This window comes from Leptinotarsa decemlineata, unplaced genomic scaffold (genome assembly GCF_025532065.1).
Source record: "Leptinotarsa decemlineata unplaced genomic scaffold, Ldec_3_MD MMD2_tig00026282_RagTag_RagTag, whole genome shotgun sequence".
Taxonomy (NCBI): domain Eukaryota; kingdom Metazoa; phylum Arthropoda; class Insecta; order Coleoptera; family Chrysomelidae; genus Leptinotarsa; species Leptinotarsa decemlineata.
In genome coordinates, this window is record NW_027412668.1 from 19,001,876 (window position 1) to 19,285,126 (window position 283,251).

At 35.3% G+C, this 283,251-nt stretch overlaps 4 protein-coding genes across 8 annotated transcripts; 3 read left to right on the plus strand and 1 right to left on the minus strand.

The window, feature by feature from the left end:
- The first annotated feature begins 4,213 nt into the window (after positions 1–4,213).
- On the plus strand, positions 4,214–182,102 carry LOC111512431 (uncharacterized). Of its 3 annotated transcripts, none has more exons than XM_074179970.1 (6): positions 4,214–4,715; positions 13,803–14,312; positions 33,721–33,834; positions 80,900–81,061; positions 168,913–169,059; positions 176,924–182,102. In XM_074179970.1, the coding sequence occupies exons 2-6, from the start codon at positions 13,916–13,918 to the stop codon at positions 177,433–177,435; spliced, it is 1,332 nt and encodes a 443-aa protein (XP_074036071.1). In that variant the 5' UTR covers positions 4,214–4,715; positions 13,803–13,915; the 3' UTR covers positions 177,436–182,102. The 3 variants fall into 3 exon arrangements, with proteins under 3 accessions (XP_074036071.1, XP_074036070.1, XP_074036072.1); XM_074179969.1 differs by having other exon boundaries at positions 4,214–4,711; XM_074179971.1 differs by lacking the exon at positions 80,900–81,061 and having other exon boundaries at positions 4,214–4,711.
- A 1,370-nt stretch (positions 182,103–183,472) lies between these two features.
- LOC111512433 (probable inactive peptidyl-prolyl cis-trans isomerase-like 6) lies at positions 183,473–207,878 on the plus strand. Of its 2 annotated transcripts, none has more exons than XM_074179972.1 (7): positions 183,473–183,687; positions 188,752–188,949; positions 189,010–189,072; positions 191,171–191,262; positions 196,520–196,774; positions 201,051–201,394; positions 207,667–207,878. In XM_074179972.1, exons 1-7 carry the CDS (start codon positions 183,505–183,507, stop codon positions 207,792–207,794), a joined length of 1,263 nt encoding a protein of 420 aa, XP_074036073.1. In that variant the 5' UTR covers positions 183,473–183,504; the 3' UTR covers positions 207,795–207,878. The 2 variants fall into 2 exon arrangements, with proteins under 2 accessions (XP_074036073.1, XP_074036074.1); XM_074179973.1 differs by having other exon boundaries at positions 183,474–183,687; positions 196,574–196,774.
- A 5,284-nt stretch (positions 207,879–213,162) lies between these two features.
- On the minus strand, positions 213,163–278,502 carry swi2 (Protein singed wings 2). Of its 2 annotated transcripts, none has more exons than XM_074179977.1 (8): positions 278,346–278,502; positions 244,813–245,086; positions 237,851–238,004; positions 230,123–230,262; positions 223,553–223,888; positions 221,611–221,730; positions 213,515–213,607; positions 213,163–213,458 (listed from the first exon to the last, which is right to left on the minus strand). In XM_074179977.1, exons 1-8 carry the CDS (start codon positions 278,351–278,353, stop codon positions 213,273–213,275), a joined length of 1,311 nt encoding a protein of 436 aa, XP_074036078.1. In that variant the 5' UTR covers positions 278,354–278,502; the 3' UTR covers positions 213,163–213,272. The 2 variants fall into 2 exon arrangements, with proteins under 2 accessions (XP_074036078.1, XP_074036077.1); XM_074179976.1 differs by lacking the exon at positions 278,346–278,502 and adding an exon at positions 268,621–268,798.
- Positions 264,038–266,476, plus strand: LOC141484713 (uncharacterized). Its single transcript, XM_074179978.1, has 3 exons — positions 264,038–264,178; positions 264,700–264,823; positions 266,094–266,476. The coding sequence occupies exons 1-3, from the start codon at positions 264,158–264,160 to the stop codon at positions 266,474–266,476; spliced, it is 528 nt and encodes a 175-aa protein (XP_074036079.1). The 5' UTR covers positions 264,038–264,157.
- Positions 278,503–283,251: the final 4,749 nt, after the last annotated feature.

A 283,251-nucleotide genomic window follows, 5' to 3' on the forward strand; every position in this document is an offset into this window, starting at 1 on the left:
CGCACGCCTAAGTTCGTTGATTCTGATTCTGTCAAACATTGGAACAGCAGCGGTACAGCAACATAGTACTAGTTTCATATAAAATTCGAATAATTGAACAAAACACGTTTCATAACATTAGTTTCAATTGATTGTCTGAAATTTGTTATATTTACAAACATTTTCAGTACATTGGGTTGTATCAAAAAATTTGTCCGTTTTTATGAGTCTCATTTGAACTGTCATAAATCAGTGAATACTGAAAATTCAATCGAAATGAGCGTCATTTGAATACGTGCAGTTTTGCTAACGGAACACAAAGCGATTCATTCCGTTAGCACAAAAGTATGTGCTTGGGATTCGATGGAGTCGCTGAAGCCCGTTTTTGCCTGGTCCCGATTGGAGAAGGTTCTACCGGTGAGAAAATTATCGAAGTGATTGAAAAGATGGTAATCGGTTGACGAGAGGTCTGGGGAGTGTGGTGGGTGAGGCAGAACGTCGATGCTCAATTCGTTTAATTTTCGGACGGTGATTTGTGAAGCGTGCGGACGGGCGTTGTCGTGGAGCAGGATTGGACGTCTTCTGTTGACCTGTACCGGCTAGTGCTGACGCAATTTTCGCTACATTTCGTCGATTTTCTCACGATATGTCTCTACTGTGATGGTTTGGTCCAGTTTCAGAAAGTTATAATGAATTACGCCAGCAGCTGACCAACATACAGTAACCATGGTCTTTTTGGTGGTTTTCGCTTTTGGGAAGTAGGTATCTGGGTGACTCATCGGTGTCCAACCACTGTCTTAAACTTTTCCTATTGTCGTAGAGCAGGGGTGCTCAAACGGTGGATCGAGTGCTTTTTGAATCGATCTCGAGAAAAAAATTCCGATATAGAACTATTCACAGATTTTGTTTTAGTAGATAGGTCACTAGAACAAAATGAAATGAATAAGCTACTAAAATTTATTCGATCCACAATTAGGCCAGAATCACCCGCATCACTTTCTTTCAGGATAATAACCCCTTGCTAGCGGCAAAAGGCGGCTTTATCAAAGGAACACGCGGTACTTGTCAAAGAAAAGCCGCGGCGATTCCCGTCGATTTTTCTAGAAACTTGAATATAATTATGACTTCTTCCATTTACATTTTAGAGCAGAACTACACTTACCTTCACTAAAAAAATGCATATTGTGCGGAAAACTAATATACCTTGAAACATGACAATTTCTGTCGATCGTTGAAATCATGGGGCACCCACTTTTTGACGTTTTTGAGCTTCCTGATACGTTTTAAACCATCGAAAATCGTATGGGAACTGACGCCCAGTTCTTCCACCATCCTATGCACATTTTGTGCGTAGTCTCTACCAATGTACTCGAATCCTCGTCCTAGATTACTATAAGTTGATCACTTTTGGGCTCACCTTCGAGGCTAAAATCTTCTGAACGAAATTTCGCAAACCAACGTCCAACAGTACTTTATTAGGAATAAGTATCATTGCCGAATGCCTTGTTAATTTTTCGGTCTGGCTACGCTATGCTTTAATTCGAATTCGTAAAGAAAAAGGGGCTAAAAATCGCTTAACATCACATATATAGTACTTAATAAGGGAGCAAAAAAATTAATTTTGAAAAAGTTAACAGTATCAATAAATACAGTACAAAATTCCTATTGATCAATTTATACCACGAATAAATATTTATTGAGATATATGAAGCTACAAAAATACATGACAATAAAACGTATAAAACTCTTGAATCAACCTAATAGTGTAATGCTAAATGATTACTGTTGAATGAAGTAATTACAAATCGTTGCAGAATGAATTTTGTTTGCAATAGTATATTGTGCTACTATTGCGGACAAAAGGATTTTTCATACGCGTTTGGCACGATTATGAACCACGAGTCGTAGGCGAGGGATTTTAAACGAGTATGAAATATCTAGTTTTCGAAAGAATTGTACACAATACTTTTCCGACGATCTACATGAAAGATATAGGTATGTCGGATTTTAATTTCGCATTACTGTATTATACCTACTTACAAATCATTTTTACAGGAAACCAATTCAATTGCCTGAAGAAGCATATAAGAAAGATATATCACCCAAAGAGAACAAATTTTATTGAACATTTAACAAAAATATTTGGGTAGATTTTGGTCTGATTTATGAAATATTAAAAAAATAATTATTGATGTAATATTTGAACAATTGTTCAATTCTAATGGAATACTATTATTTTCATTTATCAAACTTTGAATGGCTTGATTATGAGATTATGACATGACATGACATTGTACCACAGAATAGTGAACAATTGTTTACTATTCTGTGATTGTACCAAAGAAAACTGAACAAATTATATGTTTAGCTATCTATCTACTTAGTAAATCACATTGACACTAAAATGTTATGAATTCTGGAGAGTTTTGTCACAGCAGCTCACGTTATTGCCGGAAGTATTCAATTTCTTCCTTATGATTTCAGTTGTAGGAATCTCATTGCTTTTGTAACAGTCGTATATTTTTTCAATTATTTTATTAGATGCACATCTAAAGGTTTTGGTAATAACGTATCACATCGCGTCTTGCGTTCATTAGGTTTGTTTTGACTATTTTACATACAGTTGAAAAAGGAATTTCGGTCAAATATGATATTAGGTACTTGTGATAATTTGTTTCCCTCGAAATCAAACTTGAGATATAAATTCTTATATACATTGAAACATACTCTCTGTGTTTCAATATTCAAATGCATTCGAATCTTTTTCACTGGTATCTCTTTTTCACATTGGTCACCAGCGCTATTAGAATCACTACACTGGAAAAAGTCTGTGTTGTTATCAAACTCGTGCCGCTAACTTCAAATGTGCACAATATCGTTTACTTCAACTATACCTGAATTTTAACAAGTGTTTTTAACAAATAATTCAGCATTTTGTGATGCTTCCATTTTTTCAGTTTGTAGAATTCTTTATTGTATTCTTTCAGACATTGCCGGAACAATAGATAATTTACTCCTCAGTTTATTTGAGAATTTCGTGGGTTGAATATATATTTTCAGAATTCAACAAATGATGCGGTTTTTTATGTATCAATTGAGTGATCTGCCAAAGAACCACGGACAACGTGAATATCAAAGTAACTTTCAAAAATGTCTAACACATGCAGGGCCGTAGCGAAAAGAAATACCATATTGGCTGAATACTTATGCCCCTTAGGGTATGCGCAAACTAAAATAAATTTTGGTAATTATAAAAATAATAATGAGATTTTTTCTTCTTTGGACCAAGGTCCTTGGTCTTCCACCATATCCATCATATATAGAAATATTCAATACAAATGAAAGGAAACACTTAAATAATATTGTTTTCTACTATTTTTTTTCTATCTTCACGGCCCGAAATTTCCCAACTTTTCCATGTCGAAAAAACAGCGAAAAGTTGGGAATTTTGTAAAATTGTCACTTCAAAATTTGTGGACTGTTCAGGACTGTTCTCTTACTTGGGAGAAATTAAACTTTTTTCAAGTTTTCAAACAACTCAAAATTTCAAAGTATGGGATCTCCAAGTTATCCATGTTGGGAAATCCCAACCTTCTCCCGGTTCTTTCCCTCTTGTTATTACCTCTCCCTTTATTTTCTCTCATTTTTATTTTTCCAATTTTCATTCATTTTTGTACTATTATTTTTTTCTATCTTCACGGCCCACAATTTTACAACTTTTTCCAAGTCGAAAAAGCACGGGGGGAAGGCGCCTACCCATCCCCTCCATGGCGACGGCCCTAAACACGTGTGACTCATTTATAATGCGAAATAGCATTTGTGAAATCAACTCAATTACTGTATTCATTTGTCAAAAGTCATTAATTCAATAAACTAACTCATTTTGAAAACTAGTTCACAATATCTATACAACTACTATCTATCTACCTACAAGTTGCTGTCACTTTCTAACAGCTACTATATTTTTTATTGCAAGAAAAAATACAAGCTTTTTAACTTTAGGGTAACTACATTCAAAGCAACATGTGACAAATATGAAATAAGTAATCTACAAATAATCTTTGCTATCAGAAGTAACTGGAACATGTTTCCAGTATAAAAGCAGTATATATCAATTTGTGGTGGAGTAGATCCCGCCTTAAGTCCCGCCTTCTTCCGGAAAGTAAAGTTGCCTTTGAGTTGAAAATCCATTCCAACACTTCTAAAAACAATAGTCCACCTTATGTATTGGTTTTATATGAGTCTCTAAACCAGCCTCCTACGTCGCGCGTGCGTTCATATACCCTTCTTTGTTTGTCCTAAAGACCACTCGATTTGTACATCGCACTCTAACGTCAGTCGATTATCTGAAGTTTTACCACTCTACGCTCCTGAGAGCCGCGCTAGTCTTGAATTGACCGTCGCAAAACGCAGATTGATGTCGCGTGGTTGTTCGTGTGCGCAAAAAGGCCCAAGTAGCGCATGTCGTGCCCTTAAATTGCCGCGTGGTGCATTTGAATAAACCGCCAAGACGCTCTGTTGTTTTGCGTCAAAAATAAACTGGGATTCCTAATGAACAGTTTTTTACCGTAAACTACGTAAATACCAGTGATTCATCAATGAAATAACATGTGAAAGTCAGGTTGATGCACGATTTGTGTGAACCGGAAAGGTTTGAAATTTTTTAAGAAATTCATTGTGGAATCCACTACTTCTCAGAATTGGTGGGTGGCTTGGCATTGAGAAGCAAGATGTAGGTAAAGATTATGCAAAATCGTATGTTTTGATGACGATTTTCAAATATGCTAGTCATCATCAACTTCACATATTTATACGATGAAACTAGTTTCACCATTATTTTCTTTATTTCAAAAAACAATTGAAGATGAAACTAGTTTCCAACATATTTTAATCAATTTGTAATTGAACCTAGTCTGTACGTATTTGCATGTTAGCGAACTAATCCTAACCCTGGCCATCGCAACTTATTTTCTTTCAAATAAAAACCTGCTAAGTAGTTGAAAATTATTTGTTGCTGGTAGTTTAAAAATCTATGATTCTCATAAATCTATTATTGATTTTCAGTTTTGAATAGTTCCAACAGTTGCTATATATACCTACTTCCAATTATTCTCAAACCAAGTTTTTTGATACTTTTCTTTTCATCCTGAAAGTTATCTACACGTACATTAGGTAGGGATATTCTACAGAAATTGTGGGGAGTGATTCTCAAAGTTCCAATAACAGAAAACTTTGAATTGTTATACAATTCTTCCATCAATGGTTTTGGCAAAATAATGTTTTTCTAATTAAAATAAAATCTGCCAAGCAACATATAATATAAAAAATATAGGACATCTCCAAGTAGGACCTGGAGCAACAAATGAATCTGTTCCAATACAAAGCAAATGAAGGTAACCTCTGTAAAGTCAGAGCATCGTCTGGCTATATAATAATTAAACCATGTATTCAAACTCAAGCTTTTCAGTTCTTTCTAAAGTTGTGCTACTTCTGGTTCTATCTAGCGGTATGGGTGAAATCTGATGAACTTTCTTTACCGTGGAAGATTAATTATTTTTTTTCTACACCCGTACTCTAACAATACGTTAGAGTACGGGTGTACATAATCCGTTTCATAATGATATCCATTATGATACAGATTTTTCATAACGATACAGATTATCAACCAATAGAAACCCATAATTTTTCAATCAAGAATCCTGTTCCTTTGTTTGTCCTAGATTCTAACCTAAGTAACTAATTGCTTTATTTGTCAAAATCAGTTTTCATATTACCTACCTATATTATCAAAATGTCTTGAAAACAGCGATATAGAAGGAATACCATCGACTCCAATATTTTTAAAAGATCAGATTAATTACAGTTGTTATATTCAATATAAATATAATTAGAATCTTTATAGTTTTCATATATCCATGATAATACCATTAAGTTTGTGTTTTTTAAAAAAAATATGAGTTAATTACTGTAAATGTGTTCAATACAAATATAATATTTATAGTTTTTCATTATTTATCGGGTTTAGAAAAAATAGCGTATGCAACTCTCATGTAATGGTTATTAATACACTCGCATATACCATACAAAACTCGCCTTCGGCTCGTTTCGTATCCCGGTTAATGCTCGTGTCTTAATAACCATCATTACATGATCGTTGCATAATATACTATTATATAACCTTCTACATAAATACATTAATACAGGAAATTTCCCAAAAAATTAGTTTTCAGTTTTCGAACCTCTTAGCAATGGTAACTATCTAGGTTGATGTTTGTATGATACAGCTAAGAAAGTTTACAATTCAGTTGGTAATCTTGAAAAGGAAATAACTATTAATAAAACTGTTTTGGACGAAAACGTATATCCGGAACAGATTGTAGAAAGAGCTCTTGGTGAAATTGATATAAATATTGACTTGACTTGTTGAATAATGCGAATAAAGTAATACACCTCCAGAACAACCTGGTTCAGTGATAAAAGATTTGCCAATTCATCTTTCAATCATATCAATATCTCTTTTAATAGTTTCTATAGACGTTTTTCAATTAACATTTTTGCCCATTTCAAACATACATATAATTCGAAGAAAAAAACATATTTCAAAATTGTTTGGATTTTCGAACAATAAAAAAATTATAATGAGTAAAATAATAAAATATTTTCCAACGGGACCCCTCGTTCTTTGAAGCGTTTAGATGAGCGTAGTTCAATAAAATTTTTGAATTGATAGTTCCAACTAAAAACAAATATTTCATTTTTGGGAAAGAAAGTTTTATTATGAACACTGAATTATACACAAAACATTTTTTTACTCAGTTTGTGTTCCAAACATTCGTCATGAAATCAAATCAGATATCATTCACAGGGTTTCTACACAATATACTAACTGAAAATTCATTCATGAATTACGATTTTATTTTATTTTTTTTTGACTAACTTTAAACTTTTATTAATTCTTGATTTACTGATGTCATCGATGACATCGTAAATGACATTCATTCACCTATTTGATTAAATCCCAGCCAAAATTGTTCATAAAAATGTATTTGTTTCGAAAGAAATTTTCTTTCGTGTAATTCAATGATTAAATGAAAGTTGCTGTTTCAGGAAGGCTTTTTCTTCCAGATTTGTGTCTGAAAGTTACTGCTTTGCATGATCTACACATCTATGTATACAGTTACTTCTTTTAAAATTGGTTTCTTCCTTTCTTTGGAAGATTCCCACATTTTTTTTGTATCAAGATGGAGTAGTAGAAAGCCAAAAACTTTCCCAAAAATTAGTCACTCCCAGAAATAACACCCTTTTAAATTAAAAATATTTCATGTGATATGATAGATACTGTATTCATCAGTGATTAGTCCATGCCGTAACATGTGCGCGCAGCACTATTTGTGACGTTAATTCAAAAGTATAAATAATGAAAGTAGTGTCCTGAGAGATTTTCTTCTCGTCATTCCGAACCCAATATTCGTCCGATTATAAAGTAGTACGACTAGGACGTCAACCTGAACCACCAGTATAAAAATCTGACCCGAGTATTTCAAACCGAAGTAATTTTTTTCATTTTCAAAAAACAGTCATGCACTTACGTCACATTTGAATCGACAGTCTTTTGAATGGGAGGTCCGTTTTTCGATGAATATCTGACACGGTCGAGCAGGGCCGTAGTGAAAAGAAAAACCAGCGGGGGAGGGAATCCAAATTTTCCCAACCGCACCAGCAAAATTTCCCAACTTTCGAAGAAATGAAAGCCGAGGGATTAGTTACTCCTATAATATATTAATTTTTTTACATAGCTATCGAAGATTGGCTGAATGCTTATGCCTGTTAGGGTATGCACAAACAAAAATAAATTTTGGTGATTATAAAAATAATAATGGAAATTATTCTACTTTGGACCAAGGTCCTTGGTCTTTCACCATATCCACCATGTATAGAAATATTCAATACAAATGAAAGGAAACAACCCTTAAATAATATTGTGCTTATTGTTTTCTACTATTATTTTTTCTATCTTCACGGCCCGAAATTTCCCAACTTTTTCAAGTCGAAAAAACAGCGAAAAGTTGGGAATTTAAAAAAATTGGCACTTCAAAATTTGTGGACTGTTCAGGACTGTTTTCTTACTTGGAAAATTAAACATTTTTGAAGATTTCAAACAACTCAGAATTCTCTTCAAGTTATGCATGTTGAGAAATCCCAACCTTCTCCTGGTCCTTTTCCTTTTCTTATTACCTCTCCTTTTCTCTTCTCCGATTTCAATTTTTTAAATTTTTATCAATTTTTTTACTATTATTTTTTTCTATCTTCATGGCCCAAAATTTCTCAACTTTTCTCAACCTTTTCCCAAGTCGAAAAAGCAGGAGGGGAATGTTCCCCCACCCCCCCATGGTGACGGCCCTGCGCTCGAGTATTTATAACCTAATTTTTTTCACCATATAATCTGCAAAATCCAAAAGCTTCCCAGGACGCTCGTGTAAACCCCTATTTAGCATCGTGTGCTTCTCTATTGTATGATGAACTATCACAATAGAATAGTTCCAAATAAAGCGTGGAAAGTTATTTGGGTTATTATCTTTTATTCTATGGCAATGGCCACCAAACTCAAATTATGCCATGTAGTTGTAACTTTTTCATTAGAAGGCTCCTGTTGAAGAAATAGAGAATAGGCTAATACCTACACCGAATTTTTTGTAACAATATCGCATGCAACTGCCGATGATAAATGAATATTTTCAACAACTTTAATTCAGCCATGTGCGTGATAGATATGCAGACTTTTTGAAAAACTGATGCAGAATGTACTTGAATGTACGATGAAACCTGTGAGCATTGACGGGAAATAATACCTGTAGGTACACTCCTAAGGATATCTGGTCTTTGAAAATATGTTCATTTCGATATTGCTGCCACATTTACATGTGATAGATATCAACTCGAAATTTGAAATGGAACACCCCATTTAATATACCATGTTTAAATTCTGCTTCAGAATCGAAACAATTTTCGTGAAGCATGTCCTATACCTATCTCTCACCGTTCTTCAGAAATTGAAAATTTTTTCCTTTGAACGTTAAAGGTGTTCATACATTCCGAATCTTCACACTTGCTATGCTGAATTTGTCGTAGTCCAATATATACGAAGCTTCTTCAAAGTTTTTTTTTGACCAGTGTTTTTTTTCTGTGTATCATTTCAGCTTCCGACCACTTGAAGTTATTTTGTTTGGTCTAAACATGCTCCTTCATTCCCGAATCACGTTTCTCTTCGCTGGATGGTTTTCTTATGCTCGCCAATGCTAACGTTTGATTTCATCGATGTTGGACTTGCCGTTTTCTCATGATATATGTTGAACGCAATTCTTGAATCGTTGTCGGCATTTGGTGGATAGATGGTTCACCCGGATCTGTAGGTTCTAATTTTGTAGTACCCTCATTTTCTTGTGGTTAATGTTTTTTCCATTAGCGATTTTGAATAATCATTTTGTCGAATATCTTTCATAATGTGGGCCAATAGTTTTCCAGAAAGAATTCTTTTTTCTTTTTAAGAATAATAAAAGTATTCAAAATCAAGCATCAATAGATTGCTGATTAAAGTATTCTTTTGTAGTGTCATTGTTTAGATAGATAACTATAATCGTAGAAGTATTTTATGTAGAGATTAAATTCTCATCATTAATGGGTACATCAAGTGAACACATTCCTAGTTGTTGATGATGATCCATGTGATTGATGATGATCACATCCCATATATTGTGTCCTATATACTTGAATCATCGTCAAAATATTTTATTCATTTGAAAGACATATTGATGCCATTATGTATGGAATATAACATCGTTCAAATGTCCGCCACGGCTGTTCTTAGTGGAGCGCATACGAAACGTCGCAATTTCCATGACTCTGGCGCATAAATTTGGCTGAATTTGACCGATGCCATGAGATATGGACCACTGCAGTTTGTGATTCATTTGCATACACCTGCGACTTCAGAAAGCCCCACAAGAAAAAGTCTAGCAGGGTCGAACCGCACGAACTTTGTGGCCAATTCACATCACTTTCACGTAAGATGGCCTTCCCTTCAAATCGTTCGTACATACTATCCAATGTGACATGAGCTGTGTGGCACGTAGCGTCGATCCTGTTGAAACCTCTTGTCGTTGGTGTCGAAATCATCCAATTCAGGTCAAAAGAAGTTGGTAATCATCGACCTTTAGTGCTCGCCGATGACGCCGCCAGCCCAAAATCCACACCAAACAGTGACAGGATGCATTGGACGATCTAGGATCTTATGTGGATTGGAGCTTCCCGAATTCGACAATGTTGTTTGTTCACGTACCTATTCATCCAGAAATGGGCCTCATCGCCCAAAATCATTTTTGGACGAAAATTTGTGTCATTTGCCAACTGCTCCAGATCCCATTCAGCGAACACACGTCGTTGTCTATGGACGTTTACCTTCAGTTCCTGGGTCAGTTAAATTTTGTACGGGTACAGGCCCAACTCACTACGCAAAATTTGTCAAATTGTGGTCTGTGAGTTCTTGTGACTGCCTCGGATTCTCCAGCACTCTTTCACAGACAGCGGCGATGTTTTCGTCAGATCTCACGTTGGTCGATCGTTTACTGAACCAGTGGACCCACATTTATTCACCACATTGCAAATAGTCTTCTTGGTAGGACAATCATGGTGACCGTAAAATGGGCAAAGCGCGCGGTACATTGCCCTAACAGAACACCCATTTGATAAAACAATTTTATTAATTGCGCGTGTTGTTGAATGCTATATCCGTCCTTGGTGATTTAGCAAAACAGACTGAATAAATGACAACTGATTTGACAGATGCAGCTTCAAAAAGATGGTTGTTATCAATTGTCAAAGTTGGGAAGTCTCTGTTGAAGGACCATATATAATATGAATATTGTTATACTATACTATCAGCTCATAATTCGAAGCCTACAAATATGGAATTGGACATCAGGTACTTAAAGCAATATCCGAAAAGAATCTTTAAAGGAAATTATTAGGAAATAAAAATTAAGTGGATTCATTTTATGACATATAGTCGGATATTCTTCATTATTTATAATGAACTTTTTTTGGATTTTCTTTTAAAAACGTCTGTTATATAGTTGATTCACATCTCCCTTCGTTTATACAGGAGGTGCATGTAAAACTGATGATCCTTTGATTCCAGTAAACAATAAATTAGACAAAGGAGCATGAACTATTCATTATTTCGGATAAATAATTTGTATTATCCAGATATAATACATTGAATACTGGGATACGAAATACTGTCAATAGGATTTGTTATTTCATAGGTTGAATCAATCAGTTTTATAAAGATGTCTTTTTTGTAACAGGTTAGTGATGATCTTTTTTTGATCAGATGTTTTCTTCGCATGTTTTTTCGTATTGCTTCTTGACAGCGGCGCATAACTTCAAGATAATACTCCTTATTGACCATACGACTATGTGGCAAGAACTCCTACGCTACGGTAAAAGAAGAAAACAGTGAGCAGAACCTTGACATTCGATCGAACTTGGCGTGTTTTTTTTCTTTACTTCCTTAACATTTTCAACGGTTGTTCTCGACCTTCTGTGGAGAGCTTGTACCACTTTTTTTGTACCACTTTTTTTGAATCGGAGTACAATTTCTTGAGCTACTGTCAATATTAGAAGTGCTTTTGAGCTGTTGGTTCCATTTATCACACAAAATTGATTAGTTTTTTTCGATTTTAGAAAATCGCCGTACATGAAAAACACTTTTATGCCTCTCACCAATAAACTAAACATGCTGAACAGCTAAAACTGTGAACATATGTTTGAGACGGGTATACCAACATAAAAAAATACACCTTATTTTTTCAACAGTCCACATAAATTTTATGTATGCATATATTTCTTATTGTACAATATTTCTGCGAAATTTCAGTTTTATAAAGATTAACAGGTGGATTTTTACCACAGTAATTTATTAAATTTGAATTAAAGTAGGTTTCAGAACTCAACATTTTTGAAGAAAACATAATCCTGGCTGGTAGGTGGTTGTGGAATGAAACTTGTAGTATCAAACATTTCGTCTACTACTATACTGCGGCAGTATCAGACGAAACGTTTGCTACTACAAGTTCCATTCAAACACAGCCTACCAGCCGGGATTTTATTTTCTCTATTCTTGATTCCAACCATGAACTCCCATGTTATTGAGGAAAGTCCATGTTGATTAGGAAGTATTGGGTTTAGAGACTGATGAAAGAAATGGCGAATGCGCAAATTCCAGAATCAGTTCAACTCGGACTAAGTCTTTGGAAAAAACTGCAGCCACATGGGCACATTGCGTTTTTCTCCCATCTCATTTATGAAAACCATTCCAACAATCTTATTCCCTGCACTAATTTGTACAGGTCCCTTACTGGATATGTTATTTCATCTAAACACAAATTGTGTTATCCATAAATTGTTCACCTCCTGTATTCCCGTGCCTCTTATTTGCATACAATGTGACGAGCTGTCTCTATCACCATTTTATTCAGGTGTCCTCTCAATCGACAGTATACAGCGAGTAGACCTGTAATTGTTCTGAACCGGTCCCTTCATGAAGGTTTTTCTGTATGTTTTTCCCGAATATGATTTCCCAGTATTATGTACCTACTATCCAATCTGGTTCCGCAATCTGGTATCACACAGCTGGTTCTAGACTGATATATGTAGCTGAATGTTCTGGCACCCAGAACATAGTCAACCTTTTCCTGTCCGCCAGTTTTCTCAGTTCTTCACGGCCTTTCCCAAACCATATCGATGTCACCTTTGAATGTTTGTCAGTACAACCTGGCTGTCTACCTAAATATTGATTTGTTCATTTCGTTGATGCCCAAATTAATGTTCATTGCGCATTGCATTACCCTCAGCCTGGAAAGCTAATGTGTTCTTGACCGAGTGGGTAGGTTAGATTGGGTCAAAAGTGACCAAATAAACCCAGCTTCTTAACTAATCCGACTAGTTTATATAGTGAGTGATCTTTTAGGTCAGATGGTAAGAATGTACCTCTGTCAAACTCTGAAAACCTGATTTGGTCCGCAGCCGGGCAGGCACAAAATATATGCTATGCTGTTTCATCATTTTCCAAACAGAGGCGACACACATTGTCTTCCGAAAGTCCGAGTCTCTGCATATGATGATTCAGACAACAGTAACCTGTGAGGAGGCCCGTTAGATATCGCAGTATATCCCTACTATAGTCCAACTACAGTTTCAAGCTTCGAAGAGTGAATGAACACGTTGGAGTGAGCTCATCCTGGAAGATATTGCTAGAAGTCCTTGAATATTCTCGTTATCTGGGTGTTCAATGTTTGTTTGTCAAAACCAAGAACAATGCCAATGACAGGTTCTGGTCTGATGAAGCTGCTTGCAGCACCCTTCTTTGCAAGGAAGTCCGCAGCCTTATTGCCTTCCAGGCCAAGTGAGTAACTGAAATGCAGATTTTTCCCCGCATAGCAGATTCCAGGTCACACTACATGTTCGGTTTTTGACCCGTCGTTTGTGTCTAACATTCATTATGGTATCATGTGGCCCTTGAGCATGTTTGATGTTGGTTCCTCTAATTATTGCGAAATTTCTGTTCGTGTATTCAATGCAAATGTAGAGTGGTTTACATTGCTCCCGTTATCCCCAAACAGGAAAATCTATGTACCCTGTCTAATTTGTTGATAGCGGTCTTTTGTTTGGAATGCCTTGATATGATCATATTGAATTAGAAACTAACCACACTCAAAACGGTAAATGATTTCGTACGAAATTTTAGCTACAGTCTTTGGTTTCAGATACCTTCAGTCGGCACCTTAATATCCTGAAACCGTCTCGCTCCTCCGAAGGCTCAAGTGAGAATACAAATCAGTTTTTGGTGTAACACAAAATTCGAAACAGACATTAGGTGATGCATCTTCCAGTATCAGTCACCACTTGCAACGTTTCCGAAGAAGCGTGGCCAAAATCTACCATGTGTGAACCATCGTCTGGGTATCCGAACCCCGACTTCTACTGGTTCGAGCATAGAATCCACGAGATCCAGGCGGAACATGCAGGTGAACTTGTCAGAACAGGCAGTCCTTATATTTTGTGCTCTCCGTTGCCATCGCATTGGCGTTCGAATAAAACACTACCAGTGGCTTTCAAAGTGGTTGCCGTGGGGGATATCGGTGACGGAACGATCGTCACTATAAGAGCAGGAAACGATGAGAACTATTGTGCCGAGTTGAGAAATTGCACTGCTGTGATGAAAAACCAAGTGGCGAAGTTCAATGATTTGAGATTTGTCGGGAGGAGTGGAAGGGGTGAGTTGACAATATTTCTATTACAAAGTTTGGAGTATCGAAGATAATTGTTATTTTCAACTGAAACTAGTACCTATTGTCTGAAAATTTTGGGTTAAAAAATACAATGTATTTATTTAATATCCCTCTCTTTTATTTTTTGAACGCATCAACTCGGAAAATTGAAATTTGGGATAATGAAATTAATGCATGATTACTTCATTTTGAAGTGAAATTGACAAATGAATCTTTCAAGATGGCAACTGGGTGCCATCTGGAAAAAAATTAAAAAAGGGGGTCTTGTGATGCATCTTTTTGAAGCTCCTGACAAATGCTTCACAACCCTAAAATATGAAGTCAATATCTTCAACTACTACAAAATGGCGGAACTTTTAATAATTGCCTGAATACATTGACATTTAACTACATAATATGAGGTAATAAGCTTGAGGTCAGTTCAGAAGATGCTCGAAATGGTGGCCTTGAACAGCCTATCCGATATTTCACGACGAACACTTTCGAACACAATAATAATAATAATAATAATAGCTTTATTGTGCATAAATCACACACAAAAGGTAGGGGTTAGCCTATGGCTATCTTCCACCCCTCCTGCTAAGTAATACAAATAACATTTATGAGCAATAAGGTAATCACCTAATATAATTCAATTTTCTTCAGCGGCAAAATTAAAAGAAAGAATATGATAAATACATCTCCGTTTGCAGAAAAGTAAAGGAAAACACTACACTACAATACATTACTCCTTGCTGGTCAACAAAGTTGATTTCAAATGATGTTTCACTTCATATAAAGATGAATTCAGGAGAGGAATTATCCTGTTCAAAAATAACGGTGCCAGATAGGAAATGCATCCTTCGTATTTAGATGTAACATGGTTTGGAATGTTGAAATTATTGAACCTGGTATTGATGCTACGGACGTACTATGAGCTCTAATAAATACAGGGGTATTTTGTTTTTGATGAGTTTAAAGAGAAATATTGTGATCAGATATTTCATTATACACTTTATGTTTAATTCTCTCAATTCTATCAAAAAAGGAGTAATGTGCTCTCTATAAGGTACACAGCAAACAAAACGCATACAAGAATTTTGAATGCGTTGCAACTTTTGTCGATTATATTCCGGTGGAGAATTATAATACACTGGAGCGCAGTATTCTATATGTGGATAGATGAGGGATTTCATTTCGGTTGATAGTTGATATTAAAATTTTTGAAGTGAATTCAGTTTGAAGAACGCTATTTTAAATATATTTTGGACATGGTCATTGAAGTCACTGGCTGTTCTTCCGGGATGGACGGATGAACTGGAGGCTTTTTGTTATGTACACTACTGGTAGTTGTCAATTTGGATACAAGTTCCCTCAAATATTTTCTACAGATGGGACGATTCGGAAAACGTTCATTGAAAATCCTTTCGGTGTCGTGGAAGTTACGCGTCGCACCGTAAATAAAAATCGTTTCAATTTTTTTTTCAATGGCCGAGAATTGACCATTTAGAGAGATTAAAAAATAACGTAACAAACCTTATCGGATTGTTGTAATTGCCATATGGCAGATAAAAAGGAATATTTCTAAAAATATCGATATTAATATGTTTGTCTTCAGGAAATTATTGAATGTTCCGCCATTCTGTAGTAGGTGAAGATATTGACTCCACATTCTGGGGTTGTGAAGTATTCGTCAGGAGCTTCAAAATGATTTGTCACAAGACCCCCTTTCCGTTTAATTTCTTTTTCCAGATGGTGCCCAGTCGCCATCTTGAAAGTTTGATCTGTCAATTTCACTTAAAAATAAAGTATACATGTATTAATTTCATTATCCTAAATTTAAATTTTTTGAGTTGACACGTTCAAAAAATAAAAGGGGGGCATTAAAGAAATGCACTGTTCATTTAATATTCAGCTATATGAGATTGACAGAAAACTCCAAGATAAACGATAATCACTGTTTATCTTTCACTGCTATTACTGCAAAGCAACTAGATCAAACAAGAGTCAGCATCATTCGTGATCTTACACCTAACAGCGCTTTTTTCAGCTGGTTAAAGCCTCAATAATAGACAATAGACCATAGTGGTGCATCGCGTTCATCTTCGATAACGTTTTGTTTGAGTTTTCTATCGATTCTACACATGACTTCTTCGTAGGGCAGATGTCCTTGCTCACTTTGTCTCAGGTTTGTTCTTGAATGGCAGTTAATTTCCACAGTTCCTTCTTCCTAGCATCAATAATAATGATTTTGGATATTCACGATTTGTTTTTGGTCTCTGGTTTCATATATTTTCTTTCCATTGAGAGCTGTAGAGAAATACAGAAAACGAATCTTGTCAACAATCGATGTGAAAGCTTTGCCTTGCAACGGACCGTCTTTGGAAGTCTCGTTCAACCTTGTCGCTTTCATAAAAGCAGACTGTTTACTCACACCCCTGCTCGTTCTTCCATTACAGTTGTTTCTGTTGAAATCATAGATATGATAGAAGGTATCCATGCTCATCTAACTCTAACAATGCATTTGTTGTTGTGTCTAGCATTATCCAAACAGCGCTGCCCGATGTTGGATTAAGTATGCTTCGTTTATGGGTTCTGAATTCATCTACTCGTAACTCATTTGAGTGCTTGAAGCCAACTAATATCAACTGAACAATTCTTGAAAACTATGGCAGAATATCGTGAAAGAATGCAGTTAATACAGTTTGACGTTATATACATATCTGGTGGAGTTAACTGGAAAATTTGGAAAATCAGAATACTTCAGTATCATTGATCACTTCCTCTAACACAATTTTTTTGAATATCATTATGTAATTATCGTCAATTCACATCAATTGTGGCAAAGTTGAGACCCAAAGAAAACAAAAGAAAGAACATTTTTCGAATTGGAGATTTTCAAGTGAATATTTTTAAATAATAATGAACCCTTCTGGAATTTACATCATCTTCAGAAGGAAATTGATTCGAGCGAGACAATTTTGCTACTCTGAAGTTAAGCCTTGCTCAACTTCTGCATATTTCAACTTGATGAGTAGAATTTGAACTTCTGGTGTGAAATGAATCTATTCAAACACTTTTTTCACTCCAGTGCTGAATATGCTGATGGGTTTTTCGCTAACGAAGTAAGCATAATTAGAAAAAAACTAGAACTAGTTACCTTCTTATTTCGTTAGCGAGACGCGCGTCGAAAGGCAGTATTTTGTTCTGGAAAAGCGGAAGTATTTGTATTAGATATATATTTTCTGATTGAAAGTGAATTTTTGTGGAGGAAAATCAGTTTTTCATCGACCTTCTCTGGATATTCACACCTTCCACAATCTGAAAAATATGAAAATTGTAATGGTGAACTTCATACACGTGTAGAAAATGCAAACTTTTCAGTTCATCCCGATCAATTACTGCATGAACTCAAAGTACTTTCCACAAAGGAAAATGTTATATTCATCAATAACTTGTCGTATTCAATAATTTTGCTTATCAAAAAAAAAAACTGAGCAATCATACAATACTTATCTCAACACAGTTCTTTCTTTGCTGATTATTTTCATTTCTCAACTTCTTCGACAGATGTCAAAGGAATTTTGAAATGTGAATTATGTCCATGTTGTTGATTGATTCCTGAAACATTCGATGTAATAAAAAGTTTTTTCTGACATCAGACGGTTGTCATTTTGCCACTATTCATATTTTTTCTCAGTGTTGTTGGGTTTTGTATATGTGAGTCAGATCTCAGTGTCATATCGTTCATTATGAGTCAGATAAACAGTATATTGAAAAAATAACAGTGGAAAATATATTTCATAGATATATATACTACATATATGATGTTCAGCACATTTTTTAGTCATTTAATGATTGTTAGAGAATGTGAACTGGATCATCAACTTTTAACGTCTAACGATTAGAATAACTAATCGTCAATTCAAACTGACTATTATGAAATTGAAAAAAATAATGGAACCCTTCAACGACTTCGTAGTTGCGCTACTGAATTTGCAGACGAATGTCTTTAAATATACACCAATTTTACAAAATTTGAATGAAAATTGTATGATCTGTTTCGCCACACATGGCACGCGACAAGACCGATAATTTGAGTATCATTAGTTTTATTTTACAACATTTGAAGGAATTACAATAATGGGAGTCACATGTGGTATTCGCGAAAAGAATATAATAATTTTGAAAATGGTATGTATGCATATTACTGTGTTATTAAATTCGCTCAGTTATCACGCGAGATTGGACCACGAATAAGGAAGAACTGATTCATGAAATTGTTTTCTTCACCAGGAAAAAAATTGTAAGAAGAGGTGGTTACGAAAAATAGTAATAATGATGATTTTTTCCAAAAATATTAATACTATTTGTTTTATATGGATGATGTTAAACTTTATGTCTCTGGAGAGACATAGTCTCAGTCCTTGAGGGTGGTGGAAGAGTACACGCATGATATCGGTATGAAATTCAGGTTAGATAAATGTGCAATGATCCATCTCAAAAGAGGACGATGCGGGGACTACGGAGAGGATGTGCAGCTCGTAGATGGAAGCATCCTACACCATTTGGATGCCGCAGAGACATATACTTACCTCTGGGTGGAACACCGTCAATCACAAGAAGTAACAATATTGAAAAACTCTCTCTGCGGCAAGTATCAGCACAAACTTCGACAGATCTGGTCATCGGACCTGTCGGGGAAGAACAAAGTTGCTGCAACAAATATGCTTGCCGTTCCAATGTTACTCTACCCGTTTGGAGTAGTGAAGAGGAGCTGTATCAACTCGAGGTAAAAACCCGAAAAATGATGCATCTCTATAGGAAAATGCATCTCAAATCGTCCGTTCTACGGTTGTACTTCCCCCGACAACAGGGAGGCCCTGGACTTTTGAGTTTGGAGTGTCTACATGACAAAATGGTACTGGATGTGGTCTGTGAAGTCGGAACCTGTAAAGTAGAGTTCGGATCCCGTTCTCTGCATGGTCCGCGACTATGAGAGATCAGGAATTGGAGCATTTCTCGTGAGGGCAGCTGCCCGAGCAGCTGATGAACTCGGTTTAGTTCTTGATACTGGACGAGGTGATGACAACTCTGTCAACGAGTTGGAACCTGTTCAGTGAAAGGCTCATATAAAAGCCTCAGAGATCACCTCACTTCTGCGGCAACATAAGGATGAGCCGATGCATTGGGTATTCTTTAATAACATTGGAGACCTTGGCTTATTAAAGTGCCTGACTTTCGCTTTCCTCAGGTCGAGTAGGCTGAAGTCGGAAACTGTGGGGTTAATCATGGCTTGACAGGATGGTGTCTTTAACACCTTAGTCTACTGGAGTCGCGTGATGGGTATAGGGTTTCCTGACACAAGGTGCAGGGACTGCCGCGAGGCGCCCGAGATCCTAATGCACTTGCCATTAGCATGTTCAGCAAATGCGGTCTCAGCCTATATCCATCGACATAACGCGGCTCTAAGAGTGCTTTATTACCATCTACGGCACTCTTACGGTATTGACGAGATACCGGTGTTGCCCTACGCTCCGGGGGATATTGAATCCGTTGTGGGCAATGTGAAGTGCCGAATTTATTGGAACTATTTTGTTCCCCCTCCTCCCAGGCTCATACAAACTAATGAGCCTGATGTAGTTCTTCTCGACCACCACAGCAAGATGATATTTGTCGTGGAGTTTTCAGCTCCTGTCGAGACGAATATCGTCCGAAAAGAGGAGAAAATACGGATAAAATATCGAAATTCATTATTATTGGAGTCCTTGGTGAAATGATGGCTTCTCTACTCTCGAATCTAGAAATCATACTGGCTTGCTGCACTAAGGCAGAAATCTTAGCCAGACACATGCAGAAGGCTGTCATTCTTGGCTCACTGCTCTTGCTCAGGGCACATGATTCTCGTACCCAATGATTACTCACTCCACGGTGTGTGAAATGGTCTTTGGTTGATAATGCTGGCGCGCCCTCATGAATGTATCGGGGCTTCGAGAGATAGGGCCTGACCAGCGCATACTACGGTAAAAAATTATAATAATAATGGTCTTTATTGGGTGAAATAGGATGCCTATAACAACCAAAAGACGAAGTTCAAAAGTTTAGTGTAGAACACTACAGGTTTGTTCTACCACGAAACCTCCTCAGCCAGCTACGAGAACAAAAATATAACTAATCCAAAAAAATATAAGAAGAAATACATTTTTAACGTGATATCAGCATTCGAATAATAACAAAAAAAAAATATACATATGAATATATTATTGAGTAGTCAAGTTTCTTTACCTAGTAGTTCAGTTTTCAATTTTTGCCTAAAAATACCTATTTCAAAATGTTTTAAATGGGAAGGGAGAAAAGTTTATTGAAAACATTGCATATCTGATACGTCACAATCACACTCGTAATTACAACAGTCGATGTCATACGAACTCAAATAAAGTGAAATGAAAAAGTCAGAATTGAACTCATAACTACACAAATTGAACTACTAGGTACAATAACATCAGTGAATTTACTAACTACTGCAAAATATATACTGATGAATCAAAGACCGAGTATGGAGTGAGTGGGCTGTGCATTCCTTGTACATTGACACCTCCATAGCTGGTCGATGCACTCAACGACCAGTGTATACACAGTGTATACGCTATATACCAATCTTTACTATTCTGTGGATTTGCACGAAACGAAACTCATGGTACCGACATGTTGAGTTCCATAGGATCATTTCAAAATAAATCTACTTTCGACCCCCTTGTAAGGATTATTCTTGCCAGAATTCATATTATGAAGGAAAGCGGTAGAACTGTCAGCTTCATGTGGGTGGCTAGTCATTGTGTCATAACGAACAACGAGAATATGGATAGGGCAGCAAGAATAGTTGCTAACTCCAACGAACATGAAGATGTACCACTCCACCTAGAAGATCTGGAAGAAGTGAATCTGATTGGCAAAATTTTTGGAATGAAACTGACGCGAAACTGAAATGCTCAAAACCAAGTGTGAATAAGCGAATCTCTCCATTGAAATTGACCAGAAAAAAACAAGTTATTCTCTATGTATTACATGTCAAACAATACTTACAATATATACTTGTAGAATATCCAGAATATGAGGAAACCAGGAGACAACATAATATAACTGGGGCAATGAAAGAAGTTCTATGTGATGATAGACGAATGTTAAGTAACTTGATGGCATTTTGTATATATATAATATATATATATATATATATATATATATATATATATATATATATATATATATATATATATATATATATATATATATAATCGAGAAGGGTTAATGCATTCAAGTTGCTGGAAAATAATTCCCACATTGATTTCAATTGAAGTGCCACCGGTAGACAGCTGTTTCAGCCTATTGGGCATCGTCAGTACCGGGCAGGTACTGATTGAAGACAAAATGTGAATAATCAAGAAAAGTACTTTTGAACGAAAGAACTACTTTCATTTGAGCATCGAATTATACCAAAATAACTGTAATGTTTGTATTCTGTTTATATTCCAAACATTCATTTATCTGGAAAATTCTGAATTCTACATCTTTATGGTGTTATAACTTCTGGAAGAGAAAAAATCAAGAGTGAAATAATCCCCGATCTATATCTTATTCTTCTAATCACGATGTGGTTTTCAGAGAACTACAACTTTATCGGCTGCCTGCGGATGTGGTTCGAACTGAAACCAACAGAAATCCACAATTTCCACATTTTTTAGAACGTTCTAAGAAGCAGATAAAATTACGAAATCCAGTTCTACTTCATGAGGGTTTTTCACAGCGTGGTTTCCTTATCATTCATGTGATTATCAATTTATAACAACAAAACTTAATCGATTCAAATCATTCATATAATAAATTTGTTCCTATTGTCCATATACAAATATCAATAGTTATTGGGTAATGCAAAGCAACGTCTTTTAGATTCATCATTTATGTTAAGGTCATAATTTTAGGATCATTTTGGACTTTATTTTGTATTTATTTGCTCTTCTATCAGAATGAAATCGAAAGAATATATACTTTCCACCCTTGAAATCCTCTTTCCAGGAAATACTCATAGTATGAAGTATACGACTGAAAATCGAAAAAACGCGAATGCTCTTGCGATAAAACCTCCTACTGTTGGAAGATGTTACTCTTAGAGTTCTATAAGGAAAGGATAGTCAAATATTTCTGGAAAGTCGCATTCAAAAATGAAAGTTATTACTTTCACAGTATTATTCGAAGAAACATACTGTGCAGAGTATTAATAAGACATCACTAATATAAACTTTTACGGCCGAATATAACTTTCTCAAAGCAATTTTCTCAGTTTTTTGGCCGTGGTCTGCAGGTTTTTATGCATGACGTTTCGTCTACTACTGCGACATTATCAAAGGCGAAGAGGTAACCGTCGAAGTGCTCGAGTTGTTCTCAACGCAGAAAATATAATGCTCGAATTTGTCTCTGGTTTTACATTATCATAGGTTGGCATGGTTTGTTTTGTCTTAATTGGATCACCTGACTTTGTTTGTGTATAATTGAGGACAGGTAGCCAGATTTAATTGATGTTCATTACCTCTTCTCTTGTATTGAAATTATTCCTGTGTTTTTGAATTTCCATTGCCTCTCTATATACTCTTGGATAGTAATTTTGAGTTTTATCGAGTATCAAAGGCAATGGAAATTCAAAAACACAGAAGTAATTTCAATAGACAAGAAGAGGCAATGAACAATAATGAAATCTGGCTACCTGTCCTTAATCATACACAAACAAGGTCGGGTAATCCAATTAAGAGAAACCAAGACACGCCCACCAATAATAATATAAAACCTGAGTCGAATACCAACGTTGGAAACAACGGGTTGAACGTTACCTCATCGCCTTTGATACTACCGCAGTAGTAAACGAAACGTGAGGCATAAAACCTGCGAACCACAGCCAAGAAACGAGAGAATAGCTTTAACACAACCAACACAAAGTTAATTGTTTAATTTTTTCTTAGTGAGTTTTTTTTCTATAACAAAAATAACTTTCAATTAAACACGTGTAATATGTTTACTAACTCACTCATGAACTGTTTGAAATAATGGTAATTTTCCACTGAATACTAGTTCTGTATTCGAACTCCACAACATTTTTGAAAACTTCGCTAAAGATTGAAACTGTCATACTGTTGTAATTTTCCTTTCAAGACCACTAATAATAATAAGTCATGTTCTATCAACAACCAGATTTAGGATGAGGAATTACAAACAGTGACCTTGGATATCATTCATCTGCTTGTTTACCAATCTGTCCATCCAGAAATATCACTTTCAACCTCTGTCAGGAAAAAAGTAACAAGAGGTGGAGCACCATTCTTCTGTTGAAGTGGATTATTCCCACTTTTAATTTGAGTTTCTGAATATTCAAAAAATTTGTTCTTCGTTATACAAGGTCCGGGTAATTAAACACGAGACTGCACGCACACGAGACGTCACCACGTGTGACGAAAAACAGGAGCAAAGTATCAATCTCAAATTTTGTTTGAAGGTGATTGAGAATGTTGAAAAAAACTCCGACTGAGTGCTATAAATTGGGGACCATTCTCTATCTCGTGCGCGTGTTTTTGAGTGGTGTAAACGCTTCAGTGGGGGCTGAGAGAGCAAGGATGTCCAAATCAAAATTCATTTGGGTAAGACTATCAACCAGACTATTTGTCAGTCTCGGCAACACTGTGAGAACGAGTTCGTAAGAAAGGCCCGAGTTGTGGAAGAACAACTCGTGGATTTTGCACCAGGACAACGCACCTGCCCATAACACGCTATCTGTGAAGCGGTATTTGGCCGATAAACGCACTCCAGTGCTCGAACTCGCGCCGTACTCGCCAGATTTGGTACCGTGCGACTTTCTTTTTGTTTCCGAAGATAAAATCTGCTTTAAAACGGACCCGATTAGAGTCGATGGAAGCGGTAGAGCAAAAAACGGCAGAGCTCCTAAAGGCCCTCACCAAAAAAGACTTCCAGCACTGCTTAGATCAATGGAAAAAACGTATGGGAAGGTGTGTGGCGTAACCAGTCTCGTTAATCAACAGCCAGACCTCGTATGCACTCTTCACAGGAAAATATGCATTGTCTTTCAAAAAAATGTACATTCATCGGTAAAACAGATAATTGGCATTATATTAGAGACGGCGTTGATTAGGTTAGACATCATTTCACGAAAATATTCATCTATTAAGCTAGTGAAATATTGGTTGTAGGGATGAAATGTATATTTCACTAATAGGGAAATATTTTAGTAGGAATTTGTATTAAAAAAAATCATGTTCGTATTTGACTACCACGTCATTGTTAGGCAAAGGCAGATGAACTTTCAATACTGTTTCATATTTGTTATGATCTGAAATAACATAAGTGCAACTTTGTCTACTCTTCAGAATTGATAAAATTTCACTTTAACATATTCTACAGAAATATATGTGTTCATGAAAATTTACCAGGTTCTATGAAGATACTAGTTCAATATTCTTCAGAAAAGTTTAGTAATGTGTCGTACAGTTTGAGAGAAACAAAGTATACATTTTCGGGAAACTGCATGGACCGAATGTTCTCAATTGAATACAATCGCTGCAAACAGTTTGTATAATTTCAATTTCCACTGGATACCATTTCAAACTCGAGTGCACTCACAATTATTCAGGGAAAGAACATGGACCGGTAATTGCAAATATTACATGAAAAAAACCGACACCATTCTTGCATAAACTTTTTTAAGTTGATGACTACAGTTATGTTAATACTGTTACTTTTTTATTGCCTAGGCACCTGTTATTTTCGAATCTTATTTGTTTTAAAGAACGCCGCCAATTTGTGAGATTTTGTTCTATTTATTTCACTGCGAAGAAGCAATTTCAATTTACATAATATTGGAAAGAACTAGGACGTGCCATTATATCCTAATCCGGAGTAACGTCGATTTGAAGGAAGCGGTTAGACAATTTGTAAAAAAAATGCTAGTTGTGAAGAAGACTAGATACGAATGAGTGATCTCACATACTATGAGGGTCAGAAAAATTGGCGCATTAAAACTGTTATCAAGCTCAATAACCAGTACTGAGACGATTGCGAACAGCTATGATGCTCCTTATAAATAGCTCCTTAGGTTATTAACATTGCCTACACAGAACACTACGCTAATAAGCATAACAGTGAACGAAAAATGAACAATTCCTTAAATTTTTGTATATGTTTTTTTCTCGGTGTCATAATATTTGCATCGTGAGTTAGGCACACTACCACTTGCGCCAATATACAGCGCTGCACATATTTTATATTACTAATAATGTCAAAAATGTAATCCCCTTTTCAAATGATGAATAAAGGTTTCTATGGCTGATTTTGAAACTCATTTTTGCAGTATCTAGTTTTGAAATCTACATGTTAATCAAAGCTCAAATGTCTCTGAAAAGTTGTCTTCCCTCTGGATAACTCTCGTGATATAAATTGCGCTGCTTCTGCATTTTCCCGGGACTATCATATCACATTTTTCGTAATTCTCATATTTCATTGCGAATGTGTTTGAAAATTGTACAAAAACTACTAATTGAAGAGCGTCTTTACATCCTATATCAAAATTTGACAGATATAGTTTAAGTAAACGATACAGTGCAACCTACCTTCCAACAGCTCCCCTTCATTAATATAGTTAGGGAGCTAACTAATTTCGTTATTCAATAAATAATCATTTCTGATCATATAAGAATCACAATAACTATATAATATAATAAAATTAAAATAAATATTAAAATATATAACAGGGTGATAATTGAAAATTATCTACGGTTAAAAGTAGTGAAACAAATTTTGAACAAAAATTGGTCTAACATTGAAGAACACTGTGAATTAGACAAAATTACATTGACGAATATTTTTGATTTTATTTTTGATTCAACATATTTTATATTTGAAGACAAATTTTATAAACAAATATTTGGCACACCTATGGGTTCCACCATTTCACCAATTTTATCGAGTTTTGTTTTAGATGAGCTTATTGATGACTGTATTCAAAAATTATCTTTCCGTATTCCATTTATCAAACGTTTTGTAGATGATTTGATTCTGACCATACCTACAGATGGAAAAGAAGAAATTTTGAATGTATTTAATTCATATGATCTCAATATCCAATTCACTATTGAAGAGGAAATAAACAACTTAATTCCTTTCCTCGATATGGAGTTATTGAGATCAGAACACAATATTATCATCACTGAATGGTACAGAAAACCAACATCAAGTAATAGATTTATTAATTACCATTCCTATCATCCAAATAAAATGAAAATCAATTTAATAAAATCATTAAAAAACAGAATCATCAAAATTACCCATCCCGATTTACGAAACCAAAGTTTGTCTAATTTCAGTAAAATTCTGATCCAAAATTCTTATCCTAAATCTTTAGTAAACAGAATTTTATTTTGTGAAAGAACAAACTTTCAAAATAATAATGAAGAAGTTGAACATAACAACGTTATACCTTCATTCATATATAAATCACTCCCTTATATTCAAGAATTGACACCAAAATTAATTAATGTATTCCGAAATAATAACCTCAAAATATCTAAAACAAATGTCACTTCTATATCTAAATTATACAGTAAAGTAAAAGCTCCAATTTCAAATAAACAAAAATCCAATTTAGTATACAAAATTTCTTGTACGGATTGTTCTAAAACATATATAGGACAAACATCTAGACCTCTAAGTAGTCGCATCACTTCCCATAAGAGCGACTGTAGATGAAATGTTAATTCTTGTGCATTAACAGAACATGTTAATTTGGAGGATCATAAAATGAATTTTGAAAATCCAAATATTTTAGATAGAGAAACCAATACAACGAAAAGAATATTTTTGGAAATGATACATATTAATAACGAAGAACATTCAATGAATAAACGAACTGATATTGATAGTCTTAGCAAAATTTACTCGTACCTACTGAAATATGATAAAGAAAATAAAAAATCTAGTAATTCGAGTATCATTCAGAATTTTCCCACTTGACATTGTCAGCCAAAATTTTTATCAACTGTCATTTATTAATGTTTTTCTATCTGTTTTTGAACCATTTTATATTTTATTCTCACGTTAGTAAGTTCTCCATATTTATATATTTTTTACAAGATATATAATCTTATTATTGTAGTTGTCCTGACGAAGGTGTGAAATATACCGAAAGCTTGACATATAACAAAGAGTTTTCTTTGTAACAGCCTAGCTATTGACTGCAACCTCACGAATTAAATCGATTTATAGTTAATCCAGTCACTAATTATTCTGTTATATATATATATATATATATATATATATATATATATATATATATATATATATATATATATATATATATATATATATACAATCGATCGCTTCAAAAACACATAACTAACTTTCTTCTTCTGATAATTCCTCTTCCATATTTGCTGTTTTACTATCACTGTATCCATTTGCACCAATAATGAATTTATTTCCATCATTGATATGGAAGTGTCCAATCCCCATATAGTATTTTTCAACTGAAGTTACTTTTTTAAATCCTTTTTGCTAATCTTCTTCGGTAATATCAGATACTTCTTCTTTAACTTGCTCTATCACCTTCTTATCAAATTTTGAAAAATTATTTTTACGCCTGATGCTTTGATTCAATTTTCCTCAAATCAACTCGATGGGATTGAAAACACAAAAATAGGGGGATGTCTCAATATGGTGTTCCATACTTTTCAGCAATACTCTCAAGGGCATACACTTTTTCACATGTTTTTGTCTGTAAAATTTCAAATAGTTGGTTTTTGGTATAGTTATCTTCAAAATACAAATTGATATCCGTTGAAAAACTTTGTATATCATCTTTCATCGAAATTTTATTCAGTACTTTTATGAGATGTCGCGAACGATAGGAAGCGTTGTCAAGAACTATTACACTATTCGCATCCAAATTTGGGACCAATGTGTTTTCAAACCATTCCTCAAAAATATAATCTTCCATGTTCTTATGATAGTCAACATTGCAGTCCTCAAGTTTTTTTCCACATAATTTCAAAGAATTCGGAACCCATCCTTTACTTCCTCCGCAATGCACAATGATTAGTCGCGATCCTTTGTTTGCAGGCATGTTAGGCGTACACATTCTCGAACCATTAGTCCAACCTTTCGTAACTGTGTCGTGAGTGTCATACCAAGTTTCGTCCAAATAGAAAATTTGCCGTTGTTTTTGTCTATATTTAGTTATTTGTTATAAGTGATTGTTACGCAATTCCACTTTTCTTCTGCTTTCCATAACTGTTTGACGTTTGTTTATTATTTTGAATCTAAATCCTTGATTCTTTATCCAATTGTGAAGAGTTTTGTCACTGCAGCGCACATTATGTCCGGAAGTATTCAAATTCTTCCTTATGATTTCAGTTGTAGGTTGTAACGGTCGTATATTATTTTTTTCAATGATTTTATTAGATGAACATCTAAAGGTTTTGGTAATCCTGAATCACATCGCGTTTTGCATTCATAAGGTTTGTTTTTGACTATTTTACATACAGTTGAGAAAGGAATTTTGGTTAAACCTGATGTTGCTTGTAATAGTTTGTTTCCTTCGAAACCAAACGTGAGATGTAGATATTTATATACATTGAAACATACTCTCTGTGTTTCCATATTCAAATACATATGAAATCTTATTCACTTGTATCTCTTTTTCGCATTGTTCACCATCGCTATTGGAATAACTACACTGGAAAAAGTCTGCGTTGTTATCACACTCGTTATTACTATTAATACTTGTCCAAAGACGCCACATTTCAAACAGATAACAATTTTTTAGAGTAATTATAACTACACCAATACCGAATTTCAACCCTTATATCGCAATCAGTTCCTGAACTGAACACGACGGCGATAACCATCCCCGCATTCCCCTTTTTCTATTCGTCATCGTAACATGACTTCAAATTCAATTTTATGACTCTTCAGCCAATCATAAAACTCGGTTAACAAAAATTATCCAATACGAACAGCCAAGTCTACAGTCCACGAGGACTAGTTTGTTGCCGGTTCATTTCTATTTATTGTTTTTTTTGGCCGTTGAGAGTGCTGCCAACTTTGAAAGTTGTACAATATCGTTTACTTCGACTATACCAGTGAAGGTTTGCATTCTGTTTTATCGTCGCATCGTCTAAAGCCTACTTGATCGAAGTATGCGTTTCAAAGTCTACATGAAAAAGCCTAAAAGCTCTGTATTTCAAAGATGCAAAACATCAAGTGTGCTACCTTTTTGGGAGTTAATTTTGACCTCTATTGAAATATACTAGACTATACAGGGTGCCTCATTAAAAAAAAATAGTTTTCCATCAATCAATAATTGATATCTCATTTGAAAAAATAAATTTTCCACATCATTGGATTCTACTTAAAAAAGTGCTTGCGAAATATTTATATAGAAATAAGGAAATTTTTGATAGATAAAAAGTTACAGCAACTTTTCGAAAATGCACATTTTTGGAAAACATGCTACGTAACTCTTTAACGGTGATAGATATCGATATGCGGTTTTCAGCATGAAAGTCATAAAATTTGACCCCCAGACACAGCCACTAGTTTTCATCTATCTAGTTTGAAAACTGGAGTTACTTTTTAAAAGTGTCCAATTTGGCCCACTCTGTACAGAAACGCTGAGTGACAAAAGATAAATTACGTATATTGGGGCCGTACCGACGTGCATAAAGTCTTTTTCTCATGTCTTTGTTCATTGACCATATTTCAAATATGATGAAATGGTTTGACACATACTTCAAAATGTTTAGTCACGTGTGAAATTAATGTTCAAGTATTGAAAGGTTGTAAATGTCTAATAAAGCATTATGTTTTACAGCCATCAACAAATGTCTGCACTGAAACTGCAGGAATTAAAATTAATTTCGAAACCGCACACAAACACATCGTTAAAGTCAAAGAATAGTTCATCGATTACGTATTTCATTTATTCCATTTGAAATTTACGATATCTCGAATAGTTATTGGAGATACGAATAACGCAAAGAAGAACCGCTGGAAAAAATAAGGACTAATAATGTGAAGAATGAATAGTTTTTTCCTTAGCGAAAATTTCGCAAATTTGTGAGTAGCACGGGTTCATTAAACCATTCTCAGGAGTTTACTTGAGAATGGTTTTTTAATAAACCGAAACCGGTCGTAACAAATAAAAATCCTAGTAGAAATTAGACAAAAGTTAATTTTTCTATCCTATATTCAATACAGGATTAAATTCGCTTCAGTCTCAATTGTTGAGTATGACTTTTACTGCCACTACTGACGTTACTCCGATAATGAGTAGTATACGTAAAAATAAACGGCTTCACTCAAGGACTTACATAAATACAAAAATACTTATACTTTCTCACGAAATATTTTACTTATCTCACTGATTTACTTTCTTGTTCTATACTTGTGATGCACTGTTTGAAACTTTTAGGTCAGGTTAGGTTAGATCGAAAGTGAGTGGGTCAATGTGGCTCATACCTATTCACACTCGACCAAATAAACCCAGCTTCTTAACGAAGCCGATTAGTTTGTATGGAGAGTGGTTTTTCAAGTCAGATGGTAAGAATACGGCTCTGCCGAACTCTAAAAACCTGATTCGGTCCCCAGCGGGGCAGGCACAAAGTATATGATACGCTGCTCTATCATAAATGAGGTAGTCGGATAGTCAAGGTACAAGTTTTCCACCTTGATACCCGCGACAACCTTCCCATATGAGGGTTTTTGCACGTCAGCTACACTTGCCTTAGATTCAACCGTGCAGGGCTTTTTCGCCTCTGGTTTTGGTAGATCATCTTGAGCGCAAACGTTTGCTAACCTGCTCATGGGGAGTTTGTTCCCCCACTTGAGATAGATTCTGCGTACGCCGCTCAGGAATTTGGTGCAAGGCGGATTAAGGATTAAGCCATCGTTGGGATGACATTCAGTTAGGGAATGAACCACAAGTGATTTTGTCATTTCCTTATCCAGTGAGGCTACGTGGAAGCAGGCATCCGATGGCCGGTTTGATCAACCCCCACATCCCAAGCCAATGCACTCGCCAAAAACAGCATGCACAGTGGTTCAGGCAGTGAAAGATGAACAGGGATAGCCAACACGCCTTTGGAATCTTTGGTCTAGTAATGAATATTACTGGAGTTTTTTCCCAACACCAAAACGTTTATTTAACACCTCGAGAGGTGTTTCGATCACCAAGTGATCATCTTCAAGAGGAAGATCAATCTAACAATACTTACAAAGCTATCCTCATTTATACCATAGATACCTGTTCTAGGTACCATCGTTATTCACCAATACCTAATGGTACACTATATATCTTGTTAAAATAATATTTTATTCATTAGATTTACCTGACTATTACATGAGAACACATTGTAAAATTAATTCAAGACAAGTAGATAGGGCAATATTGTGAAATTGAATTTTATATAGCTTATAATATTTGAATTATTAGATTTACCTAACTATTACATAAGGACACACCGTAAAATTAATTTAAGAAGAAGAAATCAATTTCATATAGTTTATTATATTTCAATTATTAAATTTACCTGACTATTACATAAGGACACATTGAAAAATTAATTTAAGATAAGTGTATATAAGTAAGTATACAAGTAAGTATAAGTAATGTGAACTTAATTTAAGACACTTAAGATGCAGGTACCTATGGTATAAATAAGGATAGCTTTGTAAATATGGATAGTTTGATCTTCCTCTTGAAGATGATCACTTGGTGATCGAAACACGTGTCGAGGTGTTAAAATAACGGTTTGGTGTTGGGAAAAACTCCAGTAATATTTCTTGTTCTATGTTTTGTTTTTGTAGTGAGACTCGTATAGCTAGGAATTGTGTAGACCAAAATGCCACGTAGGAACAATAAAGATGGATGTTCTGCATTCAATTATATATTTCATTCCAGTGAATATTTCACCTTTCTCACGGTTTTTTCCACTTTTTATTCATTTATTCATTTCATACACTATTCTACAGGATGAACCCAATTACAGAATAGGGAGAAACAGTGGCATTTACAAATATCTACTTACATAATATAATTTGTAAAACTATTAAAAAAAATGAAAACAGAACTGTCAGTTAGTTAAGAAATGTCTTTTGATATCTATAACCTGGAGTTGAATATATCTACGACACGACTAAGAGAATTAGAGGTATCGCACATTTGTTTGCGGAGTGTTGAGATGAAAGATGACACTATTCCTAGATGATCGTCTAGGAACCCAAAAATTCAACATATGTAACAATTGAGAGCAGGTAATGATATTGTTTATGTCCTTGAATAAAACAAGAAATTGATAATATTTACGCCTTACCTCGAGACTACAAAATTTGTGAGTTTCAAGATTTTCATTATAGGGTATTCCTACAGTAGGATTCCTTGCCTTCAAGTTTGAAAGACATATATTTTAGGAAGCGCCTCTATAGGGCTTCTAGTTGATTTATATGTACCTGATAGTATGGAGTCCACACAACACATGCATATTGTAGCCTAGATCGAACAAAAGTGAAATAAAGTAATTTCAATGTTGAAGCTTATCTTTACCCATAAAATGTCTGAATTCCATAATTTTCAAACAGTTATAGTTCTTCTTCAAGATTTTCGGTTGGCAACATTGAGACTGGCTGTTAATTTCATTAGTTCGGACTTCCATTGTCTAATAAGATATAAATTGATTTGGGATACCTGAAAGACTCTGTAAAAAAATAAAAAAGAGATTAGCTGAAAAATGACAATTATATAAAGAAAAAAAAACTGAAATTACAATGAAATGAAATACAAGCAACAATCAAAAAATTGAACTATTAACACGAGCTGGAAATTAAAAATTATTAACAAGAAATAAAAATTAAAAGATTCCAAGCCAAGTTATTCCATCAAGCCAAGCTGAGTTACTTATAGATTCTTTCGGGGATTTCAAATCAATTTATATCATATTGGAAAATGGAAGTCAAAACTAATGACATGCACCACGAAACATTGTCAACCACCTTCAAACAAGCAAGCTAAGTTATATCAATACTCGGTTCGTTCATGAAAATCAAAAGGCAGAAGACAAAAAAATCAAAAAATTATTCATATAGTAGATATTGTTTTTTTATTGAAAACTTTATTCAAACATGCATACGAGTAGGTACATTTGAATATCGTTCAAATTTTCAATTTTGTTTTTGGAATGTTTTCAATAGGGAATGAAAAACCTATGAGTTGTGTTATTTTCCCACTGGAGGGTGTTGAAACGTCCACTATAAAATGCATCATTTCGTGCCTTAAATTCAACATAAAATAATTTGCTAATTTCAATTTCAGGAAAGTCGTTCTCAATTACCATCACAGTATCGACCATGCCACCACAAGTAGCAACCTACAATAAGGCTATTAAAGTTACTGTTGATGGCCCCAGGGAACCCCGATCCAAAACAAGTAAGTTCAAATCATTGTATATCTTCTGGAAAACTAAGGCAAAAGCAAATGACAATATATTTAAGTAACACTATTATGTGAGTATTTACATGCGTGTTCAATAGTTACTAAATTGCACCTACTTCCAGTATTAATCTAATCACCAACTTCAAAAATTTGAAAGCAAATTCGTGGAAGAATAATTTGCTTCCATTATCTTTTATTCTTTGGAAAAAGTTTTCTCATTGGACCAATATAAATTTTTCTACAAGAACATCTTGTGGCCCTATAGCTTATTTCAGCGGTTTTTATATAAAAAAAGGAAAGATAATAATCTACTATTATGATACGAGGTATTGATAATTGTTGTAATATTTTGTTTTAAATAGTTATAATAACCGTATCATAATAATCCCAGGTTTTTTTTTATTATGATTTTATAAATTTTAATTTTGTTATTGAATAATTCTAGACTGAATTGAAGGGGTTATATTTTTTAGGAGTGATTAATTTTTGGGAAAGAAAGTTTTTGGAGAGTTACTTCCTTCCTTTCTTTGGAAACTCCCTCATCCTTCTTTTTTTGTATCAAGATGGAGTAGTAGAAAGCCAAAAACTTTCTTTCCCAAAAATTCTAGACTCTTCCACAAAGTTTATACTTTATCTTTTCATCTTGTGGAGCATTACTTTACTCTCAGGGGGAGTTCTTTGATAACCAGCTCTCTTGTTTATAATGTTATAGAATTCAACAATCATCAAATTTGAAAAAAAAAAATAGAAAAACTACAATTTTCAAAGAATTTGAAAAAAAATTAATAATTATGAAAATTGAATGAATTAATAAATGAATGATTAAGTCATGAACAAGATGACATTCATCAATTCAGCAAATTTTCATCCTAAATTAACAAATTTCTATCAATATACTAAAGTTATGAATTTCACTAGTTCGGACTTCCATTGTCTATTATATAAAATGATTTGAAATCCCTGAAACAAGTAAAAAAAAAAAGAATAATTAAAAAAGAATAGTTGAAAATAACAATTATATTAAGCAACAATAAACCTGAAATGAAATGATAGTAAAATAACCTACAAGTAAAAATATAATAATTGAATAAATAAAAATTAAAGGAATGCAAAAAGAAAATAATAAAAATAAAAAAGTGTAGAGATTCCAAGTCACGTTAGTTCACGACGTTTCGATTGTTGGTATCTACAATCGTCTTCGGGTGATGACTGGACTGATTCCTCCGAGAGATGACTATTTTATAGGTCGTTGAAATACTTTCACTTTCTCTACTTTCCATTTTCCGCTTCACTGATTCCGTGAGAGATGACCGATTTGGCGGGAGTTGGTCATTTCTCGTTTGATGATGGGTTTCCATATGTTTCGTATATCTACGCTGGCCTGGCTGAATACGTTGTTGGACAACATGTATGCGGCTTCCTTAAATTTTCTCCTGAACCAATGTTCCTCTCTGTGCAAGATCTCAGCTTGGGACCACTCGATGTTGTGTTGATGGGTCCAAACATGGTCTGCTACTCCTGATTTGCTGGTTTCTCCTCGTTGTGTGTGCTTCTTGTGCTCGGCAATGCGAATATTCAATGGCCTCTTAGTTTCACCAATATAGGTGGTTAATTGAGCTGTCAAATATACTTATGTTTATACAGGATTATCAGACGATTGTCCCAATTGGATTCGAAAATTCCCAACTGATATTCAAATCTTCCACCCGATTTTGAATTCTTTATGATTTTAATTCGTTGGATTTAAAATCATGACCATACGATAGTGAAATAATATTTGACAGTATGTAAAGGTAACTATTGAATGTCGCTACTTTATGCAGATATGAAGGAATCATGTATGCAGAAAATGGCAAAATCATGTTCATCATCAATTTCAGTAAGAAATTATTGAGGTATTCACGTCCGTTGGTAAATTGAATCGATGGGTGAATGGAATTGAAAAATTCGACAAACTTATTCTCTAGGTTGTCCATAAAACTTTCAGCTAGCAAAAGGAACTTCTGCTGTGAGGATGAAACCTATGATTAAATTGAAAATGAATTTGAGATAGACAAATTAAAACCACCGACAAAACTTCAATCGTTCCTCAGGGTCACCAGGTTCTAGAGTTTGCACTGGAAACTTATATAAGGAAAAATCTCATGTTCCTTCAGAATTCCGGTGAAACAGCTATTTCTCTAGATAAATCTCTGATGGAATTATTTGGATTTAACTCAAAGTATAGGCTAAAACCGCCAATTTATGTATCTTCAGATATAACAAAACGTTTTTTAGTTCTCTTTTCTCAAAAACTTTTTCATTGTTCCTGAATCGACGATGAAGCACAGCAAAAAACGCCGATTAGGTAATTCACGATCGGGGAACGAATAGCTGTAGTGTTGGAGTGCTCTTACGCTATTTTTCTGGCAAACCAACATATCACATTTTTCTTGATGGGAAAACGGCATTTGGAAAATATAGTTTGTAATAGTTGATAGTTACAATAATTTATGACATTGTCATGATAAACATCAGAATATTTGACAGATAGTATTTCATTAAAGTTTCAATGCAACTTGATTGTCATTCGTATGAGAACCAATATTAGGTGTTTGGACAATCATGAGGTTCCATTCAAAAAAACATCCTTTTATGGAATATTTGGAAACCGCAACTGTTTTTTTTTTAATTTTCGGTATCGAGCAGGCCATTAAAAACGCTACTATTTTGTCCATTTAACCGAATTCGTAGCATCAATAATAACGGAGTTGGCGATGGTGCCGACTTAATTTGAAACGCCCTGTATATTCAAAATTATTGGTCATTAGTATAGAAGCTTTCTCTGGTGAATGTACAATTTTTGACAGTCGAAATACCTTTCGAGTATACAAACAAAGCAAACTCATGAGGTTTTCTATCGAAAGAGAATTACAATGAAAGTATAGGAAAAAATTACTCCAAATCGTGACAAATATGAAATGGCTTGCGTGTAGAAAATTATAGCAATTTAAAAAATATATTTTTGCTTTAGGGTGTAAAAACAAGGTATCCTTTAACCATCGAGTCCATAAGGATGGAATTCTGTGAAATGTGTATCCTTTTGTATTTCTCTATATAGGTTATTTATTCAAAGCATCGACCAGAATGAACATTTCTCGTTATTGAAACATATGTTCAATAATGTCGCGACATGTGCGCTGTTCTGCTGTTTATCCCTAAGTACGTATTTATTCGTTGAATGGCTAAGTGCAGTTATTTATTAAAATCAAAGGATTTCGTATACACTATTTATATTCACTTCGAATTGTCGGAATACTAGTATTCAATAGGAAATATCTTTGAAAAGGTTATGCCTGAAGTGAGTTTCCAGAATAACCGTATTGGAAAACAAAGAACAAGAACATTGACAAAAGCTGCTACCAAATGAATGAATTGGCAACAAAATCGATTATATTGAAGATGTAATAACTAATTTTGAATATGAATTATAGTTCAAAACCATGAGCATCTGCAAGCACTAGACGACGAAAACTCCGTCACAAAAGAAGGAAACTCCGAGAATCGAAATTCCTGAAAATAATTCATTACCCACAAGTCAAAAACTTCCCATTTCTAAACCCATATGAGATCGAATCTATCCCTGATTGATTATCCAAAATACAATATTGAAACTGTCAAAAAATGAAATGATTTTCAGTCGAAAAAATCGACTTCAGATCCATTTGACGAATGTTGTAAGCGTTTTCATTGTTATAATATTTCACTGAAACTGATAATTTGTCATACTATTCATTACCTAGTTATAAACATCATAGATGATGAAGACTAACATTCGCATATAAGACCTATTTCTATATCATTACCTCAGGTAATGGATGTGATCGAATGAGGTTCATCAAATCGATCCCTAGTATTGTGTGGGTTTGTAATAATATCTTAATATCTAATTCAGATGTAACTAATTGAACTTTATTTCTATTTATCTCAAATACTTAGTAGGTATTGAAAAATTGATAAACAAAGACAAAAAATTTATTTTTGTGATGAAAATTTTTCGAAAAATATTTCTATGTTACAATTATTCTGGTTATTATTGTTTTCATGACTAGAGCAAATAGTCGAGGCCCTGGACAAATCATCAAAATGCATAGTACATTTTCTAGACCTTGCTAAGGCCTTTGACACAGTGTCACACGAAATTCTACTAAACAAATTGAATCACTATGGTATTCGTGGTCTCCCACAAATTCTCCCTAGCCGAATCAATTCTGTATTACTGCATCACAATATGTGGTGGAGCTTTCAACAACACACTGAACATTATACAAAAAACACAAAACACACTATTGAAAGTCATCCTGAAAAAAAAACGTTTTTCCGCCGATAAGATATATCAGGAAGCAAATATATTCAATGTTAAACTATTATACACTCACCAATGTTTGAAGAGAATATACATAAATCAAGAGAAATTCAATCAGAAAAATACTAGGATAAACAGGTCTACCACAAATATGAATGTTAATATCCAATCCTTTAAAAAACCATTAACACAAAGAACATTCTTTTTTTTCGGTCCCAAATTTTTTAACGCCTTACCAATTGACCTAAAACAGATTTCAAAAATGAAGAAGTACAATATTGAAACCAAAAAAATATCTTATGAATTATTCTAAGAAATTTTATGATATACCTACTGAATACAAAATCAGCATAAAAAAAATTGCAAAATACCCTGTGTTGATCACATCCGGAAGTGAAATATTCAATATCAGAAATATAGTTTATTTTGCTTACTCACCATGTCAAACAATGTACATTTAACTCTAAATTTCTCTGATCGAGCACATGGCAGAACAGGCAATTTTGTCTAGGCTAATGAGGTCGATCTCGAAACTTATTCTAAAGAGCAACACATTAAAATTTGATACGCTGTACTCTAATTTTAAGAAAATAAAAGTTGAAGTTGAAATGTTTATAGGAACAAAGAGCTTCAGTTTTCCATTTTTTCTCAAGATCATGAACTGGGCATCAAGTCAATTAACGAAAACATAAATTTCACAAAAAAACCACAAACCAATCCTTTGATAGATTTTTCACACCCCATAATTACAATTTCGTAATTTTTACTCGAAGAAAAAACCCCTCGAAACAGCTACTTCGATATAAACATTAAATTACACCAAAGAAATATACTTCCGAAACAACTACTTTCATATGAACACTGAATTATACAAAAATACTTTTCTCTATTCAGTGTGTATTCCTAACATTCGCTATGAAATTGAATCGGATATCATTGACAGAATTGCTGCACAATAATGTAAATGAAAGAGGACACCCGATGTTTCGGAATAAAACACTTGCCTCATTGTCTCTTCAGCACCATCTGAAGATCTTGATCTGCCAATGTCCTGTCTCATTAAACAAAATGTAGTGTGTCTCCAGAGGCTCCAATAGATTCAATACAGTCATTCATTCGCTTATTTGATTAAATCTAAAATTGCATCACATTTTTTACAAACAAAAATTCAAACAAACTATCAACCAAGTATAGCCCCACATTGAAAATAACACCTACAAAACACTCACATATACAGAAAAATCTTCAGATGAAAAAAATACTACTAACAAAAGAGAACATTAACATATAAGACTAGTAACTCCTTTGGTCGACATATAGATAAGTCAAATAATGGACAAGGATAACAAATCAGGGGTCTACAAATCAACATACCACAATAATACTAGTTTTTTTATTGTTTTAAGCTCATTTAAAAAATATGTTTTTAGTTCGATGTTCTTTAAAAGCGTGTTTTTTAGTTTTTTTAAACAATTTTTTTTCATTTTTTAGTTTTGTATGCTATAGAAGAGTGTTTTTTAGTCTTTTTCAAACTATATTTCAGGGAGCCTGAAAATCAGCTACCAAGCCCAAGCAATAATGTCGATAATTCTATCAAATACAGATCCCAAGCTTGAGAGTTACAAACAAACAAACAAACATATATACAATACAGGTGAAGCTAATGAAAGCATATTAAAAATAACTCTTTATCCTAAATTGAACGAAGAGTTCAGAAATGAATTCCATTGGAGAAAAATACATAGGCGTAGGTATCAATTTTTTAATGAAAAATATCGAAGTCAATTTCCGTACCTACGTACGTCACTGTTGAGGTTGAAAATTATTTTTCATTTGATAAATACAAACTTTTATCAAGTGTAACTATCACTGCATACGAAATATCACTGAAATATCCCAAATGGTTGCGGCAATAATAAATGATTTAATTTTTTTTCGTAACGGAACATTTTTAGACCGTAGTTTATGTAGATGGCTATCATTACAATTCGAACCCTTGAATATTCATATATCATTGAGAAACACCCTGTATACATAATTTATGAGTTGTTTCTATGACCATTCAATTACGAACGTAATCGGTGCTATTTTGATATATTCAGACATCTTACAAAACCATGGTTTAACAAATATTTTGTCAATATAATGTTAACAGGAAATCTACCATATTCCGACAACTCTGGGAAAAAATTAACAATTTTTGTTCATTGCATTACATTTCTTGAAAACAATTATGATTTCCTGCCACATTAAAAACTCAAAATGATCTTTATACGCATCGTACCGTTTCAATATTACTGAATAGTACACCATTTATTTTATGCTTTCGAATAATTTTCATTCATCTATAAACGTTCTTCATCTCCAGCGACCTGTTCCCATCTCACTCAATACAAATATCTAGTAATCCAACAAAAAAAAAATAATTAAACCAAGCTGAGAAAAAGCCGACCGACAAAAAACTGAGAACGGCTCGAACCAATTGAATATATCACAGGTAATTTGTGAACACTTTCGTAAATTGGATTTCAGTGTCCGTGATCTGAGTCGGCTGTGATTATAACAGATCAGGAGCAGGATTCTATTACCGATTGAGCGCTTATTTACCGAGCAGAAGGCATAGCATTGAGCAAGCCCGTCATTACGTAGCGGTTTTTATGGGTAATTTACTAACCTACCTTGTTGCTACCGTATACTTTTGGATTCTTTGGAGATTTCATTTATTCATTTGTCGATGGTTTTCTCATTCATTCTACTGCTGCTGGGAATATTAGTAGGATAAATTATTTTCCGATGTACTGTACCCATTGGATATATTCTTAGGAAGGTGAGAAGTACGTTCGGTTTTCACGAAAAAATTAATTGATAACTCTGTCTGTCTGTTTAACCCATCAAGGACAGAGTTTATTTCTTTTCAAAAAATATATTTTTTTTGTGTTTATATTATTTTATTTTATAAGAAACTATGTGTTGCAAAAACGCAACGCCAGTCCTTAGGAGTATCAAAATATTGTTAACCGAACAAAATAGTTACAATCTGCTATGGAAGTCAATATTACAATTTTTGCACATTCCAATGTTACATTTTATACAATATGTTCGTGTAATAGATGTACACATGTCTCCAGCACACCGCCATCGTTTGTTATTTTTGATAGAGTATAAAATGTGACCTGTATTGTCATAACGAATATTGTCACTAACTCTTGAGGAGGAACGACTTGACACACTCTATGAGGGACGACCTCCTTGACATGGAAGAATTTGATACATGGTCAGGTAACTTTTCACAATTTTCCTTCTGAATTGCAATAAAGTTAATTTGTTACCTGCGCGTTTATGTGAAATCCATGCATTTTGTATTGTAGTATCCAGCAGCCAAGTGAATAGATTCCACCACCATTTTTTTCCTCTAATGGTGACCCGATGCCTTGAGGTATTTTCATTCATTAGATCTGTACCTCCCATTGGTGAGTTATATTTAGCAATAGCTAATGGTACTTGTATCTGGATATTTCTTTTCTCAGCTTGAGAAAATCTTTTAACATGGTTCAACGGATGTGCACCATATTCTGTTGATGCAAGTGTAACGGTATTATTATCATTCCATCTGATTAGTATTATTCCATAAGTCCTATACACTGTTGTTGCATATTCTCCTCTGGGTTGCTTTTGTAGTGCTTGCTTTTGTGGAAGGGGACATCCTCGCGGTATACGATTTTCTCGAATAGTGCCTGCTGCGCCATATCCAAGACTTTTCAAATAATACATTAAATGCAAACTTGTGAATAAATTATCGAAAAAAAAGTTATATCTCAGATCAACTTTATTGCAGATTCTTAGTTCGTCTATCATTTTCACCAATGGTGAGGCAATTTTACCAAATACTTTTTTGTAATCATCTGGAATATTATTGTCAGTACCTTGATAAGGAATGAAGTTTATTAGATATCCACTTTGAGTTGTCAAACTCCAAATCTTGTATCCAAATCTTATAGGCTTACATTTTATAAATTGTTTGCATGCGTGTCTATTATAATATTTCACCATGGTTTCGTCAAAATTCAGATCTTGTTCTGGAACGAAGTGATGCATAAATTTTTTTTTCAAAATGTTCATGAGTGGTCAAACATTACAATATTTATCGGACAAATCAAGATTATCATTATTCACACAATGCACATAACGACACATTGAAATGAATAGGTCACATCGCATAGCAGACTTTACCATTCCATTTCCCATATCATCTCTACTATCGCAGTAAAACTTTTTCTCTGGCAAAATATTGTAGCCCAATAATATGAGAATTCCGAGGAAACATCTTATATCATTGGAATCTATTGGAAAATTTTCTGCATTTTTTTGGCGGCTATATCTTCTAGTTTCTGTAACTAATAATGATATAATAGCATTGCCAATAAATAACTCAAACATCTCAGTAGGAGTAAGGCATTTGAAGTTTTCATAGTTCTTTTGAGGAAACTGCTTTTCATTGGAAACTACGTAACCATTTATCCAAGAAATATTGCTGTAATAAATTTTTTTTAGGGAGTCAACAGGCTGTTCTTTCTCGGGTTCTTCTAGATCTTCGGGAATAATTTCATTATCAGCTGTATTGTCTTGTTGATGAATATTTATTTCGGCTGCATCTCGCAACTGATTTGCAGACAAATTATCAACAAGACCACCTCCGTCTTCATCTGCAGAGTCTTCATCCGTCAGCTCGGCCGGTTCTGGGGTTTCAATATAGATTTCACCAACGTCTAAATCATCTGCGTAAGCCATTTGCAGAGCCTCTTCGAGTGCGAGTCCGTCACTAAAAAATAAATATAAATTTGAAGTCATGTTACGCTAACGAATAGAAATCAGGGAAATCGAGAAATGTTATCGTCTTCGTGTTCAGTTCGGGAACTGATCGCGATTTCAGTGTTGAAATTCGATATTGGTGCACTTATAAGTACTCAAAATTTTTATTGACTGTTCAAAATGTAGCGTCCTTGGACAAGTACTAATAGTAATAACGAATGTGATAACAACGCAGACTTTTTCCAGTGTAGTGATTCCATAGTGATGGTGAACAACGCGAAAAAGCAATACCAGTTAATAAGATTTGGATGCATTCGAATATTGAAACACAGAGAGAATGTTTCAATGTCTGTAGGAATCTACATCTCAAATTTGGTTTCGAGGGAAACAAATTGTTACAAGCAACATCAGATTTGACGGAAATTCCTTTCTCAACTGTACGTAAAATAGTCAAAAACAAACCTTATGAACGCAAGACGCCATGGGAAACAGGATTACCAAAAACATTGAAAAATTATTGAAAAAAACAATGTAAGACTGTTACAAAAGCAATGAGATTCCTACAACTGAAATCATAAGGAAGAAATTGAATGCTTCCGGCCATAACGTGAGCTGCTGTTGAAAAATTCTTCAGAATTGAATGAAGAAACTAGGATTTAGATTAAAAATTATAAACAAACGTCAAGCAGTTATGAAAAGCAGAAAAATAGTGGAATTGCTCAACAAATACTTTGAACAAATAACTAAATATATATATATATATATATATATATATATATATATATATATATATATATATATATATATATATATATATATATATATATATGTTAACTCGAAGATTCTCACGGATAAAGTATGATGAGCTGTTTTCTCGGGTTTCGCTCCGTGTTCTGTGTATTTTCTCCCCATAAGGATTATTTTCACAACGTTTCGGCAAAGTCTCATTTGCCATCTTCTGGTGATGTCTGGTTTTTTCTAGTTGAAAAAACCAGACTTATATATATATATATATATATATATATATATATATATATATATATAAGAACAACGGCAAATTTTCTATTTGGACGATACTTGGTTTAACACTCACGACACAGTTTCGAAAGAGTGGACTGATGGTTCGAGAATATGTACGTCTAACATGCCTGCAAACAAAGGATTGCGACTAATCATTGTGCATTGCGGAGGAAGTAAAAGATGGGTTCCGAATTCTTTGAAATTACGTGGAAAAAAACTTGAGGGCTGCAATGTTGACTATCATAAGAAAATGAAAGCTAATATTTTCGAGAAACAGTTTGAAAACACATTGATCCCAAATTTGGATGCGAATATTGTAATAGTTCTTGACATCACATCCTATCATTTGCGACAGCTCATCAAAGCACTGAATAAAAATTCGAGGAAAGATGAAATACAAAGTTGTTTATTGGATAACAATTTATATTTTGAAGATTACTATACTAAAAACCAACTACTTGAATGTGGAAAATATTTCTTGAAACGAGTTATTACTATCCGCCTAGTTTGAACCATATACGTTTTTTCGCGATTTCAGTGAATATTAGTTTTCTTCGTTTCAGCCTTTCTGCCTTATTTGTGGAAAAACTATTTCCATCAGATTAATTTCACCTCAGAAGTTCTAATTCTATTTTTCAAGTAGTTTTCCTGAATATTCTTCTTCTACTATATAGTCTCCTGATTGTTACTAATATATTTCGTTACCCCTGGTAATTGTTTTCAAATCATTCTATGGAAAATTATTGTCTGATTTTTTTGACTGTTCAGACGGAACACGCAAATGTGATGATGTGAGAAAACTCACTACGTCTCGGCTGGTTGATAAATCCCACTTCCTGTGTGATATTGATAACATGTTGAGTTATTATAATGATATATTTTTAATGAATCTACGTTATGAAATACATGTTTTAATCTCCTGATTGAATTCAGTTGGATAACAGTTATTTGAGTTTCTCTATATATATAGTAAATTAGTTCATTGTTAATTTCTGAAATGGCAAGCCAGCATTTCATTGAAATCAGCTTCAAAGTAACCCTTTTGGTAACTTCTATAGTTTATGCTAGCAGGAAGATAAAAAGAAGTTATTCAGTCCCAATTTCGATTTCATTATATACTATTGTTATCGACATTATAACAGTTATTATGAATATTTGATTTACTCTACAATTTCTATTATTGTGTATATTTGCACAATCTAGGCTGCTTCCATTGTAACCTATATTTTTATGTGAGGTTAATCCTGGAAACTCCTGCAAACCTGTATCTCAGGTATTTAATGAACTATTTATACATAACGTCTTCCAACAGATACTTCTGAACTTTGATAATTGATAATGGCCTTTTTGTCGAAGCTACATCTTTCAAAACAGTTGTCGTTATTCAGTCTGTTTTGCCAAGTCACCATGGACACGTGCAAATAATAAGATTGTTTTATCAAAATGTTGGATATATTGGAGTCCACTGGTTCAGTAAACGATCGACCAACACCCGTACATCAACAAAACGCAAGATATGCCGAAAACATCGTCGCTGTCTGTGAGAGTATGTGGGAAAATCCGAGGCAGTCGATTTCGCGTCGCTCACAAGAACTCGGCCTTTCGCAAACCACACCTTGGCAATTTTGCGTCGTGACTTGGGCCTGCACCCCGACAAATTTTAACTGAACCAGGAACTGAAAGGAACGACCATAGACGTGTGTTTGCTGAATGGGCTCTGGAACAGTTGGCAACTGACCCTAATTTTCATCGAAAAATCATCTTCAGCGATGAGGCCCATTTCTGGATAAATGGGTACGCGAACAAACATAATTGTCGAATTTGGGACGAATCCAATCCACATGAGATTCAAGAGCGTCCAATGCATCCCGAAAATGTCACTGTTTGGTGTGGATTTTGGGCTGACGGCATCATCAGTCGATATTTCTTTAAGAACGACGTTGACCAGGTCATCAGTATCAACAGCGAGTGCCATCAGTACCACACCGTCAGCGGCCATGGAGATACTTCTAGATCTACCCTCTCTCCACATTTTTCTGGAAAGAGAGGCTAAATGGACTGCATACAGACTTGTGCACATTGCTAATTGAACAAATCAATTCAATGCAGAGTGCAACAGACTGTTGGTTGACATTGGAAGTCACATCATTCTCGAAATGACCTCTGACTTTATGCCTCCAACTGTCAACTACGAACTGCCTTATAAAGCACTATTCCCGAGTAGAGGGGACTGGATCCTCCAGGAGAAGGAAATATTAAGAGCAAATAGTTGTTGGTTCACAGATGGATCAAAAACACCTTTCGGCTCTGGTGAAAGTGTTTTCAGTCGCAGACCCAGGACAGAGATATCAACCTGCCTAGGAACCTATGCGAATGTATTTCAAGCGAAATTAACGCTATTGATTTGTGTGCGGAGAGATTGGATAAATCCAACCTCACTCACAAGTCAATAAAAATATTCTCGGACAGTCAAGCGGCGTTGGAAGCTCTTGGCTCCTACCAAGCAACGTCTAAATTGGTAGCAAACTGCCAAAAACGACTCTCCTCGATAGAAATACTTAACAGATTGTCTCTGGTATGGATTCGTGGCCATACTGGCCTGGAAGGCAATGAAGCTGCTGACTCTCTTGCAAAGGAGGGTGCTGCAAGCGGCTTCATTGGATCAGAACCTGTAATTGGCATCGCTTTGGGCTTTGCCAAACAAACACTGAACACCTGGATGGCAAATAGATTTATGGACTTCTGGCAGAATCTGCCAGGATTGGCTCACTTCAAGGCGTTTATTCACCCTCCGAAGCTTGATTCCAAACAGTTGTTGGACTACAGTAGGGATGAACTACGATGTCTAACAGGCCTTCTTACAGGACACTGTCATTTGAATCATCAAATGCAGGGACTTGGACTGTCGGAAGACAATGTGTGTCGCCTCTGTCTGGAAAGTGATGAAACAGCAGAACATAAATATACTTTGTGCCTGCCCCGCTGGGGACCGAATCAGGTTCTTTGAGTTCGGCAGATCCGTACTCTCACCGTCTGACCTGAAATACCACTCACCATACAAACTAATCGGCTTCGTTAAGAATATGGGTTTATTTGGCCGAGTGTGAATAGGTGTGAGCCACAATAAACCCTTGTGGGTTGTGGTAAAGGGTCGAATAGAACCACTCACTTTTGACCTACCTACCTACCTACTATAGGTCGATGATTACCAACTTCTTTTGGCCTGAATTGAATGATCTGGACACCAACGCTCACGCCACATGCCGATTTGAGGTCATGGTCATTTCACGTGAAGTTGATGTGAACTGGCCACCAAGATCGTATGATTTAACCCCGTTAGATTTTTTCTTGAGGATTTTTTCAAATCGCAGGTGTATGCAAATAGGTCACAAACCACAGAGAGTGTAGGCATAACCCATGCCATCGGTAACATTCAGACTGATTTATGCGCTAGTCATGGAAAATTGGACGTTTCGGATGTGCTCCATCCAGAGACGCAGACATTCGAACAAAAATGTCGATGTTATCTTACATACACTTTGTTTTATTTAAATTTAAAGATATAGGAAGCGCTAATGAAAGACCCTGTAGGATTTCACCCGAGTGAGTGAAATGATTTTCTTTCATCCAAAACATTTTTCATATTTGTTCTTGCTATTCAGAAAGTTCTTTTTGATTAGGGGTCGATTCTTGAATATGGATCTTTGTTCGTATCATGAATAGAAAATAAGTCATTCGCATATCAAACCCGATTTCGTGGGAACTATGGGCTACAACACAGGTTCAATTCCAAACATTGTTCATTTATTTAAAAACCATACAAAGTGTTAGATAAGATAAGAGGGGCATTAGTTTAATATCTAATCCAAACGGTTTTCAGAAATATAACAGACGCGTCGGAGTAACAACCTAAAGTTGGCCAACTGATTCAATTTTCAGAACGATTTTTTGATGAAGCTATTCGTCGTAAATGAATTGTTCATTGGGAATATGCCGCAACCTATGAAATCGTGGATTTTTTCGAATATTTAACATTATGTTACAGGACGACACTTACCGTTTACAACGCATTCAGAACTCGTGTTTGAGAGCCTGTTATGGCGTCCTTGAATCGTATATCGAATGACTCTGGATGATAGAATCTTGAAAATGTTTCTTTTATTATCAACAAAGTATTGACAACTAGAAAACCTGAAATAGGCATTTCTTCAGAAGACTCAACAATTTCTGCAACAATTTCATAATAGTAGGCACTTAATTCTCAGAAAAATTATTGTATTATAACGAAAATATATATATATATATATATATATATATATATATATATATATATATATATATATATATACAGGGTGTCCCTGGACTTCCTCTTTTCCTCTCGGGAATGTATAGATGGGGTCAAAATATCACCAGTACTTCATATAACTTTTTTTCCTAAAAGTCTTCGTAACCAAGTTACGGGCCCTCGAAGTTACAAAATGAAAAATGTTTTTCTTTGATAACTTTTCAAGTGAATATTCAAAATCATCCAAATTTTGGTAATTGACTAAACAAATGAATTCCGTCGATGAGCTTCCATGCAGGAGTCAGTTGTTTTGCTACAAAGTCAGGAACGGACTACCCCCGATGGTCCACACCCCAAAACTTTGAAATGACAGATATTTTTCAATATTTTTCAACAAAATAAGGTTACTTGGACAATTTTATGAATAAAAGTACTCGTGTGGAAAGTCGATCGGAGCAACGAGTCTTGATAAAAATGTAGTTCTACTCGACGACATCAAACCCGCTCGTCCACCATTATTTGAAATGAATAATTATCAAAGCAGAAATAATAATGATAACGTTAATTCAACAACATTTATAACAGGAATAATACAAAGTATGCTAAAATGAAGTCGTAAAAAAAAGTACAGTACCTAATATGGAAGTTTAAGTCACAATTGTGATAGCAGATATTTTTTCAAAAGAAATATCAAGTTCTGTAGATTCGTGGTGTTTTTAAACTAACAAGCTACTCTACTATGAAATATCGAATTCATTTCATATTTTGTATGTACATAATACGTGTGGAATAATCACGTTTCGTGTTGATCAGTTATCTGAATCTCATGAAACTCAACATTCGAATGTTTCAAATTCTTCTTCACAGCTAAACTGTTGAGGAGTTTCACTGATAATTATAATTTTATGGGAGAAATTCTTCAACACGAATTTAAATTTAGCTGAAAAAACGCACATCGGAAAAAATATTTACTATACTAATAAAAAGCAAACGAATGAACTACAAAAACGGCTGCACATGATCAGGTGAAAAATATCCAGGGAATAATTATGTTCCATTTCTTTCACAGATGTTGACAAAAAACCTTTTAGAAAGTTTTGATAAAAAATGAGAAACTGGAATGCGATTTTGTTTTGTTGAGTGGTGCGTTGTCATATGACTATCATTGTATTGTCAATATTCTATAGAATATTTTGAATTTTTTTGATATGGCCGAACAGTTTACATTCAATGAATATGCAGATATGCATGTATTTTATGGACGAGCATTTTGTAATGCTGCAGAAGCTCGTCGTCTGTATTCCGAGCATTTTCCCAATCGAACGGTACCGTCAAGAGAAACATTCGAGCGTGTCGATCGCAGCTTGAGGGAGACAGGTATGTAATAATTGATAATTAATTTCAGCACGTTGTTTTATTTCGATATTATTGTAGTTACAGTTTTGCCAAAACGAGGTGGTGAGGGCGCTCCTAGGACTGTACGTACCGTTGTATTGGAGGAAAATATTTTGGAAGCCGTCGCTGATGATCCTTCAATGAGCATCAGGAATCTATCAGAACAGTTCCATACATCCAAGTCCACTATTCATAGAATAATTAGGGAACAACTGCTCCACCCATTTCACATCCAATTTTCTAGCACGACTGGAATATGCTAATTGGTTCATGGATAGGCAAAGAGAAGATATGACTTTTATTGATCGAGTTTTATTCACTGATGAAGCAGGTTTCAGTAGAGATGGAGTTATCAACTCTCATAATCTCCATATATGGGCCGAAGAAAATCCCCATGGGATATTGCAAACCAAACACCAACGGAAATTCAACGTGAATGTTTGGGCTGGTATCATAGGAAACCATCTTATAAGACCATTCGTTCTACAGGACCGATTGAATGGAGAACGTTATTTGGAGTTCATTCAGAACGATTTGAATGGACTTTTGGAACATGTTCCATTGCAAACCCGAAGAGATATGTGGTTTATGCATGATGGCGCTCCTCCTCATTTTAGTTTGATTGTGCGTGACCATCTGAACCATATTTTCCACAATAGATGGATTGGTAGAGGTGGGCCATATTCATGGCCATCGCGGTCTCCGGATTTAAATCCATTGGATTTCTTTCTGTGGGGGCATCTAAAAAGCCTTGTTTACGCTACACCTATTCACACAAGAGATGCATTGTTGAATAGAATAACATTACATTGTGAAGCCATACGAAACGACCCTGGAATGCTATTTCAAGTACAGAGAGGGTGTCTTCGCAGACTAAGAAAATGTATAGAGAGAGAAGGTGGTCATATCGAGCAGTTTCTGTAGCGGATTTTTCATTTCTGTTTGCTCTTGAGGCTCTTGAGTTTCGTTAGTTAAACGTGTTTGCATTATAAAAATTCGTTATGAACATTTTACATATCATTTCCATTTTCCTTAAAAACTAATATTTTCGAATAATGGTAGACATCTCAGGATAAATGTTGTTGAATTAACGTTATCATTATTATTTCTGTTTTGATAATTATTCATTTCAAATAATGGTGGACGAGCGGGTTTGATGTCGTCGAGTGAAACTTCATTTTTATCAAGACTCGTTGCTCCGATCGACTTTCCACACGAGTACTTTTATTCATAAAATTGTCCAAGTAACCTTAATTTGTTGAAAAATATTGAAAAATATCTATCATTTCAAAGTTTTGGGGTGTGGACCATCGGGGGTAGTCCGTTCCTGACTTTGTAGCAAAACAACTGACTCCTGCATGAAAGCTCATCGAAGGAATTCATTTGTTTAGTCAATTACCAAAATTTGGATGATTTTGAATATTCACTTGAAAAGTTATCAAAGAAAAACATTTTTCATTTTGTAACTTCGAGGGCCCGTAACTTGGTTACGAAAACTTTTAGAAAAAAAAGTTATATGAAGTACTGGTGATATTTTGACCCCATCTATACATTCCCGAGAGGAAAAGAGGAAGTCCAGAGACACCCTGTATATATATATATATATATATATATATATATATATATATATATATATATACAGTAGAATGGAATAACGGGGTCTCTCAGTCAAAAAATCAAAAACTCTACTTTACTTTGCCAAGCTTTCGCTTTTAGAGGGAATCTTCTTCAGGGCAGTAAAAATGAGTAAAAAAAAATTAATTGAACAAAGTAAAGCAGAGTTTTTGATTTTTGATTTTTTGACTGAGAGACCCCGTTATTCCATTCTACTGTACTTTTCTCCAGTCGCTAATATTCTCAACTTTATATATATATATATATATATATATATATATATATATATATAACAGAATAATTAGTGACTGGATTAACTATAAATCGATTTAATTCGTGAGGTTGCAGTCAATAGCTGGGCTGTTACAAAGAAAACTCTTTGTTATATGTCAAGCTTTCGGTATATTTCACACCTTCGTCAGGACAACTACAATAATAAGATTATATATCTTGTAAAAAATATATAAATATGGAGAACTTACTAACGTGAGAATAAAATATAAAATGGTTCAAAAACAGATAGAAAAACATTAATAAATGACAGTTGATAAAAATTTTGGCTGACAATGTCAAGTGGGAAAATTCTGAGTGATACTCGAATTACTAGATTACTTACTACTACTGAAATATGATAAAGAAAATAAAAAATCTAGTAATTCGAGTATCATTCAGAATTTTCCCACTTGACATTGTCAGCCAAAATTTTTATCAACTGTCATTTATTAATGTTTTTCTATCTGTTTTTGAACCATTTTATATTTTATTCGCACGTTAGTAAGTTCTCCATATTTATATATTTTTTACAAGATATATAATCTTATTATTGTAGTTGTCCTGACGAAGGTGTGAAATATACCGAAAGCTTGACATATAACAAAGAGTTTTCTTTGTAACAGCCCAGCTATTGACTGCAACCTCACGAATTAAATCGATTTATATATATATATATATATATATATATATATATATATATACTATCATCATTTTGTTTTTGTTAGTATTTGTTTGTGTGTGTGTTTGTGTATGTGTTTGTTTGTATTTGTTTTATTTTTCTTTTTGTTGCCAGTTCTCGTAGCTGGCTGTGGAGGTTAAGTGGTAGAACAAACCTGTAGTGTTCTACACTGCATTTTTGAACTTCGCTTTTTGGATGTACCCAATACAGACCATTATTATTATTATTTTTCACCGTAGTGTGCGCTGGTCAAGCCCTATCCCCCGAAGCCCCGATACATTCGGGAAGGCGCGCCAGCATTATCAACCAATGACTACTCCCCACACCGTGGGGTAAGTGATCATTGGGTCCCAGAATCATGTGCCCTGAGCAAGCGCAGTGAGCCAAGAATGACAGCCTTCTGCATCTGTGCGGCTAAGATTTCTGCCTTAGCGCGGCAAGCCGGTATGATTTTAAGATTGGAGAGTAGAGAGGACATCATTCCACCAAGGACTCCAATAATCAGAACTACCATCTTGACAGAGTGCGGAGTTCGAAGAGAAAATCTCGAAATTTTATACGTTTCTCCTTCTCTTTTCTGACGATATTCATCTCGCCCAGAGCTGAAAACTCCACGACAAATTTCGTTTTGCTCTGGTGGTCGAGAAGAACTACATCATGCTTATTAGTTTGCATGAGGCTGAGGGTGGGGAACGAATAGTTCCAATAAATTCGGCACTTCTCGTTCCCCACAACGAATTCAATATCCCCCGGAGCGTAGGGCAACACCGGTGTCTCGTCAATACCGTAAGAGTGCCGTAGATGGTAATGTAGCACCCTTAGGGCCGCGTTATATCGATGGATATAGGCCGAGACCGCATATGCTGAACATGCTGATAGCAAGTGCATTAAGGTCTCGGGCGCCTCGCGGCAAGCCCTGCACCTTATTATTATTATCATTATTTTCTCATCTGTTCAGTATAATTTCCATACGCCACTGCAAGAGACAGATTAAGGCAAAAACGTCAGTTATTTTTGAAAATTTACTACCTCCTATTTTGGAATTATAGTATAGTTATACCGAAAGAACCTTTTTCTATATTCAGCCAAAGCCTTTTTCATATTGTAGAAGCGTCAGTGATCAGTTTTGTTGGGTATATTATATTTGAAGTAGTATCAATCTACTGAATTTCTGACACACAGTCTACTGCTAAACATGAACATGACCTAGCAACTCTGACCGTGCTAGTATGGCACATACAAAATATAAGAAAGTTGCTATAACTCAGTTACTAACTTAACATTGATATGTGTTAAATGAAACGTTTTTTAAGTGAGTATTGGAAAGGTAACAAATTCTGAATACTATATCACCTTTTTTATAAATGTTGTAACTTCAGCGACAATTGAATAAATCAAACTAGTATATATTTTGTATCGAAATGTATCAGAATATAACTTTCTAATTATATAATTATGGTCTAACTAGTACAGATTCTTGGAAATTTCGACTCTTGAAGCCAAAATTTACAACTTCACCAAAGTTTGATTTTGATCTCCAAATCCTGAGTTCAAACTCGAAACTCCGACTTCGAATTCGAAGACCCCATCTATGGAATCGACCGAAAACTCAATCCTCAAGTATCAAAGATAAACGAGGCTTCTCAAGGCGGCCAGATTCGTTTGAAGGTGGTTGACAGACTTTAGTAGACCGTGCTTTCGGGCTCTGTAATACAAAGGAATCCAACCACCATCAATCGACTAGAAGAGGAATCATCAACACTCTATTAGACCGTGCTTTCGGGCTCTGTAATACGAAGAAAGGTCTCGAGAAGGAACTAGGCATCATCAAAAATGACCTTCAACGGAATGGTTACTCCAAAGTGATAGTGGAACAGACTTTGGCTAAAAGACAGCAAGAGCATCACAAGGAAGAGAAGCCGCAACAAACCAGTACTTGTACTTTCCTACATCGGAGGATTGTCGAAAAGAATATTATGTAGTAATTTCCATCAGAAATGAATGTATCAGGTCAAGCAATCATTCCATTTGAAATTTCGATGGCTTAGTCGGGTCAGTTTCAGTTCATTACAGACACCTCGATAGATACTGTATGTAACGACTTAGTTTTCACATTGGTAATTAGATATGAATTGCTTTCGTAACAGTTGAATTACACTTAATGTATAGTAGGCAAATAGTAGGCATATGAAGAATTTTTGTAATAATTGATCTAGTTTAGGTATTGGTTTCCATCGAGTAGATCAGGTTTCTGTCGTCTTATCGTATACTCGTATAATAGTATCATTGTGGCAATTATGAGTTTATCTTTTCATCAACCGCGTTGACAACGTCTGTATAATTTTGAATTGATATGTGACTTCTGCTCAAATCTCTCGATTTCACTGTAACTGACAAACTTTCGAATCGGTTATTTTACTGTAATCACAGAGCTAAAGCGAAAAGCAATGTATTATATTAATTTTTCATAGCTATATGCACGAAATTATACTAGACCGAGGTTAGCTATCAGTTTATAAATAGCTGTATATTTGAATCTACAGAAGAAAAATGAGAATTGAAACTTTCTATGTTTTTTACCACTTTTATTTGTTACTAACATTACTTCAGTTTCGTACTATGAGGACATTTTCAAACTTATACAATAAACTAAAAATGATTGATTACAGTCATATTTGGGCTTTGTCATATTCAGGTATTCTCTTACATTCTATTTGTTGTCAGCTTTGCGTGTATGCATGCTATATACAAACGGTTGGTGTTTTAACTGTGATTATTTTTTGAAAGTTTGGTTGATAGAATCATGAAACAATGTCCTTTCGGAACGCAGAATCCAAATTTTTATAAATTTTTTTGTACATAATAGAACTATTTTTTTTATATACTATGGTAGCATATTATGTAGGCGAGGTCCGAGGTGATCTGAACATTGTTTTCCAATTGCTTTTTCTGATCTAGGTATCTTGTTTTGTTTGTTCCTGGTACTATTATTGTGATCGACAGAGTCAAGTTGTATTGCTAACTCTACCCAGCTGGCCAATTTTTCTCGAGAAATAATCTACATGAATTCTAAATTTCGAATACGAATCTACGATCATCCCTAGGTATTTGAGTTACTCAGTTCTTTCTACAATGCAACATGTCAGGATTCAAAAATTAATTTCTGTTTTTTGCTAGTGTCATATAACTGATTAAATTGGTTATAATAATATTGTATCATCTACAAGGCAATGATACCTACAGATCAAAAAAACCAATTCATTTCTGAACAGAATAAGAAGTGAGCGACCTAGAAAACAGCCTTGTGGATCACCGTTAACAATTTAAATTTATCACTACAGTGTATGAAACGATTTTGATGCAGGTTTTTTAATAGATAGAATAAGAAAGGGTGATATGTATATATTATGCATGATATAGTAGAGAAACACTAATACTCTTAAAGGTTTCTAACGTGTTGATTGAATTTTTTGCGCTTATATTGCAAACGCTGGCTGAACCCTACGAAATAGTTCAAAAAATGTATCTACTATAGTATTGTACACCTTGAAAGGGTCTACAAAAAAAGTATGTAATTCATATGCCTATCTCTTAGAGATAACCCACAATAACCATTTTTATCCTCGAGAAATAATGGCTTATTGACGAAACGATTCCAAGCAATACAACATTAATCCTTCTCCAATTAAGTACTTTGAATACATTGTGCATTCAACATAGATCAATATGGCCCTTCAAGCATGTGATTGAAATGAATGTTTTTTTAAAATGCAGAGACACAGCGGTTGTGGCGGTACCGGCCGGGGGTCCATAGGCGCGTGCCTATAAATAGCGCGTCAAAGGCCCCGCTTCGCTATCAATTTATAATCAGCAGCGATCGCATGCGTTTATATGTATATTCAGTATCAGCATTGCACCCTTGTGGAGTCGGGGTGGATCGCTAGTTTGAATATAAAACCATTACAAATAATCACTTGTTTTCTGTGAAGCTGCATTTTTAACAAAATTTTCGACAAATAAATAGTTTCAAACTTTCTCTTCAGATCTGAAATTTGCTATATTGCGACGGTTTTTTTGGTGAAAATTCCGTAGTGGATTCAGTAGGATATCCATTGCGCCACCTGCAGACAAAGCTAGGAAATACCTTCACAAACACATACTCCGCGGTTGGAGTCAGAATGAAAATTATATTCTGAACAGGTGCATATGACATGCTCTATTTGTTCGGGATACTCAGACGGTTCACTTCGTCTGAATTGACCTGTCCGGTACTGATGATGGGACAACTACCCCGAAACCATTCTATTGGTTGGTCGTACAGACCAAATAAAATTAATTTCTGCTTTTCATAGTAGAAAGTTACTTGCGACGAACTTTCCAAATAGAGGAGGTTGCACAGATATCACTAGAAAAGTGAATTCTGTCATTTTGATTTTTCTTCTTTTCCTCGTTATTTCAAAAATCATGACAGACATTTTTTATTCGACAGTGAATTCTCCTCAATAAAACGTAATCAGATTTCGAGTCCAACGTTTCGTACTCTCTGGGCCACCCTCAGCCTAATTTTTTTCAATGCAGACCTGCATATTTCATGAAACTTTTTGAAATAACTTTTCACGCTGGATTCAATTATATATCAATGTTGATTTTTGGGTGATTTTGACTCTTATCCAAACTTCTTTGGTTCGGATCTATATTAAATTCACCTTCAATTCAATTAACAACATGCAATACATTTATTTTGCTGAGAAAAGCAACTCACTCATCTTAAACTGAATGGAACGTATCAGAATCAAAGCAGGAAACAAGTAATGATTATATACCTATTTCAATAATTAAACGAATCCATCATTTATTTGAAAGAAAAATTAAATGATTATTCAAAAGTAAATGAAAATTATTGAAGTGAGTGTTCGAAATGCCCCCCGTTTTGTAAAATGCACTTTGCGGTTCTGAACTCAAACTCTTATACATTTGCTTATTTCGTCTCCTTGTCTACATTCCAATGCATTCGCAATCTTCTCGCGAGGAATCACCATTGTCGGATTTGTCATTCGTTCCGTTGAAACAAATTACAGAATCGAATTTTTTTTCGAAATCATTACGATATAGTTTTTGCAAGGCTGGTATACAAATTTGAAATTATTGTATCCGCTTTTCTTGACTATTTCATTAACAACAGTTTTTGATGAGTTGCATTCACTGGCCACAATTCCAGATCTTTTTTCTTGGTTCAATAGAATTTGGGTCAGAACTTTGATATCGTTGATAAATTTGTTTTTTCGTACATACACACAACGCTAGGGTTATTGAATGTATTATTTTCAAGTGGTGACAAGAAATGTCATATTATTTTTCATCTGTTTCATAATTATGTCGAAAGAACAATGGTATGATAAATTATATCCTGAAATCATAGAAGAAATGTGGGATGATCTTCCTGTAAGGTATCAGAGTGAAAGTCCTGGTTCCAATAAGACGAATGTGGTCCATACAACTCAAAAACAGTTACAGATTATTCAAATCTAACTTTTTATGATTCACGGATTGGAACAAGAGGTCTAGTGGCATGGCCTGCCAGATCTCCGGATTTGATTCCGTTGGATTTTTATATGTGGCGGTATCTCGAAAATGAAATGTATGATTCTACGAATCCGAAAATAGAAATTCTCCGCGATTAGATTGAGAATGCATTGGAAGATATTCAAGGACACGAAATCAGCAAATATATAAGAAGTTTAAGTTCCAGGACCGCTAAGTGCATTTTACAATATGGTGGATATTTCGAACACTTACTTTATTGTTTTTATTCACTTTCAATAAGCAAAGGTTATTGTTAAATCATCTGAAAATGGAATTTTTAACAGGTGATGATCGACTGTATTGTCAAGCATGCGCCAAACTAACTGACTGTTATAAGGAAACAAGTATAGCTGAGGCACCAGTCAATCTAATAATAACACTGATGATTTTCAAACAAGACTCAACCTCTAACGGAAGCAAGAAACTCTTTGGAAGGTTCGAAATAGGTGAACATTTCAACCTAGCAAACCACTGTTATAATATTCATGCAGTCATTGTTCACTGTGGTTCTGGCGTTGAATTTGGTTATTATTACGCCTTGGTCAAAGAAGAAACGGACTGGTTTAAGTTTGACGATAGTCGTGTCACGAAGTGTTCTGGCGATGCATTGAATTTATTGGAGCCTCTGGAGACACCCTACATTTTGTTTTATGAGAGAGAGGACATTGTTAGATCAAGATCTTCAGATGATGTAGTGCTGCACATTTTATTTTTATCGTTCTTTCGAATAATTATTTAAATTTTCTTTCAAAATAATGCTTCTTAGAGACATATTGATCGAAAATTCTTATTCCAGAAAACTTCTCAGTAAAATAACTTTCAATACTGGCAATGATACAAATTCCAATGTAATCAACAGAAATGTATGTAATGATAGTTTACCTATCAATTTTTCTTATAAATCTATACCTAACCTTGGAAATGTATCTTCAAATATCATAAAACTTTTTCATAATGAACAAAATATCAAAATGTGCCAAAAAAATATTAAAACTATAAAGAATTTGAATACTAAATTGAAAGATAAAACAGATACCACCAAAAAGTCAAATGTGATTTATAACATTCCTTGTAACAACTGTAACTTGGATTATATTGGAACAACATCTAGAATTCTCAATGATAGAATAACTTCACATAAAAGTGATATAAAGCTTAATAAAAAATCATGCGCATTAGCACAACATCCTATAGAAACAGGGCATAAACCAAATTACTCTAATATCAAAGTTTTACATACAGAAAAAAATATTTCTAAACGCCTTTTTCTTGAAATGGTTGAAATTAATAAGTTTTCTGTTTGTATGAATAAGAAAACTGACATTGATAATCTCAGCAATATATACAGTAACTTACTGGAACTACATAAAAAACATGATAATAATGAAAATTGTATCAATCAATAACTCTTTCTTAAAATCAAAGATTATGAAATCATCATACACATTGAAAAATGACATTTATGTGAAGGTATGACATTTGTCAAACCCAAAATAATCTTATACATGTTCAACCTTCTCCGTCAGTAGTAGTACTGTCATCTTCTGGCACTCCTCAAACTGAACAGACAACAGGATGACCAGTTCAGTTTGAGGAGTGCCTAGAAGATGACAGTACTACCAACTGTCGAACGCGCTCACAGATAATTAATAGAAGATATAAAGCTTCAAATCCTTTTTGTAAAATTTAATATTGAAATACTGAAAATGAAGGAAAATTAGTTGCATCATTCAAAATATATATATATATATATATATATATATATATATATAAATATTTTGAAATTTATTGGTGGTTTCTATTCACATTGCAATGCTCCACGTGGTGCTTTGGTGTGGGTTAATTAGGGCAAATCATTAACAGATGTCGGGTCATCAGGGAACGCAAAATTCTACAAATAATTCAGTAGGAAATTGCAGGGCGGAAATGATTGCACGGCAGACCTGATGGCTTCCGGAGCCCTGTCACTCTATAGTCGCATGCAGCTACAATAATGGGGATAACTAGTTTCAGTCTAATCAAAATTTGTTTGTTGGAATAATATATCTAAAAAAGAAATGATTTTGACGTCTAATCACTTGGGTCCTTATTTTTCATTGAAAATAGCATTCATCGTTTCTTGGGACAAGAAACTGAATTGAATTGAATTTTTGAAACTCAAGCTGAACTTAACGTGAAACAAATTTAGGTTTTAAAACTTCTGATTTCTACATATGCGAATGAAATGTAAAATTCATCTCTCAACAAAGATGTGTATGTATCCCATGCTCAGAAGTTACCTTCAGATATTTCATATGAATATTGAATTCTACTAAAATCACTTTTTCCTATCCAGTTTGTACTGCAAACATTCATTATGGAGGCGCCAATGAAGATGATAGTGTCCCGTTAACCTTCCATGTATTATATTGTGAGTGTTTCTATGCATGATATTTGATTCGATTTCACAACACAGTGAAATGTGAAATATGTCAATGTTGATAGAATTTTGAATCATTCGATGTAGTACAATTTGTTCTCTTATAGTAGTCTGTTGCAATTTTGACACCATCCGTATCTTTCTTCAAGACGGGTAGACAAGTAGTATCCATTTCTGAGCAGCTGTTTGAAATGCACTACTCTCCAGATACAGTGCATTTCTTTAATGCCCCCCCCTTTTTATTTTTTGAACAGGTGAACTCAAAAAATTGAAATTTTGGATAATGAAATTAATGTATGAATACTTTATTTTGAAGTGAAATTGACAGATAAAACTTTCAAGATGGCGACTGGACGCTATCTGGGAAACACATTTAGTGGAAAGGCAAGTCTTGTGACACATAATTTTGAAGCTCCTGACGAATACTTCACAACCCTAGAATATGAAGTCAATATTTTCTCCTACTACAAAATGGCCAAACATTTAATGATTTCCTGGAGACGAACACATTAATATAGACATTTCTAGAAATATTCATTTTTATCTGCCATATGGCAGTTCCAACAATCCAATAGGGATTGTTGAGTTATGTTTTGTTTATAAAAACGACAAAAAATATCAGTAAGACAATGAACATCATTGTTCAGTTAGAATATTCTCATTTGATTTTTGGTTTTACTAGAAGAAAGGTACCACGTCAATAATCTCTAAAATGGTCAATTCTCGTCCATTGCAAAAAAGATTGAAGCGATTTTTATTTACGGTGCGACGCGTAACTTTCACGAGACCGAAAGGATTTTCAATGAATGTTTCCGAATCGTCTTATTTGTAAAATTATTTGAAGGAACTTGTATCCAAATACACAACTACCGGTAGTGTACATAACAAAAAGGCCTCAGGTCATCCGTTCATTCCGGAAGAACATCAAGTGCAAATAATTGGTGAGATGGTAGTAAATCCTGAACAGTCTACTTATTCCGTCGCGAATGTTTGTGAGGTATCTCTTTCTACTGTGTGGAGAGGAATAGGTATCATCCATACAAAATTAAAATGGTACACCAATAAACTAAAGATGACCCTGATCAAAAAACAGATTTCTGCGAAATCATGACGGAAACCATTGCATGGCATCCTACCTATCTCCACAATATTGGTTTTAGTGACAAATGTACATTTTTTTCAAAAGGTAATGTGATCACAGACGAAATTGCCGTTATTGGAGTGGCACCAACCCTCACGTTTTCCGGGAAACATATACCCAATATCCAGAAAAAAGTAACGTTCGAACAGGAATATTGGGAAACCATATTGTATGACCTCTATTTATTGATCAAAATTTAACAGGGGAACTGTATTTGAATAAACTGGAAACTAGTGTTGATCCTCTCATCACTGAAATCGTCGAAGCGAATCCTAATAAATTCGATATGGATATTGTATTTCAACGAAATGGAGCACCACCACATCACGCCAGATAAGTAAGAAACTATTTGGATACTACTTTTCCCGGTCGTTGGATTGGCCGTCGAGGTCCTACAGAATCGCGAGTCCGCTCGCCAGATTTGACATCTTTGGACTTTTTTTATGGAGCTATGGTGTACGAAACTGAACCTGCTTCAGTATTGGATAAACGGTAGAAAATAATAAATATTTGTAGAGATATTGACGTTACTGTGTTCGAAAATGCTCGGCGTGAAATATCGGATAATCTGTTCATACGTCAAGAAGTTCACGGCAATCATTTCGAGCATCTTCTGAACTCACCTCAAGCTTATTATTATTGTAGCTAAATGTCAATGTATTCAGGCAATTATTTAAAGTTCCGCCATTTTGTAGTAGTTGAAGATATTGACATTATATTCTGGAGTTGTGAAGCATTTGTCAGGAGTTTCAAAAAGATGTATCACAAGACCCCCCTTTCCATTCAATTTTTTTTCCCAGATGGCGCCCAGTCGTGATCTTGAAAGCTTCATCTGTCAGTTCTACTTCAAAACAAAGTATTTATGCATTAATTTCACTATCCCAAATTAAAATTTTTTGAGTTGACCCGTTCAAAAAATAAAAGGGGGGACATTAAAGAAAAGCTCTGTATATGAATATCTGCTGTTTCTTTGAGCTCGCGTCTCTTAGAGTGGTGTTCATTGTTAATCATGCTCCACTTGTTCCCTTCAACTCGATGTTCACCTTCTGAATTTCCAATGTGTTCTGACAATTTTGATCCTCGATGTTCATCCTTACGAACTCCAATAGTTTCACCAATAAAAGTAATAGAAAATAAAAAATGTGAAACGAAATGGCCCTACAAACAGAATCAACAATTCAACAACTACGAACTCAACAACCACCAACAACTTTCATAACCAAAGTTTTACCCTATATATTCCAGGACTATCTCAAAAGATAAGACGAACTGGAAATATACTCGAGTATGATGTTAGAACTTTTTACAAAATAACAAATCGTTGAAATCTATACTCACACAAACAGATCTAAACAACATAGAAGGACGAATAAAAAATTGAATTTATAACTTGTCTTGTTCCTGCGATGAAAGTTATATTGGTGAAACTTCAAAATCTTTACAATCATTCTTTCTCATTCCATTCAATATCCCACTCTGAAAAACGAAGGCCCAAAGAATCAGCGTATATTCTTATATCTGGAGAGAAGCGTATTTCAAACAGCTCCTTGAAAATGGATCGCACTTGAGTACACGTCTTGGATAAAGATATAGACATCTTCAGTGGTTTAGCGTTGATTGCAAGGACGAATGTTATATCTCGTCTAACGAAGGAGACTTCGAAGTATAACTTTCGACTACGCAGTAAACGCATATACCACTGATGATGTCTGCCGAGGCTGTCGAAACTTTTGTTTCTACAAATTCCATTCAACATTGACCAACCACCTCGGATTGTGTTCTCTCTAATCGTGACTCCAGTCGTGGAAGCTTATAGAGTCCACCAATTATAGTCCCTCCCGGCATCGCCCGGTGATATACCATCACAACGAACGGCTAAAGTAGCGTGAAGTTGCTTTCATGCTAACGTTTCATTGCTGTGCCTACTGTTTCCGGTTTCGAAGGTAAGGTTGAAATACTCCGGAGGTGAAATAGCTCTCCAATCGAATTTCCGAGTGGGAACTGATTCATCCTGCAGAAATTATTCGAAAACCACTATTTCTGACAGTCAGCTGGGTCCTTTCAACTTCAGTTCACAAGGAAATAGCTTGGTATCTGAAGTTGCTAAGAGGCCCACTAGCAACTCCAAAATCGATTACTGCAACATCAGAGGACTCAACTCAGATATAAACTTAGTGCACCAACGTCTGTGAACAAATAGTCCTCAATTTTCTTGCACTCACAGAAACCAAAGTCAGTGCTTCAACAAACCTTCGTCAATTTTTTATTTCCTGGCTGATTTCCATTCTCGATTTAGACGTTACTTTGGAATATCTCTTTATCAGAAGCGCTCTCTTCTGTAAACGGGAGGAAATGCTGGAACCCCAAAACTTTGAAGTGATGTGGTTGGAAATAATATCACAGAAAATCAATGAATTCATATTCTACGTTTATTGACCACCAAGCAATACCACAATACAGGGCACTATTCTCTTTACTTGCAAACATCATCGACTCTCTGCAGACCTATCATTCCAGTTCCGAAATTTCCATATTCGGTGACTTCAATGTCCTCAATTTCGAATAGCTTAAATTTTCAAATATCAACGACAAGTAAGGCCACGTAGCTGTGGCCTTTTCAATAAGCAGCGGACTTACTCAGATTTATAAATGAGCCAACCAGGATTCCTTACTGTGATGGAGAATATGCTAGTCTTCTGGATCTATACCTAACAACCAATACTGAAATTCACACAGTCATAAGTCACCGTAAGGTCTCTCTAGGGATCTTCTGACCACAAACTCATTTCAGTGTTGACTGAATTACCGATAAATGTTGGGGAACAATCTGAGCCACTCAAAGTTTTTGACATTACAGATCTGCTGTGTGGGAGGATCTTCAAGAGCATTTCCAAAATTTTCCTTGGCTACATGTTTGTTTCAGCTCTTATGATCCACTAACTTGTGATTTTTGAAGTCACGGAAGTTATTCTATCATCCATGGATATCTCTTTTGGATATCTCTCGAATACGAAATACGAATATGAAAAACCAAGAATCCAGTATATTGCATTGCTGACGACATCACATTTGTGTCGTCATTCCATTTGAATTCCAGGATATCGGCTGCAGATGCACATATTCATCAGTAGCAGGAGGTTGCATATCTTAATGAGGATGTAAAAGTGATTTCGAATTGAGGTGAAAGTAACCGGATTCAATTCAATGCCATGGAAACCCAGGCATCGGTTTTATACAAATATTGTCTTTCTATTCTATTCCGCTTTCTGCTTCGATAAGTTTGTTGGGGGTTAAAATGGACACCAATATGTCTTAGCACAATCAAAGGCTGCTTCCCAAAAGCTTGGAACATTGTTCCGAACCAGAAAACTGTACATTCCTCAGCAGCTTTTCATGTCTTATAAAGCTCAGATCAGACCCTCTCTGGAGAATTGTTCACATGTATGAAGCTCCGCCCCTAAGCATACCCTGAAGGTGCTGGATTCTATTCAGAAGAGTGATTCGCCTGATTGGAAACACGAACATCACTTGCAACCTTGGTAGTCTGAAACATCGAAGAAAGGTTCGAGAGTTGTCTTTATTCTATTTTGTAGATACTTTCACGGAAGGTGTTTAAGTGACTTGACACATTTGATTCCACCGTGACGGACTGTGGCTGCTCATCGTTTTGAGGTTCAACTCAGTACACGTCGAACTTCAGTGTTTGAGAACTCTTTCATTTGTAGAACTGCGTTTATGTGGAGAAAACTTGCTGAGAACGTTTTTACAAATGAATTTAATCTCCAGGGTTTCAAATTCAACGTGAATCGCTACTTTCGCACAGGTACGGCTCTTAGAGCGGCTTAAGGAATTTTCTGTGTTTTGTCCTTGAAAAAAAAAATTCTATCTATCTATATATTTCCATCTTAGGTTACGTTAGGTTAGGTCCAAAGTAAGTGGGTCTATTCGACCTTCCACCGCAACCCGCAAGGGTTTATTGTGGCTCACCCCTATTCACACTCGGCCAAATACACCCAGCTTCTTAACGAAGCCGATTAGTTTCTATGGTGAGTGGTCTTTCAGGTCAGATGGTGAGAGGACGGCTCTGCCGAACTCTAAAGACCTGATTCGGTCCCCAGCGGGGCAGGCACAAAGTATATGCTCTGTCAATGAGGTAGTCGGATAGTCAAGTTGCAAGATTCTCACTTTGATACTCACGACAACCTTTCCATATGTGGGTTTTTGCTCGTCAAGTACACCTGACGATGCCTTAGATTCAGCCGTGCAGGGATTTTTCGCTTCTGGTTTTGGTGAATCATAACTTGAGCGCAAACGTTCACTAACCTGCTCATGGGGGGTTTGTTCCCCCACCTGAGACAGAATTTGGTGCAAGGCGGTTTTATAAGGTACCCCGCTCTTGAGGGAGCGACATCCATCTCCTCTGTAGACTTGCTCCTTAACTAAATTTACAGGGAGGTCCGTTGGAGTCGTGAACTCGACATCCATCTCCTCTGTAGACTCACTTCCGAACTAAATCTACAGGGAGGTTAGTTGGAGTCGTAAGCTCGACATCCATCGCCTCTATAGATTCAGCGTCAGAAAGAATTTTTAAGTTTACTCTGTCCATAAAAGTGCCACGAGTAGCTAGGAAAAGAAGGTCAATCAGGGCAGAGCCCCGCATTACCGTGACAAGGCGCTGCTACGACGAGAGGGCGCCCGGTATCTCGAAGGTTCCGTAGAGACAGCTGATAGCCTCATTGTCATTCATCCTCTCGGCACGGATAAACACACCTTAGTATTAAGCCATCGTTGGGATGCCATTCAGTTAGGGAACAATAGAACCACAAGTGAAACTGTCATTCCCGTATCCAGCGGGGCTACGTGGAAGCAGGCATCCGATGGCGGGTTTGCTCAAACCTCACATTCCAAACCAATGCACTCACCGAGTGAGAGTACGAGTAAGATAGATATTTCTATCTCAATCGTTTCATTTTAGAACCTGACTATTCCTTTTCCTTATTTTGTCCTCTTTTGAAGTTTTCTCCTGTAAAATATAACATCATATCAAAAAATTGGTAGAAACAAAGTTATCGAAAAAATTAAATTACTTCTAATCGATGAAATGTTTCATCATAATTCATGTCCTGTGTTCAGATCGTTCATTCTTTGCCGTTTATTTCCGAATGAAATTTCCAATATTTGTCATTATAACGGAATACCGACCACAGAATGGATTTGACTTGCTGCGGTTTTTGTTGCTGATGAAAATCAAAAATATTTCCATCTGTTTTATTAATGTTATGAATATCTCAATTAAATTAAATCCAATATAATCTGTGTATCGTCATTTGATTTATGTTCACTACCGCAAGCGTTAATTAAAATTTTGCATCCTACATTTCTCGTGAATTACATGCAATATCACTATTTTGTATCATCTCTATAGGTCGATTACTAACAAATTGATGAGAACAATATTTAATTTTTTCATCTATTTTGAAGAGGAATCAAATACTTAAGAAAACTCATTTTTTAAGTCTCTTGATATAGTAACAATTTATCTTTATGATATCCTGAAGGTGTCAATGAAATTTTCGAAACGTCCCCAGATTAGAAAAAGTGACATTCTTCAGATATCTCATCCATTTCAAAGTAGAAAAAATTGTTCATAAACAATGGTGGATTAGATTAAACCAGAGCCAAAGTAAAAGGTTTTCGTAATCAATACCAAACAGCACTGTTTCAGCCCGCAGAAGTCTCATCAATGGTGGTTGGCTGAATCACGAATGCACTACTGAAATTAACTATTCCTGAAACGACAAGCCTGAGAAAGTTAAAGTAAAGGTGACTATTGTACTGAATATTTTTAATAACTCTCAAAACTATTTGAATGATTAACATCTGATCTGATTTGTCATTTGAAGTATGGCTACAATGTGTATATGTTGCCTGAATTATAAAGAAGCAGGTTAATCTCATAATTATGAATACACCAGCCTCTTAGTTGATGAAAATTGAAGAAAAGAACATAGTGTGGAAATCGTTAAAAAATCATCATGGATATATATTTCCAAGCTCCTCATATAAGGGGGTTGGATAGGCCTACACTCTACAAACTCTACCTCCTATGTGATGTAGTCGGCCCATACTCAATGAAAGTTCATAAAGTACCACTTGAAATTTTCACTGGACAGTTTACAAAATTACAACACATGTTTAATTGAAGAATAGCTTTTTCAGGAGTGTGCATACTAACTAAATTCTACTGCATTAGTTTTATATAACACAGGTATAAACTAATTAAAATCAGTTTACATCTAAATTACATTGAAAAAATCCAACTCTTGAATGAACAAGTTATACACGAATCACCAATTACTTCTATATTAAAAAAAAATCAACAGAGGGTTATGATTCAATTCTATCTGGTCATTCCAGAAGATTTAGTTTCAAACCTTTTACTTTCGAACGTAATACGTCATAGTCGTGATTGAACCAAAATATGGTTTGTACATGTGGAATTGGTCTCCACATTCGAGAAACTACTCCTCGTGATTTTTATTCTTTGGGAAAACGTTCTACCCGTTTGGCAAATATAAAGCTTCGAGCAAGAACCACAAGTCAACTTAGGGCATTTCTTCAATGTCCCCCTTTTTATTTTTCGAACAGGTCAACTCAAAAAATTGAAATTTAAAATAATGAAATCAATGCACGAATTTTGTGAAATTGACAGATAAAACTTTCGCCATCTGAGAAAAAAAATTACACAGAAAGGGGGGGTCTTGTGTCACATCGTTTTGAAGCTCCTGACGAATGCTTCACAACTCTAGAATATGAAGTCAATATCTTCACCTACTACAAAATGGCGGAACATTAATAATTTCCTGAAGACAAACACATTAATATCGATATTTCTAGAAATATTTTTTTTATCTGCTTGATGGCAATTCCAACAACCCGATAAGGTTTGTTAAGTTATTTTTTGTTTATACGACAAAAAATGTCAAACTGAACATCATTGTTCAGTTTGAATATTCTCATTTAGTTTTTGGTTTTACTAGTAGAACGGTACCACGTCAATAATCTCTAAAATGGTCAATTCTCGTTCATTGAAAGAAACAATTGAAGCGATTTTTGTTTACGGTGCAATGCATAACTTTCACGAGTCCGAAAGGGTTTTCAATGAACGTTTTCCGAATAGTCCTATCGTTAGAAAATATTTGAGAGAACGCGAATGTTTGTGAGGTGTCCCCTTCTACTGTGTGGAGACTTTTGAAGAGAAATAGGTATCATCCATACAAAATTAAAATGGTACACCAATTAACTGAAGATGACCATGATCAAAGAACATAATTCTGCGAAATCATGACGGAAACCATTGCAAGGCATCCTACCTATCTCCACAATAGTTTTTTTAGTGACGAATGTACTTTTTTTTCAACGGCAATGATCACAGACAAAATTGCCATTATTGGAGTGACTCCAACTCTCACGTTTTTCGGGAAACACTTATCCAATATCCAGAAAAAATTAACGTTTGGGCAGGAATATTGGGAAACCATCTTGTAGGACCTCTAGTTATTGATCAAAATTCAACAGGGGAACTGTATTTGAATATGCTGGAAACTACTGTTGACCCTCTCATCACTGAAATCGTCGAAGCGAATCCTAATGACTTCGATATGGATATTGTATTCCAACAAGATGGAGCACCACCACTTCACTCCAGACAAGTAAGAAACTATTTGGATAGGTTCTACTTTTCCCGGTAGTTGGATTGGTCACCGAGGTCCTACAGAATGGCCAGCTCGCTCGCCAAATTTGAAACCTTTGAACTTTTTTTATGGGGTTATTTGAAGCAAAACGAAGCTGAACATGCCTCAATATTGGATATACGGCAGAGAATAATAAATATTTGTAGAGATATTGACGTTACTGTGTTCCCAAATGTTCAGCGTGAAATATCGGATAGGCTGTTCATAAGTGAAAAAGTTCAAGGCAACCATTTCAAGCTTATTACCCCAAGCTCATTACCTCATATTATGCAGTTAAATGTTGATGTATTCAGGCAATTATTGAAAGTTCCGCCATTTTTGTGGTAGTTGAAGACATTGAAAGTATATTCTAGGGATGTGTCACAAGACCCCCATTTCCATTTAATTTTTTTCCCAGATGGCGCCCAGTCGCCATCTTGGAATTTTTCATCTATCAATTTCACTTCAAAATAAAGTATTCATGCATTAATTTCATTATTCCAAATATCAATTTTTTGTGTTGATCCGTTCAAAAAATAAAAATGGAGGTGGGCATTAAAGAAAAACACCTGATCTATCCGACACTGAAGTTTCGTTTTTTATTGTTTTAATGAATTTGCCTAAATTCTCATTTGTTTTGTGAGCCAAGTTCAAATCTTTCTTTTTCAAAAAACGAGCGATGTTATTATTATTCAATTATTGCTATTTCCAGGTTGAGTTAATTTTCATATTGTTTTTTTGAATGTTTTTAGTGTACTTTCCATGGGGAATAAAGACGTATCATTATCGTTAATATGTTAATCGTGGGTTCACCAAAGTACGTCGATATCCTATGACGCTTAAGCGACCTACACACATTGGTTCGTCAAACCATGTTCTTGCTCATTTCTGTCCCTGAACTCGTCGCTTTTCACTTTCCATATAATGGAAACTCTCTATATGCTTCTATGAAGTCCGTCAAAAACGAAGGATTCATATGAATCCTTAGTCCAATTTTAATTAAATTCCATATTTGATTAAGCCAAAATCTCTTCAGTATAAAATTATTATTTTCATTTCAGTCATACCTAGAGGAGCAAATATATAGGTACTAAATTTCCCTCGAATGTGATGTATCCCCAATCGTTAATTTATTTATATTTGCCAGGTAATTTGTTAACAGGGAACATGTAGGACAGGAATTATAAATCTATAAAACATCAATTGGTTCAATTAGTAGTCTCATATATTATTAACCTGGCTGACTAAAACAAGTGTTGGCTTCACAAAACTCATCATATAATGGTGAATGCTCCAGCCGAGGATGACAAGGCTTCTGGGATACAGTTACGGGCCCATATTATAATTAACTAGTTCTAATGTCAATTACGAAGTGACGAAACAGGGATTACTGGAAAGGCAGTTCTGGAAACTTGGATAAAGTTGAAATTTCCACTAGTTTTAGAGGTTCAAAAAACTATACGAATAAGAAATCTGATTTCTGAAAGTTTCTTGTCATATTATTTTTTCCTAAACAAGCATTTTTCTCAATAACCAGAAATGCTATAATGCAATGCGTTTCACCAACCAAATTGGCATCTCCAAGATATGAAGAAACCTCATTATGGATTTATTTCACGCCAGATGTTTCAGTTCTTATCATGTTATTTTTGTTGTCAGTGGAAATCGATATGTTTTCACTGACTTCTGAATGAATACCATTATCTTAAATTCTCAATATCCTCATTTAGACACGAAAACCTACCATTCCACGTGTTTTTTTCAAAGATATGATTAATATAATAACAACATGAAAACCTGAAATATAAATGAGAAAAAAATGTGAACATATTCAATCAGATGCCTAGGTTCATCTGATTAAAGTCAGCAAAAAATGTTCTGATATAATTTTTCCAGAATAAAATCTGTTTAAATTTGTTTTTCTGTTAATCAGCTGTCGCCCCCATACGAACGACAACTCTCAGAAGTTGAGAGTGCGAGCTAAGAACTAACGAGGTCTTACCTTTCAACGTGTGATTCCTAACACGTGTGATTCCTAATATAATACCAAAGAAATTCGTAAATATCCAGCCGAGACTAAAACAAATGAATAGTCAACAAAAATATCAAAGAAACTTCAGTCAGTTTTTGACAGCTGGCACATCTTTATCTGATAAATTGATACTTTCATTCGCAAGCACTACAGGAAAATCCTCAAGGCGCTCTAAGAGCGGTGCATGTGCGGAAGCTTAAGGAAAATTTACCTGTTTTATAAAAAATAATTTATTTCTTACAATTACTAATGCCAAGATCAAGTAATATGCTCTGTTCTTGTTCATCTACACAGGTAAATCTCGCTTTCATCATATAATTTGTGTAATGTAAGAAACAGGAGTTTAATCTAATGTGAAATTGATATCCTTCATTAGAGCAGGAAAGGTTAATGTAAGCGACATAACGAAGATTTCTGTTAGTTGGAATTTAGGAAAAAAAATTTTTGACTATACTTTCAACCTCATCACTTCCACCATGTCAACCGTATGGTATCCAAGTAATATAGCTATAGGAATCCGACGCCATTCTTTATGGAAAACTTCATGCAAATTCGAGCAGGTCCTTTCTGGCGTTTTTACGACCTCCGATCGGAACCTTGTGGAATACACAACAGTAGAGTAACAAAGCCCATTTCGGAGTCGCGCGTCGTTGGTAAGTGTTTCAGAGAAACATTTTAGTGAGTGGCAGAGAGACACGCGTGACGTAATTGATGCAGAGAAGGATGGAAAGAGTATTGGATACATTCAAAGATGAGAGCGTGGGCCTCCTTGGAACTTCGCCCGTCGCTCAGGCCTCCTTGGGGTTTCACCCTTGAGCCCCCTTTTCACACACCAGTCACGTGGTCCTAGAGGTCATCGGCAGCTGAATATGATTTTAATATTCTATATCGTAACTTTTTCATATATTATATTGTGTAGCGTTCTTATGAATAATATTTGTTCCAATACCATGATAAAAATTTAGAATACAAACTGAGTAGGAAAAGTGATTTTGGTATCATTCAATGTTCATATGAAACTAATTGTTTCCAGGCGGCTTTTCCTTCTAGTTTGTGTCTGAAAGTAACATCTGGGCATAATCAACACGTTATCGTAAGGAGTTCATTTTGAACTTGAATGATCTCTTCCTCCCATTCTCAGTGGCTTACTTCGAAGTTTGAAATAAGACACCTGCCTGAATACCTCTTTCTCCCTTTTTTGGACAATATTACAAGACAAAGCACTCATTTCATCCATCCTTAAAATTACGACTTTTTGTCACCGGAGAGACAAATCTACCAAGTCACCATGACAGTACATAGATATTCATACGCTAATTTGATTCAATCCCAGTTTCTGTAATCTTGTATAGAAGAGTTTTGTCACAGCAGCTCACGTTATGGCCGGAAATATTCAATTTCTTCCTTATAATTTCATATGTAGGTATCTCACTGCTTTTGTAACAGTCGTATATTGTTTTTTTCAATGATTTTATTAGATGAACATCTAAAGGTTTTGGTTAATTTTATGACTTCTCAGCCAATCATAAAACTCGGTTAGTAAAAATTATCCAATACGAACCGCCAGTTCTTCAGTCCACGTGGTCTAGTTGGCAGAGGCATCATTTCTTTGTATTGGTTTTTTTGGCCTTAGAGGGCGCCAACACCTTTAACTATTCACAATAGTTACTTCGACTATACCACTCGTAAAGATTTTACGACTCAGAGTACAATCACGGTATGCCACTGTCAACGTTTCAAGTATTTTTAAACACTCTATTCCATTGTTTACACAAAATTTGATGCAAGTTCTTTGCGAACACGTAAAACACTTCTACTTTTTATACCCCTTGCCAACAAACTCAACATGCTAAACTGCTGAAACTGTGAATATATTTCGAGACGAGTGTACTAACAAAAAAAAAATAATCAATAATCGAATGTACGTACCCCGCAAAATTTGAACATCTACCTTATTTTTTTAACAGTTCATAGCTTTGAAAATCAAATGAAAGTGAATAAGTAATTTATGATGAAAAAATTTAAAAAAATCGAAAAAATGAATATCTCACACACATACCAATATAGTCTGTCACTTTCAGGGGTGGTTTGATCAAAATAAATTTTTTGTTTCAAAGTTATAGTAATTCTAACACTTATTCACTTCACTACCATCCCATCGTCTGAATGAAAGAAAGATGATAATGAATTTTGAATCGGAAAGGCCCGTACAGTTTATCGAAATTCCATTTCGGCAGGATTACATGTGCAACCTAACTGAAATACAGTAGAATTCCAGTTTCACACATAGGCACGCATATAGAAACCAATCACTGACAAATGCGTCAGATTAGCAATTTACAGATCTGCTATTGCAGCAATTACTGGCTCATTATTCCGTAAGTAATTACCCCATTTACCACGATAGAACTACTACGGCCCGCTCGACCAAAGCTCATTATTATCGTTGATTCAAGAGTGCACCAAAACTAGATAGAATTCGGAAATGCTTCAGGCTTTACTCTAGTAAAATCAACCAGCAATATCGGCATTCATCAATGACTAAATTACAGGTAATAAGTACTAGAAGCTCAAATTGGGTAAATGAATATTCGTGGAATCTTGCTTGATTAGTTCAAAGTAGGTTATCTACCACTAAAACTGTACAAGAGGATTTTAAATATTTTTCTCTTGCTCTTATTAAATTCGAATAAGTTTCGATTGCTGTAACCTCTCACTGAAATATTGCTTATTCAGATTGATGCTTGCGACACTGTTAAAACTGTCTTCTATCATCTTATGAACTTTTCAGATGAAATGGTGAAAAATAATTGAATGTGAAAGTATGAATTAATAAGACTACAAATTCGGCGATATTCATCAAGATGGAAATGTTCAATTATAATCCTGAGTTTCATGATAATATACATAAAACTTCCGAAGGAAGGAAAAGAAATCAGTGAATATCAAGGAAACCTCCTTATGGAAATGGATCAAACAGTTTAATTGAAACTCATTCTAAATTAACTAATCGGAAACGATTCTATTTGTACTATTTGTACTATTTGTGGTCGATGACAGTTCTTTTCAGTCGATCTGTCAGACGGCTCAGACTTTGAAGAAAATGTTTTGGGTTGGTTCGACGAGATAGAGAGTGATTTTAGTGACAAAGACAACTAGTTACTTCCTTTTTTGAATAGAATACCTCGTATATCGATACATTTTTGAAATTGCTCTTTCATTATAATACTTTTTTGTTGATAATGTCCTATACCTATCTTTATCGGTTTTCGAGGTAAAAAATAATTTGTGCTGATTGAACTTAAGTACATCAGTACTCTCAATTCATAAACATATTCTATATTTTGATGATAGATGATAGACAAACTCGAAATATTCGAGTATTCGTAATATTCTTTTAGAAACATAATTTTTTTAAGAATTTGGTTTTAGATAGCAGTGGAATTGTGAAGCTTATAACAGTTTGGTTACTTTTATAAGTAATTTACAAATAGTTATCGATGGTTTTTCAAAATGTCTTCCAAAATGAACGCGAATATCGATTATTCAAACAAACTTCTCATAAAATTATTTACTACACATGAACCAGGTGATCATATCATTGTCAAAACTTGCAGAAAAAGATTTGAATGTATCCCATGCTTTTCAATTCAAAGAATTGAAAAATCACGAAATGCATCTGTGTGAATTTTGACAAAGTTCAAGCTGTCAAAGTGGAAGACTTCAAACGTAGAGTGCATTTTTGCGAATCCCTTTTAACACATATACAGGAAGATCGGAAATTTTGGTCGAAATCAAAATTTACGAGGAACGACATTTTTAATGAAAGGAATAAAATATTTTTTGGCTGATCATAATCCACCATGTGAGAAAAGAAATGCGTTTTCAAGAAAAAATGCATCTGAATGTTTTCTGTATTTTGAAGAACAATAAAATTAACTTTTATATTTATGAAGACTCATTAAATGCGGACAGATATCTCCAAATATTAAGGATGACTGTAACTGATTTCCTCGAAAATTCGCCTTGAAGAAATATAGGAAAGCGTGATGTCAACTGGACAGAGCGCCAGCTCATTCCATCCAGGAAACCTCACGAAATGTTTGATAATCGTTGGTTAAGGCGTTTAGGGCTGTGAAATTGGCCACCGAGATCACCTGATCTCACGCCACTTGACTTTTTCAAGGGGTGTTTCAAAAGAATGGGTGTACAATACTCCAGTGCCTACCAAACTGCGATGGCGAATAGTGCAGTGTATTGAAATTGTAAAGCACGAAATTGTAAAGCAACTACAAATCGCGTACAAAAGAACATTTTAAAATGTTTAGGATTTAATAGACAACATTTCCATCATTCATTGTAAAAATGTGATGTTTTTTTACAATGTTGTTATTTTTAATTATCCTAATTCTGTTATTTTCTCTACTTTCACATGTTAAAGCCCACAAAATTTTACTTTCTACCTAGAAATGCCTAACTTTTGGTACAGTTGTTGCATGCAAAGTTTGAGCCATAGTTGAAGAAATGATTTTGTAACCCTACAAACTTCCCCTCGTTCATTGGTGGTCATTTAGGATACATTCGGTTGAATTTTATGCAAGTTTTGACAATGATTTGATCAGTTCCTTCATGTATAAGAACTTCGTTTGAATATTCGATATATGTATTAATTTTGGAAGATGTTTTGAAACACCGTCGATAATTATTTGTAAATTACTTATAAAAGTGACTAAATTGTTATAAGCTTGATATTTCTACTGTTACTCAAAACCAAATTCTTAAAAAAATGATGTTTTCAGAAAAAGTGACTTCATTATGAAAACTTTATGTTTTAGGTATAGGGACATGATATATCACCTTGAAGCATTTTTGATCATCTTTCAATTTATCGAGTAACATACAGAAGATTTCATTTGAAAAAAATTAACTCCAATGCATAATGGACATAATAGTAATTTTAGCATTCCCTCTATGATATGTAGTCAATTTCTTGATATCAATTGAATATTTCTAGTTTGTCCAAACGTTCATCAGAATATTAACTATTCATGAATTGAGAGTACTGATGTACTTAAGTTCAATTAATTAGGGCTATGTTTTGTACCATATTCAGCACAAATTATTTATTTATTTATTTCATACATTATTCTACAGGATTAACCATCACAGGATGAAGAATTACAGAATAGGAAGAAACAGTGGCATTTACAAATATGTACTTACATAATATAATTTGTGAATCTATATAAAAAAAATTTAAAACAGAACTGTCAGTTAGCTAAGAAATGCCTTTTAATTTGTATAATCGGGCAGTTGAATATAACTAGGACACGACTAACAGAATTAGAAGTATCGCACATTTTCATTATATTTGTTCGCGGAGTGTTGAGATAAAAGATGATCTATTCCTAGATGACCGTCTAGGAACCCAAAAATTCAAAATATGTAACAATTGAGAGCAGATATTGATATTGTTTATGACCTTGGATAAAAAAAGAAATGAATAATATTTACGCCTCACCTCGAGACTACAAAAATTGTGAGTTTCAAGCAATTCATAATAGGGTATTCCTACAATAGGATAAGTGTTTTCAAGTTTAAAAGACATATATTTTAGGAAGCGCCTCTGTAGGGCTTCTAGTTGATTTATATGAACCTGATAGTAGGGACTCCACATAATATATGCATATTCCAGCCTAGATAAAAAAAAAGTGATATAAAGTAATTTCAATGTTGAAGCTTTTTCGAAGTCTTTTGCATTTCTAACTAAGAATCCATTCATGCGATCTGTCAGGGTAGTGTCAATATGTTTATTGAAAGAGAGGAATGATTCAAAAGTAACACCTAGATCAGTGAGTGTGTCAGGACGCTCCAGAACTTGATTGTTTATAACGTAGTTGTGAAATGTCAAATTCGTTTTCAGTGAGTAAGACATTACACCACATTTGGATATCTTGAGAGATAGATTATTCTTTCGACACCATGTACCAACTCGATTTAAATTCAGGGCGAGACGTTTACAATCACTAGAACACATATTATATTTTGATAGAGTTTCAAGTCATCTGCGTAAAAAAGGATATTGACATCAATCTCAGCTCCGATATCATTAATGAACAGTAAGGGTCCTAGGTTTGATCCTTGTGGTACACCAGATGTGGCTACACATTTGACAGACTCGAGGCCATTGAGTTGGACGAACTGCTTACGGTTGTAAAAATACGATTTGAAGAGAGTAATTGAGTCATTATGTTTTATATCGAAAACCGATAGAGATACATATAGGACATTCATAACAAAAAGTATTATAATAAAAGAGCAATTCCTAAAATGTGTTAGTGAGGAAAATAAAGTTGCTAGGACTCTTTGATGGAAGTGACAACACCGCAATGCTGAAAATATTCTAGACCGATAGAACAAAAACGAAAATGTAAGATGTGAAATTTTCAAAAAAAATTAGCGTTACGTTTTCCAGAAACGTCTAACCTTCCATCGACCTTGGGTCACGCTGTATACTAGAGTTGAAATCTCAAAACCTCAGAATAAAAATGGCTTGCAGTGATCGCCCCAAGTTTGCAAGCCAATACACATTACTCTAATTTTGAAATACAAATGAATTGAAAATCCTTATCTCCAAAATCAAAATTCAAATTGTCACTACAAATGCAATACATCATTAACTGCGGACAATTCATTTGGTGATCTGTTTGTGAAATGCATTGGTCATTTCAATGTATCAAAATTCCGTATAAATATATAACCGATATTTTCCACAAAGTGTTATTGCATTGAAAATATATTATTTATGTCCGAGTAATAATGAAAATTCATCATTTTATCAAAACTGAATTATACAATTATTTATTTATAGCTCAAAACCATAACATTCATGAAGGGTATGTACTGAACGTGATTTATAGAAAAACGATTGTTTAATGTTCTTGTAAATACCACATTTACAACATACCGTACGAAATTGTCGGATGTCTATATTGTATACCATGCAGTAGTGTTTCGATATCTATAGTATCGTAGTTTAAATCAAAATCAAAACACTTAAATCGAAGTTTTTCAATGCGTACATTTTTTTTGCAGAATTATTAATCTACTTATATGATTTTGCAATCACCACCAAGCAAATACTTTGTTTCTTCTGAATGTTCTGCTGAAATTTGAAACGAATACTATTGGTTTTGTATTTGAGTGGATATACCAGGAGTAACCAAAAGTTATTACTAAAATAGTAGTTCTGAAAGCTGGTTACATAAGGAACAGGATTTTCTAAAAACTGAAGAACCAATGGACAAAGTAATAACCGATGCATTTGTTAGAGTAAATTTTGGATTAACAAACAACAATTCTGGTGACTTGAAACATATCCCAAATTGTTTCAACGCTTCCTTGTTTCTGATAATTATTTTTCTATTGCTCTGCAACATTGATATTCTAAAGTAATTATATCTTTCGGTCTTGTAGTTGACTAACTGTATCATTTTGCGGTTATCTTCTTAATTTCTTAATTACTTCGAAATTTGAAACCTATTATGTCATGTTCATCTGGTAACTGGTACATTTTTCTACTGACTCGATGATTTTTTTATTGAAAAGTTTCATAGCTTTCGAAAGATTTTTCATAATGATGGTCTCTTCTGCTTTTTTTTTCAGAGCGTTAGCTTTTGTTGTGCCTCGAGGCAGATGATGAAAGAATCATCCACTTAGGTTAGGTCCAAAGTGGGTGGATCTATACGGAGTCTGCATATGATGATTCAAATGACAGTGACATGTAAGAAGACCTGTTAGACATCATAGTTCATTTCTACTGTATAGTCCAACAACTGTTTTGTATCAAGCTTCGAAGGGTTAATAAACGCTTTGGAGTCCTGGAAGACTCAGCCAGAAGTCCATAAATCTTCTTGCCATCCAGGTGTTTAATCTTTGTTTGGCAAAGCCTAAAGCGATGCCAATGATAAGTTCTGGTCCGATGAAGCTGCTTTCAGCACCCTTCTTTGCAAAGGAGTCAGCAGCCTAATTGCCTTTCAGACCAGTATGGCCAGGAATCGGGACCAGAGACAATCTGTTACGCCTTCCTATCGATGAGAGTGGTTTTTGGCAATTTGCTACCAACTTAGACGTTGCTCAGTAGGAGCCAAGAGCTTTCAACGCCGCTTGACTGTCTGATGATATATTTATTGACTTGTGTATGTGGTTGGATTCTTCCAATCTCTCCGCACACAGTTCAATAGCGTAAATTTCCCCTTGAAATACAGTCGCATAGGTTCCTAGGCAGGTTGATATCTCTGTCCTGGGTCTGCGACTGAAAACACCTACACTGTGAACCAACAACTATCTGCTCTTCATATTTCCTTCTCCTGGAGGATCCAGTCGTTTCTACTTGGGAACAGTACTATTGTGTTTAGGGTTAGGGTTAGGTTAAACTGTTTAATGCTGCTCGTTCATTACTGACTGGCAATATATTTGGTCTGCGATACATTCTGACCCAAGAGCCTTTTTTACCTGACGGAGTGCAGGAGCGTACTCTACAAGTACTTCATAAGGCAGTTCGTAACTGACAGTTGGAGGCATAAAATCAGAGGTCATTTTCAGAATGCTGTGACTCAGTCTGTCGTACTCTGCATTAAATTGATTTGTGCAATTGGCAACGTGCACAAGTCTATATGTAGTACATCTAGCCTCACGCTCCAGAAAAACGTGGAGAGGAGGTATATCTAGAAGAATATCCATGGCCGCTGACGGTGTGGTACTGATAGCCAGACAAGCCTGTCTGAAGTTCAATCCCAACACCAAACCATTTTTAAGACGAAGTCGAGGTGTAAAAAATACACGTTTAGTGTTGGGATTAAACCCCAGTATCATTCATCTTCATATCGGAATAAATAATTATTTTGCTGTGTCATGGTACACACTAATTGATACTGATCGACTACCAGCTTTTCAAGTACTTTGATAACTTTTCAACCGTCGACTTCATCGAATCCCATGCACATAATTTTGATGGTGGCGGAATTGATCGACTTGTGTTACGTTAGCAGTAGCGCACATTTCAATTAAATTGAATGAGTATTGACTGATATATATTACAGTTCAAAGTAGACTTATAAAAACGGTCAAAACTTTGAAAAAACCTAATAGTTAGACTTGTGTGAGATAAGTTTCAAATATTTTCGTTGGTTTTTTTCAGTTCCGGGCGATTTATCATAAGAGAGTTGTTTGAGACGGTACTATATAAAAAAGAAATCAAACGCAGAAACTATTTGAATTCAAAGACCAAATGAATCAGAGCGAATCAGAAACTTTGAACGTGAAATCTATGTGACTGAATGAGTTGAAAATTCATTCAGATATTTTGAGTTGCTCCATCTCAGAAGTTGAATACTTTCAATAGTGACATCTACACAGTAATGGATATTGATCGTTATGAAATTTTTATTGTGACCAAAATAAAATTTAAAGAAACACTAAAAAGACTGGACACCCAAACTATTCTTTATTCTTGCATCACCAATCACGATATCATAGTGAATTTCTGAGTGTATGAATTACCTGAGCCGTAGGTTTCATTCAACGAAATCTTATTTTTGAATCCACTCCTTCTGTTTCACTGTTCACTTCAATGTACTATTCACAATCGGAAGCTTCAACCTACGTATGTTTGAAACCAATAGATTGATATTATATTCAAAGTCTACTTGTATTTATTTTATTTGTTGTAGGTGGGCAACATCCTTCGTATAGGGCGATAGGTTTAGGACAGAGACCATTTCTGGAACCTTCACCTCTTTCACATTTGCGGGACCCGGTCTTCAAAAAGCAGGGTGTTCGGTCATCCCAAAGTACAGAAAGTTCACTGAATTCTTATAAGCAAGAATCACCAGGTCAGACAGAAATTTATTATTTTTTTATACTACCGCAAGATCTTATACACGCAAGATCGAAATACATTAGGTGCAGAATATAATTTCATAAACCACGAAAGATTTCAGAAACATTTCTTCAATTTGAGCTTTTTTTTATCCTCTACTTCAAATTGATTAGCTGTTAGCTCAAAAATAGCTGAAATTGTGTTTTTCGTTCGAATGAATCAAATAAATTGGTTAAGGAGTTCGCGGCCGAGATTTTCAGTGTTACTATCTTCATTCAGGTTTGAGGAACGTCGTAGTTTGGAATTGCATCCTAACGTTTCGCCAGCACGAGTGGCTGACTTCTTCAGAGGTTTATTCATCTTTATGATTCACCGATGACTGGTGATTTCTAGTTCGTAGGTTGTATTTATGCTGACTCAGGTACTCCGCCTCTCTTGTTGATGTGTTGCTATTGGCCGAATATATCTTGGCTCCAAGGTTTTATTCTTAATTTTTCCCACAAAGTCTGTCGAATACTAGACGTACAAGGTTGTTTTTCAACATAAGGCTGGAGGAGCGATGCTAGGTGTTTTGACAAGTAATACGAACCCGGTACACTCACTATGGGTCTCAACGGAACTTCTTTTTTGTGTGTTTTCGGAAGACCGCAGAGCCTTGGCGAAAACCACTCAGAATAGTCTTCTGAGTGGTTTCCGAGAATGACGATGATTTTATGAGACGGTTTGTATTCCCGCAACCTTGATTGTAGTAGGTCTCTTTTTAGCTCGCAGTAGCTTGACGGGTCGAGAAGTTCTTCAATTTTTCCGATGTATTCTTTTGTATTCAACAGCACCGTGCTAATTCCCTTATCAGCTGGTAGAATGGTGATCTCCCCATCTGAGTTCAAGTTTTTCAAAGCCACACATACGGACAGATATCTGCATTCAGTTTCGAACCACTATTGAAATCAAAATCAGGGTATCATCAACACCCTGATGGAACGTGCCCGTAGAATATGTGAACCGGAACACCTACAAGAAGAATTGGATCATCTTCAAGTGGCTTTAGGATCGAATGGAGACAGTGTAACCAAAAACAATAAGGCCATGAAACTAAAGACTTCCACAAGTCAAAATAGGTCAAAAAAACGGTTGAACGTACATTTCTACCATATATCCCTAGGGTTACAGACAGATCCGGAAAAACAGTGTTCGAGCCCACCAGGAAAATACATCAAAGCCTGAGATCTGCGAAAGACAAAAGAGGTCCCATATCAGCTGCGGTGGTATTTCGTAAACAAAGCACCTGCAGAAAAGTTTATATCGGTACCACCAGAAGATCCATGGGTACAAGGGAATGAACATCGGAGAAACTGTAGATTAGGTCAGTAGCGGAACACGCACTTAGTGAAGGAGATCACACGACACTGTTTGAAGATGTGAAACTACTTGATCTCGATCATGGATAGCACAGTCGGCTTGTACGGGAAGCCGTAGAAATCCATAAACATACGGAAAACTATAACAAAAAAGAGTAGGCGGTAACGCTCAACCGGATTTGGCATCCCGTGCTAAAAGATGCTTAAGTGGCAACAGCACAATGTAATGTTACGTAATCTACAGGTAATAACACTTCGGTCAATAGCAACCCATCAACAAGAGAGGCGGACTACCTGAGTTAACATAAATACCACCTACGAACTGGAAATCACCAATCATCGATGAATCATCAAGATAAATAAACCTCTGAAGAAGCCAGCCACTCGTGCTGGCGAAACGTTCGGATGAAGTTCCAAGCTAAGACGGCATTCTAACCCGAATAGAAATAGTAACACTATAAATCAAATAACTATGTTTTATCAGACTCTACTCAATAGGAAGAACAACAAATTGTCTCTGGTCTGGATTTCTGGCCCGGAAGGTAATGATGCTAATGATTTCCTTGCAAGAATAGCGCTATAAGGCCTTCATCAGACTAAAACCTGTCATTTGCAACGGTTTATGCTTTGTCAAACAAACACTGAATAATTGAACTCCATGAAGAGTTTCAGACTTCAAAAAAATCTACCCAGATAGGCCCATGGCCAGGTTACAGCAGTGTTTGTATTGTCCAACAGGACTTTTTTGAAAGTCACTGTGCTCAGAATCATCATGTATGTATCACTCTAAATGGTACTGGCTAATCAACTGCAATAAACTACCTGGTTTAATCCCATCGCGTGGTATGATGTAGTATCAACTGCAATAAATTACCTGGTTTGATCCCATTGCGTAGTGTAATATTGTGATTCTCTTTCTTTCATTTGATTCGGGTTTTACAACTTGAGGGTCTGATTGGTTTTATTATAATCGGTTAGCCAATACTATAACCCGTGAAACCTACTATACCTACAGAGACTTGGACTGTCGGGAGACAATGCTTTTTATCTCTGTTTGGTTAAAACAGAGCACATATTTTGTGCCTGCTGCAGGTATAAGGTTTTAAGAGTTTAGCAGTTTCACCCTTGCCATCTGACCTGATTACTCACCAAATTAGGTAATCGGTTTCGTTAAGAAGCTGATATTATTTGGCCGGTTTGAATAGGTGTGAGCCACAATAAACCCTCGCGGATTATACTGAAGATTCGAATTAGTACACTCACTTTGGACCTACCTAACTACCTACCTGATTACATGAGAGAAAGGATATTCTGGTTAACAGACATAGTTCGACTATTATTTTCAGTTCTTCCTCATGAAACCAATCGTCAAATAGTTGTCAACTCATCACCATTATTTCCCAATCGTTATTATTCAGTTCAATCGTTTTATTGTTTATAGTTGACAAATGATATCTTGATAATAGTCAGAGGATTTTTTCAATTTCCTCCTAACTACAAACTAACTGAATAAATTGAAGCATTCGTCTCCACATAGTATTATATCTCGAGACTCACTTCAATTTATTAATATTCGTTATTGGTTTGTCAAATTCTGTGAAATGATGTCTTTCGTGTTTGTGTTCAATCTGAGTCGATTTTTGAAGAAAACTTATGCATATTCAAATGATATCCTTGAATATCATTAAAGTTTACAACTGATATCATCAGCACAATGTAATTTTTAACGTCTTTCACAAGAAAGGGTTGAATTTCATGAGAATTTCGAGACAGGGAGAGTCGTGATTTTGTAAGACGATATCGAGGAAACCTTAAAATTGTTCCTTCCTTTTGTTTTTTTCTGCTCAAAGGCCTACCTTAATGCATATTAAAGGAAGTTGGCCAAATCTCTTTCGTCTTGTTTTTCATGTGGGGCCATTATTGAAACTTTGATCGAATGCAGATATAAAGTTTGATGTAAAAGGAAGTGCAGCATGTGCAGTTCAGAAGGGATTAGTATCGTTCGAGCGAAGCGAGTTTAGTAGGTTTGAAATTTATATGATTCAACGAATTCTTGAGTTTGGAAATAATAATAGTGAATCAGTTTTGAAAGAGATAATATCAATTCTCTTCTGAAAAAATTGATGATTTTATATTGATATTAGTCGTGAACTGGTTTGGAAAAAGATCAGTGAGTACATAATCCCACACCCGGCTGTGTTGACGGATCGAACAGAAATGAATGCCCGGGATTTATTGAAGTCGACGAAGGCCGTTTTTGCCTAGTACTGATTTAATAATAATAATAATAATAATAAATGTTTTCAAGTAATAAGGTTCAACAGTTAATGAACAGTATGGACAAAAATATGAATAAGTTGGAAACAAAAGGCGAAGTTCAATTTTTATAACAATAAATCGTTTAATTGCTCTTCCACTTAACCTCAAAAAGTCGCTGCGGTGTTGTAAGAGCATTATTATAAAATAATCCGTTCTACTGTAATTAAGGTATGGTATAATAAGGGAAATAATAAAAAGATCACTGAGTTTCAAATAAATATTTCTTAAATCTAATTTGAAATCGCTGAAGCCCACTCTTTTTGATTATTTCAGGAATATTATTATAATTGCGCCTGAAAAGTTCAGGAGGTGTTAATAAACCTTTATTTCTAACGTTGAGGTTGTGGACATCTGTCCGATGAGTAATTTTTCAATGCAGATATGTTGAGGTTTTTGTCAGTATGACTTTATGGAAGAGTATTGCAGAATGAAAAACTCTTCTATTACCCATATTCAATCAGCCAACAGTTTTAAATTTGTGTGGAATTCTTTGACGTCTCCTTTTGCCATAGATCAACCTCAAGCAAGAATTTAGAACTTTTTGAAGTTTTGATCTATATTGACTAGTTAAACATGGACCAAAAAGCACATCTGCACAATTGAAATTTGAAAGGAATGTTGCCTCACATAATATTGTTCTCAACTTCAATGAAAAGAAATGTCTTTGACCGTATATAATCCTCAACATGAAATATGCACGTTGTAAGAGTATATTCACGTGTCTTTCAAATCTGAGATTGGTATCCAGGAGAACTCCCAGACTTTTTACCTCTTGAACAGTTTAAAGATAAGTTTCATTTATACTAACATCAAAATCATTAAGTGACTACAGTACTGCGATTGTTTGCGAAGGTTCTACCGGTGAGGAAGTTATCGAAGTACTTGAAAAGATGGTAGTCGGTTGGCGAGAGGTCTGGGAAGTATGATGGGTGAGGCAGAACTTTGGCGCTCAATTTGTTTAGTTTTCGGACAGTGATTTGTGAAACGTGCGAACCGGCGTTGTCATGGAGCAATATCGGACCTCTTCTGTGGCTAACACATTTTTGATGCATTTCGTCGATTTTTCCACAACAGAACTCTGCTGTGATGGTTTCTTTTGAGATTTCGCCTTTAGGAAGTGCCTGGGTACTCATCGGTGTCCTGAACGTCTCCAGTTGTCGTAGAGGGTAACAACACGTGACGATCCGATACAAAATAAGATTGTTTTGGTTGCGCAAAAACGAAGACGAACAGACCTCGAAACGTGACCATTTCTATCGATCGTTCAAATCGTGGGGCACCCACTTCATGCAAAGAAGTAACTTTCAGACACAAACTGGAAGAAAAAGCCCTTTCGAATTTATCAATAGTTATACCACAATTTGTATTGATAGTTAATATAATAATAACGACGATACAAATACAAATACAATACAAATATATGCATGAATAATGAGATGATTTGTGCTAGTGCCTCTTCCTAAACCATAATGGCTTGTGCCGCAGTATTACCAACACTCTCATCCCATTAATAATAGTGTGAACATAGATATGCAATTTTTTGTTGTTGTTGATAGAGTTGTGGGGGGAAGAAATATAATCATACAGTGTTAGATAAAAAAAGTATTTTGAAGATGGCTATGTTGAAGAGCATATGCTTTTGAGTCTGCTTTGAATTTATGAAGATTTTTACATTCTTTCAGTTCGTTTGGGAGGCTGTTGTATATTTTAGGGCCAAAATAAAGGATATTTCTTTGAGTGTGAGTTTTGCTGAATCTAGGAACTTTCAGTTTGAGATCAGTGGTATATCTTGTGGCTCTAGATTGGTGAGCATATTGTTGAGGTTTTTGTTTAAATCTCCAGATCAAGGTTTGTAGGATATATAAATTGCGAATATTTAAAAGGTTTGTTAGTCGATACAATTCTGATGTGGAGAATCGTCTATCTTCCTTGTATATGATTTTGAGAATGGTGTTTTGAATAATCTTAGTTTTGTTTATAACGCTAGTAAATGCGCCCCCCATGCTGTGCTATAGTATCGCAATACTGATTCTATTATTGAATTGTAAACTACAAGTAGAACTTTTCTACTTAAAATATCTCTGAGAGTGTAGAATTTGTGAATAAGTTTTCTTACTCTGCTGACAAGGTCTTTAATGTGATCATTCCACCTCATGTGCTTGTCCAGTAATACTCCTAGATATTTGATTTTTGAGACTTTCGCTATTTTTGGACACTTACAGTTTTCATTCCTTTCTAAGCAGCATTCATTATGCAAGAATAAATAATCAAGTCTGGGTTGATCCGGTTCTGTAAGTGAAAAAGTAACGAATTTAGTTTTAATTTAATGTCAGTAAGTTCGTGTTTAGCCATTTTTGTATTTTAATGAATTCATATTCAGCAGTGCGATACAACTCTGACCACTCATCGTGTGTGAAGATAATGGCGGTGTCATCTGCCATTATTTTCCCTTGGAGATTTTTTATTTTGCAAATGTCGTTAATATAAATGAGAAAAAGTAATGGATCCAGTACTGTACCCTGAGGAACACCTGTGGTAACTATTGAGGGTTTGCTTAATACATTTTCTATTTTTACTCTTTGAGTCCTTCCATTTAGGTAACTGGTAAATAAATCTAGCACTGAACCTCGTATTCCGTTGTCTGATAACTTGTTAATCAGTATATGGTGCGAAACAGTGTCGAAAGCTATGGCTAAATCGAGGAAGACAACTAAACATTTTTTTGAAAGATCTAAATTCTTCATTACATCATTCGTGAGCTCTAGTACTGCATTTCTGTGCCTCGGTTTCTCCTAAAGCCAAATTGTTTTTCCATAATCACACAGTTTCTATCCAGATAATTCGTCAGTACGGAACGTTTGCCTGATTTGTAGATTGGGGTGATGATCGATTCTTTCCATTGTTTAGGTAGGGTACTTTTATTGAGTGCGAGGTTAATGAGATGAGTGAGAGGCACTTGTGAGTGTTTTTGATGACTTTCAAAGTGATGCCATCGGGTCCTGGTGAACAATTATTTTTTAGGTTGGAAATGACAAGGGTAACCTCGTTTTGGGTGGCTGGAGCTAAGTACATAGATCGCTGTTGAGTTAGTTTCTCTATTTCGTGGTAGTAAATAATTATTTTATATTTCTTTGGCCATTTTTTCGCCTATTGTTGTGAAATGGTTGTTAAAAATGTTTGCTTTGTCTTCATTATTTGTAATATCTGTTCCGTTGTTTTTTATAGTGACCTAATTTAGTATTTCATATTTAGGTGTTGTATTTGTTGCTTCGTTGATTATCTCCCATGTTTTTTTATAATTACTGTTATTTTCCCACAGTTTCTGTTTATAATAGTTGTTTTTCGTTTCTTTTATCAGTTTGTTCAGTTTGTTTCTGTATTTCTTGTAATTTTCTTTCAGTTCTGGGTAGGTGTTCTGTTTAGATTTTTTTCAATTTATCACGATATTTAATGGAATTTATGAGTCCCAATGTTATCTAGGGTTTCAGTTTTTTGTGGTAGCTTTATTTGTCCTACTTAGGATGTAATGTTTATATTTATTTAGGAAGGTATCATATGCGCCTTGTATGTCTACATTCTCCGTGATGTTGTCCCATCGTTCTGTTTCAAGAAGGTTATTCAATTTGGCGTAATCGATAATTTTATGTGTATTTTCAGAAAATATTGGTTTATTGTCTTGATTTTGGTTGAACTCGACTATTGCAGCTATAGAGTAGTGATCTGTTTGTGTAGTATTTATCACTATACGTTTAATTTTTGTTTTATTTTTTGATGTTTTGTCAATCCTAGTGAAGAGATGGTCTAAAATGGATTCCGAAACTTCGGTTATCCTTGTACTGTCATTAATATAGGACAAATAATTATGTTCTATTAAAGTGTTAATATCTCAAGTCCTTGAAATTTCAATTTTTCAACGAAAAATTTGTTATTTATCTGTAGAACGAGTGGATTTATCTATTGCTGATTGCTCTATTGGTATTGCTCAAAAATAAAAATCCTTGAGTTTTGAAAAAATGGTCAATCATCTGAGAAAATGTTATCACCTGAACAACGAGAAATTCAGCAAGAACATTTATATGATAGGACAATGTTTGAATATATGAACAGAGTACGTGAATGACCAAACTCGTACCTATTCGTCACAAATAGCCGGCCTTCTCGACGCGGCTAGATGCATTTTCATTGAATTTCAGACCTACGTTTTCATTTAAATGAAAAATGTCTTCATTATACGACTCCGTTTAAATTCAAGTTTGAATTGAAATATTTTTGCTATGTAAATCAGTAAAGTATAGTGATTCATTTTTCATTTCGTATCGGTGAATTTTATTTGTTTTTACACATCCATTTGAGTTAACACAGTAGTTAGTAGTTAGGTTCTAGTTATTCTCTTAATCGTGCTATCAAAGCAAACCTGTGAATTTCTGTGGAAGCATCTATGCAAGTTTTAATATTTGGTCATAATTTCATTTGAATTTTCGATCCCATTGGTTCAATTTGATTGGGATATTGTAAGAATGTTGCAGAACTACGCCTCGAGAGTTTCATCGCTGTTAGTTTTGTCGCTATAAATCTATGTTTTGGTGATCTAGACTTCAATTTTTTCATTTTATCGGTTTGAATAAAATAATCATCAGAAAATTTCCACTTTAATTTCTAAATATTGTTGAATTCCAACTTTGAACTACGAATTCAACGAAATTTCGGAATTCAATAAAATTCCGAGTTCAAATTTATTTTTAGGAAAATTGGCGGTTCTTCTACGCCTTCGTACTGGAAAGTGAAAATTCCCAATACGAAAGTTCTTCTAACGATCAACAACTTCGGCATGACCGCTCTCATCGCAAGTGATATTCTCCTTCTCAAGGCTGCTGATTCGAGAGGTCAGTTTTGAAATATCCTTAGATTTAGAAAAATTGCTGAAATCATATCGTTTGTTACGCGACATTTTGCACCAGTTATGAGTTATTATCACTATTCAAATTGCCATTAATAAAAATGAGCCTATGAGATGATCTTCAACAATTCCTGTCCAAGTAATAACCTTTTTAGGCTATTGTGTATGCTCTTATTCAGTGAGACTATATAGACCAATAAGTATCGGCAATTTTGAAAATTAGTATGATCGCTTAGCGTGAAGATGCACTTTTCAGAAAACGAAACATGTTCTGATCGGATCACATTGTTGAAGATAAATGAAAAAAAATACAACTATTTATAGTTTTTCCATCATTTCGGTGAATAAGAACGCTGAAATAGTTTCACTGAGTTTAGGAATCACAAGTTAAAAGGTAAGACCTCGTTAGTCCCCAGCTCTCACAAGTTTCGCTTCTAAGGGTTGTCGTTCGTAGGGGTGCTACAGCTGGTTAACGGAAAAACAGATTTTAAACAAAGTATGTGCGAATAAATTCGTATAATCAAATAATTTGTTAACTCTAATGGAATTAATTTCAATTTTATGGTGAAGTACAATGAAAGGCTTTTAATTGACAGTCAATTGAATTGAAACAGGATGAGTAACGAAGTGTATTCAATTACTTTCCTACAGAATTCGCATTTTTATACTATTTTATCTGTTAGCAAATATCTTTCTTTTCAAATCTCTAATAATAAGTCGATAACCAACTGGTATCTTACATAAGCCCTGAATACATCGAAACAAAAACTTTCCGACTTCCAATAGAGTTCGGAGTTCGAACTAGGTGCCGTTCTAATTAAGACACGGTGACACTTTAATAATACGTCAGCGCCACTAGGTGGATGTATACGAGCGGCGTCGGGGATAGGACTGTCAAAATATCCCCCGTTACGGGCCAATTACGGTAGTGTCACCAGCACTCCCTTCGAGACTGTGGTCAAACGCCACCCGTTGCAACTTAGCTAACTTAACATTGCAATTAATAAGCTCTCGCTGACAAAGATTACACAATGAAACTTATATTCTCGAACTTTATTAAGAGGATTTACTTCGTCTTTCATCGGAACTTTGATGATTTATATCACAAAACCTGCTTAGAGTGGAATTTGCAAAATGTTTCAAAGCGTCTTCTATTACGCGAAGGCTTGCTAGAATGGTTCTTGTAATCAGATGGTGTTTGTATTTATTAATACTCCAGAAGTGACTTGTTTTGAAAACCATACATTATTTTGTCAGAAAAAGAAAAATGATTTTCGTGTTTGAATTAGTATTTTGAAAAAAAAAAGAAAGTTTGCCTGTATGAATTTCAAATGATAGATATAGAATTAGAACCAAAGAAAACACTTTTTCTACCCCAGATACATTGTCACTCAGGCGCGTTTCGCTAACAAAGTTAGCTTCATCAGGAGATGAAGACTGCTGAAATTTTATTTGTCTTTATCGTCTGCTGAAGATGTTGACTTGTTCAGTGAAACGCTTGTAAGAGACAGTGTTTTGGTGTAGTGAGAGTGTGTTCCTCAGACGAACTATTCACCATGTCTCCTTACTGGTTTTTGCAAGGGTCTCATCTGCCTACTCCCACATCTGTAGTCTTGGCTGAAAGATCATCATCATCATCATCACGCTACCTGCGTGACATTCAGCTGGCTTCTGTTGATGACCGAATGCATTCTGGCTTTTTTTGCAACCAAGTATTGCTCATCCTTGCATTTGGCCACGGCTTACTGATGACACTTGATAACTGACTCTCGCTGACAAAACTTATATTTTTGAAATTCATCTGAAGAATTTACTTAGTCTGCCTACTCATCAGGAAGTCACACACTTTGCAAGAGTCCCAATTTGCCTACTACCAAGTAGGCAAATAAGGACAAATAAGGACATGAAAGTTTTCCATTGCCATATTTGCTAGATGAATCCAAGGCAGTTGAGAATGGAAATAGAAAAAATTTCAACTTTGCTCAATTATTTTTTATTAATTTTTCACTAGGAGATTTTCATCCCAGTCAGGTATCAAAAATACGATTGAATCAGTTGTACTTTGATTCAAAATTGAACTTTTCATGTTTTTAACCGATGTTTAGATAAAAACATCTAGGTTATTGAATATGTGGCCGGATGATTTTGCTACCGTATCATCCTCAAAAAGTGACAAGTAGTTTTTACATCATGATTGGAAAAGACAATCATGGTAGGTCCCAACAAACTGCCTCAGTGACCGCGGTTTCTCATAAAACCGATGAATCTGATTCATAAACTGTGTTACAGATGATATATGCTTTACCTGGATGTAATTCAAAACAAGAAATTTATGTAATTCTATAATTGCATCCTGAGTTGACAATATATTTTAAAACCTAGACTGGTTAGGACTAAGAAAATTATTCAAACATTTTTGGAACATCGTGCTCTGTAACTATAATTGGATCGGATTCTTTAAAGATAGAAAACTATTAGTGAAATTGGTTTAATAATATGACAGATATTTACAAATATATACTGATGAATCCAAAACTCCTGAAGGAACAGCTGCAGCATTCTCGACAAACCAGTACAACGCCACCTACAAATTCCCCTCAACATTCAGTGTTTCCAATGCAGAGCTCTACGCTGTATGGAAAGCCTTGTAATTTACAAAAAAATGAAAAATCACCAAACTCTCTTATCCTTACTGACTCTCTCATTTCCATAATGAGCCTTTCCCAAATCTATCCTCATAATGCAATCCTTCGAATGATAAAAATAGAACTCCAACAACTTCAAATGGGTAAACAAAATATTACATTTCTATGGATTCCATCACACACCGTCAATAAGGGAAATGAAAAAACTGACCTACTCGCAAAAAATGCAACAAAGAGTGAAGAACCCCCATGTACGAACATAATTATCCTATCCGATTTCAAAAAAATAGTGAGGAACATTCTGATGAATAGCTGGCAACAATGGAACACCAATGGGTCGAAGCTGAAGGAAAAAATATTGGAAATACATCCCAATGTCTGGGAAACATCATGGCATTCTCACAAGACTACGTATAGGACACACAAAGCTTACCCATGGACATATCATAGACAAAACAGAAGAATCACACTGTGATATTTGCCAAACAAAAATTACTGTAAAACACATTCTTCAAGAATGCCTATTACATTACCAGCAAAGAGAGGACAATAACATCCCAGAGAATATCACCCAGATCTTAGGAGAATGCAGCGCAGCCGAAAATGTGATAAACTTTTCAAAACAAATCAATCTCCTAAACAAAATTTAGGACCGTTACACAGTATCAATGTATTCACTGTCAATATGAATGTCTTTAATAATAGGTAGACATGGCATAATTTGTTCGATTGATGACCTATTCATTTCGTAGAGATTCATACTGAATATAAGATAAAAAAAATAACTTTTGTCTAGTTTCCACTAATATTTCCATCTGTTACAACCGATTGGTTTCATTGAACCATCCTCAAGTGAACTGAAGCATTATGACAAACAACTCCTTAAATATACAATGATACAGTCAATGTCCTTTGGGTACCTGCAATAGGTACCTAATATTAGAAAAATGTTACTTGAATTAATAATACATTTATCTGAGATACCGAAACTATGATTATTCGACTCCTATAACACATCAGTCGGTAGCCAGGCGATTCGACGTGGGTACTTTGTTCACTCACTGTGTTAGGAATCACATGTTGAAAGTTAAGACTTCGTTAGTCCTTAACTTGCACATGTTTCGACTTCTGAGAGTTGTCGTTCGTAGGGGTGCGACAGCTGGTTAACGGAAAAACAGATTTTAACAGATTTTCAAACAGAATCATCAAAATTACTGACTATTGATCCGCAAACACTACTAATGTATTGCTCCAAATACCAATGAATCCTAAACTAGTTGTCAAAATTCACAAATTTAATATGGAAGAGCTGGATAGTTCCAGTTGGTCATTGAGGGTTTTGAAATTACGGTTTTTATACATTTTTGTTATTTCAGGTACCTATTGGACAGTAATCATATCATTGTATATTTGAGGATTTGTTTGTTGAAAATGGTTTAATAAACCGAAACCGGTAGATATCCGACAAAAGTTATTTTCTTCATCCTATATCATACATGGGATCCTATTCAAATAAGAATTTTTGGGAGCCACCGTAAGAGAGATCTTGGATTTCAAAACTTGACTTGTTTCAAAGATTTTTCATGTTTATTTCAGTTGATATTCATTCATGTGAATTTTTATCTTTCGACTTTGAGATGATACTTAGAAGAACCAATATAATCTCTTTTCTTCAAAAGTTATTTCGAAATAGCGGTAATTCAATTAATTTTTTCGATTCAATAATTCAGAAAATTAACCTGATATCCATTACGGAAACTAATTATATTCCAAAGATTGAAGTCACAACGATTTCTCGACTAAATAAAATAAATTACATAGCATGAAAATCGAAAGTTCGAACCTGTGAAGCATTCAATTTTTTTAGTTTCCGTCCCTGCCTTATTATTTTAAATGGATCTAAGAGAGCGTTGGATTCAGGCTGACCAACTCTAATGTTATCCATCGTTTCAGCGTGACCAATTTCCTCTATTTCTCATTTATAGTAAATAAGTATTTCCTAGATAAACAGAAAACGTGTTGAATATTGGATTTTTGTGTATGAATAATTCGAGCGTAGTTCGGATAGGATGTTTATTTGCCTATCTCTTGAAATAAATATTGTGGTATATACTTGTATAGGCGTCCTCTCAAGACATTACTTTCAAAGAAAGGGTCTAACACAAATTATTTCTTTGATTTCATGGAATAATTTCTTCTAATTTTCATGAGAAAATATTTATAGACGTGTATGGTAACTTGGTTTGATTTCCGACAAACAGCGTGTCAAAAATTCTAATAAGATAATCGGATTTCTGTTAATCTTTGAACCGATTATAATAAAACTTGTTATAATAGTGGACTGTTCAATAGTGGAATGTTCAAATTTCGCGGGCTACGTATATTACATCCGATTAGCGTTTTTCTTTTATTTTTTTTACGTTGGTACACCTGTAGCGAACACATGTTCACAGTTTCAGCTGTTTATCATGTTTATTTTGTTGGTGAGAGGCGTAAATGTTAGAAGTGTTCTGCTTATTCGCCGATTTTCTGCTTTCGAAAACCTGAATCAAATAATTTGCAACATACTATGTATAAAAAATCAAAATAAGTGCTCAAAGCCACTTGAAATGTTGACAGTGGCATATGGTGATTGTACTGTGAGTGAAAAAACTATTAACAAGTGGTACACGCTTTCCACAGAAGGTAGAGAAGATGACGTTGCTCGCTCTGGACTCCCCAGTACATCAACAATCGATAAAAATGTTGAGAAAGTGAAGAAAATTGTTATGCAAAATCATCAAATCACTATTAGAAGAGTTTCTAAAGATGTCGGCATATCGGTTGGCTCATGCCATGCAATTTTTTGGGAATTTTGGACATGAAGCGTGTGGCAGCGAAGTTCAGTAGAGTGTGGCAGCGGAGTTTTGTTGAAAATTACTGAATTTTTATTGAATGACGTCAACTACGATCCAGATTTGCTCAAAAGGGTAATAACTAGTGTCGAATCATGGGTATTTGCTCAGTGCATAAGGAGTTCTTACCACATGGTCGTACGGTCAATAAAGGGTATTATCTTGAAGTTATTCGCCGCTTGCGAGAAGCAATACGAAGAAAACGTACGGTATAGTTAAAAATCAATTCATGGCTTTTGCATCATGATAATGCACCTGCATACTCGTCATTGCTTGTAATCATACCTCAGCCACCGTATTCACCAGATTTGTTCCCCTGAGACTCTTTTCTGTTTCTTAGATTGAAGAGACCCATGAAAGGATATCAATTGCGACAATTGAAAGATAAAGTGTCGATCATAATGGTATATTTAAAATCATTCAATATGACGGAGATATCATACTAAATATCATAACTGAAAATTCTTAAAACGCTTTAAGAGCGGCGCCTGTGCGAAAGCAGCGATTCATGATGGATTATAATCGCTGAAGATCAAATTCAATTGGAGACACGTTCTCAGGAAGTTTATTCCACATAAACGCAGTTCCCCAATTGAAATAGTTCTCATTCAGTGAAGTTCGGGGTGTACTGAGTTCAACCTCAAAACGATGAGCAGCCACAGTCAATCGCGTATTTCTGATATGTACCGCTCTTGGTGGAATCAAATGTGCCAAGTCACTAGAACACTTGAAAGTATCTATAGAAGAGAGATAAGTCTCCAACCTTTCTTCGATGTTCCAGACTGTCGCATGGCTCTTTACTGGATGGAATCCAGCGGCTTCAGGGTAGGCTTAGAGGCGGAGCTCCATACATGAAAACTATACTCCAAAGGAGGTCTGATCTGAGATTATCTGTCTGCTGTTTAGGTCGCTATTAGACACTCAGGTATAATTATATCGTTCATTGATTGAATAATCAGGAATTTAATGTACAAGAGCATGATGGAACTCGTAAAATTCACTGCGAATAAATCTGATGATGATTTTTTTCAAGGTGGCTTCGATACTGGATCAGAAGTCGATTGCATACAGTATTTAGATCAGATAGCCTGGCAAGCGTACTATGTTGTTGAAACTAAAATATATACAGCTTGTCAAATATAGGAAGAGCTTTCTGAATTCCGTTATGGCCCCGCCCACTAGAAGTGCGTTTATTAAGAATTCTCAAGTTTCTTCCTAAATTTGACAACCTGCAGTTCAGGTTAGCCTAAAATTCTGGTCTCTCCGATAGTCATTTTACTCAAAAATATAGAACAGGTTGCTGTAGATTCTTTTCGTATATGTCTACTGTCTTTTCAGATTCTTTACATGATCATTCTGTAGCAGATCTTTCATAATCATTTCGAGAGTAATATAGAATACATTTGGTTTGTGCAACAAAGGAATTTTGATCGTCGGGGTTCAAAGTTATGAATATTGTCCAGTTTTTAGATATCCAGACATCTGTGGAGTAATATTCACTTTCACTGATAATAATGCAGAATCATGTGGAAATTTCCATTAGGTCACGAAATTATCTGTTCATGAAAGTTCGATGAATATTTTGCTTGATTTATAACTGATTATGCGCATCGTGAATAATTCGTTAAATAAAATATAATTATTTGGTTGTGAGTTTTTCCCATGCCTGTAATAGCAGATAATTGCGAATAAATTAGACAGGTGGTTGTCTGTACTATGTTAACAGATAGAAGTTTGTTTCAAAAACCGTTTATTTCCCAGAAGAAAGAACATGGAAATAAATAATACTCATTGTAATAGGCTACAGACAATGTCTCTTGTGTTGAAGGTCTATTATTATACTTTCATCTTAAAACTCACATGTCATTGTTTTTCTTATTTGTGGTTTTGTTACATTAGAAATGCATTGTTTTCAGCATCTCACACTAGGATTTGGTGACTATAAGAGAAAAACCTGTTTGGTAATCAGCATTATTACTTTAGTTGCTTTGAAAGATTATCAATGTGGAATCGGAATCGAAACCAACGGATCTAAGTAATACCCTTTTACATCTTCTGCAATATTCGAATAGTTTCTTCATTGAAATGCATTATCGCAAATGCAAACAATAAGTCCTTTTCAGAATGTCAGGTAGATCAAGCAGCTACTGTATAAGTATCAAATTCCTTGTAAACTTGATAGGAGCATAATTTTCACCCGGCTGTTAATTTGATCTATTCGCCAGATATAAAAATTCCTGATGATGTCAACTCCGTAGGTAAATCTTGAAACTAAAATAATATGTATAGTTCTGGTGTATAAAATATATTGATACTGAGACAGTCGATAGCAAACAATAAAAAAATTATCAGTTACAAAAACACCAGAGGGCCAAGTTAGCTAATTCATCTTCAGGTAGTTTCATGATAATAATAATGGTAGTGTTTATTCACGCACATATATACATTATAATGAACAAAAACGGCATGAAGCCAAAAACTTGATGAGTGGCTTTTCGAAAAAATAAGTAACTACAATTGTTTTATTACAAGAAAATAAAATATATAGAATCAATGATTTGGTGAAAAATAAACTAACCAGAATATAACATGTGAAGATGTGGAATTACACATAGAACATTGGTATCTAGTATCTTCCAAGAGGGACCTCCGAACTTTGACAGTTGATAACGGCCATCTTGTTGAAGCTATTCGTGCAACTCACCGCGCGCTTCGCCCATTTAATGGTCGCCTACCGTCATCCTACCGAGAGAACTATTCGAAATGTGGTCAACAAAATGGAGTCCACTGGTTCAGTAAACGATTGACCAACACCCGACGAAACGCAAGATCTGTCGAAAACATCACCACTGTCTGTGAGAGTGTGCAGGAGAATCCAAGGCAGTCTATTTAGCATCGCTCACAAGAACTCGGCCTTTCGCAGACCACAATTTGGCGAATTTCGCGTCGTTACTTGGGCCTGCACAATGAAAATTAGGAGCAGTGGGCAACTGACCCTAATTTTCATTGGAAAATCATCTTCAGCAATGAGGTCGATTTCTGGATGAATGGGTACGAAAACAAAAATAACTGTCGAATCTGGAACGATATCAATCCATATCAGATGCAAGAGCGTCCAATGCATCCCAAAAAGCCACTGTTTGGTATGAAATTTGCGCTGGCTACGTCATCAATCTATATTTCTTTGGAAACGACGTTGGGCAGGCCATCATTGTCAACGGTGAGCACTATGGTTTTCACAGGACGGCGCTACGTGTCACACAGCTCATGTCACATTGGATATCCTGCATGAGCGATTTGAGGGCATGGTCATCTCACGTGGAGGTGATGTGAACTGTCCACCGAGATCGTACGATTTGACCCCGTTGGACTTTTTCTCCTGGCGGCAGGTATATGCGAATGAAAAACTAACCACAGCGGTCCTCAAAGTCAATATAACCCATGCCATCAGTCAAATTCAGCCGGATGCGCCAGATTAATGAAAAATTGGACGTTTCGTATGCCCTCCACCTAGAGAAGCCGTGGCGAATATTTGAACGTTGTTATATTCCACACAAAATGGCATCAATAGGCCTTTCAAACGAATAAAATATTTCGATGTTATCTCACATACACTTTGTTTTATTCAAATTTAAAGATTGGAAGCACTCAATAAAAGACTGTATACATGTGAATTGAAGGGGTTATATTTTTAGGAGTGATTAATTTTTTTGGGAAAGAAAGTTTTTTGGCTTTCTACTACTCCATCTGATACAAAAAAAGGGGATGAGAGAATCTTCCAAAGAAAGGAAGGAAGTAATCAATTTGAAATTCTATACATGAATGTGTAGATCATGCAAAGAAGTAACTTTCAGACACAAACTGAAAGAAAGTCCTCCTGAAACAGCTACTTTCATATAAACATTGAATTACACTGTATACATCTAGTGAGGAACCTACTATATGCCTCAAATTTTCCATGATAGTGTTTATGATGCACTGTTTGGAACCTTTGGTGTAGTAATTCAAGATAGTGTTTGTTTTTCATAAAGAAATTCATTTTATATATTCTTTGGGTTTCCTAGAATTTCATTACATACTTCTGGTTCCATATAATAGTAAGCCCTTTGCCTGGCATATTTTTGGTAAAATATATCCAGTACTATTCCAAGTCTTATAACTATGTGTTGGCATTTGACTTTTGTTTTTAGTTTCGTTATACTTTGTACTAATAGGAAACAAATACAGTTGTGTCATTTCAAGGAGTTTCGTTCATGAATACAGTGAGTTTGAAGCAATTTTTCTATTTTTTGAATCAATTCGTATTAAGAGCCTTTTGTACTACTTCTGACGGATTAAGAATCGTGCTGAGCTTGCAGAAGTTTCGACTTATGAAAGTTGTCGTTCGCTTGGCGACGACAGCTGGTTAACGAAACAAGATTTTTTTAACAGAAATAAGTTTTCAATGCTCCACCCCAGGACAAGATCCCATAGCGTAGGTGTTTTTTAACTAAAACGTGGGAAAATTTCACTAGTTCGGACTTCCATTGTCTACTATATAAAATGATTTGAAATCCCTGAAACAACTAAAAAAGAAGAATTGAAAATGAATAGCTGGAAATAACAATTATATTAACCAAAATAAACCTGAAATGAAATAATAGTGAAATAAAATACAAGTAAAAATAGAACAATTGAATAAATAAAAATAAAGAAATGAAAAAAGAAAATAAAAATAAAAAGTGGAGAGATTCCAAGTCACGTTAGTTCACGACGTTTCGATTGTTAGTATCTACAATCGTCTTCGGGTGATCACCATGATTACTCCCAGAATTTCAACTTCATTTCCAGGTAGTATAGGAAGAGATTGTATCATCTGTTATCGAATCGAAATTAAACCAGATGAACAACAGCAAAGGATGCATAATGTTTTATCTGAGTTATTATTGAGCCAACGATTATTCCATTAGGCAGATATCGGATTGAATTTTCATTATAGGGTTGTTACAGCTGTCAGCGTCATGAAAAATCGGTCGCTGGGAGCCAAATTTGGCGAATACGGTGGATGTGGGAGCAACTCTAAGTTCAGTTCAAGTAGTTTTGCCATTGTTTTGATTGACTTATGACACGGTGCGTTGTCTTGATGAAACCATTTTTTTTTCTTTGCCATATGCGGTCGTTTCTTTGCAATTTGGGCTTTCAAACGCTCCAATAACACTATACAGGGTGTCCCTGGACTTCCTCTTTTCCTCTCGGGAATGTATAGATGGGGTCAAAATATCACCAGTACTTCATATAACTTTTTTTCCTAAAAGTCTTCGTAACCAAGTTACGGGCCCTCGAAGTTACAAAATGAAAAATGTTTTTCTTTGATAACTTTTCAAGTGAATATTCAAAATCATCCAAATTTTGGTAATTGACTAAACAAATGAATTCCGTCGATGAGCTTTCATGCAGGAGTCAGTTGTTTTGCTACAAAGTCAGGAACGGACTACCCCCGATGGTCCACACCCCAAAACTTTGAAATGACAGATATTTTTCAATATTTTTCAACAAAATAAGGTTACTTGGACAATTTTATGAATAAAAGTACTCGTGTGGAAAGTCGATCGGAGCAACGAGTCTTGATAAAAATGTAGTTCTACTCGACGACATCAAACCCGCTCGTCCACCATTATTTGAAATGAATAATTATCAAAGCAGAAATAATAATGATAACGTTAATTCAACAACATTTATAACAGGAATAATACAAAGTATGCTAAAATGAAGTCGTAAACAAAAAGTACAGTACCTATATGGAAGTTTAGTCACAATTGTGATAGCAGATATTTTTTCAAAAGAAATATCAAGTTCTGTAGATTCGTGGTGTTTTTAAACTAACAAGCTACTCTACTATGAAATATCGAATTCATTCCATATTTTGTATGTACATAATACGTGTGGAATAATCACATTTCGTGTTGATCAGTTATCTGAATCTCATGAAACTCAACATTCGAATGTTTCAAATTCTTCTTCACAGCTGAACTGTTGAGGAGTTTCACTGATAATTATAATTTTATGGAAGAAATTCTTTAACACGAATCTAAATTTAGCTGAAAAAACGCACATCGGAAAAAATATTTACTATACTAATAAAAAGCAAACGAATGAACTACAAAAACGGCTGCACATGATCAGGTGAAAAATATCCAGGGAATAATTATGTTCCATTTCTTTCACAGATGTTGACAAAAAAACCTCTTAGAAAGTTTTGATAAAAAATGAGAAACTGGAATGCGATTTTGTTTTGTTGAGTGGTGCGTTGTCATATGACTATCATTGTATTGTCAATATTCTATAGGATATTTTGAATTTTTTTGATATGACCGAACAGTTTACATTCAATGAATATGCAGATATGCATGTATTTTATGGACGAGCATTTTGTAATGCTGCAGAAGCTCGTCGTCTGTATTCCGAGCATTTTCCCAATCGAACGGTACCGTCAAGAGAAACATTCGAGCGAGTCGATCGCAGCTTGAGGGAGACAGGTATGTAATAATTGATAATTAATTTGAGCACGTTGTTTCATTTCGATATTATTGTAGGTACAGTTTTGCCAAAACGAGGTGGTGAGGGCGCTCCTAGGACTGTACGTACCGTTGTATTGGAGGAAAATATTTTGGAAGCCGTCGCTGATGATCCTTCAATGAGCATCAGAAATCTATCAGAATAGTTCCATACATCCAAGTCCACTATTCATAGAATAATTAGGGAACAACTGCTCCACCCATTTCACATCCAGAAGGTACATGCCATGACACCTCAAGATTTTCCAGCACGACTGGAATATGCCAATTGGTTCATGGATAGGCAAAGAGAGGATATGACTTTTATTAATCGAGTTTTATTCACTGATGAAGCAGGTTTCAGTAGAGATGGAGTTATCAACTCTCATAATCTCCATATATGGGCCGAAGAAAATCCCCATGGGATATTGCAAACCAAACACCAACGGAAATTCAACGTGAATGTTTGGGCTGGTATCATAGGAAACCATCTTATAGGACCATTCGTTCTACAGGACCGATTGAATGGAGAACGTTATTTGGAGTTCATTCAGAACGATTTGAATGGACTTTTGGAACATGTTCCATTGCAAACCCGAAGAGATATGTGGTTTATGCATGATGGCGCTCCTCCTCATTTTAGTTTGATTGTGCGTGACCATCTGAACCATATTTTCCACAATAGATGGATTGGTAGAGGTGGGCCATATTCATGGCCATCGCGGTCTCCGGATTTAAATCCATTGGATTAAACGCTACACCTATTCACACAAGAGATGCATTGTTGAATAGAATAACATTACATTGTGAAGCCATACGAAACGACCCTGGAATGCTATTTCAAGTACAGAGAGGGTGTCTTCGCAGACTAAGAAAATGTTTAGAGAGAGAAGGTGGTCATATCGAGCAGTTTCTGTAGCGGATTTTTCATTTCTGTTTGCTCTTGAGGCTCTTGAGTTTCGTTAGTTAAACGTGTTTGCATTATAAAAATTCGTTATGAACATTTTACCTATCATTTCCATTTTCCTTAAAAACTAACATTTTCGAATAATGGTAGACATCTCAGGATAAATGTTGTTGAATTAACGTTATCATTATTATTTCTGCTTTGATAATTATTCATTTCAAATAATGGTAGACGAGCGGGTTTGATGTCGTCGAGTGAAACTACATTTTTATCAAGACTCGTTGCTCCGATCGACTTTCCACACGAGTACTTTTATTCATAAAATTGTCCAAGTAACCTTAATTTGTTGAAAAATATTGAAAAACATCTGTCATTTCAAAGTTTTGGGGTGTGGACCATCGGGGGTAGTCCGTTCCTGACTTTGTAGCAAAACAACTGACTCCTGCATGAAAGCTCATCGAAGGAATTCATTTGTTTAGTCAATTACCAAAATTTGGATGATTTTGAATATTCACTTGAAAAGTTATCAAAGAAAAACATTTTTCATTTTGTAACTTCGAGGGCCCGTTACTTGGTAACGAAGGATTTTAGGAAAAAAAGTTATATGAAGTACTGGTGATATTTTGACCCCATCTATACATTCCCGAGAGGAAAAGAGGAAGTCCAGGGACACCCTGTATAATATTCACTGTTGATATTATTTCCCCTCTCAAGATAGTCGAGGATTATCACATCACGCACATCTCAAAATACGGAGGCTATGACCTTTCCAGCTGATTGTTGTGGCTCTCCACTCAGATGACGATCGTTTTGATTCCGGAGTGAAGTGATGGATCCATATTTCATCCATTGTCACATATCGAGGCAAAAATTCCGGTTTGTTATGTTTCAACATAGCCTATTCTTGTTTTTGCTGGTACGGCACCCACTTTAAACATAGCTTTCTCATAGTCAAATGCTCAAGCAATATAAAACCAACATATTCTTTTGATATCTTTACAATGTCAGATAACTCATGCAACTTCACTTTTCTATCATTCGAAACGATTTAGTAGATTTTTTTCAATGTTTTCTGATGTAACCGCCTCATTTGGACGTCCATTTCGTTCTGTACCATCGCTGTGTCTACGACCACATTTGAAGTCAGCAAACCAACGTTTAATGGTTATAAAACTTATAATATATACTTATAACACTTTTCAAGCCATTGCTTCGCCTAAACGGTATTTTTTCTCATCAAGAAGAAGTGTAAAATTAAAACACGAAATTGTTTTTGATACATTGTTTTGAAAATAACAAAAGTAGCGTCATTCTTGACACAATAACTCACAAACTTATGAGTAGAATACCATAAAATTTCAACAGCTTTCTTTTGAAAGTTAGTACTAACGGAAAAAACGGTGAATGCAATAAGACTAGCGCCATCTATGTGTTAGGCCTCTGACTTTTCAGCCCAGGTAGTATTATTTTCAAGTAATTCATTGAATTTTTCATATATTGAAAGTTCACGGTTCTCCAGAAGAAGCTGTTGTATAATAAAACTCGTATTACAGTGTCGTAAACTGTCAAGTGAAAATCTACATCAAAGTGTTAGACATTAAAGTAGGTACGTAATAATGGATTTCAATCAATTATTGGCCAGTTTCATAACAGAGTTCACGATTATCTATTATCAAATTTATATGATATACTTGACATATCAGATACTAGGTTTGAAGAAAAAATGTACAATAAATCACTTATTCGGAGAGAATAAAAAAAATGCAATAATCTCGAGTGTTTCTGTACTGTTTGACTATTGAACTCGTTGTTTTATCGATCTACATGAATGTTAACGCGTTTTTAGTTTTTATGGGTCCAGGTACTAATTGAAGTGTTTTTACGTCATTTCACAAGTATTTCAATAAAATAGTTTCAAAATCATTGTTGTCAACAGAATCTCTCTTGAAGGTTCAACTGAGGTTAGTAAATATAGGTGAAATGCATCCATCCTGTTTTGGACTCACTAGATAAAACCGGTATGTAGGTTATTATTCCAGCATTTACTGCCGGATAATATCCGTCATACTACTAGTCAGAGACTTGGTGGTTCATCTAGAATTTTTATTTGCATTCCAATCCTCAGAATCCTTCAGCCTGATAAATATCTTCACGTTTCTTTAAGTCGATTTTGGTTATGTTTCAGGACTCTTTCTAACCTTGAAATTATGTTGATTCAACCCTGACTTGTGTGGTACCCAAACTATTATATAAAGGGATTCACGGGAAACCCGTGAGTGTCAACGTAACTGAATAATTTTATACAAATAGTTACAAGGTATCGTGGAAAAATAAATGCTTGCACAATTCCCATTCTGAGTACGTCTATCATTATTCCGAACCAATATTTAATTAATTCTGTTACGGAATTCACTGGGTAGAGTTAGCTTTCACAACATACCTATAATTATTAGATTTATAAACCTTTTGAAGTCATTATTATATATGTTGAATCATCTGAAAATGGAACTTATAACAGGTGATGATCGACTGTATTGCCAAACAAGCGCCAAATTAACTGACTGTTATAATAAAACAAGTATATCTGAGGCACCAGTCAATGTAATAATAACACTGATGATCTTCAAACATGAGTCAACTTCTGGACGTAAGCACCAAACTCTTATGAAGATTCGAAATTGATGAACACTTCAATCTAGCAGACCACTATTATAATATTCATGCAGTCATTGTTCACTGTGGTTCTGGCATTGAATCTGGTCATTATTACGTGTTGGCTAAAGACGAAACGGACTAGTTTAAGTTTGACGATATAGTCATGTCACTAAGTGTTCTGGCGATGTATTGAATTTATTGGAGCCTCTGGAGACACCCTATATTTTGTTTTATGAGAGAGAGGACATTGGCAGATCAACATCTTCAGATGATGTGGTGTTGCAGGTTTTTCCGGGTTTTCCTGTAGCTGAAAAAGCAAATGGGCCACTGGAATCAATGAAGTCGCCCCGGAGCACCAATTAATTTATGTTGTTCTTTTATAATTTCATGATATGTATTTTGGGACTGTTATTATTATAGAATTTTTTGTTTTTGTAATATTACCTAGGAAAATGGTGAAAATGAAGAAGAAATTTCCACTGAACTGTATCCAAAAATGAGTTATAAAGAAGGGAACTTAGTGATTTTGTGATACCTCAAAATAGGAGTAGACGCAATTATAATTGAAAAATAAATATAGAGTTGAGGAAGGAAAGATCAAAAACGATATAAGATTGTACATAAGAATATTCTCAAGTTATAAATAAAGAACACGAATGGATAAAATTGAAGAATGCGAGTGTTAGAAAATTAAAAAAATAGAAAAATAATGAGTAAAAAGCACAATTTATAAGTTGAGTTCATTGAAATGAAAAGATTAAATAAACTGCATAGGAAATGTGTTTTCTATTACCCACCATCTATTCATCTAAAATGACTAATGCAAACCAAATTAAAACACGTTGGATAAGTCAGAATATTCATGAATAAATGAATAATTACTTTGAATAAAGCTGACAAAATGACTGAAGAGATAAACTGTACATAGCATCGTTGAAAACACTACATTCAAGAATTTACTAAACTTGAAGAAGCACCTTGAGGAGAATAATTCGCATGTGTCCAAGAAGTTACAAAAGATATGACAAAAGTACCGGTAGAGTTAAACCACCTAAAAAGAATGGACTAACAAATGACTATAGTTTAAAAACTAAAAAACACGCTTTCAAAGAACATCGAACTAAAAAGCTAAAAATATTTTTTTAAATAACGTTTGATATACAAAAAATATGGTACAAAGCGCCCACGCTTTTTTTACAATAATACTAGTATTTTTCGTTCGTTATTGTTTTGAGCCTATTTAAAAAAATATATTTTCAACTTTTTAGTTCGATGTTCTTCAAAAGCTTCTTTTTCAATTTTTTAATCTATATTTATTTTTCATTTTTTAGTTTCGTATACTGTAAAAACGTATTTTTTAGTCTTTTTAAACTATATATATTTATTTTATATCAATTTTGGGATCAATCAGCCATATATTGTTTAGAAACATTACCATTGAGATTTTCCGATTCCGAAGAGGGAGCCTGAAAATCAGCTACCAAGCCCAAGGCAGCAGGCGCGCAAAGGAGAGTTACAAATAATGCAGAAGGCGCGCGTGTTAATAAAAAAATACTTTTTTTTCAAATGAAGACATCAAGTAATAATGTCGATTATTCTGTCAAATACAGATCCCGAGCTTGAGAGTTACAAACAAACAAATATACATACATTCAGGTGAAGCTAATACAAGTGTGTTAATATCAATAATGTTAATGAAAATAATAATGAGCAGTTTTTGAATGTAGAACGAAATAACTCCAATTGATGAATATTGCAATACAAAACTAATTAAATTCAATGAAAATAAATGCCAATGGTAGACATAATGTTACAAAAAAATGCATAAATGAAAATAATTATTGATTCAAATCGTGTAAAAATTTGTCTTTTCTGAAATTTCCGTCACACTTGATCGATTTTTCATACAAACTTCACAACCTGTAAATCTTGCATCTTTTGAAACGAAAAACCTACCTGAAATTTCGCGCACGATTCCGTCAATATTTGAACCAGGTAAATCTCGAGCGCTTCTGCTGACTTAATGACAGGGCGGTCAAATTGAAGGATACCATGATTGGGCTTCCGGTATAAATGATCGCTTTTGATGTGCCGTTTCGTTTTTTTTATAATCGTGAGATAATTTCGTATCGGAATATAGTGTAGTATTTAAACGTCGATGCATTGTGTATTACAATAGGGCACCGTATCGGTTTGACAAGCATTGTTTGGTGCAATTTAACCGCAGTCAATCAAAATGAAGTAACGAATATTTTGAGATGGGAATTTTGTCGATTACATCCATTATATGGTATTGCAATTAGTTACACTTGCGTATATTCGGACATTATCGAATTTTGATAATTAGTGCCTATATAGCAGAAATTTTCCCTTTTTTATATCGTTTTTGAATTATTGATTATAATCCACATTTAAATGACCTGAGACGGTTGAATCATTTTACTATCACCTTGATGAGGAAAAATGCTCAAAAAATAAGAGCAGTTATTCTGGTGTTTTGTAGAAATCATTGATCATGATCAATGTTCCTTCAAATGCAATATTTGTCGTTCTGAATGCCTTATGCTCAATCTCAACTTTTCCAAATTGACTTTTCTGAAAGATGTGGAGCAAGACATAGTGACCAAGATCCTGAAACTAGTCCCTGGTAGTAGAGTTATAAATAAATCTCACTGGGCTAGTCTTGGTAATCCTGATACACAGTGTGTAAAAGATATATGGAATAAATTCATTATTTCGGTTACTGTACATATTTTAAAAAAATCACGAAACCCGTCAAATGTAAATTATAATTTGACATTCTTCAATGTGAAAATGCCACCCTACCTTCAATCCCCTCCGAATGACAGATAAAATCCCTAATTTTTTAAATTTATAGGTTTGTGATATATCGTTTGAAAGGTATCTTCATTTTCTATTCAAAAATGTTATCGCTTTCAAGTTTATTGCAACAATTAAGATAAAACAAGCGTTTTTCGTTATTTTAACTCATTCAAATCTGAAGCTTTAGTTTTGTATACATTGCTCTTCACATATCTCCATAAAAATAAATCTGATGATGAAAGATCAGGTGATCGCGCTGACCATTCAATCGATCCTCTCCTCCCTATCCACCTATTGGAAAATGTTGTATCGAGGTATTGCCGGACATTAACTTGTTAATGTGGTGGTGCTTGACCCTGCTGAAACCATATCGTATTTACTGGAACTTTAGGGTTTCTCGAATCAGGATATAATTTTGCCAAATTTGGAATGACATCATTTTGAAGTAGTGCCAAATAATTATCGCCATTCTAGTTGCCTACAATGAAGAAGGGGCCAATGATATAGTTTCCTACCATTTTCGCCAAAACATTAACCTTTTGAGGTAATTGCGTGTGTTTTTCTCTCATCCAGTAAGGATTTTCCGTTGACCAGTAATGGCAATTTTGCCGATTAGCATGACCGTTAAGAGACAAACTACACTCGTCAGAAAACATAAATAACGTCTTCTAATTGGATGATATTGTTATCCAACATGCCCATCATTTGCTCACAAAAATAAGTTCTTCTGTCAAAATCGTCTTCATGAGTTCCTGAGTAGGTATCATTTTATAGGGATGCATTTTATTTTCTTTTAATCGTTGTATGGCTAACATTGAATGTAGTGGATGCCTGTCTACTCGATGTATGTGGGTTTCCTCAAACTCGAGCATCACATATAATTTGAGTTCTTCACTCATTGTATCGACAGTTGCTTCATTTATCTGCCCCACATGAGCAAGCTCGCGAAACTGCTTATCTATTTTGCTTATTCTTCTTTGAGTTATGGGTGGTAAATTAGGAAATTTCTCATGAAATAGGCGAGCTTCTTCCTGTTGTGTTCAGGTTTTATCTCCGTAGCCAATAATTTGTAAAACAGTTATTTTATGCATTTCCATTAATCTAACCATTTGTCAGATTTGAAGTTAACGAACTTCAAACTTAAATTATAATAGTGACAACTAATGTGACATACAAAACAAGTTGACAAAGCGTTTTAAAGTAACGTTGCCACGAAAATTATTTACAGTTTTTTAAAGGATACCATCTAAAAAGAACATTGCTATGGTTTTTGTTTGCTTTCTTATTATCAATACTTCAACATAAAATAAGTTTTGAGTGTATTTCATCAAATTTCGGTAACCACATGATTTTAATTTATTTTATCTTAATTGTTGCAATGAATTCGAAAGCGATGTCATTTTTTAATAGAGAATGAAAATACCTTTCAAACGATATATCGCAAGCCTATACTCCACATTTAAAAAGTTGGGGGTCGTACCTGTCATTCGACGGGAATTGAAGGTAGGGGTAGCATTTTTCTGTTGAAGTATGTCAAATTATAATTTGAATTTGACGTGTTTCGGGATTTTGTTAAAATATGTACCGTAACCGAAATAGTGAATTCATTTCATTTGGCTTTCACACACTGTACAGTGTTACTATGGATTTCACTAAACATATGCAACAAAATTACTTCAGGCACAAAACAGACTTAATCGTTGTCGGAAAGTTAATGGTGAACATTTTGAACAACTTTTCATTTGAATAAATATAGTTGATAGCGACGTCTGAACAACCAGTATTATAATTATTCTGGTATAAAGTACCGTATGTGATATCTTTCACAAGAACTTTTTTTGTTGTCAATATCTTATTCTATCCAAGATTATGGTACACTGTACACTGCTTATCATAAAATGCCACATTTTCAATTTTGAAGTATCTTCATATCTATCAACAAATCTATGCTACCTTTTGAGTTTTCAGTCTTTGGTTCATCGATAGTTTATTGAAAATCAATGGGAAAATTTTAACCGAACAGACAAGCAGCCAAACAAAATAGATAAACGAACAAAAATAATTTTCGGGATTCTATGTGAATACCAAAATGTTTATGAAATAATTGAAACATTTTGAACCGCAAGTTAGAAATTCAATATTCATCGTTGTAATTGTTCTGATGTTTTCTTCACTTCCTGCTTCTAATATTATTTTGTTTCATGGATACAACCTGTCTTGTGGAGGTCACAGGAGTAATTGAAGTTTTTTTCATTAATATAGATTTCCAATTGATTGAACTTTCACTTATAGAGAGTACCATAAACACTGGAACAACGATGTATTTCGATTTTGATCAATTTTCGGAAATATTACGAAAAAAGGATCGTTTTAGCTGCGCAAAAGCAAAGAAGAACATAAATTGAAACGTGATATATTCTGTTGATCGTTCAAACCGTAGGACAGCCACTTTTTGAATTTTTTGACCTTTTCAATACATTTCACACCATCAAAACCGTATTGGAGCTGACGCCCAGTTATTCCGCTATAACACGCACCGTTTGTGATGAGTCAGTCTCTACCAGAGTCACCGAATCCTCGTCCTGGATTACTGTTGGTCGACTCCTTCGGGGCTTATCTTCGAGGCAAAAAACTCCAGAAAAAAATTTTACAAATCAACGTCGAACGGTGCCTTCATTAACACTATCATTGCCAAATTTCTGGTTAATTTTTCTAGCAGCGCTTTGGTTCAATTTGGATTCGTAGATGGAAATTGATCAAGATATCATATAGTAATAAGCTGGAAAGAGGCAAAAATCGAGATTTGAAGAAATATGAACAGCATCAATGTATAGTACAAAATTCTGTATCGCTCTGTCTTCCTGATCTACAATATTCAGCATTTTTATATTGTTAACTATTTCGACCTAGTCATCTTATGTCCTGTGATTCATATACTGCATTATCCTATTTGTTTTTTATAAATATGTTTTTGATTTCGCCCTCTATATAGCGCCTTGAACATTTTCAGTCTTTCACTCTTGCATTTTGTCGCACCCGTTTTTTCAGAATATCACTAGAATATTATGTCACTGTTCGTCCAATTGAAATCGTGTTGCATAACTCTTTTGGTTTTTTCCATACCCTTACCAACATTTCATCAGCATTCTTTCAACAAAGATTTTCCCTTGCAATTTTTCTCTTCATTTTTTGATCTTTCTTACCATTATCTGTTACTTCAATTTATAAATATTCTTATCCATTCAAATGTTACTAGTCTCACTTGCCTTCTTTCTGTTTATCATTAGTTTCATTTTTTTCTAGTTTATGCTTGATTCAAATTTTCAGAAAGTGATAATAATAATAATAGTTTATTAGTAGCAGTTGATAAACTCGGTTTAGTTTTCGACACTGAACGAGGTGACCACAACTCTGTCAACGAGTTGAAACCCGTTCAGCAAAAGTCCATATAAAAGCCGCAGACATCTCCTCACTTCTGCGAAAACACAAGGATGAGCCAATGCATGGGGTCTTCTTCAATAACATTAAAGACCTTGGCTTATCAAAGCGCCTGACTTTCGCTTTCCTCAGGTCGAGTGGGCTGAAGTCGGAAACTGAGGGGTTCATCATGGCTTGCTCGGATGGTGTCTTCAACACCATAGTCTACCGCAGGCGCGTGATGGGTATAGAGGTTCCTGACACAAGATGCAGGGCCTGCCGCGAGGCGCCCGAGACCCTAATGCACTTGCTATCAGCATGTCCAGCCTATGCGGTCTCGGCCTGTATCCATCGACATAACGCGGCCTTAAGAGTGCTATATTATCATCTACGGCACTCTTACGGTATTGACGAGACACCGGTGTTGTCCTACGCTCCGGGGGATATTGAATCCGTTGTGGGGAACGAGAAGTGCCGAATTTATTGAAACTATTCGTTCCCCACCCTCAGGCTCATACAAGCTAATAAGTGATGTAGTCCTTCTCGACCACCAGAGCAAAACGATATTTGTCGTGGAGTTTTCAGCTCCTGGCGAGACAAATATCGTCAGAAAAGAGGAGGAAAAACGGATAAAATATCGAGATTTTCTCTTCGAACTCCGCAGACTCTATCCGGATCACTCTGTCAAGATGGTTGTTCTTATTATTGGAGTCCTTGGTGGAATGATGCCCTCTTCACTCTCGAATCATAAAATCATACCGGCTTGCCGCACTAAGGCAGAAATCTCAGATGCAGAAGGCTGTCATTCTTGGCTCACTGCGCTTGCTCAGGGCACATGATTCTCGGACACAATGATCACTTACCCCACGGTGTGGGGAGTGGTCATTGGTTGGCGCGCCCTCTCGAAAGTATCGGGGCTTCGGGTAAAAAAAATTATAATAATAATAATATGTCTTTATTCATCACAATAAGAAGTACAAATTAAATGAAATTCAAAGAAATGATGAATAGGCGGAGTTCAGCTATGAAAGCTGCATTTAAACCCAACCTCGATTGCTACGTATTTTCTTTTTTTTTATAATATTCGGATATGTGAGAAATTGCCAAATTCTTTTTTGGATATGTCGTGCATATGTCATTCACTATTGCATTTTGTCCGTACTTTTTTTCAAGATATCACTAGAATATAATGTCACTGTTCGTCTAATTACAATCCTGTTTCATAATTCCTTTTTTTTTTCATATACTTACTAACATTTCATCAGCATTCTCAGCATTCTTTCAACAACGACATCTTCATAATATGGAACCATGGGAATACTGAACTAGACGCCTTCCTGAAACCCATCAACAGCGTGAGACCTTCCATCACTTTCACAATGGAGAAGGAAATCCACAACGAATTGCCATTCTTGGACGTTTTGGTAAAGAGCACCGACACTAAGTGGGAACATCTGTATACCGAAAACCCACTCACACGGGACAATATCTGAACCACGAATCCAACCACCATCAATCGACTGAAAGAGGAATCATCAAGACTCTATTAGACCGTGCGTTCGGGCTCTGTAATATACAGGAAGGTTTCGAGAAGGAACTGGACATCATCAAAAATGATCTTCAACGGAATGGCTACTCCAAAGCGATGATGGAACAGACTTTGGTTGAAAGACAGTGCTTGCATTTCCCCATATCAAAGGATTATCGGAAAGGATAAGAAAAATTAGATCCAAGTACAACATCAGAACCTGCTTCAGATCCGTAAACACTATCTGTAGCAGCCTTACGAAAACCAAGCCACCAAACGCGGACTTCGATTTCAAGAATTGCATTTACCCGAAACCCTATGATTGCGGAAAATCCTATATCGGTGAAACAAAGAGGTCATTGAATGTTCGCATTGCCGAGCACAAGAAACATACACAGTGAGAGGAAACCAGGAATAGCGGAGCTGGTTTGGACTCATCAACATAACATCGAGTGGTCCCAAGCTGATATCATACTCAGAGAGGAACATTGGTTTAGGAGGAAATTCAAAGAAACCACATACATGTTGTCCAACAATGTATTCAACCAAGCTAGTGTAGAGATACGCAACATATGGAAACCCATATACAAGCCAAAAATGGTCAACTCCCGCCAAAACGGTCATCTCCCACTAAACCGGTGAAGCGGAAAAAGGAAAGCGGAGATAATTGAAAGTACTTGAATGACCCATTCGACCCATCGGAGGTATCAGTCCAGTCATCCAGAAATCTCTTAATTTTTCAGTTTCAATTTTTGTCCAATTGTTCTATTTTTACTTGTATTTCATTTCACTATTATTTCATTTCAGGTTTGTTTGCTTAATAAAATTATTATTTTCAGTTATAATTCTTCTTTTTCAGTTCTTTCAGGGATTTCAAGTCATTTTATATAGAACCAATGAAATTCATCATGAAACATTGTCAATCACCTTCAAACAAACGTTGGTAGGTGTTATTGAGATTTTTAAATTATTAGTTATATATAATTAATATATATTACGCAAAAATGGAGCGCTGTAGAGTCACACCTACCATATATTTCATTCCAGCCTGAATGGGTTTCAATGACAATTGCGCAAACTGAGAAATATTTCGTTTCCAATAACATAAGTGTTATTGGAAACATTATAACATAAGTTTTATTAACATAAAATTATGTATACCTGGAAAAGTGTAACCTCCTGTAGTCATCAGGAGCTTCATTTTCGTTGACAAATTTCCAAAGAGAATCTGTATATATTCGTGTGTGGCACGAATTTGTTCCAACAAGGCCACTCCAACGAATAATAACTGATATTTGGACAATTAGTCATCTGCCAGGCTATAAATCTCGTCTCTGATGTAGGTATATCCACTTAAAGCTTCCGACGGTCTTTTGGAGATAGGAAAGTGTCGAAACGTACAAATTACGAGGCCCACCCAAAATGTCCTATAATTTGACCAATCTAATGTCTTTTTATAGCATATTACGTTGAAATTCGGGTTACTCAACCTCGTTTAGTTTTTTGACGATTAGCAGATCGTAAATTTTACTGACGCGATGGAGACTCAAACACAATATTTCCGAGAAGAGGTGCTCAGAGTATATTTTTCAAATTCTAATTAGGACATTTTTTTTATTTTTTTGTCGTAAAATCTTCCTTTTTTTTGCCGATAGGATATAAATTCTCCATTATTGTTTGTTCAGTATACTTTATTTGCTTAATATACGCTGTCTGTTCAAAAAATGTGTTAAATTTTCATTTTTCTCCAAAAATATTTATATAAGCATCAATTTTAATTTTGTTCCCTTCAATATAGTCCCCCTCACGGTGTGCCAGCGTTTTTTCCTATCCCCAGAGCAGTTCTGATATGCATTTTTTAATATGTCCTTGAGCGCTCACAGCGATTCAGTTTTTATCCCCTCGATTATCGCAAAACGCCTTCTTTTCATGGGTCTCTTCAATCTTGAGAACGGAAAAAAGTTGAAAGGGGCTAAATCTGGAGAATACGGTGGCTGAGGCATGATTACGGTGTTGTTTTTGACCAAAAAATCACGAACAAGAAAAGACGAGCGAGTAGGTGCGTTATCATGAGGCAAAAGCCATGAATTTTTTTTCGACGTTACCGGACGTACACCTTATTGACCGTATGACCATGTGGCAAGAACTCCAGAAGTCTTGATGCACTACACCACGTTATTCGAAGAAAACAATGAGCAAAATCTTGACTTGATCGAACTTGGCGTGCTTTTTTGATCTTGGCTTTTTGGACTCTTCCATTGAGACGATTGGACTTTGATTCGTCACCAGTTATCCAAACAGACCTACTGGTCTAATTACATGAATAAATATACATAATGTATATATAATATTACAAATCATTTATATTAATTTACAAGAGATAAACATGAAAAATAAAAGTAAAAGAAAATTTGACACTATAATTTTTTACAATATTAGTTTTAATTTAACAAATAAGAACATTTATTTTAGTAGTAATCATAATAAGTTAGCATTAACATGATAAATCAATAATTTGTTTGATTATAATGTTTTTAAACATATTTTGGGTTATTGACCAATGCAGATCAATGTTTTATAATTTGCTTTGGGTTATAAGAGGAGCTCTAGTAGTTCGATGTAAAACAGGGATAATAAATGTAACAGAAGAGCGCATTCTCCTTGGAGGCACATTAAATCGCAGTAAAGAAAGTAACGTTGGTGAATTAGTTTTATTATTAATAATTTTAAACAAAAACAGCAAAGTGTTTTAAGCACTCTTTCGATCTTCCAAAGATATAATTTTGAATTCATGTTTAAGATGGGTAGTTGTAACTACATTATAATCGGGATATACATGATGCTTTTAATGATATAGGTATTTGTTTTCAATTTTTTCTAGCAAGAATAATGTATTCTAGTATTCTCCATGCCAAATTATTGCACCAAATTCTAGTTCATGACGCTTTCAAGCAAATCTGAATCGTCCTTGACGTCATCCAACAATTCCTGAGCGATGCTCATACGACTTTTTTTGCTAAAAATTCAGCAATTTTGCAACGGACTTCGCTGCCAGATGCTTCATGACCAAAAGTTTCGAAAAAATTGCATGACATGAGCCAACCGTTATGCCAACACCCTCAATAACTCGACGATTCAACATAAACAATTTCTTAACTTTCTCAACATTTTCATCGGGTGTTGATGTGCTGCGGAGTCGAGGGGGTCACATCTTCTTGACCTTTTGTGAATAGCATGTACCACATTTAAACATTTTTCTGACTCAGAGTAAAATTATTTAAAGTATTTTTGAGCACTTATTTCCATTTTTTACACAAAATTTCATGCATATTCTTCAATCCATTTTTTTCGATAGCAGAAATTAGCCGAAAACGCAAAAATCTTCCACCTTTCGAAATAAGCGACCAGGAATCTTCTCCAAAAATCTCGCCTACCGGTAGTGGCTCAAAAATCCCAGTGCCGAAAACCGAACTAGGTTTGTTAATGTTCGCAACAGCTGCAAATTCAGGATAAATGAAAGCAAATAACTCCACAATCAGAGAATTGGGTGGCTAGCTAAAGTTGTTGATCACAAGTTTATAAAATCCACAATTCCACCACTAACACAAGCGGGTGGTTCAATTGCAACAACAGCCATGGAAAAAGCAAATCTACTAGCTGAACAATTTGCGTCCCACTCCACAGTCTATTTTCTGGGAAAGGCACTATTTCCTCACTAGAATCCACAATGCCGGAAATTATTTTTCGACAGCGTCTAGTCAGGCGAATTTTGAAACAGCTCAATATCAACAAGGCGTTTGGTCCTGATGAAGTGCCCGTCATCGTACTTAGAAAGTGCTAAAATGAACTCGCACCAGTCTTTTGCAGAATTTTCAATCTGCAAGTGCAGAATTTTCAATCTGCAAAAGACTGGTGCGAGGGGGTTTTTCCTTTTTGATGGAAGATTGCTCGCGTTCAGCTTATTCCTAAAAAGGGCAAGAAAACTCTTCCAAATAACTATAGACCCCTCGCTCTGCTATCAGTGATATCAAAAATAATGGAGAAAGCCCTAAACCACCATATCCTCAAATATTTGGAAGGCTTCAATATCTTGAGCGATCATCAATATGACTTTCGGAAACAAAGATCAACAGGCGGACATTCTATCGTATGTCACCCATATTTGGAATAACGCAATCGAGCCTTTTCTGAGGCCGTGTATGGCATGAGGGTTTGCTGGCCAAACTTCGATGCTATGGCTTGTCGGATCATTTTTGTATACAGCTCCTCAAAGAACGTTCTCTGCAAGTGGCCGTCGATGGATATCTCTCGAATACTTTCACCATCAACGCTGGTGTTCCCCAGGGATCCAAATTGTCTCCAAGCCTCTTTTTATTGCATAACAACGACTTGTTGGGAAAAAAACCAAGATTCCAATATATTGCTTTGCTGACGACAGCACACTTGTCTGGTCATTACATTTGGATTCCAGGACATCGGTTGCGGATGCACATCGTCACCGGCAGCAGGAAGTTGAATATCTTAATGAGGATGCAGGAGTAATTTCGAATTGGGGGGAAAGTAACCAGGTTCAATTCATTGCCATAAAAAGATGAATGTCTCCGAACCGAATATAATAATGTTAGGTCAAACAATTCCGCTTTCTACTTCGATAAGTGTGTTGGGGGTTAAAACGGGCACCAATATGTCTTGGCACAATAATTTCGCTGGAATTTCAAAGGCAGCTTCTCAAAAGCTTGAAACACTGTTCCGAACCAGAAAACTGTACACACCTCAACAACTTTTGATGCTTTATAAAGCTCAGATCAGGTCTTCTTTGAAGTATTGTTCTCATGTATGGAGCTCCTTTAGATAATTTCACGGGAAGTGTTCAAGTGACTTGGCACATTTGATTCCATCAAGAGCGGTACATATTAGAAATACGCGACGAACTGTTCAAAAATCTGTTTAAAATATGTTTTTCCGTCAACCAGCTGTCGCACCCCTACGAACGACAACCCTCAGAAGTCAAAACTTGTGCGAGCTAAGGACTAACGAGGTCTCACCTTTTAACGTGTGATTCCTAACACGGGTTGGACGATAGCAAGTGAAAATCGATCGTTTAGACTAGGGCTTGAACCACCGACCAACACGGCAGTCAATTCGAGTGAGTGAACAAGACACTAACGTCGAACCTCCTGGTTACCGACCGACTAACCGACTGTGGCTGCTCATCGTTATGAGGTTCAACTTAGTACACCTCGAACTTCACTGGTCACGAAATCTTTTATTTGGAGACCCCAGAGTATGAGTAATAAACTTCCTGAGAATGTTTTTCCTAATGGATTCAATCCCCAGCAGCGATTCAAATCCAATGTGAATCACTAATTTCGCACAGGCACCGCTCTAAATGCGACTTGAGGATTTTCCTGTAGTGCTTGTGTTTTGTCCTCAAAAAAAAGTTCATTTTGGTGTTTGACTATTGTAATCTGTAGTTAAAGTTAGGGAAGTAATGTTTCTCTTATACTGAGTGTCATTCAAAAATCCACAGAAAAGGATAACATTATCATAGGTTGTATGTACAAGGATGTTCACAGAGTTTTAGATTTCTTTATGGTATATTGAAGATATGCCTTTTCTGATACGCATTTTCATATTTGAACATTGTGAAAAAAAGCGATGATGATATTACATTTTTCATAAAACTTTGTAGCGTGAAACTTCTGTGAGTAGATCTATGAAAATTTCTGAAAATTTTCTGAAAAGGGTGAATACCACTAGAGATGTTAAGACAACTTAGAAGCACCTTCAATGAGTTTGTTCTGATTCTACGAAATTCAGGTTCTAGGACATCAGGATCATGCGCAGTTGATATAGATCTTTCTAGTTTATTGAGGATAAGTTCGGATTGATGAATCCTCTGTTCCGGTTTCGACTGCGAAATGATCCTAAATTGTCTTCAACCGTCCCGAATCGCTCTCGAGGCTGAACTGTTGAAAACTGTTTCCGTTGCTCATGCGCATTCATGCGAACATTTGTTTGGGCTATTTTCTAGGATGTTTTTTTGTTTATTTGATTTAAATAATGGATGATTGAGGTTAAATAACATTTGAACTGACTACAAGGATACGCTACATAACAAAATAGGAATGATCAACAGTATTTTCTCGTCTCATCTCTTCATATATACGATAGGTGGCACAGTGGTCTCCTCAAAATGCGTTCTGGTTTAACCAAGTGTCCGAGACTATCTCGGACTGTTTTTTGTTTGTACGCATCATGTCTTGCGCAGTTTAGAGAACAAACCTAATATTCATTTGATTCCAAACACAATCGATTACTACCTGATGTTGAACAAGTCATTAATCGAAAGAAATACTAGGTTATCGTATCGTGAAAGTTATGACACGGTAAATGGAGATATTGCAGATTTTTGCTCATAAAGAAAAACTTGTGAACGATATGATAAAATATATAATAAGCGAACGAGTGTGAATTACCTAAGAAAAGGTTCATTACGAAGAAAATACACTGCTGTAATTCAGTTATAATGAGTTGGTTTTTGTTATCTTTCAGGTATAGTATTTATGAGGAAAAATTCTACTTAAAACCACTGCAATCGGACAACTACCTCGAAAGTTATGAAACACAATGTTGGTGCACCATTTTTCCAAATAATTGGATTTGGAACTCTGGTTGATCTAAATGAATAGTACAAATATTTTCAAGAAACATCTGAATCAGTTCCTATAAGGGCTGTTGTAATAATTTCATCTGCCAAGTTTGTGCAAGACGGTTGCTATGGGAAATTGATCAACAGTTTCAACGATGTTTTTGAGATGTTATCATTGCCATTACATGTTTTTCAAAAATTATTAATCGATGAGATAATTCGTTGAAACGAACATGTAAGCAAAAACAGAATATCCTATGTCTTTCTCTGGAATTCAATTACATGCGATACTTCGGTTCGTAGTGCTTTAGAACCGCTGATGTAGATGTTATATTTCGATTTATAATCCGAATTACACCAACAGCAATTTGGTTTTTTGTTTGAATGGAAGGTGCAACAAAAAGACCGTGATCCGTTAAAGAATTTATGAATGAATGCGAACGCAGTGTTTCTACAGTCAGTGGCGGAACTTCAAGGTACCAGGTACTACTTCATCAATGCTCGAAACCAATCGGACCAATCGGACTTAAAAAAGCATCAATGATTTGATGATTCGAAGTCTTCAATGTTATTGAAGAAAACCTTGTGATGTCACAGGACTAAAGTGATTCTTCCGGTTCCGATATGACTCTATTGCTAAACTGTTTTCAGCTCGACAACAAAGTTGTTCAGTGTCGAAAATCTGCTCTATCATTATTACAGACTATGCAGAGGAGAGAATCTGAATTACAAATGTTTTACTTCAAATTCAAAAGTTCACGGTCTTCTTGTCTTCTGTGAAAATATAACCGTGGAAAGCATAACACTCTGAAGGAGTAGACTAAGAGCAGTTCCACATATGACACACATAGACATATGACAAAGTTATACTTGCCTCCGAGAGAATTCTTTACTATTATTACTTCTTGGGAGTGGTGTTAGGCGTTATTCCGAAGTGAGTATACGTTTCTTTGGTATCCAGTTGGTGTAGTAATGTCAGTTATCTTGACGTCGCTTTTTCTAAGGTGGACATTTGTCCATCCCAATTTCCATATCGATGAAATACGTGTTATCTTCCAGCACTATTGATGGAGATCCTTTTCGCCATACAAAAATACAATAATTCTACTCTCAAGTTTTTCTGAGCGCACCTGTTAATCGCAATAGTGAAATGCAGGAAGGAAGCGGGCTGAATTAAACGTTCTATCTGTACTCTAATTTGACCAAATTTTATGGTGAAGTGACTTTTTCCGATTGGTATCCGTTGTTGAAGACATCTTATTGTTTTGACAGGTACCTGCGGTATCTGAGACAAGATGAGCACATGCTATGTAGTATTACATGCCTTACGATAATCGATCCAGATCATAGAGAGAATACGATAATATTGCACTGAACATGTGTAAAAATATATCTATCTTAGACCTTTTTCATTCATGTATCAGTTCGAATAATGAGTTAAGTACTGTCATTCCTTGAAAACTATTTTTAACTATTTGATAATTCAAAAAACCAGAATTGTTATCAATCTTGAATGGAAGAATGCTTCCAAAGTCAGGATTGAAGAGGTTGATATTACCGAGTCTTGATGAGATTGAACCCAGCTCTAGTTGTTTTTAAATAATCAATACATCACAATAGATTTATGAAAAAAATTATGCTCAACGCATTTCTGCAGAAATCAAAGACTGACACCGATTTTTTTTTCGACACTATGATATCTAAAAAACCTGATTCGGTCAAAAATCTACAAGAATTTTGCAGAGAGATCAGAATCCAGGAAACCAGTTCCTTCTGCCCGAGAGTAAACTGAGAAATTTTCAAAAGAAATGCGAGCATCAATTTATATCAAAATCCATACTAGTACCGCAGCTTTAAAAATCTCAAACATCACCTTCAATACACTTGAAGGTGATGTTTGGAAGAACGACAGGGAAGAAATCATCTTCTTGAGTAAATATCTATCCTGGTCTCAATTCTCGCTATTCATTTCCACTATGTTATTGCTCCTCATCATTTTCAACATGCTTTTATTTGCTTCACTTGTATGTTTGTTTGTAACCGACTCCTTTGAATTCGATTTTGACTTACTTTAAACAACAGATGTATTTTAAATTTTGTACACTTGTGAAGAATCGGTGACAATATCTGTATATGTAGAGTAGAGAGGGTGAGTGTAGGCTCACAGCACTTAGGCCACATCCACATCCTCCCGAGGAGTTGTCCTCTTGTTCTTTCCAGAATGGTGGACAGGTCTCTGGGAGACATCTCCTTGATATCGACAGGTGTAGGCCAAGACTCGCCGAACAAACCTCTTATTGACGATAACTGCGGACATTCACATAGGACATGCCTGACATTTTCATCTTCCTGTTCACACATCCTGCATAGAGGTGTGTCCACTAGCCCCATATTGTAGAGGTGTTCCTTAGTTGACAGTGGCCAGTCAAAAATCCTACTGTTAAACTTAGATTTTTCCTGGTCGTCGCCAGATATTCATTCAGCACCAGCTTCCCAATATCGCCTAGGGTGATCCTGGTAAGATTGCATCCTTTGATTTCATCCCATCTCTTTAGGGATTGAGCGTGGGTGTGACATTTGGCTAGTTCCGCAATTGTCGAAGTCATTAGGCCGTAGGTGCCACTGGGTCCTAAAACTCTCAGTCCAGCCTCTTCCTTGGCTAAAAAGTGGTCAATGCGATTACGTTTACTTCTGTCGTGTCCTTTAATCCACCTCAGGATAATGTTGTTATCTACCGACGCTTTGGCTAAATCTTGGTGGCACTCTAGTACTAGCCCTGAGGTAACACGTTGTCTGTTCAAAGCTAATAGAGCTTGTCTGCTATTAGTGCAGATTTCGGTGACAATATAATAATTTCCTGAGTTTATCTCATTATTCTGATCAGGATCGCCAGTATTGAATAATTTTCTCACACAGTCTCTATGTGACAGCAAGTGAGACAACCACACTGTCTGCGCATAAGTATATATTTTATAATATAACAAATGAGCTTGAAATAGCAAGCGAAATCAAAAAGTGGAAAATAAATAATGGCTTGACTTGATGAAACTAATGACTTTTTAATAATTTTGAAATCAAAAGTAATTGTGGAATTACTAGGATGCTGTGTACGAAACTGTTATTTCCAACTGAAGGACGAATTCTTTACACAAGATGAGGGACTGCCAATGGGATCGCCACTTTCACCAGTCATAGCCAACATATATATGGAGTGGTTTGAAACTCTGGCCATTGAAGAAGCCCATAAGAAACCTTGTGTGTGGTTGAGATACGTTGACGACACCTTCATAATATGGAACCATGGGAGTACTGAACTATACGCCTTCCTGAAACACATCAACAACGTAAGACCTTCCATCACTTTCACAATAGAGAAGGAAGCCCACAACGAATCGTGAAGAGGACCGACACTAAGGAAACATCTGTATAACGAAAACCCACTCACATGGGACAGTATCTGAACCACGAATCCAATCACCATCAATCGACCAAAAGATAAATCATCAAGACTCTATTAGACCGTGCTTTCGGGCTCTTTAATACGAAGGAAGGTCTTGTGAAGGAACTAGACATCATCAAAAATGATCTTCAACGGAATGGCTACTCCAAAGCGATGGTGTAACAGACTGTGGCTGAAATACAGCAGGAGCCTCGCAAGAAAGAGAAGCCGTCACAACCAGTACTTGCACTTCCCTACATCAGATAATCATCGGAAAGGATAAGAAGAATTGGATCCAAGTACAATATCAGAACCTGCTTCAGATCCAAAAACACTATTCGTAGCAGCCTCGCGAAAAAGAGGCCACCAAACGTGGACTGCGATTCCAAGGATTGCATTTACCGGATACCCTGTGAGTGCGTGAAATACTATATCTGTGAAATTGAGAGGCCATTGAATGTTCGCATTGCCGAGCACAAGAAACAAAAACAGCGAGGGTAAACCAGCAAATCAGGAATAGCAGAGCATGGTTGGACCCATCAACATAACATTGAGTGGTCCCAAGCTCAGATCTTACACAGGGTTTAGGAGGAAATTCAAAGAAGCCGCGTACATGTTGTCCAACAATGTATTCAGTCAAACTAGCATAGAGATACGCAACATATGGAAACCCATAATCAAGCGAAAAATGGTCAACACCCGCCAAACGGTCATCTCCCACTGAACCGGTGAAACGGAAAAGGGAAGCGGAGATAAGTGAAAGTACTCAAATGACCCATAAATAGTCATCTCTCGGATAAATTAGTCCAGTCATCACCCGAAGACGATTGTGGATACTCACAATCGAAACGTCGTGAAGTAACTTGGCTTGGAATCTCTTTTTATTTTATTTTAATTTTTTGTTCAATTGTTCTGTTTCTGCTTGTATTTTATTCCACTATTATTTCATTTCCAGTTATTTTGCTTAATGTAATTGTTGTTTTCAGCTATTCATTTTTAACTCTTTCTATTTTATTAGTTCTTTCAGGGATTTCAAATCATTTTATATAATATCAGACAATGGAAGTCCAAACTAATGAAATTCGTCATGAAACATTGTCAATCACTTTCAAACAGAATAAATTCATTCACAAAAAAAATTGTACTTGGTTAGGAGGTGTTTTGAGCCATAATAAAAATATAATTTGAAACATCCCATTCTGATTTCAGATTTATTGGAAGTCATTGATTACATAGGACTTATTATCGATGTTGAACACAATCTCAATTTGGTTTTGGATTATTTTTTAGTATCTGTTGCTTTTCATCGCGATATTCTAAACTAAAATATCTGAAGTACTTCTCCGCCACTGCAACAACTGAATCCAATATTCAACAGGTTGTTCAATTCACTTTTGATAGACTCGGGACTGATTATTTATGATCGAGCTTTTCTAGATGGGCATCGATCCTCCATCAGAAAGCATTACAGATGAACCCGTAATTATTTGTAATGTGCTAAGCTGGAACATTTCTTCATGGCTACCTGTATACAATCTGGTTTCGTTGTTTACTCTTCGTTACAGTTCATTCTATAAACTGGCAGTTTTCATGGGAAAATTATTATAATTCATGTGTTTTCATGTATTTATCTTTCGATAGCTTGTTTTTTGAGTCGGCCACAACAGGAAAGAGTGATATAGACCAGTGCGAGTAGTGATTTCAAATTTATCGTTTGATGAATATTCATCAATTTCTTTCTGGGAATATACAGAGAAATATTCAATATTAAAATTGTTTTGCATGACTCATGTAGTTCAAAGAAACGAGCCTCTAATTCCTCAGGTTGCAGCTGACATTATATGAGTTGTAATTATATGCTGTGAACTCATTTCAAAATATCGAACAATAAAATCTCGTTTCATTTTGAAGAATTATTCTTAGAAAATATTTTCTTACGTGATCCTGTCCTTCATACCATATGAAATGTAGAGGTTAAAGTTATTATTTGATCAACTCTTGGGTCATTTCTCTGAATATTGGTAACTTACTCTTCATTTTAGAATTGATTCATATTTTTGATGAGAGTTCTTTTTTGACTATTCATTCGTCTTTGTATATGTTTATATCAAAATCTTTGTTTGTTCTCTTACTTCCTCTGTAAGTTGTTCTAACTTTTAATACCAGATAGACAGATGTTCAATGATGGTAATGTCGTTTTGAATGTCTGATGAAGTGAATGTATCGAACAAATTCTGTGACACAATATAAACACCTCAGATGACCAAACGTTTAAAAAAAATCAACTTGAGTACATTCAATCGCTGCCATAGAGCAGCAACAACATAGAGCAGAACAGAATTGCTTGTTTGATATCAAAATAGCTTCGAATATTATTATACTTCATAAACAAGGTTTTATTTTGTATATCATGATTTATTGATGATCCTATTGCTAGACTAGTTTTTTGCCCCCTTAAAAAAACGAAGGTAATAAATTGGACAAAAGCACTAGCAAAGTGTAGCATAGAAATGATGGAAATCGATAAAGTTACTATGAATGACAAAATTGAGGAGAGTGCTTTTGATAGGATTGAGTCTAGTAGAGTTAATGGATTCATTCTACTGCAGATGTTTGTTTCAATTCCTCCTTTCAAGATGAGTAAAACTCAACATCCATATAATTGCAACTATCGATATTCTCAGAAACTCCCAACATGTGGTAAAGAATGATTTATTTTTATATTGATATAGAACTTATATTATACAGTGTGTATAAGCCAAATGGAATAAATTCTTTATTTAGGTAACTGTACATATTTAAAAAAAAACCCTAAACATGTCAAATGTGAATTATAATTTGACATTCTTCAACGTAAAAATACCACTCCTACCTTCAACCCCCTTCGAATGACAGGTACAACCCCCAATTTTTTAAATAGGAAGTATAGGCTTGTGATATATCATTCGAAAAGTCTCTTCATTCTCTATGCAAAATGTTATCGCTTTCAAATAAAAGGTCGGTCGGTAGCCAGGCGGTTCGACGTGGGTGCTTTGTTCACTCAGTTGGATTGACTGCCGTGTTGGTCGGTGGTTCAAGCCCTGGTCTGAACAGTGGACTTTCACTTGCTATCATCCAACCCGTGTTAGGATTAGCTCGCACAAGTTTCGACTTCTGAAGGTTGTCGTTAGTAGGGGTGCGACGAAAAATCAGATTTCAAATAGATTTAAATAGACTTTTAAAATAAATTAAAATAATGTGGTTATCGAAATTCGTTAAAATACACTCAAAAACTAAAATGTAATGCAAAACGTAATAAAATGTAGAATACGAAAAAGAATCATGGATATTAACGAAGTAGGCGTTCAAAATATTCACCGCGAATGTCTTGGCTACATCCTAATCTCAAATAAAACTGTTATCTAACATTATTTAACATATCAGGAGTGACCGACCTAATCGTAATTCGTTCTTTCAACCCATTCAAATCTGAAGGATTAGTTTTGTACACATATCCCCGTAAAAAAAATCTAGTAATGAAAGATCAAGTGATCACGCTGGCCATTCAATCGATCCCTGCCTCCTTATCCACCGATTGGGATCGAGGTTTTGCCGGACATAAACTTGGTGATGTGGTGGTGCTCCATCCTGCTGAAACCATATCATGTTCACTGGAACTTGAGGGTTTCCTGGATCAGGATATAAATTTGCTAAACTTGAAATGACATCATTTTGAAGTAGTGCCAAATAATTGGCACTACTTCAATGATATGGTTTCCTACAGTGCCTGCCCAAACATTAACTCTTTGAGGGTATTGCATGTGTTCTTCTCTCATCCAGTGAGGATTTTCTGTTGACCGGTAGCGGCAATTTTGCCGATTAGCCTGATCGTTAAGAGACAAAGTACACTCATCAGAAAACATAACGTCTCGTCTCGTCTTCTAATTGGAGGATATTGTTATCCAACATGTCCATCATTTGGTCACAAAAATAAGTTCTTCTATCAAAATCATCTTCCATGAGCTCCTGAGTAGGTGTCATTTTATAGGTATGCATATTATTTTCTTTTAATCGATGTATGGCTAACATTGAATGTAGTGGGTGCCTGTCTAGTCGATGTATGTGGGTTTTTCTCAAACTCAAGCATCACATCTAATTTGAGTTCAACGCTCATTGCATTGGCAGCTACTTTTTTTATCTGCCCCACATGACCAAGCTCGCGGAACTGCTTCTCTATTTTGTGCATTGTTCCTTGAGATATGGGCGGTAAATTAGGAAATTTCTCATGAAATAGTCCAGCTACTTCCTGTTGTGTTTGGGTTTTATCTTCGTAACCAATCATTTGTGATACTGTTACTTTATGCATTTCCGTTAATCTAACCATTTGTCAGACTTGGAGTTAACGAACTTTAAACTCAAATTCAAATACTGACAGCTAATGCGGTAACATACAAAACAAGTTGACAAGGCGTTTCAAACTAACATAGCCACAGAAATTATTTACAGTTTTTCAAAGGATACCATCTAAAAAGAACATTGCTATGGTTTTTGCTTATTTTTTTATTATCAGTACCTCGACATGAAATAAGTTTTGTGTATATTGCAATACGTTTTGAGTGTATTTTATCGAATTTCGGTAACCACATGATTTTAATTTATTTTATCTTAATTGTAGCAATAAACTTGGGAGCGATAACATTTTTGAATTTAGAATAAAGAGTTATTTCAAACAATATATCACAAGCCTATTCCAAAAATTGGGTATTGTATCTGTCATTCGATGGGGGTTGAAGGTAGGGGTAGCATTTTTCCGTTGATGTGTTTCGGGGTTTTGTTAAAATATGTACCGTAACCGAAATAAAAAATTTATTCCATTTTGCTTTCACACAGTGTTTAGAACATACTAGTGAGTACATTGAATTCAAACACATATATCTCAGTTACTCAGTAGTCATTTAGCCATGATTTAAGAATTTTTCTGTATTTCCAAGTTTACTGCTCCACTGTCATAACAAGTTCCCTTTATAAATGTCTTATATAATATTGATGATGCTCCTGAAGTGTTTTATTTTCTCTTATCATTATTTCCTTGACAGAATTGCTTTTTTAAAACCCCAGTTTTTCAATATTCAATACTACTTTTTGTTTCGAAAGTAAATTATTTCAAATCCTGTAATTTTTGCAGGTCTTGAGTCTGCGAAACGCAATTCACTACCATTTGAATTGATTGTAAAAATGTATATTCTATATCAAACCGTTTCAAACTATTTCGATACTTTTTCTTTTGCTCAAAAACAATAATAAAACAATCGTACCAGACTACTTTGGTTGTTCTAAATTTCTTTTACAAAGTGTTTCTTGTTTCTTGGATTTGATCATAAATTCCTCAACATTCTGTGAAATATTTTTAGCCTCATTTCCTATCAACTTATATTCATTTTGCAATTTCTTTCCGAGATTTTGATTTCTACTTAGTTATCTGATTTATGCAGGATGATTATTTTCTTGAATTGGGTATGTTGAGATCGTTACTATAAAATACTATGTGAATTTTATTCATTACACCATTACTTTTACTTACATTCCCATCTCTTCACATTTCTATACTATTGCGTTTATTTTAGGAGAATGTCATACAACCTGTTTTACAGCTTTTCAAAATCTGTTAACCATTCAATGGGAAAAACTATTGGTGTAACTCCCTCTCATCAATTTGATGTATCATTGTCCGAATAGATTTTTAATGTGAATTTTCTAGTTCAGTACCTACACCTACCTGAAGACGGTGAATTAATGAATGAAATTCTACCCAGGGTATATGTGCCACATTCAGGTGATTTAAAAACTAGTTGTGTGTGACGACTTTCAGAGGCGTGGACTGTTTAAATATGTGTGACGGAGAAAGATGATTGTTTTATGATGGACTTTGTTGAGGTTTATTAGGGAAGGAAGCTGACGGCACTGGAGTGATATTCGTTAGTTTTCACCTGTCCTTCAATACGCTTACAAAAATCTGTTATTTTATACAGTACATTTCGTTAATGTCCCCCCTCTTTTTTTTGAACGGGTCAACTCAAACAATTGAAATTTCAGATAATGAAATTAATGCATGAATACTTTATTTTGAAATTAAATTGACAGATGAACCTTTCAAGATGGCGATTGGGTGCCATCTGGGAAAAAATATTAAATGGAAAGGGGGGGGTCTTGTGACACATCTTTTTGAAGGTCCTGATAAGTGCTTCACAACCCTAGGATATAATATCAATATCTTCAACTACTACAAAATGGCGAAACTTTTAATAATTGCCTGAATACATTGACATTCAACTACATAATTTGAGATAATAAGCTTGAGGTCAGTTCAGAAGATGCTCGAAATGGTTGCCTTGAACTTCTCGACATATGAACAGCGTATCCGATATTTCACGCCAAGCATTTTCGAGCACAGTAACGTCAATATATTTACAAATATTTATTATTCTCTGCCGTATATCCAATATTTGAGCAGGTTCAGTTTCGTACACCTTTTTGCGTTGAATAACCCCATAAGAAAAAGTCCATAGGTGCCAAATCTTACGAGCGGGCTGAGTGCTATGTCCCATTATTAACTTCTGTATCTATATCAACACACTCAATAACTTCTGTAAGCTGAAGACACGTGTTTCCTAGCTCATTGGTTGCACAACACAAATGCACAGTCATCAACAAAAGTCCGCTAAATTATAGCTATATTGAAACACAAGATCCGGATGTCACACAGGCAGCTAAAGCTGCCTCGTGGTGACTTTAGTGAAATATTTAACCTGAAATAACCTAACGGAAACCACAAAGTGCTAGCTTCTGTTGATGACTCCGTGTATTTTTGTTGTTTTTGCAACCAGGTACGGTACTGATGACAGCTAATGAGCTAGATATGTGTGAGTGCTTCATAGATATTCTGACATTGACAATCAACGCAGGAAAACTAATGAGATGTTCTTACACCTAAAACTGTGCAAAACGGACAGATATTCATGACTGTTTGCAACAAAGACGTCGCGGTATAAATTGTTCTTAGAAAGTATAGTTCGAGATACATCGAGTTGAATGTTGATGAGGCAGGACATTGTAGTTTGCTGCATTCTTTTCATCCATACTGCTCTGAGGGAAATCAAGCGAGCTAAGTAAGAGTCGATGATAAATGTGAGTCGATTCAACATTCGAGACTCAACTTTTGATATGAAAGTCTACAACTATTCAGCTTGAACTTTGTTGTTTAACATCTTAGTTCGATTAATTGTAAAATACTGAGTAGCTCTGAACCGGAAATTATATTAATATTCATCGTTTTATCATATTTCGAAAAAGTGCAGTGGAATGTAAGCTGTTAAAAGATATTTTCCTACCCGATTTGCACGTATATCCAGCATCCATCTTATTTAACGAGTCACTCATGTGTAAAGCTGCAACCGAAACTCAATCCATAGCCTACTATCCGTTACTGTGTAATGTAAGATATATTTGCTGCTTCACTGACTCCCAATCAGTTGTTTAGTACAAACCACCATTTTTATCAATCTGAAGAAATTGAAGAATGAAAACAATTTCCAAGTAATGTTGCATTTGTTTTGACAGGAAATGCTTTCTGAACGGTGACTTTGAACAAGAAAGTTATATCGACTGGTTGTGATTTTCTGAACAATGCATTTTTGAACATCATTCACCACCACCTTTTTTCGTTTTTTTATATTTATTTTTATTCGAAATTGTTTACGTGAGCACTGCTGGATTATGAAAATCATAATGAGCAACAGGCCAAGTATACACAACAAATCTTCAACCAGACAAGTATAAGTAGATGGACAATGGCTTCAGGAGCTCAGGTCATATTTACTGCCTGTGACAGTTGTGACAGTGTGACACTATTCTGTTCGAGACAACGAATAGATGAGAAGATCACAGACCTCTGTCAAGCTCCCAGTTACAGTATACCAGTTTCAAATCGTCTTGTATTAACAACAGTATTCAACAAAAAGTCGAAAAAATCACTGACAAATCAATCAAAATATTGATTTATATTTTCACTTTTGTGATAAAAGTCTTCAATGAGAGTACAACGCAATATCACTTGAATACCGAATAAATTTGAAGAAATGTAGTTCAAAAAGATTTTTTTCAAAATAGTGCGGACGCAAATAGTCCCCCTTCCATCTCGAGTCTCGCTCAGAACAAGATATCAAGGTCGGACAAAATTTACGTAAAAAGGCTTCATTTTTACTACTTTTCGATAAGACAAACATTGACATTAGTGTTGCATCACTCATCCGCGGGAGGGATGTACCAAATCATTTTTTATGGAAAGAGAGGTATTCTGTATATCGTTGAAGAGGTAATTTGATTCTCAATCCAACACTATTCAACTTTTGGAAACCATTTCAGCTCTTCCTTATAATCCTTTGAAGAATCTGCAAACAAACGATAAATATAATATCAGATTGTTTCAAAAGTTTTGTCCGATTTTATGAGATTTTTTGAACTGTGATATATCAGTGAAAACTTATTCAATGTGATCGAAATAAGCGCCATTTGAATAACTACACTTTTGCCAACCTAACACAAGCCGACCAATTGCGTCAACAACAAAATTGTGTACTCGAGATTCGATGAAGTAAAAAAATTGGCGTTGGTGTCGCGACGCCCTAATGGATGCCGCCTATTTCTGGATCTCTTCGCAAATAAGAGGACCCTTTGACATCAAAATCATCTGCCTTCACAAAATATGGATATTCTCTCTCATTTTTCAGATATTTGCCCGCGGGACACCCTGTATAGCACGACACTGCAGAATAAATATTTATTGGGATGTAGAGCTACCAAAACACATGACATTAAAACGGACAAAACTTTTGAAACAACTTAATAGTTTCAAGAGAAAATGCATTCTCAACTCATTTCAGTTTATTCCAATAAATGTTCAGAATGTACACTTTTCCACAATAATAAGGCCTTCTTACAAATTTATTTTTCATATTATAAAATTTTCCTAAGGTATTTCCGGTGCAAAACCATTTTTTTTCACGAGTTCCAAAATGAACTGTGTTTGTATACAGTACATTTCTATGGTCACATATTCCATGAAAAATATCTAGAGGGGCCATATCAGGTGATCCTATGGGTCATTGTCGACATAAAAATTATACAAACCGGTCGATAGGCCAAAGTGATTCCTTACAAAGGCCCCTTAGATCACCTGATATGACGCTACTAGATATTTTTGAGGAGTAATCTTAAGTGTACGGTATACAGCCGTAGTTCATTAAAGTACTCTTAAATATAAAATAGGTACTTGCATCGTAATTACTTACTAATGTAAGAAATAAATTTTTGAACAGAATTTATTAATAATAATAATAATAATAATAATAATAATAAATCGGCTTTATTGATAATACAAAAAAAACAATACAAAGATATATTTGAAAATGAAAATAGTTTACAGGAGATTCTGGTACTCCTTGGCGAAGTCTAGCTCAAAGCTACTCTAACACAACCAACAAGCACCACTCCATAATGCACGCAAACATACACAAATAAAAGCAATTATATAATAGTGATGGTACCATGAAATGAGAACCGTAAATAAAATAATTTGTTATTATCTTCTAAAGATAGTTGAAAAATAATTTAATTTATTAATTGATCTGTTGTCTAAAAAGCAAAAGTTGACATTACTGACTATCATAGATATAATTTTTATACTTGTATTTGAATTTCCTGATATTGAATCTCTTCATTATTGCAGTGCTGAATGTACTGAATAAACTGAAGTGAGTTGTGAACGCATTTTCTCAAGAAATATTATAATTTCATGTTCCTGAGGTCGACATAAGACTCAAAACACGAATATAACAAACAGAGTGGTCCTACTTATTGATGAAATTAGTATGATAATCTCCTGACGATGTACGCTTGGTTGGTGAAATGTGCATATAGAGTGTTTTCATAGTTTGGTCTGATAGTGTCTCAAGAATTATTTGTAAAAATACGTAAAAAACTAACACAATATTATTGTTTATTTATTTGGAAATTGATAGAAAATATGATGAAGTGCTGGGATCTGAACTAATTCAATAGAGCACAAAATCTCTCTGAATAATCAACCTAGCGAGGAATTTTAGAAAGTGTTCGATTTCAAATAGGACTTTAATTGCCTTTTTGCTTGTTTTGTGCGTAAATTTGTTTCACGATTACCGAAATAAGAAAGTGTGACATATTACCGCATCATTCGTGATTTATCCATTGAACCTAATTAGAAACGTTATTGCAGTCCATGAAAATAATAATTAATTCAAGTGGGTGAATCATAAGCTGAAAAAATCTACATCAAAAGTACATGTGTTCAACAGACATATATGTAAATAGAATAAATATACTAGGCGAGTGACTCATCCAATTCGTGATTATTCTAGGAAATAATTCGCTCATAAGCTAAAGCAAACCAAAGAACTGGCAAGCGTTATTCGCACGCTTGTATTTTACACTGTTCTCAGAAGTTTTCGATGAAAAATCTTTTATGATACTTCAAGGATTGCTGACAATGTATTATTACTTTGTGTTTTTGACATTATCGAATTCAGATTTCTCAACTGAACTAATATAATTAATAAGTATTCACATACCGTCACATAAATTAGAAAAGATATTCAATTTTTGAATAATATTTCGATCAACAACCGAAATTTCACCTATTTGAAACATACATAAGAGATATCTCCAATATAAAATCGGCACCACATTGAAAACTTTTTTGACATAATGTTCTGCATTATCTATAACCCAGAATACGAAAGTGAATTTTTATGTTTCTATCATGTACGAGGGAAGACACAAAAAAGTTTTATCCAAGTGGTATATATATAGTACTTCTATCCAAAATACAAAAGATTTTTTTAAGTAAATACATTCATAGTTTTGTATTTGTAAACCAGATTTATAAAATTTCAACATGTCGGTAATATAATTTTCTAAAGTAAAAAAGTTATTCGATATTAAAATCTATTTACATTTTATATTGAAGTAAATAGTTTTCACTCATTCCAAATCAGTCCTTTTCAATGAAAATGAACTGATAAATATAGTTTACTGTAAATTTTTTTCTGGAAAAGGTTTTATAAAAAAAGCGACATGTTTCTCTATTCATAACGTCTTCGAGCATTCTTGCCTGTATTAGTATTATTTACAAAAAGATCGAAGGCAATAAAGCTTTTAAATTGCGTAAAACGACTATGGAAGTTACAAATGATACGGCAATGGACACATGTTCTTTATTTAAGCACAAGCACCACAGAAAAATCCTTAAGGTGCTCTCAGAGCGGTGCCTGTGCGAAAGTAGTGATTCACATTGGATTTGAATAGCTGGAGATTGAATCCATTTGAAAACACGGTTTCAGGAAGTTTATTTCACATAAACGCAGTTCTCCAGATGAAAGAGTTCTTAAACAGTGAAGTTAGAGGTGTACTGAATTGAACTTCAGAACGATGGGCAGCCACAATTCGTCGCGAATTTCTGATATGGACCTCTCTTGGTGGAATCAAATGTGCCAAGTCACTTGAACACTTCCCGTGAAAGTATCTATAGAAGACAGATAAATCTCCAACCTTTCTTCGATGTTCCAGACTATCAAGGTTGCACGTGATGTTCACGTGCGGATGGCTCTATTCTGGATGGAATCCAGCTATTCTCAGGGTATGTTTGGGGACAGAAATCCATACATCAGAACGATACTCCAAAGAAGGTCTGATCTGAGCTTTATAAAGCATCAAAAGTTGCTGAGGAGCGTACAGTTTTTTGGTTCGGAACAGTGTTCCAAGCTTTTGAGAAGCAGCATTTGCAATTCAAGCGACATGATTGTGCCAAGACATATTGTTGTCCATTTTAACCCCCAACAAACTTATCGAAGCAGAAAACGGAATTGTCTGACCTGACATTATTATATCCGGTTCGGAGACATTCATCTTCTTGGAGAAAACCGATGCCTGGGTTTTCGTGGTATTGAATTGAACCTGTTTACTTTCACCCTAATTCAAAATCACTTCTAGATCCTTATTAAGATATGCAATCTCCTGCTGCAGGTGAAGATATGCCTCCGTAGCCGATGTCCTGGAATCCAATTATATTGCTTTGCTGTCGTCAGCATGAAAAGAGATGAAAAGAGGGTTGAAGACAATATGGATCCCTGGGGAACACCAGCGTTGATGGTGAAAGTATTCGAGAGATATCAATCAACGGCCACTTGCAGGGAACGTTCTTTCAGAAAGCTGGAGAGCCATACACCAAAATGATCCGACAACCCATAACATCAAAGGTTGGCCAGCAAACCATCATACCACACACGGTCAAAGGCCTTAAAAATATCAGGCGCAACACCTCTTGATTATCCATGTTTCTTGATTTCGTTATTCCAAATATGGGTGGCATACGATAGAGAGCCGTTGATCTTTGTTTGCGTAAGCCATATTGATGATCGCTCAAGATATTGAAGCCTTTTTTGAGGATATGGTAGTTTACGACTTTCTCCATGATTTTTGGAAGAATTTTCATGCTCTTTTTGGGAATCTTCCAACTGGAAGGAAAAAATTTCTTTTTTGTAAGACAGGATGAAAAGTCTGCAAAATACTGGTGCGAGTTCATTTGCGAATTTTTTAAGGACGATGGCAGGCACTTCATCAGGGCCAGACAGACGACTTGTTGATATTGAGCTGTTTCAAAATTCTCCTGACTCGACGCTGTCGAAAAGTAGTTTCCGGCATTGTGGATTCTAGTGTGGGAATAGTTAAATTTTTAGAATAACATAGTATTTTGAGTCCGATGAGAAAAACACACAAGAAAGAACTTTTCTCTGGATGCCGTTATGTCGTTATGCAGTTTATTGAAAATAAATAGATGAGGAAAAATAATGAATGACGAACTCTAGTGGAACTTTCTAGTGTTGTTCTGAAATGAGGTGATTTCTTGAGACGTTACGTTTCCAGTTGAAACTTGGAGTCTTAAAAATGGTACCATAGGTCCCTCACGCCAAGATAATAGTAATAATAATAAGAGTATGAAAAATACTCCAAGTTGATAGTAAAGAGGAAAACATAATGAAATAGTTTTGAAGAGAACTCATATTTGACCGACAAAAGATACTCCCCTCAATTATAAATCTCGAGAATGACGCAGTGATACTGTGTTTTGTAAAAACTCTTTGAAGGATAGCTTCAAAAATATTCAACTACTAAAGGCAATAATGTGACATTTTTTTCTGAGTGAGATAATTTTTTCTGTTGGATTCAATTGCGTCACAGGTTCCAACTCTTCTTTTCGGTTTCACAAAACACAATTTTTTATTTCAAGAATGGTTTTATTGCCAGCATTATGTAGAAAGTATGATAAGTCAGTGAAAGTGATGAAATTGCATGTAATATAATATCCTTCATATTGTCATTTTCTGACCTTGCACTCATTGTCAATTGGCCCCTATTTAGAAATTGTCCGGTTCAACGACAACTATAACCATCAGTGTGCGTCGTGAAGAATACTAATGTACCTGGGCGTGAATACGTATTTTGATAATATCATACATGCTCGATACTGGGTATTATGATATCACGTACATCTTATTTGTATAACGTCAACCTGATCCATCTCACGGAGCTCATTCTCTGACGTATGTATGTTTCATCCAATACGTTTTCACGTAGTTCTTGAATTAGCACTACCATTTTTTCTAATCCTGAGTACGAAAAACCGTTTGGCTGATAGACTGTTCATTTTCCGTTATCAAACCTTTATTTCGATTTTCACAAAGAGTTGAGTACTGTTAGTTAATCGATCGTAACAGATTGGGAATATTGTTGAAAAAGCAAATGAGCGTTTCACTTTTACAGCACTATGATCTATAACTTCTTATGGGCATCACTGAAATATTGTATAACGTGTGGAGATTGTTAGGATATAATTGCTATGAAATATACCTAAAAAAGTTGTTACATCATTATAGAATATTTCATTCACCGGAACCTACTGTGTAGTTACGTTGGGAGAGATCAATGCTCGATATTCCATTTCGAAACATTTATTTTCTTATACATTATTTGAACAGAAATGAAACTGAATGTTTCCTACATATCAAAACTATTTCTATTTAATATGATATGTGTGTATGAATATTTTGTTCTGCAGAGCAGTTCTATGTTCGTTATATCAAAATGTATCCAGATTCCAGTATTCTAAGGAAGGAACAACAACCCAGAAGTTGCCAAATGATGGTGTCCTCAATCAATATACCTATATATTTATTTTAGCTATCATCAGTACGGTGTAGCCAAGTACAAAGTGGGGCAACACTTGGTTGCCGAAACAGAGAACAAACAGTGTCACCAACAGAAGCCTATCGCACATTTGTGGTTCCAGTTAGGAGACCTAGAATTTGTAGGATGCTCCTAACATTACCATGGAGGCAGCTGCAGCTACCTGTGTGACTTTCGAGTCTAGGATATAAATATAAAAAGGTGTTAACGAGTGTGTATGATTGAAATCAAAATGGAGAAGATTCGACGAACAGCACTCTAGAAAAGGGAGCGGCAAACCGCGGTCACGTGTTTCTGGCTATTGACCTCATCAGCTCGGTGTAGCCAAGTGCAGATTTGTACAACACTTGGTCGCCGAAAACAGGAAAAACACCATAAACGAACGCAGTTATCAACAGGAGTGTTGCCCATCTTTGCACTTGGCGCTGATGAGACCAATAGCCATAGACAGGTATAGGTAGTTTGCCCCTCCCTTTTCTAGAGTGTCGTTCCGTCGATTTTTTTTTAATGATTTTGATCATGTACACTCGACAACACCTTTTTTATATTTATTTCAATATCAACTATTGCTGATGTGAGAAAAGTGTTTTTTAGATTCATTTAGATTGATTTCTGAAAATTGTTCTCGATGATAATTTCAGTAGGCGAAATTGAATTGGTTGAATCATACTCAGAATGTTGAATCTCATCGATTCATTCTTGATATATCATCTCACTTTTTCATAATATTATTGCCAGTTGCCAATTCCACAAATTTTGGAAGGATACATCGTTTATTCCTCTTACTAAGTCTATACCACCTATAGACCTCTCTGACTCAAGATCAATTACAGTTTCCTCATGTCTCTCTGAAGTTGTGGAATTGGTACAGAAAGATCAGAATAGTTAGGTATGTGCAATCTGGATTCAAACCCCACTACGACTCTTTCATAAATTACTGATGAACTCTTTGAAGCTGCAGATGATGGCAAAGTGTCCATGAATACAAATCTGGACTCCGTTACACTTGATCATAGGATCTTATGTGATAAACTCATCCATTTGGGTTTTTCTTGACAAGTGAAAACTATTCCTCAAATCAAACTCAAAGTGTTATTGACGACGAAGTAATATCGGAAGCTTTGCCGGTGTCAAAGGGAGAGCCACAAGGATATATTCTTGGACCCCTGCTTCTCAGCTGGTACATCTGCAGTTATATTTTTCTTTTTCGTCTCAAATTCTACCCCTACACAGTTGTATGTTAACCTTCAAGCTATCTTCGACATTTATGCATCTCATAAGCTCAAGCCTAATTCTCAAAGATCTATAATGAATATTTTTGGATCTAGAAAGAATAGGGAGCTCACCAATACCTTATTCAAGTAGTAGTAGTAGTTTGAGAATGAAATAGTTTCCTCCGTGAACGAGATGAAAAATGTAGAACTGTGATGGTTCGACTCGGATATCCGCTTTGCGTAACATGTTAGCTGTATGAATCAAATTTCATATAAAATTCTTAGGAAATTGTTTTCTAATCGAAATTTACTCAACACTAAGTTGAAACTTAGATTATGTGAGTCGTTGATCATGTCAAAATATCTCACTGTGACAGTATTTATTGACCTATTTTGAGACAATCGTTTGCTTCTCGTCTTCAGCGTATTCAGAATAGCCGTCTACGCTTTTCGCATGGTATTCGGAAATACGACCATATATCCTTAGTCATGCAAGGATCAGTATGGTTAAAAGTTGAAAAACTCAGCACTTTGCACTTACTGACTAGCACCCATAAAATCTTGATGACTCGCTAGCCTGATTGTCTACTGAAAGAGCTCAAAACATTTTCTTCAATTGATACTTTCATCACCACATGAAACAGTTCAGTTTCAGTCTTCCCAAACTACATTTTCTATCTTCATTCGATGCTTTTCGTATAATGCACCCAAATGTTGTGATCAACTGCCCTGTGAATTTCGATCTTACATGAATATTAATGTAAAAAAAAGAAGACATATAAAGCATCTTCCAACAGGGACTTGACAATTGAAAACTTCCATCTTGTTAAAGCCACATCTGTCAAATTAGTTGTCTTTTATTCAGCATTCATCATACATCATTATATAGTATTCATCAACATGTGCAAATAATAAAATTATTTTATCAAAATAGGTGTTTTGTTCGGGCAATACACCTATTCGCAATGTGGTGGATACATTTGAGTCCACTGGTTCACTAAACGATCAACCAACACCCGTACGTCGACGAAATACAAGATCTGCCGAAAACATCGCCACTGTCTGTGAGAGTGTGCAAGAGAATCCGAGGCACTCGATTTCGCGTCGCTCACAGGAACTCGGCCTTTCGCAGACCACATCTTGGCGAATATTTGGTCGTGACTTAGGCTTTCACTCGTACAATATTCAACTGACCCAGGAACTGAAGGTAAACGACCATACACAACAACGTGTGTTCACTGAATGGGCTATGGACCAGTTGGCAACTGACCCTTATTTTCATCAAAAAATTATCTTCGGCGATAAGGCCCATTTCTGGATGAATGGGTTTGTGAACAAACAAAATTGTCGAATTTGAAATCGAAGAGCGTCCAATGCATCCCTAAAAAGTCAGTGTTTGGTAAAGAATATTAGTGGAGTTTTACCCGAACACCAAACCGTTATCTCAACACTTTGATACGTGTTTCGATCACCAAGTGATCATCTTACAAGATAAATCTTCGTCTTGAAGATGATCACTTTGTGATCGAAACACGTGTCGAAGTGTTGAAATAACGGTTTGGTGTAGAGATAAAAATCCGCTAATATTAATTACTATACTAAAGGTTCCAAACGGTTCACAAGTCACTGTGATGCACTATAGGTCGATGATTACTAATTTCTTCTGGTCTAAATTGGATGATCTGGACCCAAACGACTTGTGGTTTCTACACGGCGGTGATAGGTGCCACACACCCGATGCCACATTGGATATTCTGCACGCTTTTGAAGAACATCGAACTAAAAAGCTAACAATTATTTTTTTTAATAAACTTAGAACAATAACGAACGAAAAATACTAGTATTATTGTGAAAAAAGCGTAGGCACTTCATGCCATATTTTTTGTATATCAAGCGTCCGTTGCTTTTTTCACCATAATACTGGTATATTTTGTTCGTTATTGTTTTATGCTCATTATAGAAAAATTTTTTAAACTTTTTAATTCGATGTTCTTCAATAGCATGTTTTTTTGTTTTTTAAACTATTATTTATTTTTCATTTTTTTTTCAAATATGCATTTATTTTCAGTTTTTTTTGGTACCTTGGGAGCTGTCTGACTTGTCTATTTAGTCCAAGTCTCCAGAAAACACTGCAGCCTCTTGGACTTATTGCGTTTAATCTCCCATCTTCTCATGACACCCATTCATTCCATCAGTCTCGTTCCCTGTATTAGTTTGTACGTGTTCCGTGTTGGATGTTCGTCATATTCTTCTGGACGTAATTTCGTACATCCATATATTGCCTGCCTCCTGTGATTAAGTGCCTCACATTCGCATATGATGTGTATAACTGTTTCTATCCCTTCGTTGCATAATCTGCAGCCCAATTTTATTCAGGTGTCCTCTAAGCGGACAATGACCAGTTAGTAGCCCTGTAATTATTCTGAGCCGATCCCTTTTATATTGAAGTAGTTCTTCGGTTCTTTTCTCGGACGGTTCCCTAATGAAGGTTCTACTGTGTTTATTGCCAGATACTTTTATCCAGTACTTTGTGTGTATAGTCTTAGTGGATAGCTGTAGTTTGAATTTCTATCTGCTCGGTATATTCCTGCTCCCGTTCCATGTTTGATCTTCGATCCATCTGTATACCAGGTGTTTTTTCCCAAACATGTTTTCGTAATGAACAATGATCTTCCACTATTCACGGCACAGGATTTGGGCCGTGAAGTTTGTGTTAAAGGTGTACTTCGGTGTCATGTGGTCCGTGCACATATTCAATTTGGGCTCCTCCACTTGTTCCAAAATTTCTCTTCTGTCCGATCTTTCAAAGTTCGGTGAGTTTTCCAGTCTGAATTGGCCCATCCTGGCCTCCTCATTATCACAAGGTGTAAAGGAGGTAGATTCAGGAGTATCTCCAATGCAGCTGTTGGGGTAGTTCTCATTGCTCCCGTCATTCCCAAACATGCAAGTCTTTGCACATTGCCTGGTTTGTTGATGGCGGTCGCCTGCTTGATCTTTGGCCACCAGACCAGAGATGCGTATATTATCATGGGTTTAATCACCATCGTTTATAGCCAATATACCATGTCTGGTTTTAGCCACTATGTTTTTCCATAGGTGCGTCTGGCGAGCATCAGTGCTACCTCCGCTTTCCTGTTTATCCTGTCAAGTGTTGGTTCCAGGTCAGTTTGGTATCTAGGACTACTCCCAGATATTTAACCTCCCCGGAAACTTGTATTTCTTCACCTCGAAGTTTTAGAGGTCCGAGACCCTCCGTTCTAGTCCTCTTGATGAATGCTACTATGGTCGATTTGGATGGGCTTATGTTAAGCCCTTCTTCTTCGATTCATCTTGTTATAATGTTCAAGGCCTGCTGCATGCATCCCTTCGCTACATTATTGTATTTACCCTGGACTAAGATGACTGAGTCGTCTGCATAGCCCAGTGTTTATTTTCAGTTAGTTCCTCGTCCGTACTCGACCTTGGCTATAACAATTAGGAATTTTCACTCGGGGTACTCTTTTTTTACCCTAACATTCAGTGTCTCTAAATTTACGAAGCCTGTTATTATATTATTGTCTTTCTGTCATTCGATCTTTTTTTATTTCATAATCACAATTAATGTTTATTTCAAGTTGAGTTGAAAAACGGCATTTACCGATACTCCGCTTTTCCACCTATAGATGTCTATTTGTTGTATTTTTTCTGGTTTGTTATGGTGAATAAGGACGTACTATTATTATTATCAATATATTATATTTAATTCGTGAGTTCAGAAGTATATCGCCTGTTGCAATATAGAAAAGTAGAGATAATGATATTGTTTCGATATAACCATCAACCATCAAATGAATCACTAATTACATTGTGCAAATCATTAGTAATATTATATGTATCTATTCAATTACAAATAAATTATTATCTACTTCTAATCACTTTGGAGTAGTGACATTCGTAACCGCCATAATTATTGTATCAAATATATGACAAATACGTATTAATGGTTAGAAAAATATTGTGTGATCAATAAATTGATTGATGTAGCCGTTACTACGTGGTAGGAGATCATCATGAAAAAGGAGATATGAAATTTCTGGTTTTTACCACTTTTATTATGAGTTTTATTGTATTAGTTCGAAAATGTCCATATAGGACGAAACTGCACTAACGATAGTTACAAATAAAAGTGGTAAAAACATAGAAGTTTCATTTCTCATTTTTTATTGTGTGACTCATCTTTGTCTGAAGTTCGAGAATATTATCACTTCTATCGTCTTCTCTACTAGTTCCTAGCATGACAACAAAACGACATATAGCAGACTAGATGCAAAATATTCTAATAAATCAATTTTCGGATACTACAATAGATTGGAGGAGTCAAAGACAGTGATGAACATAATATATTGAATGAAAATTGAGATGAGAATGAGGAGAGTATTGGAATCTATCATGTTTGAAGTTAAGCTTGTCGCCTACTTGTCCGACACAGCACAGCACGGCGCTGTTCGTCGCCTGATGGCGACGGGTAGTAGCATCGCCCACTTGTCCAGATACAACCAACATACTGAAGTTGCTGTTTGTTCGATTTCAAGGGAATTTCAGTTGACATCGAGCGGTCACAGAAACATGTCTATCACTGGCAGTTCTGACGAAGAAGTCGTCATTATAGTGGCCGCATCATTGAATGTAGGAGAAAATAATCATAAAAAAGAATGTTGGGAGTCCATCCCATTAATCAAAAGAGGGAAAATCTGGGAGAGATTTGTCATCTTTGCAACGATCCTAGGACTAGGAGAAATTTTTCCAATATTTTGGCTCCAGGCAAATTTTCAGAACTTCTGGATATTTTAGAGCCTGCCCTAGCTAGGCAACACAATTTTTCCTCGTCCGTATTCATAGGTACCGTCTGACACTCTGCTGTCAACTGATGGAATAGCAAAACAGAGAGACAGAAACTTCCTAGGTACGTTTGGACAAGCTGATGCTGGCTGGCGTCGCGCTAACTCGACAAATCCATCACAGCATGTACCGTTATTTGCCGGACAAGATCGGAGAGCCGGAATCCTTTCCGGCGGCGGACGCTCTTGGCTGTGCCGTGTCGGGCTAGTGTGCGGTTGTCCTTTCATTTTCATTGTTACAATCCTATCCTATTTTGACGGGACGGGCCGTGCTGTGCTGTGCCGGACCAGTGCCAAGCTTTATAGGAAAGTGGAATAAAATAGGAAGTCCATGTGAAGTGGTCATTGGCTTGTACTCACTGAATACTTGATCTGCCGACAAAGCTGTGAACTGAAGTATAGTGAAGTGTGATTCGATTTCTCAAGTTTGTTTTCTCTATACACCTAATTTTCCCTTGGCCACTGTAAGTAAACACTTCTGAGCTCAATTCAGTTTTTTATTGCTAATTCAGTATTTAGTAACATTGACGAGAGCTCAACTCATTCAGCCTAAATAACAAGATGCAGCATATGATGAAGTGAAATTTTGTCGTTAAAGGCAGTGTGTGATTTTCAAAATATCAATCGATGTTTGCTCATTTGAACCTTTATGTATTATCTGTTCTGTAGTATATGTTGTAATAGGCCTGTGTAATTTCAACAATATTATATATTTATTTTAATGTACTTTTCATATTTATAAGCTTTCTGTTGAGTGTGTGCAGTTATAAATTATTTTATGAATGTATCGTGAATTCTTTTAGCGAATTCCGTTAGAATGTACGTTTCTAAGTTAGGGGAGAGTTGGGTATCGACGCTTACGAGGAATCTACAATATATATTTTCCCAATATGACATGAACTGACATCTAGCATGAAGTAGACGAATGTGTTATGTTTGCTCACGGTGGAAGTGAAACGTGCGTTACCAAGCTACACGGGAATTTATGATTTATGCCTAATCGCAAGTAAATGTTCACCATTGTTATCACGTAGTAGCAGAGAATATAAAAACCCAAATGAAATAACTTGCATTCACATAATCCAATGATGGGAATTGACGTCTATTGTGAGCAGGATTTCCCCAAAGTGAGCAACATTACCCAAACTGAACTGATTGATTGTATCCCTTCCAGAATGCTTCGAACAAAACTCGCACAACAGAAAAAGCCTCTTGCACTTTGAAGTTTCTGGAAAAGGCCATGTCAGCCGTTGAGAATAATGCGTTGGGAGTTGAAAGAGCTTGTTGCTATTACGATGTTCCATATAGTTTTTTAAGTGACAGATTACGATTCGGTGTTTGTGAAGGACTTCTGAAGAAGTTGAGAAGAAATTTTCAAATTGTCCTTTGAAATAACAACACTTGGTCTTCACCGGACTACCTTCCAGTTCGTAATTGAAAATAACATTCCTAACAATTTTCAACAAAGAGCTATAAATGGCCGGAAAAGCTTGACTTCACGGAATTAAAATAATACTGATAAAGCTATCAATGGGGAGCTACAAAGCACCCTGAATGTTTGCACAGAGAGGTCAGAAACAAGTGGGAGTTGCAACCAGTTAGGAACAAGAAAAAACTGTTACAGTGCGTAGTTGAATGAGTGCAGCGATTTGGTACCAGCGCTCGGAAAAATGGGATACCTGGTTCCGTAATGCAGTGTTTTAAAGTTGGGGTGGATCAATGAAGATCTGTTTCTGAGTTGGTTGAAGCATTTTGTCAAACACACGGCATCAATTATTGATTATCCAACTCGAGTTCACAAAGTTTTCTGTATTGCCAACATAATGGTGAGCACCGAAAAAAGCATATGATCGAGAATGTGATATTTTCATAAAGACTCGCAATTATGAAAGAATTAGTCAATTATACATAGCGGATTAAGCAGGGTTAAGTGGAAGAATGACAGAGTAGCACTCTCCGCTGCCGAGTTGAACTTCGCCCTCTATTTTCTTAAATATATTATGAAGGATTTTTTTTATGTATAAAAAGAGGAAATAATAAAGACGTTATTATTATTATTATTATTATTATTTGTTGCGTGGTTCTTATATGCGAGTAGCTGAAGCCAATCAATGGCTTTCAATCGACAGGCATAGTGCCACTGAATCCATCTGTTTTTGATAACGATAATTTTCTACCAGCAGATCTTCTCACTCCTTCCGCAAAAAAAATCCAATACAAAATGTAGATACCATATCTTCTGAAACTATAATGGATTCAGAAAGGTGGAAATTCCTCAACATAAAACGCCCTTCTCTGAATGAAAGATGTAGTCTACAAACTGAATTCAGCGACATAAAACAACCTCCTCTACTGATGATGATTTGCCTTTGATACGGTTAGCAAACAACAATAGTCATATCAAAAGCTCTACAACTTTGTTCTTGTAATTTGAGATTATATTGTCTTTGCCAACCAACACACCAGCAAAAAAATCAGCACGAAAAAATTGATAGAAGAAGCACGCTGAAATCTTGCCTTCGACCCCAATAAAGATATTATTGAAAGAGCACAATGAGAAGCGTCAAGACAAAAAAGCAAAAGAAGCTGTAAAAAACGAAAGCGTGGCAGTAGTAAAACAAAGGCAGAAATAATAAAGCCATATGCACCTGTTGAAAAAAATAATTGTGAAATAAAAAAACCATATCTATTACAGTTGACGATCTAGTTAATGACATATGTTCAGAATGTGGCGAGTTTGGAAAACACAGATAATTATGGCGTCAGTGCTGTATTTGCAACATATGGACGCATCCGATTGTACCGACTAACAATCTGGGTCTGTAGGTTACAAATGTGATGACTGCTGGTATTTGCAGTCGACTGACACTTTTCATTTTTTAGCGACATTACCCAATGGGAATGAAAACACTCTTTCTTCATCCGATGAATGTAAATTTGTGGGACTCACGCTAGGTAATTGTCTGAACTGGAAGAGTCATTGTAATAAACTGTTCTGTTTCGTATCTGATACGAAATCTTAAGCCGATATTAACCACTGAGCAGTAGGTAAATTATTACTATGCACATATAGAATTTAACCCAAAGATATTCGCCTTTGGGGAAGTTCTTCATTGCCTCCAAATGTATTTATTGTCCAAAAACAAATTATATGAATTTTAGCAGCCGTTAATCAAAGAACCTCCTGTAGAGATTCATGCAAATATTTAAGAACTCTAACTTTCTCGGATATTTTCATTTTTGAAATGTGTGTATGCATACACACCAATAGGTCGAAATATGATCGCATTTCATCTTACCATAATGTTAATACAAGAAAGTTCAATAATTTTCACATAAATCCCGTCGAATATAATATAACCGCTAACTCACCTTCTTACTTGGGGCTAAAACTTTATAACAAACTGTCCGAATAATTGAAAACTACTGATAGAATTCAGGTATTCAAAACCATCCTTAAAAGGTTTTTATTAGATCATAATTTCTATACCATAGATGAATTTCTCAATCTTCCTATTATTTTATTTCTCTATCACATCAATTTAATGCAGCTGGAGTTGATATGTTTTGTCCACCATTGTATGCCTCTGACAATTTTGTTTGTTTGGTTTAATTTTACTTTAGGTATTATTTTATGTATGTACAAAATACTATTTGACCTATCCTATAACTTTGTAAGTTCTACAGGATTAAGTGATTGAATACTTCTCTCCCCTGCATATTGTTATTGTTATTCATTGGAGTGCGATAGCTGGTTAACGGAAAAACATATATTTTTTTAGTTTATCTAATATATAAAAATGGATGTTTGTTGGTTGGTTGGTTGGTTGGTAAGTGATAAACTTCTACATCGCTCAACAATCATGATGAAACTTGACATGTATAAGTAATTTTTCATAGAGAAGGTTTCTAGGCTATCAATGTTTCTGCAACTCGCCACTAGATGGCGCTGTAGAACAATTTTTGGAAGCACTGTTATAACGCTGCGCACGCTTAAATTCGTTGATTCTGATTTTGTCAAAACATTGGAACAACAGCAATACAGCAACATAGTACTAGTCATTTATAAAATTAAAATATAATTATAACCTTTTTTTCTATTTGTGGCTGCTTAAACTATAGTACGAGGAAAAGTGGCTACTCTGCAAGAGTTGGAACAATCTAAATGATTTTACATAAAGTGTTCACACATTGTATGTTTTTTTCAATTGAATTTCATTTTATTGAGTTTACCAATCTGTACCCCATTCTCCCCAACATGAACTACTCCACAGTTTTCAACGAAGAATCAAACACCGTTATGTTAATAGTATCTGTTGGTTTTCTAGAATGTTGACCAACGTTCAATATGTGTGATTCTCAACGTTTCACCAGCACTAGTGCTCAACAACTTCAGGGGACGAAAATGATCAAAATTCGGAAAAACTTTGGGAATGATTGAATCAATTTGAGATTCCTAATCTTCTCTCCATCAGTGATTGTCAAAATTGACGGTAGTTCATTTCAAGAAACAAAAAGAGGAAAGAGTTAATTTCATGTCGTTGTTCCGAAATTTCCAAAATCTAGGAAGAAAGCTTTTTTTCTGTTCGGTGCGGATTTTCTAGCTAATTCCTTACATTTAGTTAATACTCCTAATTTGAACTTTTTAAAAATGGTGATTTACGTTGAAAAATCAGTGAGAAACTTTGTGGAATTGATTTATAACAAAATGATCAAAATGCGTCTACTGTAATATGTTTGTCCTTCATAAAGTTTGGGGAATACTACTGTATGGTAGGTCAGTATTCAGTATTCAGTGTTCCTTATAGAAAAAGAAGTATCTTGATAGGTGTTGAGATTTTCACACAAATAACAGTTTATCTCGTGTTCATCATCGAATAACTACTGTTAATGAGTGTCTCAACTCATAAAAATCTGTTATTTTGTTAAGTATTGTCTTTAATATAAGTATGATGCGTTTTTGCTACTTCTGAATTAAAGTATCTCGGCACTTTCAGCCTCGAATGAATGAGGTATAGTTTCTCATTTATATCTGTGGAAATACCTAAATATTGAACAGTACAAGTACTCATTATTATTTCGGTATGATTGCCGTATTACCAATTTTCCGCTCATCTGGAAAATCCACAGGTGTTACACGAATCGGAAAGTAGCAGGTATTGTCGAGTTTCATTTATGAATTGTAAAAATTCGCTTTCTACAAAATATCTTTCTCGCGTTCAATCAAACCACAAACTCATTCATTATTTCATTTGGATCGTAGAGTATTGTGGGTAAAAACCACGATGATGGTTTGTTATTTCGAAACCAAACAGTCTCATTGATCTTGACCATACTTACTTAACAGTTACCTAACGTTTCAAAATGAACACGAGCGTAACCAGACGAAGAGAAAATCTATTTTCTTTTCGATTTATGGTTACTTTTTTAATTTATTCAATCGCCAAATGTATCTTTTTTACTCCGGAATGTCTGTGGGAGGTTTTGTTAGAACTGTATTTTTTGTTAACTCATCCACGACCTATATAAACTTTCAAAGTAGCAACTGTTATAGAAAATCTTGAGAATAATAAAGAATGCAAACCTATACTTTATTGAATTTGAGTAAAACCATTCATCTGTGAAGATTTCAATTATTTTTTATACAAATGTATTTTTTCTAAAATTAACTTCAGTTATAATTCACTGAATGTAATCTGAGACAGAAATAGTTTGCATAACTTTCTCAAACTAGCAAAGTATTAATTTTTGAATGAATAATCCCCAAAATTATTGGACGAAGAGGGTTCGCATTATAGACTATAGTTTAACAGAATGTACTAAAGACAAAAAATAGAAAGAAAAAATCCTCGTTTCAAGATACATGTTAGTAGATTTAGATGTTCGTAGGTTCAGTTTAGGAAGCTTCAGGTCTTCATCAAGCCAATTCATATGCTTCATGTTGAAGCGATCAAGCATGTATCTGTATCTTAGAGTAGGGAGGGTGAGTGCAGCACTTAGGCCACATGTGACCCATTGTACACCCTCCTAGGTCATCGTCCATACAACATACGAAATTCAGACTAAAAGTTTGACAGTTAGAAATTTTAAAATCAATGACAAGGTTCTTGTCAAAAATCATAAGAAAGGTATATTGAAATGGATTAGAGCTCGGGTGATGAAGCAAATCAGTTCGGTCGTATACCTTGTGAAGTTAGAAAATGAATCCATCAGAAAGGTGCACCTGAACCAGTTACGTAAAAGTAATCTTCCTGATGCCAGCCATCCTCCGGCAAAGCAATGGTACCCTGAACCAGTTCAAGGCTCTCTAGAAGTCCCAGTAGATTCAGAAAGCGTTCATGAATCCCCTGATGCACCTCCTCATTCAGGATTAAATTCTCTACAACAGTCAATTGTACAAAGAGCTAGAGAAGGACTGAGATCTCCTTCGGTACGGAGACCTCCAGTTCGGTTCTCACCTTCAAGGTACCAATGATTTTACTTTTTAAATGGAGTTCAGTCATGCCTGAAAAATTTATTCAGCCTTAATAAATTTCTCACCATGAGTACATATGCTAAACAAAATTGTAATCATTCATTTCACGTAATATTATTTTTTTTTATAATATACCAATATCAGTATTACTGTCTGAAGTTGTTATTATATTATTGTAAAGTCTAATACTGCTATTGTAGTTACAATGAGTATATGTATTACTGTTTGATTATTCTGTACTATTGTAGTTCTAATTATTTCATATGCTGCATTATTTTAATGTTTAATTATTCCGTATTTTGTTTCCTTGCATTTACTAATATTTTCTCTTTTTTGTCAAACTTATGAATCAATATTCTCAAAAAGGAGGGAGAATTGTTATGTTGACAGCATTGGAAACGCGGTGAGCGCTTTTGTACCTTTGTTGCTGACAGATGTCAATGATTTATTCGTCCGTAGTTTTTCATGTTCTTGGTTTTACCGATGTTCATACATGTGATCATTGTGTGATTAATAAAACATAGTTCAATATGGTTTTAGGTTTATGTTAAAAACTTGTTGCAACTCGATACCGACATAACAATTTTGAGATGTTTCCGAGCAGGAAACATTATCACCATATTTATCTAAAGAATTCTGTATTAACTCTTCATTATATTTTGATGATAATAATTTAAAAAACTGCTAATTCTTCAGCACTAAAAATAATTCTCTTCTCTCAATCTTTATTCTCTTCTAAGGGCGGTCACCACGACTTCCTGAAAAGATAACACCCATTTAACTAGAGGGGAAAACAGGGGGGCGTTTTCATATTCGTCATTAAGTATGTATGAGTTAATAAAGAGAGAGCGGTATAATCTGCGGAACTTTTTTATATAAGTCTAGCAGAAGTTAGCATTCCAATATTTTTGTGAGAAAAATAGCATTTCACAAAACATACATTATACCTTCACTACGTAAAACAATTATGTCAACGATGATTGTATTTTAAAGTACGTATACCTGACGTGTAAGGACACGCTTAACAAAATTACAAAATTTTATTTTGGGTACTCTCTTGGCGTTTTGCATTCATAATTATAATTTTACACTTTTTACTATTAGTGAATCAAGTATAATTCATTTGGAATTTAATTAAACAATTAACTACGTAGATTCTGTATTTTTATATATCTGCAGAAAAGTTCGCTATGACATATGTAGAAGGAAATAAATCAAATGAAATCATTATATATTTACCAAATTTATATGAACAATCCTCATCTATTCTGCCATTTTCAAAAATATTCAGAGAAAATGGTGAATTACCAAGCGCTTTCCTGAAAAATCTTGCCTTTCTCAAGGCGTACTTCTCGGAAATATAAGTTCGCTAATTATGTATTCTGTGAACATAATAAAAATGTCATTGAATTGAATATCGCAGATTTTGTTGTGTCATGTCACATCGCACGTACCGTATTAATTTTATTACATTCAATATTATACATTCTGTTCGGGTATTGTTTTCAAAAATTGAATATATTTATTAATCAAAAATTCATTGATCCCCATATCATCAGACACTTTTGCGTGAGACATCTCCCAGAACACAGTAGATACACTGTGAAGTAAGTATACTTTGTTGAAGTCAATTTGAATAACGTTTTTTGAGAAAAATTTCAATTGAGTACCATGTTTAAATATGTTATGTTTAAAATATGTTTTTTTTCGTCAACCAGCTATCGGACCCCTACGAACAACAACCCTTTGAAGTAGAAACTTGTGCGAACTAAGGAATGACGAGGTCTTACCTTTTAACGTGTGATTCCTGACACGGGTTAGACGATAGCGAGTGAAAATCGAGCGTTCCGCCTGCGGCTCGAACCATCGATCCTCACATCGGCAGATTGACTGAGTGAACAAAGCACCCACGTCGAATCGCCCGACTAACGACCGACCTACACATACACCATTGGATTTGTCGGCTAATGATTTTTCCCCCCCAAAAAAATTGATTAGTGATGGTTTCTTGGAGACGAAACGCCAGATTAAAAATCCGTACAGTTCAAAAAATGACAACGAGAAAGGTTTTTTTCATTTTTGGAAAAGGAAGGTTTTGGCTTTCTACTTTTCCATATTGGTACAAAAAAATGTGGGAATCCTCCAATGAGAGAAAGGACGCATCGATTTCAAACTTTCACACACAAACTGGAAGAAAAAGTCCTCTCGAAACAGCTATTCCCATTGAAACATTGAATTACACGAATGAAAAATATTTTTATATGAACACTGAATTATACGAAAACTATTATGTTTGTATTCCAAGAATTCGTAATGGAATCAAATCATATAGCATTCACAGGATTCCTACACAATATAATTAATGAAAGAAGTGAATTTTCACATACATGGAATACTGTCATCCTCACATCTAGACATCCGATGTTTCGCCGTAAGACACTTGCCCTATCGGCTCTTCAGTAACAATTACGGATAATATTATAAGAAAAAACGCTTGATTCGTTAATTAAATCACGAACATTCATCACGGAGTGAGTTGAATGCACCCATGCCATCGATGACAGTATTTGATCGAATCCCAGCATTAGGAATCTTCCAGTTTGATATTCCTCTTGAAGATGATCACTTGGTGATCGAAACACGTGTCGAGGTGTTGAAAATAACGGGTTGGTGTTGGGATTAAACTCTAATAATATTCATAGGAATCTTGTTTATATTAAAAGTGATTTTCGTTTAATTCAGCTTCATATAAAAGTAGTTGTTTCGAAAGTATTTTTCTTTCGTGTAGTTCAATGTTTATATGAAAATCGCTGTTTCGAGAGGACTTTTGCTTCTAGTTTGTGTCTGAAAGTTACTTTTTTGCATGATCTATACATATTTGTATACAAATATTTTTTCAAAGTGATGGCTTCCTTCCTTCCTCTGGAAGATTCCCACATTGTTTCGTATCAAGATGGAAAAATAGAAAGCCAGAACATTTCTTTCCCAAAAATTATTCTCTCCTAAAAATATACCCTTTCCATTTTTCTTTATATAAAGTCAGAAAAAATTAAATCGAAATTAGCGAATTTTGGTTATTTTCAATATCTGCAAAACTGAATTTTCTAAATATTCACACGTCATTTGAGTAAATAGTCAACTCTTTCCTGATGTTTCTCTTTCAGTTTTCTATTTTTCCTGCTGGTCCTCCATATCTCATACATACAGTATAGTAAAATAGTGGCGGTAATAAAATTGTTGAAGTCAACATTGTTTGATATTGAAAAAATTAATAAGTTCATCGCTGTCCAGACATGTGTCCAGCAAGTATTTTTTTTTCATACGAACGTTTATTTTCCATTTTGAAGGAAATAGGTAGTGTGCCTCATAGCCAGTGTGGTCAGTAAAAAAAATCCAAAATACGGAGAGTTCATTGAAAAACTTTTAAGGATCAAGACTACCAATTGAATATGAAAATTATTATTCACACAATTCTAATAAATCAGTTTTTTCTGCGGATGCTATACAATGTGCCATTTCTCTCATCGCTTTCATACGTTCAAAACGAAAGATTTCTCGCGCAGTGAGAAATATCCGCCATTATAGTGAGAAATAATTTCTCACTGTTATCACGATAACCCAACTCAGTCATGAATTGTTACATGTCAGATTTATATGACACGTTCCCCATGTTGACAACGCTACGCCGACGATTCGCGTGCAATATCCAAGTAGCCCATTGTCGGCGTTTCCATAACAACAAAACCGAAACACTGCATAATTATTGCTGTCAACATACCCAACGAAAATAGTTCAATTTTTTGATTGTTATAGTATAAACAGTTCAGATTTATTAAATATTGAATATAATGGAATACGAAAATTTACAGTTGGAAAATACACCTCCAGAAATTGTTCAGAAAGCAATAGATGATTGCATTAATTTGCTACCAAGCACATCAAGAGAAAAATATGAAATCGCTTACAGAAACTTTATCGACTGGAAAATGAAAGTCAAGGTAAATTCTTTTTCCGAAAATACCTTGTTAGTTCATTTTGAAGAGTTATCAAGATTGAAATCATCTACATTATGGTCTCAGTACGCGATGCTGAGGAGTACCTTAATTATCAAAAACTGTGTTGATATATCAAAATACGAGAAACTACGTGCATTTTTAAAACGCAAATCTGAAAAATATGCTCCAAAACAGTCAAAAACATTAACTTCTGAAGAAATTCAACAATTTTCAAAAGATGCACTTAATGAAAAGTATTTGCTGATAAAGGTACGAATTGGAAATTTTTAAATTGTTATCGAAAAATGAATGTTTGGTTTTGAATTCAGGATGCTTTAGCTATTGGCCTTGCAGGGGCATGCCGTTGTGATGAATTTCGAAAATTAAGAATCGATGACATGAAAGATCTTAATTCGGCCCTTTTAATAAAAGTGCCCGATACTAAAACCAAGGTTCCTAGGAATTTCACAGTCACAGCCTGTGGGGATAAATAAATTTGGCCCATGGCGAAAGAAATAGCGAAATTTTTGCAATCACCGAACCCTGAATTATATACTGGCCAGTTTCCGAAGGTCATCTGCGACTATTTTAGTTAATGCAGGGGCAGATCTTTTAACTTTAAAACGCCATGGGGGTTGGAAATCCAGCAATGTTGTTGAATCTTATATCGACAACTCCATAGCCAACAAATTGAAAATTTCAAAAAGTATAGTAGAATCTATTCAGCCTCCAGCGCCAGTACGTTTCCCCATCAACTTCAACTTTGACCGCAGCTAATATTTCAATTACCGAAAACATGTTGAAACAAAACGACCTACCAGGAGTTACAAAATTGTTCAAATATAACTGTTAATTACTATTTTAAATAAAATATAAAAATGAGTTAATGACATACAAGTATTATTATGTGTGTATTTTGATTTTCAATACTTGAAAACAACGCAACCGTAGAAAAAAGTACAGTGTACAATGCGTGAGAAAATGACATATTTCTCACTCGCTTGATTTGCGCTCGCAAGAAATGTGTCATTATTCTCACTTGTTGTACAATATACTATTCTCCTCACGATTTGATCTCCACAAACTTTATTTGAAAAATATATCACGACATGATCAACGGAAAAACAGATTTTAAACAGATTTTAAACAGATGTGTCGCTAGCACAGTAGCTTCTTCAATATTCAAATCACTGTTGAATCTTCATCAAGTAACGGCCGAATCAATCATAAAATCAGTTTTCAGTTATTAGAAACACCCATGCCGCTCTCTTCATTCTGGAAACTATATATTTTGAGGGTTTGGCAGATGATTGAATATTTTTGGGCCATTGCACTACTGAACTTCCATTAGGTGTCAATGTGGGTATTGCTAGTCTAAATCCGAATAGGTTGAATTTTCTAAGAGATTTACAAATACACAGAGAATTACACAACAACCCCCTTTGCCTGAATACGCAAGTACAATTAAATAGATCATATATTCTTGGGAAAGAAAGTTTTTGGCTTTCTACTACTCCATCTGATACCAAAAAATGAATGAGATAATCTTCCAAAGAAAGGAAGGATTAATTAATTTGAAAATAAGTAACTCTATACATGGATGTGTAGATCATGCAAAGAAGTAACTTTCAGACACAAACTAAAAGAAAGTCCTCCTGAAACAGCTACTTTCATATAAACATTGAATTACACGAAAAAAAATAATTCTTTCGAAACAAATACTTCTATATGAACACTGAATTATACAGAAGATACTTTTCTCTATTCAGTTTGTATATCGAACATTTGTGGAGGAATAAGAATCAGATATCATTCACATGAGTTCTACTTTGAATGAATGGTAATAAATTGTACTCACATGGAACACTGTCACCCTAACTGGTATACACGTGTTTCGCCTTAAGACACTTGTCCTAAGGCTCTTCAGTACCAAATTGGATAACATTATAGAAAATACACACACTTTATTCATGAATTACGATTTTTGAATGTCACGGAATATGCTTGATCTGCTTATGTCATCGATGACATCGTAATGACATTCATTCACCTATTTGATTTAATCCCAGCCATGAGGAATCTTATTTGATTTGAAAGGGTTATATTTTATATATTGAAAGATTCTTTCATCCATTTTTTTGTATCAGATGGAGTAGTAGAAAGCCAAAAACTTTCTATCCCAAAAATTAATCACTCCTAAAAATATAACCCTTTCAAATCAAATAAGATTCCTCATGGCTGGGATTAAATCAAATAGGTGAATGAATGTCATTACGATGTCATCGATGACATAAGCAGATCAAGCTTATTCCGTGACATTCAAAATCGTAATTCATGAATGAAGTGTGTGTATTTTCTATAATGTTATCCAATTTGGTACTGAAGAGCCTTAGGGCAAGTGTCTTAAGGCGAAACACGGTGTATACCAGTTAGGGTGACAGTGTTCCATGTGAGTACCATTTATTACCATTCATTCAAAGTAGAACTCATGTGAATGATATCTGATTCTTATTCCTCAACAAATGTTCGATATACAAACTGAATAGAGAAAAGTATCTTCTGTATAATTCAGTGTTCATATAGAAGTATTTGTTTCGAAAGAATTTTTTTCTTTCGTGTAATTCAATGTTTATATGAATGTAGCTGTTTCAGGAGGACTTTCTTTCAGTTTGTGTCTGAAAGTTACTTCTTTGCATGATCTACACATCCATGTATAGAGTTACTTATTTTCAAATTAATTAATCCATCCTTTCTTTGGAAGATTCTCTCATCCATTTTTTTGTATCAGATGGAGTAGTAGAAAGCCAAAAACTTTCTTTCCCAAAAATTAATCACTCCTAAAAATATAACCCTTTCAAATCATCATATATTCCTTTACACAGACGATTAAATTAATCATTTCAAAAAATCAACATTTCTCCAAATCCCAATTGAATGTTTCTTTGCTCACTTTGGAAAATTCTACGTAGGTACTGTGGTCACTGAATATATCATTTGTCAAACCAAATATGTTCTGTAATAGTTGAAGACTTTGTGTCAATGTCAAATTTTCACTTCCTTTTCCTCCTCGTACTCGGCACGTTGGAGATGGTTTTTTTCAAAAATAATTTCAAAAATATTCAAACAAAAATATTCACATTTTGTGCAAATGTTTGCTTATTGTGATGTTCATGTTCACTCGGAGTGGTTTTTACTAAAGTTGTTGTACCTTAAGACAGCAGGATCTTCTTGTATATACTTGACGAGTAAGTGATTCTACAATATTGAAAGAATTTAAAGTTCAATCTAAAATTAAAATAAGTATCATTGAATATTACTTACTTGCAGGTATCGCACTGATGATGTCGTAACAGTCGAAAGCGCTTTGCAATTTACAAATATTTTTTTTTACATGAAATACGATTCATTTCCTGATTTACCTGAATCCCTTGTTCTCTTCGTAAATCTACTATACCCATGTTCAATGTTACTTTTCAATATCCTTTGATAACGACGGTTCTGTCTGTATACAGATGAACGTGAACAATCATAATTTTTATTTCAGAATACTGGTTTTCCCAATATCTATAAGTTTTATTGTCAATATATTCTATGATTATGCACGTTTTCCAGGTAATCGGTTTAAATTTAGTTTTCTCTCAGTATTGTTTTGAATTCTCATCAGTTTATTCAAGGTCAGCTAGTAGTACAGAATGACTAAGCATGTTTTAAATAGTAAAAAATGTCGGTTCGTTGATTTTTGATACTTATTGATAATGGAGAATAGTAACGATTTGAGTTTGTCAATGAAAAGAGTGGAGGTCATTCTTGCGAGAGAAGAGGACAAAGAACGTATCCTTGATGACGTGCATTTATTGTTTTATCTTTCATTTGTTAATTTTTTGTTGAACCTACATTTCACCTTGTATATGGTTTTCTCAAATACACGTTGAATGTGGAGGATTTAGAAAACAAAGATCCGAAATTATTTCAAGAAGACATGAAGAAGCATCAAACATTTATGGCAAACGAGGTACTCGTTGATTAAAGATGAATGGAATGGGTGGCAATGGAATCACTGAACCAATTTGAATTTTTTCAAAAAGAAATGCATCCTACAATGATTTGTGCGCAATCATCACTCGAAAAAACTATCCCCGTCCCCTTAAAATGAAAAACTGAAAACTGAACCACTTATAGGACACTGTCCGTAGTAGGTGAGTTGCGATTATTAAGGATAGAACTCGACAATTCTACTTAATTTTCAGTTCTATCATATGACGCTTCTCCACATAATGTAATATAATAAACTTTTCTGCATGTCTATTTTGCTATAATTTTGTAGATCTTCTAGAAGCCGTTATTTGGATTAGATAGGATTTCGAAATTTATTGAAAATTCGTTTTTCCTAGAACCAGCTGTCATCACCCTACGAACGAAAACCCTCAGAAGTCGAAACTTGTGCGAACTGGGAACTAACGAGGTCTTAACTTTCAACGTGCAATTTCTGGCACGGACTAGGCCGGAAATCACACGTTATCACAACATAGTATTTGTACGTATATTATTATACTGACTACAACTATATAAGAGACTGGTCTAAAAAGTTTACGACATCAACATGAAGATAGTAGCACATGTAAATAATAGCTAGTGAATTTCATCGTTCATCTGTTGACAGTTACTCACCAAAGTTTTAGCAGTAGTTATCTTACATTCGTTTTAGTGAGGTGATGTGAGTGTTTTTATGAAAATGGACAAAATCGAGTATCGAACTGTCATTAAATATATATATTTGGAAGGCAATACGCCTACGCAAATCAAAGATTAATTGGATTATGTGTATGGGGATTCTGTGTATATGAACCACAGTGAATTTTGGGCAGCTGAATTTGAACATGGCCGTTAGAGCGTGAGAGACGATTAACGTTCGGTATGTCCAAAAACGACAGCCGAATTGAAGTGAGAAAGATATTAGAGGTTATGAACTTAAGGTGGGACTCTCATATAAAATATACAATGAAAAAACTGCAAACAATGCTTCACAACTTCCGTTTCTTGAAAAATTACTTACTTCACAAAGAACTTAATCAATTATATAGTTCCCTGATAGAGAGCCATTTGAGATATGGTATAACAGCATGGGGATCAGCTCTGCGTGTACAACTCAATCCGTTAGTGGTATTACAAAGGAGATTCATGAAGTTGATCATGTCTAGAAATTTACGTTTCTCGTCAGATCTCCTGTATAAAAAGTGTGAATTTATGGATATGAGACAATTATATTATTATTGTACAAACGTGAAGTATCATTTCAACAAAAATAAAGCATCATCACGAAACCACGACTATAACACACGACATTGCGACCAACTAACCTATTCTACTGTTAAACAGTCAATTTCAAAGAGAGCATATTCTTTCATGGCAACTAAATTATATAACACCGTACCTCAAAAAATAAAAAATTCTTATTCCAAATCAAAATTCAAAAAACAAATAAGAAAACACATTCCCGAAAAAGATAGACAATTTAAAAAAAATATGTTAGAGTGAAATAAGTTAGTCTTAGTCAAATTTATCCCAAAGTTGTATCATACTGTATTGTAAGTAGCATAATCTTATCCATATTGCCTAAGATTTCATCTATTTGTACATTAATATTTTATTCTTATAGAACGTGTAATATTTGTCCAAGGTTTTATCTATTTTTCTTACTTTTGTTTGTCTAGTATTTAATCGGCCTATTTTACCTCAAGCCGAAATATAATTTGCTTAACTATAACACCAAATTCACAAAATTCAATAAAATGTTTTGTAGTTTCTACTCCATGAAGGCCATACTTACTTACATACAAATATATATGTACTTACATATTTTTTATAACTTCTTGCGAAACAAGAGCTCTGCTCTTATCGCCAAACCACTTTGTTCACATATTATGTTTTAATTGTACTCTAATCTGTATACGTTGTGAATAAAGTTATTATTATTATTAACATATCAAAAAACCCTATTTGTCACATATTAAATCAACATTTAGGCGGGAGAAAGCTTTCCGCGCGTTCGGCGCCGCGTTATATACGCTCGAAACAAAAATATTGCCCAAGTACCTAACCTTGGGTTTTGGTAACTGTCTGCTGAAAAACAACTACTTATCTGGCTAAAACCACACTGTAAATTGAATTTTATTCGACAGATACCTTACAGAGGTTACTCTCACATATTTTTCTCGTTCATTCAGCAGCAGGACCATGCTGAAATCATTCGAGTAGATCACCTACAGACCGGTTTCAAGGTATACCTATCATCACTGTAGGAAAGATCCTACCCAAACAAAGTGCCTGGGACTAGAATGATTTCAATGTGGCTCAACTGCATATATGTAACCTTCGTCTAAGAGAAATATTGTGAACTAGTAACATAAATATTAAAGGCGTGGTATTAGCCGAAGAAGTAGTTGTTTTACAGGAGTCATTTTCCAAAACCTACGGTAGGTAGTTGAGAGAGATGAATATTACGAAATATGTATTTCCTAGTACAATATGTTATTGATATTTCTGAAAAATATGTAAACACATGTACTTGACTGTGCAACAGAGTATTCTTTACATTGAGTGAAAGATCACCCTATGTATATAAATATATACAAGTTGTATGTTTTTGTAGATCGGGTCTGATTCGTCACTTTCATGTTCACCCATTGCAGTGGATATTTAGAATGTGCTAGTTTTGACTGAATTTTTTTGCTGATGAACAAATACACCATTCTTCAGTCATTTCTACGAAATCATCGACCAAGTTCGTCCTTGTTTGGGATTTAATAGATTTCCCTGTGATAATTTTGAAGATTAACGCTGCATTGAATGGAATCGCACCGCTCTTAGAACGACTTCAGTATTTTCCTATAGTGCTTGTGTTTCGTCCTTAAAAAAACCCTGATGGTTATTAAATTCTTCTGCATCTTTTCCGAAATTTCATTGATATTCAAATAAGTTAACTATTTAATTTAATATTTCATACACAACCGTTGATGTCTTTTATGAATTAGGTATTTTTTTAACAAACAAATTATGAAGTGATCATGAACTACCAACAAAATGTTTTGGTTTCCGTACGTGTCTAATTGAGTTGTCTTCAACTGAAAAATTTCTAATTGAAATTCGTACGTTCATACTACCAAAAACACTATGTTGTGTTCCATGACTTTATCCATGAATCAAGAAAAATATACGCTTGCACTGTGATACACTCTATTTCTTCAAATTTTCACGTAAAGTTTCAATTCTCATTTGACAAAAGTTCCGTCCATTACATGCTATATCATCGTGAGTCTACAGAAATTAGGACCGGCCAGGATTCACAACTATCGTAGAGAAACCATCGTCGAAGCGGATCTTTTGTTTCAAAAACATTACGCATCATTTCTTTATGTGTATAAATAAGTTGGATTTACCGTCTGTTTATTATTCTGAATGTTTGTGATATGACATTGTATGCTAATTCCACTTATTCAAGTGGTTCATTTTTGTTTCTTCGGAAAAATGCAATGGCACAAAGAGACTCCAAACTGAAGTGACAAATGATTCGCGTTTTATTTATTATTGTTGAGTAGGCATCTCATTGGCCTTATTTTCAGTCGAATTGAAATGAGTCAAAATAATTCCAGAAAAAAAAAGCTCCTGAGGCCAAAAATGTTTTCTCATCTCGGATTATTTTGAATGTTTTTCGTCTTTTTACTGATCTCTGTTTAACCCTAAATAATATTAACAAAAGGAGAGGCGTAAATATCAAAGGCCATCCTTGAAACCATTTTGATCAACAATAGATAACAAATGTGAGATATGAATCTCAGATAGTGTATGAAAGAAGAATACAAAACAAGAATATTAGATGAAAACCAAAAATCATACTATGATGAAACGAGATAATTTGTTACGAAACATTCATTGACAAAATTAACAAGAAAGATATGACTATAAAGACTAAATGAAAAATTCTGAACATAAACCCTTTCCAAGCTTTTCTATACAGGAATATCTGACTCATGCATGCAGATGCCATAGTTATCTTACAGACCGGCAAATTTGTGAACACACTGTGCGATAGAGCGCAGGATGGGCTCAAATTAATAGAAACATGGTGTAAGGAATACTCACTGTCGATCAATCCCAAGAAGACTGAGATGGTCCTTTTCACCAGGAAAAGTAGTTTATCGGGCTTAAAACCTCCCGAAATATTCAAAAGCAAACTAAACTTCTCTGAAGAGGTGAAATACCTTGGTACTGTCCTCGACAGGAAGCTAACATGGAACTCTCACCTACAAAGTTGAGCAAAAAGAGCATATGTGGCTTATGAGCAATGTCAGAGGACAGTGAGACGCGCATGGGGTCTTTGACCCCGTGTGGTCCTATGTTAACGTACGGAGCCATTGCATGGGGACCGAAAGTTCTACAAGCAACGGCCATCCAAAGATTATATCAACTACAGCGACTGGATTATTTAAACATCACAGAAGCCATGAGAACAACACCAACCGCGGCAATGGAAATAATTACGGACCTGCGTCAGGTCATGTTACGATTGCGTACGGCTGGTGTGAACCTCGAACTCGGAATGAGTCAATTGAGACTGAGCCTATGGCGAGAAGCGCTTACTACGCAACCTCTGCTGCAGGCATCCAGTGATGCAGTTGAATCCAGGTTTGTGTTTAATAAACCCTACAAAATACTAATAAAACAGAACACAGAGTCAGATGCTACAATGCACGGCTCAAAAACCAAAGAAGGCTCAGGATGTGGAGTGTATTCCAGATCACTGAGCCTAAGGATTAAGTGGGAAATAGGAAAAAATACCAGCGTGGTCCTTACAGAACTAGCTGGTATCTCGATCGCCCCAAAAAAAAACAGGAAAGGAATTTCTGGCAAAAACATAACAATCTGCACTGACAGAAGACAAGCCCTATTAGCCTTGAACAGACAACGTGTTACCTCAGGGCTAGTACTAGAGTGCCACTGAAATTCAGCCAGAGCCTCGGTAGATAACACGTTATCCTGAGGTGGGTTGAAGAGCACGACAAGAGTAAAGGTAATCGCATTGCCGACTCTTTAGCCAAGGAAGCGGCAGGACTAACAATTTTAGGACCCGGTGGCACCTACAGTCTGATGATTTCGACAATTGCGGAATTGCGGAACCCATGCTCAATCCCTAAAGAGATAGGATGGAATCAAAGGATCTGTCGATGACCAGGAAAAATCTACGCTTAACAGTAGGATTTCTGACTCCATAATATTGGGCTAATGGACACACCTCTTCGCAGGATGTGTGAACAGGAAGATGAGACTGTCAGGCATGTCCTATGGGAGTGCCCGGAGTTATCGTCAATAAGAGAGTGTGTGTTCGGCGAGTCTTGGCATACACCTGCCGATATAAAGCAGATGTCTCCAAGTGACCTGTCCACCTTCCTGGAAAGGACAGGATGGATGATGACCTAGAAGGACAACTCCTCGGGAGGATGTACAATGGGTCACATGTGGCCTAAGTGATGTGGGCTTATACTTACCCTCCCTACTCTACAGATGCAGATACAGATCTGGCTAATGCATTTCAGAAAACAATTATTTTTCTGGCCAATTCAACGATAGACATTGATTTACATTAATCAAACTTTACACGTTTACGCACATACAGAAAATCCTTCCAAATTGCGAAAACTTTATCTGAAACTGGACTCATTCAACTACAGTAGAGTCAACACCATCTTTTGAAAAAATATAAATGAGGAAGAAGCATTCCGTGTTACAAAACTGTAGCAGAAATGAAATAATTCTGACCACTGTGTCGATAGAGACGAAGCTTACACAATAATGTCAATTTGTAGTCCAATACAGTCATAGACGAATGTTTCGTTGAAACCTCAAATAAATCAGTCCAATGAGGTTCGATTTGTCCTGCAGTGATGAGAAATATTACTCCAAAATCTGTTTCTAGGTGACTACTCATCTGATTTCAGTCAAGCCCAGCTATTGGCAAAGGAAAAGTATCTACAACAGATTTCTATTTGAGAAAACTGGTACTTTTTCGTCGGATACAATTCAATATTCATCGCGGTATTAGCCGAAAATTAGTTGTATTTCAGCAGGCAAAGTTGCGCACTTCTTCATCGTTCATTGACAGAATCTCAAAACAAATATAAAACTACCATGAACTCTGGTCTAATCTCCCAAAATGAACCATTCATGGATAGAGAATGGAAATTTTTGAATGTGATCCAAGTTTCTGGAATTTTCAGAAGCTCAATTTGGCTTCTTATCGATTTATGTGTACGTTTTTAAATATTAACATAATTAAGTTTGTTGTTTACATGAAGTATGTGAGTTTGTCTTTCAAGGTTTCAACATTTATTACATTGGAAATTCGGAAAATGACAAAAAATTCAGAGAATTTATTTGATTTTCTCAAAGAATAATTTACAATTTTTTACTTTCTATATTATTTACTCAAATATATATTTTCTTCCGGTATTCAAATAATGGGCCATCTAAAATATGCGGCATAATGGGTTTTTATAATTTTTCTGTTATCGTCAATGATGATTTGAAAACGCCGTGAAACCACATGAGAAATGATAACTGTCACTTGAAATCTCTTATACCAATTTGAGCGGCGTACATAATTCAATGCTTGAAGAAAATAAATATATTTTCCACGAAGATTTTTAAAATTCACTTCAAGTATTTCGGAATCGATGACGTACAAGATTAAATGACCGTCAACCTCAAATGTAGAATAAGGGGTTTATCTTATTTACCACCCCAACTGATTTGTACCCATGACAGAATGGAATTATCCATTCTCATTCCGTCGTTGAAAAAATTATTGAAAAACTTGTAAAAATAAGTTCAACTGAACATTTGAACTTCGGTAATATGATTAACTCCAAACAATTTGGATTTCAGTCAAACAAAAATACTCAGAAAGTCATATTTTAATTTATATATGAAGTGTATAGTAACATTTATAGACGGGAGATCACAGCAGCAGTCTTTTGCGATTTCTCTAAAGCATTTGACTGTGTCAATCACGAGATACTGCTCAGAAAACTTTATCTCTATGGTATTGAGGGTATTACTCATAAATGGTTTGCATCTTATCTATCGGGTAGAAGTCAAAAGATCAAATATACAACAGTATCTGATATTTTTGACATATCTAACGGAGTACCACAAGGCTCAGTACTCAGACCTACCCTATTTCTACTCTATATCAACGACTTGACTACCATCACTATGGAGGGTAAATTTACTGTATTTGTCGACGACACTACAATATTATGGCACAAAACTAACACTAATGATCTATATAATGCCATCTGCTCTGATATTTCCACACTCTCATATTAGTGTAATGCAAATTTATTAGCTTTCAATGTCCCAAAAACCAAAGTTTTGTCCTTTAATTGCATTCTTGATAACATCTCTCTAGCTTCAAATTTGAATGTAATTGAGAACACGTCATGCAACAAATTTCTTGGGTTATTATTTGATAATAAGTTGAAGTTTGAGGACCACATACTATCACTTAACAAAAAACTTTCATCTGGATGTTATGCTGTGAAAATAACTTCTAACCAACTAGGACTAAGTGCAGCAGATTCGTCGCATTCGTTGCACAGGTGCCTGATGATTTTACTTCAACTCTCTGCGCGGCATTAGCTGGATTAGTTGTTGTTTTTCCGTTGGGTATCTGCCACACTTACCTACTAAGTCGTAGGTCTGCATGAGAGGAAAGGGGCAACCCTGAACATGTCATAATGTACCTCTCTGGAATATTTATTATTATTTATTATTAATCTTGCATTATATCTTGCATTATTTAGCTAAGATAATTTCAAATCATTTACTGTTTTTCAGAATGTGACATAGTCAGAAATTCCGAAGCAGTATTACATCAGTTAATGGGAATGTTCCCAAACTTTTATATAGATTTCTGAAAAAGTAAAAATTCCATAAAATTCAGTGCATACAGAATGATATTGTGTTGTTGGTCATTCGATGTTGAATATTCTGATAACACACGTGGTTATTTTTATAATTTTGTGGTCGACTTGGTTTACGTGGAATAAACTTTATCGATATCTTAGAACCAAGTAGGACGTTAAGTGTTATCATTTTGTTATTTCCGTTTACTATCATGTCCTATTCTATATTTGAGTAAACGATATTAAATGCCTTCAAAATATGTATCACAACAAATTTTAATTGAAGTTGCTTGTGTGTAAATCAACTGTTGTTTAGATACGGCATACGGAATAACGGAATTGCATTTCGAAATTTTTAACGAGAGTCATTCCGTAGAGAAAATATGGGTTTCAATTAACATGTTTAGATACATTTTCACTCACTTTTACAAATTCAAAAATTATTAAATTTCTCACAATTATATAAAGAGGAGAATTTTTGGTCAATCTATATAATTTTGCTTATCAAAAAGGGAGCTCAATTATACCTTCGTCTTCAGAATCAGAAACCAATTTCATCCAGAATTTCTCTTCAGTCTTTTCTGAGACTCCATAACCGTATTCTAAATTTTCTCGACAGTTTTGGAAGGTGAATATTACTGGAGTTTCACCCCAACACCAAACCGTTATTTTAACACCTTGACACATTTTTCCATCACCAAGTGATCATCTTTAGGAGGAATATTAGTCTTCCCTTGAAGACGATCACTTGGTGATCGAAACACGTGTCGAGGTGTTGAAATAAAATTTTGGTGTTGCAATAAAACTTCAGTAATATTCTTTGCTACACCAAAGGTTCTCAACAGTACATCACGAGTTTTGAAACGTAATATGAAATGCAAAATATATCAAAATTATGGTAAAGTGAAAAACGTTTATTTGGTGGTTGTTCGATTGGTGTTTCTGTTTGACGGCCCATCTAGGCAAATAACTTTCCTAATACCAAATTACCAATTCAAACTTCATGAGCAGCCTGTTTTTTATTGAAGGACAAAACACAAGCACTACAGAAAAATCCTTAAGACGCTCTAAGAGCGGTGACTGTGTAAAAGAGGTGATTCACGTGAGATTTGAATCGCTGGAGATTAAATTAATTTGGAAAACCGGTCTCAGGAGGTTTATTCCAGATAAACGCAGTTCTCAGAATGGGAGAATTTTCACACAGTGAAGTTCGAGGTGTACTGAGTTGAACCTTAAAACGACGAGCAGCCACAGTCTGTCGCGTATTGCTGATATATACCGCTCTTGGTGGAATCAAATGTGCCAGGTCACTTGAACACCTCCCTTGAAAGTATCTATAAAAGAGAGACAAATCTCCAACCGTTCTTCGATGTTCCTGATTATCAAGGTTGCAAATGATGTTCGTGTCTCCAATCAAGCGGATGGCTCCCTCATGGATGGAATCCAACAGCTTCAGGGCATGTCTGTGGGCGGAGCTTCATACAAGAGAACAATACTCCAAAACAGGTCTGATCTGAGTTTTATAAAGCATTAAAAATTGCTGAGGTGTGTACAGTTTTTCCAGCTTTTGAAAAGCAGCGTTTGTAATTTCAGCGACATGATTATGCGAAGCAGAAGCATTATTATATCCGGTTCGGAGAAGAAAACCGATACGTGGTTAGTTTCACCCCAATTCGAAATCACCTTTAGATCCTCATTAATATATTGTAACAAATTAATGAATTTACTGTCTCAAACAAATTTATTTCTAACAATATTTCACTATCACAACTAATTCATATTCAACACTTAGCAACTAACGCTTAATTTATCTTTACTATTTGAATTCCTTGTTCAACCGGTCGATCCGCTTTCTGAATTCAGACTGCCCTATCTGGACGGGAAGCAGGCCTTACATATCGGTAACGATCGTTCTAGATTTCTCTAGTGGTTTCTGTACTCGCCTAGTATTTTCCAGGCAAGTCAGACGTCATTCTTCCGCGGTGATGTCATGTGTTCATTCGCTGGCTGAGATATCGGTCAGGGACGGCTTCAGATTCGTTACAATATGCAACCTCCTGCTGCCGGTGAAGATGTACCTCCGTAGTCGATGTCCTGGAAATCCAAATGGAATTACGAGACAAGTGTGCTGTCACCAGCAAAGCAATATATTTGATTCTTGGTTTTTTTCAATTGAGTCTTTCATATATCATAAAAATATGGTTAGGGACAATGTGGATTCCTGGGGACCATAAGCCATAGCATCAAAACTTGGTCAGCAAATCCTCATGCCACACACTGACAAAGGCATCAGAAATATCAAGCGCAACAGCACTCTTTTTCGAAGGAAAATTCTATGTACAATGTCGTATAAATAACTAATTTTTACAAAATTCATTTTGAAAAACGAACAATATAATTAAATTTCTACACCCTGTACCTCCGAAATGAAACATTTCCAGACACGAGTTTATATAGACTTTTTTCCTTAAAAGTGTCACGGGAATACGTCACTCGAATATTTTAAAGTACTTATGTTACGTCCTGTATACCTGTTTTCATAGAAAACCCATAAATTAGGGATTGTCCGTTATTTATGGTAGTTTTCAAACCTGTTTCTCCGAAACGAAACATTTCCGGACCAAGTTTATTTGGACTTTTTGTCATTAATTTGTCACTTGAATATTATGTTACACCCTGTATACCTGTTTTCACAGGAAGCCCATAAATCAGGGATTTTCCGTCATTTCTGGTAGTTTCCTAAACTAGAATCAATTTTATAAGAGTAGATAGATAAGGAGAGTATAAAATGTTTGTAACTTGGTAGAAATTCATCATGTCTGCTTGAGGAATCTAATGTATGGGTTTTTGTAAAAGCTGTTATAGTTGAATTGAAATCTCTCCGTATTGTGGTGTATCAGTGGACACCCTACCCTACTTATGGTGTCATCAAATATTCACCTAATTATTATTTTGTTTTGCAGACCCCAATGGAACAACAGTACATTGTCCTTCAAGTTCCTGGCCCGAATACCCGAGTACGTACGCCCCTGCTCCATACAGTCCACAAACAACTTATTATGACCCGCATCAGGATTCAACGCATGGCACACCCATACACTTACCGACAGGTAAATGAGATTAATTACCGAAATATTCAATGACAATTCCGCGTGCAGTTATTCAAAGGAATACATACATAATGTTTGTATCGCAAAACAAATCCGAAACCGGTGAAATACAAGAGGGTTTGGGAATATGAGTAATAAACTATGGAATTTATTATTAGCGACTATATAATGAGGATGATATTGTCAATTGTATGAGTACTATTTTTGGGAAAGAGAGGTTTTGGCTTTCTACTTCTCCATCTTCATACAAAAAGTGTGGAAATCTTTCGAAGAAAGAAAGAAAGCGATCAATTTAAAAATGGACTGTTTACAATGATGTATAGATCAATCAAAGAACACTTTTCTCTTCTCAGTTTGTATTCCAAACATTCGTTATGGAATTAAATCAGATATCACTCACAGGATTCCTACACTTTATAATTAATGAAAAAAGCAAATTTCACTTACATGGAAGACTGTCATCCTCTATGGTAGACTTCCGATGTTTCGACGTAAGACACTTGCCTTATTGACTCTTCAGCATCAATCTTGATTACATTATAAGATGAAGCACTCAATTAATATCCATTTTAAAGACTTCTTGTTGTTTGAAAATGTCCTTATAAGACGAAACTGCAGTACCATTAGTTACAAATACAAGCGGTATAAAAACACAGGAAGTTTAATTTCTCTGAATTGAAGGGGTTAAATTTTTTTTTAAAGTAGCTGTTTCAGGAGGACTTTCTTTCAGTTTGTGTCTGAAAGTTACTTCTTTGCATGATCTACACATCCATGTATAGAGTTACTTATTTTGAAATTGATTACTTTCTTCCTTTCTTTGGAAGGAAGATTCCTTCGTCCTTTTTTTTGTATCAAGATGGAGTAGCTGGAAGCCAAAAACTTTCTTTCTCAAAAATTTAATTTTTCATTTTTTATGACTACTTCCATAAATTTTACATATCCTAAAAAATCACTTTAGATTTCAAGATATTTCAATTCTCAAATAACACATTTTATATGAAGAAAAAGCGATTTAGGACTCCAAACAACTTTCCAGGAATTTGAAAATACATTTAGGGAAGTGAAAGTTCAGATAATTTTCATCACCCTACAACAAAGTAAAAAACGAATGTTTATAGGTTTATCTGCACCACCATAATGATTTCCGATCACAAGTTAGGAGATTTTAAAGAAATGATTTGAAAAACTCCCAATGTTGGCATTGATAATAGCTTGATTGCTTTTTCAGGAATTTTGACAACTATTGGTGTGAACTCTGTCTTCATTAAATTCCCTTGTTGAATTATATAGTTTTCTTTCTCTATATGGACTCTTCACTATTTCTCTCTTATTTTTCTCAACTGAGTCACAACACAGCAATTGTGGGTTGGATCTATTTTAGTCAAACTGATCAACACGTGGTTATTGTTTTTGCTGTTTAGTTTCCCCAATTTTCGTTCATACCGTATTCAAGAAAGACTTTTTTGTGAGATTTTCACTAAACTGTTTTACAAAAACGCAACTCTTGTTTCGCTATAGAATATCTTCTTTAGGTGTGTCTATACAATACAGTAGGCGTGCCTAGACAATATAGACACGTATATGTTTGTATTTAAAAAAAGGAAAAATAATTGAATGTTTTTTTACAAATCATTTTCAAATTCTGAGGGCATGTTGGAACGAACATCGCATAAAAAGTGCGATTTAAAATGGCGCCGTGTTTATCGTAAAAAAGTTGAAAAAATTGAACTTTTTTGCGATTTTCGCAAAATTTTATACGTCAACATACAACAAATAGCATTATATTGCTATTATATTTTACTCTCGTCTTTTAAGCCAATACATCGAAATTGAATCCGAAATGGACGAATGTGTCAGGTTGTTCAAATTGTATCAACTTTACCGTATATATAAAGCTCCATTGAGAAAACCCCGGCGTTATGGTGTGCGAAAAATTTTCAAAAACAGAGGAAAATATGGAGAATATCACAACCTAACGGCTGAAATGAGAATTAGTGATCCAGAGAAATATTTCAACTATTTCAGGCTGACTCTCCCATTATTCAATAAATTATTGAATTTGGTTGGCCCTTCATTAAAGGAAACTCATTTTGCAAAAAAACCCTCGCTTCTGCATTTAAGTTGGCAGTAACGTTAAGATGAGTGGTTTGAAGACACGCTCCTATCAAACAAAACTTGAGAAAATTGTTAGTCCTATTTTCTGATATGATGGGGTCTGGTCTTAAAAGTCGTAATTCGTATGAGTCGTATGCATCGACATAACCATGTCGGTCGTCGTATGTCATTATTCAGGTTCATGTAATAAAATTCAAAATTCAACAATAAAATCCCTAGATATTTTCCGCTTCAATATGAACGGGGTATTTTGACAATTGGGCACCGCAAAAATATTATCGCAATGGTTCTAATATGAACTCGCCTTAAAGCATATTCTATGAGCTCCAGCACATATAGTGTTGCCAGCTTGGTCGGTCCGATCTTCTATAAAAGGCCATATCATCCATCTCCTCGAAATAGTTGGACCTCCTAAAAATTCTTCGTGAATATCCAAAATCCATGATGTGTAAGATGTCATTATCGTCTTCCAGCATGATTTCATCTTTTAGTTCCCTCATTCTGTAACAACTGATTTTAATTTCACAAGTCCGTTTACTAAAACATTTCAGCAAAACGACACTTGCATTATTTCCGCTTACATTTAAGCGAACTCAAAAACGTTTGTTGATACAGTGCATACAATACTGAAGCGTTGAGCGAGCTCACCTCTTAAGCTTCTCTCACTGATACACGGCGGGCATTAATGTCTAACAAAATATACTATTTGTAAACTTCTTTTACATTTATGGCGAAGGCGGAAGTAAAAATTCACTTTCAGTAAATCATACAATGTTTTTATTTTCAATACATAAAAAAGAAACAATTTGGATGAGTAACTTTTGTTCATGAATCTCACCTATTATATGAAAAATATGGAAAAAATAAATGTATGTGATGAAATCAGCAGATACTTGATGAAAAACTATCATAACATATTTGATACTTCATTTTCAGTCAGACGTATTCAATATTGAACACGCTTAAAAAAACTATTTTATAAGTTTAGTGGAACGCGTGTTATCATCTTGTAAACTGTTCACTAACTATATGATATTACGAAAAATCAGCTATTGTTGGGAAAGCTGAATATATAAATTTCATTTTTTCATTACTTTTCATTTTGTAAGCAGTTTACTTCAAACACATCATTAATTCAAATCTTTTCATTTTTGAGGTGGTGGAAAGTTAAAAACCCAGAAGATAATCAAGAAACTAAAAATAAAAATGTAGTTCAAAAAAACTAATGGTTGTCCTTGTAACGATGTTTTCTTCATATTCGTTATCTTTTGAATGCCAAAATATATTTAATTTTGAAAGAGAGTTAGTGCTACTTTCTATTTTGAATTTAATTTGTTTTGAACCCAAATTGCTATAATCGATCATATGAGATATTTTTATTTTATCACAATAAGATATTTCCGTTTTTATATCAATACACTCGCGAGCTTCAATTTCATGTTACGGTCCAGTTCTGTAGAAACACCTGAAAGAATAAATTAATGTACGGTGTGCGAACATCTATACCTTGATATGTATTGAGGGTTGCAGAAGAGTTCGTGATCAGCTTAGTATTGCTCATTAGGTTTCGTCTTGAAATTTGGCTAGGAAACCATTCTTTTCTGCGGAAGATAGATGGAGACTTCGATATTTTATGAAAATGTTTATATTTGTTTCGATAGCGTTCTTACTCAAGCGAAGAATTAAAGTTCAATTAGAAATTCTTACGATTATTTCGTTATTTTATTAAGTACCCAACATATTGTGAATTGGAGTTGTTTCCATCGGCATTGGATACCAGTATTTTCAGTTTCATGCGATGTGATATTAATGTTCTGTCTGTGAGACCAGAGGAATTTCTGTTATCAAGACGGCAGTTGAGTGCTGTCATCGTTTCATAAAGTTCACTATGTGCAAAAATGCAAAAAAATTGTTTGGGAGGAAAAACGTAAAAGTTGCTGACCCGTCAAAATTTGGATATTTTTTTCAACCTTGTTGTGGGGGCTCCTCTCCTGTGGAAGCCCTGGGACAGTAGTCCCGCCTGCCCTCCCCCAAACCCGACCCTGGTGATCCGTGTACATGGATGCGACCCTGTTGGTCAGATGTGAATGTGATTGGTCAGTGTGGCATGTGATAGTTTTTCAAACGGGCTTTGATTCCTTATCTAGGGACTGAAGAAAAAGGTCGATCGATAGGTAAGAAAGAGGTGGTGTGTTTGTTTTCGAAAAGTTTAATGATCTTTTTTCATCCTTCATTTGAATCAAATTTGGTGTATTTTAATCAAGCTAGTGCGATGTGCGAACATTTTGGAGATTCATCAGAATTTGAACTTCAAAGGAGGATTTGAAAACACTTCATCTTTTTTTATTTTTCCAGCATAGACAATAGATAAGGCCGTAAATCGCTTCAAAAGGAAAGTAACGCTCGTTTTCACGATATCGTTTCACCATATACCATCAATTTACACATCAGCAATTGATAGAGTCCAAAAGAAGTTTTAAAAATTTCTTACTCTTAGAATGACCGGAACTTATCCTCCAAGAAACTGTGATTACCCTGATCTGCTATGCAGATTTGACTTTGTAGCCTTAGAAAAAAGAAGAAATCAGGCATCTGTTTTATTTCTATATAAGCTATTGGATTCTCCTGTACTATTATCAGAAATTGATATCTTTGTTCCAAGAATAGCTTCTAGGCGCATCAATACTTTTTTATGCAAAAGGGCACAAACTAACTTGATGTTGAAATCACCAATCAATCTGATGTGTCGTAATGCAAACAAGCTGTCTACTAACATCGATATTTTTTGTTGCAGTATTTATGAAATCAAAAATAAGTCTCTTGCGTACCTATAAGTCATTTATGTTTTTTATATCAAATAGTATTAATCCTTCAAGTATGTTAGTTTTGCTCTGTAAATGGAAAACTGTTGAACAATAAACGCTATTATTATTATTATTATATTACTTTGAATGTGAAACTCTACACCGACAATCCGGTGGAAAATTTTCTTATCATCTGTTCATCTGTAGCTGACACACAGGGTGGACCTTCACAAGGTGTCCTGCTTAACTTACTCAAAAAGAGGAGGGAATACAGGGTGTTCACTTAATCAAGTCAGTAGGGAGAATATATCTAGGTTAACCACGTTTAAACTACTCGTTTGAACCATCCATCACCACAGCATCTACAAGGTGTAGGTGTGTCCATACTTTTCAGTAATACTATCAAGGGCATACACTCTTTCAAATGTTTTTGTCTGTGAAACTTCAAATAGTTGGTTTTTGGTATAGTTATCTTCAAAATACAAATTTATATCCATTAAAAAACTTTATATTTCATCTTTCCCCGAAATTTTATTCGGTACCTACTTTGATGAGCTCTCGCGAATGAACCATTTCTCGAAAATATTAGCTTTCATGTTATTATAGTCAATGTTACAGTCCTCAAGTTTTTTTCCATATAATTTCAAAGAATTTGGAACTCCTCCTTTACTTCTGCCGCAATGCACAATGATTAGTCGCGATCCTTTGTTTGCAGGCATGTTGGGCGTACACATTATCGAACCATCAGTCCACCCTTTCGTGTCGTGAGTGTCATACCAAGTTTCGTCCAAATAGAAAATTTGCCGTTGTTCTTGTCTATATTTAGTTATTTGTTCTAAGTATTTGTTACGCAAAACCACTATTCTTCTACTTTCCAGAACTGCTTGACGGTTGTTTATTATTTTAAATCTAAATCCTTGTTTCTTCATTCAATTCTGAAGAGGTTTGTCACAGCAGCTCACGTTATGGCCGGAAGAATTCAATTTCTTCCTTTATGATTTCAGTTATAGGAATCTATACAGTGGTATATTGTTTTTCCCAATGATTTTATTAGATGAACATCTGAAGGTTTTGGTAATCCCGTATCTCCTCGCGTCTTGCGTACATAAGGTTTATTTTTGACTATTTTACGTACAGTTGAGAACGGAATTTTGGTCAAATCTGTTGTTGCTTGTAATAGTTTGTTTTCCTCGAAACCAAAATTGAGATGTAGATTCTTATATACATTGAAACATACTCTCTATGTTTCAATATTCAAATGCATCCGAATCTTATTCACTGGTATATCTTTTTCGCATTGTTCGCCATCGCTATTTCAATCACTACACTGGAAAAAGTCTGCGTTGTTATCACACTCGTTATAACAATTAGTACTTGTTTAAGGACGCCACATTTCAAACAGATAACAAAAATTTTAAGCAATTATAACTGCACCAATATCGAATTTAAACACTCAAATCGCAATCGCGATAAGTTCCTGAAGTGAACATTGACAACACAACTAGTATAAACATCTTCGCATTCTATTCGTCACCGTAACATGACTTCAAATTTAATTTTATAACTCTTCAGCCAATCATAAAACTCGGTTATTAAAAATTATCCAGTACGAACCGCCAGCTCTTCAGTCCACATGGACTAGTTGGCAGCGGCTTCATTTCTCTGTATTGGTTTTTTTGGCCTTCGAGGGCGCCGACACCTTCAAGTATGCACAATACTGTTTACTTCGACTATACCAATAATCTAACAGAGATCAAACGGTGTATGAAGACTGCATCGAGAAGAGAAGCATATATACTAGAAAAAACATAATTCGAAATGAAATCTTGAACTACAAAACAGGTGTAACATTAATGATAAAAAGCATCTGCATTAATTCCACTACTTAGCTGCCGTGCACCTAATTTTCGAGCAACAGAAGCAGAATATATATCAGAAGGGGAAATAATTTCTCTCTGAGCAGATTCTGCAAATAATCTGAGACTACGGAGGATATGAATTTCAACTATTCGACCAAAACTGTCCTTCTTCGCCAGTTTTTGATCTCCACTGCAGCATGCAGTGGTGGGTCCAGTAAGTCACTCACTTGAGACGTACTCACTTACCTATTTTTGAAAAAATGGTTGATATTTCTATTTTTTGTTATCAGAAGATTCGAATTTTGAATTGAATATTATTATGGGCTATTAAAATATATTTCCTTTAAGGAAGGGGGCGAGTGGGGTTGTTTGGTTGAAATATATCCATGACATTGTTTTTGGCTGTTCAGGTTTCAATCACGGATTTATTTCCAGATTTGTAAATGTGAAAACTATTTATTTTAAAGATGTGTCTATTTTTTACTGTTTATGAAATCGTGGTCTGAAGACTTGAATTTCAATTCCTTATATGAATATATGAACAAATATGGTATTTCCAAAGTACTTGAAAGTGTTTCAGTTTGGGAATTTCCAATATTTCTTCATCAATATCCTTTATATAAGCTTCTAATCACAAAGCATGTATATTCATTACTGTATTTGCAGTGATACGTAAATATATCTAATCAATGCCAATGTATTTTCAAAACTGCCATGAAACGGTTTATGGCATCTAGTATGAAACAATAGATTATAAAATAAATTCATTTATCGTTTTGCATAGATTATGTTACACAAAAATATTTTGGGGGTTATATAAGTTTTCATTGGAATAAAATATTTTTTACAAACCTTAAGCTATAGTTCAGTTGATATCTTGGAGATATACGTTCTTATGGAATTGAATCTCAAAATGAACTCCAACATAACCTCCTCAGATGTTAACATACATATCATTAAGAAACTTTCCGTATAGGCATATCTTAGTGATATGGAGATGTTTCCTCGCTACAATATTACTAAATAACACCATTATCTTGAAGACTGTAGGTAATTTTCTTTTGATTAATATCATTTCCATTCTAGTGCTTCCAGATTCCAGTACGAGCGAATTCCACACAACTTCACTGATGTCACCTCCACCTCCCACAAGTATGTTGAACAGTACCAAACAAGAGTTGGACATGATCAGTCCGCGGTACCAGGACAACAGCGCCTACTATCCTAACAACTGGAGCACAAATCCAACCTACAACAATAACTACTACTATAACCCGCCGTACAACCAACAACAATACCATCCCCCGCCGGTGGTGGTTTGCCCCTCTTTGTATTCCACGGTGAACCAGAGCCAAATCCATTTCCACCTCCATGCTTCGACAGAGAAGAGTGATCAATTCAAAAGTGACCAGTTCTTGAAGACTGAGCAATACCTGAAGAGTGATCAGTACTTTACAGACAGTTTACCTCTAACTTCACCACAGAGGGTAGATGTCATTCAGAATCCAACAAGTGAAGTGGTGCATACGGATCCTTTGAGGATTGATGACTCTGAGAGAGTGGCACAATCACAAAATGATGTGTGGAGGCCATACTGATATCAGTTTTAGCTTTATTTATTCTTTATTTGTTTTACAACTGAAATGAGACGGGTTTGAGTTTCATTTGTTTTTGTTCCCAAATATTGAGTAAGTGACACAAGTTTCACAGTTTTGAGTAACTATTGAAACTATTGTAGAAGTTTCGTACGAATGTTCATGGTATACATTACACCTGATCACACGTTTTCATACTGTCAAACAGAAAAAATAGAGTAAATAATAAACTCTATTTCTTTTCAATATTGTTATATCACACAGCATCATAATTAACATCCAGATTTATAATCTCGAACCGTTCCACTCAAATGGAATTTTTCACGGTGAGTTTATTAATATTACGAAAAAAATCTATAAAACTTAACGAAATCATAATTATTCTGATACAGAACGTTGAATGGAACAAGTACTTGATGTAACTCCGTATCAAAACAAAATAATATTACAGCCTTTTCAGCACAGTGTTTGTGAAAATATTACAGTGAACTGTGAGTTTTAAAGTACAAAAAATCAGAAAATAGAAAGTGGTCCTTTTGATCTTTAGAGGTTTGTTTGTATATCAGCTATTCAAACGAAACCAAGACACAAAGTGGTGTTTGTGATCCAATGTCAGAGAAGCGCTGCTGTAAATCCAATCAGAGGTGCTGCACTGGTTCACAAATGAAACATTTGAAGTAAACTGTTCTTTGGAAATCACCCCAAGGTAATAAGTATGCATGGCGATTTCCGTTAGAGAGGCGCCCATCTTGGCAATTGATGGAAAACAGACTATTGAGAAACATTTCATATAAGCACGTAAATGGAAATATTACTGGATTTTTTTCCCAACATCAAACCATTATTTTAACACCTTGACACGTATTTCGATCACCAAGTGATCTTCTTCAAGAGGAAGATCAAACTCAGTTTGTGCTTCCTCTTGAAGATGATCACGGTTTGGTATTGGGAAAATACTCCAGTTAGTAACCGTTCGAGTATTCTTTGATGATACAATAGTTTTGCTGCTTTTTGGCCATGACTCCGATGACATCTCATTTTGATCGACTTCCCTTTATCAAAATTTAATATATCATATATATATATATATATATATATATATATATAAATATATATATATATATATATATATATATATATATATATATATATATATTTATATATAAATAGAACATTTGGAATCAGCTATTCTTCAGATTTTTTTCAAAAAAGATTAATTTACCACTTTATCAATGAATTTTCTACAATATGTGTGTATTTCAAAGATTTCAGCAGATTCATTCTCGAAGTTACATTATTCAATTTGATTTGATACGTGCTATAAATCGTACGCAAACTAAATTACCTCGTTAATCTTCAGCTCACACAAGTTTCAACTTTTAAGTGTTGTCGTTCGTAGGTGGCGACGGCTGGTTATGTGGAAAAACAGGTTTTTTTTACCTAGTACTTATTCTCTCATTCAACATTTTGTAAATGTTACTATGATGCTATTTGTTGAGAAAAATTGTGTCTATAGTTTTCGTTGATTTATAATGTTCTCAAATAACATTGTGATGTATTTTATGTTTTATTCTTACTCCATATCATTTTGCGATTTGATATGTCCTTTTGTCCGTGCAAATACTGAGTTCAACTCTATAGAATCACTTGATGAGTTACTGTGAGATGCGCTAAAACTTTTATTTCTTGTCATGATTAATATTTGGTCATTTGAATTTATCTTATTTTCAGGATTTTCAAAAATTTGTATCTTCATTAAAGACACATAATATTTTGAATCAATTTGTATGTGAATTCGATTTCAGCACTTATACAATACAAGTGAGTAAACTTTTTCGAAAATTTTTTGAAACACTTCAGATGACACAATTTTATTGACGTTCTGAAAATAAAATCACGAACATGTTCAAAGTGTTAAAAAACATAGAACGTCGAAAGCCAGAGCTCAACTTCTATCCGAAGAGCAGAGTTGTTCTCATACTCAACCCCAAATTTGGAAACTCTCAACTGAATCAGTGTTATTTTCATTCATTCATTGAAGTACCTACAAAATAACCCTCAATTACTTCGGTAGATCTCATGAAAACCTGATACGGTCATCTGTGCGGTAGACACTGAGTGTGTGGTCTGCTACCAGATCTTGTAGAGGATAATATATTCAAGGTTGACAGTCCATGGTACATTGATCGGCAGTCAGTCTACGATTTTTTTCGTCAGGTGGGTAAGCAACACAAAACGTGGTTCGAGGAGCACGTGACACATTTAATGGTTGCAGGATACCATCCACCAACTGGATGCTCTACTGGTCCTCTCAGATAACTTTCCACCTTGATGCCCGCATCAATTATCCTTATGAGGGCATCTGTACGGCAGTATACCAATAGGATTTTGTTGACCTGCTTAAGGAGAGTTTGTTTTCTGATGAAGATTCTACTTTTGCTTCTCAAAAAATTGGTGCCAGGCAGGTTCATGATATATCCTTCTCTTAAGAAGGCGATAAAGTTGGATCCTAGGTTTGTTGACAGAATCAAGAGTTGAGAAGCACTTACTCTTGATCTGCCCTTATCAGATTCATATGATTCATGAAATCTTCTTGTGGTTTTCAACAAGTGAAATTAGACCTAGCAGTTTTTTTATCTGAACATAAGATATAAGGTTACAGGTGTCATTGAAATTTGAGGTTGGTGAAGTAATATGTATTCAAGGTCAAGGAGTTATGTTGTTTATGGCTTCAATATACTGACTGAAAGGTTTTTAAGATTATTCCATAGGCCTGGCGTGATGAGTTTGCACAGAATCGTAGTGAAAAGATGATCTGAACCACCTGGTAATTCTATGAATCTCTACAGCATCCTAGTTTCCTTGGATGATTCCTTCACAAAAGAACAAGAAATTTTCTGATTTCATACCTAGTGCGTTATTCAACACGTTTTTCAATTTCACATTCAGATGAGAGCACCATTCGACATTCATTAGTACACCTTTACAAAAAATGTTTATGAAAAAATGAAATAGATATTAAGTGATTGTCATAAATTTTTTGGAGAATTCTGATTTCATATTCGTATTCAGTTTGGGTCATCACGTTGGAATACACTTATTTAAACTCTGACGTGAATTGATTTTGAGTCATTTTATAATTGTGTCATTTGAAGTTTCAAATCCTAGTTCGATCAAAATACAATTGTTATTGTTATTTCAAAATAAGGTAAATAAGTTAATAAGTTAAAAATACAAGAAATGGTATTGAAAATTTCTTACTATATTATCTTTAGAAATGTAACCAACATCTATTATCTCGTATAACTATTTTTTTAACCCGACTAGATAAACATCATATCTGTGTTTCTTTGTAGACTTATGCTTTCGGAATAACCATACTTATGACATGAAATAAAATGTGGTAATGAATTGTACCCGGTATAGTGCATTGTTCAAGTTTGTTTCGAAAAATGATGTAAATTTGTAGAGTTCCTAGATATTTCATATTGTTATTTCGAATAGTGTCTGACTGTTAATTTAATGTGATGTTCTTTTTATGTCTCGCAATCATTCTTAATCGAATATCCATTCCGTACCGTCAATCAAAAACGTACATATCAAAATCTATACTTATGTGATTATAAATACTATATATTTACTTAGATGAACTTGCATCCTTCAAAATAATTTATATTGTACCTAAATAGAATATTAATAAATATCTTACAATTTTTGAACACTACCATTATTTCTTTCAGTCTATTCGAACTAAAAATATTGGATGAATATTGAGACTAGTATCACAATATCAGTTAATTGCAGCTTGATCAATAATTTGAATCTTCATTTTCATATCATCTTCAGAAGTGGTTGCCAAACTTAATCATTTGATATGAGTTATATATCAGTTATATATACAAAGTGCCCAACTATGACGAACTTTTATTATCAAAAATCCAGTGTTTCTTTCTAGTGGAGAATAATTTCAATATCTCATGTACGATTGAGGTGAAGATTACCTGTATCATCGAAACGTTGTTGAACTTACTAGAAAGAGAAATAACAATTCCGAAATATGATAAAAACTGGTACTTGACTCATCTGTTCACTTCTTGCAAACTAATTCTTGCGAATTAGTTTGGTAAACTTTCAGTTTAGAAAATAATGAACAACTAAAAAATACCATTATATCTTTAACAACAAGTTTCTGTACTGATGAAAAACCACGTCTTCTTTTCAAATGTATCTAAATGCGTTTAGAGACACGAAACTTTCATAGTCAACAAAATCGGATATTGACAGCTTGTTCTCTGAAACGAGTTTCATTTACCAGTTTTGTCTGACCAACATATTTTCAGAATCCTCAGCTCATTTCATAAATCTCAGAATTCTCGTATTTTATCATTTTATTCTAAATATAACCCAACAGTTGTTGAAGTGAACATGTAGTATTGAAATCTTATTTTATGTGGATTTTCAAAAATTCGTCATTTGTCTTTTGGAAAACCCAAAGATTCATGAAGATACTAAATTTCATCGTAACAACATTTTGAAAGTGAAATAAAGTGAGAGCATCATAAATTACACATTATAAAATTCTCAACCTAAATGTATTCCAACGCAACCTCTTCAACGCACGAAACCATATGAAGTAAAAATTCGTAAATATATTTTTTTCTGATGAACTATATCATATTATAAAATTATTTGATTGAAAAATTCTTGACTGTCCGATAATATTTTTATTGACTTGTGTATGAGGTTCGATTCTTCCAATCTCTCTTGAAATACAGCCGCATAGGTTCCTAGGCAGGCTGATTTCTCTGTCCTGGATCTGCGACTGAAAACACCTGCACCAGGACCTGAAGGTGTTGTCGATCCATCTGTGAACCAACAACTATCTGTTCTTAATATTTCTCTCTCCCGGAGGATCCACTCTTCTCTACTCGGGAACAGTACTTTATAAGGCAGTTCGTAGTTAACAGTTGGAGGCATAAATTCAGAGGTTAATGCCAGAATGCTGCGACTTCCAGTGTCAACCAGCAGTCTGTTGTACTCTGCATTAAATTGATTTGTGCTATTGGCAATCTCCACAAGTCTATGTACAGTCCCTCTGGCCTCTCCAGCAAAATGTGGAGGGGGGGTAGGTCTAGAAGGATCTCCATGGCCGCTGACGGTGTGGTACTGATGGCATCACTGATGGACAGAGAAGCCTGTCTCTGTACACTAGAGATCTTCGCCTGAGCCGTTTTCTGTGAAGCCTTTGGCCACCAGGCAATTGCTCCATTAGTGATCATTGGTCTGAAAATCATCACATAGATCCAATGGATTTGTTTGGGACCTACATCCCAAGTTTCACCACGAATCCTTCAACATGTCCATAGAGAAAGTCTGGCTTTGTGTAAAACTTTTTCCAAGTGAGCGTTCCAGGTGAGTATTTCATCAAGGACAATGCCAAGATATTTCACCTTCGTTCCAAATGGAATGACCCCACCATTGAGGAAAAGTGGCGTTAAATCGTCAAATCTTCTCCTCCTGGTGAAGGGGTTTATCATAGTTTTGCTGGGGTTGACATTCATCTGCTCCCTCAGACGCCAACTGCGAACAACGTCCATCGTGCTTTGGAGGATATTACAAGCTACCCTTTCCGACATGGACCTTGCCAAGATGACAAGGTCATCTGCAGATCTACTTTTTTTTGTCGAGGACATCAACGAGACTATCATTAAGTAGCGACCACAGAAGGGGAGGTAGTACCCCACCTTGAGGGCAGCCTCCGGTGACCCTGAACCTAATGTGATGGATCTTCATCAAGTGTCGGTCAGTTCAATTATATTTTTTCCACCATAAACTACGACAAATACAAATGCCTTTCAAAGAAATGTTTAATGTTGCTTATCGATTGAAGTCATTATTATTCATACATGGGAGTTACTATCAGCAGTACCTTGTCATTAAATTAACATGCTAGAAATCTGCCTGAAGCAATATCGAATGAACTAGTTCTTTTTTGTCTATGACAGAAGTAGGTATTCAATCCATATACTCAATACGTCATGAGCGTGTCACTTTTGACTATCAATAACAAAAATGAGTGACACATCTTTGTGTGAACCAACAGAAAAATTCATCGTTTCAGGTATCGTCACTAGTATTGAATTTCAAAAAAGTAGATTTATCACCACGAAACTGCACAGATGTTTTCCTAAACAATATGAAGAACCCGACATAAGGCCCATGCTAGATGTGGAATGGGATGAATACCTCATGCGAGTAAGTAAGGCCAATTTGTGTGTACAGCTCCAAAAAATGAATTGCTTCTGGTATATTATAGTGCATTGTGGTGTGTATGAAAGCATAATGCAACTAACATTTCTTCAAGACATAACCATATACAAATAAGTTCAGAATATCACTGAATCGATGAGATGAAACGGAGCCTTCTCTGGTTCAGGAGGTATACATGCAAGAAATGTCCACCTTCAATGGTGGACAATGGTGAATACACCAACAACCACCGTAATTCAAAGCTTTTTTTAAAATTTTTCAAGGGTTCGATAAACTACACTAGATTACACTAGTTAAGCTGAAATTCCAATATCTCATAATCAAAAAATGATTCTTTGAAATATAAAATTATTGAAGTAATTGTTTGTTATTCTAAAGCATTAGAGACCAACAACATGGCTGAATTTGTTTCGTAATATTGTAATTTCCGAGTTACATGCATTCTCACAAAGCAGGGATAGGTTAGAAATAACTACTGGAATTCTCACTGAATACTGTCCCTATTGTTTCAGGTGTCAGAGGACACCTGAAACAATAGGGATGTATGATGGATTCTTGTTGCAAACCATGCAACAAAGAGGGAGACAACCCACCACATCTGATACGAAAGTTAGCAGGTGAGGAATATAAGTACAACCAAAACAGAATATGACAAACGTCTAATAAATAACATCTTATTGGAAAAACGGAATGAGTCCTTCTTCTGTGTTGAAGCAATTCATCAGTTTTTGGTTCAGGTGGTCCTTGAATTTTCCATTTCATGTTCCCAGATGTATCTTTCCAGAACTATGTTTTTTATTGACTCAGTTTCTGATTTGGTTCCGTACCATAATTTTTGGTATACTCGAAGCTGGTTCGAGACCAATACTGGATGCTAACGAACTCGTCCATTTGTTTCGGGGGTGAGAAATTTGAAATTCATAACGAACAAGAAGTTTCTCATAGCCGATATTTCTAATGGGAAAACAATTGGAAATTTATTTAGGTTTAACCGAATATGAACTAAAGTCAAGAATTTTTCAGTAGAACTCGTTTAGTAGACCATTTGATAAATAATTGAATTCTTTTTTCAATGATATAAAACAAGTCACTATTTTTTTGAAATTGCACCTTGGGAGTCTTGTTTCCAAATTCAATATGGCGGCACAATGATTTCGTCTATGGAAATATCTAACAATATAATATTGTGAGAAACAGAGAACGCTCAGTTCAAACCTTATCCAATATTACCAATTTTGAACTGAACGGCAGGTGTTGCGACATCTGATGAGACTGGATGGAGTTACAAAGTTTGACACAGTGACAGTGGTACTAGCAATAAAATATAAAATCCGGCCACTATTCCATTTTTCACTTTATTCACCTCGAAAATCTATAGGATGAATAAGAAGTGGTTCGTTTGAAGGTGATTGACAATGTTTCATAATGAATTTCACTAGTTAGGACTTCCATTGTCTAATATATAAAATGATTTGAAATCCCTGAGATAGGTACCTAAACAGAAGAATTGAAAAATGGATAGCTGAAAATGAAAATTACATTGAGCAAAAACCTGGAATGAAATAACTGTGAAATAAAATACAAGTAAAAATAGAACAATTGAACAAAAATTAAATAAAAATAAAGAAATGAAAAAAGAAAATACAAAATACAAAGTTAAGAGATTCCAAGCCACGTTAGTTCACGACGTTTCTATTGTTAGAATCTACAATCGTCTTCGGGTGATGACTGGACTGATTTCTCCGAGAGATGACTTCCATCACCTCTTCGATCTTCTGTTCTCTACGAACAGAGAATCGAAGAGGTTCTTCAGAAGGGACGATACACGAAGATCGTACGAGGCCTTACTAAATCAATTGAAAGGAAGTTGTACCAGATTTTGAAAAACCATCAAGTCTATTTTTCGGGCAAGGAAAGATCATCGCTAACACCGCACCACAGTAAGCGCCCTCACTTGTTTGGACTACCCAAAATCCACAAGAAGGACGTTCCGCTTAGGCCGATCATCAGCTCCAGAGATTCGGCTACTCAAAACTTGTCCAGATTTCTACTTCCCATAATACAACCATTACAAGGAAGAACATCGTCTTTTGTGAAGAATTCAAGGTACTTTGCGAACTACTAGGTTCAATTGAAGTCACACAGGAAGATCAACTAATTAGTTTAGTGGAAAGCCTTTACATCAACGTTCCGGTCGAAGAAGCACTTCAAATCATACAGAGAAAGCTATCCGAAGACGGGAACCTGAATGAGAGAACGAATCTACCTATAGAAGTAATTATGGAATTACTAGGATGCTGTGTACGAAACTGTTATTTCCAACTCAAGGACGAATTCTTTACACAAGATGAGGGACTGCCAATGGGATGGTTACTTTCACCAGTCATAGCCAACATATATATGGAGTGGTTTGAAACTCTGGCCATTGAAGAAGCCCACAAGAAACCTCGAGTCTGGTTGAGATATGCTGACGACACCTTCATTATATGGAACCATGGGAATACTGAACTAGACGCCTTCCTGAAACACATCAACAGCGTGAGACCTTCCATCACTTTCACAATGGAGAAGGAAATCCACAACGAATTGCCATTCTCAGACGTTTTGGTAAAGAGGACCGACATTAAGTGGGAAACATCTGTATACCGAAAACCCACTCACACGGGAAAGTATCTGAACCATGAATCCAATCACCATCAATCGACTAAAAGAGAAATCATCAAGACTCTATTAGACCGTGCCTTCGGGCTCTGTAATACGAAGAAAGGTCTCGAGAAGGAACTAGACATCATCAAAAATATTCTTCAACGGAATGGCTACTCCAAAGCGATGGTAGAAAATACTTTGGCTAAAAGACAGCAGGAGCCTCGCAAGGAAGAGAACCCGTCACAACCAGTGCTTGCACTTCCCTACATCAGAGGATTATCGGATCTGAAGCGGAGAACCCGCTTCAGATCCGGTAACATTATCCGTAGCAGCCTCACGAAAACCAGGTCACCAAACGAGGACTGGGTTTCCAAGAATTGCATTTACCGGATATCCTGTGAGTGCGGAAAATCCTATATTAGTGAAACTAAGAGGCCATTGAATGTTCGCATTGCCGAGCACAAGAAACACACACAGCGAGGGGAAACCAGCAAATCAGGAATAGCAGACCATGTTTGGACCCATCAGCACAACATCGAGTGGTCCCAAGCTGAGCATACACAGAGAGAAACCTTGGTTAAGGAGAAAATTCAAGGAAGCCACATACATGTTGTTCAACAACGTATTCAGTCAAGGTAGCGTAGAGATACGCAACGTATGGAAACCCATCCTCAAGCGAAAAATGGACAACTCACGCCAATCGGTCATCTCCCACTGAACCAGTGAAGCGGAAAATGGAAGGCGGGGATAAGTGAAAGTTCTCGAACGATCAGTCATCACCCGAAGACGATTGTAGATATCAACAATCGAAACGTCGTGAACTAACGTGGCTTGGAATCTCTTTCTTTATTTTTATTCAATTTTTGTTCAATTGTACTATTTTTACTTGTATTATAGTGTATTATTCCACTGTTATTTCATTTCAGGTTTTTGCTCAATATAATTTTCATTTTCAGCTATTCATTTTTCAATTCTTCTCTTTTAGGTATCTCAGGGATTTCAAATCATTTTATATATTAGACAATGGAAGTCCGAACTAGTGAAAAGAAGTGGTTCATTTTGAATTTTATCATTGAAGTTTACTCTTTTACCTCGTTTCTGTGGCAGTAAAAAATTTTCGAAATAAATCGAGTAAAAAATGGAATTTGAAAAAATTCATAAAATGTTTATGAATTAGTAAAAAATTTCATCCAAATCTGGAGCAAACACCGTCTTTTGCTTCTTTAGATTAGATTGTCGGGGAGCGCATGGCCTGATTCACTGCGACCTTTTCAGATCTATTGTTATGATCCTTGCTGTAAGAGTTCATTGTCTAGCTTGATGTCTTTGATGAGACTTCATAGCCTTGACACTGACCCCTTTATATTGCTGGCAGCCTCTGATTTCTCTTCCCCGCATCTTGCATGTCTCAGTCTTGCTAGCGCTTCGCATACATAGAGCACGTGCAGTGCGGTTTGTTCCTCTTCTTGACAGAACCTGCATTGAATTTCTTCTGGTAGACCCATTTTGCTCATATGTTTCCTGAGTCGGCTGTGCTCCGTTACTAGACCCACCAATACCCTAACAATCTTGCCTCATTCCTGGGAGCTCATTCCACCAAACTATCGATTCGGCTTACATCCATTAATTTATGCATGTCTTTATGCATGCTTTCGCTACCCCGCAGAATGGTTCTGGGCCGATCATATCCTTGGATGCGCTTTCACGGGCTGGAACATCGACCTCCCCATTGCCCTTGTGACTCTCATGTCCGGGTACCCAAGCTAAAGTGACCCTATTTTGGGTACTTAGCTCCTTGAGTGCGCTCAGACAGCTTCCCACCAGTCTCAAGAAGACTTGAAATGAGTTGAGCACCTTAATTGCCACCTGGCAATGGTTTTATTTGGTATGATGATTTTAAAATCTTTTTGAAAGTTGTACTACGGAACTGTGTTATCCACTGGCATTCCTAGTATTGGATCTGCCTTCAATTCATCGTACAGTTTCAAGTATTCTGCATCGTATGACTGGCTGATTGGGGTTTGCCCCTGCATCAGCCTGTGTGTCACCAGTCGGGCTACTCTTTGTATGTAGATCTGCTATGGTGGAACTCCTAGAAGGACCTCAAGTGTCGCAGTAGTGGTCGTTCTTATGGCTTCCAGCCTTTGTATGTCGCCTAATAGCCTAGCCGTACCCGATTGCTTTGTTCTTGTCCACCAAGTCACTACACCGTATGGTATCATGGGTCGTTTTTGGGTACAGCCCCGTTTTTTCCGCACATTCTTCTGCATTGGTTTTCATCAATGACTAGCTGTGACCTCACTTGGTATATTTAAAAAAATCAATGAGTTTTTCTCCTACAACCTCAATGGCGAAAAAACTCAAATATTATCGTATCTTTCACATTTATGTTTGGATTTCCAGAAACGTAGGAAGTATGGAAAAGGTTTATGGTCACTCAGAAAACCTGTAATGATATTTCGGAATGATGAATATCTGGGAGATGATGCTGATCTCTGGATACAAATCTCAAAAAAATTTCGATTTTCCTTGAAGATGGACTGGTACGAAATTGGAAAATGTCATTTTGTTTACTATTTGCAAGAAATCATGAGAAAATTCGTATGAACCACTCAAAAAATTTCTGCGAATGTAAATGAAAATAATAATTGAACATTTTAGCGGCAGCTGGCATACATCACTATTTCTATTAATCATAGGGTAATAGGAACTATGATGTTTGAGGTATGTATGAGTATATTCATCTTCTCAAAACATAATTATCGAATGAAACATCAATGCTCAATTTTAATATCCAAATATTTTGATCTGCGTGTCAACGGCAACGACTGGTTATTCGGTAATTAGTATCGTATTCTGAGCGAACCCTGTTAATAACTACCGGAGCCACCAAGGGACCATCGTAGCTATTCGTAGTCCGTCAGTCATCACAGTCCGGGATCATCACAACTTCAACTAAATAAATTCTGCTCGTGTTAGGGATCGAACTCACGACCTCTCGATCGCACTAGCACTTGCGCCAATTCACTGTTCGTTATACTGTTTTGTATGTCACACTGTGCTACTGTGTAAAATGTACTCAGTTTACTGAGATGGTTCACTCAAATCACAAAGGAAGACCGCATTTGAAATGTTCATTGAAACGAAATTCAGCGATATCAATTCGTTTGTGCAGCTACTATAAATCAACTTCACAATCAAGAAAATATAATAATAAATGAAATTGCCTGTCATCCACAGTCTTATGAAATAGAAATCTATGAAAATATTCCTTTTATATCTTGTGAACTTTTTTCCTAATTGTTTGATTTTTCAACGCTCAAAAACATTTTCGTCTATCTACATTGTTATTTCATTTTGAGTAACCTCATTTTATTCTCATTCATAATATCAAATCAAGTCCCTTTAAAAGTCACAATAATTTGTGTACGAATTCAAATTCGACTAGAGGGTTATCGAAACAGCCTGAAAAATGAACCCCCATGCCCCCTCCCGGGTTGAGTGCCCTGTGTTGAAATCTTCCCCACACGGTTACTGTGTGTGGAACATCCCATCTCGTCCATCCACCCTCGCTCCTCCGGAGCGGTCCTCAACTTACTGATGGGCAGCAAAATTGACATCTGACCTCTTTCAATCGAAAGTCAACCAGGCATTTCGTAATGATAGTGTTAATGAACGCACAGTTCGACGTTTGCCGGTCAGGAGATTTTAGCCTCGAAGATGAGCCCCAAAGTGGTCAACCTACAGTAATTCAGGACGAGGATTTGAGGACCCTGGTGGAGACTGACCCATCACAAACAGTGTGTGGGATGGTGGAAGAACTGGACGTCAACTCACATGCGATTTTTGATGGTTTGAAATGTATTATATTCTTTGCCTTTGTGCAATCAAAACAATCCTTTTTTTCAATGGGATTTTCACGTGTGACAACTACGACAACTACGACAACAGGAGATGTTCAGGACGAGGATTGGACTTCGATGAGCCACCCAGGCACTTTACAAGAGCGCAAATTTTAAAAAAATTGCCATGGTAACTGTATGGTGGTCAGCGGCTGGTATGATTCGCTATAACTTTCTGCAACCGGGCTATATCATCACAGCAGAGTACTATTGTGAAGAAATTGACAAAATGTACTGGGTTGATCAACAGAAGAGGTCCTATCCTGCTTCACGACAACGTCCGTTCTCAAGTTTCACAAATCACCATCCTGAAATGTTACGAATTGAGGGTCGAAGTTCTGCCTCACCCACCATACTGTCCAGACCTCTCGCCAACTGACTACCATATTTTCAAGCACATCTATAACTTTTTCATCGGTAGAACCTTCGCTAGGCGAAAACGGACTTCGTCGACTTCATCGAATGCCAAGCATACAATTTTCATGTGTTGGCAAGAGTGAACTGATTCAAGTGGCTCTTATTTCAAAGAAGACTCATTAAAGCGGACAAATCTTTCCAAACAATATTGTTGATGTGATCGGATGACAATGAGAGAATTATTGTACATCAAATTTAATATTACTCAACTGACCACGAAGCGAAAAAAAATCATGTTTTTGAAGTGGTGAGTTATTTTTGACTGTTGATGGCTGAATTGAAACGAAATGGTCAGAAATATTACATATAAAATATAATCAAGGTGGTATTATTCATGAACATTTCCTTAACATATTTGGATGTGTTTTCAAAGTTTAACTGGCAAAGTATAAACATATTTCCAATATAAAGAAGATGCAGCATCTCTTACCTTATAACAGCATACAGAAGCTTGAATTTGATTAGCCTTGTATAATATTTCACAAGCCTATTTTCGATTTCAGCTCTACAATGATTTGGTCCCATTTGCATGTGAGAATTTTTTGAATAAATGCAAATCCAGAGACGATGGTTATATTGGAAAACCTATTCAAAGGTAATTTGACTATTTTCTCAAAGCATTTAAGAATACCAGAGACCAGTTCGACCTTCACACGAAATTGGTGAATATTACGACAAAGTTGGGTCGAACAGCGAACAGTTGTGATCTCAATTTTATATATCAATATTTGTGTCCGTTTTATGATTATTCTCTTCCATTTATTCGTACATGACCTTAACAACAGTAATCGTCAACATTGTACAGTGTAATTTGCCGAAGATTCTTCGTTCACTCTGAAGTCTTCAGATTATGAGGAATTTTCGAGTCAGGCCAATCAAGCAGTTGCTAATATGCAAAAATATTGTTCTCAAAATGGTCTCATTGTGAACAGCTCAAAAACTAATACAATTGTCTTTTCACTACATGAGAATGATCGCAGTGTTCTGATCGAAATAAATGGCAAGTCAATTCAACAAACCTCATCTGTAAAATTTTCAGGTTTGAACATTGATGCTCAACTCTCTTGGAACAAGCACATTAATTATATTTTCTATTGAATGATTCTATTGTTCTATTGAATATACTGAAGAGCTATTAGTATTACTATGCTTATATTCAATCTTCATTCAGTTATTTTCTGATCAACTTTGGTAACTGTACAAGAATGAACGAATTACTAATAGCTCAAAAAAAAAGTGAGAACAATGTGTTCAAAAAAATATGATGACTCATGTAGGGAGCTGTTTACCGATTTGGATATTCTAACTATTATTTCACTATATATATATTCAACTGTGTTGTTTATGTTAAAACTCATCTCAACAAATTTAAATCAAGAGATAATCTTCGGCTCGCCACAGGATATATGTTAAGATCTAACTATAATTTTATTGTTCCCCACCATAAATTGACGAAAGCAGCAAACGGACCTCTAATTTATGCCCATCAAGTTATACAACAAACTACCTATCTCTCTTAAACAGCTATCAAACCTGCATTCCTTAGAAAAAATGTTAAAGATTAAAATCAGTTTTAATCTTCCTCTTTGAAGATGATCACTTGGTGATCGAAACACGTATCGAGGTGTTAAAAATAGCGATTTGGTGTTGGGAAAAAACTCCAGTAATGTTCATCCCTACACCAAAGGTTCCAAACAGTGCATCATAAGTTATGTTCGGGAATCCAAATCAGAAGATGACATAAGTGTACTGTTGTTAGCAAAGAAACATTCGGTATTTGTAGTTTTTTCCCATGAGTCGTTGGTGTATAATAGAAAAAGGGAAAGTTAACGACATAGATGATAAACTCATACAAATTTTTATAGAATTGGGAATTTTTCTATTTTCTTTTTTGAATATGTATTCATCTATGTATTATTTATTGCACAAACACTACAGGTCATAACCCAATTACAGATTAGGAAGTATTACAGTAGTACAGGTTATTTTTATTGCGATGAAAATAAACTGAATTTCGCCTTTTATTTTCCTATAATGAAAATTTTCATTGTATAAAAACTGTTAACTACCTAATATTGGAAATAATAAAGACGAATTATTATTATTACTATTATTATATCACAAGTAGGTTCACACACAAGGCCTGATATCTCAAAGATATCGGTTGAACAGTTGATACAGTATACTTTTGAAGCTTGCAAGACTTTGAAAATGCATGTCAGTCATTTTTAACATTGTTATATGCTCCACTCATTGCTTTTGAAGGAGCATTCTCATAGTATAAGAACATGGGCTTTCACGGCCAGAGTCATGATTGAAGAGAACAAATCTGGGCTAGTAGGCCAAGTCTGCAAAAAACTGCAGTTATACAGATGAATATGATCATCTGGTGATAGAAATACCTGTCAAGGTGTTAAAAATAAAGTAGTATTCATTACTACACCAAAGGTTCCAAACAGTGCATCATAAGTATATTCACGTATGTAATAAAATCAATAGATAACACTTTTTCTGTGAATTTTTAGCTTTCTACTACTCATCTTGATACAAAAAATGTGGGAATCTTTCAAAGAGAGGAAGGAAACAATCAGTTTTAAAAGGAGTAACTCTATGCATAGAAGTGTAGATCATGCAAAAAGTAACTTTCAGACGCAAACTGAAAGAAAAATCCCTCCTAAAACAACTCCTTTCATATAGACGTTGAATCACACGAAAAAAATTCTTTCGAAACAAATACTTTTATATGAACACTGATTTATATAAAAAATACTTTTCTCTACTCAGTTTGTATTCCAAACATTCGCTATGGAATTGAATCAGATAAAATTCACAGGATTTTTACACAATATACTAAATAGAATTATGTTGCACTGTTTGGAACCTTTGGTGTAGTAATGGATATTACTGGAGTTTTTTTCCCCAACACCAAATCGTTATTTTCAACACCTCGACACGTGTTTCGATCACCAAGTGATCATCTTCAAAGAGGAAGATTAAAACCAGAAACTGATGCGAGCTAACCCTATTTATGCTATAAAGGTAACCCACACAGGTAAACTATTACAATTATTTTACAATATATGTTTATATAAAACACTTAACAGCTATAAAAAAATTAATTTCACAATATTGCCTATCCAAATTCATTTTTGCAATGTGTCCTTATGTAGTAATCAGTAAACCCAACAACATTATTTTATTTTTTTTCAACAAGCTATATAGTATATGCTCTTTGATATAGGTCCGTCATCGTTATTCATAATATTATTGTGCTTACTTATTTCTACACTCTCATAGGCATCTAGTTGCCTGTTGTTGTTAACCTGTCTAACTAATCTTAATGAACTGAAGTCTATGGAATGGTTTTTTGCAAAATATGATGGGCGACTGCTGATTTTTCAGGTCTTCCATATTTTAAGTGTGCTATGTGTTCCTTATATCTTACTTTAATAGATCTTTTTGTCTGTCCATAATATTTTGCATCGCAGTCCTCACATTCAATTTCGTAAATTCCACCAATATACGAGTTCCCCTCGTATATTGGTGGAATTTTAGAAAGATTTTCAAGGAAATAGGTATGAAGGTGGTTTTTAAAACAAGTCATACACTACAGAGTCCAAAAGACTATATAGTATATAGCTAGTTAAAATAAAATTAAATAATGTTGTTGGGTTAACTGATTACTACATAAGGACACATTGCAAAAATAAATTTGGATAGGCAATATTGTGAAATTAATTTTTATATAGCTGAAAATTGTTTTATATTAACATATATTGTAAAATAATAGATAAGGCAAAATTGTAAAATTAATTAAGGTTGGTATACCTGTATGGTTGGTATGCCTGGATGGTTTACCTGTATAGGTTACCTTTATAGCATAAATAGGGTTAGCTCGCATCAGTTTCTAGTTTTATTCTTCCTCTTTGAAGATGATCACTTGGTGATCGAAACACGTGTCGAGGTGTTGAAAATAACGATTTGTTGTTGGGAAAAAACTCCAGTAATATTTATTTACTAAATGGAAGGCAAAAATTTTACTCACTTGGAACACTGTCATCTTCACTGGAAGACATCGATGTTTCGCCGTAAGGCACTTGCCTTGTGGCTCTTCAGTACCAATATAGATAACATTATAAGAAAAAACACACAATTCATTCATATACAGCTCAGAGTACGGCTATGCCAAACTCTGAAAACGTGAATCGGTCCTCATCGGGGTGGACACAAAGTATGTGCTCTGCTGTTTCATCATTTTCCAAACAGAAACGACTATCTTCCGACAGTCTGAGTCTCTGCATATGATGATTCAAATGACAATGACCTGTAAGAACGCCTGTTAGACATGGTAGTTTATCTCTACTGTAGTCCAACAACTGGTTGGTATCAAGCTTCGTAAGGTTAGTAAACGCTTTGGAGTGAGCCAATCCTGTAAGGTTCTGCCAGAATTCCATGAATTTTCTTGCCATCCAGATGCTCGCAAAAACTAAAGCGATGCCAATGACAGAGTCTGGTCCAATGAAGCTGCTTGCAGCACCCTCCTTTGCGAGGGATTCAGCAGTCTCATTGCCTTTCAGGCAAGTATGGCCAGGAATCTAGACCAGAGACAATCTGTGGAGTCTTCCTTCCTATCGGGAAAAGTCGTTTTTGGCAATTTGCGACGAATTTCTAGACGTTGCTTGGTAGGAGCCAAGAGCTTTCAACGCTTCTTGACTGTCCTAGAATATTTTTATTGACTTGTGTATAAGGATGGATTCTTCCAATCTTTCCGCACATAAGCATAATTTCCTAGGCAGGTTGATATCTCTGTCCTCTCTACTCGGGAACAGTACTTTAGAAAGCAGTTTCGCAGTTAACAGTTGGAGGCGTAAAGTCAGAGGTAATTTCCAGAATGGTGTGACTTCCTGTGTCAACCAACAGTCTATTGTACTCTGCATTAGATTGATTTGTGCAATTGGCAATGTGCACAAGTCTATGTGCAGTCCATCTGGCCTGTCTCTCCAGTGTAGTCCATTGAGTCTCTCTCTCAAATAAGGATCCCCATGGCCGCTGACAATGTGATTCTGATGGACAGATAAGCCTGTCTCTATAAGCCAGAGAGCTTCACCTGAACCGTTTTTTGTAAAGCCTTCGGCCACCAAACAATTTCTCCATAATTGGTCATTGGTGTGACAATCATTACATAAATCCAACCGATTTGTTTGGGACCTAAACCCTAAGTTCTACCCTAAATCCTCCGATATGTTCATAGGGGCAGTCTGGCTTTGTGTAAAACTGTTTCCAAGTGAGCGTTCCAGGTGAATTTTTTATCAAGGATAATGCTAAGATACTTCACCTCCATATCAAATCGAATTGCCTCACCATTGAGGGGAAAGTGGTGTTATATCGTTCAATTTTCTCCTGCTGGTGAAGAAGGAGAAAATTGCTGGGGTTGACAGACATCTGCTCCCTCGGGCACCAACTATGAACAATGTCCATCGTGCTTTGAAGGATATTTCAAGCTGCCGTTCCTGACTTGCACCTTACCAAGTTGATCTGTATAAAATTGCAGAACTATTTTTTTTCTGTCGAGGGCATCAAACAGACTATACTTCAGGAGCGGCCACAGAAGGTAGTCTCTAGTGGCTTTGAACCTAATGGCCTCAAGTTAAGGAGTCATAGTTGCGTGTAATATATAAATATTATTATTATCAATATAATTTTGTGTTATGTTAAGTTATAATAGGTTCATATCATGTTGTGTCATGCCATGCGAATCTGTAATATATCAATTAATAATCAGTTCAAAAGTGAATGCCTCAATGGCATTTCAACATCTATTCCCATGCTGAAACATTATTTCCTTGTTGAAGATGTCAAAATGGTAGGCAACATTTTCTAATTCATAGTTTGTTGTTCTCTGGAAGGATACTGAAGAATAGCTGGATCCAATGTGGTGGTTGGGATCTTCCAGAAAAACACATGCGTTGCGAAAACTACGTTGTACCACATGACAGAAGGGGCGTTTTATGTATGTGTAATAATGGAAGGCATACAGACAACAGCACTCAATTTTTCATCACTTTAGCTGCCACTCCTTGGATGGATTATAGATATGTAGCTTTTGGGTAATATGTGACTTTTTGAAAGAAATTTTTCTGGTAACATAAGTTCATGATGTCTTCTTTATGTATTATTAAAATGCTCATTTTGAAATATAACAATTCTACAATGAAAATAGATTTCGAAGATCTAGTAATACAGGAAATTCACTATTTGAACTTCGGTTTGAACTTTCTCTTGAAGATGATCACTTGGTGATCGAAACAAGTATCGAAGTGTTAAAATAACGGTTTGGTGCTGGGATAAAACTCCAATAATTTGTATTACTACACCAAAGATTCCAAACGGTGCATCACAAGTACTTGTTATTTGGTGATAATCGATAAAACTCGACAAACATCAATTATGTTATCAAAACTACTATCCAGGTGAATCTTTTGAAATGTTTTCTCCTTCTCCATAAGACATTAAGTCTAAAAATATTGAATTTAGCAATGATAAATTTCGATTATTATTCACAGCTCCTTTAACGAAATGATTATATAAATAATTGCGTATTTTATTAGATCTTCAATACATTCACCGTTCCCAATAAAATGTTGTCCCGGTTGAACCGCGTCTGTAATTTTCATCGTTTCGACGATACCTGGTCAGGTTTGCCTGACCGGGTACCTGGGTTATTTTCAGGTATCTTACGTGACATCAATGTTCTCCATGTTTGTGGTAGTCTCTGCGATTCATCTCGCTTGTTAAGGCAGTTGGGGCGTTTTTCAATTTCGATTGCTTTCCGAATTATCCTGGCCTGGAGATTTTTATCCATAGCAATGGTCTTGGTGTTTTCGAAGCTTATTGTGTGGCCTGTTTCCTGTTGGTGTTTGAAGAGAGATGATGCTGGATCTGATTTGCGAACAGCTAGTTCATGTTCATAGGCTCTGTTGGAAATTCTTCTATTGGTCTGGCCGATGTAAGTTCTGGGGCAGTTTGAACATCGTATTTCATGTATGTCCTGTGCTTCATTGGGTATCGTGTCCTTGGGTGTTCTTAACATAGTGGAGATTTGGTTGTTGACTGTGAATACTGTCTTTACGTTATGTTTCTTCAGAATTCGGCTCACTTTGTCAGTGACTCCATGGATGTAGGGGAGAAAAGCTTTTGGCTGGATGGTCTGTTCCTCGGGTAACTCGTGGGGTGGGGTACTACCAGAAAAGAAATAGTGCTAGAGCTGCTGCCCGTATGTTCCATGATATCATCCAGGAAGAAATGTACGACACAAATACGTTTCGGAATTACTAAACAAATTTATGGAAACTGGATCTATTGCCAATAAAAACCGTAACCGTTCGGAAGTTGTTAACGTTTAAACCATTTGTATTGCAGTTTCAGGGCACGTTGGACTAATGGAAAATTCGCAATCTCTTACTAAGTTATCTCGAGAATCAGGAATCATTCGTACAACTGTTTTTAGGATCCTTCATAAGTACAAATTCCATCCATATAAGATTAGACTAGTTCATGAATTGAACGAAGATGATTTCGATAGACATATCAAGTTTTGTGAAAGTCTCACTGAACGGATCAACTTGCATCAGAATCTCTTCTATAAAATTTGTTTTTCGAATGAATGTACGTATAGTTTGAATGGAGAAGTGAATCGGCAAAATTGTCGATATTGTAGTGATACGAATCCTCATTAAAAATAATCTAGATATTGCAGAATCATTTAACAATTATTTTATTGATAGCGTACAAGAAATTGTGGACACTATTGATCAATCTGATTCACTTCATGAGAACAATGTTATATCGATTAACAACTCATTCGAGAAATTCAAAGTGTTGGAGTTAGCAGATCTGTCTAAATTGATCAACGGACTGGAAATGAAATACAGCAGTGAAATACTCAACTGCAAACTTTTTAAAAAAACTTTTGGTGTAATAGGACATGCATTGAGCACTGGCAGATTCCCGAAGGAGCTCAAGACCAGTGTCCTTGTGCCAATTCAGAAAGTCCCTAACACAAATAAATCCTGGGAATTTAGACCAATCAACACTTTGCCTTGTATTGAAAAAATATTAGAACTCGCAGTTCATAATCAACTCATTGAATATCTAGGAAATAATGATATTTTACTAAAATATCAGTCAGGTTTCAGAAAACATCATTCATGTGGGTCTGCATTACAAGTCACAATATCAAAATGGAAAGAATGGATAAGGGACATTATATCATAGCCGTATTTTTAGATCTTAAAAGAGCTTTTGAGATAATTGATCGCCACATATTACTAAATAAACTGCAAAGTATTGGTATCAGGGAAACTGTTTTGTTATGGCTGACTGATTATTTATCACAACGCAAACAGGTAACCAAAATGAAGGATTCAGTGTCATCATCTCGCGATGTCATTTTTGGGGTACCTCAAGGGAGTGTTTTGGGACCTATATTATTTTTAATCTACCTGAATGATATAGATACCATCCATGGTTGTGATTTCATTAACCTTTTTGCAGACGACACTTTATCAATTTCAAGAGATAATATAGAAACAGTAGCTGATCAAATGAATACTGAACTAAGAAATGTTTTCAAGTACATGAATAGCAATAAATTAAAACTCAACACCTTCAAAACAAAATATATGATCTTATCAACTGGTTATAAGCTATCACTCATCAACAATCTCAACATTAGATTACAAATTGCAGGTGATGTAATAGAATTTGTAAGTGAATTCAAATACTTAGGTTTCATGGTGGATATATATATATATATATATATATATATATATATATAGAAAAATCATTTGAAAAATATATTTTTTCTCAAGAATTTCATCTCATCTTTCGATGTACTCGAAAATTACATAATATAATTGTATAATCCAACCCCATTTTGATTATTGTGCTAGTATGTTATACTCATTTGACCAAAATAAGGTATCGGCTTTACAAAAGTTACAGAATCGTGGAATGAGGATTATTTTACAAGTGAATAGATATTCCAGTATATCAAACATGTTAAGTACATTGCAGTGGCTGTCTGTTTCCCAGAGACTGTACGAGTTAGCAATGATAGTCATTTTCAAACTAACACATAACTTGCTCCCAACTTATTTTGAAGAATTCTGTATATATAAATCTCAAATCCATAACCACTTAACAAGAGCGAGTAGCCCCCAAAAATTCCACCTTCCTCGAACTAATTTCACTAGTACGATGAAGTCTTTATTTTATAAAGGTTTGAATGAGTATAACAAACTCCCACTTTCGTTGAAAGATGCAATAAATGTTTTCCAATTAAAAAAAAACTCATGAACTATATAAAATATCATACTTGATTTTCTTTTTTATGTTTGGTAATATATTTATTATGTATATCCTTATGTTGAAACCATTCTGAAATCATTGAAAAATGGTTTTTATTATTTTTTTCCTTCTATCATATAATTTCTGTTATTTATGTCATTTATTTATATATTTTTAAAATAATGTATGTATATTAGGATGTCCTAAAGAAATCAATAAATATTATTATTATTATTAATACCGTCAATTCATACCCAACGATCTCAAAAACTGAACGTTTGGGTAGGGATTTCAGGTGACCACATCATTGGACCTTTTTTTATCGATGATTTTTTCTTCTCATTGTCCTGTCATCAGACTTTTATTCAAGAATTAATAATTTTTTTTCTGATTTATTGCCTCCATATTTGTCCATATGTGTCCCCCTGTATGTTTTTTCATTTTTCCTGAAAATCATTGTACCAAAAGTTATTCAGAGTGGCTCGTTTTAATGAAATATATGTATTTCTTCACTATCCCAAGAAACATTAGATATTTATGATTAGGGATTAACTGAATTAACTAAAGATACAAATATAACAAAATAATGAAATATCAAACAAGAAAACACAAGTAATAGGTAATTGTTAATAGGTAATAAAAACTAAAATATGAAAAATGATAAACAATTGAACAGCCAATTCTGAAATTCCACATAATTATTATAAAAATATTAGGATGATTCTGTCTATATAAAATCCTGAATTTTTTATTTATTTCATCAAATACTTTTACATTCGATTTTTGAATTTGAGACCGGCATTCAAAAATTCACATTCGAAATATTTTCATTCCCTTTCCTGAAAGTTCGGAAATATTCCACTATAGAAAAACTTTCCTAATGATATTTGTCTTGAATTAATTTTGAGATAGTTTTGTAAACAACTAGATTTGAAAATTTTCAATATTTCTCATAAAGTTCATTTGGAACTGAATATTTTTCTTAATTCCAATCAATTGTCTTCAGATCACACCTTGATTTATTAAAATTTCTAGGCAACTTATTCAGGGTTCCAAAATACTGAAGCAAATTGAAGAGGTGCCAACCCAATGCGAATGTCCTCTCTACCCAATTTCAATAACAATGAGTGGGGAGGTGACTTTTGATAACAAACCAGATTTCATAACGACCAAAGAACTTCAAGAATTCCAAAGTAGAAAATCCATGACCATTTTAGATGATCTGATGGAACCAAAAGACAAACATATGTCTTTCGGTTCCGTATTCTCTCAAAGGAAATTCGGACAGGGAAAATACTGTTTGGAAACCGATATGAGAAGATATCTGCCGTTCGTTCATTTATTCGAATATTTCGCCCCTAGTGATAAACTCGGAAAAGGTATTCATCAACATGTTTACATAGATATATTTTATTATACAGTTTTCAATTAACGCACATGCCACTCGCCAAAAAAACAATGTCAATTTGCCCATTCCAAAATATTCCCTCATTAAAGACTTTCATTTATGATGGGTTGAAAATATTGAATCACCTTCCATCGCATCTAAAAGGTGCATGCCATAGGAACTTCAGGAAAGTTTTAAAAATTAAATTGAAAGAACGCTTTTTCAAAAAGATGAAAAAATACAACAAACTCAGAATTAATGTGAAACATTCGCATATTTTGTGTTATGAATCCTATATAAAAGAAATAGAGGGAGACTTACAGAGTGGTCCCAAAAAATTATGGGTATATACCAAGGAACGTCAAAAAAACTGTGCTTTTGCTAACAGATTCAATTATGATAATGATGAATTATTCAATGATGAAGATATGCAGACGGTTTTGCTATTTTCTTCAAATCAACTTTCATAAATAGCGGTGTGTCAGTAATCCCCACACTAGTTCCTGAGTATGATCTAGATATCATTGAATTTGGTGATATTGAGGAACAAGGGGTTGAAAATGCTATTAAGACACTAAAACCCAAAGCAGCCGTTGGAATCAATGGCATTCCAGTCTACTTTTTCAAGGCTTACTGTCACTTGTCAAAGCAACTACTGACATTGGTGTTCAATCTTTCTCTGAAAGAAAATCGTTTTCCAAGCTTTCTCAAAATTGGCCAGAGTTACCCCCGTACACAAAAGCGGCAATAAGAACAATGTAAGAAACTACAGATCCATACCAGCTTTGTCGAAGATATTTGAACGGGTAAAATATACAATCGAGTATACAATCACGTGGACTCAGTAATAATGAACCAACAGCATGGCTTTATTCGTAATAAATCTACCATTACCAATTTATGCGCATTTAGTAACTTTTCACGGATGGAACAAAAAATGGTTATCAAATAGACGTTATATACATTGACTTGGCCAAGGCATTCGATAAAGTTAACCACGAGGTTTTGATCCTGAAATTGAAAACATTCGGTTTCACAAACAACACACTTGATTTCTTTCAATACTATCTATCCAACAGAATAAGTTTGTACAGTTCAACACCGAATTCACCGCTACTTCGGGAGTTCCGCAAGGCTCGATTTTGGGACCTCCCCTCTTCGTGTTATTTGTTGATGACGGTTCTCGATATATCGGGCATTCTCTATGTCTCCTATATGTCGACGATCTCAAACTTTTTACAAGAATCTAAAGCGGAAAAGATTCTGATATGCTTCAAGTTGATCTCAATAATCTTTCTAATCACTTTTCAGTATCTGATCTATCTCTCAACGAAGCTTAATGCAAAATAATGAGTTTCATACGAAAAAAGTCACCCACTATCAAGGACCATTTCATTAATCACACCATTTTACAGAGAATCAATGAGATGAAAGATCTCGGGATCATTTTCACGGGTGTGTTCAGATTCTCTCAGCACATTGAATACTTAGTACCTTATAGGAAAATGAGCTTTGTCTTACGATGAATTGCCATGAATTCAATCACGATTCTTGTTTGTTACACTTTAATTTCATTGTTCGTTCTAAGCTGGAATAGGGTTGTGCCATTTGGAATCCAAAGACCTTTTTATATTGTGTTACTATAGAAAAAGTCCACAAACGATTATTAAGAACACTCTTTTTCAAAAAACTCAATGTCTGGCCTTTATTTATATCGTATTCCAGCCAATTACAAGAATTTAATATGCAACCACTGAAAGACCGCCGTGAGTCCTCGGAAATGATTTTTGTTTTTAACATTCTTAGAAAACTGAAAGTACCTGAAATCCTTTATACTATTCATTTTATTGTACCTGACGTGAAACTGAGAAAAAGAGATAATCTATTTTGTGTCTCAAAGAATTTGTTTCCTCCTCAAAAATGTCTTGAAACGGTCAACAAAATGGTGAGGGACTGTGAACTGTATATATTCAGTATTACAGAAAGACAATTTCTTCAAATTCTCAAATGTCATTTTTTTATTGTCATTTTATTATTTATTGTTTTATATTGTTATATTTTATATCGATTGTAACTGCATTTATGGTACTCAATGAATATTATATGTGAGGAACTTTAAAAACCTGTGCATCATACAAGTGGAAACCGTTCTGTTTGTTGTACAGTATAAATAAATTTCTCTTCTATAATTTATCAGAGTACTATCAAGATACTTTTCAATTCGTCTTCTGTCTGACTCTCAATACATTTTCTGGTATCAATATTGGAACTTTTTAAAATACATTCTTATTGACTATTTTCGTAAAGTATTGCATTGTGCTATGTAAATACTAACTGTTTTTGTCATCTTTTTCTATTTTTTTTTGTAGTATGTACAAATGTTCAGTAACTACTAGAAATTTTATTCAACACAATAGCAATGTATATTATTTTATAGTGCATAGTTTTACCTGACTAAGTAGCGATAGTTAATATGTGTAACTTTTTTTTTATTATTTTAACCAAGCTTTGTCAATAAGATACACATCTTCAGACAATGAAGCAAATTTTGTGCGTTCAAGAAGTGTGTTCATGAAGTAACCTAGAAATTCATTTTGAGCTGAATAAACAATATTTCTAACAAGTGACCTGCGAGTAATATCAATACTGGTTTTTGAATAGTTACATTACTGAACTGATTAAAAGAATGTACAGTTTGTCAAGAATAGTCAAAAGGGTGAAATTTTTGCGGCCTGTGCGTAACAAAGATCTAGAAGGCATTCGGAGAGGCAAAGATGCACATATTTGCGATTAAAGTTGTCTCTGCTTAGTGTAGATGTACAGTTTCCTGAATAAACTGTGAAACCAACGTACAAAGTCCCCAGTATTAGACCATCTCAATATTGAATTCTAAATAATTTTGGTCAAGACAGGAAATGGGGACTATAAAGATAACTTGTTCAATTATGGGATTAGTATTCTTAAAAAAATCTGTTTAAAATCTGTTTTTCTGTTAATCAGCTGTCGCCCCCGTACGAACGACAACTCTCAGAAGTTGAATAGCTTGTGCGAGCTAAGGACTAACGAGGTTGAGTTGAAAAATTATGAATAATGATTATGCCATTAATCGGAGAAATGTTTGGAATAAATAAATAAAACTTGCTTTGAATTATAAGGTTGCTTTTATTTTACTTTTAAATATGTACATTTTTTATACTTAAATTAAACGCAAAATACGGCGAAACATTTCTAAGAACGTATCACTTACAAATAAAACAATACAAAGCAAAAAATAAACGACAAAAAACGCAAAAATTTAAATAAAAAACTATTTTATCTTAATTTCACAAACTACACCTAAATGATTTGATCTCCACAAACTTTATTGAAGAAATATATCACATGTTTCGCTAAACATTAGCTTTTTCAAGTGATTGATCGCTAATGTTTAGCGAAACATGTTGTGATATATTTTTTCAATAAAGTTTGTGGAGATCAAATCGTTTAGGTGTAGTTTGAAAATTGCTATGGATCTTCATCAAGTAACGGCCGAATCAATCAGAAAATTTTATCTTAATCTTCGGAGGATGAATCTTCGCTAAGGTCTGAACTGATGTAATCTGGTTCAGTGTCACTATCTTCTTGCAAGTTGATTATCATGTCGTCTGACATGAAATCTAATATTCGTTCATTTTTCATGAAAAACTGTTCAAAAATTTCAGCATGCTCACATTGTTTTTTCCATTCAGTTTCAGAAAACGTACTAAAAATTTCCTCTCATAATCTTTCCATAGTCTTTAAGCTAAAATCTATATTTCTTTGTGCAACATATTGCTTCAAAGATGCCCATACTAACTCTATAGAATTTAAGTCAGGGTGGTATGGAGGAAGTCTTAGAACGGTATGCCCGTGAGCGCTCATAATTTCATCAATTTTATACATTTTATATCGCGGTTTATGAATTTTAATTAGACTATTCAAATCAATCTTCAACATATCTTCTGTAAAAGGTACACATTGCACATTGTGATAGGAAGTATTGTCTATCACTAAGACACTCTTTAGTGGTAAATTAGGAATAAGCATCTCCTGTAGCCATTTTATATAATTCGTGAAGTTCATCTTGTTATGATAATCACCTGACTTCGTATTTGATCTAAATTTCAAATTAGTATTTTTCACAAAACCATTTTCACTGCCGCATTCACTATTATTAGTGTTTGCCCTTTTGATACTGGATATATGTAAACCTTCACTAGTGTTACCATTCCATGTTTTTATGTGGGTATGCGAGGAAAGAATATAGGTTTCGTCCATGGAAACTATGGGTCGCTTTTCTTCTCGAAATTTGTTCTTAACTGAACGATATCTGGCTTTTCCATTAATAATTTTCGATTATTTTTCGTTTTCCTTCAACGAAATCCCATGCCATGCATAATTTTCCTCAAGCTTTCGTTATTTTGGGATTCAAGTTTATGATGTATGCGCCGAAGAGTTGGAACCTTTTTATCGACAGTATAATAGTTAATATTAAATCTTCGAAGCAATCCTTTATCAAAACCATTTAAGTTAGTTGTAGCTGCGGTTTTCTTTCTTTTTATATTTGGCGTTAAAAAAGCAGCGGCTTCTCCATTCTCAATCGATTTCATTTCCTTCGAATTTTTTTGTATACTACTTAAACTTACTCCAGTTGCCATAGCAGCTCTTTCTTGAACTTTTTTAAAGTCCTTTATAGGTTTATTTTCTGTCGCTTCTCGTTGCATAAAAAAATTACATTGGCTATAACATTGACTGACTGGGCTGTTGGCGTTTCCATTTCTGTCTTCTGCGCACAGTTAGGGTGGTATCAAATTAAGATTTTGAAACTTTTTCTTATTCTTGACAAACTGTATCACAGACTACTTCCAATTAGTACAAAGCGGACTATAGTTCCATAATTATTAGTGAAGGTGATATCATCTTTTCTTGCTAAAACGTCATCTATAGGATCGACAAAAGCCTCAGTTCCCGAATATCAAGGATAAACGAGATTTCTCAAGGCGATTCGTTGCAAAGCCAATCTTCTGCATCAACCGCTGAACGAAATTCGTCCTCTGTCTACCACTGCAGCTTTCACTGCAAGGCAACTTGATTGATTCATGAGCCAACACCAGAAAGCGCTGTTTCGACCCGCTAAGATCTCATCAATAATGCTAGACTGAACTATCCAGAAAAAACTTTCGACGTAAACGATATTGTGCACTCTTAAAGTTGGTGGTACTTTCAGAGGCCAAAAAAACCAATACATAGAAATTAACCGGCAGCGAATTAGTCCACGTGGACTGTAGACTTGGCGGTTCGTATTGAACCGAGTTTTATTGGTTGGCTGAAGAAATTAAATTTGAAGGTATGTTACGATGACGAATAGAAATCGGGGAATGTGGGGATATTTAACGCCGTAGTGTTCAGTTCAGAAGAACGAATAGAATTAGAATGAATAGCTGAAATATCATTTATATGTGTATTCATGACACGATATATCTTTGTTTTATTCGGAAGTTATTTATCATATCATGAGAAAAACCAGGAGGTAATAAATCCCCTTTAGATTTATTTTCAGTACCAAAATCCTTTTCCAACTCACTAATTTCTTTTGAGGCATCCTTCAAATTTGGTCCAAATTCAGATACGGGTTTTTCTTGATAATGCTCTGATATAAAACCATTATTTCTGATCTTTTAGATATTCAGTCTATTTTCCAATTGAAAATTTGTTGTTTCATCAATTCTGTTAGAAAAAATCACGAACATTCGAATTTGGAATTCAATCAAATAAATACCATCCATGACCATAATACAAGACAAGCAAAATAACTACTAGTTAAATCATATCACTCAAAATTTGGGGAGAAATCAATATTTCATTTAGGAGTTAAAGTATATAATAATCTTCCACAGAAACTAAAAATTAATCAAAAAACAAAATTCGAATCGGAATTGAAAAAGTGTCTGCTTTCTTCCTCTAATTAAAATTCTGATCCCTATATTAAATTTTTTTTTGTTTTTAATTACCATTATAATTTAAAAATTTATATATGTATGTGTGTATATATGTAAATATGTATGTATATATGTGTTTGTATTTATGTGATGTATATTTAACTGATATTTAATATTGAAATAATTTATTTAATCATTATTTTAAATTTTAACCCAGGTATAAACATTCTTGTTTTTCGGGATTAATAAAGATTATTATTATTATTGAATGAACAAAAATAACTACAAACATATTTGTGCATTTCAGGTGGTAATATCGAAGGTAATGAAACGAGTCAAAGCGAGTTGATGAAATCACCCCATGTTGAACCACAGGATTTCTATGTGCCTTGGACATATAAAGACAGTCCATCCTTTAGTGATATTACACTTTAGTATATTGTGAAGAATCATAACATCTTCTTCAACAAGGAAAACTAAAGAAAAAATTTAATAAATAAATAAACTGAACAAATAAAATCTGGAGTTTATTCAAATCCAAAAATTCCTCCATTCTGATTCCTCAGTAAGTAGTGCTTATAATTAGGTTAGTACATGTTGAACATACAAGATATGGCAAAAAAGTGAAATTAATGCCCAGCGAGACGATATAGACCACTTTTCACGAGTATATAACATCCGTTGTTATAACAACCAAAAAGTTGCAGAAACAGTTGATAGAAAATCATTTTCATATTTTGACGAGATGATACTCTGAAGGAATTCGATTATCAATTATCGGAAATCATAGACTTCATGTTGATGTTGGACACTACCTTGCACTGATGAGTGGCCAAACAGTCCGAAACCGGTCTGCAAGTGTGTTTCAATAATTGGAAATCGATTGCGGCAGTTGTATCGCCAACAGCATATGCAGGAATAACTTCAGTGAAGAATCCTGCACTGACACTTGTCGGATATAATCCAAAGCCCTTCGTGGTATTAGACAGAGGAGTAGTTGTTTTCTGGTAGGTCAGTCCATTAACCTACTGTGTAGGGAGTTGAGACTGGCCTGAACGAATTGTTCTTTTAGATAATTTGATTAAGAGCCAGTCTCCAAGTATGCCCTCTCAATTTGTAGAGGAAATATTCTCATTTGAAGGATATCTCAGTTAAGGATATTCATTTGATATTACCCACACAAATACATTGTGGATTAGATAACTTAACTGTAGCCATCAAGTGTTAATTTAGATTGGTCATCATAGTCCAAGTCTCGTCAACGTCGAAAAAGTTTTCAAAGCCACAAACTGCATGTTTACGACAACACAGAAACTGTTGACGATATTGAAGAGCTCATTGAAAACAAAATGAGCAAAGACAATGAGAGAGCAATGAGTATAATAGAGACAACTATTTGTTGTACAAGAGAAAAATATGAGATAGGTTTGTTGTGGAAAAATGATCATGACATCTTACTAGAAACCAAATATAGACCTGAACCGGATCTAATGAAATCTCTGGTTACTATCTTATGGATAAACGCAATAAGCCCAAGAGACTGCAGTGTTTTCTGGAGACTTGGACTAAATGGACAAGTCAGACAGCTCCAAAGGTACCAAAAAAATGTTATGGAAAATTTGCCAACGACGATATGGATTTCATGGTGAGATGTTACATCAGATTCAAATTCGTGAACAACTTCGAAAGTCCTAGAGATTCCTATGGCAAAAGTGATAAAGTGAGAAATATCCGGATGGATATGAGATGATGGTAATAACATTTGGTACAACTAGCTCCCGAGTAGTGCCCAGTTTGTTGAAAACTTCAATGAAAAAAATGGTTCCGATCCCAAAATTCAGAACACATTCATCCACAAATTTCATGTGGACGATGGCTTGGATTTCAAAGATACGGAACAGGAAGCAATTGGATATCGAATATGTTTATGATGGAAAACCAACCAAAATAAATGTTCTCTAGTGCATTGTGTCCGTGGTCGATCCACTGGGCTCAATATTAACAGTTACTATATGAGGTAAAATATTGATGCAGAAGATGTGGCGTTCTGAAATCTTCTGGGATGATTTTTTACCGGAAGAATTGATTAAGCTTCGGCAAAGATCTGAGGATAGTAGCGGACTACAAAATACCAACAAGTTACAGTTCTCTCATTCGTGCAGAAGATAGAATGGAACTCCACACCTATTGTGATAGCAGCTAGAAGGAATTCGCCGCAGTATGTTATCTTCGAGTATTGAAAGATGACACATTCGAGACTTCAATAATTAAGCGAAAACTAGAGTTGCACCTCTAAAGCAACTTTCAATTCCAACGTTGGAATTGCAAGCCACAGTTATGGAAAGCAGGTTAGGTTAGGTTGGGTCCAAAGTGAGTGGGTCTATTCAACCCTCCACCGCAATCCGCAAGGGTTTATTGTGGCTCACACCTATTCTCACTCGGCCAAACCCAGCTTGTTAACGAAGCCGATTAGTTTGTATGGTGAGTGGTATTTCAGATCAGATGGTAAGAGTACGGCTCTGCCGAACTCTAAAGACCTGATTCGGTCCCCAGCGGGGCTCTGTTAATGAGGTAGTCGAATAATCAAATTGCAACATTCCCATCTTGATACCCACGAAAACCTTCCCATATGAGGGTTTTTGCACGTCAGCTATACACCTGACGATGCCTTAGATTCAGCCGTGCAGAGCTTTTCCGCCTCTGGTTTTGGTGAAACCCCACTTGAGCGCAAATGTTTGCTAACCTGCCCATGTCTCACCTGAGACAGATTCTGTGTACGCCGCAGCTCTCGCTCCTGAAATAAATTTACAGGGAGGTCAGTTGGAGTCGTAAACTCGACATCCATCACCTTTGTAGACTCGCCCCTGAACTAAATTTACCGAGAGGTCCATTGGAATCGTAAACTCGACATCCATCTCCTCTGTAGACTCACTCCTGAACTAAATTTACAGGGAGGTCAGTTGGAGTCGTAAACTCGACATCCATCTACTCTGTAGACTCGCTCCTGGATTAAACTCACAGGAAGGTCAGTTGGAGTCGTAAACTCTACATCCATCTCCTTTGTTGACTCGCTCCTGGATTAAATTTTACAGAAAGATCAGTTGGAGTCGTAAACCCGACATCCATCTCCTCTAAAGACTCGCTACTGAATTAAATTTACAGGGAGGTCAGTTGGAGTCGTAAACTCGACATCCATCTACTCTGTAGACTCGCTCCTGGATTAAACTCACAGGAAGGTCAGTTGGAGTCGTAAACTCTACATCCATCTCCTCTAAATACTCGCTACTGAATTAAATTTACAGGGAGGTCAGTTGGAGTCGTAAACTCGACATCCATCTCCTCTGTAGACTCGCTCCTGGATTAAATTTACAGGGAGGTCAGTTGGAGTCTCGTAAACTCAACATTCATCTACTCTGTAGACTCGCTCCTGAACTAAATTTACAGGGAGGTCCGTTGGAAAGCAGACTGGCAGAGGCAATCAAAATTGAACTGGAAACACCCATCAACAGAATGTATTTTAGAATAGACTCAATGTGTGCTCTGGAATGGATAAGAGCAGATGAAAGATCTTTCAAACAATTTGTTGCTCTTCGCATAGATTCAAGATTGGCGATGGGTACCCAGTCGACAAAATATAGCAGTTCATGCATATTTATGTTATTTGGTCCCACTTTTTTTAAGTAACTTGTTTTCTGGACTGATAAGAATTCAAAAATAAAAAAAATGAAGATGAAAATAACATGAGAGAGAGAATAATAATAATAATTGAACACATGTATAATACTATAAGTAATAAAAATAAAAAGAAAAGAAGTCGATATAAAAAAAAGAACAAAAAAAAATAGATATTAGCACTTTAAATTCAGTATGCTAGGAATGTCATTCCTAAGTAAAAGATGTTTCATTTCATTTTTGTATATAATACAATTTGAATTCTTTATTTCGTTAGGTGATTTGTTGAAGAGCCAGGTTATGTAATAAGAAAACGATCCACGATAATGGGAAGTTTTGTGGTAAGGGGTAATGAGCAAGTTCCTGAATCTCAGATAAAGATTATGAACGTCTGTGCGAAAGCTGAGTTTGTTGTAGAGATAAGCAGGCTTCATGTGACTTATTATTTTGTGAAATAGAGTGTATGCGTGTAAGATACGTCGATTTTCCATATTCAACCAACCCAGTTTTGGTAAGTGATGTGTCACATGATCCCATCTCCGCGAACCAGTGATCAGTCTGACGCATGAGTTGTGTAATACTTGCAGTCTTCTTTTATCGGTTTGCAACAGATAAGGACCGTATACCACATCAGCATAGTTCGCATGGGATAAAACAAGTGCTTCGCAAATAATTTGTTTAGATTAGCGATTCAGTAGTTCACGGTTAAGATAGATTGTTTTGTGGTTACAATACCCTCGTTTCAAGATCAGTGAGACATGCGATGAAAATCTTTTATTGGCGACACGTGTAAGATAGTGATGCTTATATTATTCAAGCGCTTTTTCCTAGTTGCTGACCTCCAAAAAAGCATGACAAACCATTTGTTGACATTCACAGAAAGACAATAATTTTCCGAAAGTTCAGTCAGACTTTTCAAATCTATATTAATTTTTCGGCAAGTATCATCTACAGAAGATTCCTCGAAATGCATGTATATCTGCGTATCATCAACGTAACTATATGTTTGTGTAACGAAAGCAATGAGGGAATTGGGAGGTATATATTACAAACAAAAGTGGCCCTAGGATGGACACCTGCGGGACACCATTCCGAGTAGCAAGAAAATCTGATTTCATTTTGTTCAGTGTAACACACTGAGAGCAATCACTAAGATAGTTTTTCATGAGTTCAACTGCGTTGGGCGAAAATCTGAGATATTTTAACATCTGTAAATAGATGTTTAGTCATACGAACGTACAAAAATATTCTTCCAGGCATAAATAGATTAACTTCAATCTCATAGTTAATAGATGATGATAGTCAAAAATATATTGAAGAGATATCTGCAAACAGATCGAAATACTGTTTTAGTTGGTGTCCGGGTTTTGCCGTGGTCTTATTTGGTTATAATCTCCAAAAGTTTCGACTGCAACTGCGGCAGTCATCTTCAGTGGCATTGTCAAAATACTCTTCTTGACGTGTCAACTGATACTGAAGCTCTCACTTCTGCCGTGCCATTTATAGTGCTGATTTTTCGCGCACTTTCTATAATGGCGGGTTCACGCGTACTTCCGTGCGATTTGGTTGACTTGGCTTCGTTTTGGCGGTTTTCAATGCTGTGTGTCAGATCTTTGGTAGATACGTTCTTTCTTATTTTCTGTTGCATTTCTCTTAGTGTTTGTGTATTTCTCTGGATACGTTCTGTCTACCAAAGATCTGTTTGATATGTTTCAATCAGTTTTGTTCAAAAGTGACTGAAACAAATAAAGGTCAAGCTCGACTGAAGATTTACCTTTTTATCAACTCGACCAACAATATGAAGAAACATTCCTCAATATTTCATGTAGCTAATTCAGATACTCATAAGCATAATACTAGGCAATACACTTGAAAACTGCAAAAATTTGAACCGAATGAGAAAAAAAAATAACTATACTCTCATGAAATAACAATTTACAAATCAACTACTCCTTTGACCTAATTCAAAAATGATCTGAAAAAATATACATTGAACAACTGATATTTTTTCAATAATTCTGATTCAATCATAACATTCGTTTGCTGACAATGTTGATAATAAATATTACTGTGATAATATTCATTAATCCACCAAACGTTCCACAACAGTGCATCACAAATGTTGACAATGTTCATATATAATTATTTATTTTTGTAACTGTATCTTTATAAACATTGTATGCTTCTTGAGATCGATAATCGCTAATGATAAAGAGACAACAGGAATATTTCTACAAATAATCAAGGCATTTTCATAACAATCCAAGGAAGTTTTCCAGTCTTCTTGAAATGGTAATAGTCATAGACGAGTTTTCCTAAGACAAAAACTATGAGGCTCGCTAATATTGCGTTCAATAAATCCAAACCTTCTTGGAGAGAATATTCAGTTGATAACCTACATACAGAGCTTCTTGATAAATCAACGATCTGAAAAATATAAATCAGTAAATTCTAGCAGTAAGTAGCAAGTTGATGATATTCACAGGTAAGAGTGAGTTTTCATCTCCTTCCACGTAAGAGCATTTCACATCGTGAATGTCCTTTATTTGTTGAGCATATTTTTGTAGAACCAGTTCCTGAAAGAAAATATTATTATTAAATTCTTGAGCATAGTGTATAAGAGATTGATTGTGAAAAGCATCGGTTGAAGATTTGAAACCTACTATTAGGTTGTATGTATGTATGTATAACCCACGATTGTTTTATCGTGAGTATGAATGCTCAATGCACACAAGAATTACAATAACTCTTGTGGAAAGATCGGATAAGAAAAATAACTAGCTAGATGTACTGTAGATAAGACAAGATTTAATTCTAACTGCACTGTTACAAGGTTTGAAACGTAATGAATTAATTTTACAAAACAGCAATATTCCACATCGGTAGGTATTTAGAGAAGGGATTTCAGATTTCGCTATTGTAGGGATAAACAAAGGTTTGGATTAATATAAGTAGGAAAGATTACAATAGCGGGCAATTCCCAAGATAAGGGAAACAAAGAATAATTAAGGAATATAAAGGTAGTTATTTGTAATTTATAATATTTACATGGAAATAAGCTTAAATATTCGGGTTGTTTAGAAAAATATATTCCTGAATATTGAATTTTATGAGGATAAGTGGATTAGGAAGGACCCGTACATTAGAGAACTAACTGGAAAACCCCGATTAGGAATAAAGAAAAATTGAATAACTTAAACAATATTAGTTAACAATACATAAAATAAAAATAATGCCATAAAACAATATGTTTTGTTGTTCAAATTTTAGAGCTGGCAACTCTAGGCTAAATACTAAAAAATTAATATTCACTTGAGAAACATAATAATTTCGACAGTAAGATTTTGAGACGGAACATGCCGCCACCCTTGAACTGTCCAAGTTCAAAAAAATAAAGTAGAGCCGTTAATTGAAGGGTAGAGGGCAACGTTTTTTAGTACAGCGCTTGCACTCGCTACTTTTGGTTTTTAGAGTCACTACACGAACAACGCCGTTTTCTCCTGGATGGATTGCGGTGATTCTTCTAATGGACCAAACAAGTGGGGGTACATTGTCTTCATGGATCAGAACAAAATCTCCAACTTGAATCCTGGTAGTTGATTTAGAACGTTGACGCGAGCTAATAAGGTTATTCAGATATTCCTCATGGCAGCGATCCCAAAAGTGCTGCTTTAATTTCTGCGCATGTTGCCAGGCAGACAATCGGTTAGATGGAGTGTTAGTGAAGTCAACCTCTGGACAGCTTGTCAATAGAGCACCAGTGGGAAAATGGCCGGCAGTCAAAGGCAAAAGGTCGTTTGGATCCGAGGATGAAGGGGATAAAGGACGAGAGTTCAATATCGCTTCGATCTCAATTATATATGTTTCTGATTGTTCATATGTAAGCAATGTATCTCCGACAGTGCGGAGTAAATGTTTTTTGAATGATTTGACTGCAGCTTCCCAAAGTACTCCAAAATGAGGAGCTCGGGGTGGTATGAAATGCCAAGTGATTCTTTCATTATCGAAATGTTGTTTTATAGCGGTTTGGTAATCAGCTGAATTGAATAAGGCTTGCAGCTCACGGTCAGCGCCGACAAAGTTAGTGCCGTTGTCAGAAAAGATTTCAAGAGACTTTCCTCTCCTAGCAAAAAAGCGCTTAATACTAGCCGAAAAAGCTTCCGTAGTAAGATCGAAAACAAGCTCTAAATGGATAGTTTTAGTGACCATGCTAATATAAACTGCAACGTAAACCTTGAGTTTATTTCGATTAAGGAATCGCTTTTCTTTAATGTACAGTGGGCCACAGTAGTCGACACCCGTTTTCAAAAAAGGTCGCGAAGGCACAACGCGGTAATCAGGTAGAGGACCTGGCTCATGATCAGCTAGACGAGGTTTTGCACGAAAACAGGGAAGGCAACCTTTCTTATGCTATTTTGCCCGTCAAGCGGTCAATAAGTTTGGCGAACTGAATACAAGGTTGCTTGAGCCCCAGTATGCACGAGCCGCATGTATTCCTCGCGTATGATAAGCCGAGTGATATGATGATGAACAGGCAAAAGTATAGGGTGACCAAAAGTATAGGGGGACCAACAAAGTCTACCGCCTACTCTCAATATTCCTTGATCATCCAAATATGGACTTAAAGGGATTAATTTGCTAGATTCTGGTAGAGATTCATTTTTCTTCAGGCAATTGATTTCTTTTAGAAAGAATGACGATTGGGTGAGTCACATAATGACGCTGTGAGCTGCAGAAATCTCTGTTGGACTCAAAGCTTCCGAGTATTTGAGGGTTTTATGTTTTGTTTTGTGTACAAAACGCAATAGATAAGCTACCACACATTTCAGTTTACGAAAAAACTGAAACATTTAACTAATGGAAAACCTTTTAATGAAATGCTCATGCAAGTAACAGGATTATTCACTACGGCTTTAAGTTCAGGGATAGTAATCTCAGATAATGCGCCTTTTGGCCATTCGTCTTTGTCTTGTAATAACCAAGAGGGGCCGTTAGGCCCCTCATATAGAACTAGTAACAAATTCAGAGGGTAATTGTCCGCGTGAGACTAGATCTGCGGGATTGCTTTCAGAGAATAGATGTTGCCAATGACAATTTTTGGTAATCCTTCGTATATCAGCTACACGATTGACTACAAAGGTTTTTAAGCGATGCGGAGCAGTTTACACCCAATGTAATGCAATCGTGGAGTCGGATCACAAATAAATGTCAGTGACGTCTAACAGAAGAGATTCCTTGACTATGATAAGTAAATTGGAAAGTAAGACTGCACTGCATAGCTCTAAGCGAGGCAAGCTAAATGGACTCACAGGAGCCACTCTTGATTTGGAGCATATTAATTGTGCGTGTACAACTCCGTTTGAATATGTTGAGCGTAAGTATAGGCAAGCTCCATAGGCCTTTTCACTTGCGTCACAGAATACGTGAATTTGAAGATCACGTGAGGTTGGAGCGATAAGACAACGAGGAAAATGCAAAATTTCAAATATAGATGGCATGTATGCTCTGAGGAATGGATTCATTCCAGGTAATTCCAGCCTTCCAACAGAGTTGAATTATTATTTTTGCATAAACTATAACTGGCCCCAGAAGGCCTAAAAGATCAAAAAGTTTTGCGATTTGAGATAAGATGTTTCGTTTGGTGAGAGTTTTTAAAATAATTCCATTAACCTTATAAAACAGTAAATCACTTTGAGAGTTCCAGTGTATACCGAGAGTTTTGACAGGCGATTCAGAATCAAGGGACATATGAGAATTTTTTGGATGCTCAGAATAATTGGATACAAGAGACGGATGATTTGAAGCCCATTTTCGTAACTGAAAGCCACCTTTCTTAACTAAATCTTGTAGTTGATCACACAATAGCTCTGCTTCTGGCAGTGTTTTCGCACCTGTAAGAAGATCATCTACGTAGAAATCTCTTTTTAAAGATACAGAAGCAAGTGGATAGCGATGACCTTCGTCCTCAACTAGCTGCTGTGAGGATCGAATAGCTAGATGAGAGCTATTCGACACGTCCCACCCATATTTATGATCTATCATCAGCGACTGTATACATATTGAGCTGGTAACTTCAACTTCAGAAAAAAAATCAAGATAGCATAAGAGTGAAAAAAATGGAATCACAGGTAATATCGATTGTGTCAAGTTTAATATATATGAAGAAATAAATTGATGGATGTAGCCATTACTACGTGATAGGAAAATCATAGAAAGTTTCATTTCTCTTTTCTTCAATATGAAGAAATATTCAAAATGGTGAATCTAAAATTATGGTGAAAAATAGTGTCTAAATTTCAGTTTGTTCTAAAAAAATCCACATGAAATGATAATTTTCGACTTATTTCTTCTTGTCAATATATGAAAAATTACTGACTTCGGCAAAAAACGATATGTTATAAATGGTGAAAACTGTATCTGTATCTGTAGAGTAGGGAGGGTGAGTGTAAGCCCACAGCAGTTAGGCCACATGTAACCCATTGTACATCCTCCCGAAGAGTTGTTCTCCTACGTCATCGTCCATCCTGTCCTTTCCAGGAAGGTGGACAGGTCACTGGAAGACATCCCCTTTATATCGGCAGGTGTACGTCAAGACTCGCCGAACACACACTCTCTTGAATTTCACTAGTTCGGACTTCCATTGTCTACTATATAAAATGATTTGAAATCCCTGAAACAACTAAAAAAGAAGAATTGAAAATGAGTAGCTGAAAATAACAATTATATTAACCAAAATAAACCTGAAATGAAGTAATAGTGAAATAAAATACAAGTAAAAATAGAACAATTGAATAAATAAAAATAAAGAAATGAAACAAGAAAATAAAAATAAAAAGTGGAGAGATTCCAAGTCACATTCACGACGTTTCGATTGTTAGTATCTACAATCGTCTTCGGGTGATGCCTGGACTGATTCCTCCGAGAGATGACTATTTATAGGTCGTTCGAGTACTTTCACCTATCCCCATTTTCCGCTTCACTGGTTCCGTGGGAGATGGCCGTTTTGGCGGAAGTTGGCTATTTTTCGCTTGATGATGGGTTTCCATATGTTGCGTATTTCTACGCTGGCTTGGCTGAATACGTTGTTGGACAACATGTATGCGGCTTCCTTCCAACTCCCGCCAAAACGGTCATCTCCCACGGAACCAGCTATTCATTTTCAATTCTTCTTTTTTAGTTGTTTCAGGAATTTCAAATCATTTTATATAGTAGACAATGGAAGTCCGAACTAGTGAAATTCATCATGAAACATTGTCAATCACCTTCAAACACACACTCTCTTATTGACGATAACTCCGGACACCCGCATAGGACATGCCTGACAGTTTCATCTAACTGTTCACACATCCTGCATAGAGGTGTGTCCACTAGCCCCATATTATGTAGGTGTTTCTTCAGTCGACAGTTGACAGGGTTATGCTAGCAAGATTGCTTTTTTGATTCCATCCCATCTCTTTAGAAATTGAGCATGGGTGTGACGTTTGGCTAGTTCTGCAATTGTTGAAGTCATCAGGTCGTAGGTGCCACTAAGTCCCAAAATTCTTAGTCCAGCCACTTCCTTTGCTGAAGAGTCGACAATGCGATTACCTTTACGCTTTAACCCACCTCAGGATAATGTTATTATCTACCGAGGCTTTGGCTAAATCCAGTACTACCCCCTGAGGTAACACGTTGTCTGTTCCAGGCTAATGGGGCTTGTCTGCTATCAATGCAAATTGTTATGTTTTGCCAGAAAACTGTAATCCATTAAAGTTCCACAGGATATTATCTTGAGTCCACTATCATACAATTTATAGAATCAGTTGTGGAATTGGCTGCATTGGTAGTGCGCCCAACTCACGATCGGAAGACCGTGGGTTCGATTCCTGCCTTGACCAGATATTTTTCTCGAGAGAATTTATTTGGTTGAAGATGGGATGATTCTGCAACCATGTTAGGAATCACACGTTAAAAGGTAAGACCTCATTAGTCCTTAGCTCGCACACGTTTCTCAACTTCTGAGAGTTGTCATTCGTATGGGGGCGACAGTTGATTAACGGAAAAACAGACAAAATAGACAGAAACAGTTATAATCAGATACGCCAAAATCTGGCTGTTTATTAATTGATGAATTAGTGACAATATGAATTAGATCATGAAACGTATTCAGGTAACATGTTTAGTAAAAATAATTAGTCAGTCAGTCTCAGAGTTACATAATGAAATTAAAGATTTTTATAATGGACAGAATTCATACTTTCATCCAGCGAATTGAGTGGAAACTCTCAGAAATAATTACTCGAAATTATTTTCGGGAAAACCTTTCGTTCGAATCATTGAAAGTAAGTGGAAAAAATAAATATTGAACAATCAGTATTTTATAAAAAATACGAAAATTATTGCAATCACATCAATTCCAAAGAGCCCATTGATTTCTCTTTTATGTAATATTCACAAGTGAAACCCGGGTAAACATTAGAAAATTTATGTCAGGAGGTGATTTTTATTCAAGTGTGAGAAAACTGTTTTTTAAAAGACTATGGAGATGATGATTGTTTCATTAAAAGAAGTTTGAGAATAGTGCAGCCCAATTCAGAGAGGTCTGCTCTGAATATAATCACCCATGGTGAAGCTCCATTTAAAAATCGAATACTCATGACTCACTACTAATAATTTTAGATGTATCTGCAGAATAATTAGTGCCGTAACCTCCAAACCAAAATAATAAACATATATCCAGAAAATTGAATCAGTCATTCAAAATAAAAACCTTACTGTCATCAAGAAAGACCCAAAGAAAAATAGTCGAAATGAACTAAAAAAATTCCTCTCAGATACTAAAAAGAAACGGATATTCACTAACATGAACCTCTTCTGCCCGAAACTATATGGCCTGATAAAAACACATGAAGACCATGAGACCGGTAGTTTAGTATATAAATAATCCGATAAGAGAACTAGTAATACGTCTTAACAAGTTATTCAAAAATACTACCAGTTTCGTCCCACCTCACAGCATTAAAAATTCACTGACTTTAGAGAAAAACATAATTCGATTCAAGTTTCATTCGATGTAAAGAGTTCTCCAACATACCGTACGACGAATGTAAGCCCTTCATTTTAGGAATATTAGATCAAGCCAAAGTAGACCATATCACTCCCTTCGAAATTTCAACAGCTTTCGATGTGTGCCTAAATCAGAGTTACCTACAGTTCAACAACAAATTTTATAAACAGGATTCAGGTTTTCCAATGGGTTCACCCCTTAGTCCACTTTTAGCAGACATATTTATGAACAGCTTGGAGACCATTATAGTAAATTCCGACCTGAGTAAAAAACATTTATTTTTGGTATAGATATGTAGGCGATATTCTCACCTGTTACAGAGGTACTACATGACAGCTGAACCAATTTATGACATTCATGAATAATCTCAATAGCAACATTCAATTCACACTCGAAACAGATAAATTTCATAGACCTGACCATTACACACAATCAGAATAAATTTGAGTTCAATGTTTTTAAATAACCTAGCTATACAGACATTACCATCCCAAGTGATTATTTCCATCCATACAGTCATAAATTAGCAGCCTACGATTCAATGTTGCAAATAGCATTCTCAGCATAATAATAGTTTCAACGCAGATACAATCCAGAAGTAAGTCAGATTCACTTACAGATTAATATACCCCCAGATCAAACAATCAGAAATCAAGAAATGGGTAACTCTAACATATTTTGGTGAAAGAACAGAGGTAATTGCAGGTTTCTGCATAAAAAACAATGTGGAAGAAGCATTTAGACCACATGCCAGATTATCTGATTTCCTTTTCAATGCCAAAGATAAAGTGGATAAAGTTGGAGAAATCTGGAGTTTATAAGCTTAAGTGTCCGAAGTGTAATAGTATTTATGTGGGACAATGTGGTCGAAATTTCCTAAAACGGTATGCTGAACATGAAAGGTCCTTCAGACAAGGTAAAAATGATTCGACGTTTTCAAACCAATCGTTGGCATACAACAAGTTCCCGAATCTAAACGATTCAAAAATTTTGCACTATGCAAGGAAGGGTTGCAAACTCAATTTTTTGGAATCCTCAGAAATTCACAAGCATAAACATTGCGGGTGCAACCTGTTAAATGATCAAATCGATTTAGTTTACTCACCGGTTTTCAAATTAGCATATCCACATTATCCAAGTAAACAAAATCCAGATAATCAAGCTGAGTACCTCTATTATTACCTACAGTGATGTTATATGAGCGCTAACCATTTTTAGTTTAATGTAATAGTTCTAAAATGTCCTTATAGGACGAAACTGCAGTAACGTTAGTTACAAATAAAAGTGGTGAAACACAAAGAAAGTTTCAATTCTCTTGCCTTCATAAAAAAATATTGTGATCAAAAAGTATCATAATTCCTTCGCAGAGTTTCCAATTAAATTAGCATTGATCACAACCAATAATTCAAATACTTGTATGCCGATCAATTTTGAAAACCATTTTGTGTCCCGACTAATTTTTTTAAATATTTTTTGGAGGAGTTCAGCTAGAACTGAGTTCAACCAGAAAATAAGCTACGGAAAACAAATTACCTGAAAACTGGGAATGAATAAGCAATCACATCTCCAGGGATTTCCACCAAGATAAAGCCTTAGTCCATCAGGCATGTGTCTATTTTTCATCAGTGCATTATCAAATGCAAATGAAGGTATCTAGAAAATGAATGGAATAAGTATAAGCGGAGAAAGTTGTTCATTTTTGCATGTCAAAATTGGCCTTTCTCAGGCAATATTGATGAAGTGAAAACATTTCAACTGAATTTAAATTATAAATTACCCAATTTTTAAACTTATGGAATGCTGAAAAATGAATACCAGTAATCATATTTTTCAAGGACAAAACATAAGCACTACAGGAACATCTTTAAGGCGCTCTCAGAGTGGGGCTGTGTGAAAGTAGCGATTCACATTGGATTTTAATCGCTAGAGAATGAATCCATTTGGACAAACGTCCACAGGAAGTTTATTCCATATGAAAACAGTTCTCCAGATGAGTGTTCTTAAACAGTGGAGTTCGAGGTGTACTGAGTTGAACCATAAAACGATGAGCAAATACAGTTTGTCGAGTATTTCTGACATCTACCGCTCTTCGTGGAATCAAATGTGCCAAGTTACTTGAACACCTCCCGTGAAAGTATCTATAGAACAGAAACCAAACTCCAACCTTTCTTCGATGTTTCAGGCTATCAACCCGTGTTAGGAATCACACGTTGAAAGGTAAGACCTCGTTAGTCCTTAGCTCACACAAGTTTCTCAACTTCGGAGAGTTGTCGTTCGTATGGGGGCGACAGCTGATTGACGGAAAAACAAGGTTTTTTTTTTAAACAGAACAGATTGAGGTCGCACGTGATGTTCGCGTTTCAAATCAAGCGGATGGCTCTTTTCTGGATGGAATTCAGCAACTTCAGGGCATGTTTGGGGGAGAGCTCCATATATGAGAAAAATACTCCAAAGGTCTGATCTGAGCTTAATGAAGTATCAAAAGTTACTGAGGTGTGTACAGTTTTCTGATTCGGAACAGTGTTCCAAGCTTCTGAGAAGCAGCCTTTGCAATTCCAGCGACGTGATTGTACAAAGATATATTGGAATTGTCTGAGCTCACATTATTATATCCGATTCGAAGACATTTATCTTCTTGAAGAAACCCGATACCTGGATTTTTGTGACATTGAATTGAACCTGGTTAGATACTCATCAAGATATGCAACCTCCTACTAACGGTGAAGATGTGCCTCCGTAGCCGATGTCCTGGAATCCAAATGGAATGACGAGACAAGTATACTGTCGCCAGCAAAGCAATATATTGGATTCTTAGTTTTTTTGAATAAGTCGTTGATATGCAATAAAAAAAGGGTTAGAGACAATATGGATCCCTGGGGAACACCAGCGTTTATGGTGAAAATATTCGAAAGATATCCATCGACGGCCACTCGCAGGGAGCTAAAGAGCCATACACAGAAATGATCCGACAAGCTATAGCATCAAAGTTTGGCCAGCAAACCCTCATGCCACACACGGTCAAAGGCCTTAGAAATATCAAGCGCAACTGCTTTTGATTCTCCATGTTTCTCGATTACGTTATTCCAAATATTCCGATACAAGATCGCCTTTTGATCTTTGTTTCCGGAAGCCATATTGATGATTGCTCAAGATTTGGAACTCTTCCAAATATTTGAGGATATGGTGAGGATATCCATGAAATGAAAGTTATGATGATGTTTTTTTTTACCAATGAAGTACATAGCTTTGTCAAGGTTTAGACTTCTAACTGTATATTGAGTTATTCTAGTACTGGAAAAATGCAATGAAAATACTATTTTGACGCGCCTCGAAAGTAACAATACTGATGACTTTCAACTTCGTGAACTACATGAACAGGCTTGATACGAAGTATCATCTTCAGGTCGCTACTTAAAATTCAGTATTATTCAAATAATAATTCAGAGATGCATATTGCAAAATGAATGTTCCTTACCTTCGATAACTTGTTTCCTCTCAGAGAAAATGCTCTGAAATGGGATAACCAGTGAGACCCCTCCAAATTATAAATGCTGACGATTTCGTTATTATCGAGATACAAATCCCACAAAGATTCATACAAATTTGTAGTTTTTAGAACTTTCAAATTTGTTATATAATTTCCTTCCAAGTGTAATATTCTGGTATATCTTGGAATCTGTTGCGGCAATTCAGTGAGACCTCTGTCTGAGCAGTTGACCATTATTATGGGATATAATTTTCCAGAAGTTGGATCCACAACAACTTTTTCCAGTGAACAATCACAGGAAACTGTGCAGTTTTCCTTTATATCCTGTAAAATTCGTGAATTAATAATCTATTTGAGAAATAAAATTGAAATGAAGCATCTTTGCTAAGATGGCTGCATCTGCCTGAAACAGATTCACAAAATCATTGACGTACAAAACTGAATGCCTCATACCACTTCAATAACCTATGAGCCATTCATAAAAGTGATAATGGACAGAAATAGCATTTCGAAATGAGGAACAACAGTTGGTTAATAATTAATTGAGGGAGATTTTCAATAACATGGGAATGCTAACAAGATGTTATAGTAAACATGGGTGTGGTCAATACTAAACGAACAATAATATGATAATAATTTTTTAATTTTTTTGTATCCATGAACCCATTTCTCAACTTCCTCAACCTTAGAACGCATACTTCTTGACTATTTGTTTCCGGTTTTGCCTTTTTCGGGTATAGTTATCTGCGTCTCCTCTATGATGTTGGCAATCTTTGACATTTCTTGGACATTAACGACCTTTCATTCCTTTCTAATGTTGGTGACTTTCCATGAAACCATAGTCATTTCAAAATTCCAACTGCAGGTACTTCAGCTCTTCTTTTTTATTGATGGTTTGTATGAGCTTGCTGACTTTTTTTTCTACGTTTAACTTTCAGGAAAAGTATTTTCAGGTATCTACCTAGCCTCAACACTTGCTGCATCTTGATGTCCAATAATCCTTCGATTTATGGAGTTAGGGAATGAGCCAAATTGGTAAGCCTCTCATATACCTCATACTCCTGCAAGGGCCCCTGTGGTTGTTGATATCAGCCCAGAAGTTGGCTCTGATAATGTTATTGTCCATATCGCATTTCTAAAGTTCCTAAAATCCTTTGATGAACTTTTTGGCTTCTCTTCGGAATATTGTGCAATATTTTCATTGTTTGACCTCGCAGTACCAACACTTGCGTATGTGCAGTTGTTCTTTTCTTTCCTATTCTACTATTGAATTGACGACGATGTCTGGTAGGTCAAAGTTGAAGGCTTCAATTTTTACCTTGTGAAGGTCTTGTCGCTGCTGGTATGGTTGTTTTCATTGGGGCAGATGTGTCCTATCCAAGCCCAACCAATTCACCATATCATCATTGTTTTTTGCTCTTCTATTCACCATATTCAACTATTTTACAGCACTGCTGTAACAAAATATCTGTATTACCACTGTCTATCTATGCATCTATAGCTCTTAATTAACTTATATGGGTTTCGCTTTTCGAAATGTGGTGATTTCTTTCAATAACAAATTACAAATGAACATCGTGTTCTAGTGTTTTCGAATTCGCTTCACAGAAACAGGTGTGATGTACTACGTTGTTGAACTCATATCATTGGTGAGTTGTTTCCTAATTTCCTTAGATTAGCTAAGGGCGTACTAAAACAAGGCTCAAATATTAACTACATCTTAAAACCCAGAGAGTGTTGAATATAAGAAGAAACTCAACAAGGAGGAACTAGTGAGTCGAAAATAATGAAGCACGGCCGGAATGCTTCAACATAATATCTTGCGCTTAACGTCCAAGATGAAGGTTTCCACATGTTTCTAATTTCTACAGTGGAATGACTAAATGAGTAACTGTGCATTAACCTGTGTGTCAATTTAAGAAAGTATATCATTTATATGTTTTTGTATGAAGATGGAGAAATAGAAAGCCAAAACTTTTCTTTTCCAAAAAAATGCAAACTTATTCTCAAGAGGGACATCCTGTTGATTAGTTTTTGATAACATTATAACAATTCAGCTACCTTTTTAAAAATACCACAAACTTGATCTTTGCTGTTAGTCATTTGCCAGGAATCTGATGATAACTGTAAACAAGTTTAGGTATCAAAAACCCTTACTTTGATTAACTGAAACGTAATGAATTGTCGTATTACATATCAATAGATGTTTGAAGTATTTTATTTTTAATATCCAACAAATGATAAAGAAGTATTATATACCGTTGAAAATTATTATTAGAAATAATGTGATTTGTTTGGAACCTTTGGTGTAGCAATGAATATTACTGGAATTTTTTCCCAACACCAAATCATTATTTCAACTCCTCGACACGTGTTTCGATCACCAAGTGATCATATGGTGATATCACTTGGTGATCAAAACACGTGTCGAGGTGTTAAATCAACGGTTTGGTGTTGGGAAAAAACTCCAGTAATATTTAAGAAAATTAATTCCAATATCTAACTTTGTAGTTCTGCTCATTTTTCTAAATCTCACAAGTTGAATACAATACACATACCGTAAAAAAAAGATTCAGGGGAAGCATTCTTGAATTTTCTGTTAAATTATTCTCCATTCATCATTACCGAAACTATTTCTGGTTACCAAAATTAATTAGTATTGCGAATCGGAGATTGTGCGTTTATTAGCTTATTTAAAAAGATGAAGATGATTTGAATCATGAATATGTCCTGGAATTAGTTGCTAATAGTTGCTGAGAAATAAAAAATAATTTACGTCTTTTGGAATAAGCAGCACAAGTTTTAGGCACTTTTACTGCAGAACCCTCCACATCACTTAGCTCACCAAAATATTTTGCACAATATTTCCTTTACTGACGAGTTTTCACTTTTCTCAAAATGGCTGCTACTGGATAGATGAAAGTTCGCAACTTTTTAGGGAAAGTACACACAGAATCCACAGAAAGTGAACTGAACTATTGGACCTTAAATCATTGGGAAAAATTTACTTGCTGAGCTTCATTCAAATCTACTCAATGAAATGATAAATTCCTCAATAAAACTAGTTTGGAAAATCTAATTGATGCTGCTGGTAACATAATTTTGCAAGACGATCTTATTCACATTCAACAACATGGAGCTCCACCATACTCTCTTCCAGTTAGATAGTTGCTAGATGCTAGATTTTCTGATAAACGGATTGGTCGAAAAGGAGCAATAGAATGGCCACCACGATCACCCGACTCATCGCCTTTAGCAAGATTGAAATCGATTTTTTATAAAACACAGCCTCGAGATTTGGAAAATTTTAAGAGAAGAATGACAGCTGCGTGTAGAGAACTTCAGGCAGAAGATTTTTGGAATGTTAGAGACGACTTTCTGGGCAGACTTTATCATTGTTAAAAAAATGGACAATGTTTCGATCACTAAATGAGGTGTATTACTTTCTGATAGTTTCATTACAATATGTTTACGATTTCACCCGATATGTGCAAAAGTACTGAAAAGAGAGGTCAAATATATGGTATTTTTGGAAAAGTATCTGAACAACCTTCAAAATGAGGTATCACTCAACCTCCCTTTTCATTTTAGATTTCAGGGGTGTTAATTGATAACTAGCCTACAAAATGTACCCCTTGAAAATAACTCTGACTTACTTTTATATTTTATATAGGGGCCGAAATATAGAGGATGGTACGTTTTCAAATTGACACCCTGTATATGTGACTTCTTTGAACTTCCGCACAGTGATCCGCTGCTGTATTTATTTCCTTCTTCAAGTTTATGCTCCATTACTGCAAACTTTGGGTATTTTCCGTAATGGTGAGTTATACTTCTTCCTTTTTCTCAGATTTCAACAAGATCGACTCCTTTGTGTTCGTATTCTAGGTAGGCGATATTAATAACTCTCCGAGCCACCTAGGGAGCATCATGGCTGTTCCGACAGCCATATAACGTTGCAGAAGCATCCCAAATTCAATTAGTTGGGATGGAAATCTCGACCCTTCGATCATGAGTAGGGGTTAATCTTCTTATACTTGCCGATTTGAAAGTACAATAATGAAAGACTATCCATATTTGTAAGGTATCTACAAGACGCCATTCACGTCGCTGTTTACATTTAGTGATTTAATATTCATCAAGTTGCCGCAGGATTCAATAACATTAATGAATTCATCATTTAATGTTGCAATCATATCTGATTTTTCGGATGATCTCCAATAGTCCCTTTTCAAATAAAGAAGAGTCTACTCTGGTCCTCTATAGTCTTCTATCAGTATCCATATTGCCGGAGATTTCAAAGACCATTGAATCAAAACGCCAATTATGGGACGAAGAGAAACTGAAATTGCTTTGTTTTGCTTGAAACAAATAAATCTTGATGATGATTATTACAAAAATCACTAAACTCCTCATCAGTAATGGACAAAATGACTTTCTGCGATATATAGTAAAGACACAGACATTGTTATAACTGACAGAAATATAGATAAATAGAAGTTTATTAGTCAGACACCAATTAAACATTGGATTGGCAAGTCAAAATGTCCGTAAAAAATATGAATACTTATATGAAACTATCCAACAGAATTTTAATCGTCAATAGGAGTCTGACACCACATCGTGAATTCCTTTATATCATAGAATGCATTTAGGAGCAGAAAATATTTCAGTTTAGGCTTGAATCTGAACAGGTTCGACTGGTTTTTCAATCCATGGGGTAATAAATTGTAGAAATTCGCTCCTGTATATTTTGGGGATTTTTGTAATTGTTGTATGTGGCTAGTTCTACTTAATTCGTTTTTTTTGCTAGCTTGGTAGTTGTGAAATTTTGAATTTTGCATGAGACTATTTTTGGGAATATAGGTGTGAATCAGAAGTTTGTATAAATAAATACTCGTGAAAGTTAGAAGTTTTTTCTCTTTGAAGATAATTCTGCAAGATTCTCGATAATCCAAATGGAACATCAGGCGAATTATCCTTATTTGTGCTAAAAAGACTCTGGTACTATCAGTGGCCAAACCATAAGCTACAATGTTATAACTTATGGTCGAGTAAACCAATACATAGTTAGTACACAGAAATTATACCCTCCGCATCAAGGCAACTTATCAGATTTTTCATTGCGAAGAAGTGTTCATTCAATTTGGAGCAGATCATAGTGATGCATTCCTCCCATCTGAGATTGCTATCAACAATTGCACCTAGAAATTTGCAACTTTCTTGAAATATTATTGTCTGATTATTAATGTTTAGTTGTTCTGTGGAAAGCTTTCCTGTTTTGGATCTCTGGCTGGCTATCTAGGCTGGATACTATTATAGATGTATCGTCTGCAAACATATAAACCTCTCCGTCATTTATGTAATCAGGAAGGTCATTGATAAACAATAAGAAAATTAAGGGGCCGAGAACGCTCCCCTGGGGAATACCAGTGTCGATTAAGTAATCATCAGAAGTTTGTTTCCTAATTTTCACTATTAGCTTATGACCTTCTAGAAATGAACGGATCCATTGTAATATGCTTCCACGAATTCCACTGGGCAGTATCATACAAACACTGTAAGAAATGTCATTCTCTATTTTTTCAGTGAAGATTGGTGACTTTGGAAATATAATGAGTGCACAATAGAAACCAACTGGCCAGAAAATAGAATTGTTGTTGAATATCGTGGGCACATCCATGGTTTTAACTTCAGTTGGAGAAGTTCGGTGAGTAGTTACGGGTGTTGATTAACAACTACCATTTAGCTAAGGCATTTGATTTTCCATCGTTCAGAATTCTGACATAAAAAGAAACTGTAGACAGAAAATATTTTGTTCTGGTATGGAGAAAGTGTTTTTAATAAATTACAAAGTTTATATTTGATCATGAATGCGATATATTGTGATCATTCATCTATGATTATTGTGTGCTTTTCAGCGCACTGAAGAGACTTGACTCATCTGAAACGTTGAACTCAAAAAGTGAATGCCGTTTGTAGCTATGAAGTACGATATACAGCAATTTTAGAACGGAAAATCTCATGAGAGTGCTGCATTACACAAAACAGGGTAATCAAAATTATGCATATTTTTCATTGTTACTAATGAAAATATTACGCTTTCCTAAAAAATAATTGCTCCAAAAAAAATTGGAAGACCTTACCTTCCAAAATGTTCAAGTATGTAGCTGAATTAGAATATTATACTGCGAGCACTGTTTCATTGATAGATTCATGATAAAAATAACTACCGAATAAATTAAAACATTCTATTCACTTTCAACGAGGAGTAACATGGAAGTTTATCAATGTACCAACGTTTTTTTAAGAGGTCATGATTGTTCAAATCTGTAAAATGCAACATTATTATTTTACAATTCCCTTATTGCGAAAACCAAATTGTGCAAGTAATGATCAAACAAATATTTTTGCAAGATTCGCAGGAGAAGTTGTGATATGTTTTCGAAATTCTATCAGATATGCTATGAATAGTCGATTTTGAAACTTTCATCTTACCATATATTCATCGAAAGATTCATTGAAATGTACACTTGAATACTGAACCTTATACTGTACCTTTAAGTACGAAGCAATATTAACCAGCCTTATTCCTGGATAAGAAGACTCTGAACATTTCAGTTTATTCAAATCCTTCACAACGGATTTGTCTAGTCGAAAGAACCAATCAAAATTTTTGGAGCAATTCCATGGGTTATCTATAAAAAAATAACGTGCTGTTATTCAATCACAACAATATTTTTCTTCAAATTCTCTTCAAATAAAAATAACATGCTTTCATGCTTTCACATAATTTCCAATAACTTTTTTCCATTCCTAGATATCCTCATCACAAAATCTAATTACTCCTTCACCCACAGGAAACTAACACATACAAACAGATACCTCAACGCATACTCTCACCATTATCCAGCACAAAATAACTCCATTTTGAATTCTCTCATCCACAGATCAATCAACCTTACAGACCTCCAAAACAAACCACGAGAGCTGGCTCAACTCAAATCAGCACTTCTACAAAATGGATTCACAGACTATCAAATTAACAGATCCATCCGTCGTCAACAAATTTCTCCACCCAGTCCCAAAGATCCAAAAGACAACGTTTCCCAAAGCTTTCTTTTCCTACATTAAATGTGTTACTGCCAAATTTAGCCGAATTCTCAAAAACCAGTGGATAAAAACGATATTCACCGCCAGATTTCAAATTTCCACGTTCCTCCGTTCCCCCAAGGAACAAAATTGTCAAGGAATCCCAGAGTATCTATGAAATTCCATGTTCCGATTGCCACAGAACTTATGTAGGCCAGACCAACAGACGTGTGATAAATAAAGTATACGAACATCAACTTGCTTGACCCATCCTCACTCCTGTCCGAAGATCATTGCGAACCACTAAGATAATCGCCACAGCGAAAACACTACAAGCTCGGATAATTCGCGAGGCCATCGAAATCAAGAAGCGATCATCCTGCCTGAAAATACGTGACGAAAGTTAGAGACTTCCAATTACCTGGAAACCCCCAATTATCTGAAGTCCACCTCCACCAAGACGTTCGGTGATGGTATTCACATTTCCACTTCAGTAGCACCCGCTGATATAAATACCACCAAAGGCCCTTCGATACCCCAGTTCAATCTAAAGAGTAGGAAGATTGAGACCTCAGAGAGAACTCGTGACGTGATTTTGGGAGTAGGCAAATTGAGGCCCCGACGTCAAGTCACATCAATTTCTTGAAAATGGCTTCAAAATCGAAGCCCAAACATCGAATACAAAACTCCAGACGCGGTTCAACCCGAAGTCAACGAAGTCCTCAGTGAAAATCTCACTTTATCGTGAGATTCATGGATGCATCTCACTTAACGAAAGTCATTTTGAGAGGAAAATAGTTTTTATCGACCTTTTGTTGTGTATTTTTTTCAAGGACAAAACACAAGCACTATAGTCAAATTCTTAAGGCGCTCTCAGAGCGGTGCTTGTGAGAAAATAGCGAATCACATTGGATTTGAATCGCTGGAGATTAAATCCATTTGGAAAAACTTTCTCAGTAAGTTTATTCCACATAAACGCAGTTTTCCAGATGAAAGAGTTTTAAAATAGTGGCGTTCGAAGTGTACTGAGTTGAACCTTAAAACGATGGGCAGCCACAGTCCGTCGTGTATTTCCGATATGTACCGCTCTTGGTGGAATCAAATGTGCCAAGTCACTCGAACACCTCCCGTGAAAGTATCCATAGAAGAGAGACAAATCTCCAACCTTTCTTCGATGTTCCAGGCTATCAAGGTTGCATATGTGATATTTGCGTCTCCAATTAGGCGGATGGCTCTTTTCTGGATGGAATTCAGCAACTTCAGGTATGTGTTCTCATGTATGGGGGGCTCCATACATGAGAACAATACTCCAAAGGAGGTCCGAACTGAGCTTCATAATGCATAAAAAGGTGCTGAGGTGTGTACAGTTTTCTGGTTCGGAACAGCGTGCCAAACTTTTGATAAGCAGCCTTTGCAATTCATGCGACATGATTGTGCCATTACATATTGATGTCCATTTTAACCCCCAACAAACTTATCGAAGCAGAAAGCTGAATTATCTGACCTGACATTATTACATCGGGTTCGGAGACATTTATCTTCTTGGAGAAAACCGATGCCTGGGTTTTTGTGACATTAAATTGAACCTGGTTACTTTCACCCCAATTCGAAACACTTCTAGATCCTCATTAAGATATGCAACCTCCTGCTGCCGGTGAAGATGTGCCTCCGTAGCCGATGTCCTGGAATCCAAATGGAATGACGAGACAAGAGTGCTGTCGTCTTGGTTTTTTCCAATAAGTTGTTGATATACAATAAAAATATTGTTGAAGACAATATGAATCCCTGTAGAACACCAGCGTTGATGGTGAAAGTATTCGAGAGATATCCATCGACGGTCACTTGCACGGAATGTTCTTTCAGAAAGCTGAAGAGCCATACACAGAAATGACCCAACAAGCCATAGCATCGAAGTTTGGCCAGCAAACCCTCATGCCACACACAGTCAAAGGCCTCGGAAATATCAAGCGCAACAGCTCTTGATTCACCATGATTCTCGATTGTGTTATTCCAAATATGGGTGACATAAGATAGAAGGTCGCCTGTTGATATTTGTTTTCGAAATCCATATTGACCATCGCTCAAAATGTTGAAGCCTTCCATATATTTGACGATATGGTGGTTTGCAACTTTCTCTATGATCTCTATGATTTTTTATATAAATGATAGCAAAGCGTCTGGTCTATAGTTATTTGGATCAGTAACTTGTCGTATGCAATAATATTGTCTATCAAAAAAGGGAGAAATTATACAGATACTTATCTTAACGTTCCGGAAGCAAAATTAGCTTTTGCATGACTTCAGAATTGCAAAAATTCTAATACAATTCGCGGTTTATTTTGCTGATTTGCTTTATTATCAAAGGTCCTCTTTCTTCTTTCTCACATTTTTTGTATGGACATATACCTAGAGGTAGAAAGTCAAAAAACTTTTTTCTCAAAAAACTAATCTTTTCTAAAAATATATTTCTTCAATTCAAAGAAGTATCAATTTTTTTTACACCAAGTTGTTTGTTTTTGATGTACCACACTTTATACACTGTCATAGATGGAGAGTATTATAAGGTATTGAATTCTTGATTATTGAACCTGATCGAAATTTCCCTATCCTTTTCTCATTGAATACGTCTTTTTCATCCGAATAGAAAATTAAATCACTGTATCATAACTTTTTGATTAGTTTGGAAAGCCGGATGTAAATTATAATTGAAATCTTTTCAAAGCCTATATAGATTGGTACGTTCAGAGATGAAACAATAAGAAGAAAAAGTCGCGGAATACTGAAAGTATTGATACGGAAGAAATAATGAAAAAGATATAAATGAAATTCAGTTAGCTTATTTTAATGCATTTTCCTGAAAATTATGTATCGAATTGAGTGATGTCATATCTATATAAAATTATTGTGTGCACGAAAAAATAGTTCAATATGAGGGGCATTCTGAAACAGTAATCGATATGTTTATTTAGAACCTAGTTTTATATATATAATCTAGCCAGCTACAAAAATTTACATTCGTTGGATATGAATAAAATGACCGTGTCCATAATATCTTGTTGTGTTCTAACCAATTTACGCATCAATGCATAATATTTTTTTTCACCTTGTTACGAAACCAATGTGTATGATGACGCACACAGTTTTCTGGAAGATGAAAAATACATTGAAGAGAGAAAGTGGGAAAATAGGGGCATATTCAAAGAATGCCCTGAATTCTTCGTATTATTTGAGCTGATTAGATTTAAATATTTGTAGAAGTAATGTTTTTCATAATGAATGATGAATGATATGAAGTTCATATCTGTGACGAAAGTAGTTCATATTCTGTAAACATATCTGAGCAAATTATTATTCTTTCACTTTACATTCACTTACACAGTTTCAGATTTTCCGATGTTATATCACATCTTTTTGTTTTGTTTTGTTTTGTTTAGAAACTGATGAGCTGGTAAGCTAGGAGACTACGAAATGAAAAAAAAAAGAATTTTGACATTTCACTGATTCACATAACGTAACGAAAATAAGACCACAATCTTTCAATTCATACTCCACCTTGAATACCAACAATTTGTATATGATATTCAGAAATGTTTATATCTCAATCGAAACTTGGTATTGGTATAATAAGACATTTTCAATACGAATCGAAACATTTTTGAATTACTCGGGTAACTAAAGTCTCATGTCAAGGCACGATATATTTCAACAATGAAATTCTACTTTTGAACAAATGTTGTCCTAGAAGTCCCTTATCATTCCATATACAGTGTCACACATAAAGTCCGCATCAAATGGGATTTTTTTTGTTCATCTCTTCAAGCAACTTTTGATATCTCCATTAGGTTGTGCTTTCAAAATGATGCCAAATGACATGCATATGACTGATCAAGTGATTTTCTTCCCTGTTAAATTTGACATTTTTGTCAAAAAATATTCAGAAAAGCAATTATATCTCGAAATTTCGAAAATCGGTAAAGAGAAAAAATGATTGTTTTTTAATTTTTTACCCAAATACCAATTTTTAGCTCTCTAGTACAAATTTAGTTTTTTTTACAGTTTTTCGAAAATTTGACATTTGCCGATTTCTCAAATTTAGCCAAACCTCAACAAAGTTAGTGATTTATGCCTAACTTATCTTTCCAATGCATTTTTATTACCAATTGCAATTCTAAATACAACTTATTTCGCAAAAATTTAAGACACCAGAAAAAATTATGCCAAAAATGATGCAAAGTTGATACAATTTTTAAAAACAGATAAATATTTCACTTTATTTCTACTTTTTGCGAAATATCTTGATACATAAGCATAATTAAAAAACAATATCAATGAAAAGTCAATAACAGTTAAACTTTGATTTACTATTTACGAAAAATTACAACGAAATTAAACTAAGGGAAATATCAAAAGTTGCTTGAAGAGATGAACAAAAAAAATCAGTATCGTCAGTATCGGGCAGGCGGTCCTCGATTGAAGAAAATGAAAATGTGAACAACCAAGAAAAGTACTCAACAGACGGTCCTCGATTGAAGAAAATTAAAATATGAAAAACCAAGAAAAGTACTCAATAGAAATAAATTGACGAATTGAAATCAATATGGGAATATATAGGGTGAGGGTGGCCCACCACATATGCCTCGGTATTTTCCCTTCAAAACTATATTAGGGTTCCCTAAGTAAAAATAATACTAACTTAAACAAAAAATCAGAAATACAAAATTTACGTCAAATTTACAATTATATTTTAGCTTTTGATCAATAAAATTAAACAAATGATTTCAATATAAGAAAAATTATAGATCTGAAGATCAAGATCTTCAGATGATGTGGTGCTGCAGGTTTTTCCGGGTTTTCCTGCAGCTGAAAAAGCAAATGCGCCACTGGAATCAATGAACTCGCCCCGGAGCGCCAATTAATTTTTATTGTTCTATTTATTTTATTTTTATCGTTGTCTTAAAATTGTGTATGTTGTAAATCAATCTATAGATCACTTATAATTTTTCAGTTACACTTACATTTAAATCTTACCTTATATGCACATATCATAATAATAACATTTTCTCTGGTGCTGTAACAAAATTTTCGACATCAAATTTGCATTTGACTTTTCGTTTTTTATGTTTGGATTCATATGCCTTTTTTATATTTTGAACGAACTTTGGTGAGTCTTTTGTAACATTTCTATTACTTTATAATGTTTGCATCATATTTATTTTGTAGATATTCTTGACAAAGGAAAAAATAAATTTCCTAAAGCTTGAATAGCAAAAAATAATGTTTTATAGCCCGCAGAGATTGACTGAAATACCCAACTTAAAACTAACTCAAAAAAATCCATTAATGTTTAACTTTCTTTAGTCGATTTATATGTTCAATTCATTTATTTTTAATCATTTTTACTGCCCTGAAAAAGCTTCCCACTAGAAGCGAAAGCTTGGCAAAGTGAAGCAGAGTTTTGATATTTGATTTTTTGACTGAGAGACCCGGTTATTTCCATTTTACTGTATATATATATATATATATATATATATATATATATATATATATATATATATATATATATATATATATATATATATATGTATATATATATATATATATATATATATATATATATATATATATATATATATTTTATAAATAATCTTTACGAAATCGAGTTCGACACCGTTTATACAAAGAATCTACTTTTTTTTCAACGTACCCTGGATATAACTCGATAACAAAGTCAGTGGATATAAAATATCTCAATTTCCGAACGTGTATAGCTTTCTATCCTACATTAATCATTATTCGTTACCATAACAAGATGGTAATGTGGATAATATTTCCTCGTATTTTATTTCAGAGGGTTTATTTTTCTCCGTTTTTTCGCCACTTACATTCGACGAGCTTTTGTGAATTGGAAGCATTATGTGGAAGTTATTAAAAGCAATAAAAGATCATAATGTAGAAACGCATTATTGAAATTTGGAGACTCTTGCTGGAATATAAAATTAGGGCCAGATTACAGTTTAATTTTGTTTATTTTTGTTGAATTCCGCCTAAATTATTTAATAACGTAATTTTGTGCATACGGGTTGATCAATACCCATATTTTTAATGATATACCATGAGAACATACACTTGGCACTATGAGACTAGTACTTGTAGGTACGAAAAGTACGATGTTGAATTCAAATAACTAGATGATTGTTTTAAAAAACTGTCTTGGGAAGTCAATTGTAAAAGCACATCATGCTCCTATTGAAACATTTCTTTCAAAACGTAAACGTATTTGATTTTCCACAAACTCTTCACCTAATGCTAATGCTAAATACTCTAATCTGGGTTAGTTTGAAGGTGGCTGACAATGTTTCATGGTGAACTTCATTTCACTAATGAAATTTACTCGAATCTGCTTCTCGTTATATGATCCGAGTGTCAGCTGTTACCATATCATTCACATGAATCAAAAAATCAGGATCTATGATGAAACCTTGTGGTACACCTGCTCTAATGTCATCGTTATCTGAGAAAGGATAATGCACCACACTATTCTTGTGTGGTGTATATGTCCCGTAAAGCATAATACTCTAGTTGGTCCGTAGTAAAGCGTAATCAACTCAATCAAAAGCTCTGAACAAGTCGCAAAGTTGTAATTAATTTTGGGCGGAAACCATACTGGCAGTCAGATAAAATTTCATATTCCTCCATACTGGCCAGTCTTCAAGTATGCCCACTGATATATGTGAAACTAATTCGAAACTAATTCGATTATTTGAAAGCAAACCAGAATATGGATTTCAACAATGAAAACGTTATCGTAAAATGTAGACCTGAAATGTAGACCTAAAAAACACGCTTTTATAGCATATGAAACAAAAATGTAAAAAATTAATATAGTTTGAAAAATCTAAAAAACACGCTTTTAAAGAACATCGAACTAAAAAGTTAAAAATATTTTTTCAAATAAGCTCAAAACAATAACGATCAAAAAATATTAGGATTATTGTGAAAAAAACGTGGGCGCTAGATATACAAAAAATATGGCACAAAAGGCCCAAGCTTAGCGTGTTTTTTTATTTTTTTTGAAACTATATTTTATGTTTAATCCTATCTAGTCAGATTAAGTTGAAAATCTTCATATGAAGTGTCATTTAAATATGTTGATTTCTTAAGGTATCATTATATTATACTTAATATTATACTTACTTATCAAATACAACTCTCTAATATCCCCATGTGATAAGTCCAAATCAAGTTCTTTCAAACGATTTCCTTCTAAGTTAAGAACTTGAATGTTCGGAAATTGCTTTAAGAAAGTTCGACTGATATTTGTTATCAATAAATTCCTCAACTCTAACACCTGAAAGAAAGTAAAAATGAAGAGTATTACACAGAAACCAGTAGGTAACCTAAATATGTAACAATTTTTGAAGGAGTAGAGATGACATGAAACAAGAATGAAAAATAATATAAAAGTCAGGAGTAAACATTGTATTCGCAAAATATTAATGATTGTTTTCGTGAGACGTCTGCAGATAGAACAAAATAATTCTAAGCAATTAAGTTCCTAGTAAGATATTCATAAAAATCTCTTCTCTAAATATATTTATATAACTCAAAGATGACTAACTGACTGATATAGTAATCTATCAACGCACAGCCCAAACCACTGGACGGATCGGGCTGAAATTTGGCATGCAGGTAGTTGTTATGACGTAGGTGATTTTTCATCGTTTGATGGAATGATAACCATTCCGGTAGAATTGTGCACAGTTGTTACTACGGTTCAAGAATTTCTGTCCAAAGTTTATCCAGACATTATTCATATACATGACAAGCATATTGAATAGTTATGTAAGCGTGCCACACTTACTCCAAGGAACGATCAAGCAGCAGCTATCAACGATATCCTGCTCATGTCATTTGAGGGCGAAGAAAAGGTCTATACTTCGATTGATACTGTGGTTAATACAGATGACGCTACTAATCACCCTGTAGAATTTTTTAATTCATTGAAACCGCCAGGTTTGCTTTGTCATAAGCTTATTCTGTTGTTGCGAAATTTAATACCACCAAAAGTTTGTAACGGTACGAGACTGCAAGTGAAAGCGTTACATCGCAATATATATTGCACTGTATTCCACTATAGTGGAAGGCACTATATTAACTGTTTGTGCGAAAGGGGAAACTGTATTTATACAACGAATCCCATTAATAGCTTATGATATCCCGTTCGAATTTAAACGATTACAGTTTTCCTTAAAAGTTTGCTTTGCCATGACAATAAACAAGTCTCAGGGGCAAACTCTCAAATTTGCGGGTATTGACTTGAGAGAACATTGCTTCTCTCATGGACAGTTTTTATGTTGCTTGCTCACGAGTAAGTTCATCCAATAGCTTGATAGTTTTAGCGTCTAATGACAGATTAGTTAAGAATATTGTGTACAAAGAAGTTTTTAGGCCCTAATTTTTCACACACGCTAAATAAAAGTAAAGCCGCAAAAACTATACCTAATTAATAATAATACTTCTTAACGCGAGCGAAGCCGCCGGCAAAAGCTAATTATTTATATTCCTTCACAACGTTTCGGCAAAGTCTCATTTGCCATCTTCTGATGACTTTAGAACTGGTGAGTTTGGAACTAGAAGAAGATGTCAAATGAGACGTTGCTGAAATAAATTGATGTTTTTTACCAATTTCATTTGTAACTAACGTTACTACAATGTCCTATACGGACATTCTCAAACTTATACTTGTATAAGTTATACTTGCATAAGATTGAAAATGTCCGTATAGGACAGAACTGCAGTAACGTTAGTTAATACAAATAAAAGTGGTAAAAAACATAGGTGGTGAAGCCAGGAAGCAATTCATCGCTTATTCAAGAGCAGACTATTTTATACCTTGTACCAGTTTCTTGAGCAACAAGCAGAATCTGCATTATGGAAGAAAACAAATTCCCTCTGAGAAGGTCCGCAAACACTTTACATCAAAGGATGATTCGTCCAAATCAGAAGCTGAATGTAATGTATCGTCAGATATATCTGACTGAGATGCCCTCTTGTGGGAAGGTTGCTTCGGTCATTAACCTTACATTTTGAATTTCAGTTATCCTCAATATCGATCAATCAATTTGTGTAGCTCGTCTATCTGACGTTGATCACGTCCTCATCAATTTGAGAAAAATCCTATCAACCATTTCATACTGAATCTTTAGAAAAAAAGACTACATGTTTTAGCTAATATAACTTGATTACTTATATAAAGATGAAAAGCTGGGAACCCAGAAAGTAGAGAGAGTTTGTTGCTTGGCGGTTGAAGCTTCTGAAAAAAAACTTCATTTATAAAAAATGTGAAGATTCCAAAATCATTTTATTCAAATTATCACCTTGTTTTGAAGAGCAGGTCATTTGTCTGAGAGGTGATATGCCTATGAATCGAAGTTTTTGGTCATCATTCTGTATTCCGTTAGTATGAAAATGTTGGATTTTACAAGCTAGTAAGATATTCACGAGAATTTCATACCATAAGTTCTGAAAATGACACAAAATCCGAAAGAAAAATTGATGAAGCCACAAAGATCATAGGGTATGGATTATTATAAGCTCATAATGGTCAATTATCGGACGCAGAAAATGAACCGATATGGTTCTGTCACCACGTGCCTTTGTTAAAATAACGTGTAAGATTCCCACCTTGATACCCGCGACAACCTTCCAATATGAGGGTTTTTGGTACGTCAGCTACACCTGACGATGCCTTAGTTTCACCCTTGTAGGGCTTTTTGGCCTCTGGTTTTGGTGAATCATCACTTGAGCGCAAACGTTTGCTAACCTGCTCATGGAGAGTTCGTTCCTCCACCTGAGACAGATTCTGCGTACGCCGCTCAAGAATTTGGTGCAAGGTACCTCGCTCTTGAGGAGACGCCTCAGTCGTTTCCCGGCTGCACCACCAAACTTTTTTTTTAGGTTCAGTTATTGGATCATGAGTAGAAGAGTTGAGAGGCTCTCACTCCTGATCTAAATTTACAGGAAGATCAGTTTTTAGTCGTAAGCTCGACATCCATTTTCTCTGTAGACTCAGCGCCAGAAATAATTTTTAAGTTCACCTGGTCCATAAAAGACGCAAGAGCAGCTAGGGAAAGAAGGTAAATCACGGCAGAGCCCCGTATTACCGTGACAAGGCGATGCTACGACAAGAGGGCGCCCAGTATCTCGAGGGTTCCGTAGTGACAGCTGATAGGCTCAGTGTCATTCATCCTCTCGGCACGGATACACACACCTAAGGATTAATCCATGGTTGGGATGCCATTCAGTTAGGGAATAACAGAACCACAAGTGATTCTGTCATTTCTGTTTTCAGCGGGGCTACGTGAAAGCAGGCATCCGTTGGACGATTTGCTCAACCCCCACATACCAAGCCAATGCGCTCGGCCAAAAACAGCATGCATAGTGGTTCAGGCAGTGTACATATATGTTTTTTTAAATCAAGGAAATTGAGGAAGCATCACAGCCAATCATTTTCTGATAGAATCAAGGATCAACAGGTATCGTTGAGCCACCTATCAGTATTAACTCCACGACAGGGAACACAAAGGGAGTATTCCAAATGTTCCAAAAGTTTTTGCAATGTATGAGTTCATGAATATCTGCTAACACACATCACAAGGTTGATGTGGTTTGAAGAAAACATCAGTGTGGAGGAAGATGATTTTGATGTGGTTATAGTCAACAAATTCGTCAGGAATCTTCAGCCAATGGGAAAACTCGTAATAGTTGAAACAGTGGTAATAGCGACTCCTGTTGGATTTACAGCTCAAACTGAGAATATATACAAGAAAATAAACAAGTGTCTCCGACGGTGTTATCCAATATCAGATAGTGAAACAAACCTATGACGACTTTTCCTACAAACGTCCTGTCTATGGGAACAACAAAACATTGAAGTTTCAGCAGATATATTCGAAACATCTCACGATTTTGCCCTCACGGTTTGTTTTGTCCTCGGAATTTTTGATGTTAAAAACGTTCCTGTTCTCGAAATCGGTAATGTGTAACTGCACGTTGTCAGCGTTATTGCAGTGGCATCTCACCAAGCGATTCTGAGTGTTGAAATCCCTTATAAGGAAAGATTTTTCTTACGTCATACAATCTCTTTAATTGAAAAGATGAATTGTTACCTATTTTTCTGCCCTAATTCTCCCTCAATCTACTTTCAATTAACGAATTAACCCCAAGTTCATTTTCACAGATACATTTTACATCCATTTTACTAAATTACTAGTGTCAGATCATGTAGAAACTGTAGCTTGATGTACTAAGTATGACTCTTCAAACTGGTCACGTTTAATAAAACGAGCAATCAAAAGATAAAAATATAGCTTCATTCCATATGAAATAATATTTTTATCTTTCCGTTTTTCCGAGATGAAAAAATCGTCTGGATTTGGAACCGGTGCAAAGGACATATTTATTTAAATTGATTTCCAGGATCAAAATAAAGCGGTTTATGGCATTGTTACATTGTATAACGTGAGGAAAAACGTGATTCAGAAAAAATATCATCACGTTTATGATCTTGACAGTACACCAACTTCTAAAATATACTCATTGGTTGCGTAATATTCAGAAAACATGCTTTTAGATGAAGCTATATCTAACATCCATTAAGCATTGACAGAAAAGAAAATATTGAAGGAATGTTTTTCGATAGAGATAAACTTCATCAGAAAAGTGTTGCATCCAGTTTCTGCAAATTTGCGCATATTGTCACGTTGATGTTGCTTCCAGCCCCAATCTGTTGTCAGTTTGTTATCCAGCCAAATTTGAAGCTGATATCTGATACCTGTATGAAACACCTTCTGAAGAGCTCAACATTTGTGTGAGCTATTCAGGTATGAAAGTTTTCCTGAAATAGCAATAAATAGGCACCTACGCATATTAATTTGAAAATATCTTGAAAAGTATTAAGTACATTAACTCATTTGATTGTTAATTATAGTATGTTTCGATTTGCAATTTTTTAGTTCATCAATGTAACATGGAATCTTACATTTTTTGAGTAATTAAAGTGAACATTTATATACATAGCACAAAATCTCAAATAACGTTAAAAATGTTTTCGTTTTTTTACATTTTCATAGAAAATACTCCACCATGATATTTTTTTACATTACCAATTTTTTGAAGTGAGTATTTTTGAGTAAAAGTGAGAGTGTTTTTTCCATATAAAATCAAAATGAGGGAAGAAAAAAGTTTTGGATAAAAGAAATGACAGTGTGTTTGGAACATAAGAATGTCGTAAAAAAATGGGGAAAATAAAAAATTTAAATTAAAAAGTCGGGTATCTGTATTTGTCGCATATATTTTGAAGTTATGAGAAAATATATATACAAAAGTTGTATATCTTTTCATTACGTACAGTTTTGTTGCTTGAACTATTTCGACAGCAATAGCGACAAACCGTTTTCCACTTTTTAGAGCTCACCCTCTTCAACTTCTCGATCTCAAATCGCCCGTGAATTATTTTTTCTTCTATTTTCCCAATGAGTATCATAACAATTTTTTTTCACTTTTTATCATTTTCAAAGTCTACCGCCCTGGCCAAAAGAGAACAATTTTTGAAATAGAACTGTCTATCAATACTGCCTTTAAAAAATTATAGTAATCAACGATTTTTTTATCTAACCCTGTTTTCTAAAATTGAATGAAAATGAGACAATTTTCTCTATTATCTAGGTTATTTTTGTGTTCTTTTTCTTTTCATGTTCTTTCACTTTTGGTGAAAGAACAGAGATAATTGCGTGTTTCTTCAGAAAAAAACAATGTGGAGGTGGCATTCAGACCACATGATAGGTTATCTGATTTCCCTTTCAATGCCAAAGATAAAGTGGACAAGTTGGAGAAATCTGGAGTTTATAAGCTTAAGTGAGTGTCAAAGTATTTATGTGGAACAATGTGGTCGAAATTTCTCAGAACGGTTTGCTGAACAGGAAAGGTCCTTCAGACTAGGTGAAAATGATTCAACGTTTTCAAACCATTTCTTGGGATGCAACCACAAGTTCCCGAATCTGAACGATATGGATATTTTGCACTATGCAGGGAAGGGCAGCGAACTCAACTATTTTGAATCCTTGGAAATTCACAACTATGAGCATTGCGGGTGCAACCTGTTAAATGATCAAATCGATCTAGTTTACTCAACGGTTTTCAAATTAGCGTATCCACATTGTTACAGGTGAACAAAATTCAGGTACTCCATTAATTTAATTACCTCTGTTATTACCGACAGTGGTGTTAATATAAGGTCTAATGTAATCAATCAGTTTTATTTCAATGTCTGAAGTTTAAAAATGTCCTTATAGGACAAAACTGCAGTAACTTTAGTTATAAATGAAAGTGGTAAAAAACATAGAAAGTTTCATTTCTCATTTTTCATGTAAATTTATTTTATGAAGGCGCCTTTTTCTACCGCGGCTGGTGCGCCAGTTGAAGCATTTAAAAATTCTTCGTTATTGCACATCTACAACATAAAACGAACCTACATACAAAATTTCAGCCTCCGAAAATATAGCAGTACGGAGCAACAGTTATGAAAAGGTAATTTTCATATGTAAACGCGCCCCTTTACCACCATGGGGGGTGTCCCAGATGGAATTTTTGATAATCTTCTCTTAGTACGACCTAAGAAACACCTATATACAAAATTTCAGCTTTCAAGGTCTCACTAGTATGATGAAACAGAGATGAATGAATGTTGGTGAGTTACTTTCGCATTTATGCGCATTTATTAGTATCAGATATACTGCAGCATCTTTGGAGGGAAGGGCCCACTAGCAAGAGTAAATGAACAAAAGAAAAATATTTATAAAAATACTTATCATATAATAGAAATAACAGTAAGATGGAATGTATGAATGGATTCCAATAGATAGTGGAAATTGAGTTCGACGTTGAGACGTTATCCATCTCAATCCGACCCTAGTCACACATTATAGTAAATGATGTAAATAACATTGTTGATAAAGAAAGGTTTTGGCTTCCCACTTCTCCATCTTTGAATGAAAAAATGGAGAAGTGAAAAGCTAAAACCCTTCTTTCCCAAAAGTTAATCAATTCTAAAAATATACCACTTTCAGTTTAAAAATTTTTGATGATTGAACTCTTACCTTTATTGAGTTGGGTATTTTTGGAGATAGTATCGAGTCTATAGTGCCATTTTCCACAGAAATATTCTGAACCCGAGGTAATTTGTCCACAATATAGCTGAGATTGAGTTCAGATTTGAAATAAGCGGATAATTCCAAAATAGTGACGTTCTGAAGTTCAACTTCTGGTAAATTTCCTTTACATTTCAATATATCACGATCAAAAATACAAAATTCTTCTGTTGGTCGGCCAGTGATTGTTGATACCATATACAAGATTTTCAGAAATATGGCACTGAAACAAAAAAAATATTTGCAAAGAGAAAGTGAAGACGTAAAAACAATATGTTTTGTGCTCATATAAGTTCAATCCAACATTTCAGAACTTGTGTTATTGAACATTCTGTTGAACTTATAATCAAAATATTGATTTTCATTAAATTTACAAAACTGAACAAAATATCTTTGATGAGTGATGATCTAGGAGTTTTCGCGTGGAGTTAAGCTTATCGCCCACTTGTCCGGCATAGCACGGCACGGCACGTCCCGTCAAAATACGGATAAGATTGAAACAATGAAAATGAATGGACCAGCGCCCGTCACCGTCCGCCACCGGAAAAGATTCCAGGTCTCCGATCGGAAATACTGGAAACATTTCTCCTCGTCTTCTTTCAGATCGTTGAAAAGATGATGAAACTCTCCCAGGTTTACCCTATTTTGATAAATGGGATGGACCGACAACATTCATTTTTGTGGCTATTTCCCTTGAAAACGGCACCTTTAGTATGCTGGTTGTAGCTGGACAAGTGGGCGATGCTACTACCCGTTGTCATCAGGCGACGGACAGCGCCGTGTTGTGCTGTGCCGGACAAGTGAGCGATAAGCTTTACTCTTCTTCTAAATTGAAATGAAAATAGATGGAAAGTGATTCAACTGGGATGTTCAATATTTTATTGATCTGCAGTACGGCATCATCACTTTTACTTTTGGTGTCACATTTTCATTTTCCTTTTTTACCAGTAGATGAAATAAATTTCACAAAAATTTGAACATTGTCAAATTTCGATTCCAAAGTCTCAGCTCAGTTTCGAGAATGATTTGAAAAAATATTATTAGCATGCCAATTGCCTATTCCGAGTATATTCGGAGATATCCGAAAACACAGAAATTGTACTTCCACATGTCACTTTTCCCTGCTAAATAATGGTGCTATCCGACGTTTCGTCTCCCGGCCACCATCATCAAATTTATTTTTTCTTATAGGTGCTACATTGGATTCTTTATATTTTGAATAGAACCAGATTTTACCTTTTCAGTGATTTATAATAAGTTATCATTTTTTTTAATTGGAGATGTTGAAAAAAATCAATTCTTATCATAACAGGCTTTGATTTTGATGTTTCTAAATTTGACTTTCAATTTGTTACACTCAATGACATTTTGTTATTGAACAAGGCATTGCATTTTTGGCAAAAAATGGCTTTCACGGATGAAGAAAAAAGAGATATAATACAAATGTATTTCAAATACGATAGAAACAGTGTAAGGACATCGTAAACGTATTTAAACTTGTATCCCGAAAGACGACAACCACATCGAACTATGTTCAAGTTATTGGATCAAAATCTCATCAAGTTTGGTTCATTTAAAAAGCCGAGGAAAGAATACGGAAATAGAATGGACCTTGAAACTAAAGAAAATTTGATAAATGAGGTATGTATGAGGTAAGTTAGACATTATGTCCTTTTCAATAAAAATTAATAATTTGCAGATAAACATGAACCCGGGAAAATCTACAAGTCAAATTTCCTCCGAAATGAGTATTTGTCATACAAGTGCTTGGAGACATCTCAAAAAAGCGGTTCAAAATGTTACAAAATTCACATATCTCAAAAATTGCATCCCGGTGATTCCGAAAGGCGATTAGAATTTTATAATTGGCTAATAAGAAGACCTGATTTTTCTGTTTTCCTGGAAAATGTAATTTGGACAGATGAAAGCCCTTTTACGCATTGTGAGATATTCAACCGAAATAACAAACACATTTGGAGCATAAACAACCCCAGGCAGTTCCGAGAAATTCCACCTCAAGTGCAATTTAGTATTAACGTGTGGGTAGGAATTTACAAAGATGTAATTTTGGGTCCTCATTTATTTGACGGAATTACGAATGAAAAAACCCATCACCAGTTTTTAATTTCGATTTTCGAAGACTATTTGGATGATTCACCGTTGGCTAACTATAACAACATCTGGTTTCAACATAATGGTGCTCCACCGCACACTACCAGACGAGTATATAATTACCTGACTGAAAGATTTGGTGATAAATGGATAGGAAATAATGGGCCGGTGAAGTGGCCAGCAAGGTATCCATACCTAAGTGTTATGGATAAATTCTTATGAGATACACTGAAAAATAGAGTTTATGGTCAGAGAGAATATCAAAATATTGAGGACCTTCAACGTAGCATTGTTAGAGAGTTCGGAAAATGGAGAAGGAGAGAAATTAATCGTACAGTGAATAATATTTGAAGAAGGGCACAGTTGTGTTATCACAAACAAGGTCAGGATTTTGAGCATTTGCTGTTATTTACTTTTGTCTTTACATTTGAGTTAATTATTGTTATTCATTCAAAGTTCTATTTTAATTGAAAAGGACACAATGTCTAATCTACCTCATTTATCAAATTTCCATTGTTAATTCTGTCTCCGTATTTTTTTAATTGGCTTTTCAAACTAACCAAACTCGGTAACATTTTGATCCAATAACTTGAACATGGTTCGATGTGGTTGTCGTCTTTCGAGATACAAGTTTAAATACATTTCCGATGTCCGACGATGTATGTCGTATTTGTAATGAATTTGTATCATATCATTCATCATCATTCATGAAAGCCATTTTTCGACAAAAATTCAATGACTTGTACAATAACAAAATGTCATTGTGTGAAACAAATCGAAAGTCAAATTTAGAAACATCAAAGTCAAAGCCTATTATGAAAATAATTAATTTTTTTCAATATGGCCAGAAGACGAAACGTCGGATAGCAAATCTGAAAACACCAATATATAGCAAGGAAAAAGTGGCAACATGGAAGTGTAATTCATTTTCGAATTCTTCGAAAAATAAAGCCAGAAAAAAATTAAAACCATTTTCCGAAATTTCTGTTTTTTCCGGATATCTCCGGATATACTCGGAATTTCAGAACTTTCTCAACGGCATATTGTTAGTCAGGTAAATGCGCAACTTTGCTCCAGATTAACCATCATCGTATCTCTCATAGTTTCCGAGATCCCAATGGTGAGGACCGAATTTGAAACACCCTGTATAGTGGATTATATGAAAAATAGTAAAGGGGAGAAAAGGACGTGGAGAGAAAAAGAGGTTAATGTGCAACGTAATTTCCCCATGGCCATAATGTAAGAAATGAATTCGTGAACAGGCCTTATTATTGTAAGAAAGTGAATGTGGACATTTTGAACAATTAATTAAATGAACAGGAGTAGATAAGTTTCGAATGCATTTTCTTTTGAAATTATTACATTTATCGTTTGTATGCAGATTCTTGAAACGAATATATAACTGCCAATTACATAGAAATGGCTTGTTATATATGTACAGCTGAATCACTCTATATTTGTGGTCAGGATAGCATTATAAAAACGAAGTATTTTTTATATTCTGATTTGCGACCGATGATCGCAGACTTTCCTATTTTCAACAGTAATGAATAAACTCTAATTCAAATTAGTTGGATTTCATTTACATCATTCTGTTAGGATATTCAAATTAATATCAAGACAAAACACGGCTGAACCAATTTCCGAAGGTGAAACAGTGTTGGATCAAGAATTTGATTATCTATCACAAAATCCCCCTTTTCGTAATGAAAAAACAAGATGGTAGTGCCCTAAAGGCAATGAGTGATGCAAAAGTAGTGTGTCCGCCCTTGATATCTTGTTCCTTTAAAAAATTAAGATGGGGGACTTCTTACGTCCGCACTGTATGTCTACGTTCACATTTGTAAGCAACTCTTTCACTCGCAAAGACGTTCTCATATTCAATATTCATGTAACCTAATTACATGTTTAAAAATAAACTGGATTATTCGCCATACATATTTTTCATATTTCACTTGCAAGTGGTGTTCAAAAATACACCTACCGGGCGTTAACCTTCAACAAAATTACCCAATTGAATTATCATTATATTCATTTCAACCAGACTGATTTGGAAAAGAAAAATTTCACTCATAAACATAGTAGGGAAGTATTAGAGTGAAAACAAAATACAAAATTTTTGAATTATTATCAATTTTGCCAGGTGACTGGATGAAAATTTCCTACACGTATCGTTTCTCCATGCTTTGTTGATTAAATAATGACACATTATATGACATTCCGGCATTACAACTTCCCTTACGAAGATGATATCTGAAAAATCGAAATAAGCTTAAACCTCACTCGATCATCGATGGTCCCAACGACGGTTAATTACAAAGACGAGCTTCGATATTCAAGTAACACTTTATTGTCAGATTTTCACTGAACATTTTACAAAACCCCAACAGTGTTTCACCATGCAATAACTTCTCAAGCGTCTCATCGTCAAAGATCATGTTATTTCTATATACACCAATAGACTTATCAGTAGTACTATGTCAGAAGAATGCCACCCTTGAACTCTTTCGTCCATAAAATTACCAATCTTGCATTTCCTTTACGAAATCTCTATACGAGTATCATGCATTCATGCAAAATTGGGGTTTAGGTCCCAAACGAATTCAAACGACCAATGATCATTTATGGTGCAATTGCCTGGTGGCCAAAGGCTTTACAGAAAACGGCCTCGGCGAAGCTCTCTGGCTTACAGAGACAGGCTTGTCTGGCCATCAGCGGTGCCATCAGTACCACACCGTCAGCGGCCATGGAAATCCTTCTAGATCTACCTCATCTCCATATTTTTCTGGAGAGAAAGGCTAGATGAAGTACATATAGACTTGTGCACATCGCTAATTGCACAAATCAATTCAATGCAGAGTGCAACAGACTGTTAGTTGACACTGGAATCACAGCATTCTGGAAATGACCTCTGATTTAATGCCTCCAACTGTCAACTACGAACTGCCTTATAAAGTACTGTTCCAGAAAAGAGAGGACTGGCTCCTCCGGAAGAAGGAACTATTAAGAGCAGATAGTTGTTGGTTCCCAGATGGATCAAAAACACCTTCCGGTTCTGGTGAAGGTGTTTTCAGTCGCAGACCCAGGACAGAGATATCAACCAACCTAAGAACTTATACGACTCTATTTCGAGCGAATATTTACGCTATTGAATTGTGTGCGGAGAGTCAATAAAAATATTCTCGAACAGTCAAGTGACGTTGGAAGCTCTTGGCTTCTACCGAGCAACGTCTAAATTGGAACCAAATTGCCAAAAATGACTCTCCTCGATAGGAAGACGTAACAAATTGTATCTGGTCTGGACTCCTGACCATACTGGCCTGGAAGGCAATGATGCTGCTGACAAAGAAAGGTGCTGCAAGCAGCTTCATCAGACCAGAACCTGTAATTGGCATCACTTTAGACTTTGCCAAACAAAGATTGAACACCTGGATGACAAGAAAATGTATGAACTTCTGGCAGAATCTTCCAGAATTGGCTTCACCCTTCGCCGCTCGATACCAAACAGTTGTTAGACTACATTAGGGCCTTCTTACAGGTCACTGTCATTTGAATCATCATATGCAGAGACTCAGACTGTCGGAAGACAGTGTGTATCGCCTCTGTTTGGAAAAATGATGAAACAGCAGAACACACACTTTGTGCCTGCCCCGCTGGGGACCGAATCAGGTTTTTAGAGTTCAGCAGAGCCGTACTCTCACCATCTGACCTGAAATACCACTCACCATACAAACTAACCGGCTCCGTTAAAAAACTGGATTTATTTGGTCGAGTGTGAATAGGTGTGAGCCACAATAAACCCTTGAGGGTTTCGGTGGAGGCAACCCTTGATTATTATTTATGGTATTTTCAAAAGAGTGCGAAATTCAATGATGCGGCGGCTAGACGGTTGTATTGAAGCCGAAGGAGGCCATTTCCAACACTTAATTTAGTGCAATTCTTCAGTCTAGATGTTAATGCTATTTAATATTTGTTGTTATTGTTACATAATTAGTAATGAAAAATTGTAAAAATAATAATTTTCAAAAGAAACATTTAATTCCTCATATTATTCCTTGTGAGGTCCAGGGATATGCAATTAGGTCGACTTTTTTTCTTAAAAACTAAGCAAGATACGAAAAAAATTCAGGAGACAAAAAAGTTTTATTTCTAATTGCTTAATCCAAAGAAATAATGAAAATTGCACAAAAGTCAGGGGCGTACATTTTCAAGTAAAAAATATTTGTTCAAATCCCGCTCGAGACGCCACTGGTCTTAATAAATTGAATCACGTTCGGACTAAATTAGCTCCTCAATGTTATAAATACCATTGCCAAATTACAATAATATTGGGTTAAGGATATTCAAGATATTTACGAATAACTTTTTTTTATTTTTATTTTAACACCCTGTATCTTGAGAACGAAGGATTTGCGGACCCATGTTTATATGAACATTTCGTCATAAAATTACCTAAAGAATCGTCTTAAATTTATGGTACATACTTTATTAACACCCTGTATATGAACCTCTTGTATTCGTGGTATTTAATTTTCTCCATAACAGATGCTGTCGGTAATGAACCCAGCTGATTGCCGTATTGCATAAGCACACGTTTCAAGCTACCTTCAGAGGAATCGATAAATAAGCGCTGTGCATTCGAATCATACTTCGTCCACTCACATTGCATCTGATGAACCCAGACTTTTTGAACAATAAACACAGCCATTATCTTCGGAAAAAAATGTAAGTGAATATAAGTCTCACTGTACCGTTAGTAGAAATTGTTGTTTCTTGGTTGAAAGATTTTTTTGTTTTATTCGAGAAGCTAGAATCTTTGATGCTATCTTAGAAAGACCAATGTTCCTGACCAATGCGTTAAGCTCTTCCTGGTTAACAGGACACAAAAAACCATGAGTATATTAAGGGCAAACGAAATTTTGTTCAATAAAAATATCCTATGATAATGTGGATCGTCTATGGATGATAGAGATAACATATCAGAGTTTATGGAGCGGCCAAGGCCGCTTCAAACGTCCTTGGAAAAAACTTCAAGGATGAAATAATCGACCTTGCCTTCCTGCAGGAACCATGGACAGGAAATACATGCCGAGTAACCGGACTGAGCAATATTCCTGGTGAGGTAATAGCGTGCCCTGGAGTGAAACCCAGAGCATGTCTAGTCATCAGGAAAGGTATTAACCATTTTTGCTTACAGGCTTCTGCACCCAAGACGTGGTAGCTATCCAAATTTCCATATCGGGCAAGAAGGGTAAGATGAATTTTATCGGATACTGTACCTCCTCTTGCTGTTAGACACTTATCGACTATAGCAAAAGGAACAAACTTTAAACAGTAATGATTTATGACACCAATTCACACCATACAGCGTGGGGCAGCACGAATATAAACCGTAGGGATGAGTTACTCTATGATTATATACTAGGGGAGGGGGTGTCTGTAATTTATGAGGGCTCGGATCCAACTTTTGTCACTAGTAATAGGCAAGAGGTATTAGATTCAACTATCAGCTCACATTCATTGAGCAACAAGATACACCATTGGTCTGTATCTACTGAACCTTCTTGTTCAGACCATAGATATATTCTTTTCAATATTGAAACAGGTCTAAGACCAGTAGTGGAATATCGTGACTCAAAATCTACTGACTGGAGGGGTATAAAAACTCCCTCAAATCGTACTCTGAGAACGGATTCAGTACTATTCACAATTGTAATGATATGGATACAGTAGCGACGCAATTTCGAGAAGCAGTGATCTCATCCTGTCATGAGAACTGTCCACTGAGGGTCAAAAGAGATAACCGCAACTCTTCTTGGTGGAACAAAGGCCTTGAAAATAAAAGAAAAGAAGTTCGACGACTGTTCAATCGAGCTAAAGAGTCAGGTAACTGGGAGCTTTATAAATCCACTCTAACGTCATACAACAAGGAAGCAAAAACTGAGTGAACCGTAATGTGAAGTTTCAATGATTTTATGATTTTTTTTTCATAAAATAATTTGATAAATGAAATGTGAGAAACTCTATGAAATAGTATAAATTTGTTTTGAGTGAAAATCCACTAATGTAAATTAAGTTAAAATAAATACAGTGTAAGATTCGAACTCGACCTGAATAATACAATTTACAAGTGTAATATTCAACTAAAGTCGTCATTGGATTGAACACGAACTACCAATTAAGTATCATAACCACTCCTGAGAAAAAATCGAAACAATAGCATGTTGCGCCAATGGTAATAATTATCTATAATTATTTTTCGAAAATCACAAACATCGCACTGAGACCTGTCGACTCATACTTTCCAATATGTGAGTCAACATTATGTAATGCCACTTATTTTTCTGTACGTATATTTCAGTGTTAAAGTCAAACATTTTTTCACATACATCGTTGATATTCTAGAAATAGCTTGACTGAAAGAATATGAAACGTATATTTCATATCATAATATGATAGAAAACTAACATTTTTCATCTAAACTACATGAAATTATTGAAACTGAATGATTTTTCTGTTTGAATGTGTCGTTTTTTATCTTCATTCTATACATTTTCTGCTGTAGGATCGCAGAAATCTACCTTTTTAGCATTATAACATTATAATGCTATGTTAAGTTAGGTTAGGTCCAGAGTGACTGGGTCTATTCGAACCTCCACCGCAACCCGCAAGGGTTTATTGTGGCTCTCGCCTATTCATACCCGACCAAATAAACACAGCTTCCCAACGAAGCTGATTAGGTTGTATGGTCTGAGTGGTCTTTCAGGTCGAACGGTGAGAGTACGGCTCTGCCGAACTCTAAGAACCTGAATCGGTCCCCAGCGGGTCAGGCACAAAGTATGTGCCCTACTGTTTCATCATATTCCGAACAGAGGCGAGACACACTGTAGTTCTCCCTACTGTAGTCGAACAACTGTTTGGTATCAAGCTTCGAAGGGTGAATAAACGCCTTGGAGTGAGTCAATTCTGGAATATTATGCCAGAAGTATTCAATCTTCTTGCCATCCAAGTGTTTAATCTTTGTTTGGCAAAGCCTGAAGCGACGCCAATGACAGGTTCTGATCCGATGAAGCTGCTTGCAGCACCCTCCTTTGTAAGGGAGTTAGCAGTATAGTCAGATATCTAGACCAGAGACAATCTGTTAAGTCTTCCTATCGAGGAGAGTCGTTTTTGGCAATTTGCTACCAATTCAGACGTTGCTCGGTAAGAGCCAAGAGCTTCCAACGCCACTTGACTGTCCGAGAATATTTTTATTCACTCGTGTATGAGGTTGGATTTTTCCAATCTCTCCGGACACAATTCAATAGCGTAAATTTCCGGTTGAAATAGAGTCGCAGAGGTTCCTAGGCAGGTTAATATCTCCGTCCTGGGTCTGCGACTGAAAACACCTGCACCAGAACCGGGAGGTGTTTTTGAGCCATATGTGAATCAACAACTATCTGCTCTTAATATTTCCTCCTCCAGTAGAATCCAGTCCTCTCTACTCGGGAACAGTACTTTATAAGACAGTTCATAGTTGACAGTTGAAAGCATAAAGTCAGAGGTCTGTGACTTTCTGTGTCAACCAACAGTCTGTTGCACTGTGCATTAAATTGATTTGTGCAATTGGCAATGTGCACAAGTCTATATGCAGCCTATCAAGCCTCTCTCTTTAGAAAAATAGAGAGGAAGTAGATCTAGAAGGATCTCCATGGCCACTGACGGTGTGGTACTGATGGCCGGACAAGCCTGTCTCTGTAAGCCAGAGAGCTTCGCTCGGGCCGTTTTCTGTAATTGGACCATAAATGATCATTGGTCTAACAATCATCACATAAATCCAATGCTTTTGTTTTGGGATCGAAACCCCAAGTTTTATCACAAATCCTTCGACATGTCCATAGGGACAGTCTGACTTTGTGTAAAACTTTTTCCAAGTGAGCGTTCCAGGTGAGTTTCTTATCAAGGACAATGCCGTTCCGAATGAAATGACCTCACCATGGAGGGAAAGTGGCGTCAGATTTTCTCCTCCTGGTGAAGGGCCAGCTTTGCTAGGGTTGACAGACATCTGCTCCTTCAGGTACCAACTGTGAATAACGTCCATCGTGCTTTGAAGGATATTACAAGCTATCCTTCCCGACGTGGGCCTTGCCAAGATGACAATGTTATCTGCGTAAGCTTGCAGATCTATTTCTTTTTTGTCGAGGGCATCAAGCGGAATATCCATGAGGAGCGACCACTGAAGCGACCCACCTTGAAGCAGCCTCTGGTGACCCTGAACCTAATGGCTTAGGTAGTGCATTGTCAAATGCTTCTTCAATATCGAGAAATACAGCAACTGCAATCTCCTTGTTGTCAAGGGATTGGGAGATTTTCTCTACAAGGTTGTTTAATGCTAAATCAGTCGATTTGCCAGTTTGATGAGCATATTTAATATAACCACCAGTATGGGTGGTGCATAGAATGCCACCCTCCTGATGTGTCCGTACAGTATCCTTTCAAATCCCTTCAACAAGAAGGATGTAAGGCTGATTGGTCGCACCGATTTAGGGTGTTGGTGTACCCGACCCATTTTAGGTATATATTAGACTAGGTGGTATCACAGCATAGGTTACTTATGATGTGGTGGTATATAATTCCACGCCAGACTAGCTCTAAAACAATTTTATGAAATAGGTAAAATTATTTCCAGTCAGTTTTGAAGATGATCTGGAAATATATCATCCTCTCCAGGAGATTTGAAGTGCTGCTAAATTAACATTCCACCTTCTTCGATATTGCTTTTTGAACGTCTTTATTGATGAAATATTTCACTGGCAGCCCTAAGATTTTCTGAGTGGAGAAAATATTCTATCATGTTCATGTGACAGTCTATATTCTCGAAGCTTCCCAACACTTTTGCTATTTCTCGAATACTTTTTCCATCAACGCTGGTGTTCCCCAGGGATCCATATTGTCTCCAACCCTCTTTTTATACTATACCAACGACTTATTGGAAAAAACGAAAAATCAAATATATTGCTTTCCTGATGAGGATCTAGAAGTGGGGTAACATTAATCTGGTTCTTTTCAATGCCACAAAAACCCATGCATCAGTTTTCTCCAAATAGATAAATGTATCTGAACCGGATATAATAATGTCAGGACAGACAATTGCGCTTTTTGCTTCGATGAGTTCGTTGGTCGGTTAAATGGACACAATCATGTCGCTGGAATTGCAAAGGTTGCTTCTCAAAAGCTTGGAACACTGTTCCGAACCGGAAAACTGTACACACCTCAGCTTAATGCTTTATAAAGCTAAGATCAGACCTTCCTTGGAGTATTGTTCTCGTGTATGGAGCTCCACCTCTAAGCATACCCTGAAGCTGCTAGATTCCATCCAGAAAGAGGTATCCGCCTGATTGGAGACGCCAACATCACTTGCAACCTTGATGGTCTGGCACATGGAAGAAAGGTTGGAGATTTGTCTATCTTCTATAAGTATATACTTTCACGGAAAGTGTTCAAGTGACTTGACACATTTGATTCCATCAGGAGCAGTACATATCTGAATTACGCGACGGACTGTGGCTGCTCATCGTTTTGAGGTTCAACTCAGTACACCTCGAACTCCACTGTTTAAAAACTCTTCCATTTCGAAAACTGTGTTTATGTGATATAAACTTCCTAAGAACGTTTTTCCAAATGGATTTGATCTCCAGCGATTCAATTCCAATGTGAATAGCTACTTTCGTACAGGCACCCCTCTTAGAGCGCCTTAAGGATTTTCCTGTAGTACTTGTGTTCTGCCCTTAAATAAATTACAATCTTCATTCATGAAATTTCGAAAGCTACGATCTAGAGGGATAGAATCTTAATATACATATCAAAAACATTCAATAGGCAATAATTCAACTTAATATTACACTAAGGATGTTTTCCCAAATTGTTGGAAGAACGGTGTGATTATTCCTTTAGCTGAGTGCAACTCCCCTTTGGATTTCTCTGACCTGATACCTATCACCATCCTACCTTGTCTTTCGAAAGTTGTTGAGATGATCATGAAGGAGCAAATTTGCAGCTTCATAAATGATCGCCAAATTATCACACCCGTGCAATCCGGTTTCAGACCTCAACACAGCACAACCACAGCTTTACTTTCCATCACCGACGACCTCTTCAAAGCGGTCGATGAAAGTAAATCAACTTGTTTGATACTTCTTGACTACAGTGAAGCCTTCGACACTCTTGACTATAACATCCTGTGCGATAAACTGAGCTTCTTCGGTTTTTCTATGAATGCGCTGTCTCTGGTTAGAAATTACTTATCCTACCAAACTCAAAGAGTTATGGTGGACAGTATCAGCTCAGTGACTCTGCCTGTAACTTAAGGTGTTCCTCAAGGATCAATCCTTGGTCCTTCACTATTCAGCCTGTATATTTGTGACTTCCATCAGTCGGTAGAAAAATGCAAAATTCATCATTACGCAGATGATACTCAACTGTACTTCTCATTTCAGTTCTCTGACATTGGTTTCGCTCAAAACCTCATTAATCGTGATCTACAGACCATCTTTGATATTTCATCAGCTCATAAATTGAAGTTAAACTCCAAAATGTCAGCAGTATTGATCTTTGGACCGAAAAGATTGCGAGGTATTGCTAAAAATAGTCTTCATATGCATATAAATGGTGACGTTCTGCCTTTTGTAACTGAAGCAAATAACCTAGGCCTGTGACTCGATTCTGAACTGCGCTTTACAAAACACGTTAGTCATTTGATTCAAACGTCTTTCAACATCTTAAGGCAACTGTTTCCACATCGGGACTTACTCACCAAACACATCAAATTAAAATTATGTGAGGCGCTGATCATTTCGAAAGTTTCATATTGCGATAACATTTACGGCCCTGCATTACTTCAATCTGATTCCCTCCGTCTTCAATGAATCCAAAACAGTTGCCTTTCGTTTTTCTTTTGGCATTCGAAAATACGACCACATATCAACGGTCATGAAGGAATCAGGTTGGCTGCAACTAGAGAAACTCAGGACACTGCACCTACTCATAAACACCCACAAAGTCCTGAAGACCGGAATGCCACATTATTTAATGAAAAAATTGAATTCTTCCGCTAATTTTAACAGCTTTTCCACTAGAAACAGGCCGGTGCTGGTCATTTCTGAATTCAGGTCTTTTGTTTTTACTCGCAGCTTCTCATACAACGCTGCTGAATTCTACAATCTCCTGCCCAGTGAATTCAGATCCTACACGTTAAAAAACTTAAAAAAAAAACTCAAAGAGCATTTATTTGAGTAGTTCACTTTCCTTATGCTGACCATGGCTCATGCGTTTACATAAAAGATTTGGTGACTGAATAATAATCTTTTTTTTTAATCATTTCTATGTACTGTAATTTTCATTTATTCATTCCAAATTTCATCTTTTTCTCGAAGGTTGAATTTAAAAACAGCTTTGCTGACACTCGCCCATTCACCTCAATATTTTTTTGTATATTCTGTATATTCTTACTTCAGGTGAATAAAGACGTTTTATTATTATTATCATTATATAAACTGCAAAAAATGGTTTATTTCATCATTAATTTCAAAGCGTCTGACAGCAATATGATTTGTATCACTTTGCCATAAAATTATATGCTGAAACCTTTCGAACTCTCCGTGAGAGAAAAGGGATTGAAAGAATTAAAACTGCTCAAAAAATTCGACACATTATTTACCCAAGCTCGATGAAGAAAGAAGGATGAAGCCAAAAATGAAGTTTATTATGAAATTGAAATTCATTTGAGTTTAATTGATTGAATGTTTTCAAATATCAGATGGTAAAATATTACTTCCTAAATACCTCATATCTCGTAATTTTCGTCTTTAAAACTGGCTCAAAGTATCGAATGTAAAATGTAAAGTCAACAAAAGATGGGAAGAAGTATTTCTGTTATGAAGGAATTGAAGAGTTAAATCTCAGTAAACACGCCTATAGATAATTAGTAAGAATAACGAGAAACTTCGCTTTCCGACAATTACTTCTCAGTTGGATGAATCCGTCTTGAGTCAATGATTTCAGCGTGGGTTCCCTCAACTTACCTCTTTGATACTGTGAAATATTTCTTTAAAAAATGTAGTCTTCGCAGAAATATATTGAATCAGGAATGATTTTTGCGTAAAATAAATATTTCAATATTATTGACGTAAGCTGTAATTCAGTTCAAGTTATTTTTGAAGGTAGACATTGGTCATAAAATAATTTGGACCACAAACATTCAAGTATTGGAAGAACAATGAAGTGGGAGATATTCACAGAAAATTCGAAACATCCGAAAGAAGAAAATAGAAAAGTATACGTGGACTGTTGGCGGGTTATGTAAATTCGATTAGCATTTTTTTTATTCTTTATAATAATAATAATAGGTCTTTATTCCCAGAATGATACAAAAAATAAATGTGAACATTTACTGAAGTGAATGTGAGCATTTACTTGTTGGTACACTCGTCTCGAACATATGTTCACAATTTCAGCTGTTTAGCATGTTTAGTTTGTTGATAAGAGGAATGAAAGTTAGACGTGTTTTGCGTGTTCGGCGATTTTCTGCCGTCGAAAAAAAATGAAGCAAAGGATTTGCATTAAATTTTGTCTAAAAATAGAATTAAGTGTTTAGAAACACTTGAAATGTTGACATAGGAATACGATCAGAAAAATTTTCAAAAGTGGTACAAGCTTTTCACAGACGGTCGAAAAGATGTGAATGACGACGCTAGCCCTGGACGCCCAAGCACTGCAACGACCGATGAAAATATTGAGGAAGCAGTAGCTTAGCTACTAAAGGGCTAGGCGGGGAAGTGCCCCGGGGCCCTCAAACTCAGGGGGCCCTCGACCTTACCAGAAAGTCTCAATCGAACTCAACTTTTGAAAATTTCTCCCATTTTCAAAATTAATACACGACTTTAATCATGGCAACTCAGTTACTTGATACATCAATAGCTCAATTGAATACACGATTTACTGGTAGGAGTGCAGTCTGTCAAACATTCGATTTTCTGACACCAACATTTTTATTGCATGTTGATGAAGCAACTTCATTACAAAAGTGTGACTAATTCCAAAGAAAATATTCACATATAATAGGTCCTAGCTTTTCACTTCAATTTGTTAATATTTACCACCTACTTGTACCTCAATTAACTCAAGCATGGACCGTTCACCAATTATGTAAGGAAATAATAAGTAAATATGGAGTGCAAACTATAAATTATTAAAAAATTATTAAGGAAATAGTATGGGCCGACATTTATCGCTAATAGCAATGGAGAACAAAATCGTATCAAGTCTGGATTCAACCGAAGTAATTGATACTTTTGCGAAAACTGAAGCTAGGAAAAGATTGTAATTACAGGAGCTATTTAGTCAGTTGTTAGGTCCGATCTTTATATAATAATAATAAACCCTTGAATCTTTTCTATTTCGTTTTATTGTCCAATACCTACTCCAATTATTAAAATATTTGTATTTATTTTATTTTTAATGTCATAAACAGAATCTTCAATAAATGAGACCTTTGTAATTTATGTTGTTAGTGTTCAATATTTTATTACCTGCCCTGCAATGCATGAAAAAGAGCTGATGATAAAGTAGCTTAGCATTTTCAAAGTATTTGTATATTCAATGATTTTACTTCATGAAACCTTACCAGTTTTGATAGTAGTGAGGCCCAATTTTTTTATTTGCCCCAGGGCCCTAGGTTACCTAGCTACGCCACTGTGAGGAAGTGAAAAAAATTGTTATGGAGAATCGTCCAATCACTATTAGTTGCTGAGGATTTCGGCATATCGACAATTTTTTCAGAAATTTTGCTGAATTTTGACCTGTGGGTCTACCTATCGGGCGCGTACCAAAGTGGCGAATAGGGTAACGACCAGGGGACTCTGTCCGGGAAACCAATGTTGCCTTACGGACGAAGTCGCCGGACTCCTGGCAGAAATAAGTAGGGTGAGGGGGAGTAAAACTTCCCAAAAGCCTTTGGAAACATACCACCGTGGGTCAGCCTACCCAAGCTGATGTGTAAGGAATCGTGCCGACAGCTGAATGGCCGCAGGGTGATATGCGGTTACGAACGATCCCCTTGGGGAATAGGGCGAAACCTGATTGTAATCAGCGTTCCTCTGGTAATGCCAGGCTCTGCCAGAGGTTAACAACTCTTCCCTTGCTACTCGGAGGAACACACATGAATGAAACAAACACAAAAACAAACACAAAAAAAACCAATCCCCAGGCTGGACAGAAGTGCTCATCTCAATCTATGGCGGTGGCCGAGGAAAAACGAACAACGAAATTGATAATGAAATATTGACAGCATTTTACGACAATCCACGAAAGAGTATGAGGAATATGTTCACCGATATGAATTTGGATTAAAGCTGAATATGGCGTTTTTTTGGAAAAACATAAATTGGATGACGCTGCAACGCATGATGCAGGAATCATCAGGAATTGGCAAAATATCAATAGTTCAGTTGCCACCAAAATCATCACATTTGACTCAGTGTGATTTTCATTTATGAGCTTCAGTTGTTTTCGGAGACAAAAAAATTGTCTTGTAAGCCAATGGGTCTACATTCCGAAAAACTCAAAATATCTCACAATGAGGATTGAATTCGAAGGTATGATTATTTTAGGAATTTACAAACAATTTGTTCGGATAGAACTTTATTATAAAACAATCGTTTGAAATGTTGATTCAGTGAGCTTTGATTTGTCCAAAAGAGATACAGTCATTGATAGGGAAATATGTTTTTGAAAAAATACAGTCCTCGCATACGACTTCAAACAACAAACATACAGAGGAAGTCGGTGTTGAAGTGATACATCCTGCATCACTTTTTCAAATACATTTTTTTGATCAAGAAGTATCAAAATGTTTTTTCTGAATCGTGTTGATTTTTCATTCCATGAGGCCATAATTTGTTTGAAAATGGTGGTCTATCGACTGAGTGGAACAAACCACTTGCGCAAACTCAACCGGCTACCGTCCCATCAATCCTAATCAATTTAAACAGCATCTACGATTGTTATTCTGGGCACAGATTGAATATATGTGTTTTGGATTCGTTCGATATCATTGATTTTTTATTTAACCTGAAGTCTGTGAAATATTCTATTCAAAATTTAACGTGGAAAAGAACCACCTATTGCGAACCAACTGAAAAGCTACAACGGCTGAGCTCGTGACTTGAATTTATATTTAATAATAATGATAATAATAATAATAATAATAATAATAATAATAATAATAATAATAATAATAATGCAGGTGCAGGGCCTGCCGCGAGGCGCCTGAGACCCTAATGCACTTGCTATCAGCATGTCCAGCATATGCGGTCTCGGCTTATATCCATCGACATAACGCGGCCCTAAGAGTGCTATATTACCATCTACGGCACTCTTACGGTATTGACGAGACACCGGTGTTGCCCTACGCTCCGGGGGATATTGAATCCGTTGTGGGGAACGAGAAGTGCCGAATTTATTGGAACTATTCGTTCCCCACCCTCAGGCTCATACAAGCTAATAAGCCTGATGTAGTCCTTCTCGACCACCAGACCAAAACGATATTTGTCGTGGAGTTTTCAGCTCCTGGCGAGACGAATATCGTCAGAAAAGAGGAGGAAAAACGGATGAAATATCGAGATTTTCTCTTCGAACTCCGCAGACTCTATCCAGATCACTCTGTCAAGATGGTCGTTCTGATTGTTGGAGTCCTTGGTGGAATGATGTCTTCTCTACTCTCGAATCTAAAAATCATACCGGCTTGCCGCACTAAGGCAGAAATCTTAGCCGCACAGATGCAGAAGGCTGTCATTCTTGGCTCACTGCGCTTGCTCAGGGCACATGATTCTCGGACCCAATGATCACTTACCCCACGGTGTGGGGAGTGGTCATTGGTTGATTATGCTGGCGCGCCCTCCCGAATGTATCGGGGCTTCGGGGGATAGGGCCTGACCAGCGCACACTACGGTGAAAAAAAAAAAAAAAAAAAAAAAAAAAAAAAAAAAAAAAAAATTATAATAATGATACGTCTTTATTCACCATGAAGGTACAATTGAAACGGACAAAAAGAAAAAAAAAACTTCGAGTATGAACGTAAATAGACCGAAAATTAGTCAAGGCTGTTTTTCAACTTAACCAAGAAATAGCAATAATTAAACAATAACAAAAAAAGTCGAGTCAACAGTGACAATGTGATGACAAAATCATAAAATCAGTTTATGACACCGCTGTAGAAAATTCCTTTTTGTATTGCCAATAATTTTGCATTTATTGAAACCATCGGAATATAGATTTCTGTCGATATGAGATTGAAATTCAGCTAGTCGACGATTTTATCGCCTGCCGGGTGATAAAGTAGTCCCCAGACGCTAAAGTGCTACTTTACGCCCGGAAATCCGGTCCTGCATAAAAGTTTTTAATTGTATAAGTACGAAACTCACATGGGAGTTGATTATAATGTGAATATAATTTGAGTATATATTGGTAAATATGAAGTGTTAACATAAGGATCTGTGCGAAAATGAAATTTTGAAATGCAATTTTGTCAGTATTTCTGAAATGTATTCTTCAAGTAAGTGTTTACATATTTATATTATATCAAATAAACATGGGCTTAATGCACACTTTAATTATAACGTATAATTAACTTTCTGATAACTTGATAGTGTGTCTTAGTCGTCGTAGTGTTATTTTGCTTTTGCTAAATTATCACTGTCAGACCTATTTGATTCTTAATTATTTAAAAAAAATAATGTATTCAGTAAAACATAAGTTTTCTATACTATAGTAAACACAACCATTGTCTATAGATTTATAGTCAGTCAACATTTTGGAGTTATCATCGGAGGACGATGGAAAGGAAAAGTAAATGGCGCCAATATCGTGGTCTCCAAAAAAGAGATAAAAGATTGAGATGAAAAGTGTCATTGTATGAAGTTGTAAATGATTATTTTTATGTTTCTGACAGGCTATGTCTTCGTGCTGCTCAGCCAGCCATTTGCCTTGCAATTTATAGGCATATAAGAGGTTGTTATAAGTAGTGAATTTTTGTGACTCTGATCTGGTTTTATTGTTTTCTTCGTAATCAGTTTGTGTTATTTTTTATTTTAATAGTTATTAGTTTGTGTTATTTGTACTTTTATAAGACAACAATTGTGAGTGAGTTATGACAGAACATCGAAAAAAGGTAAAAATATATTCAATAAAATTATATTTAAAATTTCATGTCATTAGATCCCTTCAAATGTATTTCCAAAATGAATTATTCAACAAATGAAAGTGGGTGCACTATAATAGGTTATGTTGCAGCAACTTTGGAGAATAGGTATTTGGGTATTCAGGACCTGAATAAATTATGCAGTCAACAAAATGAAATCAAATGGCCAATGTTTTTCCAAATAATCTTGGGACATATAACATTTCACCTTCTGGTGCACTCTCTCCACATACCTAATGTGAAAAATTATACAATAAAATTTACCATTTTAATTTATTTGGTCTTTGGCTAGTACCTTTGTAAAACAAGTGACCTAATTTTCAAGTTGGTGTTGGCAATTTTGCAAAAAATATTTTTATATTTCAAAATATGTGATGAATGTGCACTAACTAGTGAAAATTTTATGAATAATGAGATTATTTTTATCAGCAAATTTACCTAATTGAGTTGTTAGCCTTTTGTTTCTTTTACAATTTTATCTTCATTTCCAGATGTCTGGCAATAAATGTGCCTACAACAAATGTGGAGTCTCAGCTAGAAATGATCATAGTTTGAGTTTTTTCCGTTTTCCAGTCAAAGATCTCACAAGATGTAAACAATGGATAATGCATACAGGTAAGAAACCTCAACAGTTCCCAAAATATATTGATTTCAAGATATGTTGATGTAAAGTAACTTCCAATGGATCTATTATTCTGCAAGAGTCCTACTCTTATATCAATATTACAAAAAAATTCAACAACTATCTTCATGTGAAAGTTTCGCAAACGAATAATGATATATGGTTCTTCTTGTCACCTTCATCTAATTGGAACACCTAAACAGACCCTTTTGGAAAGCTGTTTTTGACAGTTCGGAGGTTTGACAGAGTACCATGAACATTACCTACTAGTTGGTTGGCAGTTTGTCAGATAGGTTTTTATTTAATGAAGCAAAATACCAATAATCCCTAATTTTTTCAACAGTATTTCATATAAGGCATAGTTTTGGTTAGATGGCAAAGCTTTAGGGTAATTTGATTGCCTTGCTCTGCTCAAGTTCTTCAACCACGCCTGTCACTATCACCACCACCGCTTTGCTGAATATTGAAAAATAATAATCATCAGTTGATGATTATTGATGACTGTTGCATCAATTTTGTTATAAAGGGTCGCTGATATGTATGGAAACAGTCGATTATCTCTTAAAGTAAGATAGCTAGCCAAAAATATTAAAATACAGAAGTTTTAGGGTGTTTTCAAATCTACCACACTAAATAATAATTAGGTTTACAAGATAAGTCAAAAAGTCTTGAAGAAATAAAGTTACTTTTTTTTCAATAGAACACCTCATGTATTATTCCATATTTTCATTCTGATTGAAATTCTGAACAAAATTGATATAGCAGATAATTTCCTAAATTCAACCGTTTTCGAGATATCGAATGTTGGAAATAACTTTTCACTACTCTAAAATTTATCAAAGAAAAAACACGAAATGATGGATATTCATTATGAAAGTCACACAAGGTGGAGTATGTGGACACAGTCAGACACCGAAACAGGTAAAACTAAATAAAAAATCTCCGACCCTGAAAACCCGCCAGATACCAATTTTGAATAGAATTGGACCATAATCACAAAAGTTGTCCGCCATAATGGAGCCGCCATTTTGTTTTGTTTTTTTCTAACAAAAATTTCATAATGCATTTTAATCGGAATTATCTACACTTACCAAATTTCAAATCAATCGGATGATTAAAAGTGCGTCAAATTTAACTTGCCAGATTTAATTACAGACACACAGGCAGATACCGATACAGGTGAAACTAGATAAAATCTTCTAAAAATAAAAACTTCAACAAGTTGTTTTATTGAGTTACCAATCAGTATTTTTTCGTTTTCAGACAATATCACATTGCCTGGTCTGAGCCCAAAATCACTAAGTAACAAATTTTTGTGCAGCAAACATTTCGACCCACGGTTTCTTCAACACAAACGATTGCCAGGATCACTGGATGAAGATGAAAACATTTTTAATAGAGTAGAGGACAGTTCTCTAGAGACCACTGAGGAGGAAGAGGAGTCTTCAAATTCAAGTAAAGCATCAGAAACATCAAATGCACCTGCAGATACAATAGACGTTTTTTCCGCAACAGTGGAATCCTGCGCAGTAGTATACCTTGCTGGTTACTTAGTAAAAAAATGTTTAGACCGATTTAAATGTAGTGAATGTAGAGTTATTTTACAAAGCAAGGAAGATTTGGCAGATGATGATATCAGTTATTGACTTTTTACAAAAATTAAAAGATTCGAAAATCAAGTGATTTGAAAACCCCCTCAAATTTTATGAGGCAATTCACATGACAATGCTGTGTTATAACCAGTATATCAAAAAATACTGTGACAAAAACATAATCAGCAATATTAGAACCAAAGCAAATAAACAACTTTTTAAGTATCTTCTTGAATGGTTTGAGGCACAAGAAAAATGTAAAGAACACTGAAAATATATTGTTGATCTGTTGTTACGCACACAAGTTTTCAAATATTGTAAAGATATTTCAAGTAGAATAAAAACAAGGGCAGGGACAAAAAATGACCAACTTAGTATTTCAACATGATTAGTTATAGTTATCAAATACCAACTAAAACAGTCATTGCTACTGAATCCACTTTATGATATAAATGAAATTTTTCTTCTTTCATGGGTCTCAATACTTATTTTCTGCTTATTAAGAATGTAGACTACAGATTTTGTGATTAATGTTTCTGTGTTTTCCATCTGCGTGCCTCTAAAGTTAAAACTGTTTATGCATGTATAAGTGGGACTGGTTTTATATATGTGAATATCTAATTTTTGATACACTAACAATTTCATTCTTTATTCTCATATATTTTTTAGTTTGAGAATACTCTCTACAATATTGTGACGTACCTAAACAAAAAACTATTGTGTGACCATTGTAACATATGTTGTCTGTAAAAATTTTCTGAAGGTGAATAAATATCATAAGAATTATATTATTATTATTTGAATATGTTAGGAATGCTTTCTGGTGAGTACATCTTTTGAACAGGGGCGGTCGCATAGCGAGATTTTGGGGTTGGCAACAACCAAAAATGTCATTGAATACCTATTTAATTGTATTTTTACAAAAGTTTCCTAATCTCCGACATCTTTATTTCCCACATACCAATTTTGAATCGAATCTAATCATGATCACAAAACTCGTCCACTATCTTGAATTTGAGAATTGTCTAAAAATTCACAATCCCGGTTCCCTAAAACCACCACATATCAGTTTTCAATCGAATCAGATCAAAATCACTAAACTCGTATATAGCCATCTTGGAGCCGACATCTTGATTTCAGTAATCTTGACTATTAATTCATAATATCTGGCTCCAAAGTCCCCCACAAACCAATTTTTAATAGACTCAGACCATAATCATATATCACGTCCATTTTGTTTTCTTTTTCTGTAACAAAAATTTCATAATGCATTGTCACGGAAATTATGAACATGAGCCAAATTTCAACAAGAAGTTGAACAAATTTCACTTCACAGGATTTGTACAGAACAAACAGACAAGAAAGCGAGTCAGTCCATAAATCGCCTAGGTTGTCCGCCATCTTGAATCTTGTAAAAATATCTAATCTTCGACTTCAAAATACCAATTTTTAATAGAATCGGAATTAAATCACAAAACTCTTCATCTATCATGAATGTTGATAAAAATCTTTCAATTCACCAAACTCAACCTCTATATATTTTTCTCTTATTGTATGAACTTAAATGTCGTTAATGCATTGTCACTCGAATAATATGTATCCCTTCCAAATTTCAAGATAATTGGATAATTCCCCTCAAAACGATATACCTCAATATCTATACTTTATTATTATTTTTCAGTAAATCTGATATTTCAAACATCTACATGAAAACTATATCTCGACTTCCATTCGGGTCAACATTATTTCATTCATGATTTTTGTTTCACTTTCATCAATCTTTGCTTTCCTTCCGATGAAGGCGCCACATTACGGGATACAATTTCACAATTTCTAGTAAAAACAGTATAGATGGCTCTGGCAACCTCTATCCAATGCATTTTACATTGTGGTTGACCGACTATAAATCTTTAGACAATGACACAACTGTATGCACTGAGGTATCCCAGCTCAGTGTAACGAGGGAGATAGGGTAACGCCGAACCAGTGGGGAGAAAATCGCACAGTCGCTTGCGCATGGTGACCCGTCGCCACGGCATGCGTCGCCACGCCATCAATCGGTTTCAAGTGCGGATATTGATGTTTCACATAAAAAATTGTGACATTTTTTGTTGATAAAACGTTCAACGAAGATTAACAACCTTCAACCTTGAGTTCAACATGATTAGAATTACTTGTATATAAAATGCGGTACTCACTAACGGATTTCCATTATTATTTCCTGTGCGAACTGAGAGTTAAAGTCGAATCATATTACAGTGATGCACCAAACCAAAATGAAAAGGATACTGTTTTTCCAGTCGATGCTAATTCATTTTTTTAGTATACAATGGTGAAACATATCGCACAACAATAATGTACCTAAAGAATTTATAACATAATGATTATTACCCAATTTCATTCCCATTTGGGTGTTGCTTTTGCGAACTTATGTTGTTATTAGATATCACTAATCCTTAGACAAACAACCAGTTGTTTGATTATTTGATTACAGTATATATATTAGCATATATAGAGTGTGAAAATAAGGTTCTGTGCGAAGATGAAATAATATAATTCACACAAATTAAAAATTGTGAGATTCCTTATTGATGAAACATTCAAGGAAAATTTACAAGAGGTGACAGGTATTGAAAATAGTAGAATACAGGAATAGTGTCGATTTGACACACAATGAGAGAAACTTTTAATAATTATTAATGCGCTCCTCTATAGTATTTCTGCAGTATTTTCAATTTGAACAAGGGTCCTATGGCTACGATTTAATCAAATAAGCGAATGAGTGACACCACGTAGATTGAACTCATTCGTGAATTGAGTGCTTCATCTTATACTGTTATCCAAATTCGGTGCTGAAGAGGCAATAAGGCAGGTATTATACCGAAACATCGAACGTCCACCAGTGAGGATGATAGTGTTTAATGTAAGTATAAATTTACCTCTTTTATTTACTTCATTTTGTGACAACCCTGTGAATAATATTTGATTCAATTCCAAAACAAATGTTTGAAATACAAACTGAACGGAGAAAAGTGTCTTTTGTATAATTCAGTGTACATATGGAAGTAGTTGTTTGGAAAGTATTTTTCTTCCGTGTTATTCAAAGTGTATATGAAAAAATGTTTCGAAAGGGATTCTCTTCCAGTTTGTGTATGAAAGTTACTTCTTCGCATAATCTACACATCTTTCTATAGAGTTAATTTTTTGAAATTGATTACTTCCTTCCTTTCTTTGGAAGATTTCCATTTTTTTTTGTATAAAGATGGAGAAGTAGAAAACCAAAATCTTCTTTCCCAAAAATTGATCTATTCGAAATATATAGCCCTTTCAATTTAAACAAGACTCCTATAGCTAGGATTTAATCAAATAAGCGAATGAGTGTCATTACGTATTACATCGATTACATGCGTAGATTCAACTCATTTGTGATATAAAGTCGTGATTTTGAGAATGAATTGACAAAGTCATGTCCCAAGACTCCAAAGTACACCATTTAGGATGAATGAGTTTCATGTGAGTGAAATATTTCATCAATAATCTTTCATACATTACAATGTAGATCCTTTCTATTAATGGTATATAACTCAATTCCACAAAATGAATAAGAAGAATTGATTTTCGTACAATTCAATATTCATATGAAAGTAATTATTTTGAAAAGACTCTTTTTCTTTCGTGGAAATTCTTAATTTCTAGGAAATTCTTAATTTATGTGAAAGTAGATGTTTTGAATAGTTTTTTCACTTCCAGTCTGTATCTGAAAGAAATGTCCAGGCATGATCTACATATATTTGAACAAACAGTTTTTATTGTAGTTTCATTCCTTCATTCATTAAGGAGTTTTCCACATTTTTTTGATCGAAAATGGAGAAGTGGAAAGCCAAAAAACTTATTTTCCGATGTGTAACTTTTTGAAAGCTTTTATTTAACTTGACTTGTATGTATGTTAACAAATCTTGCAAGTTTAATTTGACCCACTTCCCGGTATCCGATTGACCTAAAATTTTGTATGCTGGTCCAGAACCGATGACAATGTATGTTAATCATAAACGTGACCTGATCGGCCAGGATCGGCTCCGTATCAGAAATTTCCTCAACGGTAATTAGCAGGGACACGAAATTTTGTATACGCATTCGTTTATGATAGGCAGTTGGTAGGCCCACTATGAAATATATGCCACATCCAGAGTTGGCTTCAATGAAAAAAATATATTTCTAGAAAAAAAATTAAATCAAGCTTTTACCTTTAAATACCTACTTCCCAACTCTAAAAAGAAGACAATAAATGGTGTAGTAGGTTGTAAGAACCCATGTTTATTTGCATTGTAAAAAATATTATTATCTACCACCCTCTAAGTTCCCAGAGTAAGAGGGTCCATCACGCAATGTGAGCAACAGGCACAAGAGGCATACCATGACTTGTGTAATTTGGTGAGATGGGCGTCATTAGCATTGTTCTGCAACCCGAAGGAAAACTCCAAAATCAAACCCGGAACGGTGTTTCGTCAGACATGAGTAAGCTCTAAAGGTGGGTACTGACCGGCGTTACGGGGCGTAATGTAACGTGTTACACCGCGAGCATTCGTGCAGTCAGTACGTCGTGTTACGGGGAAACCAGCGAGCAACGAGCCGCTCGTTGCTCGCTTTGAGTGCTCCACCCGGCTGTCGGTTTTTTGGCGAATCCTTTGAGTGCTACGCCGTTCGGTCAGTACGCTCTTGCAAGTCGTCCCGAGCGCACGCGCGTCGCGAGTAATCACACGTCGTTCTTCTCGTATTTATTTCTTAAAACATGGAGTGGCACAAAGAAAAAACTCTGTATTTTATAGAAAAATACAGAGAAGAGGAAGTGTTGTGGAACCCAGCTCATCCAGAGCATTATAACAAACACAAGAAAGAAGACGCTTGGAATCGATTGGCTTCGTTATTCGACAGCGACAGGGAAGCATGTAAAAAGAAAATGACAAGTTTACTGGCACCATTGAGGAGGGAAAAACAAAAAACTAAACAATCAACTAGTACAGGAAAAGGTACGTAATTATTTATTGAGTTCTTAAGTACATAGGCCCACAAGTAACAGATACAATTTGGTTTTTATTTATTTTTTTTACAATTATTTTTCTACCATAGATTACGATATTCACGAAATATACTACTTTGGGTCGACGTTTGTTAATTTCAACTTCAATTTCAGGTGCAGATGAAGTATACTTGGTTTGCATACAAAGCTATGATATTTCTACTGGATAGAAATACACCTCGTGCTACAACAGATACAGTAAGTCCATTTTAAACATAATTATCCTGCCAGCTTACAGACCCCTGCTGAATGCAGTATTCAGCAACTTCATTACGAATATGGTGAGCAGATCTTGTAGCCCTTCGCGGTCTTATTAGCAAGGGCAACATACTAGTCATGTCATTGTTACCGTCTCTCCAGTGTCCTAATCTGACCTGGCCGTTCGATTCTTCGTCAAAGCTACCTTCAGGGGTATATACCTGAGAATTATTACCTTTTCTTAAAAAATTGTGAAGGCATGTTATTGCTGTTACGACAGATGTCGCGGTGTTCGGTTCTAACAACATAGGTTTCCGCAAAACTCTAAACACTGCAGACAATATGCCGAACACATTTTCCACCACTCTACGAGCTCTGCAAAGTCAGTAGTTATATATTTTTTCCTTTGAACCACGTTCATGATATCCTGCATATACTTTCATCATATTTTCGGAAAGAGCAAAAGCTTCATCGCCAACAAAGTAAAACGGAATTTCTTCTGTTCTTGCTGGCAACGCAGTGGGTTGAGGGAAGTTTAGTGTATAATTTTTTAGTTTTTCGTTTAATTCACAGTTGTTAAAAACTCCTCCATCCGATATTCTTCCTTGGCATCCAATGTTTACATACAAAAAGTTATATTTCGCGTCAACAACTGCCAGTAATACGATGCTGAAGAAACCCTTGTAGTTATAAAATTCACTTCCACTGTTGATCGGTGACTGCAGTAAAATATGTTTACCGTCGATTGCGCCTAAGCAATGTGGAAAATTCCACAAAGTATCATAGTCATTTGCTACAACCAGCCATTGCTCCGGTGTTTCTGGCATCTGAAATAATGATTTATATTTATTTTCAGCTACGTGAACGTGAAGGTGCTTCAGAACAACCGCCTGATGATTGCCCTCCGCCTGCCAATAAAAGCGACAATGAATGCCCTCCGCCTGCCAATATCAGCGACAATGATTGCCCTCCGCCTTCAAAAAACAGGAAGAAAGCAGTCGTCCCAAGCCCGGAAGAGATAATGGCATCTACTTTCAATATTTTAAAAAATAAAACCGAGCAAACGGAGTCACCTTCGCACAAACTTGACGAATGTGAAGCCTATGGTATTTTTTTGGCAAATAGATTAAGATCTTATTCAAAGACAACAAAAATACATGTGCAACATTACATATCAAATATATTGTTTAGTGCTGATCGCGGAGAATATGACTATGTTGGCATGAATACTAACAATTATTATTCACAAGGATACTCTACACAACCAATTTCAAGGGCCTCACCGATGTCACAGCAAAACCCTGAAACACCTGCATCAAATACGTCCCATCAAATACGTCCCATCAAAATGACTGTGGGTCCCCAGCTATGAGTGAACAATTTCTATCAGAATTTGGTGATTTGATTAATTAAATAATTTGATATGTACTGACTACTTTTTCTGATTTAATTAAAACAGTACATACCTTTACATATCCTTTTAATGCTCAAATAAGGGCTTCGCTATACATCCTATTCATTGCTTTGATATCTTGAAAAGATATTGCATAATAGTATAGGAATCTCCTGTTGCATAAAAACGAAGTGTTAGTGCTAATCGTTCCGTGACACTGATTGCTTTTCTATAATTGGTATCCTTTTTATGTACACTTGGTCCAATTAACGTCACGAGTTCTTCAAAATCGATCGGAGACATGCGTACAAAGTTTTTATACTGTCCAGTAATCATTTGGTGTTTTAAAATTGCTATCAATGACAAACCACCACATACGCCTCTGTTTTTAAATAAGTTTGATGTCCAGTAACGTTTTTTCTTCTTCTTAATTTGGATGTAACAATAATTAAGTAGAATTAAAGATACCAACGCGTCCTCGCTGTAGGCCATCTTGAGTGAACTACCGACGACAGCGGAGCACAGAGTTTTGACGAGGATGTTACGCCGATTTTCAAAACCCAGCGTACCATGCTCGATGCGTACCCGCTCGATGCGAATGTTACATTACACCTCGTAACGCCGGTCAGTACCCATCTTAAGCTGAAAAAAGTGGCGCATCTTTCACCAAATTACCACCCAAGTCAAGGTGAGGTCGTGCCGAGGACTGAGTGGTATCAGGGTGTAAAATGATATCGTGAACGTACCACCTCAGGGCACCGGAGCCCACCCTGTTGTATATTAGCTCTTACCCTGCGAAACGAAGCTCTGGGAGGGTTGACAAATATTTCTTCGGTACTCGTGGGAACACTATGCGATAATTTCAATTTGTAATTGAAATTTTGTAATCAAGTCGGCACCTACTAAACTTGTAAGCAATTCATAATGTTTGTAATTGAATAAAAGTGCCGTGAATGCCTAAAATGTGGAACTTTAACCTTGAATAACGTTTGTGCACACATAGGATTTATCGTGTTTGAAATTTATTGCAGTACCTAGTTGATCTGTCACAATGTTTCTTAATTTAAATTTCATCTGACTGAATATGTAGAGATTTCTTCTAGACATCGCGACAAACTTTTATTATAATTTCAATTCTGTAAAGTCATAAATGAATGTGGTTAATGTGATTTAAAATTTTATTTTGATCTTTTTAGGGCACTCAAATAAAAGCTTGTTCTAAAAGTGTTTTTATCATTTTATTTTATCTTCAATTGGGATCTCAGCAAAACTCAGTATCTTCATAAATTTCCATTGTTTCTTCTTTTCAAAATTGAAAGTTTTTCCATTCTATAAACAATAAGTTATGTAAAGTCACCAAACACTTTGGATTTTAAAACGTTAATTTTTTTGGAAACATTCTTCTTGATCCTATGATATAACTGCTCCTTTGAGTAACTAATATATATTTATTTGGATCCCATGATGCTTCACTATAAACATTTTGAGAATCATTTTTCTGGTACAGTCGGGCATTTGAAATATACTTCTTTGTTCATCAAGAGAGATATTCTTTTCTTTAACAGACAAAATTCAAAGTGGTAGAGAAATCGAGTGTCAGTCAGAAGCAACAACAGTTTTGAAACTCATCGTACAAGCAAACTTTCGTAATTTAATTTTCTGTCCGTACCAGGATGCTACTTCGACTGGCATGTGATTTTGATTTGTTAAACTCTGTTCATGGAGAAGTTCATGAAATGAATTAAACGCTGAATATTGCTTTGTTTAACCTGGATCTTGGTTGTCTCTGAATTGTATTTCAAATATGAATTCCAAGAGTGTTTCTAAGATAGACAAAAGAAACTCCTGAGGCGGTTAGTTCCTTTATCTTTGAATCGACGAATTCAAATTTGGAATTATCTCGTATAGTCATTGGCTTTATTCACATCGAAATTTGATTTTCTTAAAAATTGAATCTACACTATTTCTATTATCATTAAAATTATATCCTTGGAGAATGTTATACTTATATAAAAACTGCGGCGTGTTTCGATCACCAAGTGATCAAACTAATCATACTTACAAAGCTATCCTTATTTGTACCACATATACCTTTTCTAGGTACCTGCGTACTCTAGGAAATAAGGCACTAACATCAAAAGAGACCAAAATCTCACCCTCTTGCAGAACGATGTTTTTGTATGTTTTCATTAGTTCGATTTATCCAGAATTACTACTTTGTTACCTTTGTCAGCTTTCCAATAAAAAATGTCTAAAGACGTTTACAAAAGATAAAGTCAAGAATTCGGAAAAGCCTGTAATTTACGAAATTAAATTTAAGGGCTGCGATGCAAAATACTATGGACAGACAAAAAATCAGCAGTCTACTACTGGTTAGACAAGGACGCTAATCCTGGTGAAGTTGACGTAGAAATAATTAACTGCTTTTATTATATGTATCAAATAGCTTCAAATTTGCAACAAACATTTGGAAAGCTTGCTGAACCAATTTTGATAAAATTGTGTGCCAAGAAGGTTCAAGTACATATCGAATTTGATAGATATTTAAAGCCATCCATAAAGGACTGCGAAAGACAAAACAGAGAAGGTATTGACATACCTTATACCATTAACGGTTCTTTACAAACACGACCCAACAATTTTTTTAAATCTTAAAAAAATTGTTTCAAAGAAGCCTTGATTAAATTTTTAGCCCATCACTGGGAAGATGACTCGTTCAATTCAATATTGAAAAATGAAAGAAATTTTATTGCGGGGAGAAAAATGTTTTATATATAGTTGTGTTGGAAACAGAGTTATAAAAAAAGAAGAGAAAGATCTACCATGTGAACACGAGGAAGCTGACACAAGGATAATATATCATGTTAGTAAAGTCCAGGACCATTCGAACATTTTAATTAGAGCATCTGATAATGATGTTTTAATAATTTCTTTAGGTAATATTCACAAATTTCCTGGTTTTAAAATTTGGCTTGCAAACAGTGTATCCAAAAAAGGAAATAAAGATAAAATTTATATAAATTGTACAGACTATTGAAGAAATAAGGCCAAACTTTGTGTCATGCTCTTTCGGCATTTCACGCATTCACGGGATGTGATTAAACTGCGGCTTTATTCAACAAAGGCAAATTTCGACCCTTAAAAACATTCATGAAGTATCAAAAAATTCAAGAAGTTTTTGCATCATGACGTTTTACTAGGGGAAAAAAGAAAACGGTACAAGAATGTACTTGCCTCATGTATGGAATACCCGGCTGTCAAGATGTGAATGAGGCTAGTTTTTTATTATTATTTTATTATTTAATGTTATTATTTTATCTGTTTACTTTTTTTGGAGCATTTAATCAGAGTCGTTCTAATTATTTTTACCGTTGGTTGAGAACCCTATTTATCTAGGCATGCGCAATGGCTCAAAAAAACGGGTACAGCTGGTATTTAGCATCCTTGTCTATCCAGTAGCGTCGCGCACTCACTCTCTATCACTTTATTTTCAAGCATCTTTAAATTCAGGAAACTTTGATTTGCGGATTTTTTTTACAAGCACCTTTATTAAATTGAGTACAGCAAAAATTATAATTAATGTGGTGTAAATGAAATAAATATACATAATAAACGAGGTAGCGTAGAGGTAGCGGCTAAACAATCAGCCACAACTGTGACTTTTCAAATATTTCGAATACTATATTGTGAAGTGCTGTGTGCTTTATTTCCATAAGATGTAAACGAAATCCATTTCTAAAAGTCAATTAATAATGAATTGAAAGGGTTATTTTTTTTCATGAATGAATTGTGTGTATTTTCTATAATGTTATCCAATTTGGTACTGGGGCCTTGGGGCAAGTGTCTTAAAGCGAAACATCGATGTATACCAGTGAGGATAACAGTGTTCTATGTAAGTGCAATTTGTTATCATTCATTTAAAGTAGAACTCATGTGAATGGTATCTGATTTTTATTCCACAACGAATGTTTGAAATACAAATTGAGTAGAGAAAAGTATCTTCTGTATAATTCAGTGTTCATATAGAAGTATTTGTTTCGAAAGAATTTTTTTCTTTCGTGTAATTCAATGTTTATATGAAAGTAGCTGTTTCAGGAGGACTTTCTTTCAGTTTGTGTCTGAAAGTTACTTCTTTGCATGATCTATACATCCATGTATAGAGTTACTTATTTTCTTATTGATTATTTTCTTCCTTTCTTTGGAAAATTCCCTTATCCTTTTTTTGTATCAAGATGGAGTAGTAGCAAGCCAAAAACTTTCTTTCCCAAAAATTAAATAATAATATTTTAATTAATAGTACTGGCGGGTAATTATTAACTGCACCTTATGAAAAATGAATTCTTCTACTTATGAAATTACTTCAAAATTAAATTTTGATTGTCTATATTATTCTTACACTAATTTTGCAGTGGGATCCCGTACTATGAAAATATTATGAATAACGATGGTGGACCAATACCTAATATTATATATACTATATAGCTTGGTAAAATAATATTTCATTTATTAGATTTACCTGACTATTACATAAGGACACATTGTAAAATTGGTTTTCTATAGCTTATAATATTTCAATTATTAGATTCACCTTACTATTACATATGGACACACTGTAAAATTAATTTACGACTAGTAGATAAGGCAAATTGTAAAATTAATTCAAGACACTCAAGATGCAGGTACCTAGAACAGATATCTATGGTATAAATAAGGATAGCATTGTAAGTTTGATCTTCCTCTTGAAGATGATCACTTGGTGGTCAAAACTTGAGGTGTTAAAATAGCGGTTTGGTGTTGGGAAAAAACCCCAGTAAAATTTAATAACTATTGATATCTCGTTTGAAAAAATAAGTTTTTCACGCCATTGACTTCTACGTGAAAAAGTACTCCGATAATGTTTTCATAGAAACAAAAAATGTTTGACAGGAAAAAAGTTACAGCAAATTTTCGAAAAAGCAATTTTCGAAAAACATGGTGTAACTCAAAAACGGTGATAGATATCGATATGCGGTTTTCACCATTGAGTTTGCCATAAAATTTGACCCTCAGACACAGTCATCAGTTTTCAAAACAGGAGTTTCCCTTTAAAAGTGTCCAATTTGGCCCCACTCTGTACAATATAGAAGTTCACTTTCGCCGAATAGTAAAATTTGTTTTTCCAGTTACGACGTTATTCTTGTTGGGTGCGAATCATTATCGATATGGTATTCAGTAAAAGCACGGGTTCCTTAAATCAATTCATAAAAAATACTAACCACAACATCGAAGCAAAATTATTGGAATGCCGGAAGTTTTACGCTCGTAATTCCCTGTACGGTCACTTCCAAAATTCATTTCAAAATAAAACTTTTATAGAAGAAATCGTGGCGTTTTCACTCTCACGTGCTTTCAACGGCCTATTCGAAAGAACGCAACGTTTCACCGCACTTCCGAAAGAGACTGAGTTTCGCAAATTCGCATTTTGAAGCGTCGGGCGGTGATTCCAGCGGCATAGAAAGACGACATGACAGACTCGGTGGCGAAATTCAGATTGTATTCGATTCTTTGGAACCGAGTCAAGGTGACGAATTGCAGGTGGTTATTACGTCTTGTGCTCCTTTGACTGATAACGCTATTGTTTAGGCCAGGTATTATGCAGAAATGAAATTATATTGGAACCTAAGAAAAGGAAATGCATCCATTTTGGACGATTAATTCCAAAATATAGGACTAAGTTTCAACACCACCTTTCGTATAAACAAAGGGGAATTTTTTTTTGGGCTCGCGCTAGTTGAAAACATTGAAATATACTAATAAGGTATTTTCGTCTGCTGATCACGAATATGAAATCAAAATTTGGCGCTAAAATCTACTTTCGGAGGTACGGCCACGGAAATGAGTCGAAAAATCGACTGTTGCAGGAACTAGCTTCCGGTAATAAAAAACATATTAAACAATATCTTCTCACGGTGACATGCTGCGGGCCTTAATTCATTTTCATTTAGGTTTTTTATATACAAAACGTTTAGTTTCGTCAAAATTGTATCTCTGCCTGACAACTACATACTTTTGTAATGTATGTAATGTAAGGTTTTCACTAAACAGTTTCACAAAAACGCAAACTTGTTTCGCAACACGTCTGGCTCTTGCCCAAAACTGTATATTGGCCAAACACGGTGAACATTTTCCCAAAGAATTAAAAGCATAGAAGTAGTTTTGTAAATAGAAAGACCAGTTCCACATTTGCGAACCTACTTTTGACAGAAGGACATGAGTTCAATCTTAAATATGACATGTTACATTTAGAAGAGAAAAGTTTGAAACTCAACCTTCCAGAATGTTCAGAAATCAGGAGATTTTAGAATTTGGGTAATTTACTAAATGAACAAATAGAACTGAATAACTCCCCGTTACCAAATAGATATTTTTCAAATGTGGAAACTAGTACATAACCTCAGGTGATTTATCTCATTACAAACTCAGGTACACATAAAATTTTAAATGTAGAATAAAGTTAGTATAGACACGCCCGGAGAATTCACTGTATGGCGAAACACGAGTTGCGTTTTTGTGAAACTGAGAAAAGAGTTGTAGAACTGCTATTCGACTAGAGTATTCCATATATTTAAATAATTTCTAAAAAACTTTTCAACATTGGTATCCAAGGCAATATCAATGATTTTATTAGTTTTTGTCTAGCCGTTATGTTAAAGTGAAACAGAGCAATACAATATCAACGAGTATTCTGTGACAAAAGGAATATCGCACGGTAATAGTGTTGGTATACTGATATTTTGACCCTAAGTTAATGATATTCTCGATTACATGATAAATGGCAAAATTTACCTTCATCCAGATGATACCATTGGGTATTCATTTCCCTCACAAGAATTCACTGACTGGTGTTATAGAAATAGAATCATCGTGAATGTGAATAAAACTGTATTGACTATGCTTGTTTTCACATTCCATTAGGTTGAGATTGTTGACATTGCTTTTGTAGTATTCTATATATATCCTACCTATGTAAGGTAGTACAAAGGATGACTAAACTCTATCTAACACTTTTTGATAGAACATTCAAACCCTGAAATTTCAAAAATGGCCTTCAGCAGAATGGTTATAGGAATATAAGCTGTTACGTCAAGTAAGTGTCATTGAACAAACCGTGTTGTCGATCACCAAGTGATCGTCTTCAAGAGGAAGATCTGTTAAAATAATGGTTTGGTGTTGGAAAAATCTCCAGTGGTATTCATTACTACACCAAAGGTTCTAAAAACAAGAAATTCAAAGAAGCAGTATACCTACATTTCGAATAGAGATGCAAATAGTTATTGCACTTATCTTAGATAAAAAAATTCCATTGATACATAATTCATAATAATTCAGTTGCTATTCAGAATAAAGTAAACGCCTCTTCTCGGGAATTTCAGTTGTGTTCTAGGTATAGAATAAGGTTTGACACTACCATTAATATAATATCCGATCAAAAATACCCTGTATACTTTATTTATATAACCTTCAATCAATCCTACATACGACATTGCACCTCAATTACTATGAGCCTTTTTTGGAAGTTATATCCATAAACAACACTTTGCAATGAGTTCAGTCGTAAATTGACCGAGGCCACACCATACGACGAACAGAAATGCACGACAATATTAGATTTTATTGAAATAATATGGGCTTAGTATGATTTCAGGTCGAATCCTCATCCCAAAGAAGGGTGATTTAAGATACCAGTATTACGCTGTTTGAGTGAAAGTAAGCGGTAGTCCTTTCCCTCTAGAAGTAGGAAAAAAGTTACTCTCACTTGAGAACTGAAAATTAGATATACAGGGTGTCCCTGGACTTCCTCTTTTCCTCTCGGGAATGTATAGATGGGGTACATTCCCGAGAGGAAAAGAGGAAGTCCAGGGACACCCTGTATAGCAATGCTACGCTTTTCAATCAGTCACTATTTTGTAAACAAAAGTTTGACAATAAGATTTCTGATTTCTTATTGATTTTTCTGATGAATTCAGATGAATCGAACCATTGTCTGAACAACTGAAGATATAAATTTTGAAAGTGGAAAACATGAAAAAAATTTGGAGGTGAACAGTTATTATGTGCAAATTATAGAATAATAATATAAACACAATAGGTACTGAAATTTACCCACTAGGAACGTTATACAATCCGAGGCTTGAAGTGTTAATGGTAATATATTCAGACGGCAATCAACTTCATTTCTCCAAATAAAATTCGATTCTCCAGAAGATTCCAAATCCTAAAGCCAGAAAACGAAACAGAGTCTGTTATTGATGGTAATGAGTGTAATAGAATCAGTTATAATTCTTATCCATTCAAAAGCGTCAATGAATTTGAATGAGCTTATAATTTTTTTCACTTAAAAATCCATGCAAAGACATTTCATTGGTAAAAATGTCAAAACATACAAGAAAAATTTTTGTTGACTCTTATTCCGCCACAGCAGTAAAAACATTTTAGCTCAAGAAGCTGTAGATCAAAAACAAAACCTTTTCTTATGTTATTTAAAATGAAATCCACGGAACCACACCTTACGGACTAATTTATAGCTACCTAATGGAATTGGTCGATACTTAATGAAAATCTATAACGTATTCAAGTTGTGGGATTTCTACTGAAAAGTTTACAAAACCGCAACCCGTATTTCGCTATACTAGCTTCCTCAAAGATTTTCATGGAGTTTGAAGTCCAGTTGCTATTTCGTTCATCTGTTGATCATAAACTTCGAGATTCGAAATCAAAAAGGTGGGTTTGTACTACAAATATGAAAACTCAGCAAAAGCAACTGCTCGAATTTTCAATAAGAATCATCTGGACAGAAATGTAAGACATAATAAGTATGTATTGGAATCATAACATGAATTCGTGGCCCATCAGAAATAGCCATCAACGAAGGAAGTAATATTGGAGTTTTGTGTCACGTTACCTTGATGGAAAATTCACAGTATTAATTGCTCCAAGCATCAAGAGTATGTCGAACAAATGTTTTCACAATTATTCATCGACACAAATTCCACTCTTACGAAAAGAAAATAACTCATGTATTGGACTAAGAGATTATTTCGACAGAAGAGTTGATTTTCGTGAGATCCTCTCGGAACGTGTCAACCGTAATCCAGTAGTAAGAGACCAAAAGTAAATCGTCAAAACTTTTGATACTAGTTACGTATGCGATATACGAAAATACTTCTTTAAAGGACTTTATTTTAAACAAATACAACGTTACAGTTCAGGCAAAGTAACTGATCGGGATGGGTTTAACTGCCCTTTCTCGAACACGGGGGAGTTATAATCAACTTCGATACTAGTGGACTGGATTCCTTGTAGGTTGCTGGCTTTGAATAAATTGACGCTGAATCAGTTCGTTAACTAAATATATTTACAATCCTTAGCAGCTACCATCTCACAAAATCGTAGGACATACAAGTAACATTGGGCGTTGGCAAAATGCTTCTCATAAGATAGTCTGTGTTTAAATTATTTACAAAACGTTTCCTTCTTCAAGACACACTATGCACAATGTACCACTAATATATGCAAATTCACCTTCCTTTACTTATTAACTTGGAAAAAATACAAACGCCGAAATTATTCTAGCGTCGTGGATAAATTGAAAAATGAAGAGACTAAATCTCAGTAGGAGAAAGAAAAGTCAGTTAGGTTTCACTACCTCGGAGGACAATCTCGGAATGCGTTGTACCTCTCTCGGTTCTTTTTGGGAATTTTTAATCGCCACATGTCGACCGATAAGGGAAAGGGGCGATGTTTCTGGAATTCTGGGAATTCGTTGAAGGAACCTAAAGGTTTACAGATGTAGGAGTTGGAAAGCAATAAATGAATTGACAGAGCGCGTTCAGGGATGGATTAAGCACAATTTAAGTTGGAACTGAATAACTAATAAAGGATCAGAAGAAGCTTGTTGGAAACTGTGTTTCCAACATATTCCCGCCCCGTTGAAATCTCAGATATTTCAACAAGTCAAAGTGAGGAAATGCCATTAAAACACAACCGCGAAATCAAACGAAAAAAAAATGAACCTAATGACGCCAAGTAACTAACGCAGAGAACGCGTTACACTGGCTGAGTTGCACTAGGCAAAGGACAGACCTTACTGATAGGCCTGACGAAGACACCTTCTTGGGAGCA

Excerpts from the sequence above, each read along its gene's own strand:
- LOC111512431 (XM_074179970.1), top strand. The coding sequence starts at position 13,916 with ATGCATCTTCCAGTATCAGTCACCACTTGCAACGTTTCCGAAGAAGCG. Across the intron at positions 14,313-33,720 it reads TGTCGGGAGGAGTGGAAGGG|GAAAGTCGTTCTCAATTACC; the intron begins GTGAGTTGACAA and ends TTTCAATTTCAG. Across the intron at positions 169,060-176,923 it reads ACCCATACACTTACCGACAG|TGCTTCCAGATTCCAGTACG; the intron begins GTAAATGAGATT and ends TTTCCATTCTAG.
- LOC111512433 (XM_074179972.1), top strand. The coding sequence starts at position 183,505 with ATGAGTGACACATCTTTGTGTGAACCAACAGAAAAATTCATCGTTTCA. Across the intron at positions 189,073-191,170 it reads TAGGAACTATGATGTTTGAG|CTCTACAATGATTTGGTCCC; the intron begins GTATGTATGAGT and ends TTTCGATTTCAG. Across the intron at positions 191,263-196,519 it reads ATTGGAAAACCTATTCAAAG|ATGTCAAAATGGTAGGCAAC; the intron begins GTAATTTGACTA and ends TCCTTGTTGAAG.
- LOC141484713 (XM_074179978.1), top strand. The coding sequence starts at position 264,158 with ATGACAGAACATCGAAAAAAG. Across the intron at positions 264,179-264,699 it reads TGACAGAACATCGAAAAAAG|ATGTCTGGCAATAAATGTGC; the intron begins GTAAAAATATAT and ends CTTCATTTCCAG. Across the intron at positions 264,824-266,093 it reads ACAATGGATAATGCATACAG|ACAATATCACATTGCCTGGT; the intron begins GTAAGAAACCTC and ends TTTCGTTTTCAG.
- swi2 (XM_074179976.1), bottom strand. Across the intron at positions 238,005-244,812 it reads AAATACCCAACTCAATAAAG|GTGTTAGAGTTGAGGAATTT; the intron begins GTAAGAGTTCAA and ends ACTTTCTTTCAG. Across the intron at positions 223,889-230,122 it reads ATATTGCTTCGTACTTAAAG|GATATAAAGGAAAACTGCAC; the intron begins GTACAGTATAAG and ends CGAATTTTACAG.